Here is a 221,071-nt window from a genome sequence, read left to right as displayed (position 1 = left end):
GGTCATCGCCCGTGCCTACAACTCCAATTACGAACAAACTTCAAATTTCAACACATCAAGATAATAAACAACATATTGTCAATCACGTAGCAACGGATGATGAAGAGATACTACTCACGACGATATCAATCAAGGTCAAAACTGCTGATGGTACATACGTCACCCTGAGAGCTCTCTTGGATCAAGGCTCTCAGATATCACTCATTTCCGAAAACGCTGCTCAGATGCTGGGCTTGCCTCGACAACGGTATCACGCATCGGTATCTGGCATCGGGAATGGATCTAAACAAGGCAAGGGAGTCGTCACACTCACCTGCCAATCAATATATGAAGACTATGAGCTTACGACACAAGCATTAGTCATTAAGCATGTCATCAACAATCTGCCCAACGTGTCCTTCAATAAACAGTCATGGCCTCATCTACAACATATACAATTGGCTGATCCGGAGTACAACATCTCCAGACCAATTGACCTCCTTCTGGACGCAAGCGTATACTCTGACATCATAATGAGCGGTCTAATCAAGGGCTCGAACATGGCACCTATCGCTCAACAAACCAGGATGGGCTGGATACTCTCTGGCAACGTCAAAACATTTAATTGTCACGTTATAGTGAACAATTTGTCAGATATATCCCAATATTGGGAGCTGGAAGGAATCAGTGACTCAGCTACTGAATTGACACAACAAGAGCAATACTGTGAGCAAGTCTATAAGTCTACAACAAGACGCTTAAGCACAGGAAGATATGAAGTTGCGATTCCCATGAAGCCTGGATTCGAACAAGATCTAGGTCAATCCAAAAGTAAGGCGATCGCTCAGTTTCACAACATGGAGGGCAAGATGTCAAGAAACAAGGAATTCTGCGAAAGTTACAAACAATTTTTGAGAGAGTATGAACAACAAGGTCACATGTCTCTAGTTACAAAACACAATGAAGAACCATCGTGCTATCTCCCTCATCACGGTGTGTTGAAAATTGAGTCGACTACAACTAAGCTTCGAACCGTCTTCAATGCATCCTCGAAAACATCAACCGGGCGCAGTCTCAACGATTTAATGGAGCGCGGTCCTAATCTACAAAAGGATCTACAGCATCTCATCTTGGTATGGCGTCAACACAAATACGTTATAACCGCTGATATCGAGAAGATGTTCCGCCAAATAAATATTCGTGAACCCGATCAACATTTACAACGCATTATATGGAGGAGCACACCGTTGGAACCACTAAAGGAGTATCAGCTTACAACTGTTACCTACGGGACAAAGGCGGCTCCTTACCTGGCAATGCGCACTCTAAAACAGCTGGCCTTGGACGACGCGCATAAGTTCCCCTTGGCTGCTGCTGCACTGATGTCGTCATTCTACATGGATGACCTACTTGAAGGCTGTGACGAAATATCTCAAGCTAAACAACTGCAACAAGAGATTATCGACATACTCAAGGGAGCTGGAATGAATATTCGCAAGTGGTCCAGTAATACTCACGAACTCATTGAAGATTTGGCAGCAGAACAACTAGATGCGCCACTCGACTTCAAGAGCTCTGAGAACAGAAAAACCTTGGGCCTACGTTGGAACCCTACTTCGGACACCTTCTCATTCAAAAACATATTTCAACAAGAAACAAGTGAAAACACAATAACAAAGAGACAGTTGTTATCAGAGATCTCTAAGATCTTCGACCCGTTGGGATGGCTATCTCCATTAACGATACGTGCAAAGCTTTTATTTCAACGTACGTGGTCTGAAGAATCAATAGAGTGGGATCAATGTCTACCTGAAGACATTAACAACAAATGGATACAACTGAAAAGTGAACTTCAACACATTGAAGATTTCAAAATCCCTAGATACCTAGGAGATAAAAACAAATATTCAGTACATGGCTTCTGCGACGCGTCAGAAAAAGCATACGCCTGCGCAGTATACGTCACTACTACAAATTCTAAGGGCGAAGTCACATCGACGCTTGTGACTGCAAAGACAAAATTGGCACCTTTGAAAAATAAGTTATCTCTGCCTAAACTGGAACTTTGCGGCGCGCTCTTACTATCACAGCTCATAAAAAAGGTAGTTGAAACATTACCACAGCAAGCTATAATATACGCATGGACCGATTCCATGGTGGTACTTGGTTGGCTCCATGGAGACATCAATAGATGGAAATTGTTCGTTGCCAACAGAGTTCGAACAATACTTACCGTCATCCCATCATCAGCTTGGCATCACGTCCGATCTGAAGATAATGCAGCAGATTGCGCTACAAGAGGACTGACATCGCTACAATTGTCAGAACAAGCTTTGTGGTGGCAGGGCCCCCATTGGTTGGTTACATTTGATCCGAACAGTATCAAAGATAACACATACCAACCACCTGCGTTAGAAACCAAGAAATCGAATGTGAACGTGGCCTTAACTTATAAAAACGATTTAGTTGTACAATTATTACATGAGTGCAGCTCGACACTACGCATGGCAACAACAATCGGCTGGCTATCACGTTTCACTCAGTGGTTGCGCAATAAACAAATACCACGACAAAGTTACCTATTCACGACGGAAATGCAATGCGCCCTCAATTTGATTATAAAGACTGTTCAATCTATGGAATTTGAGGACGAGATTGAACAACTTCAGAATCAGAATAAAGTCAAGAGTTGCAGTAAATTGGCGAGCCTTAACCCTTACATCGACCCTCATGATGGATTGCTTCGGGTAGGCGGGAGATTAAACAACTCGTCACTTAGTCAATCATCAAAGCATCCGATAATATTATCAAGTCACAGCAAATTTACCGAACTTATTATACAACAGGCTCACACTGTCACGCTACACGGCGGACCAAGCTTGACACTGTCTTACATACGAGACAAATATTGGATACTTAGTGGGCTTCGGACTGTAAAGAGAGAGCTACGCAAATGTGTTAAATGTCGGCGATTCAAGGAAGAGAAAAAGACGCAGATGATGGCGGACCTACCACAGCCCCGTGTCACACCCTCGCGCCCTTTCACACATACTGGAGTTGACTTCACCGGTCACTTTGACATCAGAGCCAACAAGGGGCGTGGTGTGCGAACACATAAAGGATACGTGGCGGTCTTCGTCTGCTTAGCAACAAAGGCCGTTCATTTGGAGTTGGTGTCTGATCTTTCCACACCTGGGTTTCTGGCTGCATTTCGACGTTTTTGCGCTAGAAGATCAGTACCTAAACACATGTACAGTGATCAAGGAAGAAACTTTATTGGAGCGAATAAAGTATTGAAAAAGGAATACAAGGAGATACTGCAAACAATCGACATACAACTACTAAACAAGGCTACTGATTACGAAATTCAGTGGCACTTCAACGCGCCAGCTTATCCCTCAGCTGGTGGCCTTTGGGAGGCCGCTGTTAAAAGTTTGAAACACCATCTACGACGAGTGATGGGAGAACAAAGGCTCACATACGAGGAGTTCATCACACTTCTTCATCAGATTGAGGCCTGTCTCAACTCGCGGCCCCTTCTGGCTGTGAGTGAGAGCCAAGACGATGAGTATCTTTCACCGGGACACTTCCTAGTTGGTGGACCGCTAATAACACGTCCACAAACGGATCCCGAACAAGTGAACTTGACCACAAGATGGCAGATGGTCCAGGCAATGAATAAACAATTCTGGAAGAAGTGGTCATCTGATTACCTACAACAACTTCAAGTTCGTTCTAAGTGGAGAACACCCTCAAAAAACATTGAAGTGGATGACATCGTTCTAATCAAGGACGAAAACCTGCCGCCTGGCAAGTGGGCAATGGGCAGAGTAATCGAGGTACATCCGGGCAAGGACGGATACGTCCGTGTGGTATCCGTAAAAACTAAAAATGGGATTATGAAGAGACCTATTTTAAAATTAACAACCTTACCCGTGAAAGATGAATGTATACAAAAATCAACAAATGACGCTCAAACACCGACATGTGATGACGTCACAACCGCCGACGCGCACTCAAACCAACGACAAAGGCGTGCGACGAGAAAACCTACAGCTTCATTTATTGCGATGGCGATGATGCTGTTCATGTCCTTCTTCATACCTGCACAGTGCTCATACAACATATCAACATTTGACGACCACCAAAATATTTATTTCGATAAGATGTATGAGATGAATCTTATTCGAGATGAATGGAAGTTAATCGTGTACTATAACATGAGTACCTACTGGTCAGCATTACATCACGTGGAGAGTTACGTCAATCACTTAGAAGAGTACCTACACACTGCCATGCTGCCAACTCAATACAAAAGCATCATATATCAATTAGAACACGAGTTAACGGAAATCGAACACTATAACCGCATACTCAAGGGTCAAGCTAACAGAAGACAAAAAAGAGGCTTGGTTGACGGTATAGGCTATATAGCTAACTCCTTATTTGGAGTACTGGATGAGCGCTTTGCGCAACAATATGAAAAAGACATAGAAAAAATCTCGCAAAACGAAAAGCACTTACAACTATTACTGAAAAATCAGACAAGTGTCATCGAATCCCAATACAATATTCTGCAGAGAAACGAAGCCATCATGAACAAGCAGTTTAGAATGGTACAGAAATACCTACAGAATGTAACGATGATAACAAATCGATGGCAAGCAGAAACTAACAACGAGCTACATGTCTTATCATCTTCTATGTCAGCGATGATCATCATGAATAATCTTCGGAAAATGCAAGAGAATGTGATAAATACTGTCACTGACCTCGCACAAGGTCATATGGACGCACATTTACTGCCACCGGAACAATTAGAAGAACAACTGAATATTATCTACAGCCACATACCTAACGATCTGACTTTACCTGCCAACAAACATGACTTTAAGGAGATTTACAAGCTAATGAAAATTAGTGGTGATATGGGCTCTTCATACTTGATAATCGAAGTCAAGATACCTCTGGTAAACAAGGAAGGCTTTGAGCTGGACAAAGTAATAAGTCTTCCTCAGCACTCCTATATTGTAGAATTTCAAACACCATACATCGCATTCAATCTGCAAAGAGATCTACTTCTCACTCTAACAGAAACAGATGTTCAAAGCTGTATCCACGCACAGACAAACAAATTACTGTGCTCTATAGATAAGCCAATATATGAATTAAAAATAACTCAGTCGATTTGTAACTTGAGTATTCATAACAAAACACTCTGCACTGCAAAGGAGGCGCCGTGTCACGAGCGATGGATCAAGTTACATAGCGATAACAGGTGGCTATACTCATGTTGTGGGAAATGCTCGGTACGCATATTTTGCACCGACAGTGGAATGACAATGAAGTCACTAACCGGGAACGGCCTTCTAGAAATCGGTCAAGGTTGTACCGTAAAAACTGACACATTCTCCATACTTGGACACAACAACTACTTGAGCCACGTTCAAGTCCAGAGGGACCTACCACTATTGTCAGAAACTTCGATCCTGAATTCCATATTGAATTCTTCAGGCATCGAGTTTACACCTGATTATCATGATGACGAGTGGCGTAGTATGGAGACTCAAATCCGAACCCTCAAAGAACAGGAGAATGCGCCACTCAGCATACACGACGTGCATCAGTACTCAGTTCTTTATACGATACTGGGCCTCATTATTGTCGCGGGGTGCATCTTCATGGTCATGCGATGGCGAAGAATCAAGGGAGCCCTCAACATGGAGACTTCGAGCACTCAAGCGAATTCAATTCCGATGACAGCAGTCGCCAGCGTCGATCAGGCAGCGGCCACACCACCGAGGACCCGACCACGATCTGTGCGACTGGACATCCCTTCTATTAACGTAGTTCAGTGATGAAATATTTAAGTTATTCAAACTTATGTTATTTGTATTTGAAAGTGTTTACATTTTTATTGTTAGTTATCATTATTGAACTCTTAATTTGTTACTTTATTTTACATTTATGATAAAATTTTTGACTTTGTCCTTCTTTTAGAGTGGCAGGATGTACGGGTTACCGCACATATTATGTTAATGTCAACGACATACCTAATCTAGGTCACTTAGAAATAGCAATTATGCACACTTTTATACGTCACGTACGTTCGTACTTCTGCTATTCTATCATTTTATAAATAATTGTGTTATGTGAAATAAATCAGTGTTATTACGACTATCATTGGGTTTGGTTTCGTACACTAACTATCCCATACAAATCGTCGGCACTCATCCTGTAACTGTAAGACGCTACAGTTTCTTAATCCAACATCATATAAATAGTATGCTATCCACTACACATACAAAAAAACTCCAAATTTTTGTCACTTGATAAAAATATCACCACGATGTATTTCACTGTTAATTTAATTTATATGTTCGAAAATTTTAAAAAAGTCAATTTCATTTCATTATTTCCCAATACACCATGGCAATACCAAACTAAGTGTTGCCAGTACAATAAAATTTGGAGTTCCAATAAACAAAACAAAAACAATTGGATATACCAGTCTAAAATTTCATTGTTTAAGAAAAAAATATGCTTTATACTATTGTTTAAACCAAAAAATTGTGACATATTTTCTCATACATACAAGACATTCATAAATAAAAGAATTTGTTTGGAAATGTAGGTAAAAATGGATATTTTTGGATGTTATTTTTGATAACGTGAAAATAACTTTAAAACATGATTACCAACCAAAATTTTCTGTCTTTTTTTTTTTTACATACATTCTGTCTGTTAGTGAATTCCTTTAAACAAATAATTTTAGTTTTCTTTTATTTCTGAAGTATGTGTGAAAAAAAATTTGAATATTTATTTTTAGGCCATACAACTCGAATTAAAACTGATAGGTATTGATATAATAGTAGTTCAATATCAGACAAAATGTATTGTTCACCATAATATACCCTCTTAAATTTATTTGGATTTAATACATTTCACAATGTAAAGAATACAGATTCGAACCACGTTGCATTGGAATTGAATACAATTTTTGTATGTTATGTGTTGATGCTTGTATATTTGATTTTATTTGGAAAAGTGTTTAGTTTTGTTACTTTACATTGTAAAACAATATATAAATATGTTACCTCAAGATCTATACATTTCAGGTTTCATATTGTTGAAGTAATTTTTTTGGAAAAAAATATAAGAAAATATAAGATCGGACTTCATATTATGACAAGAACGCATGATTTTTATTAGTCTAGCTCGTACAGTCAGCGTCAAATAGTTCAACCTTATTCCAATGAGGGTTTTCGCGTATGAAAGATCCGCTAGATGGCGGGACGTGGATGTGGGGTCTGACTGCTGCGTGATTGGTGGATTTTGACATATCTGTCAATGTCATGTCAAAAATAACCAATCATGCAGCATTTGGACCTCGCGTCTACGTATTGCCATCTGGCGGATGTTTCATACGCGAAAACCCTCATTGTAACAAAGACGTGTTGCGATTTTTTTGGGTCACGAACTATTTGACGCTGACAATGAAATAAACAAAAATAGGTGAGAAAAGTGACTGAGATTCTCAGTACCAGCCCATATGTTGTCTGGAACCCTGAAATGGGCCTATCTAAAAAAACAGATTTTGTATTGTAATGTATGCTTACACAACGTATTTTAGACGACTTATGGTGAATATCTGTTGATACTTACGCCCGTATTCACAAACATTACTATGAGGTCTCACAGTGCGCCGCACAGGGTGACACACGAACCAATCACAGAGCTCTATTCAACGCTGTGCGTTCGATTTGCTACGTCACTTAAGCAAGCATCGTTTGTGAATACGACCGTATATCTCTGGTGGATTATACTTGAGTTTTAAAAACCAAATAAAAGTGGAGTTCAGAATACTTTAAATTCTAAATGGTAGGAGTAAGTAATAAGTTTTCTGCAATATATAGATATGAGGTAAACAATAAAGTTGAGCTAAATATCTGTAATATCAGCAGTAGTATCTTCAACTAGCTTTTTAACCTAGTATGTGTATAATCATACTTGAAATGTTTTTTGCAGTGAAAGTCGGACAAAGCTAGTCGGTAAATTCTAGTACTGACTATTCATAAAGCCACACCGGATTTACTAGGAATTTGTTCAATTTTCTGATAGTAATCGAATTTTGACTCTTACTTTTGATACTTGGTCACGACCAAGTCTAGCTTTGCCAAGTTTATTATTGGCCAAGTCTGCTGCCAAGATAATATCAAGACTATCTGAAAATCGTCACTGTTTATAGTCCAATTTGTATTAAGTCAGCAGTACTTATATTTGCAGCCATTTTCTTAATAGTAGACACCTCTGTAATTTTAGGTTACTGCGTGGACCATTTCTGGTCAAAAACAAAATAAGAAAACGAAATTTCATATTTACTGACTTAAGCCAGCTTGCTATAATCAATCCTAATCGAAATCCGTATTTTAACTGTAAAATTACAATCTGTTTTCGACCACTCAAATCATTTTCAATGCATTTACACTTTTAAATTGTATAGTTAACAATATGAAAATGTAAAAACAAAAACTGTAGATAATTTGACCAAAAACATATTTCCCCTTATTAATAAAAGTTACACCCTAGTTGAACTCTGGTTTAAATTGTCATTTAATATGGAAATGTAATTTTAATCCAGTGTTCATCCTGGGTGTAACTTTTTACTAATAAGGGGGTTAGTGATTTGACAGTTGACGGACGGTTTTGGGTTAGGATAGACTATAGCAACCCAGCACTAATAAAAATCGGACTAAAATCCGGTCGCCGAGCAGATAGACTTTCGTCCAATGACCCCAAGCTACCCATCCTTATCGCTCGCACACTCACTGCGGCCGCCCGTCGCACAGACGCGACAGCAATATAATTACGTGCGAGCGATAAGGATGGGTAGCCTGGGGTCATTGGACGAAATACTTTCTGCTCGGCGACCGGACTTTAGGCATCTCTGATCGAGTGTGGCTTTACCAGAGACATATCCCAACGATATCTACTGATGCTGGCTGGAGTTGGCCGCGGCGTGGTCTCTGGGCTCGCGCCAATGCTTCTCGACGAATTTCCTTATGTAGTTATACGGTTTGGATTCCGGCTCGCCTATAACGTTTTCTACCTGTAAACGATAGAGAAATTTTGTAAGTACACTGTCAAAAATTCTAAAAAAACATATACATAATTGAAGGGGTGAGTGGACAAAGGTGTTATCTGACAAAACCGAAGAATCGACTTTTTTGCATGAACATAGGCTTTAAGTGATGATAAAATCGACTAATGAGCTCAAAACACGCAATTTTGTTACGTGTCAAACCTTAACAAAGCTGCAAAGGTGTTATGTGACAAGCATTCATACATTTCAGGATTCAAATGTGGTATGAACAGATTAACATTTTCAAACACTCATTTTGTTAGTTAAGACCTTTGTCCACTCACCCCTTCAATTGTGATCCGAGGAACGCGAGTTCGATCCCCACCACCGGTCGACCATCATGGTGAACCCATTCGTAACATATTTAGCTTACCACGAGGGGTTGGCGGGATTATTAGTAATTGCAAATAGTACATTATCTGCCCTGTAGGTGCCTATTCACTTTCGCCTTGAATAAGCCTGGATTATAGTTATCGTGTCCTGACGGCCGATGGGGCAGAAAGGTTCTGGAATGGAGGCCGCGTACCGGAAAACGCAGCGTGGGACGTCCATCTACAAGGTGGACCGACGACATCATAAAGGTAGCAGGGAAGCGCTGGACGCAGGCCGCTACCAATCGATCAACATGGAAAGCATGGGGGGAGGCCTATGTTCAGCAGTGGATGTCCTATGGCTGAAATGATGATGATGATGATGATGATGATGATGATAGTGTTCGGGAAAGACAGCAGCAGGCAGCGAATTCCAGTCCCTAGCTGTTCGAATTATAAAAGAGTCACAGAAATGCTTACTGCGAGCTTGTGATCAATTTAGGGAAGGTACGCTAACCTGCGTCTGGTTCCCCGGTGATGGACTCTGTGTTAGGAAAAAAATAAAAGTTCAACGCTTGCCTTGTAAGGGGGTGTGATGGTGACCTCATTGTACACCCGGATGTTCTGTCCGACCCAGGTGACGTCATCGATGAGCCGCGCGATCGCCAGGAACAACCGCTGGCCCTCCGGGTCCAAGCATGCTGATAGCGCTGACACCTGGAGTGAATAAATCAAACACCTTGTAGTTAGATAAGAGTAGGCGCACACCGTTGATTTTTAGCTGGCCGATAGTTGTGCCCGATTTTAATTTGTATGAAGAATCGGCCAAATCGAATCGGCGTAGTGTGCGCACTCCCATACATGCCCATACTGATCAACTGCCCGACTAAACTATCGGCCGACGAAAAATCAACGGTGTGCGCCTACTCTAATGCTAGTCTTTGACCAAGTATAGTTCTTGCAACTCATGAAGGTGAGTGAGCTTTACTTGTGTGTGTATGTTTTCATGCATACATGGTGTCCCAGAATGGGTGAATCAAACTGCTAGGGGAGGTAGCTCTACTAATGTACTATCCCTAAAAAATATGAAAAATATTATATTTTTAGTTCGGATATTTTTTTAAATAAAATGCTCTAAACTCAAAATCTGGTCATTATTTTCAAAAGTTTGTTTACAGATAAACGAACATAAACAATTTTTTTTGTGTCCTTATGCGCTTTATTTTTTTCATATTTTTTAGGGATAATGTACATTAGTAGAGCTACCTCCCCTAGCAGTTTGATTTATCCATTCTGGGACACCCTGTATAACATGCATAACAATAATTTAATGTCTATCAAAACTTTTGAAAAACTAACAGTAGCGAGCCACCACAATGTATACTTTATGCATTATTATTCGAGATAACAAACTTTAGCTGTCCCAATATGTGACAATCATTAACAAATTAGCTATTATTATTCTGTCTAATGGCTTCAATGGTGTGAATTTGATTGAAGCACACTGGTTTTGCCAATGTCGAGTGTTTAGAGTTATTATTGAGTTTATTTTACAGTAAATGCACAGATTTACTTAAGTTAACTAGAATTTTTATCAATCCCAATAGCAAGTTAAAAAAAGCTGATAAAGTTGAAGTTAGATGACATACATAATACATACCATGTAAAATTTAAATATCAAATACATTTAGATAACTGCATTCTTCAACAAAAATGTTATCTATACTTATGATTTGAAACTAGATACGAATCACTGTTTCGTGGTATTTTTACTGTATGAGGCTAGATGCGAATAGCAAATTCGTGGTATTTTTGTTACAATGCTAAATGTGCAAGGGAAAGCAGTGTCAATATTGGCAACTATTTCATCATTTTTTATACACAACTAAGTAAAATAGGGCAAAATTAGATAAAAATAGAGTGTACTTACTAATCTCCGCTTATTTTCAATTGAATTTCTGACCCTAGTGTTAAGCCTGTTCAGGTTCAGAGATTGTGGCGGGTCCGGGGTCGAAGTCACCTCTTTCTTGATTTGCACGTCGCTTACCAGAGACAGGTTCACGATATTCACGTCGTGGCGTTTCGGGTTCCCGCTGGAAGACGGACACTTCAGTATCAGCATTTTAGTTTGAGGATCGAAAGCCAACACTTCCCCTTCAATCTCTTCGTTGTAACATGTTTTAGTGGCCACTATACTCCCGATCGTGAAGCAGTCCGACTCCACCGTGGACATTGCGGGGCGATGATTGCGTCTAGCACGCAACAACTGATAGCATGTGACTCTGGAGTGGACTAATACGAAATTATGTAAAATCAAACGTGCTCAATGTTTGGGTCCCAACCAATCGCCCGTCCGCCATGAACTTTTTGACAGGTGACATATATTTTTTTTGTTTGGCGTGCGTGTACTGCGTTTGCGGGGATAGTTCGATACAAACGAATCGTTAATAGTAACGTTACTTGTTATGTTATTGAAAAGACTTGCAATGCTGCCAACTTAAGAAAGCTACTTACGGTGTTCTTTTTTTATTTTAAATTGAAAAATGATTTTGGTGTTTGACAAAAAATATATTTGAAAATGAAAAAAAAAAATGAAAATGAAATATTTTATTCAGCGACACAAATCAAAATATTTAACAAAAGTAAAGAGAGTAGGCACGGAGTAGGTAATGTGCGTGTCACCGAAACGGTATCCACTCAGCATCATGTCGAGGTGTCGTAAGACACCACGACGCTGGTCTTCCGTGGATACTCGGAGTGCAAGAGGCACTGCTATAATTTGCTATTATAATTATTTTATTATAATTTGCTATTATAAATATTTAATTATAATTTGCTGCTATTTCAATTTATAATTTTATTCCAAAACATTGAGAAACCGTGGAGAAACCTGTTTGAGGGATTGGTACCACCACCACCGCTTGATAATTTTGCTAAGCGATTTCGGTTGTCTGAAAGAGATCGCTTTATAGCGATAAGACCGCCTTAATTGTGTCGCATCTTTTGTATATTTCTACCTCTTTGTTTTCTCGTCTTGACTGTGTAGAATCAGTAGTATACATTAAGTGTATTCTCACCGAATGTTCTTGGTCGACGAAAATCAACCAATCGCATTTTTGACGTTTTTGTGGAACGGAATAATTTTTGTGTGAATAAATAAAACAAGCTTTTTCATAAAATGCATATTCTTATATTTTAAGCACTTATCTTAGTGAATAAAATGACACGTGAAACATGTAAATTATTTACATCACCGTCGAAACGAAGTGTATCATTTTCGCCAACATTTTACAAAATACTAACTTCCGAGTTCACTTTTTGAGCAAAAAACAAGCCAAGTTGCTTATTTTGTTAATTTTGTTACGGTGGAAAATTCTTTAGATTTTTCTTGAGAGAAAACTGTTAAAATGACTGCAAATATGGTACTGTAATTTGAAAATTACTACAACCATCGTTATATGAATAAAGCTTAATAGAAAGCGAAATTAGTAAGTTTTGTTTAGGTTTAGTAGAAAAAAACTGCAGAAATTGTATATTTTCCCCAGAAGAAGCTAGTATTTTGTAACATTGTAGCACATTAATTATAATAATAGTCACACGAACACAACTGAATAAATAATTAGAAGTAATGCTTCAAACTAAGCCCCTTATTCATAAAAATCAAAACACTTTTGCAACATCATTTTAAATCAAACAATATTCTCTCTTTTCATCTTAATGAAGCAGAAGGAGACGCAAAATTTGTTAACAAAACTGTTTTGATTTTTATGAATAAGTGTTTTGGTGAATAAATAATACACCCGTGTGGCTATTACATAATTATACCAACAAAATTTTATTCAAAAATAAAATAAAAAGCTAGCGGACTCTTAACTAAATATTATATTACCACTTATGGTATATTTGAAGATATTCAGATTATTTGGAAAAAGAAATTAAAACACCATTTTTACGTACTTATAAACATAAAAAAATATTAATTATCCATTTTTCATAAAATGGTCGCTAGCGCAGCGATTCACTACAAAACGATAGAGCTCAATTGATATTTAACTTTATAAAAACGGCAAAAAGTCTCAAATCAATTGAAGAAATTCGTCATTTTGTGAAAAAATAACTTTTTCGCTAACAATTTCTACTACGTTTGAATCTACAAAAATTTATCACAAATAAATCAGAAAAACAATGTTCTCCATTTCTATCTTCTCCATTTTTTATAAAAAATAGTTAAACAAAAAGAATTAACCAAAAAAAATCAATCGAGATACTTCCCGCTACAATTCTCTAATACAATGCTCCCAGCTTTATAAACATATAAAATTTTCATGTATATATATAAAACATCACAGTGTGACAATGTGTGGATACGTGGTTCTGGCGAATTTTGTAGTTGTAACGCCGAACTTGGCTTGGTGCACTACCGTGCGCCTTAAAATTCTAAACATTTGGTTTTAGGAAACAAAAAGTCTTAAGAAGAAAGTTAGAGAAACTCAAATAGAGATGTAGTTATGAAAAAAATAGGCCAAATGCCCATATGCCTCTGGTAAATTAGAGTAAATCCTGCAGTGGAAACTAAATTTCCTGATGATGAGGATTAAAATATACATAGAATGCAAAGTTTGGCATTACAACATCGAATCCACCTTCCTTTGGAATATCTGATATGGACAATCACATTTTAGGACAGTATACTTAGGATTTTAAAGATACAAAATCTACTTTAGTTACATGGTGAATATTCAATCGTATATTCCTAGAAAATACGTTAGTTTTCTTCTATAGTGTACGTTAAGATAAGGCCAGTGGTATGTCTAAGTTAGGTTCAAGATATTTTTTTTTTTTCATTTTAAACCACAGGTTTTCAACAATAAACACCCTTTTCACCAAACTATACCATTCAATAATCACCATGTAAAAACCGAAATGACTCTAAAGAACTTACAAAAGGCAGGTCTCTATGATTCTACATAGAGAAAAATTACGAAAGACAAAAAAAATCTGGAATTTCAAGCAATTTTTCATACTTTATACAGTACAGTAACCCAAAGTGGCCAAAAAGTTGAGAACACAACCTTATTCCAATTGTAACAAAGACGTGTTGCGAAGTTTTGGCTACTTTGGGTGTTACGAACTATTTGACACTGACTTTCATATTAAACAGTCAGTTAGAGGCGACTTAGGGTCCATACATCAAACAGAGAACGGGCAGCAGCGCTCTCTGAAAAACATCAATCTTTTAAACTGCGTTCCCAACCCGCCTGCCAAGCGTGGGAATTATGGCAAAACCCTCCACTATAGTGGAGGAGGCTCATAGTCCAGCAGTGGACTGTAAAGGGCTGTTGATGATTGATGATTGAGTTAGAAAGTGCATGTTTTTAGAGCCATTTCGCATTAAAAACTGTCACTATATAAATTAAATATTATATTAATAAGTGACAAGAATCAAAGTAAAATTCATATACTTAGACTAGGCATTATATAAAAAAATATTTAGATATTCGCGGTTTGTATCGACGCATAAAGACTTTCAAGACTTGAGCCTAAATTAAAACGAAGACTTATATAAGTTTTAGTCTTAAGCCTAATTTAAAAAAGTCTTAAGTCTTTTTTCTATATACCTGTTTATTTTTATTCAAAAAAAGACCTTATAGACTTAAGCCTAAAGTATACTTCGAGTCTAATAGTCGCGAAGGTAAGAGATTGAAAGATGCAAGTATTAAAAATACAAAATGGTCTACATCTACAATACATTGTTTTTTTTAGTTTTTTTTTTATTATAATATTTCCGACTCGCTAACATCTCCGTAACATTAACGATTGAAGAACTTGGCTCGCTTTTTACCGAGCTAGATATTTAAAAACATCTTTATTCAAAAGTGATAAGAGTTCAAAATAAATATATTTTTAACTTCAAAAATGAGGGGATTATGTTATTTACTTACTTTGCTCTTCAATTGTTAATGTTAACAATACATACTAACATTATAAGGGCGCGACATAACACAGTTCACAGACTTTTTTGTATAAATATTTGAAATAAAGCATTTTTTTAAATAAATTGATCCAATATTCTTAAGGCATTTGAGAAAAGAAATGAAAAAGTTACAGTTCAGTCAGCGTCAAATAATTCGTGACACCCAAAGTGGCCAAATTAACAACACAACCTTATTCCAATGAGGGTTTACGCGAATGAAAAATCCACCAGATGGCAATACGTAGACGCGAGGTCCAAATTCTGCATGATTGGTTATTTTTGACATGACATTGACAGATATGTCAAAATCCACCAATCACGCAGCAGTCAGACCCCATCCACGTCCCGCCATCTAGCGGATCTTTCATTCGCGAAAACCCAAGCGTGTTGCGAACTTGTTGGCTACTTGGTGTCACGAAATATTTGAGGCTGACTGTACATCTGTAAAAGGTGCCATTTTTGCTGGAAACTATAATATTCAGAAATTCATACAAAAACTGTATATTTTGAGCTAAACTTGAAACATTATTACTTGAATAGATCTTAGTTCAACTCAAGAAAACCAATTTTAAACGTTACTTGAGTTCAAAATGTATTAACAACAGTTTTCGTCCCTGTTGTGTATCGCAAGACAATCAATTCTGAGCCTTATGTCAACGGCGTAGAGTTCAAAATATATTTGCAGCAGTTTCATCCCTGTAGTTTCTATTCTACAAGTCATTCAATTCTGAACGTTATATCAACGGCGTAGAGTTCAAATTTCAGCAGCAGTTTTCGCGTGTATTACGTTCCTTGTCCGTGTGCCATCGTCACCCGATGGACAGACGACCGGGTGTGCCGCGCCCGCAGTCTTGGATGCGTTCAGTTAAGAACGATCAGTCTGGGCGGCAGCATACCTTTCTTGCTTAGCCAGACCCTGGAAAAAAAATAGTTTTCAGTATTTTTATAAAAAAATGATACTTGAAAGGGTTGGGGAAATTTTATATCTCCCACTAGGAGCAATTTAATCCCCCACTAGGGGCAATTTTACCCCCAACTCGGGGCTATTTCACCCCCACTAGACGCTATTTTATCTTCATCCCCCGTTCGGTGCTATTAACCACCCACCACTCGGGACTATTTCACCCACCACTAGGAGCTATTTCATCCCCCACTCGGAGCTGGTTTCACCCTCCCACTCTGAGCTATTTCATCCTCCACTCGGAGCTATGAGATCCCCCCACCCGAGGCTATTTCACCCGCCTTTAGGGGCTATTTAACCCCCCACTCGGGGCTATTTCAACCCCTACTCAGGGCTATTTCATCCCCAACTCGGAGCAATTTCATCCCTCACTAGGAGCTATATCATGCCCGACTCGGGGCAATTTTTATTCCCCACTCACAGCAATTTCATCCTCCACTCGGAGCAATTTCATCCCCCTTTCGGGGCTATTTTCATCCCCACCCGTGTCTGTTTCACCCACCACGCGGGGCTATTCCCCCCTGGGGCTATTTCATTACCCACTAGGGGCTATTTCACCCCCACTTGGGCCTATTTCACCCACCACTGGGGTCTAGTTTCACCCCCCCACTAGACGCTATTTCATCTTCATCCCCCGCTCGGTGCTATTAATCACCCCCCACTCGGAGCCTTTTTACCCCCCAGTCGGGGCTATTCTCACTCACCCGATGCCCGCTCCGAGCAGCAAGGAGACGATGTTGGTGACGAGCACAGCCGCGATGGCGCCGCGGCTGAACAGGCACGTGCGACGCACGGAGGCAGTTCTTAGTTCGCTCTAGGGTGCAGACTAATTTTACCGTAGTGTCTAGGCTATTTTCACCCTAGGACCACAGGTCACCCTAAACCTCACACTTAGAGCAATTTCATCCCCCACTAGGAGCAATTTAATCCCCCATTCGGGGCTATTTTCTCCCCCCCACGGGGCTAATTTCACCCCCCACGGGACTAATTTCACCCTCCCCCACGGGCCTAATTTCACCCCTCCCCCACTCGGAGCAATTTCATCCCCCATTCGGGGCTGTTTTCTTCCCCTCACGGGGCTAATTTCACCCCCCACGGGACTACACCCCCCCACGGGGCTAATTTCACCCCCCCCCCCCCACTCAGGGCCATTTTATCCCTCCCTCAGACAAATTCATCCCCCACTCGGGGTTATTCAACCCCCACAAGGAACTCTTTTATCCCACCACTCGGGTCTATTTCACCCACCACTGCTTCACTCCCACCTCGGGGCTATTTCAACCCCTATTTCATCCCACCACTAGGAGCTATTTCATCCCCCACTCGGGGCCATTTCATGAAATTTCATCCTCCACTCAGGGCTATCTCACCTACAATTCAGACATTTCTCACCCGCTCAAGGTTATTTAAAAGGTCCACTCACCCGATGCCAGCTCCGAGCAGCAAGGAGACGATGTTGGTGACGAGCACAGCCGCGATGGCGCCGCGGCTGAACAGGCACGTGCGACGCACGGAGAGGCAATGGTTCTGAAAACAATAGTTATCAATGTTAATTTAGCGGGGACAAACGTCAAAGTCTGTCAATCTCCATACAAAAAACGCTGGTTAGTGTTATATTTACAGTTAAAGTAAGGTGGTGAAACTCAGCCTTAATTGGGCCATTCTTTACATTGACATATGCTAGGTAGTTACGGGACTATTCCCACCTCTCGTTCCCACCTCCTGTGTAGCCAGGATCTACAGCTTGTCCGCCAATAACCCAACCAGTGAAGGTCAAGTTTGTCCCGGGGGATAGTTAAACTATCAGTAAACCCGCAACGAAATTAATCAGAAGGACATAGGAGTTCGAAATTAAGGTTCTAGGTAGTTAGGTGGCGGTGATTATAATGACTAGCTCTGGGTTTCACCCTATAGCATATTGTAGGGTAAGACCCAGAACTTGGTTCAAGCAGCCAACTTAAGTGTTTTATGATGATAAATATTTTTTCTTTCTACCTAAATTAATTATGCTAATCGAAACCAGAATTGCGAAGTCACTTTTTAGGTTCGGACCTCGCCATTCTTCTCAGTTTTTTTTAAAATACATCTTATAGACTCTGAACCCAACTTTCCTAACAATGTGGATCAATTTATTATCTTTAAATAAATAAATTGCTGATGGCCGTTGGGGCAGGAAAGTTCTCAAGTAGCGATCACGAGCCGGAAGACGTAGTGTGGACACTGGACAGCCCCCCCACTAGGTGGACCGACGATCTGGTGAAGGTTGCGGGAGGTGTCTGAATGCAGCGCAGGACCGGTAGTTGTGGGAATCCTTGAGGGAGAAGGCCTTTGTCCAACAGTGGACGTCATTTGGCTGAAACAAACGGGCCGTGCCCTATTTTACTCTTCTACCCAATCATAACAAGAATTTCGAAGTCACCTCCCTCACCATCTTCTCATTTTTCTTGTCACCGATAGACACTGAACCTAGGACCCACCTGTTGAGCATTAGGAGCGACTAACTGCTGCTCCAACACTTCGATGGACGAAGTGGCTGAGGGCGGTCCGCGTGCGCTTTGAGGGTGCTTGAACCGCCAATCCCTGGAGACAAAGTCAAAAAAGTCGTTTAATTTCTGCAAATAGGCTTTTAAAAAGCGCTTTTACACGTGTCAACATTATTTTAACCCTACCACTGCTTCGGAACAATAAATGGACCAGTGCTGAGAAGCAGCGCAAGGAGCTCAGTTACTATTGTCCATCTTTTACAAGGTATTACAAATAGAAAATAATTCTTAGTTTTACTTTGACGCGAGCTAAGCAATAGGTCAATAGAAGAAGCACTTTTTTTATATCCACCACGAGAAAGCTCTTGGCCTGTATCTCACCTGATGGTAAGTGATGATCAGGCCGAAGGTGGAAGCGAGCTTCACCCGGAATCCTCAACCTATCTTACCTCTAACTGCCGGAACACAACGATGCTGTTAACATTGTTGTTATGGCGACAGACTTAGGTAAGATGGTGGTAGCTAGCCAGGCGGACTTAGAACAAGCCCTACAGCCAACCAAACCAAACAGAAAAATCTGCCCTCACTGAGAATCGAACTCAGGACCTCTGCGTCTGAAGCAGGTGGTCTTACCACTAGACTACAGTCAATAATCGTCATCATCACCATGAATACCATGATCATATTCGTCATAAACTACCATAGTAGGTATTTAAGTAAATAGCTCTACCCGCTTCTCAGTCAAACTCTCTCAAGAAACCCACGTGAGGTCATAATAAAGTATTACATCTTTACCCAATCTCAAAGAAAGCAAAAGGACGTCATCTATCATTCAATAAATATCATTTATTGCATGATTTTTAATCACAAATTAGAAAGAAAGAAAGATTCTAAAGAAAGTATTTATTTGATGCGAGTATTAAAATTAAAAGCAAGAGAAATTATAATTTACTTGGCACTGGCTATAATAGACGCAAATTATATTTATTTATTTAAACTTTTAGCACACATACAAACAATGCACTGTAGCGGACTTAATGCCGGATGGCAGTCTCTGCCAGTCAACCACGGGTCATGCAGAAAGAGTAAGGCATAATGAAACTTAAGTTATAAGAAGGCATAATGAAAATAAAAATGTAATTCACTCACTTAGGAGGCAGCTGGTCAGGTCTGCTACTCCATTCCCACACCCAGTCGTTGGAATCGTCCTGGAAAAGACAAAAAATATTATAAGTAACACATGTGTTGAACAAGCTGAAAACAACGCGATATAAACGGTAAATATTCATTAGTTTACATGGTGTACATGGGCGACGGCAATTGCTTACCATCAGGTGATCCGTCTGCTCGTTTGCCTCCTATCACATAAAAAAAAAAAAAAAAAAAAAAAAGTTAAAGTCCAGTCGCCGAGCAGATAGAATTTCGTCCAATGACCTCAAGCTACCCATCCTTATCGCTCGCGCGTAATTATATTGCTGTCGCGACTGTGCGACGGGCGGCCGCAGTGAGTGTGCGAGCGCGACAGCAATACAATTACACGGGTAATAGTAGGTATGGGTAGCTTGGGGTCATTGGACGAAATTCTACGTGCTCGGCGACCGGGCTTTAGTCGATAACTCAATCGATTTTACAGGTAATATGACATTTCAATATCACAGGAGAGAATCTATACTGTAGATCGTTTCATCCACTCGGACTCGGACGCGCCCTACCATGTTTTGGTCTCGGTCGCGCGGGGTGCGGGGAGTTCGATCCGAGCAATCCGAGCGGCATTATTGTAGTGTGCGTGTGTACTCATGGATCATTTAGCGTGTACCGATAACACTCAAACATTAGCAGAAGAATGGTGGGGCGCGTCTTCGTGGATCAAACGATCAATAACACCGAGTTTTGTGCGCTGTTTTGTAAATACGGGCCTATTGATGGCTCATTTTCTGTAACGCGTGCCATACCCAGCATTCGGGGAACCATATTCACTGGTTGATTGGAAACAACCGGAGTATGCGAGAAAACATTCAGCACGCGGTTACGCAGAAGTAAATATAGCAGCGGTCAAAAGATGGATCCGCAACCGTGGACAAACTGGGCATAGGCGGAAATCGGATCTAGGCCTCGCTAGACAGGTACTTCCTCTATACTCAGAGAGATGGACATTCGTGGTTATTTTAGTGGGTAGGGCCCGCCCTTCTGGCGGGGAGAGTCCCACATAAGCCGTCGCCATGACCACAGCGGCGGGTATGCAGTTTCATGCATTCTTCTTCTTCTTATCGTGTCGACAACAAACCTACACAGTATCAGCCCAAAACTCCGCCACAAGAGTGGCGTTGTCAGCAGCATTCATTACATCCTCCTGCGTGCAGTTGCTCGGGCACTCAGGGCATGACATCAAGTGCTTCATCGACTGGGGAACAAAACCGCAAAACCGCAACCGCACTCCAGGTTTGAGCCATCCAAGAATACCCATCTGATCAGAATGTCCTTACTAAGGCTAACCTGTGTCCGGAAGTCTATTTAAATTTTAAAGACTTATGCATTTCATGCATTTTTTGCGTGTAAAAAAGGAAGGAAATAAAGCAAGATTTGCAAGTTCCACTCACCCTCCAGCAGTTAATGTAGACCCCCTTGAGCTCGTCTTCCGTGGACGGCTCCAGGTTCGGACTGTTAGGCGGAGACTTCGGGCTGGAAAAGAAAGAAAAAACTAATTATTTTCGACACATATTTGATATGAAATAAGTACCTCTAGCATGAACAACTTTCGTCTTCGAATCGTTTGCATATTCGCCAAAATTCCATACTTCGAATTAAACGATACGTGACAATTTTGATTTTCAAAATAAGTTTCGTGCAACCATTTCTCATACTAAGTTCACTTTACGACAAGTTCACAAGGGCGCTGTTGTAGTTTTCGTACTAAATCTTTTGATGGCGATTCGAATACGCAAACGATTCGAACTCGAAAGTTTGTCGTGCTAGCCGTAAAGATCTTCACTAGGGCAGAGAAGTACTCGAATGGCGACCATGGGCCGGAACGCGTAGTGTGTAGGACTCCCACTAGGTGGACCGACGATCTGGTGAGGATCGGGGGAGGTGTCTTGTCGGTATCTTGTCCCAAAGTGATGGTAGGTTAGGGCAATCTATATTGGTAAGTATTATAAATTCACTGAAAAGAGCCTATACATTTATTATTTACTAGCTTTCCGCCCGCGGCTTCGCCCGCGTGGAATTTTGTCTGTCACAGAAAAACTTTATCGCGCGCGTCCCTGTTTCAAAAACCGGGATAAAAACTATCCTATGTCCTTTCCCGGGACTCAAACTATCTCTATGCCAAATTTCATCAAAATCTGTTCATTGGTTTAGGCGTGAAAGTGAGACAGACAGACAGACAGAGTTACTTTCGCATTTATAATATAAGTATAGATTTTAATTTGAAACAAAGGGACAGACAGAGTTTAGTGCGTATTTATATGTATTAGTATATTATTTCGCAGGAGCCAGACGGTGTTAGGTTGCGTGCGGTCTGGTGCACTTGAGAGGCTGCTTAGTTGAAGTACTCATTACTATGCTAACTAATAATGGTAGTAGACATACAGTAAAAGGCAGTAAGTCGTATATTACCTACCAAACGCATTGCCCTGGGGCAAAATTAACTTCGAACTCCTCCTATGTTTCATTTATTTTATTTTGTTTCATTTTCAAATCAAATCAAAATTATCTTTATTTGTGTAGACTAATTAAATTAGTACTTACAAATCGTCAAATGCTCTTAAGGAGCCTATACATGTCTCATTCTTTTTTTGCCCTACCAGCGCTTCGAGACAAACATTTAGCAAGTGCTGAGAAGAAGCGCTGCAATAAACTCATTCACCACTGTCTGCCGGTTTAAAAATATGAAAAAGTAGGAAGTTACAATACATTCAGAAGCAAGTTACATAGGTACTTACCATGCGTATTGAGAAAACAAACAGCTTACAAATACATAAATTACATGTATGTTCTTCTGATTAATTTCGTTGCGGGTCCAATGACAGTTTAACTTTCCCAAGTCACAAACAAAGGTCACTTTTAAGGTTTTTCCACACATGATATCAAAAGGTCATGATCTAAAACTTTCACTCGACTATGGATATGTGCAATGACAATTTGATAACCTTTGGAATGGTAATCTGCCGCTTATCTCGGGGTTAAGTAGTGTTTTGTAACGGGCGCAGTGATAAATAGTGTACTATCATGTGTATCCCAGCCAATGACAGTCCATTGCTGGACTTAAAAGGCTTAGGTAGCCAAGGAACACCACACAGTCATGACCTTCCACTTTTCTCATCCGTATTTTTTACGGGACTATAAACTTTTCCCACCTCTCGTTCCACCGGCTGCAACTCCTGTGTAGCCAGGATCTACAGCTTGACCGCCAATAAAAACAACGTTACTGTCATTGGAGGAAAGTTACTGTCATTGGACCCGCAACGAAATTAATCAGAAGAACATAGGAGGAGTTAGAAAACTCCAAACGCTAGTGACCTTATGATATCATTAGAGAGACCATCATGGGTATACCTACTTAATAGGTACCAATAACCACTAACCAACAACTTCTTTAAAAACACTTAATTCCAGCAATTATCCGACTCAATTTTCGATTGACTGTAAAAAATATTGTCAATTGACTTCGCGACCTAATGACGATTGCCCGCTTTGCCATGGAAAATTTGTAGGTCGCGTTTTGACAGTTCATAAAGAGTCAATAAATTGGCAAAATCCGGAATTCGGATAGCTACAACAAGTAGACCCGAAAACGAGGGTGTTAAGAAAAAGCCCCATGCCCGTTTTCACCATCAATCCCTAATTTTTAAATAGCTAATATGGTAACACATAACAGAAATTTTGTTTTCATAGAGGTCACTTAAAAATTGGGATTTATGGTGAAAACAGGCACCAGTGTCGTAAATGTTGACCCAACAGTTTTCTTCATCCGCATCTTGTTTACAAGTAAATAGCGATAATTCAGGTTTTTATAAACAATAATACGCTTTCGCCTTATCAATTTGGCGGTCAATGCCTCAAAACATTTCTAGAAAGCCAGCTGTCTTGATCTGCGAGAGGTCGTGCCCGATAGGCGTTATCAATGTGTTGGGTACTTCTAATGAATCACGTATTTGATTGCAGCTTGCCATGTGTGTGATTATGCGAAAATAGACTGTCTATCAGCTTTGTTCCAATTTGATTTATACTCGTAGGTAGCCCGATGACAAAGTTCGCAATTATCTAGTACCAAATAAATATTTTTCTTTCTTTCTTTCTTTCAATATGCAATTTTAGCTCCAAGATCACTTCGCTATTACCAAGGCAAGGACAAACTTGACCTACACTGGTTGGGTTATTATTGACGGTCAAGCTGTAGATCCTGGCTACACAGGAGTTGCAGCGGTGGGAAAGAGAGATGGGAATAGTCCCGTTTATTACCAAGGCAGCCGTGTGGTTCTGGCATAGTAGAATAAGAGTGATCCTATTCTACTCTACGGTCTCGCCCTATAGGACCACCGGCTGTCGTGTGCCGTGGCCGAAAGATGTACTAAGTCTACCTACAACACAAGGTGGACCGACGTTCTGACAAAAGTTGCGGGAAGCCTACCTGGATACGGGCAGGGCAGGACCGGTCGTTGTGGAAAACCTTGGTGGAGGCCTTTTTGTCATCATCATCATCATTTCAGCCACAGGACGTCCACTGCTGAACATAGGCCTCCCCCAATGACTTCCGCATCGCACGGTTGGTAGCGGCCTGCATCCAGCGCCTTCCTGCTACCTTTATCAGAACGTCGGTCCACCTTGTGGGTGGACGTCCCACGCTGCGTTTTCCGGTACGTGGCCTCCATTCCAGAACCTTGCTGCCCCATCGGCCGTCAGTTCTGCGTACTATGTGCCCTGCCCACTGCCACTTCAGCTTGCTGATCCGTCGGCCTTTTTGTAGCAGTGGAAATTATTTTGCAGAAACAAACGGAGAAGATACTATACAGGACGAAACGAAAGGACCATACGACAACCAGCCAAACTGGACGTTATTAGGGGAGGCCTATGTTCAGCAGTGGACGTCCTGTGGCTGAAATGATGATGAAATAGATACCGACCTGCCTTTAACGCTGGAGGCCCTGGAATGCCTCATGGAGGAGTCCCGTCTGTGTATCTCGCTAGAGATCACACCAGACCATAGAGTACTGTAGAGTAAGGTCCTGTCGCTCACCAATGGTGCCAAGCGAACTGTTAAGTGTGGTGCAGCAAGGTTCTGGAGTGGAAGCCACGTATCGGCAAGCGCAGTATGGGATTTCCACCTACTGGGTAGGCAAACGACCTCATAAAGGTAACAGAAAGAAGCTGGATGCATGCCGCTACCAACCGTATAATCTGGTCGTCATTGGGGGAGGCTTATGTCCAGCAGTGGACGTCCTGTGGTTGAAATGATGATGATGAGTAGCCTGAGGCAAATAAACGTAGATACTGACCTGCCTTTAACGCTGGAGGCTCTTGAATGCCTCACGGAGGAGTCCCGGCTCTCCCTCTGTGCCTCCCTGAGGAGGCGAATGTATTCGTTCTCGACGGCTGCCAACCCGTTGCCGGAGTTCAACTCAACCCATGATTCTGGAACAGAAAGATGGGCCATTTAATAAGATAGTTTTTGTCAGTAAAATAAGTAATTCATAGCACAAATCCTACTTCCTTCCTACTTATACAGGGTGGAAACTTCATATTTTTTTGTATGAAAAGGCAAAAAGTTTGTTCTAGAAATGAATTCTCCATCCTTTAATAATCCGAAAATGATACCACACATGCCCTAACGCTCATAGTTTTGAAGATATGGGCCTAAAAGTGGAGCGCGGCAGAAGGAAACTTGTCCCCCCTCCCCCTGCTTCCACAGGGGGGGCTCCCGATGTCTACCGACGGAAATCCACTCAGGAGCACCCAAAGAACCACTGTTGCAAAAATGAGCCTTCTATACCAAAGTGGAGGGGTCTCCATACAAATCATTGCACTAAATTCCCTACTAGTTGGATGTATTTGTATTTCAAACTACATAATATTATCTACCTTGACATTGACCTTACTACGTAAGGTAATGTCGTGCAATAGTGGCGGTTTAGAACGCAATAAGCGTAAACAACACACCTGTCTTATTTTTCCATGTGTAACATGGACTTGTTTTTGTAATGGCGGTCACACGTATCATGTTTGCGAAGATGCACAAATAGTATGTGTGGTAGGTTATCTATATTATGTAGGTATTTGATTGTTTGTTTGTATTGAATAGGCTCCGAAAATTTTAGTAAACAATGTCTCCAATTCATACGTGTTTCATCTCCAGTTGCGCTCGATTGTCATTCCAGCTGATGTGCAATTCGGTAAAGTTCACGCGCAAACAAAGACGAAACTGGAGCGATATGAAAAATGTATTCACTATACATTATTTCTGATGAACTTACATAGGCGGAAAAACATAATATAAAAGAGGGTTGCCCTCGATTTCCCTAGGATCCCATCATCAGACCATGACTTGGTGACAATGCTGCAATGGGAGCTCAGAAATGAAAAAATAATTTCGAAAATCGGTACACATTGACGGAGTAATCGGCGAACATTCATATAGAAAAATACATAAAAGGCTTTATTTTTTAACCCTGCATAAAAGGCACCCACTGAAAATCTGTGCTTTGGCAGTTACACTGTCAACATATTACAGCGAGTGACCTTTTTTGGCAACTTTGTTTAATTTTTTTTTGTGTATTTCTTTTGTTGACTGAGTTTGTTGCCAAAATAAAATTATTTTCTTTCTTTACATAGTCTAACATAGAACGAACCTCCTCCTTTTCCTTCCACCTGAAGCCGGTTAAAAACATATATTATGTGCTGCTTAACGGGATCCTGCAAAAAACGGGATGACTCCGTGGAAAGAGCCCTTATTTGTTGACAAAAATCTTAAAAAGCATAACAATTGTTCGATTGTGTAGAAGCCACAAACATAACATTTACTCTAGAAAGGTAAAAATAAAAATAACTCGTTATAATTAAACTGTTTGTTATCATCCCGCGACCTTTCCTCGCCTCGTTCGTACAAACAAGAAAAACAAGTACAAATAAATGCTTCTTCTAGATAAGTAAATAAAGGTAATGGAATTTTTGCAATTAGACTTATACAACCAACTCGAGCTAACTGCGCCTCTCTGAAATGCGACTCTCCCTCGCACTCAGGCTGGTTTTAGTGTCACGCGGACTGTCAGTGCGGATCGCTCCGCACAGCCGATTTGTAAGGACTTCTAGGGAGCGTTTTAGAGTAATGCGGTCCGGAGGAACCGCTCCGCTCCCTAGCAGTTCATACAGATCGGCTGTGCGGAGCGATCCGCACTGACAGTCCGCGTGACACTAAAACTAGCCTCACCCGCACATCGTCCCGCGTTCGCCCCGTCCGTACCAGAGCGTCAATGTGATGTCACGGCTGCCAGGTGCGCGTAACCCGACCGGGTTGTATGTCCCAGTAGAATTTAAAACCCTTTTCATCATCATCAGGTCATTTAGTCTCCACTGCAGGAGCATCTTACCCCTCTCCACAAGAGGCCAGATGGGTTGGACTGCTGTTTTTTTTAGTCCCATTTTACGACATTTAAGGTACAAGTGGAAATCCTTGGTCCACCAGTAGACGTGATTCGACTAAAACGAACTAATGAAAGAAAGGTACAAGTCCTGCATATATGGACTGCAGACCGCAAACTGCAAGCCGCCACGGTTTCTTTGACTTTACTTTTTCACTGCGGTCAACCGCAGCCTGCAATCCATCTTGGACTTGTATTTACCTTTACGGAAAGAGTGATCCTATTCTATTCTTTATTTCTGCCGGAGACACACGACTAGTAGAATCTATCACTCTTGGCCACTTTGTCAAACGTATTTTCAGTATTTCGTCCCTACCTCTGGTCCACCCAAGGCTTTCATTATCATCATCATCCTTTCAGCCACAGGACGTCCACTGCTGAACATAGGCCTCCCCCAATGCTTTCCATGTTGATTGATTGGTAGCGGCCTGCGTCCAGCGCTTCCCTGCTACCTTTACGATGTCGTCGGTCCACCTTGTGGATGGACGTCCCACGCTGCGTTTCTAAGGCTTTGGAGTGGTCAAAATTTGAATAAACTTAATTATAGGAACTATTGGAACGTAAAAAGTTAGATTACGAGCAATAAAAGAGTTTTAATATAAAACAGCCAAAATAACCACCAAACTAAAACTGCGTTCGCGCATGTGCCATGGCGTTTTATCTGTCCATCTGGCAGTTAATCTGGTCATTAAAACAGTGTAACTATTTATCAGCTGCCCGCATCCGGTGGGTTAACAATTAACATACAATGGGGTACCGTACTGTATTCACACATAAATAATTATTTGACTCAGTTTAAACTAGAATTTTGATTATTTATGGCTTTACATTATTTTCCATGCTACATTTTCATTTCAAAATCAAATCAAATAGTTTATTCAGTATATAGGCCCTTTCCAGAGCTCCAAATATAGCTTTACTAGCTTTCCGCCCGCGGCTTCGCGCGCGTGTAATTTTGTCTGTCACAGAAAAACTTTTATCGCGGCGTCCCTATTTCAAAAACCGGGATAAAAACTATCCTATGTCCTTTCTCGGGACTCAAACTATCTCCCTGCCAAATTTCATCAAAATCGGTTAGTGGTTTAGGCGTGAAAGAGAGACAGACAGAGTTACTTTCGCATTTATAATAATATTAGTATATAAGTATAGGCCCTTTCCAGAGCTCCAAATACAGCTTTAATCCGGCACTGCGCGTGATGCCCTCTAACGAAAAAAGTCATCAGATAAAATGGGCATTAATTAGACGTATTTATTCACATTTAATTGCAGTCCGCGAGATAAAAACACGTGGAGACAATGAGAAGTTTTTTCTAGAACAACTGATTGCGGTACATTCGAGTTCTTTATCAATATTTGAGTGCAAACGGGTTAATAGTTAATTATTCTTTTATTTTATCTTCTCAGGTAGTTCCGGCAAAGTGGAATATGACCCCTACTTTTTCAAGCAAGAGCTGAAAATCAGTGTTCTGCTCATTTTAGAGCAGTGTCTACACTGAGCTCTCTGCTTTTTTGCATCGCTGCGGCACACTTATACCTTAGCGCAGGATTTTCTTTCTTACTCTTTGTAATGTACTATATCTTTCCTGCTACTCCTGTGTTTATTAATCTTACTTTTTGCTTCTTGTGTGTCAATGTGTTTAGCAAATAAACCATATATCTATCTATCTATCTACTTTCATAAGGATGTCGTAAGGTGACTAAAAGCTTCAACCAAACCAACGCGTGCAGATCGCCATCGCCGATGCGATCATAGGGATCATGACAGGACGCGTGTCCTGTCATTGGCCTATGAGGGACAAAATATATGCGTATAGGGTTGCCAGGTCCAAAATCACAAAAGCCGGACTTTGTGCTTCATTTGGCCGGACATTTTACCCTAAAAGCCGGACATGTGACGGGGGGGGGGGGGGGGGGGGGTGCAATTAGTGTCAGCTCATGAGTGAGTACTATCATATGATTCTGTGGCTCGACTTTCGCCTGGCGCGGCAACCAAATAAAAAGCCTAACAAAAGCCGGACAGGCCGGACAAGGCAATATTTGGCCGGACAAGTCCCTAAAAAGCCAAACATGTCCGGCTAAAGCCGGACGCCTGGCAACCCTATATGCGTACATCAGGCCTCCCCAACCCGTCTGGCCAGCGTGGGGAGTGTATATCAAATCCTGCATTTGCTTCTGATAAATTGAGTGATACTACCTAATGTAACATGTCACCATTTTACCTATGATTCACAATAAATGATTTTGTATTTGTATTTGACAGCGTCGTGCTTCTGTAGTAGAAGAGACTATGACCGCAAATAATTTAATTCACGATAATACCTGACGATGGTGATGCTATAAATACGCCATAATCTATAATAACAAATATTATAAAGCTGAAGAGTTTGTCTGTTTTCTTGAACGCGCTAATCTCAGCAAATACTGGTCCGATTTGAGAAAAAATGTTTGTTCTTTAATTTTTAGCGTTAAGAGTCGCATCTCAAACTAATTTGAAAATTATAAATAACGGTTCAATTCCCGCCTTAGGCAGTTCGATTTATTCAAGTTATTTATAATTTTCAAAATATTTTTGTGTTGGATAGCCCATTTATCGAGGAAGGCTTTAGCCTGGAAACGGGATACAAGATGTCCAAAAACTGGTTACTGATTCTGTAAGTGCTTCACGAGCTCTATCTAACGTGGTTCCGTAAAATTCAATGTTTCCAGCTTCCATAGTTCCAAATGTTGCAAGAACGGGAAATATTATTTAAACTATTTTCATAAGACGAAGTCGCGGAAACATCTAGTTTATAGTTTATACAATAAACATTATCTGCGAGTTATTACTATTAAATTAATTTAAACTTGACAATGCCCTTAACTATCTAAGTTGAACGCCCTCTGCTGACCTTTAAATGCACTAGAAATACGAGGAACAATAACATTGTGATAAATTGACCTTAGACGAGCGATTCCAATGCTCTTTGGACCTTCAGACGTTGGAGCGTGTCGGGACATGTTGATAGAAAGTGATTTGTGATCCAGTAAGTTCAGAAATAGTTAGATAAGATAATTGGCAAATAAAATATAAAGACTTAGGCTGAGTTGCACCATCTAACTTTAACCGTAACTATAACTGTAACCGGTGCTTTTTGTATGGAGTTTGATACATTTTTGACGTTTGTTAGTTAAAGCTAAAGTAAAATGGTGCAATCCAGCCTTAGTTGGAGGGTTAACAGGTTCATAATATATTAATTTGTGTACTACAAAATAACAAAATATGCTTGTCCTGCCTTCGAGCTCTTAAGACTTGAAGGGAGTCGAAATAAAAAACTGGAACATGGAGGTGACTTCTACCCGTTATTTAATTAAGTCTTACCACAGAATGCCTAACAGAATTTTCAAGGACTCGGCTAATGCATCTGACAATGTAAAACATAGCCTTTTTTACAACAAAACGGAAAGTATCCTATTTAAAAGTAACCACAACACCGTTGAAATAAAGACGATGAACGTGATCTTTTTGTCAAGGTCGTTAGAACGGGAGCACCTCAAGGTTGTGTTTTAGCCCACATTTTTTATCTACTAGCAAACATTGTGTTAGGTGTACAAGTTTATCTTAAAAATGTAATAGGCCTTAATGAAGATTATCATTGAAGATTAAAATAAGTACTGTAAATGTGTATGTAATTTCCTGAAGTGGTGGTAGGTTAAGCTATAACGGGACTATTCCCACCTCTCGTCCCCACCGCTGCAACTCCTGTGTAGCCAGGATCTACAGCTTGACCGCCAATAACCCAACCAGTGAAGGTCAAATTTGTCCCGGGGGAAAGTTAAACTGTCATTGGACCCGCAACGAAATTAATCAGAAGAACATAGGAGGAGCAAGTAGGTTAAGCTATAGGAAGAATTTAAGTGCGCTGAAACTCTAACACACCACATAAATAAAAGAATTAAAGAAAGACAGCTTGGAGAGTGCAGACCATTTGCCATTGGTAAACTAGAGACAGTCGTGCTTCTGCAGTGGAAACTAATACCCGTTTTCACCATCAATCCCTAATTTTTAAGTGACCGCTAACAAAACAAAATTCCTGTTATGTATGTTACCATATGGGTCACTTAAAAATTAGGGATTGATGTTGAAAACGGGCATAAATGACCTGATGATGACGATGAACATTTACTAATAACAAAGCCTTATGCTATGCTGTCGCCAGATGCAATGCTGTCTTCATCATATCATAATGCAGGTCTATGTAATTATTAGTGTGATTGTTAACAGAACGTAATTATTGTGATTGTAAAGACAATTTATTACATTGTTTGTTACAAATAATGTAATGTGATATGTTATTGTAGCATAGATTTACAACTCAATTAAATAGGAAAACGAGTATACCGACTCCAGACCAGAAGCTCATAAGTAAATATTATGCTTCTGTTAAGGTAGCATTCGGATCAAGACGACCGCGACGCGAGACCGCGACTCGAGACCGCGACCGGCGACCGCGACCCACTGCTTTATATGAATTAATAGGAAGTGCTGACGGATGCAAGCGACCGAGTCGCGCGACGTGTGGGCGTGGCCTGCCGGCTACTTGCGTCGCGCGACTCGGTCGCTCACAAGGCAGTGCCGCACGGTGGTCCCGATTTAATAAAACATGGACATTGATGCTAGAAGCACGAAATTTTTTTTGATGGTTACTGCTATGATAACTAATAAGGCAAAAAAATATTACAATCCTACGACGTCTATTTCGTACTAAAAAAAAATATATACATATTTTTTGTATGGAAGAAATTACGTTTCTGTAAATTTTTCGAAATTCTTAAACGATGTCAAGATGCCGATCACACATGTTATAAAACAAGTGATTCTGAGTATTTCATGCGAAGATACTTGTCACTTATCTCTGCGTACTTTTGAGTTATCGAGGGTTGAAAAATCGATTTTTTTATATTAAATATTTCCACGAAAAATTGCCAAAATTACAATATGGTGTATAAGGGACACCTTTGATGACACATAACAACGACTCGCACTCGCGCGCGCTCGTATGCATCAGCTTTTAATAAAATAAAATAAAAAATTAACGGAAATACTTAATACAACGTTGTATGTATAGGTCCGCTGGCCGTCAAAAAGTAGCTTATACGAGAGGTTGCCCAATTTACAATATGTCCATCATTGATAACTCACACAAATATCATCTCTCTCTGAAGGATAACAAGTTTTTTTTTGTTTCCAGAAGCTTTTGATAGGATGAAAGCTCATAAATACTCTCTGAAGTGAGAATGAATCTCAAATTGCGATATTGCCATTTTGACAAATTACATGATGTAACTAGCGCTAACGTTTATCTTTAGGTAGACACTGTTTTAAGTTAAAAGATTGTCTACTATTTCACACTGTTTTTCGTTTTGGAACAGTTCTTTGATTATAGGTAGTCGCTAATTTCGTTTTGTTAGACTCTTTCGGTTTAGCACATTAAGCGTAAACTAATTCCTCCTCAGAATGATCTAAAAGTGTTAGAGAGCGCCTCTTCTTCTGCAGAAGAAGAATTTTGCATAAATCTTCAAAAGGTTTTTTATTTATACCAGAAGTCGATGGTTGCACATCTACTTCTGCAGTCTCATCAACTGGAGCGTCTTCCTCGGTGTTAACGTTGTCTATGCGTTGTGTTAACTCGGTAAAAAAACATTTTTTAAATCTATATTTTTACATTTCGGCCAGACCATTTCAGACTATAACCCTCCTTTTGCTTTGCCGTAGTCGGGTAAAAATGACGAACGTATTGGCATTGAATTTTCTTCCGAAGATTTGAGTAATTATCAAATCATTAAGTCGTAATTTTACAAGAAATATATCAAAGAAGATATGGTCTGCTTCCAGCAGAGCCCAAAAAACCTTTTTGCACCAGAATTCGCATTGGCTAGACTCTGAAATTGTCTGGCCGTAAAAATATAGATTTAAACAATGTTTTTTACCGAGTTAACACAACGCATAGACAACGTTAATACTGAGGAAGACGCTCAAAATGGCAATATCGCAATTTGAGATTCATTCTCGCTTCAGAGAGTATTTATGGGCTTCCATCCTATCAAGAGCTTATGGAAACAAAAAAAAACTTGTTATCCTTCAGAGAGAGACGATATTTGTGTGAGTTATTAATGATGGACATATTGTAAATTGGGCAACCTCTCGTATAAGCTACTTTTTGACGGCCAGCGGACCTATACATCCAACGTTGTATTAAGTGTTTCCTTTAATTTTATTTTTTATTTTAGTATAAGTTGATGCATACGAGCGCGCGCGAGTGCGAGTCGTTGTTATGTGTCATCAAAAGTGTCCCTTATACACCATATTGTAATTCTGGCAAGTTTTCGTGGCAATATTTGATATAAAAAAATCGATTTTTCAACCCTCGATAACTCAAAAGTACGCAGAGATAAGTGACAAGTATATTCGCATGAAATACTCAGAATCACTTGTTTTATAACATGTGTGATCGGCATCTTGACATCGTTAAAGAATTTCGAAAAATTGACAGAAACGTAATTTCTTCCATACAAAAATATGTATATATTTTTTTTTACTACGAAATAGACGTCGTAGGATTGTAATATTTTTTTGCCTTATTAGTTATCATAGCAGTAACCATCTAAAAAATATTCGTGCCTCTAGCATCAATGTCCATGTTTTATTAAATCGGGACCACTGTGTGCCGTGGCGCGACAGATGCAAAATGGCCGTGTTTTCTTCGCACGAAGACGAAATTTTAATAGAATTAGTAAGTAAAAACGCACCTGTATTCGATACGAGACTTCAAGCTTATAAAGATAGAGAGACAATATTTGGGAAAAAATTGGAAAAGCATTAAATAAAACAAGTAAGTTCAAATGATACATATTTTTATTAGAAAAGGTACTTATTTTTATTGTTTACAGATAGGTACTATTTTACTTTAACTGCAAACATACTGAGTTTCGTATGGGTCGCACGACTCGTGTCGCGAAGATTCGTAAGTAGCTGTCGCCCTGCGACCGGTCGCCGGTCGCTGTCTCGAGTCGCGGTCTCGCGTCGCGGTCGTCTTGATCCGAATGCTACCTTTAGAAGTGAGTTCACTACAATAATTAAGCGATCGAAGGGATCGAATTAGCGACGATCGAATTGACAGTCCGGCTCCGATATAGATCGTTTCAACCACGAAGACGCGCCCGACTATTCTTCTGCCAATGTTTGAGTGTTATCGGTACACGCTAAATTATCCATGAGTGCACACGCACACTACAATAATGCCTTACGGATTGCTCGGACCAAACTCTCCGCACCCCGCGCGACCGAGACCAAAAACTGGTAGGGCGCGTCTTCGTGGATGAAACCGAATACCGTTTCGTTGAGTTATTGTAGCCTTAAATTAGGGAAAGCAGTAGTTTGAGATGTAATTATTAATGCTATTAAATAAAGATTTCCACGTTGTCAATATTAAATCATTTTGTATTAAGAGATTTATGTTTACTCAAATTACTAGTGCCACAGGAAATTCAATGTCAATGTTAGTCAGCCTTACGGTTTGCGAGTTTGCCAGTCAGGTGTCAGTAACACCTTTACACTGAAGAACTAGTATTCCTCCTAAAGGTCACTAGCTAAATTTAGTTCCTTTTGACTTTAACTTATAAATATGTATAATTAGAATAAGACCTCATGTGCGCAATTTGAATATTAATGAGTTTAATCACATAGAGGATTCGCGGAAATTATTGACTTGTGATTGGAATATGAAATGAATATCAAATATTTATTCAAAAACAAACATGGCTTTCCTTCGGGAATCAGGATATTGACGCCCGTATTCACAAACGATGCTTGCTTAAGTGAAGCAGCAAATCGAACGCACAGCGTTGAATAGAGCTCCATGATACATACATACATATGTGATGCAATAAATAAATGAATATGAATATGATTGGTTCGTGTATCACCCTGTGCGTGCACGCGCACTGTGAGACCTCATAGTAATGTTTGTGAATACGGGCGTGAGACACCCCGCAGGCTGACTACAGATTTTTTGTCGCGCTGTTAATCTGTATGAACATGAATGGAAGTGCGCACATTACACCGATTTGGTATCGGCCGATTCCTCATACAAATTGGAAACCGACTAAATTATCCGCCGATTAAAAGTTTTTAGATTGTCGGGCGTCTAAGATGGATCCAGTGCTGAGAAGAAAAGAAGCGGCGAAAGAAACTCAGCCACTGTTGATAACTTTTTACTAGATGTGGTGTTACAAATTTAGGCAGTTAAAAATCCACCCATATTTGTCTAAAAAATAACCTTGATGATGATGAAATTGTGACACATACCAAACTCTCTCAAAGAATCTTGATTTAAACAATAATACATACAATTCAAATTACTCCTCCAAGGATTCAAAATAAGGGCTTAGAATTTGAAATTCAAAGGACCACACACCGACCATCAATATTTTAAAACACTCCGTTCAAATAGAACCATCAATAATTTAATAGCAGCCGATACAACCACAACACTAAACCTTAAACCTGACTCTCTCAATTTATTACCTAGTTCATCCACAGCCACGGTCTTTGGTTCAGTCATGATTGTTAATTACAAATCACTAATTAACCACGACACAACACAATCCAACTGCGTAAATAAAAACGTGTATTGTTTTTGTTTTCACTTTCGATAACGGAACACGCCCGCGCGTCCTAGCGCGCCGAGCGTCGATGCAAGACTGAATTTAAATTTAGAATCATCGTAAACAAAGCGTGCGTGGGCGCAGACAGTTGGCGTGTTCGCACCTGTTTAAACAAAACCGTTCTTATTATAATGGAAGTGAGTTGAATTTTGATTGTTCAAAGATAGATTGTACATAAATGTGGTGTGATTAGGATTAGGATTGGAAAATGGGCATCGGAATTTTCTCTGTAGATCACCTTATTAGGAGTAGAAATTGCCTAATAAGAAAACTTAGGAGTCGTTGATTTCTCTGATTAAATAAGAGATGGAAACAACACAGATATGATTAAATTGATATAAAAGCTGATGGAGTTGTAAGATCTACCTAACTTTACAAACAAAGGATTAGGCAAGTATTTAGGCACGACGTAAAACTCATTTTATTTTTTTGCAAGTAGGCTTTTAAAAAGCACTTTTACACGTCCCAGTATTAACCCTACCACTGCTTCGAGACAATAAATGGGCCAGTGCTGAGAAGAAGCAGCGCACGCAAGAAACTGAGCAACACTCACAGACCCTCTAAAATCTAACATATTTTCAAATCAATATGTGATTGGTTAAAATTACTAATCTAGCTCTTCAGCTAGGTGAAATGAAGACTTGTGACAGGTAACTGACAGAAGCTGGATACAAGCTGGCGCGCGCAAGGACAAAATGGCGCGTACAAGACAAGGATTATATCCAGAGACTGCTTCGGGACTATTCCCACCTCTCGTTCCCACCGCTGCAACTCCTGTGTGGACGTGTGTGCTACAGCTTGACCGCCATAAAAACCCAACCAATGAAGGTCAACTTTGTCCAGAGATTGCCATTGGGCGATAATGATGATGATGATTAAAACGTTATACCAACGCTTGAATCTCATGAGTTTAAAGAGTTTTGATCTACTATACCAATCACATTCACTAATATTATAAAGAGGAAAGATTTGATTGTTTATTTGTATTGAAAAGGCTCCGAAACTAATGGACCGGTTTGAAAAATTCTTTCACCATTAGAATCCTGCATTATTTCTGAAGAAAATAGGGGTACGAAGATCGCCGGGGCAGCTTTTTCATTATAATATGAAGTGTGAGTCAAGTTACAAATTTCCTTTCAGAATACAAATCTACAATTTCTTATTAAACAGTACTGTACCGTTATTCGAAGCCTTGTATAATGAGAGTAGCATCCCGTTTCCTGTTTGAGTACTAGCTTATGGCGTATAATCTGCCCACGATATCACTGCTTTCCGGTTCCCGCCACTGCAATCTGTCGACACTAGCGCCACCATCGGTAGCTCGAGGCTATGATTCGAGAATTTTGTCATTGGCGTTTTAGTTCCCGACCGAGACGGTCACAGAATTAGCTCCGCTAGTTCGGGGCCATCTCACTGGTACTAGTTGTGGTATTGAAATAATTATTTGTTCTTTTATTTCGGTGAAATATTATCGGCATAAAGTGTAATATTTTCAGGATGAGTGAGCAGAATCTGCCCGCGTGTACAGAGAGCATCGGAGGGGACATATCTGCGGGTACGTCGAGTAGAAAGAGGAAACGGACAAGGACATTGAGTTCAGAATCGGAGAACAGTTTTTACTCAAGTTCAAGTTCATCTATCAGCGACAGTAACATACGTCGGAAGAAACGCAAAAACCGGCGGGATACGCGTGTGAGTACCGATTTATTAAATCAATTAATCAGTGATGTAAAGGCACTCAAGCAACGAATGGCTCGTTCCTCTACACCCATCAGCGGTAATCGAGAGGACGACCTCGTCGACCCAAATGTTAGCGGTATACTTTATGACGAGTTGCCTGTTCATAATAGTCCTAAACCGTCTACTAGTAGTGCGAAATTAGACTTTTCAATTAACACAAAGATTAAGGAACCTTCCGTTCCTAGCACACCTGATAGTATGCTCGAGAAGTTAATGTCGCTTCAACACTTCGAACTTTCGAGCTGGAGTGACGTACGTTATTCGGATGTTCAAAGATCTTGTCTACATTTTCCGGGATTTGTTAATTTAGATCCGAATGACGAGGTAAAACGATTCGAAAATTCGAAATTTGCTGTCAGTATGGAAAAAGCCTTTGCAAGTCTAACCTACGCATTACTCAAACAACGTGAGGCTTTGGAAAACGAACTGAACTCGTTCTTAACATGGGTTAACGATAATGCTAACGAATGCATATCCTTTCCGGATATATTCAACAAGCTAAACGACATTGTTTCAAAAGGCAGCTATAGTGACGCAGCTAACAACACCATGCAACTAGTTTGCGGTCACAGAGCCGAACTAATACAACAACGAAGGGAAAACATACTTTCCTTGGTCAGAGATCCTGTGCATAAAACAGCTCTTCGCAGGATACCGCCATCGGCTACCAACTTATTTGTCGCAGAGCAGTTCAGCTCCACGCTGGAAAAAGTTGGAGGTGTCCACAAGATTTTTTGGCAAAACAACAAGGATCGCAACTCCGCTCCGCGGAACGATCCAGGGAATTCTTTTCGCGTCCAGAGCCAAAAGAAAGCCCCAAGTAAAAGACCAACGCACACCCCAGCGCAATCGAGACACCAAGCTTCCCTTTGGGGCAAAAATAAACAATCAGGTAATCGCAACGATAAAAACCGAGGGGCTAAGGCACACTCTCCCTCATCCCGCCGGGATAGGAGAGATAACCGAAGACGAAACTGACTCAACTCGGTCATTTCGTGCCGGACAACTTCGCCTTTTTTACTCACGCTGGGAGGACATGGGGGCGCCGCCCCACATCCTCAAAATGTTAAAAGGATATCGAATACCATTCAAAAGCAAACCGCCATTAGGCGTTCCGAAATTTCAACACCAAACGCCTCGCTCGGCGGAAACATCGAACATAATCAGAAAAATGATGTCTCAAGGTGTTCTAGAAGCGGCGGAGCTCACTCCCAGCTTCATTTCGACGATTTTTCTTCGTCCCAAAGGCGACGGCACGTCAAGGCCCATATTCAATCTGAAAAAACTGAACAAATTCGTTTATCAAGGAAGGTTCAGGCTAGTAAATGTTCAAAGGGTACCGCAATTCTTGCAACCCAACGACTGGATGGCAAAAATCGATTTCCATCAAGCATATTTTCATCTGGCGATAGGAAAATCGCACAGGCGTTTCTTGCGACTCATATACGCCAACAAACTCCTTCAAATGACTTGCCTGCCATTCGGTCTCTCGTCGGCACCAAGATCATTCGCAACACTGACGAATTGGGTGGCAGAAAAACTGAGGGATCGCGGCATTCGCATCCTTGTCTACCTGGACGACTTCCTCTTGGTAAATCAGGACCCAAGCCTATTACAAGACCAAATAAAACAAGTAATAGACTTATTGGAGTACTTGGGCTGGACTATAAACACGGGGAAGTCGATCCTCACGCCGCAACAGGTCATAGAATTCCTGGGCGTTGTATGGGACCCGGAAAAAAACATCAAATATCTCCCGGACAGACTTGCGCTCAAGTTGAAGACTCAAATAAGAGGCCTCCTGAGGAAAGGAAAAGCCACGGTAAAGGAATTGCGGTCTCTAACCGGTCTGATGAACTTTTCAAGTTTCGTCATAAAACGGGGACGCCTGCACTATCGAGCTCTACAAGCCATGTGCAACAAAATGTTGAGAGCTCAGTCAACGAGGAGCGGGATACTTGCCGAGGACACGAGGCAGGAACTCGAATGGTGGGAGTCGCACTGCGAGACAAACTCCCTCATCCACTCCCCCCCACCAACGCATTACCTGACGACAGATGCCAGCGATACGGGCTGGGGAGCGAAGTTAAACGATCAAAACCTTCAAGGAACATGGAGTCCAAATCAGCAACGTCTCCATTGCAACTCGAAGGAAATGACTGCCATCATCAACGTCTTAAGAAAACAAGCTCAGCACCTGAGCTCAAAATCCCTCCTGATTCAATGCGACAATCGCACTGTGGTGTCCTATCTTCGCCACGAAGGGGGAACCAAATCTGGGGCCCTAATGAAATTAACCAGAACAGCATTTCAAATCTTGGACCAATTCCGCATTCACATGACCATCCATCACATCCCCGGCAACTACAATTGCGACGCCGATCGCTTATCCAGAAAAAAGCCGTCTCCAGAGTGGCATCTTCTACCAAGGATCACGCAAAAGATTTTCACCAAGTGGGGAGAACCGGCAGTAGATCTTTTTGCATCCCAACGAGCCCATGTGGTGCAAAAGTATTGCACACTCGACCGGAAAGACAGCAACGCGACATACTACGATGCGTTCAGCTGGGAATGGAGTTTTCACCTCGCTTGGGTCTTTCCACCTCCACATCTCATCCCAAGAGTCCTGGCGCACTTAAACAACGCGGAAGGGACCTTTCTCTTGATAGTCCCTCGGTGGAAGAACACATTTTGGAGACCAGATCTCAAAAACCGGGCTCTCGGACCCCCTTTCACCATCAAGGACCTGAACGCAGTGTTGATCGACATAACGACAGGACTGCCACCGCCGAAGGCATCAGAAATGACATTAGAAGTTTGGAAATGTCATGGGGGAGCCAATACCTAACAAATTGGTCAAAGGAACAAAAAGCCCTTTTACTGTCTAGTTGGCGAAAGTCAACACTGAACACCTACCGCCCTGCATGGAGCAGAAGGGTCAAATGGGCGAAAAACAAAGGTATCGACCATCTAAATCCAACCGGATCGGATTTAGCACAGTTCCTTGCCGACCTTCATCAAGTAGAAAAGCTCTCGATGAGCACGATTTTGGTGCACAAATCGGTAGTCTCTACCTTTTCTAACCCAGACTGCCAGGAAAGGCTAAGCTCACATTGTCTGGTCAGGCAAGTCCTCAAAGCAATCGCGCTGGCCACTCCAAAACCGAAAAAGCCACCAATCTGGAATACCGACATCCTAATTTGCTACCTGAATGACAAGAACCCTGATGCATCAAGTCTACTGGATATTTGCAAATGCACGGCAACTATTCTACTACTCTGCTCGGGAAGGCGAGTACATGATCTCACCCTCTTACGAATATCGCCGGAACATTACAAAGAAGAAGACGATTGTATTATCATGAAACCAGTTTTTGGGTCCAAAACAGACTCCCATAACTTCCAGCAATCAAACTGGAAGTTGCTAGCTAACCAGAACAATAAATCTCTATGTCCGGTACACTGGATTAAAAAGCTGATTATGACATCCCACGAGAGACGGCGCCTAGCTGAATCTGACAGCCTGTTTGTAACTTTAACGGGAAATCCTAGACCGGCCACCCGTGCAATAATCGGAGGCTGGGTTAAGAAATTCCTCGAGGAAGCTGGAATAACTACAACACCGGGAAGCGTGAGATCTGCAGTGGCATCGAAAAGCTGGACAGAAAACTACCGGTTAGACGATATAATGTCGAGAGCAAATTGGAGATCGTCCAATACGTTTGCAAAGTATTATCAACGTGAAATCGCTGCTATGCCAGCAAATAGTCGATCTGTTACCCATCTATTTGTGCCTATGGATGATTAGCTGATTGTTTAGAAGCCAGAAGGTGCAACTTATTAATTATATTCTGTATGTACACAGATTATATTCATTACCTGCCTAAGCTATTCTTAGCATGTATAATTTATTTCATAAAATTAGAATGATGCACTAAGGGTCAATCTATTATTGTTACGTAATTGTTCACATATACAGGGTGTCCCAAAAACAATGGATAACCCTGTAACCATCGATAGGCCTTGCCATGATCTCCCTAACGTCAATTTTTGACCCCAGTAAAAATATCACCGATTTCAAGATTTTTAAGTTTTTGTGCATTTTTAGAAAATTGCCACCTGCGATTACTTTTTCTCATGCCATTTCTACAAATGAGGATATTTTTCAATCTAGTTTTTTTCCTTATCACAAGGGATAGTTGGGCTATCAAAAGAAAAGATCAAAGTTCAACAAACTAGTTTGAAAGTATGAAAATTTTAACAAATTGCAGAAGAGAAGGAAAAATTAATTCATTGTCTTGCACTTTGGATCAGCCATCGTGTAAAAAAAATGTAGGAAGACCATCGTGCCCATTACCTTAAAAACTTCCTTGGTTAATTGAGATTCTAAAAAGGTATCACAAGCGTATGTATCCTGTATTATTTTTATCTTATGGCTACTTGAATAGCAACTAGTATGAAAACTGCAAAAATGAGTTTTTCTCGTAATAGTTAAACTAGGACTGCATAGTGGCATTAAATACAAATGGATAACTTTTAGCGTAGGAATTTTGATAAAGCAACATTTTATCATCATCATCATCATCATTTCAGCCGTAGGACGTCCACTGCTGAACATAGCCCTGTACCCTAATGCTTTTCATAATGACCGCTTGGTAGCGGCCTGTATACAGCACCTTCCTGCTTACCTTTATGAGGTCGTCGGTCCACTTTGTAGGTGGACGTCCTACGATGCGCTTTCCGGTACGTAGCCTCCACTTGAACCCTGTTGCCCCATTGGCCGTCCGTTCTGCGTTTTTGTGATTACCTACTTATTTTTTGTTTTACACCTTATAAATGTGCCTATAGATAGATGCCCGTGATGATACACGGCTCGGAAACGTGGATTTTTTTGCACAGCGTGCTATGGAAGGGGCTATGCTCGGGTTTCTTTACGAAACCGTATCAGAAATTAGGAGACCTGTAAACGAACTAAAGTCGCTGACATAGCCCGACGGATCAGCAAGCTGAAGTGGCAAAGGGCAAGGCACAGTAGTTCGCAGAACTGAGGCAGCAGGGTTCAAGTGGAGGCTACGTACTGGAAAGCGCATCGTAGGACGTCCACCTACAAAGTGGACCGACGACCTCATAAAGGTAAGCAGGAAGGTGCTGTATACAGGCCGCTACCAAGCGGTCATTATGAAAAGCATTAGGGTACAGGGCTATGTTCAGCAGTGGACGTCCTACGGCTGAAATGATGATGATGATGATGATAAAATGTTGCTTTATCAAAATTCCTACGCTAAAAGTTATCCATTTGTATTTAATGCCACTATGCAGTCCTAGTTTAACTATTACGAGAAAAACTCATTTTTGCAGTTTTCATACTAGTTGCTATTCAAGTAGCCATAAGATAAAAATAATACAGGATACATACGCTTGTGATACCTTTTTAGAATCTCAATTAACCAAGGAAGTTTTTAAGGTAATGGGCACGATGGTCTTCCTACATTTTTTTTACACGATGGCTGATCAAAAGTGCATGACAATGAATTAATTTTTCCTTCTTCCCTGCAATTTCTTAAAATTTTCATACTTTTAAACTAGTTTGTTGAACTTTAATATTTTCTTTTGATAGCCCAACTATCCCTTGTGATAAGGAAAAAAACTAGATTGAAAAGTATCCTCATTTGTAGAAATGGCACGAGAAAAAGTAATCGCAGGTGGCAATTTTCTAAAAATGCACAAAAACTTAAAAATCTTGAAAACGGTGATATTTTTACTGGGGTCAAAATTGGACGTTAGGGAGACCATAACGAGGCCTATCGATGGTTACAGGGTTATCCATTGTTTTTGGGACACCCTGTATTTTTATATACATTACTTAGATAATAGTTCATTGATTGGTATCACTATATGTATAACGACAGCTACCTACTACTCTTGGTAAAGTTACATTTATTACGACTGCACAAGACACAATTCTCATCTTGGTGTGCTGTCGTCCGTATTTTACAATCAATTCCAGCTGAAAATTGTTATTTTATTTACCCATGAGATTGGATCAAGTTATTGCCCAAGACGTTTTATTTTAACAGTCAATTAAGGCAAATGTACATTATTATACTTACTCATTAACTGATTTGTACTGTTCATCGTTAAATAATAGAAATATTAATGAGTATTAACAAAATCTTTATTGCGAAGGTTCACAAGCGCAATTGAACATTTACTTATGCTATTACATGTTTGTTACATACAAATAATTATTATGGCAATAAATGTGTGAATGGTCTTGCTTGAGTTTGATCTTTTGATTCATATTTCCTTTACTTTCGATCACACTGGCGAATATTCACATAGCGCCACCAGGAGATAATAGACACTTCTCTCATTATACAAGGCTTGGAATAACGGTACAGTCCTGTTTAATAGCGACGTTTTACCTAAAAATAAAACGTTTATTAAACATACTTACCTTATTCGAAGCCTAACTTTCTATACCTACCTGGTGACACAAAACACCCAATGACAAAATTCTCGAATCATAGCCTCGAGCTACCGATGGTGGCGCTAGTGTCGACAGATTGCAGTGGCGGGAACCGGAAAGCAGTGATATCGTGGGCAGATTATACGCCATAGCTAGTACTCAAACAGGAAACGGGATGCTACTCTCATTATACAAGGCTTCGAATAAGGTAAGTATGTTTAATAAACGTTTTATTTTTAGGTAAAACGTCGCTATTATTGCCAACATCAATTCGACATGTTTCAAACTTGCAATAAACAACAAAATTAGTCTGCGTGTAGATTTCTTATTATTGCCAAAATGATTTTAACCTGTTTTAATAAACATGTTTACAACCCGAACTGAGTCAGTGTCAGGCATATCGTTTTCAGATTAGTATTTATCAGCATCTATGACGTGATAACAGTCGTGTATTAACACTTGTTACGTCATTGATAAAGATTCGTTAAAAATCAGAAGAATACTCTCATAAGAACTCATTTTATTTTTGCAAGTAGGTAAAAAAAACACTTTTACACGTCCCAGTATTGACCCTACCACTGCTTCGGGACAATAAATGGGCCAGTGCTGAGAAGAAGCAGCGCAAGAAACTCAGTTACTATTGTAAGACCAAGAAAATCATGATAAACGCCGGACATAATGTGAAAATTTTAAATGACAAGAGTGCATGGAGTTTTTAACTTACCCCCTTACTAATAAAACTTACACGCTCGTTGATCAGTGTTTTAAAGTGACGTTTAGTATGGAAATGTCATTTTAAAACAGTGATCAACAACTGTGTAACTTTTTATTAGTAAGGGGGTTACTATTTATATTCTTATTCAAGAAAATACTGACAAAGGTTACCGAATTTCTTCCGCCACTTCTCAGTAGCTCAAGAAACTTATTCATTATCGTCAGCCGCGGGCGGAAAGCTAGTATTGTTATATTTCTTCTTCTTTCATGTTCTATGCTTGCTTTGGCAATTATCCTGACTTCCCAAGGACGCCATATTTGTTCGTAAACACAGATGACGTATTGTTTTGATAAAACGTTTGTTTTTGTTTTCATCACTATCGCGGAATACCCATTGCGTCTTATTTTTGCGATAGCACTCAATGTCGTGCGAATCAGGCGTTACACTGGGATTAGTGTCTTCTTTTGTACTGGTTTCTTTTTTCCTAGTTTTTTTAAAGATTATACTCCCGATAGCCCCTCGTACTAAGCTAAATATGCTTGTATCACGAGTGAGCTCACCACAATAGTCGAGCGGCGGTGGGGACCGAACCCGCGTGCCCCGGATCACGAGTCGGCCAGTCCGACCCCTTCACCGTTCGGCTATCGTGGCTTCACCCGTCATCAGTTTCATGTGGTTTGCATGTGTCAATGTGAAGGGACTATTGATATTCCCACCTCTCGTTCCCACCACTGCAGATCCTGTGTAGCCAGGATCTACAGCTTGACCGCCAATAAAACCCAACCAGTGAAGGTCAAGTTTGTCCCGGGGGAAAGATAAACTGTGAAACAGTGAAGTAAATGATATTTTAAGTAATTTATCATCAGGTCATTCAATCCCCACTGCAGAAGGGCAGCCCTCTCCAATTTACCAGAGGCAGATGGAGGATTCCATGCTGCCCGGTTGGTAGCGGCCTGCATTGGGGGAGGCCTATGTTCAGCAGTGGACGTCCTATGGCTGAGATGATGATGATGATGAGATGGAGACGGGTTGGGGAGGCTTTTGAGTAATCCACAGAATGATGTAATACCTACATTTGATTCATCATCATATTTTATGATAAGTAAATTAATTAATGATGACATTACTGATGCGGCCTTCTTGAAAGAATTTGAAGTGGAGGTACTGAATTTTTTCCAAGAGCTTTCTTAGATTCGCAAAACAATTTGCAAACTAAATAGTTTGAAGATCATTCCTGTTGAACCTTAAATAACTTATCCATATCCACAACTATTTGTACATCAGTGCCAAAATACTGGTCTCAAAATTGAGTAAATATTTTTGATTTAATTTGATTTGATCGTCTGTGCCAGTGGCCAAATCCACACACCAGACAAATTAAGCCATACAGATGCATGGAACAGATTGTATGTTAATACTAATCACAACGACACCCACAAACGCCTCCACTCCATACAAATGAGGACAACGTTTACATTCTTGTCTTATTCTGGATTCGTTGATACTTGACGTAAATGTCAGATGAATGAAAATATCAAAAACTAGCAGCCGCCCGCGACTACGTGCGCGTGGATCCTGTTTTAGCCCCTAGGGGTTGAATTTAGCAAAATCCCGTCTTAGTGAGCACCTACGTTCAAAAGGAACTCTCATGCATTTGAGACTCTTAGCACTTGTAGATTCTGAGATTTCGTGATTAGTGAGTCAGTGACCTTTCGCTCTTGGCCTGTATCTCATGTGATGGAAAGTGATGATCAGACCGAAGGTGGAAGCAAGGATTACCCAGAATCCTCAATCACAGAGGAATTGGCTGTCTTACCTCCAACTGCCTGCAATTCATCACTTGGTTCTGAACTGATAAGTTAGGCATTTAGAGGGTCGTGTTTTTTTCTTATTCTTTAATCAAGTGCAGTGGTAGGGTTGGTTTGGGGCACGTAAAAGTGATAATTTAAGAGCCTACTTCCAAAAAATTAAATGAGTTTTATGAGTATGAGACTTTTTCAGGACATTATACACGTCACAATATTATTATAGCTTACCTTACCACTTCGGGCCAACAGTTTACTTGTTCCAGAGAAATGGCGGAAGAAGTTAGTCACCTTTGATGCTAAGTGACCCAAATGCTTTCCATGTTTTAAATGAATCCTCGCAACTCGCAAGTGAGTGCCCTCTTCAAATATAGTATCAAATACTTACACAAAGCGCGATGCACTCTCGCGCACGCTCGAACGATCACGTACGCGTGTTCTCGACTTTGAAGTTTCACAGTAATTTATTAGATACATAATCAGTCAAACCTTAACTTCGAACTCCCCGTATGTTCTTCTGATTAATTTCGTCGCGGGTCCAATGACAGTTTAACTTTCCCCCGGGACAAACTTGACCTTCACTGGTTGGGTTATTGGCGGTCAAGCTGTAGATCCTGGCTACTCAGAAGTTGCAGCGGTGGGAACGAGAGGTGGGAATAGTCCCGTAAATACATAATCAGGTTTACCACCGGTAATGGCAGTTATTTGTTTAAAATGGATGGCAAAATTTCAAGATGGTTGTTGAGGTCTCAAGATTATGATCGTGACAGTTTAATACGTAATCGCTTCGCTGTAGCGTTCATTTGTATCAAGTTTGTCAATTTGGGCCACATCATCGACCCTATAATTATCTTTCGATCGTCGATCCGAGTGAGCAAATCGATTATGGCTGGGTCTTACATTTTTGACATGCACGACGTTTTATAAGACAGATGGGTTTGTTTTGTAGCAGGTTTTCCTATAACATCATTGGTCACCCAAATCCGATTATCAATGGTCGAACCGAGCGAGCAAAAAATCTAGAATTAATCGATTAACTCTCAAACAACAATATTTCCATCACATTTTAAACTTTATCCCCTTATCATAAGGTCCGAGCGATTCAACCGGCGCGTACGCATCGGAAATCACGTACGCGTCCTTCACCTCTCGAGTGGCTTTTGGGTTAAACAAACTCAGAACAGTAATACAGTTTTGGTTGTGATTCATTCATGGGGGGGGGATTGGTACTGCGTTTGAGATTAAGATGGATGTTGATTTCAAATGTTATAAGGTCTATAAAGCGAATAGAATACTTTTCGACCTCAATAAGAGGCGGAGAAGGACATACGCCCGTATTCACAAACGATGCTTGCTAAAGTGAAGCAGGAAATCGAACGCACAGCGTTGAATAGAGCCAATAGAGCTTTGTGATTGGTTCGTGTCACCCTGTGCGTCCACGCGCACTGTGAGACCTCATAGTAATGTTTGTGAATACGGGTGTTTTCAACCTCAATAAGAGGCTGTCAAAGGCAATAAAACGAAGATGACTTACTATTTCATTTCACAATGGCTTTATGCAGTTGCAAATCAACCCAACACAAAAGCACAACGTGACATTTTGGCCTTGACATCGCCTGTATTTCCTGCTGCATAAGACCGGCTTTCGTAGCAACTGTAACGGTTGATGTGCCGCAGTGTACAATGAAAGAATAAATTAACAAAGATATAACAACGACAGCTTGTGCGTTACAGGAATGAATGTGTGTTGACATGTACAATGTACAATACTTAATTCAATGTATCATCATCATCATTTCAGCCATAGGAGGTCCACTGCTAAACATAGGCCTCTCCCCCAATGATTTCCATAATGACCTGTTGGTAGCGGCCTGCATCCAGCGCCTTATGAGGTTGTCGGTCCACCTTATGGGTGTGTATAACAAATGTCAATAAATATACGAACCATATCAGTTTCTTTCACTCTTAATCAGAATCCTGAGATGTCTGAAAGAGGACTGATCAGCCAAGATTTTTTGCTGGTCAAACCTTGCTAACTGACTTGTCCTTTTAGGGATAGAGGGCATTATGAACCTATGAAAATAAACAATGACCAAGTTAATAACTCCGTCAAAGAAGTGTTTTTATGCTTGTGAGTAGTATTCATTCCAAAATGTTGATCGTGGTGGGTCTATGTACATTAGAAGGGTATTAAGTAAATAAGGCTCTAGGTCACCCAAAGTATGTAATTAGAAGGGTATAAACTAAATAAGGGCTCAGGGTCACCCAAAGGGCGATGGAGCATGCTATGCTCGGAGTTTTACTAACGATCGAATCGGAAATGAGGAGATCTGTATCCGTAGGAGTAAGCTGTGGTGACACTGTATTTAGCCCGTACACCTGACGGACGTTGTGTGGCAGAAAAGTTTTCGAGTGACGACCACGGACAGGAAAAGGAAGAGGCTTCTAGCTCTCGTTCCCATCGCCGCAACTCATGTGTAGCCAGGATCTACAGCTTGACCGCCAATAACCCAACCAATGAAGGTCATATTTGTTTCAGGGGAAAGTTACTCTCATTGGAGTAGCAACTAAATTAATAAGATGTTAAAAACATAGTTGTTTCAAAAATACAGTCAATCTTTACCAGAACGTTAATTCGCTACTACTATGCCAATTAAAACAACCAGTGATATCGCAATTAAAGATAGCCCGAGCAAATAACCAAAACCAACAGACTGTACAAATATTGGGCCAGCTAATTGCCCCAGTTCCAAACCTTGGCAATGGCGGACTAAAATCAACAGTCGAAAAAGTGTCAAGTACGATCCTTATTATATTCTGTCTGTAGCTCTTGTACTAAATATGCTTGTGTTACGAGTGGGTTCAGTTCACACTTTACCATCATAGTCGAGAATCCGCGTTCCTCGGATCAAGAGTCAGCCAGTCCGACCTTCATCGTTCAACTCGGCTATAAAAAAAAAGTGTAGTATGAGGGGCTGTTGACTCTACATTATTGTCAATTATCATCATCAACAGCCCTTTACAATCCCTGCTGGACTATGAATTTTGCCATAATCCCCACGCTTGGCAGGCGGGTCGGAGATCGCAGTTTAAAAGATTGATGTTTTTCAGAGAGCGCTGCTGCCCGTTCTCTGTTTGATGTGTAGCAGTGCCTAAGTCCCCTCTTACGACACCCGCGGGAAGAGTAGGGGTTGGTGACAAATGTATTCTCCTCTGCCGTCACCACACGCAAATCCCTAATCGCTCGCAAATAATCACTCACAGCAAATCCGTGCAGTATTTGTCCAGTTATTCACAAAGATCGCCTCCATTCCCCCGTCACCCAAGTCATTGTACCCGGCTTACGTGACCCGCACCACGTGTTAAACTCATTCGTCTCAATCAAATAAATTGACCAAACAGCGTCTGGTTCTTAAAATAATCGTCCCATTGTTTCTATCTATAGGTTTACCGCTTAACTGAGTCACTGCCTGAGGAATGGGAGCGGCGCGAGAGGGTGTTTTTGTAACGAAAAAAGTCAGCGAGACGTCACTCTTGTAGCGGAGTTTTGGGCTGACACCAATGATATTATAGAACTATAGATATGTTACGTTCATAGAAATTACGATTTTAATCCGTGCCGAGCTATTCCAAATTGCACACATTGACTTAATGTAACTGATAAGTGAAACAAAAGATACGAAATAGCACGCAAATGAAAGAGATAGCTATAGTTTTAACGATTCTGCACTAACTAATCTATGTCCGCAGCGCACGCATCCTTATCGCTCTAACGTCAAAACAAGATCGCTTTCTCTTTCTTAACTTGAACATGGCGCATGGCGTCTTGATTGTTTGCATAAATAATTGAAAATATAAATACTAAATAATTTTGCATAATCACATGTGGTAAGAGATCCCTTGTATTTTGTTTACTTTAGAGTCATAATTGGTACACTTTCGAAACACACACGATGGCATTTTTTATTTATTTTGGTAAGAACACAGGAACTTACGGTGTGGTACGCACGCGATTGCGCACGACGCAGGCCACACGAAGACTAAACACAAGACGTCCCAATTGGGACGTATTTGAGTATTCACAGCGCGAGCGCTTATAACATATCTGCTTTTGTTTTTATATGTATAATATCATTGGCTGACACTGTATAGGTTTGTTGTCGACACGAAAAGAAGAAGAAGCGAGACGTTATATTTGCTTCAGATTTGTATGCTCTGTCACGTCATATTTTATGTCAATGCCACCCTTCCCGAACCGCTCCCATACCTCATACACTAAGTTATACGCTAGTTATGTTAGTTTTTAGGAAGATGCGAGTTTTTGTGGTCTTTGTAAATGGATTTAATAATGAGTAGATTGAAGAAGTAGACATAACTGGCTGGTTTTTGTACACGGACATAGATAATTTTTTGGAAAAAAAAAACATATTTAATAGAGCTACAGTTGTGGTTGAACGAACGAACTAGGAACGAATATGCGAAAATCAGGCCTCCCCAACCCGTCTGGCCAGCGTGGGGTGTAGGCCATGTCCTCTATTTGCCTCTATAAACGACTAGCGGCCGCCCGCGACTTCGTACGCGTGGATCCCGTTTTACCCTTGGGGGTTGAATTTTGCAAAATCCCGTCTTAGTGAGCACCTACGTTCTAAAAGAAACCCTCATGCAAAATTTGAGAGCTTTTATACAGTGTGAGTCACGTTAAAGTGTACATATGAAAATAGATGAAACTAGACCTATTTTTATCGACAAAAAAGAGGTCAAAATATTTTTGAGATTTTTTTTTAATTTTTTATAGAATTTTTTTTCTTCCAATTACTTATTGTAAAGAAAACGTAATAAATTTTAAACTAAGCGGTATATCCTGATAAAATAAAAACAGTAATAATGCTAAATAACACGCGATACTAAAAAAATACATAAAATACACAAAAAAGGCCAACAAATAATAAAAAATGATACTTTTTGAAAAAAATCTGCTTTTAAATTCGTGTTTTTTTGGTTATTTGATAAATTTCTCCAAAAAATGGCCCTATAATCGGTGGTTTTTACTACTTTGTATTATTCTCTATCGTATTACCTTCATAAAACCAAAAATCGCATGTCTCTATCCCTATCACAACATTTGCAATGATCATTTGAACTAAGCCTCTCCGGGCGCGCTATTCAACGCTTCGTTAACAACGAAACTGAAAATGGCTCTAGATTTGTAATTTAGATAAAGACAAGTTAAATTTCAAATAAAAACAAAAGATTTCGAAGTAAAATAAGCATTTTAGTTAAAATTAAAAATTTCTCTACCTGCAGCGGAGTATAATGTTGTGGCAGGCCTTTGTTCAAACGCTCATAGCAAATGTTGTGATAGGGATAGAGACATGCGATTTTTGGTTTTACAAAGATAATACGATAGAGAATAATACAAAGTAATAAAAACAACCTGTTATAGGGGCATTTTTTGGAGAAATTTGTCAAATAACTAAAAAAAACACGAATTTAAAAGCAGATTTTTTTCAAAAAGTATCATTTTTTATTATTTGTTGGCCTTTTTTGTGTATTTTGTGTATTTTTTTAGTATCGCCTGTTATTTAGCATTATTACTGTTTTTATTTTATCAGGATATACCGCTTAGTTTAAAAGTTATTACGTTTTCTTTACAATAAGTAATTGGAAGAAAAAAAATTCTATAAAAAAATTTAAAAAAATCTCAAAAAATTTTTGACCTCTTTTTTGTCGATAAAAATAGGTCTAGTTTCATCTATTTTCATATGTACACTTTAACGTGACTCACACTGTATATTTAGATATTTTATATGCTGCATAAACTTGACTAAAAAGAGCTTCACAGTCATCGGGACAAAACAGGACGATGATGGTGATGCACCAGAATGGATTCAAGAACTAAAGCATCACACCACGCTTATTTATACAAACTACCTACGTCAACATTCTGATAGCACACGTGTACCGGCGAAAGTTCTGGCACATGTCCAGTTATAGTAGGAAATGATACTTCATTATGATATACAGGAATATAGAGAAAGGACTGCGGAAAACGAAAGTTTTTTTATTTCTGAGCTTCCACACGCAAAGCTTTTCGTTTCGTTCGTTTCAGCAAAATGACCGTCCACTGCTGGACAAAGACGTCCCCCAAGAATTCCCAGAACGAATGGATCCAGGTACTTCCCGTTTTGGCATATGTCCAAACATAGTAAGAAATGATACTTCATGATGATATAGAGGAATAGAGCGAAAGGACTGCGGAAAACGAAAGTTTTTATTTTTGCGCGCTATAAATGGGGTTCCACGAAAAGCTTTTCGTAGATGGCGCCGCCGCGCCGTAGTTTCGTTCGTTTCAGCTAAATGACGTCCACTGCTGGACAAAGACCTCTGCCAAGGATTTCCACAAACATCCTTATCAAGAGAAGACCTCTCCCAAGGATTTGCAAAAAACCTATCAAGAGTTTGAATTAGTCCGTCGGTTAACTTATCAAAAAATACTCAAACGTATTTCTCAAACTAATGAAAATTCAAAGATATAAAGCGCGCCAAAGTTCAAAAGAAGAGGCCCGTGCCGTCAAGGCGTGCTTAAAAGTGTAGCACTTTGTGACGTCACGCGAAACTTCAACGAATCACAACTTCGTAATTACTTGTATGATTGACAAATAAATATTTTTTGACGTAAATGTTTTTTTAGGAAACTAGTCTACTTCCACAACGACCGATCTTGCGCTCCCGCATTCAAGTAGGTTTCAGTTTTACTGGAATGAGGGTTTTCGCGATTGAAAAATCCGCCAGATGGCAATACGTAGACGGGAGGTCCAAATGCTGCATGATTGGTGGATTTTGACATATCTGTCAATGTCATGTCAAAAATAACCTGGCGGATTTTTCAATCGCGAAAACCCTCATTGAAGATGCGTCTACATTTTGGCCGTTTAGCAATTAAGGTCAGCGACTCGTTAATTGTTTCTTGGCTAATTACCCTTGACGACAACAATCGATCTATCATCGGGGTGAAGGTCCCATTGTAATTAGCGTTTTGGCTCATTTAGTTAATTATAATATCTTTATTTGACAAATTAAAAAAAACAAATGAATTGAGAACTTCTTCCTTATGTTGAAGTCGGTTAAAAATTAATAGAAGAAGTTTACGATTTGTGTATTTCTGCCAAAGAAAGAAAGAAAGATACATTTATTACAATGGACATCACACAAATACAAGCAATTACATAGACATGACAGTGGCACATAATAATGGAGAAGAAAAAAATAAAAACAAGAGTAAACTGAGCAGTGCCACGCATTCACCAACAAGATGCCCACTGCAACGGGACCCCACTTAGCATAATTATGCCGTGGCCCACGGTGACGAAGGCCACGGCGCTGGTTTTCAGTGTGCCCCATGCCGAGTGAGGGTCACGGACCATTGGTAAAATAAATAAAATAGTAAGCTGCATAAAATTGTCTCGTCAAAGGGGGGATCCGCTCAGCTTTGATCGAGACAGTAAGAGCTAGTGAACGCCAGACCTATAAAATAGTCGTATCATTTTATAAAAGCTGAAAGTTTGTCGTTTTGAGGGTAGTTGCCAAAGCCACGTTGGCCCATACTTCATGATGCACCAATATTCTAACCTATTATATTGGGAGCATACGCTGACAAACTTTCAGCTTTTATAAAATGACGTAGGTCTGGCGTTCACCAGCTCTTAGTCTGGACATATTGGACGAGCCTCGAAACTGATTTTCAGCGGGACCCTTTGGGTTCTTTTAAATTCATTTTTTAATATTGGTGTCATTGAATCCCTTGAAGGGCGTTATGCAGTCTTAACTTTACAAAGACGTGTCGCTTGCATAACAATCAAGGAAAGCACGTCATCAACACGTCACTATCACGCCATTTCACTTGAAACAACATTGATACTACGCAGTTACTACACGTGAAATGATTTTCAAAATTATCAAGTTAATCACACATCTTTATTAATGTAGATTGGCCACAAGGTCGTATCGAGAATTCTAAGTGCGTAAATTGAGAATAAATTCGTTATGTGCATGAAACGTATGTCAATTACAAATCGAAATGATTTATTACAAAAAATAATGGCGTTTCTGTTACGAATTTTATTATTTCCATGATAATCTATTACTGCCTTTAATAAATAATAACAGCTGCACTGATTTCTTTTGCATTTTTTGTTTAATAAGGGGGGGGAACTGGCAAGTCATTACCCAGCTTCTGGCCTAGCCCAAAAAGTAAGACTTTTTGATCAGATAATACTGGGACGTGTAAAAGTGCTTTTTTAAAACCTATTTGCATAAATAAATGAGTTTTTATGCGACTTCCAAGCGAGCGTCCCTGTCCCATACCTCAGGCACTAACAAGTTAAGGGCTACCTATAGTAGTAGTATTCTTCTTCTAAGGCCCAGAACACACGGTGAAACGCAATGGCAACGAAACTGCAACTTCTAGACTAGTTACTTTTGAGTTGCATCTAAGTTTCTGCCATAGATTCCGTTGAAAGACGCACACATGACGCGACCATTTGAAACCAGTTTCAAACAGTTTCATTGCAATTGCGTTTCACCGTGTGTTCTGGGCCTTACAGTAATTTATACTTATCAACTATACATCATCGTAAATGTACTGTGACTATCGTGGATCACGTACAATCAGTTCGCGGTCTATTTGTAATTAGATTAATTACGTTATTTAACGAGAGGACAATGGCTTTAGGTTATTTTTGAACAGTCTCGAATTCGATAACCTAATTTATTTTCTTGGATAATTTGTAGTTAATTAGGTAGCTGAATTATTGATAAAGATTCCAAAAGAACAAAGTGTAAAGAAGTGCGTGTCCCCCTCCCCAAAATAATACAAAATTTCAAATAATAATATTTCAAGCCATTGTTTTGTTACCTACGGATAAAAACTATTTTCTTTGGGGCTCACTCAAACTATTTTTACCTAAATCGGTTCAGTGTTTCAGCGTGATAAGCGTGAAAGAAGAAACGTGGATGTATGTTACATCCATGTTGAAAATTTCCCATTTTTAATATTAGCAAGATAGTATTGATAAGCTGACAAAGGTGACTGAGATTCTTCCGCCACTTCTTCTCAGCACCAGCCCATATGTTGTCCCGAAGTGGTGGTAGGGCAAGCTATATTTGGGACGTGTTAAGTGCCCTGAAAGGGCTTACTAATATCGATTTAGATTCTCAACCTATCAACTACCCACACTCACCTTGAAGGGTCGCAACTCAAGGGTCGTCCGTCCATCGGGTCAAGGCCCTAGACGTCTGGGCGGGTCGATGCCCTCCACAATAACATTGGAGACGTGGGAAAGACGAAAATATTTTTCTATCTGAGTTAGATGTTTGTCTACTTGGTTATCGAAGAGATGCGAAAATTTTGCTAAATCAGATGCATTAGCTAGTCTAAGGGCCGAATTTTCAATCGTCAGATATCTTATAACTGAAGAATAAACTTGTATTTTTGACATATTGATACAAACTTATTCTTCGGTTACAAGTTATCCGACGATTAAAAAATTGGCCCTAAGAGATGTAAAAATTGTACTAAATCAGATATTTTATTTAGGAAGTCAATACATGAACTATTTAAGAACTTAACGTATGAATTGCTATCAATCATTTTGTACCGCCCACCCACAAGGTGGACCGACGACCTGATAAAGGTAGCAGGTATAGGCGCTGGATGCAGGCCGCTATAAGCATAGGCATTAGGGTGGTCCTTATTTTTCGACTTTTGAATTATCCCCGGGGCACTTTCTCATTCCTCTAAATATGAAATTAGCTTTTTTGTTTTTTTTTTTTGGTTACGATTTAGAGGTCGCTACCAGCTGTCAAAATATTTACAAAAGCTTTGAAGATCTTAAATCATGGTTTCATAAATGTTTTATTTAAGTGTTTATATCACATTTTACGTGCAAATGAACATCGCATAGATAGAATAGACAATCGCTTCTTGTCCCCTTCTCCCCTTAACCCCTCTTCTGTACCGACCATGGTACCGACGCGTCGAGATACTAACAAGTAAACTCTTTTATCTTAAAAATAATTGATTCAAATATGTACATTGTACATAATATCTTAGTTCATAGCAACAACAATAATATTGTAATATTTTTATTTGGCTTTGGCTTTAAAAATAAATGAATCTAACAAATACAGATTTTGTTTTTACTTAAAATTCAAACCTTGGTAGTGTTAATTATGAAAAATCTAAAACGTTAAAATAACGGTATCGTTGTGGCCAATGAGATGCTGTCATAGTGACATTGACAATACGTCAATGTCACACGAGTATCAAAACGTCAGAATAGAGGGACGCGCGGAGACGACTCCGCGCGCTTTTGTGCTAAGTGATGAATTGTATCTAAAATAAGGCAATATAATGTGAAAGATGAGTATCCAGTGTTTTATTTATGAGAATAGATCTACCGGCCTTTAATAGTTCAGAAGTGAGATCTGAAACCTATGATAGTAACGTGATTTCAAAGTGTTCCAGGTGACCAATGTTTCGTGTTATTTGTCACGAATGTTATCACAAAACGCCCACGATTCTATGGTTCTAATTGAATATGATGAAGAGAGAATGTCATGGAAACCACGCTGACAAAGGTGTGAGATGCAGAAAAGTATTGAAGTACGAGAAATGATGGACGCAAATTATGAAGATACCCCTTCCGTAACTTGGCTTGTGGTCACGTAAGTGGTGAACAATTTGACTAACGATGGCCCCAGAGCAGGTACGATTTATTATTATTATCGACTATTCCAACAGCAACAATATTAACACATTTCCTTTTTGAGCAAAATAATGCATGGAAGTGAATGATGCATCAAATGTTATAGGTATTGTCAGTCTACTGATAATGCCAGGAATGTGTGTGAAAGCTATGGTATGTGCTCACTTTAATTGCAATGCCTAATAAACTATTTTAGTAAATGAAATTAATTGAACGGTGTTCATTTGTTCATGTTTGCATTCTGCGAAGAATAACCTGTTGAGATTTAAAATCAATAAAGAATAGATAGAATATGGTCAGATAAATTAAATAAGTTTGGTGATCATGCCCGAGTAACCTCTTGGCATTATTTTGGAGAAAAAAATTAAAAATTAATTTTAATAAAGTAAATTGAATCTAAGGTCTGTGTTGTGTAAACCAGTTTTAGTATCATGATGTTTCTTTCTTGATGTTGAGTAAGTACTACAAGATGAAATAACTTAAAACATTTATCTAATTGGAAATTAGTAAAGCAGCCAGTTATACCATTGAACATGTGGTATATTTTTGGTATTCTTATAATGATTGATACTACAATTATTATGCAAAACATAATTATTGTGTGCTCCTGGTTACTGTAGATGTAAGACACATTTTATTACACCATAATGCTATATTTGAGTAACAATAATGTTAATAAGATAAGTTATTAAGTTTCTCCAACTATCAATTAATTTCTGCTGCCAGTAGTGATTTGGGTTGTATCACTAAAATTGAAAATTAGTGTGGGTGATTAAAATTTATCCAATTATGATATTACATAAAAGATTTAGAATGTGGTACATTAAAGGTCTTCTTGTGTACCAGCCATTATTGTTAATAATTCTCACATGGTGAAATGATTTTAATCTTGAGGTTATTTATTAGCTGTTTAATAAAAAGGTTACTGGTTGTAGCATGTTGTGTGTGCATATTTTTAGATTTGACTTGAGTTTTAGATATGGTGACCTATCTGTCTGCGGGTTGGCCCTGTGGTGAGCAAATCAGTCAAGCACAATACCAGAGTGAAGTTTAACACTGAGCAAGGGTACTCCACATAAGTGATTTGGAGTTGGACCGAAGGTAATGCAATACAAAAGGCATCAGCTGTGATATTTGGTGAGTGAAAATGCAATACAGAAGGAATCAGCTGTGATATTTGGTGAGTTGAATTAATGTTTTATTGCAAGGGTTGAGCTGAGACTAGCAGTGCCACTGCGGCTTGGTTGTTTAACTGTGTTTATTCTTGTCATTGGCATGAAATTGCATACAATTAACTTGAGTGTGAACAGATTTTAATAATTAATTAGCTACAGTCTACTGCTAGACTTTAGAACTTCCCAACTGCCGCTAGCAGCCTTAAGCAAAAAGTTTTTTTTTTTTTTTTTTTTTTTTTTATGTGATAGGAGGCAAACGAGCAAACGGATCACCTGATGGTAAGTGATTACCGTCGCCCATAGACACCCGCAGACCCAGGGGCGTTACAGGTGCGTTGCCGGCCTTTAAGGTAAAGATACGCTCTCCTCTTGAAAGCTTGCAGGTCGTATCCGTCCGGAAACACCGCAGACGACAGTCCATTCCACAGTTTGGTTGTACGGGGCAGAAAGTTTCTAGAGAAACGTACTGTTGTGGACTGCCAACCATCTAAGTGATGGGGGTGGAAGTGCTGTCGGGTAGATCGGTGGCGAAAAGTGGCGGCAGGAATAAGTCCGGATAATTCTTCGGAGCACTCCCCGTGATACATGCGATAGAATATGCACAGTGAGGATACATCTCTACGCAGCGCCAAGGGGTCAAGCCGATCCGAAATGTCCTGGCAGTCAACGATTCGAGCTGCTCTCCGTTCAATGCGGTCCAGAGGGAGAAGCTGGTACTGGGGCGCACCTGCCCAAAGATGAGAACAGTATTCCATATGAGGCCGAACCTGCGCCTTGTAAAGTTGCAGACGATGGGCTGGAGTGAAATACCGTCTCGATCTATTGAGCACACCAAGCTTCTTCGAGGCTAATTTAGCCTTACCCTCTAAATGACCACGGAACTGGACTTCGCTCGATATGTCGACACCAAGGATTCCGATATTGGCTGAGGCAGTTAGGGGAGTGCTCTCGAAACAGCGGGATACGACAAACGGCAACTTTTTGGCGGTGAACGCGCAAACTTGTGTCTTTGTAGGGTTAAATTGGACCAAATTGCGTCGACCCCAGTCTGAGACCTCCTTCAAGGAGGTTTCAATGTCGGACACAAGTTTGTTACGGCTCTCAATGACGTTCTCCCGAGAGATATTTGCGCGGCCGGTATAAGCGGCATCAACCGTGCTGTCGTCCGCATAGCAATGAATGCCGCTAATTTGCAGCATATCATTGATATGCAGAAGGAAGAGCGTAGGCGATAGCACACAGCCTTGGGGGACACCAGCATTCACAGACATAGAGTCTGAGCATTTGCTGTCGACAACGACCTTAATGCTTCTGTCTGCTAAAAAGCTGGCGACCCATCCGCATAATTTCTCGGGAAGCCCATAGGAAGGGAGCTTCGAAAGAAGCGCTTTGTGCCAAACCCGATCGAAGGCCTTCGCCATATCCAAACTGACCGCCAATGCTTCCCCCCTAGTCTCGATCGCCTGTGCCCAACAATGTGTCAAGTAGACTAGAAGATCACCAGCCGAGCGACCTCCACGGAAACCGTACTGTCGGTCACTTAGCAACTGGTGGGCCTCTAGGTACCGAAGGAGCTGGCTGTTGATAATGGATTCCATTATCTTCGAGAACAAGGAGGTGATTGCTATCGGCCTATAGTTGGACGGATTTGAGCGGTCACCTTTTTTAGGGATCGGGTGCACCAAAGCTGTCCTCCATGAGGTCGGGACTATGCCAGAGAGGTAGGAGAGCCGAAAAAGGCGCGTTAAAACCGGTGCTAACTCTGGAGCGCACGTCCTCAGCACGATAGGAGGGATTCCATCGGGCCCACTCGACTTATGGATATCCAGGGAAAATAGAGCCAGGCGTACTGAGCTTTGGTGGAACCGGATATCCGGCATACAGCTCTCACACCTTGGTATAATCGGTGGCTCATGTCCCCCGTCATCCAGTGTCGAGTTGGACGCAAAGAGTTTGCCCAGAAGATCGGCTTTCTCCTTTGCATCGTGGGCCAACGAACCGTTTCCCATGTGCAGGGATGGAAATGATGGCGTGCAGAAATTTCCTTGGATAGCTTTGGCAAGAGACCAGAACGCACGAGTTCCAGAAGGAAGACGCTCTAGCTTCCCACCAATTCTACCAATGTGCTCCGACTTCGCCCTTGCAATGACTCTTTTGAAAGACCTAGAGGCAAAGTTAAACTCCTTTTTTAATGCGCTGGTGTTTTCATCCCGTAGCCTCGCTGCATTTGCCCAGGCTTGGTAGGATTCCTGCTTCCGGCGTAAAACCTTTTTGCAGGATTGACTAAACCAAATATTTAAAGTACTTGGGTATTTCTTGTGAATGCTTTGAGGATGGTAACTTCATTGAAGTATTTGCAATTGTGCTGTTACCTAAGATAATAACAAGAAGTTTATTTAGATTAAGTTGCATTTGTGTGTGGAGCAACTTGGTGTTCACCCAAACACAATGTTAAGCATCGTTATGTTTCACTTGCATTGTTTTGTTGTCAGTGATGATTTATGTAGTTGTGTTATTCATCTTAATATTTTGATAATGTTGTGGTTATGGGAATGGTTTGAAAATAATAATAATAATGTATATGATGTACTTGTTGATCATACACCAGTGGACATTGTCATGAAGCTGGGCGGACATTGTCATTCTGCGTGAGATGTCCTGATATCTGTGTGAGGAGAACATGTGGCATGACATGACAAGCTATGTGGAATGGCGTAATCTGTGTGGGTTTAAAGTGAAAATGTTCAAAGAACCCTAACTAATCCCATAAATCATTTAGGATGATGACATTAGATGTACTGTATGATGGTGTATAGATGTACTGTATGATGATGAAAGTAGTCAGCGTGCAAAGGTGCGTGGAGTGCAGCGCGCCTAGCGGCGCCAGCTGCAGGTGCCCGCGCGTGGGCGGCGGTGGCGGCTCAAGCGCGGCGGGCCGCAGCGGCGCGACAGCCAGCTCGGTGCAGTGCGGCGTGGCGCGCGGCGCGGTCGGCATGCGGCTGCTCCTGCCGCGTGTCCACCGGGTGCCACCAGCTGTGTGTAACATGTTATGACAAGCTATGTGAGACATGTCATGACAAGCTGTGTGGGATGTCTGTGTGACATCAGGAATTGTGAAGATGTCGTGCCTTGTGTGGGAGACATCATGAACTATGGACATGTGACATTGTCATGAAACTATGTGGATATTGTCATTCTGTGTGGGATGTCTGTGTGACATCATGAACTATGTTTGGCGCGGTTAGCGCTGATGCTTCGCGCAGCAGCGCAGTCAGCGCGGGCGCTTCGGGCAGCAGCGCGGTCAGCGCGAGCGCTTCCGGCAGCAGCGTGGGTGCTTCGGGCAACAGCAGCGTGGTCAGCGCGCGCGCTTCGGGCAGCAGCGCGGTCAGCGCGAGCGCTTCGGGTAGCAGCGCGGTCAGCGCGAGCGCTTCGGGCAGCAGCGCGGTCAGCGCGAGCGCTTCGGGCAGCAGCGCGGTCAGCGCGAGCGCTTCGGGCAGCAGCGCGGTCAGCGCGAGCGCTTCGGGCAGCAGCGCGGTCAGCGCGAGCGCTTCGGGCAGCAGCGCGGTCAGCGCGAGCGCTTCCGGCAGCAGCGTGGGTGCTTCGGGCAGCAGCGTGGGTGCTTCGGGCAACAGCAGCGTGGTCAGCGCGCGCGCTTCGGGCAGCAGCGCGGTCAGCGCGAGCGCTTCGGGTAGCAGCGCGGTCAGCGCGAGCGCTTCGGGCAGCAGCGCGGTCAGCGCGAGCGCTTCGGGCAGCAGCGCGGTCAGCGCGAGCGCTTCGGGCAGCAGCGCGGTCAGCGCGAGCGCTTCCGGCAGCAGCGCGGGCGCTTCGGGCAGCAGCAGCGCGGCCAGCGCCAGCAGCGGCAACGGCTCGCGCTCGGCGCGCAGCAGGTCGCGCGCCAGCGAGTGCGCGGGCAGGCGGTGCAGCCGGGCGGGTCGGCGCGTCACGAGCGGCGCCAGCGCGGCGAGCGCTGCGTGGTGCGCGGCGCGGTCGGCGCAACAGGAGTTCAGCAGGGGCCGCACGTGGTGGAGCAGCAGGGCGCGCGTGAGCCAGGGCACGTTGTGGGCGCCTATGAACGCGTTCACGGCCAGCGTATGGTGCGAATGGTGGTGGAGATGGCAGAGTGGACCTAGCAAGGTGCACAGCTGGATCCCAATACGAGGCGTCAAGTGTGCTATGAGTAGAGTAGACCTTCGAGGGCGATGGAAATGTAGGATGGCCGAACTGTTAATTATGAAAAATCTAAAACGTTAAAATAACGGTATCATTGTGGCCAATGAGATGCTGTCATAGTGACATTGACAATACGTCAATGTCACACGAGTATCAAAACGTCAGAATAGAGGGACGCGCGGAGACGACTCCGCGCGCTTTTGTGCTAAGTGATGAATTGTATCTAAAATAAGGCAATATAATGTGAAAGATGAGTATCCAGTGTTTTATTTATGAGAATAGATCTACCGGCCTTTAATAGTAGCGACCCCTAAATGTCTTTTAAAAATTAAAAAAAAATAATGAAAGACTTTCATATGGTATATATTCAAATTACGTGGTGCCCCGCAAAATATAAGAAAAAATTTTTTAATAAGGACCACCCTAATAGGCATAGGTATAATATTATTCCTATATCCGTAACCGTATCCATAACCGAAAGTACATATCCATAACATCCCTACACTACCAACCGGGCGATATGGATCTCATTGGGGGAGGCCTATGTTCAGCAGTGGACGTTGGCTGAAATGATGATGTTGATGATTGTCCACTTTTGTGAATTCATCTGTTTTAGTATAGTTGGGCTATAATGTCGTCTCAAATCAAAAAAATAGTGAGTGTGTGAGACTAGAGCCTAAAATAGGTTTAAGAAAACGCTAGATATTTGAAGATAGACAAGCATAACATGACAATGCATTAATAAAACGAGGTTAACAGACTCGTATCTACCACGCTTGCATTGTTATCAGGTTATTGTTATCATGATATGATTACAAAACAATGCAATGAATTATTATTAAATTCAGCAGACATGAAGGCAACTTGAAAATATTGGTACGATTTTTTTTTATGCATGACAAGGCAGGTATTTGACCGCAATCGCACCTGGTGTTAAGTGAGATGCAGTCTAGGATGGTACATATCTGCACTGTAAGTGCCTATTCACTCTCGCCTTAAAATTCGGTATTGGAATATCGATCTTCCGCAAAACAAGTGCAGGCAGATTTTTCTGTTCGGTTTGGTTGGTGGTAGGGCTTGTTGTAAGTCCGCCTGGCTAGGTACCACCATCTTACCTAAGTCTGTCGCCATAACAACAATGTTAACAGCATTGTTGTGTTCCGGCAGTTAGAGGTAAGATAGCCAGTTCCTCCGTGGTTGAGGATTCCGGGTGAAGTTCGCTTCCACCTTCGGCCTGATCATCACTTACGAACCCACAGCTGAACATAGGCCTCCCCCAATGATATCCATATCGCCCGATTGGTAGCGGCCTGAATCCAGCGCCTTCCTGAGGCGCTTACCTTTTTGAGGTAGTCAGTCCACCTTGTTCGTAAACTGGTGCCTCTTTATAATGCATATTAGTATAAACTAGCAGCCGCTCGCGACTTCGTACGCGTGGATCCCGTTTTACCCCTTCATCTATCTTACGCGGTTTAGATTTTTTCATACAAATGTTTTTTCCCGCTAACTTTCGTTTCCGTGGGCATTTTGCAATATCCTGTTGTAACTAAGCTTTAAGTTTACTAAGGTACCTGCATGCCAAATTTCAAGCGTCTAACGTAAGCGGTTTAGATTTTTCATACAAAAGGATTTTCCCGCTATTTCCCATTACCGTGGGAATTTCGGGAATTTCTTTCTTAGTGCACCTCTACGGTACTTAAGCTACGTCCCTTCCAAATTTCAAGTGCCTACGTTTAGCCGTTTAGTCAGTTTTGTATATTTAGATAACATGCTTTGCGGTCATTTCTATCAAGTGTGGCAAAGCCCTTAGTCTACTTCAATGATATTTCATCCTGAAATAAATCTGAATCCATACGAAAACGCATCAACATGGAGAGCATCCAAAACATTCGTCATCCGATGATTTGTGGAAAACAAAAGAGGTATTTGAACTATTTAGTAAATAATGTCAAGGAGGAATTATGTGTGTCCACTGTGTCATGGTGGCACCGCAATAAAGTCGCGGGTTCGGATCCAGTTGGGAGCAAATGTTTGTGTGATGAGCATAAGCTTTTCTACGCAGAAATTTGAAGGTTTACGGGAGAAATGCAAGAAACCATATGTACTAAAAAACATCATCAAGCCATTAATGTCCATATACACAAACATTACTATGAGCTGTCACAGTGCGCGTGGACGCACAGGGTGACACACGAACCAATCACAGAGCTTTTAACGCTGAGCGTTCGATTTGCTGCTTCACTTATGCAAGCTTCTTTTGTGAATACGGGCGTTAGGCGGTTATCACACTGCGCCGCACTCCGCCGCGGAGCGACAGATTTAATCATTGTATGCAAGTACCTACCTCAGATTGTATAGAAAACACGCGCGGCACTTCACACTGACAACGCGTCCGCGCGCATGATTTTTTATATAAAAATCACGCGCTCCGCGGCGGAGCGCGGCGCAGTGTGATAACCGCCTTAGTCTCACAGTAGGAGCACGACCCTCTCTTATTTCTTTGTGTAAAAGCTGACAGAAAGCTACTTTTTCTAAACGCAAGTCAAACGCTTCACGAACATTTTCTGTTTTTAGTAATATTAGTGATATTAGTTTAAAAAGTAAGGTGTTTGGACTTTCAATAGAAAGTGCATAAATCCGTTATTTCGTCTTTGTTTGCGCGTGAACTTTACCGCGATACCGAATTGCACATCAGCTGGAATGAAAATGGAGCGCGACTGGAGATGAAACGCGAATGGATTGGAGACATTACAAATCAGCGCAATCGGGGCCCAGGTTAGTATGGATTATTGAACAAGACGTATATTAACCGACTAGCTTTCCGCCCGCGGCTTCGCCCGCTAACCTATGACACTCAGCAATAATGTGGCTTTCTATTGGTGAAAGAATTTTTAAAATCGGTTCAGTAGATCCCAAGATTACCCCTTACAATTTAACAAATATACAAACACACAAACTTTACCTCTTTATAATATTAGTATAGATTATTAATTTTATTATTGTAAAACGACCTTTCCCTACCGTATTAACTTTCATAGACAGTAAAGTCACCTGTACGACCGTCTGCGTTCTGTATGTTTACATTTCGCGTCAATACACAGTAGATAAATGTATAATTCCGCGAAAATACATCAGTTGTTTTCACTCGTGCAACAAATCGAAGAGTTCTGTATGTACCAGTGTTCTGCAAACTTTTTGTGTTCAAGGTACCTATATCTAGCTAGGAGGACGAAACTTTTTGGAGATTTTTAAAAAATCTACTGCGTCCACCTTCAAAAATTTTGTTAATAAATTAAACACCAAATCAATAAAAATCCACTCTAGAATCTTACGCCCGTATTCACAAACATTACTATGAGATCTCACAGTGCGCGTGGACGCACAGGGTCACACATGAACCAATCACAGAGCTCTGTTCAACGCTCTGCCGCACAATTTATAAACGCAGTAAGTAACACGTGAACAGTTTCGAGAAAAACGCGATCAAAGTTGAAATTTTATTTTGGGGTGTCTACAATTAGTTACGCAAATATTTGTAAAAAAAAATATATGGGCTTATAGAGCTAAACTCAAAGTTTATTTTGATATGAGGTTTTTGTATTTTAATTAATATTTTGTATTTAAAATTATTAAAAAACTGTTTATGTTATGGATTAACTAAGTTTTCGTTCGATACTTACTACCCATGAATGCAGTATGATTGTTCCTTACTGCGTTTATCAGTAGTTTTCGTTACTTACGGTACATGTGTTAAATGATTGATTTAAATTTTAGTTCTTACAACGTAATATATGCGCCGTATCTTTACAACTTACTGCATTTATGAGTGGGAGTGTGAATCAAAATAATTTATCAAAACTTTAAATGCGCAGTAATAATACAATTATACTGCGCTTATCATAAGCCAATAACGCTTTCATGTTGAACTTTCCCAAATGACCAAGGGGTAAATGAAACAAATATTACAAAATAATTGCTGAGATCGCTTGTTATTCAATCAAAAATTAAGATATGGCACCCACTTTTAGATCTTAAATATACCAATCTAATAAAATAAAGACTCGGTCGTTCGTTTCAGCCGAAAGACATCCACTGCTGGACAACGGCCTCCCCCAAGGATTTCCACAAAGACCGGTCCTGTGCCGCTCGCATACAGGCACCTGACGCGACCTTCACCAGATCATCGGTCCACCTAGTGTGAGGCTTGCCCAAGCTGCGTCTTCCAGCTCATGGTCGCCACTCAAGAACTTTCCTGCCCCAGCGGCCATCAGACAACTTATAGTGTCTTCAACCTTCAGAGGAGTGGGTACAGCACGGCATTTGACATGATTTTTGTCTTGTCCATTAAAGACCCATTTGTTGAGAGGCTCTATTGAGGCAATCGAGGATTGAGTTTAGATCCTCCACGTTCTCAGCCATGACTACGATATCGTCCGCGAATCAAAGATGGGTGATGTACTCGCTGATGATATTTTTATGCCCAGTCCGCTCCAGTCCAGAAGCTTGAAAACATCTTCCAGAGTGGTAGTGAACAGTTTTAGAAATATGACATCTCCCTGTCTGACCCCTCGCTGCAACTGAAGTCCTGATCCCGGAGACGGACTGACATTGTGGCCTATTCGTACAAGACCTTCAACGATTATATCTATAGTAAATTTGGCACCGTTGGAGAGACTGTAGCTTGAAGAGAGAAGTCTTTCTCATAGACCACAAATGCCAGACAAAGTTGCTGATTATTCTCCTCAGTTTTCTGCCATAGATAAGTATGTGGTCTATCGTACTAAAGCCTTATCGGAAACCGATTTGTTCGGGAGGCTAGATGTCGCGTGAAACCATTCATGATGACTCTCAAAAACAGAATCAGAAGTGATGGTGAGATGGGTATAAAATAAATTCTTTAACAAGGTTTTGTTGCCTTTTTTGAAGAAGAGTATCACCACACTTCTGTGCCATGCCGTAGGCGTTTTTCCCTTAAGGATGACGGAATCGAATAGCTTCTAAAGAGCCTTTAGTACCGGCGTTCCGCCTGATTTCAGAAGCTCAGTCGTGATTCCATCATCGCCTTGTGCCTTGTTGTTTTTCAGCTGTTTGAGAGCCATTCTAATCTCGTACAGACACGTCCGGGATATCTTCGGTATAGTGTCGGGTCAATCTAGCTCTTGGGTCTTCGGCTAGATTGGTAATTTGGACAGGTTTTCAACTTCTTCCAATAACGTAAGAGTCAGCCACTGCGTTCATAGCATGTTAACACCTAGGCAGCACTCTGACAATCCTTAGTATGTACGCGGTATAATTGTAATTACTGCATTAATATTAAGTACAAGTCATCTGTTTTTCCTATGGAAACATAATATCAGTGTGTGTTTAAGTGGAATTACTGCACATATACTATGTGCAAGGTGAACTTAACAATTGTAGAAACTTAATAAGAATGATGTAATTGGCACATACTGCACTATTACTGTGTAGCAAAGTAAGTAAGCGCGAGTATTCACGTAATATTAAGTTATTATGTGCTCTTACTGCTAACATAGTATGTGAAGAAACCTACAATCTGCTCTTTACTGCGTTTATGATAACATGTATCTTCCGTTCTAAGATAGATAGAAAAAAACGGGTCTTTGATTCTTATAGATCGCGATGTCAGGATTCAGAATATTCAAAACAATCATAAATGCAGTAAGTGGTACTTACTGCGTTTATAAATTGTGCGGCAGCGCTGTGCGTTCGATTTGCTGCTTCACTTAAGCAAGCATCGTTTGTGAATACGGGTGTCTCAGTTGCGGGAAGAAAAAATATTTAAAAATTCAATTAAAGAGTCTGGCCCATGGACCAAGTCGCAAGACTCTTATTTAGATATAAAGAAAACACTAGGCAAATTCTTGATTTTACTAGCTTTTGTATTAATTCAGAAATCACTGGAAATCGCGCCATTTTTTAAATCGATCATGACCTTGCGCCTTGCTTTTACGATACACAATCTGCCCGATACGATATCTAGTTTCAAGCTATTTTAGGGTCTAGCCAAGAACCGGTTTGGAGCTAGTTTGATAGCACGCATTCCTAGCCCAGAACTGGTCTAGGAGAAATCTAGTATAAGATTAGAATAAAGCCTAGATGGATAGTCTTCATACAAACGCTTCGTCAAAAGTGAGGCAAAAATCTTATATCTTTACTGTCAAATCTTATGTCATTGCTGTCAAAATGTTGTTAAAATTAAGGCGATTTTTTCGAAATTTCGAAATTTTTATTCACATTATTCGTCCAATTATTCAAATTATTCATAAAAAAAAACTCATAAAACTCATTTATTTTTGCAAATAGGCTTTTAAAAAGCACTTTTACACGTCCCAATATTAACCCTACCACTGCTTCGGGACAATAAATGGGCCAGTGCTGAGAAGAAGCAGCGCAAGAAACTCAGTCACTATTGTCAGCCTCCTTTTCAAGGGTTTACAGTCTTTAAAATATACAAATTATAGTCATAAGTATTGATAGTCCAGTCATTATAGTAAGTTCACCTCGGAATTCGAGATACCCAGCTGTAAGTCTGTAAATACGTGTATATTGACACCCTAAAAGTTGTCTCAAAACCTACATATGGTAGGGTGTAAGCAACTATTAAATTTCAAGGTCAACGGTCACAAAAATCGGTTTTTTGCGCTTTTTTTAGAAATATCTCATTTCCTGTGGGTTTTTTGCTATTTCTATTTATTATCAATATTGTAGAATACTAAATTCTCTACAAATTTTGTTTAAAAACTTTTTTTATACGGTGAACCGTTTTCGAGATAGAGGGCGGAGAGCGCGCGGTCACTGCATCACTTCAGGTCTACTTAAGCGGTTTAGATTTTTCATACAAAAGGATTTTCCCGCTAATTCCTGTGGGAATTTCGGGAATTCCTTGTTGTAACTAAGCTTTGAGTTTACTAAGGTACCTACATGCCAAATTTCAAGCGTCTAACTTCCGTTAAGCGTTTAGATTTTTCATACAAAAGGATTTTCCCGCTAATTCCTGTTCCCGTGGGAATTCCTAAGTATACTATAACCTGCCCAGGTGTATGAAGAATAATTGTACCAAGTTTCGTTAAAATCCGTCGAGTAGTTTTTGTTTCTATAAGGAACATACAGACGGACAGACAGACAGACAAAAATTTTACTGATTGCATTTTTGGCATCAGTATCGATCACTAATCACCCCCTGATAGTTATTTTGAAAATATATTTCATGTACAGAATTGACCTCTCTACAGATTTATTATAAGTATAGATAATCATCAACTTTCCGACGAATTATTCGTCCAAGCCTGGTGCTGAGAAATGGCGGAAGAATGACGAACAGTGACAAACTGAATTTCACGCGGGTGAAGCCGCGGACAAAAGTTAGTGCGAGCTAGGCAGATAAAGTCCACGCACTCTTGTCATTTGCGCATTTCCATACATATTCATACTGATAACAGCCCGTCCAAACTATCTGACAAAAAGGTCGGTATTCTGCGGGGTGTATAAGAAGTATTTGAACAAAAACCAAAGTAACAAAGCCAATGTTCGTCCAACGGATATTGCCCTTTCTGCGTAATATACAATCCAGGATATTTGGAAATACACACAAACTTGGCAGGAAGCCAGATTCCCTTGCTCCTTGTGTGTATTAGTAAGAATCCACTAGGTGGACCGACGATCTGGTGAAGGTCGCGGGAGGTGCCTGGATGCGGGCGGCGCAGGACCGGTGGTTATGGAAATCCTTGGGGGAGGCCTTTGTCCAGCAGTGGACGTCATTTGGCTGAAACGAACGAACGTACCGTGCCGGTACAAAAAACTGTCCACTGTCCACGTTTTCCCTTCAAGAGGCATGTGCTAATCATCATCATCATCTCGGCCATAGGACGTCCACTGCTGAACATAGGCCTCCCCCAATGATTTCCACAGCATCCGGTTGGTAGCGGCCTAGCGGCCTGCGTCCAGGGTCTTCCTGCTACCTTTACGATGACGTCGGTCCACCTTTTGGGTGGACGTCCCACGCTAAGTTGCACAGCGTGCTATGAAAAGGGCTATGCTGTGTTTCTTTAAGAGATCGAATCAGATGAGGGGATCCGTAAACGTGCTAAATCCTGCACAAGTATTCTATTTTGAATCCAGGTTATGGCTGTAAATACCCACCAGCGACGAGCTAAAATAGCTCAATTTAGTTAGATTGGATAATAGTCAGATTTATCCGTGGGTCTACGGACTTCCATTGAACCCTGATTGGATAAACTGGATGTACAGGTCTGTTATCGCACTTTGTGTTGTTGTACAGTAAGATGACAATTGACGGGGTAAGTAAGTGGACAAAGGTGTTATCTGACAAAACTGAAGAATCGACTTTTTAGCATGAACATAGGTTTTAAAGTGATGATAAAATCGACTAATGAGTTCAAAACACGCAAATTTTGTTACGTGTCAAAAATACAGACCTTAACGAAGGTGTTATCTGACAAGCATTCATACATTTCAGGATTCAAATGTGGTATGAGCAGATTAACGTTTTCAAACACTCATAACCTAGATTTTAAATATAATATTGTTACTAACACAATGTATGGATCATAATGGTCTGATAATAAACGTATTATTATTATTCTCTTTATTAACTTTGGTTCTTAATTTTAAATATTTTTTTACAATGTAAATTATCAAAAAAAAAAAAAAAATACATTATAAAAAAATACTTAAAAATAGTTATTCCGCTGGTAACGGAGCAGGGCCCAAGCTACCGGTGGTCAGGGCCACAGGCTGAGGAACCTCCGGACAATGCGTGCCGTGCTGAGGATCACCGCCTTTTGCATCTGACCCTTGAGCCAACCATCCAGCGAGAGCTTCTTTAGATGTTGGTCGAAGCTCTTCGCTATTAGCCCGTTTGCCGAGACAACTATCGGGACAATGATCGTCGAGTCAACATCCCACATGGCGGTCACCTCGTGGGCCAAGTCAAGGTATTTGCTTTGCTTTTCCTTCTCGGCCTTCACGAGGTTTTCGTCATGCGGGATGGTAATGTCAACGAGCATTGCCCGACGTTGGGATCGGTCAACCACCACAATATCAGGCTTATTACAGACAATAGTCCTGTCTGTGATGATAGAACGATCCCAATGGTTACTTACACTACTCGGCAAACCCTCCTCTTCATCACCAGAGTCTACCCTCGCCGCTTGTGGTGTCGATGACGACACCGTAGGCGACGACGAGGCAGGGGGCTCCGACGTCAAGAGGGGAGTTGTCCGAGCAGGCATCGCCTCCAGGCGGAGTCGATCAAGTACAGACTGGTCCAACAGCTTGCACCGTTGAATAGCCCGCACTTGATCCGATAGTCGTTGTGCAGAAACGGTGATGGTCGGCTCAAGGTTCTGAAACAAAGGCAGGATCCGATCACGATACGCAGTCAGGACGGTTCCCCCTTTTGTAGCCCCATAATAGGCGCGCATGCAGTTCTCATTCATGGTTTGAGTCCATCGCATGCGGCGCACTACACCACCGGTAGCGGGGGCCGTGCGCGGGGCAGGTTGCCTCGCTGACCCCAAGCGTGCCGGCAGCGGCGGACGTCCCCGTCGCGCAGGTCGTGGTGGCGGCGGCGGCGTCGTTGGCCCGCCCTCGTCGCTCGACGCGCCCATGTCAGGGGGAGTTACAAACTCTTCGTCCGACGAGGAGCGCGGAGACGATGACGAGGACAGGACCGGAGGGGGTGGTGGGCGTGCGCGTAGAATCATAATGTGCTGCCTGCCAAAGCAACGTCCATGTCGTTGATGCAGTTGACGAAATACATTTTTCCGGCACTCATGTATTCAACAAAAGTTGTTCTTCAGATTTTCGTTTCTCCTCGCCAGCTTCTCTTGCATTAAAGCTGTCGCTAACATAATATAATCACTATTTACTAGCTTGCAGTTCGGTTCGAAGGTATGACATTTCTTTGTCGTGCCTATTACACAAACACGATTTAGTCTGTTTGATAACACTGTATTATTTTGCACAAACATAAATAAATTAGGGAATAACCCGATTTAGATAAGATTATAACAATTAAATGTCCATATTTTCATAAAATTATTCAGGAAAATTTACAAACAAGACATGACATTGGCAGGTGACATTATTATTATTATTATTATTATAACTCATTTAAACTTTTTGTTGGTTAAGACCTTTGTCCACTCACCCCTTCAATTGTTATAATAGGGGCAATTTTACAGTAAAATGACAATGCGAACATGCAAGAATTGTTACAGAAACATTACAGTCTTAATTTTGATTTAAATATATTTTATGACATACTGCACCTATTTTTATTATGCCAACGGCCTTGCTGTTATCAATAATCAATACACGTTTCATTTCAATATAAATGGAACCGTTCAGGGAATTATTGTTTTACATGACGTCATAGATTATTATGATTTACTGCCCTCGAAAACACAATCATTTCTGACTAAAAACGTTTTTTCATTCACAATAAATATTCATTTCAAATAACTTAATTATCCCATTTTTGTCCCGAAATAAATACTATTTTAAAAATTTGCCTAATGGCTTTCCCCACTTTACGTTTATACACTGAATTATCTATTACACCATCCAAGCAAGCCTCCCACTTAGGGTTGCCAGGTCCAAAATCACAAAAGCCGGACTTTGTGCTTCATTTGGCCAGACATTTTACCCTAAAAGCCGGACATGTGACGGGGGGGGGGGGGGGGTTGCAATTAGTGTCAGCTCATGAGTGAGTACTATCATCATCGGTTGCTAACCAACATCCTGATGCGTGCGCTTCGTATAATTCTGTGGCTCGACTTTCGCCTGGCGCGGCAACCAAATAAAAAGCCTAACAAAAGCCGGACCGGACAAGGCAATATTTGGCCGGACAAGTCCCTAAAAAGCCAAACATGTCCGGCTAAAGCCGGACGCCTGGCAACCCTACCCCACTTGATGGACCGACGATCTGGAGAAGGTAGCGCGAAGCGCCTGGATGCGGGCAGCACAGAATCGGTCTTTGTGGAAATCCTTGGGGGAGGCCTTTGACCAGCAGTGGACGTCTTTTGGCCGATGGAAACAAACGCAAATTCATTCAAAAATGATTCAAGGACCAGCGAACTTCGTACCGCCTATGTTCAGAGACAATGTAGGATTCTAATGGTGAAAGAATTTTTTAAATCGGTCTATTAGTTTTAGACCCTATTCAAAACAAACAAACTATCAAATCTTTCCTCTTTATAATATTGATTATTCTTGCGCTGCTTCTTCTCAGCACTGGTCCATTTATTGTCCCGAAGCAGTGGTAGGGTTAATACTGGGACGTGTAAAAGTGCTATTTAAAAGCTTATTTGCAAAAATAAAATGAGTTTTACAGACAAAATTACGTACATTGATATTAGTATGAAGGTTTTTGGCCTAGAAATCTTATCATACTAATCCTATTGAATTTGACTTTATTCTTTCTTTATCTAAATCCAGTATTACAGGCTTAAAATTTATTGCGTACATCTCTTGACCGATATTAAGCTTAAACTCTTTGAATATGGTTTCCTGGTACATACTTTTGAAGCGACAATATCACAATAGTACAATGGTATGTACGCAGGCAGGTTTAGAACTTGATAATATTTGAAAAACTTGAATAACTAGCCTGTGGTATTTTATTATGATTATAAATAAACTGATTTTGTTTTTGAATTGACGATTAATGTACACAATATTTACTAATATCACAAGCAAATTAGTACAGTAAAATAGCAGTTCATTGGTAACTCTTGAGGTTTTTAATATTTTTCTTTTAACAATCATATTATGGGACATAACATTTAAACGTAATTGAATTTATAAATCGAAGCTAAAATAGGAACTTTTAGAATTATACAAACTAATAATAATAGACTAACTTCCTTAAACTAACCGACATATTAGGTACATTTTACAAAATAATAACACTGAAAAGAGATTTAACTAACAATAAAACATATCCATAAATATAAATAGCATGATATTATTTGCACGAGTCACAAAGGAAGTGAGTCAGGCACACTTTTCCTTGTCCTTCAAGATTGATGTTATTTATTATTAGCATGTAAGTATTTCCCTTACATGCTGAATTGATTATTCATTACTTGAACAAGTGCTTTGTTTATCTTATCTTGTTTACAAACATCAATTTGTAAACAAAATGTCTTCCAATCAATTTCAAAAGTACCAGGCGAGCAGAACGTGCGAAGATGTGGTCGCACTACAGGTGTAACCCGACCGAATACGGAAGTGCACGAGCGCGCATACAAATAAAACAAGAAGAGCACGCTTCCTCAGAGGCCGGCTAATCCTTTGAGAAATCACGTACGCAAGTTAATTACTGACGCAATTATTTAATTGGATTTCAAGATAACCTGACCTCGAGCAGTTCAAGACTTTCCAACGCATTTCATGCTAATTTATTTGCAGAAAATAACGTAGAACAAAATGTAAACAAAGACAGATGCTAACATTGCGAAACGAAATATCGCGAAACTGCGCAATTTAGACGTGTTGTGTACACGTCTAAATCATTTGATACGCGCAAAACCGCATTTCTATACGGAGAAGTCGATATCCTTGATAAAAACTAGTAGACCGAGCTTGGTCACGCAATGTTTTCAACGCATTGTTTATAAATATTAAATTGTACTCACCGCTTAGATCTTCGATCGTATTCAGTTTACGAGCGGCCATCGTCGCAGAGCACACACACAATACACTGGAAAACTTAGTTTATTCGATTTGGATCACTTTTCAACGTTTATTTGTCAACTTTTTCGTTTGCTTCGCAATTTTCTGCAGCAAAACGACAAGCCTCCTTCAAGTTCTAAAAGCCTTTGTTATTGGTTTTGATTTTGATCCGCTACGTGGAAGCGGCGCGCTTATCGCATCAAAACATTTTTAAAATACAGTCACACCTGTGTCATCACCACCGTATTCAGTTGTGATAAGGTTTATAATGGACTGATTTCAAAGCAAAATTAACTTTGTTCATTTGTTTACGACTGCCACGGTTGGACAACATCCGTTTTAATTGACCAATGGCACAACAACGCGAAGTAAAGACGTGATTTGATTGGTCGACGGTATTAAAAAGTAAATATTTTTGTTGCCAGAAGTAAATTATTAAAGCTTTGTCTATGACCGGTCAATGCACGCACCAAAAAGTACGAAAGGTTATTGACCCTATCTAAAAGTTCGTAGAACTGTCTGTTCGAAGTTTTGTTTGACAAAATATTAGGCAAAGAGATTTAAATTATTTATTGCTATGCTATTAAAATTATATTGGTGCAAGTTTAAAGAGATTCAGGTAAAAATTGCACGGTTAAGTTTAAAAAAAAATTCCAGTAAAAACCTCAAAATCCTCAAATAATTGTGTTTACGCTATACGAATTATGAGTGTTAAATTACAACACAGACAAACCCGCGTATGCGATAAGATTCAGACACAAAGACATTTTGCTCCAACCTTTTTGATAATGAAATGAGGATACGGCTTATGATATGGCAACATCACCTCACCAAATTCTATATTGTCTATTACGGCATGTCATTATTATTTTTGACGTTTGTGCGGTAATGACATTGGTTGCTGCGGAGTAAATTTCGTGTGGACAAAATATTAATTTATTTATCGCAATGAGTGCACAAAAACCTGATGACGATTTCCCATCACCCAGCCACTTCGAGGAGTGCGATAGTCCCAGGTTTGTCCAATATTTATGTCAGAAATCTGAAGGCGAGAACACCTGTTCGGTTGACAGCTGATTTCGGGCGCCAAAGTTAAAAAGGCGGCAATAGATCAGCGTCGTAATTTTCAGTTTTTCCGCATTAAATGGCATAATTTTAATTAAAATGTGGTGAAAATTGCAGAAAACGTCCAAGATTGGACAACTCGTCGCGAAAAAGCTGGAGTCTCATGGATCGGAGGACGGATCAGGAGGTAACATGACATTTCTTCCCGCTCTTTTTTACCGCTTATTTTTTGGTTATGACGTGATTATTTAGTTATAATTTGCCTGAATTCCACTAAGTCACTGTGTTACATTACGTATTGAGTCTCGTAACGATCTAGCAACCAAATAACGCTGAGATAATCGAGTATTTTCTAAAAATAAGCATAGAAAGTCGTACGTCAGTTACAGTGTGGAAATGCAAGGAATTTCTCCAAAGGTATGGCATTAAACCGTATGGTTTTGTACTACTTCTTTACGTAAGCTTTATTACACATATCCTCACTGTACATTGTCAAATTTATGTTCAATAATTCCCAACGAAGTTCACAATATCAGCTACAAAACACCTAGCTGATGTTTTCAAGATTTTCTTTCTAGTCTGGTGTTACTGTCATCCTGAGATGACTTCTTGTTTAATATGCATTAGTTTCTGTCCGCGACCTCGCCCACGTATTTCTGTCTGCCCCAGTCTTTGATTTTCTATTCTAAACACTTATTTCTTACCAAAAGCATGTGCAAAGATAATCAGAATCACAATTTTATTTTACAATAGCACCTGTAACTTTTCAAAATACATAAGATGATCATTGGAGGAGGCCTATGTTCCTCATCCTATAGCTGAAATGATTATGATGATGTTACAGGTGCAAAAGGTACACAGGTACAAGTGTAAAAGTATGTGCCAGATGATTTCATGTGAATTTTCATATTAAACCTACTTAGCAAGAGATATGATGGATTTTATACAAACATAGTTCCAAGAAACGCCTCCCCTATTTCACCCCTTTCAAGTTATATGTTCACGGAAAAGTAGTCTATTTGTCCTTAAAACCCTTGTCAAACTATATATTTTTGTTCCAAAGACCTAGATAAGATGTCACAGCATTTATATTGAAGTTGTACACAACTAGCATGTGAATATTTTTAAATCCTTAATATGCTACAGTTTTAAGATTAATGTGTTAAAACAGAAGACTGGCTTGTGATTTTTCATATCTGTGATGAGTTTGGTTTAAAAACTTCTCCATGATTACCCCACTATTATGTTTTGTATTTGTGAAAAAACTGGACTGTATCATCACTTAACATCAGGTGTGATTTCAGTCAAATACCCTACCTTTTGCTGTTTGTTAAAAGCAGTCTATATTCAGGCAGTATACCAAAAAAAAAGTAGTTTGCATATATCAAAATTCCTGAAATTGGTTCAGCAGTTTAGTTGTGATAATATAACAGACTAGCTTTCCGCCCGCGGCTTCGCGCGCCTGGACCCCTGTACCTCTTGGATAATGTAGCTTTCGAAAGGAGAAAGAATTTTTAAAAACGGTCCAGTAGTTTTTGAGCCTATTCATTACAACCAAACAAAGTTTTCCTCTTTATAATATTAGTGTAGACAAAGTTACTTTTGCATTTAAATGTTTGTATTGACAAAATTCTACAATTAACTACCTAATGACCTGGTTAAAAACCTTTGAATTAGCAACCAAATTATTACAATATAGTTATGATTTTAGTATTAATTTGCACATACCAGCAATATATGTGTGGTCAATGCACTCTGTAATGGTGTCAATGCATTTTAACCAACTTAAAATTGTGATTTTTGGACTTTATTAATTTTGGCTGGTACTAAAAAGGTGTTTGATTCAATAAAATACCTACAGAAAAATTTTGGGGCATTTTTAATCAGCAGCAGTTAGCAGGAAAACTGATAAAGGAAGGACGCTACCAATCTGGCGATGTAGAAGTTATTGGGGGAGGCCTATGTTCAGCAGTGGACGTCCTGTGGCTGAAATGATGATGAATGTGGTGATGATGAAAAGAAAGTTTGTGGGTTCTCACAAGCAATACATTTTACACTATTAAATAATAAAGTTTAATATTAATATTCGTCTTTTTAAAATGCAAAAATGCTTATAAATATGACTGTTTCCAGGTTCTCCAAGAAATGGGGGTCAGCTTACTGGAACCGGATGAGCTTGAAGGCCTATGCGACGTACTCAACAGTGGTGTAAGTATTATAATATACTAGCAGCCGCCCGCGACTTCGTACGCGTGGATCCCGTTTTACCCCCTTAGGGGTGGAGTTTCGTAAAATCCTTTCTTAGCGGATGCCTACGTCATAACATCTACCTGCATGCCAAATTTCAGCCCGATCAGTTTGGGCTGTGCGTTGATAGATCACTATGTCAGTCAGTGAGTCACCTTTGAGTTATAATTTAGACTACAGGGATAGTTTTTTTGTTCACCACAATAGTGGAGCGGCGGCGGGGACCGAACCCGCGTTCCCCAGATCACGAGGCGGCCAGTCCGACCCCTTCACCGTTCGGCTATCGTGGCTTCAAACTATACCAAACATTAGTTGCTAGGTCTTACCAAACTTTTTTTTGCGACTCCCCTTATTCTCTAATCATTTTTGTTAGAAAACACCAACAAAACATTTAATTTGTTGAATAGATATTAATGAAAAGGATGTGCTTACTTTTCTGAGCATAGCTCCTCAAAATGGTGCTCAAGTTTGTAAATTTTTTTTTCATTCATTTTTGATCGCCGCGCTTCGCACAATTTGTTAGCCCTTGGACTAAAACGAGATTATTCCCACCTCTCGTTCCCACCACTGCAACTCCTGTGTAGCCAGGATCTGCAGCTGCGTCAATAACAACCCAACCCTGGACTCATCATCATCTCAGCCATAGGACGTCCACTGCTGAACATAGGCCTCCCCAATGCTTTCCATGTAGCCCAGTTGGTAGCGGCCTGCGTCCAGTGCTACCTTTAATGTCGTCGGTCCACCTTGTGGGACGTCTCACGCTGCCCTTTTTTTTTAGGTGGTAAAAATGCATTGAGCTGCATACCCGCCGCTGTGGTCAGGCGACGGGTTATGTGGGGCTCTCCCCTCCAGACGGGAGACCCTACCCACTAAAAATCCACCAGTGTCCTTCTTTCTGAGCATAGGGGAGTTGCCGGTGTAGCGAACCTTAACCCGAGTTCCACCTATGCTCAGTTAATCCGCTGTGCGGACCCACCTTATTATTACCACAGGACAACTCTAAGCAGGCGCCTATGCGCCTTCCACCAGTGTCCCACGCTGCCCTGGACTAACTAATATTATTGTCCCCAGCACTCACACAAAACGCTGAAGAGGAAACGGGACATAGAGAACGTGAATCCGAACGTGTTGGTGACGTCACCGTGCAAGTCTATTTCCAAGAGTCCTCGCGGGAAGGTGTGCAGCCCTAGCCCTGGTCCTTCCAAGCTCAAGAGCCCGAGGAGCGCCGAGAAAGGTGAGGCAAATCATACCCAGTAACACCAGAGTAAATACAAATGAGTAGGTCATCTTCATAGAAACGCACCGAGCGAGGTTTGTATTTGAGCGCGCCAACACGTATGCACACACCGCTAATCCCCGCTAAATGTTGTCAGTGTTCTGCTAAACCTAGCTTCTGACCTGGGGAGGGAGTCATCACCAGCTTCAAGCCTAGGTAAGAGTCAAACCCAGGTTCTGACCTAGATGGGGCAGGTTATACCCAGCTTCTGGCCTAAGGGGGAAGGGGGCAAGTCATACTCGGTTTCTTACCTGGGGGGGGGGGGGGGGCAGGTCATACTCAGGGTCCGGCTCTGGGAGGGAGGGGGGGGCAAGTCATACTCAGGTACTTCTGGCCTAGGGGGGCAGGTCATACCCAGCTTCTGGTCTGACGGGGGTCAGGTCGTACCCAGGTTCTGATTGCGGGGGGGGGGGCAAGTCATACCTAGGGGGGCCGGTCATACCCAGCTTCTGGCCTGAGGGGGGACTTAGCTCCATCAAAGCGACTAAGTAGTTTTAGGCGACGTCATACAAGTAAATCCGAACGTGTTGGTGACGTCACCGTGCAAGTCCGTCCTCAAGAGTCCTCGCGGGAAGATGTGCAGCCCCAGCCCTGGGCCTTCCAAGGCCAAGAGCCCAAGGAGCGCGGAGAAAGGTAAGCAAATGATACCCAGTAACCCAGGTTTATAGTAGGGAATTCATAATAGGCATGTCATACTCAGGTTCAAGTCATACCCAGCCTCTGACCTAGAAGAGGTTCAGAACTCATACCTAGATTCTGACCTAGGAGGGGGAAAGGAATCATACCCAGCTTCTGGCCTAGAGGCGGGTCTTACTCAAGTTCTGACCTAGGGGATTTAGGCGCAAAATGTCAAATCCATAAAATTTTAAACCTAACCTTTTATTTCTTCTTTATTTAATTAGCTCAACGGTTAAACTAATCAATCAATCAACAAAATTATAACAGGATAAAAATATCGTAAATTAATAAGATTTTTATGGATTTGAAATTTTGCGCCTAATTCGACCTAGGGGGAGCAAGTCATTAATTAGTGTCAAATAGTGACACCCAAAGTAACTAAAAAGTTCGCAACTTGTCAATAAGGTTGTACCAGTTGTATCATCAACTTTTTGGCCACTCTGGATGTCACGAACTATTTGACGCTAACTGTACCAAATAAACATCTTGTTCTTTCAAAACTCAAATACTTTTCCATACCAAGCGCTGGTAGGGTCCAAAAGATTTTCATGTAATTACTTTGTATGTAATGTTGTTTTTATACCTCAATAAATAAAATAAAAGATAAGGAGACATGCAAAGTACCCCTTAAGGGCTACCTTTTTTACTGTATTTGACGTACCATCGGCAACAGTGTTAAGTATCCATTGCCTGTCATGTCTCGTTCTATCGCAAAGAATGACCATTTGATGAGAGCGAGAGCAAAAACAGAAATGGATAATTAACAGTGTGGCCGTGTGTACATAAGTGCCACCAGTGGTCAAAATTGATAAAAATATTTTTGATTTTGATTCTCCACAGCCCGCCCGCTCCAACCAACAGAAGTCCTAGAGACCACGTTGCTGGAAGAATATCTGATTGATGAGGAGACTCCTCTTGCGCAGGTCACCAGTGTACCCCAAGAATTCAGCTGTGTGGACAGGAAACACAGCTCCTATACACGTGAGTATATAGTCACTGACTGACTGACTCACTCACTCATCACGAAATCTCAGAAACTACAAGTGCTAGGAGTCTCAAATTTTGCATGGGGGTTCCTTTTAGAACGTAGGTGCTCACTAAGACGGGATTTTGCAAAATTCAACCCCTAAGGGGGTAAAACGGGGTCCACGCGTACGAAGTCGCGGGCGGCCGCTCATCATCATCTAAGCTATAGGACGTCCACTGCTGAACATAGGCCTCTCCCAATGCTTTCCATATCGCCCGGTTGGTAGCGGCCTGCGTCCAGCGCCTTCCTGCTACCTTTACGATGTCGTCAGTCCACCTTGTGGGTGGACGTCCTACGCTGCGTTTCCGGTACGCGGCCTCCACTCCAGAACCTTGCTGCCCCATCGGCCGTCAGTTAAATTCTGCGTACTATGTGCCCTACCCATTGCCACTTCAGCTTGCTAATCCGTCGGGCTATGTCAGCGACTTTAGTTCTACTAGTAATACACGTGTATTACCAGCTTTTGTCCCCGACTTCGTCCACATACTAAATACCACGCTCATAGATATGGGCGATTTTGTCTGTCACGGACTTTATCGCGCGCGTTCCTGTTTCAAAAACCGGTTCAAAGGCACTTAGTGGCACGCTGATAATTCGAACTGAGATATTTTCAGATTTTACGCTAGTGTAATCGTGGATGTTTATGAGAAATAGTACTTCAGAAACATGGTGACTGATTCAGTGATTGAGTCAGATAGTTCGACCTAGTTCCTTCAAAGTGACTTCCAGGGGCTGGGCACATAGCTCGTAGAGACGATGGCCGTTGGGGCAGAAAAGTTCTCGAGTGGCGACCACGGGCTGGAAGACGTAACGTGGGCAGGCCTCCTACTAGGTGGACTGACGATCTGGTGAAGGTTGCGGAAAGAGCCTGGATGCGGGCAGCGCAGGACCGTTTATTGTGGAAAATCTTGGGGGAAGCCTTTGTCCAGCAGTGGACGTCATTTGGCTGAAACGAACGAACTAACGACTTCCACGGGGCAAAAAAAAAAGTACCCATAGCACAATATTTGCTTAGTTTGGGACTAGAGACGTAGTGTAAAATATTCCAGGAATTTTATTTCTAAGTCCATCAAAGCACCAATCTATGTCGACATTGAACCTAACTTTAAAATAGATTAGAAAAAAAATCAGCAATCTCTAAAATCTAGCCTCATTTCCAGCTCTTGGCCAAGAAGAAGAACTCATAATCAACAGAAGAACCAAGTGCGAGCCGTCTGGCGAAGACACCTTCAACGTACTGTCCGACGAAATGATCCTCAGTGTGTTTAGATGGCTACCGAAGAGAACCCTGGCTCATTGTATGCTGGTTTGTAAAAGGTATGTTAAAGATCAACACTACAGGTCTAGAGCATGACTGAGTCAGTGACTGACGCATAAAACAGATGAAAGTCCGGTCGCCGAGCAGATAGAATTTCGTCCAATGACCTCAACCTACCCATCCTTATCGCTCGCGCGTAATTATGTTGCTGTCGCGCTCGCACACTCACTGCGGGCGCCCGTCGCACAGTCGCGACAGCAATATAAGTGATACGAGTGATAAGGATGGGTAGCTTCGGGGCATTGGACGAAATTCTATCTGCTCGGCGACCGGACTTTAGTAACAGAAGACAATCACCTGTATGTACTTTATTTTGCTTTGCGTCTCTCAAGCGGGTGACATTCGCACTCGCACTGGTTGACTGGTTTGCGACACTTCGATAGTATATGTGTGCGTTTCCCGAGCGCACTTTGTATGTACGAGGGGCGGCTGAAAAGTTTTGAGCCTAAGTATCTTCAAGTGCTATTATTGACTCGCGCTAAATTTAATTAATTTGCTAATAACCTCCTTAGTATATGTACAAAGTTTCATTTCATTAGCGTCATCACGCTTTTAGTAATTAATCCGTAAACATCATCATGTCTCTGTCATCCGCACAATGTACGAAATTGAAGTACACAGTTGTCATAAAATTCCTCAAAAAGAGGAACAAAACGCTGACGGTAACATTTGAAGAGATGTCTAGAGTTTATGGGGAGTCTGGGCCTTCATTTGCCACCATGAAAGATTGGATCCGATAGTTCAAACATGGCAGGGAGTCTCTAAAAGATGACCGCAAGTCAGGACGGCCAGATCTCGCCATTAACGAATAAAATAATGAAAACTTAAGGAATCTTGCTTTAGAGATCAGCGAATTAAGTTGTGACAGATAGCTGAAGCCATAGGCATTAGCAAAGAACGTATCGGCGATATTTTTCATACTCATTTGCACATGAAATAGGGGTGCGCGCTATGGGTGCCAAAAATGCTCACGCCGCTCGACAACCAGCGTCGAGTCACAACTTCGCAGGAGTTTTAGGACATAATCCTAACAATTTTTTTCCTCACATTATCACTATTGATAAATATTAGATCCGGCAATACGATTTAGAGCCAAAATAAGAGTCAATGCAATGGATTCAAAAGGGAAAACCCCGCCGCGGAAATTCAAAGTGGAGCGATCGACACCCAAGCTCATAGCCACTATTTTTGGGATTGTGGAGGAATTTTATTCATTGACTACCTACTTAAAAAAAACTACAATAAACGGGGATTATTATGCTGTACTGTTGATAAGAGTGCGTCAAGTGGTTGTTAAAATATTAAGAGGCAAACTGGCGAAAGGAAATCTGTTACTGCAAGACAATTCACCCGCGTACACCGCGCATGTTGTATGGCTTGCCCCGGGTAAAACTGGATTTCAAGAAATTAATCACCCACCACACAGTTTAGTCCGATTCCCTAGCTATTTTGTCTAATTCTCAAATTGGAAAAAATACCTCCAGGAACGAAGATTTTTGAGTGACAAAGAAATGAAGTCGGCGTTAAAGGCTCATTTCGAAGGCAAAAATTGCGAATTTTTTTTTAGTGGGTTATAAGCTCTTTTACACAAATGTAAGAAGTCCGTTGTAGTAGAGGGAGATTAAATAGAAAAATATATTTTTTACACTTTTCTATCGGCATTTTTAATACCCTAGGCTCAAAACTTTTCAGCCGCCCCTCGTAGGTTGTCTTCTGATACTATTCATCATCATCATCATCATCATCACAGCCATAGGACGTCCACTGCTGAACATAGGCCTCCCCCAATGCTTTCCATGTTACCCGGTTGGTAGCGGCCTGCGTCCAGCGCTTTCCTGATATTATTAAACTAGCGGCCGCCCCAGGCCTGTTCATCTCCGCGAGTTTACATCGAAAACAAAACACGCACGATGGCCCACCTACAGGATACTATTCGACAAGGCCTCACATACGAGCGAACATTGACTCACGCACGCGTATTCTTGTGTATGATGGAAGAAAATAAAGAAAATGGTGTACTAAATACTGTGCAGTATTTAACTGCCTAAATAATAATAAAAACACAGAATGTACTTTTTTAAATTGCCTCAAGACACTGAGAGGTAAATAAGTAGTTAATATTATTCATGATAATTCATGCTAAATCATGTATTTCCTCCGCCATTTTCCGCAGTTTGGCACCTCACGTCACATCATTTTACCGAAGTCAGCCCTATAGCTTCGGCGCAGTGCCGATCACTGACGTTTGTCAACAAAATGGTGCTTGACATCTTGAGACAGGCTAAATTACACCATATTGTTATTGACATTGAGCATACATTTTTTTAAATACCTTTGCGAAGTAAAACTTCTGTACGTAGTTACTTATTATTATTCTGTGGCCGCCCGCGTCTTACCTCCTTCATCTATCTTACGCGGTTTAGATTTTTTTATACAAATGTTTTTTCCCGCTAACTCCCGTTCCCGTGGGAATTTTGCAATATCCTGTTGTAACTAAGCTTTAAGTTTACTAAGGTACCTGCATGCCAAATTTCAAGCGTCTAACTTAAGCGGTTTAGATATGAAATATTATTTATTTCCAGGTGGCACAGAGTGGCGTGCGACGAGACCCTGTGGCAAAGGCTAGATTTAGGCAACAAAACACTTAATAAGGACGCGCTAGGAAAAATTCTAGACCGAAAACCAGTCATAGTAAGGCTCGCTAGTTCAGAGGTGAGTGTGTGTACTGTAGATAATAGTTTATTTGACTCCACCAATCAATTGACGTACTTTTGATGAAACGAGATCCATATAAATTTTGTAGGGCAATGCGTCACTATTTAATCAACTCAATTGACTGCTTTTTATCATTGATTTGTTAATCTTACGATCTTACTAATATTATAAATGCGAAAGTTTGTGTGGATGTCTGGATTTTTGTTACTCTTTCACTCAAAAACTACTGAACGAATTTTGATTAAACTTTACTGTATTATTTTTTATAACCGAGAATAACATATAGGCTATAATTTATGACGATCTGTGATCAAACTAAATTTCACGCGGGTGAAGCCGCGGGCAAAAGCTAGTCTTAAATGAACCATCATAGTTTAGTACATGTAGTATTTTTTGCCTTGCCACGATCGACTGGACTAATATTCGCGATCGACCGGTTGGCCACCCCTGCCCTATTGGAACTGACCCAGATACTGAATACCTACAGGATGGAATTTTGTAATGCCACCTGAAGGGAAAGTACTCTTAATACTGTAGATAGAAATTTTTACTCAAGGAAAACTTTCCTTTATTTTTGAAAAGAAATAGAACGGCATTCAAAGATTTTCAAAAATTTGCTTGCTACACCCGGGAATCGAACCAACTAAAATATGTTAAAAATTACACCCTGTATTTTTATTGCATCGATAGTTAAGGTTAAGTATACGGATGAAATCTCTCAAACAAACTTGATAAATCAAATGAAAGGAAAACCATGAAATATTAAATTAATGTAATTATTTACAGAAAATTGGATGGTATGGGGGTTTTAAAAAAAAAATCGAAAATCTATGAATGCAGTTCTTTTTCTTTTCAAAAATAAAGGAATGTTTTCTTTGAGTAAAATTTTCTATCTACAGTATTAAGGGTACTTTCCCTCCAGGTGGCATTACAAAATTCCACCCTGTATATTATCGTGACATTTATTCTGCAAATAAAATTATTTATTTAATTTCAGATAGGAGAATGGCATCCAACCACACCACCTTCACCCTGTAGAATCCAATACCTAGACCTGAGCATGAGCACCATAGACCTCACAACTCTAGATTGTCTATTGGCTCGCTGCACGGGACTGAAGAAACTTAGCCTGGAGAGCGTGCAGGTTGAGACTAGCACGTGTGTTCTTATCGGTAAGTCATCATCATCACCATAGATTTGACCAGAGAGAAAATAAGCGTGCAAGTGAAGACTAAGACTTTAGAGCTCATCGGTAAGTCATCACCCTTATTATCATCATCACTGTAGAAGCACGGGTCTGAAGAAACTAGCAATACCTAAAGCCCGGTCAATTATGTTGCTGTCGCGCTCGCACACTCACTGCGGGCGCCCGTCGCACAGTCGCGACAGCAATATAATTACGCGCGAGCGATAAGGATGGGTAGCTTGGGGTCATTGGACAAAATTCTACGTGCTCACGGACCAGACTATAGATATGTTTGAGACAAATAAATACTTTCTATTCTATTCTATTCTGAGCATGAGCACCATAGACCTCACAACTCTAGATTGTCTATTGGCTCGCTGCACGGGACTGAAGAAACTTAGCTTGGAGAGCGTGCAGGTTGAGACTAGCACGTGTGTTCTTATCGGTAAGTCATCATCATCATCACCTTATGGCGATGATGATTATTCATCACTGTAGATTTTTCAGCATTAGTCCCTCAGACTCTCTAAGAGCGCCGTTAACAATTGCGAGCCATTGAGTTTATTGGTAAGTCATCATCATCATCATCATCATCACCACCAATCATCACTGTAGATTTTTCAGCATTAGTCCCTCAGACTCTCTAAGAGCGCCGTTAACAATTGCGAGCCATTGAGTTTATTGGTAAGTCATCATCATCATCATCACCAATCATCACTGTAGATTTTTCAGCATTAGTCCCTCAGACTCTAAGAGCGCCGTTAACAATTGCGAGCCATTGAGTTTATTGGTAAGTCATCATCATCATCATCATCATCTCAGTTCCAACATAGACTTAAAAAGCGTCAAGGACTGTTGACAATGATACTGTCAAAAGGTAGGGCTTGTAAGCTCATCGGTAAGTCGTCATCATCATCATCATCATCATCTAAGTTCCACCATAGACTTAATAAGCGTCAAGGGTCTAGAAGGTCGTTAACAGAGACATAAGAGTTGATTACAGTCATCATTATCATCATCATCATCATCATCTCCTTAATAAAAAGTACAGTCAAAGGTAGGGCTTATGAGCTAGATTATTATGATTATTAGTCAAAGGTAGATCTTATGTCATCATCATCATCACTGTAGATTTTATTAGCATCCACTGCTGTTGACAGTGACACAGTCAAAAGGTAGGGATTGTGAGCTCATTGGTAAGTCATCATCATCATCATCATCATAGATTTGACCAGAGAGATAGAGAGAGCGTGCAAGTGAAGACTAGCACCTGTGTTCTTATCGGTAAGTCATCATCATCATTACCCACCATCATGATCATCATCGTTCGTTCCAGCCAAATGACGTCCACTGCTGGACAAAGGCCTCCCTCAAGGATTTCCACGACTGGTCGTGCGCTGCCCGCATCCGTGACCTTCACCAGATCGTCGGTCCACCTAGTGGGAGGCCTGACCACCATACGTCTTCCTATTGACAGTGACATTCAAAAGGTAGGAGTTGTGAGCTCATCGGTAAGTCATCACCTTCATCATCATCACCATAGATATCACCAATTTCAACCTTCATCTCTTGGAATGCCACTTGAAACACAAAAAGTAACAAACATTCGAATTAACAATGTTAGATGGAGATGGAGTACACAATATCTCAGTAGCTGAGTGGTTAGAGTGAGTTAAAATGCTTTCCCAAAGGTCAATCGTGTTCAAATAAATAAATCACTAATATTATAAAGGCGAAAGTTTGTGAGTGTGTATGTTTGTTACTTCTTCACGTCTAAACGGCTGGAGCGATTTTAATATTTGTTATGGAGTTAGCTGACACCCTGGACATATAACACATAGGCTACGTTTTACCGCGGGTAACACCACGGGGCACAGCTAGTTTAACATAAATTAACGTGAGACGTTGATCTCATAAAGGTAGCAGGAAGGCGCTGGATGCAGGCCGCTACCAACCAATCATTATGGAAATCATTGTGGGAGGCCTATGTTCAGCTGTGGACGTCCTGTGGCTGAAATGATGATGGTGAATCTCGGTAGCTCAGTGTTTAGAACTCTCTGGCAAGCCAAAAGTATGTTTGCATCCCACATTAAAAATATTTTGTTGTTCCAGGTAAATGTAGTAATTTAGAAACGTTAAATGTGACAATGGCTCAAGGGATCTTAGAAGACGGACTAACTGCAATTTTAACTGGATGTCCTGGGTAAGTAAAGCTTCAGAAAATTCAAATTCAATAATTTATTTGCTAGAATACATAATTACATGCTCGTTTTACAAAGCAGATCTTATCTATACTTAGGCCCGGTTTTTTGATTCGTAGTTAAAATAACCAATAGTCAAAGGACAATGTTCGTTCTCCATACATTGTTCGCCTAAGAACCAACAATTTTGACATATTACTACCCGAAAGCGAAATAATACGATTCTGTGTGTAAGAACAATGATTCCTGATGGACACTTGCCATAAAATTAATGATTAAGAATATTAAATCACAGCGATTTTATAATATGTCGTTTATGACAACATGGCGTCTAATGTATTGTGTGAATGTATGAACACCGATTCGCGAAAAATGTTTTGTATTGTCGTCACGCCGAGTCGCAGCCAAATAGTATAAAATAATAGAACAAGTTTTAGAAATACAACTCGGCATTCCACTTTTATAATATGCCCACATATTGCACGTAAATAAACAACATGAATCGTAGGTTGTTTCCACCCTTGTCATCTGACACATGAAATAAACTCCTATTGTATTATAGATATCGAAGCCGAATCGTATATAATAATAGAATGGGTTTTGGAGATCACTCGGGGTTCCACTTTTATAAAATACCTACATATTGCATAAAAATAACACGAATCATGAGTTTTCTTTTCACCATTTACATCTGACACGAGATAACATACTCCTATCTCCATGACTACCGTCGTAGTCTATGCCAAAGACTACAATATTTTAAGCAAGAAGTTTCAAACCTTAGCGGCTACGGTAACCCCTGGGCCACATACATCATGATAACATTCGGTCGACACCGGAACGAAGTCTTGCGATTATGCAAAAAAGCATATTCTAGTGCGGCTATATCACGTTCAACCGGGGTTTTAATTCGACTAATGTCCTGACTAAAGACTGGAAGAAAATACGCCGCATTGTATGAGCACTTCGTGTTCGTTAAAGCGGCTTCAGATCTAGAGCCCACATAGTTTTCTTTCCAATAATATCCGCAAGTAGCGCTGCATGATCTTTACAACAAAAACGGCAATAATAATAATAATAAAGCCTTATAAAGGACCGGGCCACTTTTGACCCGTGAGCTCCAAAGCGTACAAACATAATAATAATAATGATAGTTATTAAGGTGCCAAAATTATAAAATATGATTACTTTGGCACGGTATTATACACGTTCGAAGATTTGTCATTTTCATTCATTTCATCATCATCATCATCATTTCAGGCACAGGACGTCCACTACTGAACATAGGCCTCCCCCAATGACTTCCACATCGCACGGTTGGTAGCGGCCTGCATCCAGCGCCTTCCCGCTACCTTTATCAGGTCGTCGGTCCACCTTGTGGTGGGTTGATATTGCAGAATATGACTTTTGATAGGTTCATCATAGAATTCGGCGGGGATATCCTCACGGAGGAAGTTCGTAAAAGGGCGGAACAAGATCTTATAATAATGCAAGGCCGAAGCTGTAACGCGCGTGCTCCTACGTGTAATCCGGCTAGTATGCAATAAATAGTAATGTCTGGTAAATAGTGGTAATACGTATCGTTCGTTCGTTCGTTTCAGCCGAAAAGACGTCCACTGCTGGACAAAGGCCTCCCCCAAGGATTTCCACGAAGACCGATCCTGCACCGCTCGCATACAGGCACCTCCCGCGACCTTCACCAGATCGTCGGTCCACCTAGTGGGAGGCCTGCCCACGCTACGTCTTTCGGCTCGTGGTCGCCACTCAAGAACTTTCCTGCCCCAGCGGCCATCAGCTCTACGAGCTATGTGCCTCGCCCCGTCTATGTCTATATGCGCTACGATTACAGGGTATCATTTTTCATAGTCGCAAGACTTCACTCCGCTGCTGTCAAATCAATGTCGCATAATGTTATCGCAATGTGTGTGGCCCTTGGCCAAATCACAGAAGCCTATGCGAAGAAAGAGCACTTGAATGACAATGAAAGGGTTACCATTTTATAAGATCTCCTCACTATTGAGGGTAACAAAGTAACATTAATAATCTAGCCATTAATTACATTTATTACCTACCTATACGAGAAAGTAAAGCAACATGCGGTTTTATTTTAATTTGTAAAATATTTGTAACAGTTTGTTCCAAGTTTAGTTTTACAACAGTATTGCTGTTTCAGCTGTCACTGTGAAGCTTTGGGAAAATAAATAAATAGAAAAAATATTAACATAAATATTTATTTAAGTTTTTATGTTCATTATCATAATATGCCAATTTAAGTTACACTGTGTGAGAGTCTTTGACACTAAACAAACTCTTCAGCTTAATAATACCTACCTACAGGGGGTTTTTATAGTTACTCTTGCTGATGAAACAAGAAGGGTTGATTCTACTTCTGAAATACAACTACTTTTCTTACAGGACCAATATCAAATTCTCAAAAAAATTCACATCCTCGTGATGGTGATAATTTCTATGGAGAGGTTTTTTTTATATTCGGTCTCTTGGGATAAGTTATTCCATTTGAGCAGTAGAATTAATCCTTTTTATTTGATCACATATAAAAATAACACAAGTGTTTAGGAAAACTTCTTCTTTGGTATGGTATCACTACGGAGTTATAATGTCGGCAACTCTGTATCACTGACTTGTAACTTTCAAACAGTATGAATAATAAGGGCACCACATTGGTTTTCTTTCTGAAAAAAGGCTTTCACTTTTAGTACTAACCCTTTAGCACTATTTCATTGAAATAAAAATACAATAAACGCACAGAAGACTGAAATTGAGTCAACTGACGTGACATTTATAATTTGTTGACATTATGACAGTTTGACAAGACTAGGGATTGAAAAAGTTTTAATTGAAAAAGTAAAATGACAATTTATTAAACGATTCACAAGGATATAATCGATTAAAAATATTTATAAAATGTTCTGATACTTGCCTGTAGCGATTATCCAATCCTGGTTTCTACTGAAAAACTACCTCGTGGCAAGATTTTAATAAAATAATAAAATCTTTATCTTCTCTTTCACAATCTATAAAAGTTCATTTGGTCTATTATTATACATGTGCTATGAATGAGGGTTTTCGCGATTGAAAAATCCGCGAGATGGCAATACGTAGACGCGAGGTCCAAATGCTGCATGATTGGTGGATATCTGTCAATGTCATGTCAAAAATAACCAATCATGCAGCATTTGGACCTCACGTCTACGTATTGCCATCTGGCGGATTTTTCAATCGCGAAAACCCTCATTGGCATAGATTATGAGAGACTGGCAACTATACTAGGTTGATATATGTTTCTCACACTTCAACTGGCATTGGATTCAACATCGGATTCTGACACTTTTACAGTTATGATACCATGAATATCAGTTTATGGTCCGAATTATTTTTATTTTATTTACGACCTTCGACCAGTTGGACACTTTAGATAGCTTCTTGTAATAGTGTCAATATCTTTTTAGCTTTTAACGCAAATCTAGTCTTCAAAGCAGTTTAATCGATTTATTTTATTTTCAAAATCGATATTTTATTGTCTATGATGGCCGCAGGAACATCACTATACATGGACTCCCAGCAATAAAGTACGGTAATGCCTCGTACAGATTTTATCGGCAAAAATTATGGAACTTGATAGGTTTTAGACCATGCCACGCACCAAAACGTCCGGAAGTTGTAATAGTATTATAGAATAAACGTTAAAAGACTTATTTATTTAATTTTTCAATGCTTAAGTGTCCATTAGAATGAAAGGGTGCTTAATGTATTAAAAAAAATAGAAAATAATTATGATGGGTTAATGTTTTTGGGCGGTTTTTAGGCGGTTTCTGACAATGTCCTTTTGCTACTAATGGTTTAATATTAACAAAATGTTAACTAATAGTTAAAAAATGTACTAAAAGTCAAGCTAACCATTGTTCGAAAAACATTTTTTTCTGATATTTAACCACTTGTCATTTGACATCTGTCAAATTTGACCATTGGTTAATTTAACTACGAATCAAAAAACCGGGCCTTATAATAATAAATCTGTAGAGAGGTCAATTCTGTACATGAAATATATTTTCAAAATAACTATCAGGGGGTGATTAGTGATCGATACTGATGCCAAAAATGCAATCAGTAAAATTTTTGTCTGTCTGTCCGTCTGTATGTTCCTTATAGAAACAAAAACTTCTCGACGGATTTTAACGAAACTTGCTACAATTATTCTTCATACTCCTGGGCAGGTTATAGGATACTTAGGAATTCCCACGGGAACAGGAATTAGCGGGAAAATCCTTTTGTATGAAAAATCTAAACCGCTTAAGTTAGACGCTTGAAATTTGGCATGCAGGTACCTTAGTAAACTTAAAACTTAGTTACAACAGGATATTGCAAAATTACCACGGGAACGGGAGTTGGCGGGAAAAAACATTTGTATGAAAAATCTAAACCGCTTAAGTTAGACGCTTGAATTTTGGCATGCAGGTACCTTAATAAACTTAAAACTTAGTTACAACAGGATATTGCAAAATTCCCACGGGAACGGGAGTTAGCGGGAAAAAACATTTGTATGAAAAAATCTAAACCGCGTAAGATAGAGGATTCACGCGTACGAAGTCGCGGGCGGCCGCTAGTAGCTAATATGATTGCCATGTATTCAGCCTACAAGCAGACGTACAAATACTTTATCAGTCAGATTATTATTTAACATACAATGTCACAAATCAAATTAATGTATTAATATTTCAGTTTAATAAATTTACAATGTCAAAAGGTAAATGTAGATGATTGAATGAAATTCAGCCAAACGAACGCGTACGGACGCGTTGATGTGAACTTATTGCTACAAATTCATACACGACATCAAATCGCCATCGCGCACGCAAGTTGCACGCGTTGATTTGGCTGAACCTTAAGAGACTTCAATTATGTCCTTACGAGTGAGTGTGTTCACCACAATAGTATAGTGATTGAGGATCGAACCTTCGAATTGGTGTTCGAATCCGACACCGTTTAAAGATTTGCCATACAGGATGCGGTCTGCGTTTAGATCAAAATGAACGCAGCCCGCATTATGTAATAAAATATAGTATTCTATTTTATTTATTTATTTTATTTATTAGGACAACCAACAAGACAAACACGCATACATGGAATTACTATAACTAAAAGTGCTTAGAACTAAGTGTTATCTTAATTATAGGCTGCCACGGCATGCTATGTGGACAGTTGCAAATTCTAATGGTGAAAGAAATGAAATATTTTTTAATCGGTCCAGTATTTTGGAGTCTATTCAATACAAACAATCAAATCTTTCTCTTTGTAAGAATCTATTTATTTTATCTCAGCACTGGCACATTTATCGTCCCGAAGCAGTGGTTTGGTTAAAGTAGATATTCATTTGCATCACCATAAGTTAGATAAGGCTTAAAGTAATACTACTGGGACGTGTAAAAGCGCTTTATAAAAGCCTATTTGCAGAAAATAATATTATTTCTTTTTCTTTCCAGCCTCCAATCCCTAAACATATCGTGGTGTAACCTCAGCGAAGAGACGCTGGATATTTTAGTCACGATGCTGCCGCCGAAGCTGCAGCGACTTAACGTGGGCGGCTCTAGAATTATGACCAATGAAAGTGAGTTATATTACAGAATATTAACGCCCGTATTCACAAACTTTTATTTTTTAAATTTTTTGAAGTCCCGTTAGCTTACTTGCAACTCAAAAGTAACTAGCAGTTGCAGTTTCGTTGCAGTTGCGTTTCACCGTCTGTTCTTGGCCTTTTGAGTTGCATCTAAGTTTCTGCCATAGCGTCCGTTGAGAGACCACACATGTCGCGACCAGTTTGAAGCTTTCAGTTTCAGTTTCATTCATAAGAATCATCAGAAAGTTGCAGTTTCGTTGCAGTTGCGTTTCACCATCTGTTCTGGGCCTAACGCACACTTATCCGCACCGTAACGTAAACGCCTCGCCTCGATCTTGATCCGTTTCCGGGTTGATAAGTGTGCTATGGACCTTAACACGTTCCGCCGCGGTAACGGCATATACAGTAAAAGTGGAATTCATATTATGGCAGTATAGTTCCAAAATACTGAACTGTCCTATCCATGACATTGACAGCGGGGCGCCACCGTCAATACCGGATCGCTGGTTCCCATTTTTGCCATGTTGGAAACCATATAGTTAAACGAAGGTAGCGCCCCCCTGTCATTGAGTTTGGTGGGACAGTTCAGCGTGGGTCATCTATACGGGTCTCGCCGTTTTCACGAAAATCAATCTAAAAATCACTACGGCAACAACCGTCGATTTTACATTAGTTTCATAGAGAGCAGACTTGTTGTTGCAAAATAATATTTGTATGAAGATTGTTAGTGTCATAGTAGACTGGAGTACCGCGTCGGAACGTGTTAACTGTTGATTATCCCTAATACCAGTGGTTCCTAGTGGTGGTTTAAGTTTAATAAGTGCCACTTGTGGTCTAAAATGAATAAATATTTTTGATTTTGATTTTTTAACTTTGTTAAAAATGGTAATTGAACTGCATTCCAGTGGTAATCAAGCTAGTGGAGCGCTGTCCCCGCCTCTTAGAATTGGACCTGTCAGACTGTTCCCGGGTGTCAGAGCCGGGAGTCCGCGCTGTACAAACGCTCACCCGTTTGGAACATCTAGCGTTAAGCCGCTGCTACCTGCTGCCGCCGAGAGTGCTCACGTGAGTCCCAGCAGCTCATATAGTCACTATAGCAAGTCATCCAGTCACTAGAGTGGCTCACATGAGTCACAGCACGACATATAGTGTCCACAGGTCATCCAGGTGTCTACAGCAGGTCATCCAGTCACTAGAGTGGCTCTAATGAGTCACAGCAGGTCATCTAGTGTCCTCAGCAGGTCAAATAGTCACTACAGCAGGTCATATAGTTCTCTCAGGAGGTCATCCAGTAACTAGAGTGGCTCACATGTGTCACAACAGCTCATATGGTCCCTTCAGCAGGTTATCTAGTCCCCACAGCAGGTCATCTAGTCCCCACAGCAGGTCATATAGTCACTAGTGGCTCACATGAGTCCCAGCAGGTCATATAGTGTCCACAGGTCATCCAGGTGTCTACAGCAGGTTATCCAGTCACTAGAGTGGCTCACATGAGTGGCTCACATGAGTCACCAGAGGGGCTCACATGAGTCACTAGAGGGGCTCACATGAGTCACTAGAGGGGCTCACATGAGTCACAGCAGGTCATATAGTGTCCACAGGTCATCCAGGTGTCTACAGCAGGCCATCCAGGTGTCTACAGCCGGTTATCCAGTCACTAGAGTGGCTCACATGAGTCACCAGAGTGGCTCACATGAGTCACCAGAGTGGCTCACATGAGTCACCAGAGTGGCTCACATGAGTTACCAGAGTGGCTCACATGAGTCACTAGAGGGTCATCTAGTCCCCATAGCACGTCTTCAGCCACTAGAGTTGGACCTACAGCAAATCACCAACAGCAGGTATCAGCTAATCCCCACAGCAGGTATATGTTAATCGTTTATTAAGAAATTATATGTGTTTTTCTTTATGGATATTTATTGGGCTTTCAAATAACACCAATATTGTTGGGGCACCATGATTGTGTCAGCAGAAACGAGTTTTCCTGTAAAACGTAGGTGGGCCGATTTTTGTGATGACCAGTAGAGTTATAAAACCTATCTATTTAGCTCTAAAATGATCACTAGTTATCTAGCGTCAAAATATTTATCTATTTTCCAAGCTTTATGCGACTAGCGATCTGACAAAAACATAAAGCAACATACGCAATCAGATTTTTTTATGATACAATATGACAAATGTATCTTATACTGTTGATAATTATCCCGATAATTATCATGGAGCGTAATTATCTTGATAATTTCGAACCCTGGACATTATTAATTTATTTCTTTGTCCCCAGGAAACTAAGCTGCATGGTGTCTCTCCAATACCTGGAAGTGTGGGGTATGTTGGCTCCTGCGTCCTTGAACGCGCTGCGAGCGGCGCTGCCCGCGATACACCTCAACCAATTCATGTTCAGGTAAATACAGGGTGGAAAAAATCACGACTTGTTTGATTAATTACATTTTTTTTATTAGTTTTTAATAATATTTTTATTTCTTTAGTTTATCTTACGGAAAACATTTTTAGTTACATACAATTGATGCATAGAGCTGGCAACACCGTGAAAAAATAAATTATGTGGTTTTCTAAAAAATCGCAAATATGTTTGTATGGAAAAAATATTCTTTCAGATTCTTCATACAAAACCACCTAGTATTAACATGGTTTTCGAACATCAATATAAACTCCCAGCCTTTGATTAATTCAATTTTCAGTCATGGATTTAAATCAGTGATTTTTATTATTTATTTATTTTATTTATTTATTTATTTTATTGGGCTATCAACATGAGATACAGTATTAAACACAATTAAAAAATTAAGCCAAAGATCTCTAGCTAACTGCTCCCACACAAACGATAACCACAGCATGCATAATATTATAATGTAAGCAACCCGTGAACTTTACACAACACAATAACATAGTATAGTACCTAATTACAACTTTGAATTTAAACAACAAACAGAAAGCAACAAAACATCTATACTTATAATAAATCTGTAGAGAGGTCAATTCTGTACATGAAATATATTTTCAAAATAACTATCAGGGGGTGATTAGTGATCGATACTGATGCCAAAAATGCAATCAGTAAAATTTTTGTCTGTCTGTCTGTCTGTCTGTATGTTCCTTATAGAAATAAAAACTACTCGACGGATTTTAACGAAACTTTGTACAATTATTCTTCATACTCCTGGGCAGGTTATAGGATACTTAGGAATTCCCACGGGAACGGTAATTAGCGGGAAAATTCTTTTGTATGAAAAATCTAAACCGCTTAAGTTAGACTCTTGAAATTTGGCATGCAGGTACCTTAGTAAACTTAAAGCTTAGTTACAACCACAGATATGGATAGATGAAGCATGTGTCAAAAATTGTATGAAGCCGAGCGTGCCACTTTTTAAACGTCATTAGTGTCATTTTAGCGAATTTTAGTGATTGCCGCAACGTAAAACTAATCGTATCATCGTACTGCATTCGCAAAGTCATCGAATGATATCGTATGACTCGATTCGAAAATTAATTAATTCCGATAAAACTGATATTTTATTAAATTTATAGCTAGTCTGACTGTGGATTAAAATATTTTTTTAGCGGTAGACGTTATTCTACATTATTTATTTTTGTTGTGCCTAATGTTTATGAAAGTAATGATCGTTATTCCATTATGTTAAATAGTACTACTAGTAATTCATACTTAATTCCATACTTTTAAATATCCTAGTAAGTACCTGGCCTAGTTTCATAAAATAAAGACTATTCACTCAAACTTTTTATTTTCAATAAATGTAAAAATGCGTAGTTTTGCCAATACGTTTTGTTTCATAAAGCTAAGTCAGGTACCTAGTTTTGAAGATTTTTCTAAACGACAAAATTCAATGTGGTAAAAAACGTTGGAAGTAAAATGAAACACAAAAGATTTTTCTTCATAATTATATTTTAAGTGCAATGAATATTATTGTGCTTTTGACAAGCCCTATAAAATAATCAAAACAAATCTAAAGGTTTGAATAAAATTGTTCTTCCGCCGTCATTTATAAAAAAGGAAATGGCAAAATTATAGAACTTCCTTAGGCAGATGCCTCTACTCTGTCTATTTGAAAAAGTCTGGCACTAGGGGTTTCCCGGGGGCCCGATACAAAACCAAAAACATCTTTATTTTTCTTTTTAAATAAATTAATTCTTACAAATCGTCAAATCTCATTATTTTTTTCACCCTACCAGCGATTCAATACAAAAACTTGTCTGGTGTATGAATACACGAATCTGTGTGTGTCATAATGTTATGAGTAAGTACGGTTTCTTGGGATCGGTATGAGTGCACCACATACATTACTCTTAATAGTACATCGCAGGATATGTATTAAAAACAATCCTACTTTATACTTCTTCTACTGATACTTTATTCTAATTAATTATTTGTTACTTGTGTTGTTAATTACAATTCTCAATCCGTTAATAATTTATTCATTTTACCGTGTTCGTACTACTGTCCTCGTAAAATCATCGTTACCGATTGTTGTAATCGGCTTACAATTAATAACGTGTACATCACTCGACCATGTATGTCCATTTGGACATATCGGAATGGCACGCTTTGACGAGCAACTTGCTGTATCTACTCTAATCCATATCTGTGGTTACAACAGTATATTGCAAAATTCCCACGGGAACGGGTGTAAGCGGGAAAAAACATTTGTATGAAAAATCTAAACCGCTTAAGTTAGACGCTTGAAATTTGGCATGCAGGTACCTTAGTAAACTTAAAGCTTAGTTACAACAGGATATTGCAAAATTCCAACGGGAACGGGAGTTAGTGGGAAAAAACTTTTGTATGAAAAAATCTAAACCGCGTAAAATAGACTCTTGAAATTTGGCATTCAGGTACTTTAGTAAACTTTAAGCTTAGTTACAACAGGATATTGCAAAATTCCCACGGGAACGGGAGTTAGCGGGAAAAAACATTTGTATGAAAAAATCTAAACCGCGTAAGATAGACTCTTGAAATTTGGCGTGCAGGTATCTTAGTAAACTTAAAGCTTAGTTACAACAGGATATTGCAAAATTCCCACGGGAATGGGAGTTAGCGGGAAAAAACATTTGTATGAAAAAATCTAAACCGCGTAAGATAGATGAAGGGGGGGTAAAACGAGATCCACGCGCACGAAGTCGCGGGCGGCCGCTAGTATAAAATAAAATAATAAGACGCCTCCTAGATGATGAAAAATCATGCAATAAAAATCGTGATTTAAATCATGCAACCCTGGGAACAAACAGCTTAAGCTTCGTCCATTTCAAATTCAAATAGTTTATTCAGTACAGGCCTTTCCAGGGCACTTAACACGTCCCAAATATAGCTTGCCCTACCACCACTTCGGGACAAAATATGGGCTGGTGCTGAGAAGAAGTGGCGGAAGAAACTCAGTCACCTTTGTCAGCCAAATGACGTCCACTGCTGGACAAAGGCCTCCCCCAAGGATTTCCACAACGACCGGTTGGCTTGCCTGCATCCAGCCTTCCTATGCTCGGTGTTTCTTTACGAAATCGAATCAGAAAGCCCGACGGATTAGCAAGCTGAAGTGGCAATGGGCAGGGCACATAGTACGCAGAACTGACGGCCGATGGGGCAGCAAGGTTCTGGAGTGGAGGCCGCGTACCGGAAAACGCAGCGTGAGACGACCACTCACAAGGTGGACCGACGACCTGTATTTATGTCGATGCTAAAATATTAATTTTTGATTCCAGCGCCATCGCCCGACCCACAGTCGGCACCAGAAGAACGTCGATATGGGGCCTCCGAACTCGAGACTGATATTTATTTAAACTTAAATTTGTAAATATTTATTTTAATTTTAAGTCTCATGAAATTATTGCAAATCTACCTTGAGATAAATATTTGAATATTATTTAATAAATAACTAATCAATACTTATAATAATCTGATCGTAATCCAGGTTCTAAAATTCAAGTTTTATTAACCCTTTATAGTGGGAATATAGATCCCACCATATTTTGAACTTTATTTCCTTAGCTTAAGGTCCAAAAATGAAGGACTTGTTATGCCTATTAAAGGCTTAAAAGCCAAACTGGACAGTGTATCTCAAATCAATCTCAAGGTAGACTTAGAGTAGGCGCACACCGTTGATTTTTAGTTGGCCGATAGTTGTGCCCGATTTTAATTAATTGTATGAAGAATCGGCCAAATCGAATCGGCGTAGTGTGCGCACTCCCATACATGCCCATACTGATCAACTGCCCGACTAAACTATCGGCCGACGAAAAATCAACGGTGTGCGCCTACTCTTAAGCAGGAATATTCTCTAAAATAAGATTAGTTAAGTAGAAACAAAGTAAACAATTCGAATTATTGTTGTATTTTTACATGAATTAATAAAAATAAAGCTCATAGTAGTGTGCTTACCATGAGCTTACGTTAGGTGCTTTCTTAGCCAAGTCGATCGACGGAGCACTTAAAAATTAGGTATTAATGGTAAAACAGGCATAATGAGGGCTATCGTTTTAGCGCTCACCAGTTAGCGCCACTGTAGAGTAAGGTCCTGTCACTTGCTAGTAGCGAAGACAGTGGCACCAACTGGTGCAAACAGTTTTATCTTTTTATTAGTATTCTTAATAAACGTAGTCTTATCATCCTTACCGATTTCCCGCCTTTTGTATTTATCTGGGCACTAATATTACTATTTATGTATGTTTATCTAGACAATTTTATGCAGCTTACTATTTTATTTATTTTACCAATGGTCCGTGACCCTCACTCGGCATGGGGCACACTGAAAACCAGCGCCGTGGCCTTCGTCACCGTGGGCCACGGCATATGCTGAGTGGGGTCCCGTTGCAGTGGGCATCTTGTTGGTGGATGGGTGGCACTGCTCAGTTTACTCTTGTTTTTATTTTTTCTTCTTTTATTATTATGTGCCACTGTCATGTCTATGTAATTGCCTGTATTTGTGTGATGTCCATTGTAATAAATGTATCTTTCTTTCTTTCTTTGGTGAGCGCTAAAGTGGTAGGAGGACTATCGCATTTGCACTCATCAAGATGGCGCCACTGTAGAGTAAGGTCCTGTCAATCGCCAGGGGTGCCAACTGTTAAGTATAAAAACGATAGCCCTCATTCTCATATTTTGTATATGCGATGATTATTAAAAACTGATTTTTAGTTAGGGTTTCAAATTTTTAGAATGTAATAAATTCTTATTTTCCAAGTCACTCTTCCATTCTTCCATTGTACTGCATTTATAAATCTATTGTGTATAGTTCCTTTCACGTTAAATTGTTTAGTTAAGATTTTTGAGTCAATAAATTTTATTTTTTGAATAAATTGAAAATTTTCAACTCTAATATAATTGGCTATTAAAATGCCTTTTATGAGCTTAAAAATGTATTTTTTCTATATTTTGCTTCAGAAGGAAAGTATGACGTCATTAGTGCTAGCCAACTCACTCCTAAAAATTGATTTTTACATAATAAATAAATAAATTCGAGTAATATGAAGTATTTAAAACCTTGTGTATTAAAAATTATCTGTAAATGCTGTCAACTACTCAAAGTCAATCATAAAAATTACAATAAAATGTTTTTTTGTTTGTATGCTGAGACAACTCAAAATTTACAGAATTACATTTAGAAAACTATCTAGTAGCCCTTTCTTCTCAGGATATTAAGAGTAAAACAATGTAAGATTTGTTAAAATTGACTGATACTTTAAAATCTAAGTTGACACCAAGTGATTTTGCGTGTGAATAAAATTAACAAAATTTGTATTTTTGAGTTGTTACACTTTTGAACTAGGAGTGCGAAATATTAAGATGGAAAGCTCTAAATATAATTTTCGGCATTTTTATAATTATTTAGAATAGAGAAACTGGAGTATGTTTTTACTTCATGAAATGAGAATAAAGTATTTAAGTATTACTTTAGACGATGCATATCTATAGGTTTAGCGCTTAACTCACTCAGTGCCTGAGGTTTGGGAGGGCCACGGGATGTGTGACATTTATATCATGGCTGGTTTTAGTGTGACGCGTAGTGTTGCCGAACTATCGATAGTTTTCATTCGAAAAAGCCTTCTCCATCGATAGGCCTATCGATAGTATCGATACTATCAATAGCTCAAAACGAGGCAATACTATTGAAAATGTGCAATACTATCGATAGTATTGTTGCTCGTGAAGAATAAACTATCGATAGTATCGATAGTATTGTCGCTTTTAAATAAAAAGCTATCGATACTATCGATAGTTTATTCTTCACGAGCAACAATACTATCGATAGTATTGCACGTATAGCCTGACCAGGAACATAAAAACCCTGGCATAGAGGCGCGTCAATTGCATTTGATAGTGCAACACTGAGTACAGTCGTACCTGTGTTAAATCAAAAGGCTAAAACTTTATGTATCAGGATTTAGGATTACGGGCTAATTTGATATTTTCATAAATTAACAAAAAAAAATTATTATAGGTAACCTGGTTTAAATAAATTAAATGAAACCATCAATCGAGCTAGTAGGATTTATTTTATTATTCATCAATAATCAAATTCAGAACTTGAATATTCAACTGCAATGTCTGCTCATGAACGCTTGAAACTCGGTACTTCTTTCCCAATTCCATAAAATTCAACACTTAGAAAGTGACAAAAAAAATTAAAATAGGTAGTTGAAACAAACCACAGCTAATTTTCATAGTGGACTGTACTATACGATAAACATGTCAGTCAATTTGACAACCTTTGTCGGAAACATTATTCAATGAAAATATTGTCCGAACCCTTAGTATTTCTCTTCGACAAATACTTTAACACATTGTGAACCACTTTTCTTTCACGACTATAAAAAGATTTTAGCAATTTAATTCACAAAATTAATTGCGCACATTTAAAATAAAGTTTGTTTACACTTTGACAGCAATAGACTGACATGCAAGGTGACATGTCAATGAAGTTTTCAGTTACTGTTGCCATTAAAAGAAATTAGTACCATTAGTTTTCCGCAACATGGCGAGGGTTTTTATGTTCCTGGTCAGGCTATATTCAATAGTATTGCCTCGTTTTGAGCTATCGATAGTATCGATAGTTTGGCTATCGATAGTCGACTATCGATCGGCAACACTAGTGACGCTGACCGTCCGGTGCGGACCCGCTCCGCACGGCCAATCTGTATGAACTTCTAGGGAGCGTTTTAGAGTAATGCGGTCCGGAGGAACCGCTCGCTATCCCCTAGCAGTTCATACAGATCGGCTGTGCGGAGCGATCCGCACTGACGGTCCGCGTGACTAAAACCAGCCTATGACGTGACAGATCATACAAAATCTGAAGCGCATCACGTTCGATGTCCCAACACCCTCCCGTGCCGGTCATACCTCAGGCACTGACTTAGTTGAGCGCTTTATACCTATAGCTATACATTTCCAGCCTATGTAGTTTTTGTTGCAGTTGTAGCCCAATGTGCTAGTCCTATACTTGGTAAAGTCCGGTCGCCGAGCACGTAGAATTTCGTCCAATGACTCCAAGCTACCCATCCTTATCGCTCGCGCATAATTTTGCTGTCGCGCTCGCACACTCACTGCGGTAGCTCGTCGCGTAGTCGTGACAGCAATATAATTTCGACAGACGTAATGGACATGGCGCACAATTTTTGTTGAAGATGCCAAAAAAAACTACAAAAAATTAGAATGAAAACTGTATTTTTACTTTTTTGATATCTTTAAAAATGACTGAAATATTCAAGCTCAAAGTGCGCTCTTCCGCTAGGAGCGATTTTCCGCGCGGATTTTGAAAATGTGACGTAGTAACATGAAAAGCTGCATGTAAGATATTATCTGTGTACAATGGTTAGAATGGTTAGTAGGGGAGCCGAATCGGGGATTTCGGGACTTACTAAAGAGTGGCAGACTAACATACAAGGAAATACTTTGTACCTGGTTGATTACCTCTAAGTATGAATTTTTGATATAAAACGGCATTAGTTCTTATGCCTCTCACCCAAAAAATACCTCAATTAAGCCCAAATTTAAGACCGCAGCCAAACTTTGAGTGACGATGGAAACTAGCCTAGATGGAGGACACATGAAATTGAACTTCTGCTTCTTCATTGATAAAGACTTATCATTTACCATACCTTATCATTTTGTATTCCATTTTCAAGTCACTTTTTTTTCGCTTACTGTAAAACAAAACGTGGGATTTTTTAAATCTCAGGCATTTGAACGCACATCTGAACGATGTCTGGTTTTAATTTCTTCAGTTACTCCGTGACCATGGCGCTTGCAACAGTGCCGAAATATTGGAAACTCAAAACTAAGGTACATGGTAGCAATCCCGTCAGTAATAATAATAGGAAAATGTCTTGAAAAATAAGTAAATCGTATATTACTTTATGTAACTAATTTTATTATGTATCATACTTATAACTAATCACTTCATTCAGAACTAGAAAACGATTCCAAGGATTCCACTTTTCTTCAATAGATCAAGATAAAGAGGTATTTATTATAAATTGCTCTTCCACTATTTCAATTATTCTATCTTACATCTTACTTGATGAAATCTTTTTCAATTTTATTCATGGTCATAACATTTTCACCATTCCTCTGCACCAATTTGTGAGGTACACCTGAAACCCCCGATAAAGCAGCTATTATAAGAATAATATAAAAAAAAAACCCTTCTGACGCAGTTAGGTAATAAACTAAATGTATCCAATTTCACTCCAACTTACTGTCAACTCAACGACGCGCTTTAAAATCAAAGATTGACTTTGAATTATGCCTTATTTTACAATACACATTGAAAACAGTATGACTTGCTTGAGCTTTTTCGACTTTTTCACAAAAATAACAAATAGGCATGAAGAGATTACAAAATTTCTGCAGCGACTGACAGTTCACTTGATTTACTTTGACAGGTGACAATAAATCCATAGATATTTGCCATATGAAAGACACACTTTTCCAATATTTTTGTTTGCCATGAGATTCTGGTACACCTATACCTATCATTTAATGAAAAGATAAACTAAATTTTTTCAGCACAACGAAAAACAGCTTTGGCGCGTGGCAATGCAACGTGACAACTGCAGTTCGGACTTCTTTATGCGTCCACTACACATACAATAAAATTCGAACTATCGCACATTTTTTCTTTTTAATTCTAATTCAGTAAAAAATGTTTTTGAAACCTTCATTCAAAATTCAAAAGTTATTATCATATGACAGAACTTATGACCAGACTATGTACATTGAATAAAATATTTTTCTTTTTATCATCAAGCTTAGCAGTCTAATAAGTTACTATGACACTCGAGTTAATCCACATTCAGCACCATAGCCTCCCCTTCTACAAGGCCCTCTACAAATGTCAAAACGTCACTTAACCCTTTTAGCACCAGTTCTTTTGTTTTTGAGAAGATGTACCCAAATTTTTATATCAATTAAATTATAGTCCAGTGGTTTGGTACAAATTAACGTGGTTACCTGGAAGGTGTTCCGGGAGTTTTGAAAATTGGTTATTAAAATACAGGGTGTGTATTTTAATCACCAATTTTTGTAATTGTAATTTTTTTAATTTTCATACAAAATAAATTTTATAAAATCCGATTTGTATGAAAATTAAAAAAATTTAAATGATGATATCAAATTTCTGACTTCACCATACCATTTATATGACCATGTTAACATGGGCTAGTGTCGGCTCATATACCCATTTACCTAACACCCTGTAGATTTCGCTATGCTCTCTGTTAGTCTGTTAGTTAAGTGTGATTGCCGCGCTCGTTGCGAAATTGGAAAAATGCTGCCTTAGAGAAGATTTTTGATAGTTACATTCCTTCCTATTTCGTCGTTACATCCAAATGACGTTCACTGCTGAAAAAAGGCGAGAATCCTTTGGGTTTTCCATAGGTTTTTCATAATAAAATAAAAAACAGTCCTGCGCTGCCCGCATTCAGGTTCTTCCCGCGACCTTTACCAGATCGTCGGTCCACCTAGTAGGAGGCCTGCCCACGCTACGTCTTCCACCCCGTGGTCGCCACTCAAGAAATTTTCTACCCCAATGGCCATCGTCTCTACGAGCTATGTGTCCCGCCCACTGCCACTTGATTTTAGCAATTCTGCGTGCAATGTCGGTCACTTTGGTTCTCCTGCGGATCTCCTCATTTCTGATTCGATCACGCAGGGAAACCCCGAGCATACCCCGCTCCATCACCCTTTGGGTGACCTTGAGAATTCTTATGAGGACCATAGTAAGCGACCACGTTTCAGAACCTTAAACTTTCCTATTTATTTCACGACTAGCTTTTGCCTGCGGCTTCACCCGCGTGAAATTTAGTGTCACAGATCGGCATAAATTATAGCCTATATGTTAATCTGGGTTACAAACAAAACAATAATATTGTACAGTTTCAACAAAATCCGTTGAGTACTTTTTGCGTGAAAGAGTAACAAACCTGAGACACAGGAATCTTCCTAGTCCAGGTATCAACCCACCAACATTCTTACTTTTTGTTTTTCCTGATTGTTTGTTATCATAATATTATGTGTTATGTTGGTGAGAAATAAACATTATTTTACTTTATTTTAAACTTCCAGACATCCAAACTTTCGCATTTACCTATAATATTAGTAGGATACAATTATGTAATGTAGAAACAAACAAGACAAAAAAAATGTACACTCCGGAACGCGAATTTTTTTATACTTCAGAGTTCAGCATATTTAGGACACCCGGCAGCGTGTCCTGCCATGATCAAAGAAAAAAGAACTCGCAATTTAGCAGGTACATTAATTTGACTGTTTCACAACTCTAAATCTATTTAACTTACATTACATGAAATTTATCACATTTATCAAAGCTTCTTAGCTTGTCTATGTCCCAAAAATTATAAAATGAAAAAAGTAGTTGTCAAAAACCTTTTTTTAAGGCGGATTTTTTTCAATAAGGCGGGCGCGCGCGCGGCTATAAACGAGGTCACAAAATTCGGAAAGAACATAGCGAAATCTATTTATTCACCAATTTTCAAAAATTCCGGAAAACTTTCCAAGTAAAATTAACAAATAACTGGACTATTTACTCGTTATTGAGCACAGACACACAAACTTGGTTATTTTTCCAGAAAATTTATATTTAAGTGCATAACTGTAAAAATGGCTTCATATTGCACAAAATTGGCAATAGGTGGCATAATAATGGTTACTTTTATAGCGCCTAGTTTGAAATGTGATTGAACGATGACAACTAACAACAGTTGTCAGTTAGGTAAAATTTTATTTTAGTTGGAAAAAGACAAAAAGTGATAAATGGGTTAACGCGCGGGGGCTGCAAAATCATGTTGTGACGTCACGCGCGAATATTGGAAATTTTTGAAAATTTTAAAAAGTCCGTAAACTTCTCGAGGCTCTATCTTCGGTAATACTGGATGGATTGAGGTGAAATAAAAACTAGTGTAATGTGTGTGATCTAAACTTTAAATTAAGTCATAATTTAACTTAATATTACAACTTATGCGTGTTGTCCATTCTACGTGCTCGGCGACCGGACTTTACATATCAAAACTGGAGCTTATGTCCGAGGTATTAATGTAAGGAAGAAAATGATATTACACATTTTTGTAAATCAAATATTTTAATAAAAAGTTTTTATAATCATTACAGTATTTTATTTACAAGCTTAAAAATACCTGAAGTCATATAAAGTGATTATAGAAATAATTTTTTAGACTTTCTTTTGCGTTACATCCATTCAATCCATTTCAAAATCACAATTTAACAAATAAATGTAATAGGCTATGACAAAATTTCCATTATTTGTCCATCAGACAGATAAATTAGAATATAATTAGACTGATATTTTTTATTTTCTTTCTTAAATAATAACTTGATGTACAAGTTAAAATGGCGCGTTACGTCACACTTGAGTAGATTTTTACTCTAAAGTGACGTCACGCGACATTTCAACTCAATATAATACTGTAATATTATTCAATTATGAAAATAATTCAAAAATATGAGTCCAAGATTTTATTATTATCTGTCTGACGGACTAAATAGAAATACGATTTTACTACCCAGTCATCATCCCTATTACAGCTATTTATTATTAAAAGTCCTCTTAGCCTTCTGTTCGGCTGCGTCGCTGGCTTCCACAAACGTACGCTTGAGTTTGTTTTTGCGACTGTCTCGGTACTTCGCTGCGACCTTTTCTGCAAGCTTTGAGATTCTCTTCATAGTCTGTGGTGGGTACCTGAAGAAAATTATTAAAATAGTGTTGGAATAAATACCAATTTAGAGTTATGCCTGTTTTCAACATCAATCCCTAAAGCAGGGGTGGGCAAGGCAAAAAATACTACATGATGGTTGTGTACTAAACTATGCTGTTTCATTTAAGATTTCAAGAAGTATGCAAGTGGTAGATTCCCAGGGTTTCTTTAGTAAACAGTAGATCTTATGTCTTATCAAGTTGGCCACCCCTGCCCTAAAGTGACCCCTACGTATCATAGGGGTCACTTAAAAATTAGGGATTGATGGTGAAAAAGGGCATAAGTGTCTGTTAGTGTTCCATACCAATTTAGACTTGACCAACTACAGGATGTAAATTATAACTGAATCTTGTTTTTTTTTAGATGTTCGTTCGTTTCAGCCGAAAGACGTCCACTGCTGGACAAAGGCCTCCCCTAAGGATTTCCTCTCCATGGGGGGATTTGCCTTAATCGCCACGCTTGGCAGGCGGGTTGGCCTAAATATCCGTAACCGAAACCGGTATAATATTATTCCTATATCCGTAACCGTATCCATAACATCCCTACTAAAAACATACCTGCATCCCAAAAACTCGATATTTGTAAACAACTGAGCAAGCGTCACCAGCTCTTCCTCATCAAAGTTGTCTTTATGCTCCATCATGAAGTTACGCCGCACTTCCCACTGCTCGTCCGACTCGTGCTCCGATCTTAGAGAGTCCACGTCTATTGAGGGTTTCATTTTCAAAAATCTGCAATTTTTTAAATTGAGGTTATATTGTGTTGTTTAGACGCAGTGGTATCATGGTATGACGTTTATGAGTAAGTAGTGATTATTAATTAATAGAAAGTAATTAATAACAAACGCAACTTACTTTAATTCATGAAATAACAAATTACAAAATATTTTGTTTGATGTGGTGAAATTGACAATTTTTCTGACATTGACAGTCCATCTAGCTGGTAGAAAATGGTAGTTTCTCGAACCGTTTTCTATGATACGCAAGTGGTAATTAAGGATTTGATACGACAGAAGTTGTTATTTTGAATATGATAAAGCAAATTATTTTAAAAACCTTCAGATTACTTTATTTTTAAATGGAACATGATATTCGAAGCGAAGCGAAGTGAGCCTTTTAGGTAAATACATTTGAGATGCGATTTGCACTATTATGTGTAACGGAACGTGTTTTTACAATATTGCCATACGTCTTTTTATTTTTCTACTTTAAACAATTTTTTTATATTGATTCAACGTTGAAATTTGATAAATTATTCTGTAATGTGATTATTATATTAGAAACATTATTTAAAAGCAGTTAATAAATTGAGAAAAGTAATATGAAATTATTTTTAGTGACAATTTAAATTTAAACTACAAAAATATTATTAAGATAGAACTAGAAAATGGCACAAATCAAGTCGGCCTCGACGAGTATTGCCAAGAACAAAAAAGAAGAAGAAGAAGATAGAACTAGCAACATTTTTGAACTAGTATAACCCTTCAAAATTCAATAGACCTAAATCCAAGACGGATTAGATGGAAACTACAAAATTCATTGATTTTCGTTTGATGTGCAGACCGCAGCGCCATTTACGTAGAATTTTTTCGTTCTTCTATATTTAGCCGGTTTCCGATCATACGTTTTCAACTTCGATTGTCATCCCAGCTTTTGTTGAGTGAAAAATTAAAATTTATTATACATTTGAAGGTATTTCTAACTTAGAATGGGTAAAAAAGTGTTTAAAATGACGTGAGAACATCAAAAAGTGTCTATTGAAACAGCAGCATAAGCGTTACAGGTAAAAACTGAGCACAATACACTAATTGCTTAGTATATCTTTGTTCTCGTACTACAAATTGTTTACAAAATATATTTTGCCTTTGTCTGCAGTGCGAGCCCATCCTCAATTCCGGGCCAGAGTGTGAGTTTGTAGTTAAAACAAGAGAGAGACAAGATAATGGAGTTATCTTCTATTAAGATGTTCTTTAGCATGAATTATTTTAAGAACACTGATGATGAGAAAACCTCCAATGAAATGGAGGATACAGTAATTGTGCAAAAAGATGAGACTAAGGAAATTAATTTTGATCGCGCTGAGCCAGATTCTACGTCAAAACAGTGTGGCACAAGCTCAAATCTGCCAGATTCAGAAACATCTCAGAAAAACTGCATGTCTGAGTCTGACGTAGCTCTAAGCAGTGAAGGCCCAAGTAACGAGCAGAAAACCAAGAAACTAAAACTAGATATAAATAAAGCAAGGCTCCTGTGCGAAGCGATAGATGATACGGATTCGAGCCCGTCCAGCAACGTTGAAAACACACCCAAACAAGTTTGGCTTAAAAACGAAAGTGAAGACGGGTTCAAATTCCGCAGTCTTGACTTTGATAAGTCTTATGACATATACGAAATGTCTGAGAGCTCATCCCTTGTTGAAGAAGAGAACCTTGATGAAGAATCGTCGGACAGATCAGACATATCAGTAATATCGGCTGACAACGAAGAAATCAAGATGTGTCGTAAAGTGGAACCGGAAGCAACAGAAGACTATCAGCGAGTACAATCGGCCAGCGCTGAGCCATTTGCGGACATAGAAGTTGAGAAAAATGAAGAAGAACGCATCATGATGCTGTTGGAATACCAAATGAACCTGCAAAAGTTAGATTGCATACTCAAAAAAGTGCTTTCAGAGTTCCAATTTCAAATCGAAGTATCAAAAGTGTTCCATTGCCGTTCCATTGTCACCACGCTGCCTGGAACTGACATCACTAACATCCCAAATACGTTGGGCGAGGTCACGTACATTGACAACTTAGACCGCGGTGTTAGTCCGTCTGGGTCATGGAATATCGTCATGGAAAAGGAAGACGACGATGCGAAATTAAAATTAAAAAAGCAGCTATCTTCTATGAAGCACTGCATTGACGATTTCATAGACACCTATCTTCAAAAGCAGAAGAAATGCAAGAAGTTTTTACCCAAAAACAAGAAAAAGTTCAAGTATTTCGATTACCCGGACTACAGAGACGCTATGCTCAGTCTATTCTCCCCAGAACATATCAAAGAGGATACTAACGTCACGAACGTTACCAAAATGAGCGATTACGACGAACACGACGCGCCTAAATGCGTCTGCAGGTGCCAGCTACACCGATCCCCATCTACGCCCACCGATTCTGGTCTTACCACTAAAAACGACCGATCTATATCCAGTCAGTCAATAACCTCTTCAATCGGCAACTTCAGTCTCGATTCATCCACTCTGACCGCCTACTCCGAGTCCCTAGACCAGATAGTGAGCTACAATAGCTTCCAAGACACAAGTTTCTACAGCACGTTGCTTCAAAAAGCTGCAATCGAACGCATAACATTCTACGTTCAAGTGCACAGCATACAGCTGAAATGCGAGCCGTCTGATCAGGAATTCGAGTCGAAAAACGTCATAACTTTCCATTGTCCGGCTTGTAAATCGCTAGAAAGCGATGAGAATGGTCTACTAAGACATATATTGAGCCAACGTCACTGTGAGAAGATTCATTTTCTGTACAAGACTGCGTATATCAAGAAATGCGTGTCAGCAGGCAAGGAAATACAGCCCAGTACTGTGTTAAACCCTATGAAGATGTATCGTGATGAGAACAAGATAGTATGCTTCGGAGATGCCATGTATGCTTGCTCGTTATGCTTCGAGAACATCATCGTCGGTGAGTCTGTTCTCATGGCACACTGCTCCGACCCAGAACATGTGGAACGCAGAGATAAATTTTTCGAAATCATAGAATAAGTGCATGTTGCATGAATTAGTTCCTTGCTTTTAGTTTTCTTAGAATGCTGGTGTCGTTACTAAAGATTTTTCTCAAATTATAACTTTTTTGTCGAGTTCATTGTGCCATATTTTTTATCAAAATAATCAACAAAAAAGAGCCATTCCCATTTCGAAGGCACCAGTTTGTTTAGTGTATTTCTAAACTAATAGCAAGGGATACATTTTAATCGTAAAATAGGTAATTTGTATACTTACTTATTTACTTTATGATATCTTACAGTTTTAGCACTTTTTACTTACACACTTTTGGGTTGGGTCAAAACTTTTATTACATTTTTTTCTAACATTTTACATATTTTTTTACTAATAAAAATTTTAAAAAAATGTAGACAATACCGTGCTAAAACTCTAAGGTTTCTCTAATTTATTTATGTAAGTAGTGACAGCAATTTTATAATTCCATTATTATTGTTTTTTTGTACAAAAATTAATACTGATCAGATCTCAAGTTGATTTATTCATATATTTTTGATGGCCCTTTTTGTTCTTAAAAAGCGACCAAAGTTAGTCCAGTTAAGGAGAAATGAATTAGGTATTTTAACCCCGTTGCTGACTTTTTAACGACCCTTACGATATTTTGGTTTAATTTTATTACATTTACCCTTACACTTACCCTTACGATATTTTGGTTTTATTTATGCATAAATTCCAAAATCATGTTACGAAAATTGGTGCTAAAATCTCTTTTTTAAGATTTCTTAGGTTCAAATTGAAGTTGAGAGTTGAATTGAACTATTGTTATTGATGAGTTAAAACGTTTTTTTTTATCTGTCGTAAATTATTCACCTGATAACGTTTTTTTTTTTCAAAAAACTTTTTCAATCCTTTGTTTATGAAATTGCCTACATAGTTAAAAACATAAAATTTTTTTTTTTTTAAAACATACATTAAAACATAAAATTGTGAATCTTATTTTTTGTATTTAAGGACAAAATAGTCCTACAATGAAAGCCATATTTAAAGTCATAATAGTGAGAAGCTGGAAAAGCTCCTCAAGCTACCAGCGCGCGTCCCTTCAAAAAAAAAAAATGTAAAAATTAATGTATTCTTATAGAGTTAGGTTTTACAGGGCACTTAATTTTTTTTCTTAATCAAATCATTTTTCTGTTCCATATAATTCAATGGCCAATACTCATATTATGAATCCCAGCTTAAAAACTCTGCTAGCAATCACTATACTATCTTTATTGAAGAAAAATGTTTGTGAAATCAAATGAACTTTAATGTACATTCTTATAAACTATGCATTATTAATTACAAAGTATCATATCAATATAGAGTAGGTTGCCCACTGTTCTCATTCTAAATTAGGTTAATAATTATCATTAATTAGCAAATAATTTACCAAACTACCTCTAGTATTATGGAATTCTGTTTACAGTTCATTTAATTAATTTAAACAGGTTTTAACGCGGATAGTTAAACCTGTATTTGCCTGGCTGTTAATTGACTTATTAATTACTTATTCGTATACACGAGTTGTTAGATTTAGCATTTGTGTTAATCTTTAAATCAACAAAAATTTTTTTACGATTTAAAAAGTACCTAAATCTCGCCCTTTATATTCACCGCTAAGCTATTAGCAATTATTAAAATATTTAGAAATTGTTGAACATTACCATTTTAGGATAAAAGAAATCTCGTACTGGCTATCATGTTTTAGGTTGAATCTCATTTAGGTATTTACTGAACTAGCAAGCCATTGCTAAATTTCATCATCCTTTATTGCCAGAAAAAAAAGGGCCAGGCTAATGGTATGGCTCCAAAATCTACCTGCAAACTTGCAATTGTCGACGGGCCCCTGTACCATTGTAAAAACTATGGAAAAATCCGTTTATTTTAAACTAAATTTTAGAAAAAGTGCGACATTTGCCTCGGAGATTGTAAACGATTTGAGCCCAGGTAGACTGTTCTAACAAAGGACAGTGTAAGTGAAGCAAAAAATCGGGTTTGCTTATTTAGCTAACAAAAACCTACCCTAAAGTTCTGCTACATGTTTCAAACAAAAGAGACCCTCATCATTGTAAACTAGGGTCCCTTACAATAACTGGTAATTGTGTATTTTACATAAAAACATCCCCCGTGTTGGTCAGTCCGCTCATTTATCTCGCATAGAAAAATGTCATGTTACGGCTGGGACGGGCCAGACAACATTTTTTTTACATATTTTTTCCATTTGTTTTTGCAAAATCACGTACCGCTGTTGAGTCGGTCAAGAAATAGTTTTTTTTACATATTTTTTTATTCATTTTTTTTTTTGTAAAAATGCAATTTCGTCGTTAGAAAGTCAGCAATCGTCATGGTGCTGTTAGGACACTGCCAAAATTGAAGTGCCGTTGGATTTAGTAATAAAAAAAAGCCATTGTGTTCATAGTTTTCTGTCCATTTCATTGTCCTACTCTAGACAATGTAGCCTATACTTGTACTTTTTATGTTTCACTCTCTTGTTAGATATTTTGGTTCTTTACCAATCATTTTGTAATCGTACATCTTTTTGAAATATTGGGATGTGGAAGACAATAATGAAAAATTCTCACGCTATTTTTTGTATCCACTTACAGATTTTTAAATGAAAATTTATATTTTACTATACTACACATTTAGAACTTGAGCATAAGGCAGCTGATTCATATTTTGAGTTCGAAAAAAATATTGTGCCTTTGAAATTTAAAATTTACATAGCAAGAGAGTGAAACTTGGTTTGATTTTAAAACAGGGTGTTAGTCTAGCTTTTTAGTTTTGTTTTGTACGTAAATCTAATAAGCTTAATGTAGAGGTAGTCTTAGCAGTAATTGCTTATTCTGAGATCTAAAGTAAAGATACACTGTCTCATTCTCCCTCTATAAATCGGAGAGGGACGGCGTACCTTTACATTATTATAATAACAAATAATCTCAGAATAGCGTAGTATCAACATAATTATTGTCAATCAATAATCAACGTAGCAATATTTTCGCTTGTTATTCGTAACAGTAAAATCTGATCTCAAAAAAACCTTTACATCATTTCAACAAGACTGAATTCTGAGTCATTCCCAAAAATAAAAAGTTGGTTAGTGAAAAGAGAGCACATCAAAAAATTTGCATTAAGAATAGCTTTAAAAATATAAAAACAATAAGACAGTTCGATGGTATGAACCAATATTAGCATTTTTTTTTGCGAATTTCGACTTTTCATTTGCTATTTAGTAAAGAGGTTGAAAAGTATTTTTTAAACTTATTGTTTCTTTTTAACCAAATAAATTGATCAAATTATTGATGTGCCCCTCTAAAACTTCAAACTCAGTTGCCGCCTATGAATAAATAGTTATAATTACATAATATTATAAATATAAGCAAAAATGAACTGAAAATATTATAGTCATAAAAACTTTAATAGAAAAACAATTATACCTAATTGTAAAATAATCGAAAAGATACCTCTTTAATTTAGTTTTTTGTATTTTTTCCCATTTTCTCACGGTGGAAAATCATTGTTAAAACCATTACTACAATAGTTATTACAGATTAGACAAAATTTACAAAAGTTTTATTAATAATTTGTTGACCTCAGCATTCCACATCAATATTATTAATAATAATGTACTTTTAACATTAATATGTAAAAGTAGGTATGATTATGTAATGCATGTATTCTAATATATAATGATATAGTAGATGCTTTGGCCGTCAAATGAGTTGTGAAGATCAGGGATTCCTAAAAAGTATCAAGTTTAAGACAAGTAGTATACATAAAAAATCTTAAAATAAGTAAAATTCGAACATTATATTAATAAAGTGTGTATAATACTAGATATGTGTTTTTGAAGTAATAATAAATAGTCTCAGGATAGCATAAACAAGTGCCCTGGACTTCACTCGAACGACGGTCGTGTGTGAATGACGAAAATACAAAAAAAGCTAAAAAAAATAATTTTGTAACTTAAAAAAGTCGTTCACATACTTCATCTTTATTAATATTGTATAATAAGTTAAAAAAAATCTTAAAAATACGCTAAAATGTCATTAAAACTTTTAGTTTGTATCTTTTTGGTATGAAAATTTAGAATTTAAATTAACTACTAATGTCAATTCCATATTTGATTAAAGCATTCATATTTTTAACCCTTTTTAATCATTTTTCCATTTTTTTTTACTCTTGAATGCTTTTCTCAAAAAATACCTCACTCTCTCAACTTTCGAAAATCAAATAATGAACTAAAACTAGGCAATTTAAAGTGTTTGCACAAACTAAAGGGTACTTCTTAGGATACTAAAACTTATTCTGTGATCATACTGTTGATAATCCAAAATTATTGTTATGATAGTTTTAAAAAACAAGTATGGCGACTTTACGAAACCATTTTTTGACTTTTTTGTACTTGTGTACTTAATTTCTGACAACTTCTTTACAACGAGTGGATAATGCGAAATATTTTTAGTTACATTTGGTTTTAGTGACCTACTTTGATAGATTTTTTAATAAAAAAAATGTAAAAAGAATTTAATATAAAAAAATAATTTTGCATTGTCGACTTTTTTAAACTTTTCACTAACTCTTGTTATTCTTTACTTTGACCTATGTTTTTAAATGACGAAGTTGGACTTTGTTTAACTTTTTTTATTATTTACATATATTTCAATGGTTTTTTTAGAATCGCCATACTCATCGGCCGATTTGGTAAACTGTGATTCTCAAAAACGTGTTCATATCATAATTAATGCACACCGATTTCAGACACAAAAAAAATATTTGTAAAAAAAATGAAATAATAAATTTCTAGAGAAAATAATAGCTACTTACATAAATTACGTATTATTTGAGCCTCTACTTAAAAATAATCATTGAAATGTATATCACAAAATGTTATGTACAAAAACTGTAAAAAATACTAATACAACTGGATTTGTTATATGTATAAAAAGCAGTAAAAAGTACAGTTTTATTATTTGAAACGAGATACAACTGGTTTGTTCTTAAAAAGTAGATTTTATGATGTTTTATCAAAATTGTGTTACATAATTATGTTTTACATTTTTTTACATTTATTGTGCCAGAGATCGGTGTGCGTGTCTGTTGCTTATTTTTTACTGTTATCATTTTCGGGTTAAAATACACTGTTTTCGACTGATTAAACGTGTGTGCAGTTTGGAATTTCTTGTTTTATTGATGATTGATGACTAGCTTTCCAAAATTTTCCTTTGGTTACACAAAAATGCCAATTTCATCAAATTCGGTTCAGTAAAAACACGAGTTAGGTACTTATAATTCTTATAAACTCTGGATTCTTGAAATGTTACTTTTAACATGAGAAGATTGAGAAGTCTTACTCTTAGTTAGGCCAGAGTAAATACAAATGAGTAGGTCATCTTCATAGAAACGCACCGAGCGCGGTTTGTATGTGAGCGCGCCAATACGTATGCGGCGCGCACGCACACACTGACAAAAAATTCGGCACAACCACGACTGGCTCCCCGCTGATCCCCGCTAAATTTTGTCAGTGTGTGGTGTGTGCGTGCGCGCCGCATACGTGTTGGCGCGCTCACATACAAACCGCGCCCGTGCGTTTCTATGAAGATGACCTACTCATTTGTATTTACTCTGGTTGGGCCCTCTCTAAGAGTAAGTAAGACCATCTAGCATCTGTCTCAGACCCAATGGGTCCCGGGTTCAATTCCCAGTGAGGGCAAACTAACTTGAAGCGAATCTTACTTTAACCTGTCGCAAAGCGAATGTGGCTTATTTCTAACTAGCTTTCCGCCCGCGGCTTCGCCCGCGTGGAATTTTGTCTGTCACAGAAAAAATTATCGCGCGCGTCGTTGTTTCAAAAACCGGGATAAAAACTATCCTATGTCCTTTCCCGGGACTCAAACTATCTCTATGCCATATTTCATCAAAATCGGTTCAGTGGTTTAGGCGTGAAAGCGAGACTGACAGAGTTACTTTCGCATTTATAATATTAGTATAGTACCTACTTAGTATCTATCTATAGACTATAGATCTGCCATTATGCGAATTTTTCATATCTTAAGGAAATCCTTGGAGGTGGCATTTGTCCAGCAGTGGACTTCTGCTGAAATGATGATAATCCATTACCTACTAGGTTATTCTGAAAAATGACCTCTGTTTATTATTATGGTGGATAGACATAAAATTGTAAGGGAAGCCCCTACAAACATTAATTTTATAACGTTATCACACGGATTACGGATTAACTAATGATGATTCAACTAATTAATCGCTGATTGCAATTTAGTATAAATATTGCAAACTTAAAGATTGTTTTGTGTTACATACAAGATGCGTTGCATTGTTCTGTTGGTTATTTTGGGCACTGTCGCAGTCAGTGGTAAGTACCTTCGTTTCAGCCGAAAGACGTCCAGTGCTGGACAAAGGCCTCCCCCAAGGATTTCTACAAAGAGCGGCCCTGCGCCGCTTGCATCCAGGCACCTCCCGCGACCTTCACCAGATCGTCGGTCCACCTAGTGGGAGGCGTGCCCACGCTACGTCTTCCAGCTCGTGGTCGCCACTCAAGAACTTTCCTGCCCCAGCGGTCATCAGCTCTTCGAGCTATGTGCCCCGGAGCGTGCTATGCTCGGAGTTTCCCTGCGTGATCGAATCAGAGATGAGGAGATCCGTAGGAGAACCAGAGTGACTGACATAGCCCGCAGAATCGCTAAAATCAAGTGGCAGTGGGTAAGTACCTACCAACTCTTAAATCTAAACTTAACTAGATCTTGAAACATAACGAAATTTTAATTAAACTTCTTATTCGTTACGCTCTTGGCAGAGCGGTCGTGGTGACGTTGAGGCGTTGTTCACATCGGTTGTAGACGCGGATACAACTCTCCGCACGATCTCCCTCCATCTCTCTCTATTGGCAGACTGTCTGGTGCAGTCACTTAATAATTAACTAGACGTCCTCTATTAACAAGGATTTGTAAAAATCGGTCATAAACTTAACACATTCTTTAATTAAGTAGATCTTACATAATAACACCTTTAGTTCAGGTCCAGAGGTGACTGAGGCACTCGACTATGAGGTTCTGGGTCCAATTATCATTGTGCAGGACGACTACAAATTGGCCGAGCGGAACCCTAAAAATATCAAAAGAAGCCGCAGTAAATACATATACGTACCTATAGTTATGTATTAAATCATCGTCGCTCGGCAAGTACCTAAAAAGAAAGAGACACCGTAACCGTTCCGTATATTTTGTGGCCGGATAATAAACAGTCCTGCACAATCATGGAGGACACACTCCAAGTTTATTACAGCATCAAGAGGTGATGAATACGCGAACATCAGGCCTTGCCAACCCGTCTGGCCAGCGTGGGAAGTGTAGATAAAAAATACCCTCCATTTGCCTTTTGTAAATTGGATAGATGCTAGACGACGGCAAAATTTAGGCAGTCTTATCGCTAAAGCCGATAACATACCCCGACGGATTAGCAAGCTGAAGTGGCAATGAGCAGGGCACATACCTACTTAGTACCGGAAAACGCAGCGTGGGACCCCAAGTAGCAATTGGTATTAATGGTAAAATCTTACTTGTCTTAACTCTATCTAAATTTACACTTAAGCTAAAACCAAATTAACTTAGAATAGAGATTTTTTTCTTTAAGACTTTATATTCTTCATCGAGCGCTACTTAATCAAATTAAGAATACCCAAAACCAATTTAAGTATTCTTTAGATAATTTGGTCTTAAGTTATTCTAAGCTTAAGTTAAAAAAATCTTATTTTACTAAATTAAGTTTTTTTGAATGCTCACTTAATACTAAATAGTATAAATAAAGTATTATTTAAGTGTTGCAAAGTAAATAAAGTATTCGTAGATTTACTTAGGACTTTTTAAAGACCATTGTCTTAGAAATAGTTTTCCGAAGATTAAGTTAATTACTTTTTTACTAGAATTAGTACATTTTGAGAAAAAATACACTTAACGGGACGATTTCGATAAAACAGGATCACGCCTATTAATTCAAGTTAATGCACGAGCACCTGCGTGCGTATTAATTATTGATACAAAATGCGTGCGGTCACCCGCAAACTAAATTATGCTATTATAGGTAAACTTAAAATATGATTTACTAATTAAGTATTGTCTAAAATATTTTCGAAATTGTATGGTAAAGTTGGGTACAACATGATATTATACAATTTAACTAACTAGGTGACAGTAGGCCTACCTTTAAAAAATCTTAACATAATAACTACCGAAAAATGTTTCTAATAATTGTAATCCACACTTATTTACGCTTCTCAATCTTCTCATTTAATAAATTAGAAACACTGTGTGATTAAATTTAACAAAATCACAAATTATTAAAAGTTCCATAAAAACAATTAAATAAAAACTTTTCACAATAAATACGGCAAAAATCATAATTATATCCGATATTCAATAAATTTAATTGCTTATCGCTGAGTGTTGCAATTACAGAGTTCAAAGAATACTTTACGAAATATGCGGGTGTATGTTATAACAAAACTAAAAACGTAAAAACCAATTAAAATCCTATTAGAACCATTTTCGACTTCCACACGGACAATCCGAGGGAGAAATCATGTAATTAATAAATTAGTTAGTAAATGAATTGTTCTTTAATGTATAGCAGCACCAATAATTTAGCAAGACTAAGACAGAATGAAAACTATCTAGTTTTAACTAAATAAAACTAAAGGTCTACTTGATACCATATGCACTTAAGTAAAACTTCATCAAGTGAATTTTAAGTGTAAGTTAAATCTAATGTTTCTAAACTAATACTATGTAAAGTATAACTAGACTTAACTTTTTCTTAACTAAACCTCCAAATTCAAAATCTTCTATACTCTTGCTACATTAAGACGAATTAGAATTACCGCCATTATGAGCTATGTGTAACAAAAAATAAATCAGAAATTAACCTATAATATTATATCAAGAGGACATTTAAATTGAAGTACGTCTTTGTTACACTTTTTCTAGTTGCATGAATGTCTAAGAACGTTTGCATAAAATAAAATATTATTTTATAACCTCAAAGTTTTCTTTATCAATACAATTTCGTAATATTTTATTTATCTTATTAGTTTTTTTCAAGGCCCTCCTGTTTTATAACATTATCCGTTGATTTTACACGAGAAACCACAATGCGTTTTATATTTCCTATGCAAAAATGACATTCACGGTCTATTCTAGACATAATATAAATTAGTTATTAAAATAATCTAATCGCCATTTTCATTAACCTTTATCTTAAGTTGATTTAGTGTTAAAGATCACAATGTTTACTAAATTAAAGTTCCTCTTTAATAAAAAGTGTCTTACATAGTTCTTCATGAAGTTAAATAAACCTTAGCTGTAAAAATAATTTTTACTCTTAAATAAGTATTCAAGATATCTTCAACTCTATTTCCTTGTCTACAGTCACACTACAAGTTATATTATAGTACTTGTTTAGAAATTCTTAAAACTACACTCTTAATTAGGGTTTAAGTCTGCCTTAAGCGTTGTCTTAACTCTGTCTCAGTGATTTCCAAAGGATTGTGCCCTTTTTTGCTTACCATTGTCTTGGGGCATAACTTCAAGATTTCTTGAGTGCGACTATTGTCTTGGCCAAGACAACGGCTGGAATTAGGCTACTAGTCTTCAAGATATCTTCAATGCCTTATGAAGATAATCTGTTGCTACTTGGGTTGTGCCTGTACAAAGTTTTAATTGGTGCAATTTTCACTGATTGTATTTGTGGAAGGTACTATGTAGGTCGTCGGTCCACCTTGTGGGTGGACGTCCCACGCTGCGTTTTCCGGTACGTGGCCTCCATTCCAGAACCTTGCTGCCCCATCGGCCGACCTGATAAAGGTAGCAGGAAGGCGCTGGAGCCTGGATGCAGGCCGCTACCAACCGGGCGATGTGGAAGTCATTGGGGGAGGCCTATGTTCAGCAGTGGACGTCCTGTGGCTGAAATGATGATGATGATGATGATGACTAGGTAGGTATCATGAGTAAGTACTTAGTCTTGTTTTTAAAAGGATGCCAACGCACCCTGTATATGTAGAGTAATATTCTAGAAATCTCTATCAGTGACATACAGCCGGTGTTGATCCTCGCCATATTTAGGTAGTTATCACGAATCAGTAATTGCCAGCCACCAACAGCTGGTTTCGCACGGAAAATATTCGCTAAAAATACCACTTTTGTTTGTAATTTTTTTTTTTGGTGGATAATGCGTTTATGTAAGTCACAATAGATCACCTAAATAAATTGTATAATATGTCCAAGAATCTCTCTTACCAGTGACAGTGACCCCTCGGCCGCGGTAATTGTTAGCGCAGGTGGTCTGATTGATGATGTTCAGGCGAACGTGGCGGATTGTTGACACTGGAGCTCCTCCAGACTGGAATATAGGGAAAATTGGTAGGTAGGTAGTTGGGCAATAGTGTAGTCTTATAAATATCTAGATTTATAAACCTACATTATAATCCCAGATTAGTAATGTGCCCAGAAAAGGGCCAAAACCATAAAATTAATTCTGGTGGGTAGCCCTATGAAATAAATTACCATCATCATCAGCTCATTTAGTTTGTGTACTATAGTCCGGCCGCCGAGCACGTAGTATTTCGTCCAATGACCCTAAGCTACCCATCCTTATCGCTCGCGCGTAATTATATTGCTGTCGCGACTGTGCGACGGGCGGCCGCAGTGAGTGTGCGAGCGCGACAGCAATATAATTACGGACTATACTTGATTGAACTTACCACTGTTGCCCCCCACCCCACAGCAATGACAGTTTGTGGCGCCACCAAAGTATAACCGCTTGAAGCAAATCTCGCAGCGCTGATCAGATGGGTCTGCACAAAAGAAGTGGTAGTCCTCAACATCGCTATATCAAAGTCTCTGGTAGCAGCTCTGTAGCTGCTGTGAACCCTGATGAGGTTGATGGTCAGGAGACGACCGCCGGAGATGGAGGAACTCGACCCGACCCGCACCCGCCATCTTGAGGTGCTATCGCCACTGTGGAAAGATAAGACGCTCTGTTAATACAACGTCCCAGAAAGCGCAGCGTAGGACGTCCACCTTGTGGGTCAAGGTGGACCGACGACATCGTAGGCTGGTTTTAGAGTCACGCGGACCGTCCGGTGCGGACCCGCTCCGCACGGCCAATCTGTATGAACTTCTAGGGAGCGTTGTAGAGTAATGCGGTCCGGAGGAACCGCTCGCTCCCTAGCAATTCATACAGATCGGCTGTGCGGAGCGATCCGAACTGACGGTCCGCGTGACACTAAAACCAGCCATAAAGGTAGATGAAGGCGCTGGATGCAGGCCGCTACCAACCGATCATTATAGAAATCATTGGGGGAGGCCGTTCAGCAGTGGACGTCCTATGGCTGAAGTGAAATGATGATAATGTGTTACTAATTCAAACCTAGATGAAACAGCACCCATTTAGCACTTTGCTAGCACACTTGTGGAATGGACTGTCGTCTGCGGTGTTTCCGTGCGGATACGACCTGCAAGCTTTCAAGAAGAGAGCGTATCTTCACCTTAAAGGCCGGCAACGCACCTGTACGCCCCTGGGTCTGCAGGTGTCTATGGGCGACGGTAATCACTTACCATCAGGTGACACGCCTGCTCGTTTGCCTCACATAAAAAAAACTACCAACTTAGCTAAGTAGCTGAGTATCAGCTGGCTTGCCTAGCGGTGATGTACCGGACTACCATGCCCGAGGTCGCGGGTTCGATGCTCGCACACTATCCTACAGGATGTCCCAAAATTAGCACGTCATTTTGTGACGTCACACTGACGACGGAGGTAGGCACCTATTACCTACTTATAGATGGACCTAAGACGCATCGAACAAGCCATGGAAAAGTTTCATGAGTTTTGGGATAATGAAGTAGGTAACTAGGTAGGTACCTAAAGTTTTAGTAGGTACAAGAAAAAAGGAACGTTTTTCCTTTTTTACCGCGTAAAAGGACTTACCCTATCGAAAAGTGATCTTCATAATGTTTGAAGGGCATTTAACCCTGCATTGAATAAAACCAAATTCATAAATAAATGTATTGGACAAACCGTTCGAAATAACTTAATTATTACTTACCCCTACGTAGGTACCTCCGTATTATAAAAGGGTATTGTCAGAAAAACCAAATTAAGACTAAAAACTCACGCAACACAGCTCGCAGCCGTCAAAATGGATCTCGTATTGACAATCACTCCTGCGCAGGTCAGTCTAAAGTTGGCAGCAGTGGGCGACCGGAGCAAAGCTGCCGTGTAGGGGTACGTAGCGATGCTGGTGGCTGAGCCTCCTTGGATCCGAAGATCGGCTTGCCCTATGAAAATTAAATTAAATCATCCTCTGGCTAAAGTCTGTTCGCCGAGAGTTGATAAATATTATGAAATGTCTTGCAATAGCGACTGTCGCTTAATTATCGCATTCTGTATGGCGGGCGTCGTTTGTCACAACGCGCACTGAGTACCATCATGGTACGAGCCACGCAGCTGTCGTCAAGCGCCCCGGCCGGCGGCGGGCCGCAATGTGTGAAACGGAATAGATTTATTTTACATAAGACCGAAATGAATGGTATGACAGTGGGTAGGGCTTTGCCCAACATTGGGATACACTATAAGCCACTTGATAATAATGAAATACTTTTTATCCAACACATGGACGCCACGTGTTTGATCCGTATCCCCACAAATGCCCTAACCGGAATAATTCCCGTAAATTTAAAAGAGATAATAATGATAATCTACCAACTTTTTCATTATATCGACAAAAATAATTAGCGGGCCGCAATTTATAATGAGTTTAGAACCTCTGATATTTAATTTTTTTTATCAACTCTCGGCGAACAGACTTTAGGTAGGTTCTTTGGAAGAGATCGCTTTATAGCAGGGGTGGCCAACCGGTCGATCGCGACTATTAGTCCAGTCGATCGTGGCAAGGCAATACTACATGATTGTGTAATGTGTACTAAACTATGCTGTTTCATTTAAGATTTCAAGAAGTATGTGGGTCATTCCACCGGCCAAGAAAATCACGTGTCCGGGGCCAAAAAGTACCCGAATATCATAACATTTTAGTAACAAATATTTTTAAATAATAGTATAACTTTGGTTCTTGTTGTTAAACCACAGAATTAGTTAATAATAGTTAATTAAGTAATTTAAAAAAAATCGTAAGTCGTCAAAAATTGATTACCACGACGTGTCCGCGCTCCCGATTTCAGAACAAATTTGCTCGTATAAATTAATCCGTTATTATTACCGCTTTCAATGCTTATGTAATCGATTACTGATTAAATAAACATTGATAAATTAAATACGATATAACTATATCACTAAAAGGTTTTGTAAAATAACTATTTGAAGTTGTGTCCGGGCGTTAACCGTGATTACCCCGACACGTCGCTAATGTGCGCCTACGTCCCTAGCTACGCAATTTAGAAACGAGCTCTATCCTCCCCCGTGAACCTTTAGTGGTGGCCTGCGTGCCGAGGTGATCGGTAATGCAACTCGTCGCAGGATTTCGGAGTTATCGAGATAAGAATATGATTACCCCGACCTTGGTTCAGTGCACGATTGATTTACTCTATCCTGTTTTTTTAGGTTTCTTTACATGGAAAGTTCTTGAGAATGTACAGGAATAATGGTCCATGTAACCGCATTTTTGTGTATTAAAACATATGGGATTCAACTTACGGATTGGGCAGGGCTCAGGATAAACCTTAATTTTTTGACTACCCCGACCTTGATTACCCCGACTTTTGTCACCGGGTAATCAATAATACTGTAATTTTACTAATGAATGATTAACTAAATAAGGTAAAATAAGCAAAATTACACTTTACTAAAATGAAATCCTATCCTATTAACACATAATATTATCCCTCAAAATTGGCAAGACCCCTGGACTCGACCTTATCACCGCTGAAATACTGTAAGCCGATGTGAACTCCGCCGTTAACGTCCTGATACCTGTCTTCGAAAATATCTGGATGGAAGAGGATCTCCCAGACGACTGGCATAAGGGGCTTCTAATTATTGTGCCGAAAAAAGGGTAAAGCAAGGGTATCAGTACCGGAAGACCCAAGAGATGCGATCTGGAGTGAGAAATTGCACACCGTTGGTGCAGAGGATGTCCAACGAGTCCACAATTTCACTTACCTCGGGAGCATCGTTTCAGAGCCTGGAGGTACCGAAGAGGACATCACTTCGCGCATAGCCAAGGCCAGAGCTACCTTCGCACAACTTCTAGCCGTATGGCAGTCACGGAAATTGACCCAAGCAAGATCAAAATATTCAGGTCCAACGACAAACCAGCTCTGCTCTATGGGCGTGAAACGTGGAAGGTCACTAAGGTTATCTCGCACCAGCTGCAGATCTTCTTCAGCCGCTGTCTTCGCCGAATTCTCCAAAATCTTCAAACGACGAACTTTTGGAACGCTGCCACGAAATACCGATCGTTCAGCAGAATAAACGCTGCAAGTGGAACTGGATCGGCCACACACTCCGAAGGGACCCCGATCACATCCCCAAGCAGGCTCTAGATTGGAACCCCCAGGGAAAATGCAAACGTGGTCGCGCCAAAAAAACATAGCGGCGCACTGTTAAGACTTGGAACGAGATCAAACACGAAGCTCAAGACCGAATGCGATGGAGGACTGTTGTGGACGCCTTCTGTCCCATATAGGAGACATGGGACATTGAGTCACTAATATATAATGTATATGTATGTTTTTTACTCTTTTACGCAACAACTACTTAACAGATTTTGTTGAAACTTTACAATATTGTCGTTTATACATCAAAATAACAAATGGCTAGTTACAATAACATTTATTTTACTATAACTTTAAAAAAACCTTAGAAAATAAAATATTTTGTTTTATTTTTGATTACTCTGACTCCCAACTTTGATTACCCCGACCATGAAAATTTTGATGTCGCATAACTTTTTATTCCTGCTTGCTACAGATGGGCCAATATAAAAAATATGCTCGTAATAATGTCTATTTTGAAATGTTTTACCTAAACTTACTCTAAATTCAAAAATAAAAAAGGTCGGGGTAATCAACAAAATAATCCAGATCCGGAGAATGACCCATGTAAGTGGTAGATCACCCAGGGTTTCATTAGTAAACAGTAGATCTTATGTCTAACCAAGGTGGCCACCCCTGCTTTATAGCAATCATCATCATCATTTCAGCCACAGGACGTCCACTGCTGAACATAGGCCTCCCCCAATGCTTTCCATGTTGATCTATTGGTAGCGGCCTGCGTCCAGCGCTTCCCTGCTACCTTTACGATGTCGTCAGTCCACCTTGTAGGTGGGCGTCCCAAGTAGCAACAGATTATCTTCATAAGGCATTGAAGATATCTTGAAGACTAGTAGCCTAATTCCAGCCGTTGTCTTGGCCAAGACAATAGTCGCACTCAAGAAATCTTGAAGTTATGCCCCAAGACAATGGTAAGCAAAAAAGGGCGGGTTCCCTACGTTTTATCGAAAGTCGTTTCATCGAAGGTCGTTTCATCGAAGCCGTTTCATCGATTGGTCATAATCTCGAACGTACGAAATATCGAATGCCGTATCATCGAATGGTCACATTATCGAATGGTCGATTCATCGAATATCTTAGCGTCGAAAGGTTGTATATTAAAGAGTTACTAGTAACTTACTAATAAAGTTAGTAATTCGCTGAACACTTGTTTAAAGTGACGTTTAATATGGAAATGTCACTTTAAACTACTGTTCACCGAGTGTGTAACTTTTTAATAGTAAGGGAGTTAATCATGACATCGATATAAAAAAATATAAGTGAAAATAGCTATTGAATAACACAATAGCGTTCGGCCACCAGACCTGGCTGTATGATGCACTCACGCCTTTACCTTAGTGCCTTAGTACAAGCTAAATTGAAGGGTACAGGGGCAAAACAAGAAATGTCACAAAAACAAAAAGTTACGTAATGATCATTTAAATTTTTTATAATTATGTCGTCGGCTGATTGCAAGAAGTCATTAACTACAAAAAGTCATTAAGTGTCCATACTAGCATGGCGATATTGTCCGCGACTTATACTATATTATGCAAAAATCGCTAAATGGATATCTGCCGTACTTTGGAAGATTTATTTTTGTAAAACTTGATAAATCCAGTTTTGTCAATTTTTATAGCATTAAAATAATTATTGTCCATTAATGATTTTGTGTCGTAACATAGTCGATACACACTTTGTTTTGACTAACTGCCACAACTTAATAAAGATTTATAATGACTTTTTGTGTAAAAAACTTTGAACCAAATAGTGATAAAATCTGAGTCATGTCTACAAACTGTTTTCGAGAGTCATCATGAACCGTCTCGCGGGTAGGTTCGATGACTTCCAGCCAGTGGCGGGGCAAGACCTAAATTTGATGTGGGCAAGACAGATTTCGCGAGGCCTTGTTCTGTGGCGACCTGAAGACGGATTTTATGAAATAATAAAAAAAAACCGGCCAAGTGCGAGTCGGACTCGCGCACCGAGGGTTCCGTACAAACCTGCAAGGTTTACAAAGTTCGTTCATTACGACAATCGAGTCATAACTATGTTTTTTTTTTCACGGGTTAAAGGCAATTAGATCTAAGTATTTGATATGAATTTCAACTTGATAGCTCTACGCGTTCATGAGGAAAAAAGTAATAAGTTTATATTTATTAAAAAATATATATTTTGTAATGTAACTAAAAATTTAAGGTTTTCGGAATTTTTCCTTTATGTGTGCTATAAAACGTTGCTTCATGCCAAATTTCAAGATTCTAGGTCGACTGGAAGTACCCTTTAGGTTTTGATTCCCTTGCGAGTACTTGCGAGTTTCAAAATATGCAGCTTAAATTGCTGTTTCTTTTGATTGCGTTAACATAGAAGTTTGATTTTGTTACAGCTTAAAGGTATTATAGACCTGAGTATTTGGTATGAATTTCAATTTAATACCTCTACGCGTTTATGAGGAAATGGGTAGTAAGTTTAAAATTATTAAAAAAAAATATATTATGTGATGTAACTAAAAATTTATGGTTTTCGTAATTTTTCCTTTATCTATGCTATAAGACGTTGCTTCGTACCAAATTTCAAGATTCTGAGTTCACGGGAAGCATCCTGTAGGTTTTGATTCCCTTGCAAGTGTCGAAAATTTGCGGCATAAACGGCTGTATCTTTTGATTACGTTGGCTTAGAAGTTTGATTTTTTCACAGCTTCAAGGGACAGTAGACCTGAGTAATTGATATAAATTTCAGCTTCATACCTCCACGCGTTCCTGAGAAAAAGGGTCTTGACAGACGGACGGACGGACAACAAAGTGATCTTATAAGGGTTCCGTTTTTTCCTTTTGAGGTACGGAACCCTAAAAACGGGTCAATGGTCTATACATTGACAGTTTCTGATTTCTTGATTCAGTGATTATTTTTAAACGAATTTTGCGCCAAAGAATAATGTTTGTCACTTAAAACCGTGTTGTTGCTTAATTTTGTGTCTGATTATGGCTGAATTGGTTTGGAAAAAAAATTTTTTTAACTACATTGTTTAGCTATCAATAATTTATCCTACTAATATTATAAATGCGAAAGTTTGGATGTCTGGATGTCTGGATGTTTGTTACTTTTTCACGCAAAAACTACTGAACGGATTTTGTTGAAACTTTACAGTATTACGGTTTATAACCCAGATTAACATATTATAGGCTTTAATTTATGACGATTTGTGTCATACCTACTAAATTTCACGCGGGTGAAACCGCGGGCAAAAGCTAATATTTAATAGTATTTAAAAGTTGAATTTGACATGTGAGCAAAATTTTTGATGCGCGAGGCCCCTTGTACCGCGAGGCCGTAGGCGGTGGCCCACGTCGCCTACGCCTTACGCCGCCTCTGCTTCCAGCCTCCCGAACAAGCCGGATTCCGAAAAGGTTATAGTTAGTGTCCGACCGAATATGGATTTTCAGCCGAAAACGGAAACGAAAACGAAGCTTCGGCTGCAGTCTCATTTTCGGCCGAAAACGAAAACGAAAACGAAAATGACCTTCAACTCTCAAATTTCAATCTGAAATTATGTAAAATCTTTGAAAACCGTTAATGTTTTGACCAAAAACATAATGACGTTTGACAGTTGTTTTTGATAAGGATTGATTTGAGAAAACCGGCATTAAAACACAAAAAATTGAATTATGAATTCTTAGTAGAATATTATTTCCGGTGTATATTGAAATATTGGGAAGTGAAGAAGAAATAAAGGGTGTCCAGTGGGAATTTTTCAACTTCAAAAATGATTCATACAAATAAATTAATTATTTTTTATTATTTATTACTAATGCAAACTGGAGTTTAACAATGCGGATTTATTTTTTTATAGGCAATGTCTTTTAAATGATGCCCGTTTTACTATAGGTACTCTCACAGCCGGACCCTTACATTCGCAACTATGCGAGAGCAAATCGCGCTAATAATTTTCCTGCAACTTCACGGCGGATATTTTCTTACAGAACCTGAATTATTTAAGGATTGTTTGCTGTAAACTTTTGACTTGAGATATCCCCACAAGAAAAAGTCGCATGGTGTAAGATCTGGTGACCGAGGCGGCTAGAAAAAATAGTCCTCAGTGTCTCCATCGAGGTACTCTCCGTGTGTGGTGAGACACCTTGCTGAAATAGTAGTTGGCCGGGATGCAGTTGCAGTTGTGGTATCAGACATTCATCGATCATTCGACAATACATTTCAAATATTTATTGCTCAACTGCGAACGCTCTGTAGGCTCCCGACCAGTGACTCATGGCGTATTTCAAATCCGCATTAGACTCTATTTTGAAACAATTAAACTTAATGAAAACTCTTTGGTTTTCGTTCGTTCGTTTCAGCCAAATGACGTCCACTGCTGGACAAAGGCCTCTTTGGTTTTATTTGTATTCAATTTTGAACTTGGAAAATTTTCGCTGGACACCCTTTACAACGTAACCTCACTTCAAAACTTCAAAAGAGTGTGACAATACCGCGTCCGTTCAAGTCTCATTGGAACCATGAGTGCATCAGATTCACTCCCGAAGATATCGGAACGATAAACGTCCCCATCTTATTCACGTATTTCTGATATTCGGTTTGGCCGAAGCTTCGGCTGGTTTTTGGCCGAAAACGAAAATATGGCCGAATGACCATTTTTTGGCCGAAAATGGCCGAAAACGAAAACGAAAACGAATTTTCGGTCGGTCACTAGTTATAGTACCATAGACCACATCCATACGCTGCGACAGGTTATACAGAAGACTAAGGAGTATAACTTGCCACTATGCTTGGCGTTCGTGGACTATGAGAAGGCCTTCGATTCGATTGAGACTTGGGCAGTGTTACAATCTCTCCAGCGGTGCCGTATTGACTATCGGTATATCGAGGTGCTGAAGTGCTTGTACAAAAACGCCACCATGTCGGTCCGAGTACAGGAGCAGAGCACGAAGGCGATTCCACTGCAGCGAGGCGTTAGGCAGGGAGATGTTATATCTCCGAAACTGTTCAGCGCTGCATTGGAAGACGCTTTCAAACTCCTGGAATGGAAAGGATTTGGCATAAACATTAATGGCGAGTACATCACTCACCTTCGGTTTGCCGACGATATTGTGGTCATGGCAGAATCGTTGGAAGATCTTGGCACAATGCTCGAAGACCTTAATCGAGTTTCCCAACAGGTAGGCCTGAGGATGAACATGGACAAAACGAAGCTTATGTCGAATGTCCATGTTGCGCCCTACCCAGTTTCAGTTGGGAGCTCAACTCTCGAGATTGTTGACAAGTATGTCTACCTCGGACAAACGATCCAGCTAGGTAGGTCCAATTTTGAGAATCCAACTCGGCTGGGCAGCGTTCGGGAAACTACGTAACATCTTTTCGTCCAAAATACCGCAGTGCCTGAAGACGAAAGTCTACAACCAATGTGTGTTACCAGTGATAACTTATGGCTCGGAAACGTGGCCTCTCACTATAGGCCTTATACAGAAGCTGAAAGTTGCACAGCGTGCTATGGAGAGGGCTATGGCTATGCTTGGTGTTTATTTGCGAGATCGAATCAGAAATGAGGAAATCCGTAAACGAACTAAAGTCGCTGACATAGCCCGACGGATTAGAAAGCTGAAGTGGCAATGGACAGGGCATATAGTACGCAGAACTGATGGCCGATGGGCCAGCAAGGTTCTGGAATGGAGGCCGCGTACCGGAAAACGCAGCGTGGGACGTCCACCTACAAGGTGGATCGACGACATCGTAAAGGTAGCAGGGAAGCGCTGGATGCAGGCCGCTACCAATCGATCAACGTGGAAAGCATTAGGGGAGGCCTATGTTCAGCAGTGGACGTCCTATGGCTGAAATGATGATTATGATTGTTTATTATATTATTTTAAACGTAATTTAACTTGATTTAACATGTATCACGGTAATCCGATAAAGTAAAAAGTAATTACTTCTTGGTTTGTTATAGTTGGCCGTCAGTCAAAAGACATTAACTTCATATTTTGATTTTTTTTAAATACTGTGTACGTTATTTTGAAATGCCAGTAACTAAAAATGATTACTAAGACTTATTTTTATGTATCTATCGGCATTTTCATTGCTTCGCTACCTATTATATTTTTTTTTAAATGGCTTTTTGTCTCTCCAAACTTCATTAAGCTATTTCTCGAAATCATGTTTCTGCTAGTTAATTACTTCTTGCAATCAACCGACGATGTAGTTTAAAATATTCTTATGTGTCACTTCACTTAAAATTATAAACTACTAATATAAATACATATGACTATTACTTGTTTTTACGCTTTTTGTATAATTTCAAATAAAAATACGCGGGAAATCGAAAATATTGCCATCAAAAATATACTTTTGAATTTTAGGGATATTCCTTGTTTTGCCCCTGTTTCAATTAAAAAAAACATCCATTACGGCGAAATCCAACTTTGACGTTCTAAATTTAAATCACTTTACCGCCCTTTTAAATTACTATTTTGTTGGTTTGAAAACGCATTTTCTTGATACTTAACTTAATACTTAACCACATGTCATTAAACTTGATAGTTGGATATTTTATGTTACGGAAAAAATCTGGGTTTAAACTAACTTAGGCTGAGTTGCACCACTTAATTTTGACCGTATGACGTTTATTATGTATAGAGTTTGATAAATTTTTGACGTTTGTCACAGTTAAAGTAAGATGGTGCAAGTCAGCCTAAACGTCACCTTCCATATTGCCATATTTGAATAAACAACCTTTCGACACTAAGGCTGGGTTGCACCATCTTACTTTAACTTTGACAAACGTCAAAAATGAGTGAAATTCCATACAAAAACCACCGGTTATCGTCATAGTTACGGTTAAAATTAGGTGGTGCAACTCAGCCTAAGACATTCGATGATTCGACCATTCGATAATGTGACCATTCGATGATACGGCATTCGATATTTCGTACGTTCGAGATTATGACCAATCGATGAAACGGCTTCGATGAAACGACCTTCGATGAAACGACTTTCGATAAAACGTAGGGAACCCGCCCTTTTTTGCTTACCATTGTCTTGGGGCATAACTTCAAGATTTCTTGAGTGCGACTATTGTCTTGGCCAAGACAACGGCTGGAATTAGGCTACTAGTCTTCAAGATATCTTCAATGCCTTATGAAGATAATCTGTTGCTACTTGGGACGCCCACCTACAAGGTGGACCGACGACATCGTAAAGGTAGCAGGGAAGCGCTGGACGCAGACCAATCGATCAACATGGAAAGCATTGGGGGAGGCCTATGTTCAGCATTGGACGTCCTATGGCTAAAATGATGATGATGATTGCTATAAAGCAGGGGTGGCCAACTTGATTAGACATAAGATCTACTGTTTACTAACGAAACCCTGGGCGATCTACCACTTACATACTTCTTGAAATCTTAAATGAAACAGCATAGTTTAGTACACAATCATGTAGTATTGCCTTGCCACGATCGACTGGACTAATAGTCGCGATCGACCGGTTGGCCACCCCTGCTATTAAGCGATCTCTTCCAAAGAACCCCTAGCCAGAGGATAATTTAATTTAATTTTCGTAGGGCAAGCTGATCTTCGGATCCAAGGAGGCTCAGCCACCAGCATCGCTACCTACCCTTATGCAGCAGCTTTGCTCCGGTCGCCCACTGCTGCCAACTTTCGACTGACCTGCGCAGGAGTGATTGTCAATACGAGATCCATTTTGACTGCTGCGAGCTGTGTCGCGTGAGTTTTTAGTCTTAGGCTGAGTAGCACCACCTAACTTTAACCGTAACTATAACGATAACCGGTGTATTTTTTATGGAGTTTGACAGATTTTTGACGTTTGCTATAGTATGATGATGCAACCCAGCCTTAATTTGTTTTTTCTGACAATACCCTTTTATAATAGTAGGGGTAAGTAATAATTTAGTTATTTCGAACGGTTTGTCCAATACATTTATGAATTTGGTCTTATTCAATGCAGGATTAAATGCCCTTCAAACATTATGAAGATCACTTTTCGATAGGGTAAGTCCTTTACGCGGTAAAACAGAAAAAACGCTCCTTTTTTCTTGTACCTACTAAAACTTTAGGTACCTACCTAGTTAAGTACTTCATTATCTCAAAACTAATGAAACTTTTCCATGGCTTGTTCGATGCGTCTTAGGTCCATCTATAAGTAGGTAATAGGTGCCTACCTCCGTCGTCAGTGTGACGTCACAAAATGGCATGCTAATTTTGGGACATCCTGTAGGATAGTGTGCGAGCATCGAACCCGCGACCTCGGGCATGGTAGTCCGGTACATGACCGCTAGGCAAGCCAGCTGATACTCAGCTACTTATGTTGGTAGTTTTTTTTATGTGAGGCAAACGAGCAGGCTTGTCACCTGATGGTAAGTGATTACCGTCGCCCATAGACACCCGCAGTTTCAGGGGCGTACAGGTGCGTTGCCGGCCTTTAAGGTGAAGATACGCTCTCTTCTTGAAAGCTTGCAGGTCGTATCCGCACGGAAACACCGCAGACGACAGTCCATTCCACAAGTGTGATAGCAAAGTGCTAAATGGGTGCACTGTTTCATCTAGGTTTGATAACACATCATCATCATCATTTCACTTCAGCCATAGGACGTCCACTGCTGAACATAGGCCTCCCCCAATATTTCTATAATGATCGGTTGGTAGCGGCCTGCATCCAGCGCCTTCCTCTACCTTTATGACGTCGTCGGTCCACCTTGACCCACAAGGTGGACGTCCTACGCTGCGCTTTCTGGGACGTTGTATTAACAGAGCGTCTTATCTTTCCACAGTGGCGATAGCACCTCAAGATGGCGGGTGCGGGTCGGGTCGAATTCCTCCATCTCCGGCGGTCGTCTCCTGACAATCAACCTCATCAGGGTTCACAGCAGCTACAGAGCTGCTACCAGAGACTTTGATATAGCGATGTTGAGGACTACCACTTCTTTTGTGCAGACCCATCTGATACGCGCTGCGAGATTTGCTTCAAGCGGGTATACTTTGGTGGCGCCACAAACTGTGACTGCTGTGGGGTGGGGGGCAACAGTGGTAAGTTCAATCAAGTATAGTCCGGTCGCCGAGTAGATAGAATTTCGTCCAATGACCCCAAGCTACCCATCCTTATCGCTCGCGCGTAATTATATTGCTGTCGCGACTGTGCGACGGGCGCCCGCAACATACCCAAGTAACACAAAACACAATTATAAGAAGCGTACAACAGCATGAACCTACGTGCAGAGCAGTATATGAGCAGCATATGTAGCACTATATCAGCCGTATAAAAGTCTATAAGTGTCTTGTAAGCGCAATTTGGGCCCCAAATAATACGGCTTTGAGCATTATTAAATATTATTAGTGCTGCTAACCAGCGCTTATAATGTTATTGAAGACAGACATTAGTAAAGTTGTTAGACAGCATATTCTAATGTAAAAAGCATTTTATTAGATGTTAGTACAGCTTTGAAACAGCTTTCAGAATTACAATGCCAAAGTTACGTTTTATTCTAAGGCTGAACGTTTTATTTTGTTTGTTTGAAAGTATTCGAAAAAACTTATCGCATTTTATTATCCGATTTGATTATTTTTCGTTTAGAGTATTGCAGTGCAATGGTGTTGTGAGGAGATGTTTTAATGTCTTTATTTAAAATAATTTATCATAAGGTAAGTATCTTTTTTTTTGTTTCAAGAATGAAAATGAGCTGGGAGTATTAGTCTTATGTGAAAATATATATATGTTTGTGGTTTATAATTCACGCGCCCTCACAGAAATCCTTTTTTTAATAAAATAGGGACAAATTTAGAATCGACATATGACACTTCTTGTGATTTTTTTAACGATTTGATTAATTTTAACTTATAAAATTGCTTCTATCGATACTCCGCTTGTAAGAAAAGGATAATAAGTAGTATTTCATGCATATGTGTATTATAATTTTATTTTCTATGTTAGAGAAAACAGAAAGCAAATGGCGTCAGATAATATTAATGTTTTAAACTTTCAACTAGTGTCTTTTAATGTTGTCAGTCTTATTATAGTAAAAAGAAAATGGTTAAGTCATTCAACCTACATATAAAATATCTAAGTGATATCTTTAGCATTACTGTAACACTTTTTAGGTATGTTATAATGTTCATTAGGTTTAAACGTCATAAAAATGGATTGCTTTAGTGTTAATCAGGGTACCGAAACAAATTTAGAATCCTTTAATCACGTCATGATCCCCTACTCCACGTCTTTCAATTTTATCTGTCTCCAATTAGGTAGGTACCTAGTTTGACAAGTGTTAAGTATAAAATCATTATCACTACAAATGTAATTTGTAACGAAACACGATATAGCTACCTATCTTATTTTTCGCTCATTGTAATAGTAATAATTTAAAGGAACTTTTTGTAACTAGTTAGTAGTGTTGCTGTAGTCGTTTTTTTAAGGGTATGCGTTATACGGGTAATTATTTAGTTTTCAGGTAACTACTTCTCTATTAAGTCATAAATAAGCTTATTTGTTTTTTTTTTCAGATGCCTTTTAAAATAGTGCAAACGACCGAAAGGGATGAAGGAATGTTCTACGGAACTTCTTGACTCACACAACAACCGATTGTACTGTATTTTGTGTATGAGGTGTATCATTTTTTGGAACACGTTTTGCATTTCTTAAACCAAATATAAAGTTTGAATATTCCGTCTTTATCTTTCTCTTTACTCCACTTGTTCTCTTAGGCTGAGTTGCACCACCTAACTTTGACCGTAACTATGACGATAACCGATGTTTTTTGTATGGGGTTTGACAGATTTTTGACGTTTGTTAAAGTAAGTTGGTGCAACCCGGTCTTAAGTCTTTTTCCACTGTTTATTCATGTCAATAACGTGACACGTTCGACATAAATTTTCTAATGAATATACAGGACCTACTAACGCACAAATGAATATAATCATACGGCTCGTGGTTTTATGGCCAAATTATGACCTAAAGTAATAAAATATTTTTTTTATTTATCTAAATAGTGCTAAAAGCTTTAAAGTAACAATAAAATAAGAAGATAACAGAGCTAAAACTTTAGTAAATGTTTGGCTAATGCTGAGCAGTAAATAAGCATAAGAAAAGATCATAAAAATGCGTTCAATCTGTAAAATGTGTTAATATATCTGAATGCACTATAGAATATTTCGACAACGTTTATTTAATGCATTAGGTTTTCTTATTTACTAATATACGGTTTTAACCTTTGTGTTAGTGTAAATGCTGTTAAAGGTGTTGTATATTAAAAGTAATTAATGTTTTAGTATGATTATAAGCCAATTAACTTAATTTTTTTAGACCATATAATAGCTTCATGCCTTGTAAATTTTACCGCATTCTACTCAAAAGCATTTAAACTAAGTCAAAACTGATTTAAAGTGATAGTCTGACTTTAAAACGTAAATCAATCTTAACTTCAGTGAATATACAGATTGCGTGTTACTTGGGTAATTACGCGCGAGCGATAAGGATGGGTAGCTTGGGGTCATTGGACGAAATACTACGTGCTCACGGACCAGGCTTTAACTATCTAGGATCAAATATGTAGGTTTATAAATCTAGATATTTATAAGACTACACTATTGCCTAACTACCTACCTAATAATTTTCCCTATATTCCAGTCTGGGGGAGCTCCAGTGTCAACAATCCGCCACGTTCGCCTGAACATCATCAATCAGACCACCTGCGCTAACAATTACCGCGGCCGAGGGATCACTGTCACTGGTAAGAGAAGACATAAAGGTTCGACCAAACCGACGCGATCAGCCGGCATCTGGGCCGATACAAGTCGTATCGCAGAATCGAAGAAGCGGGTCTGTATTGGAAACGTTAAAAATTAGCGTAACGTAAATGCGCCTATTACCGCCAGTTTAAGCTGACTTCGGATAAACCTCAGAAAATTAGATATAGGACGTGGTGATAGAAAAGACACTTTAATTTATTTATAACAATGATGAAGTAATCTTTGAATTCAAGTAGTAACAATGAGTATTCAATCACGCAATAATTAACAAATAGCAATTTAATCTGAAAAAGCAGTTGTTTCTATTACCGACCTATAGACGAGGTGTGTTTCTATTAACGTTTTTTCTGTTTCTATTACCGACCGCTAAGAATATTGCTCTTCAATTGGGTATATTCCAAGAGGCACGGGTTCGATTCCCGCTCAGAGGTTCGGGAACCACTTTATTTTTTCAAGTTAAATTTGTTTTGCCTTTAGTTTTAGTTAAATATGTTTTTTTCAAGTTATTTTTTTTTATTATTTAAAGAGAAAAGGCACGCTTCTCGAAAATAAATAAATAATCAAGCAGAAATAGTAGAATAATAAATTCCTCTATTATACTTGATTACGCAGAACCCGGTGTTCTTATGAGTAGTGGAGGTCATTAATTAAACTATATTTGAGTTTTAATCTTAATAAAAATTAATTTTTATTTAATATTTAGTTTTTGATTTTAATTGTGTGTAATTGTGTATTTTAATTTAAACTATGGACAATTGGACACTGTCTGTATGCTTATTTTAAATTATTTTTTTATTATTCAAAAGATCTTAAAAAGTTACATAATAGTTGTGATAACGCATGATTGGTTTGGTGTCATGTCATAAATGTTAGTTATATACAAAATACAGGCTTATAAGTCTTCGCAGGTGGCGTTATAGTTATAAGGCGGTAATAGAATTAAGTATGAATATTACTTTATTCTATTAGCGACCGTAAAAAAAAACAGTAACCAGCTAAAATATCCACTTTAATGAAGACGTGATCAGTGAAGTATCATTTTTATTAGGTTTATTTTATATCAAATAGGTACTAATTAGAATTTAACAGGTTTTTATAAAATCTATTGTCATACATTATTAGAGATATTCTTTAATGTTCATTGCAGTTTTATGCCAAACCTATGACAATTAACGTATGGCGTTAATTGATTTAATTATGTGAAATATTCTTATGAATTGATCAAGACAACAAAATGGAGGTTAAATGCGTAATTAAAGATATAAATACTAAAATAAATTTTTTTATCAAAATTCTAACAACGCCATGGGTCGTTATTAGGAACCAAATTATGAAAAGTGTTTCTATTACCGCCCTTATTTAAAAAATTATTTAAGCCACAAAAATACAGCGAGAGGGCTATATTGAGGGTTTATTATGGAAACTAAAGTACGAATTAATATTGTTATGCAAAAAAATGTTGGTATACTCATTTTAAATGTGTTAAAATCGCTAATTAATAACAAGGTGCACCTTAAGTAGCTGGGAGCGCATTAGTATGAAAAGTGCGTCCGTTGCGGTCGCGTCCCATTTAACACCTTTGCTGCGGCAGTAACTTTCTAATACTTTCCATTCCTTCGGTACAAGGTCAATAAACCTGGTATTAAAACTTACATTGTGGCGGCACAAGGCTTAAAGACCTTGTAATATTTAAGATATATTAATTTTATTTTTGGCTTCATGTTAATAGATATTGTGTATTTTTTTTTTGAATATTAATAATAATGCATTTATTGACATACACCTGAAGGCGTTCGTGAATAACTTGTTTAGTATAAAAATTATAGCTATATTCAAAATACAAGGCTTATGCACCCTGTGCCGCACTGAAGTAGGGAAGTCTGGTGGGTATTCTAGGGATGTGAAATACAAATATCGATAGTTCAAATTTAGTTTTAATAAAAATTTAAAAAAGTAACAAACAAAGATGTTTTAATAATTTAGTCTAAATATTTTACAAATAAGACATACGTGCATAAATAATTAAATAAGCTATATTTAAAGAAAACATATTATTTAATAACATTTAGTTACAACTTTAAATGTTTGTCACGAAAAACATTATTTAAATTAGCAATAAATCGTGTAGCAAATTAAATTATAATCAATTTGCAGTTTTGATTTTGTTCGTTTCTCTTGACGCCATGTCGACATGTGCGTTTCTTACAAATGCGAGGCAACACTGGCTGCACGAAGCTAGCGTGAGGTGCGGTACCAGGTGCGCAGGGTACAAGGTGCTTCGACCTGGTTTCGCATTGTGAAGACATTTTATTACTTCCGTGCGGTACCAGGTCTAAAAACCTGGTATTAAGGTAGGTACATCATTGGATTCTATTTTAAGAATACATCATAGATATATATTCATCACTTTCCTACACCGGACCCAATTGAAGTTATGCCTTTCGCACGACAAGGAAGACTATAATTTTCTTAGCCGCACGGTAAGCGAGACGTACACCAGGTCTATAGACCTGGTTTCGCACTCAACGTGTTAATGTCAAATAACTCCGTTTACTGGTTATTTACGAACACAAACTTTAATCCTTTTGATAGTCAATAAACATATCTAGATATTTTTTAGGTAACGTGTTTTCTGGAACCTGTTATTATGTCTTTTATGAAAGAAAGAAAAATAGGGCGGTAATAGAATACAAATTTTGGGGGGTCGTTAATAGGCGCACTTACGTTAGGTAATCGGGGCCCAGACTTAAATGCATTGATCGCCATCCCTGCACGCCGGCTGATCGCGTTGGTTTGGATACAGTCTCAGATCATAGAAACAGTCGACAGCCACGGGCGTGTCGCGTTATAGTCGTTGGATCTTATTTGTCTGGCCTGGCGAACATTGATATATTCGTATCCGAAATACGTACTTATTACCTACTTTGTGTAAGTAAAAAATAATTATGACCTAAGTAGGTAGGTAAATCTGCGCCCCTCAAAATTTGCCGCCCTAGGCTTCAACCTCCTCAGCCTGCTGGTAAATTCGCCACTGGTTTTGTTACTATTTACACGGGCGCTACTTACTTACCTAAGTAGCTACTCGTCGGGATCGTAGCTAGTATTATACAAGGTTCCCAGGCTACTAGGGATATATTTTTGAAGGCGTGAATTTGTGTTATAGAAAGACTTTACCGCTCATGTGTCCCCCAGAGCTCCCAAAAACCAGTCTAAAATGGATGGCGCCACAATTCTGTGGGTGGCGCTATACGGTACCCCTCTTGGATATGCCTATGCCCGTTTGTATCCTACGCATCTTGCTACTATCGCCTCCTGTACCTATCTCCAGAACCACGTTTGGTTTCTTGTAGGTACTTAAGTACTCACGCCTCATGCTGTCGTTTAGTATCTCACGCCGCACACTTGTAGGTATCTCACGCCTCACGCTACACAGAGAGCTATCGTATCCTTCTTTTGTCATCATAATCAGCAGTCCTTTACAGTCCACTGCTGGACTATGAGCCTCCTCCACTATAGTGGAGGGTTTTGCCATAATCCCCACGCTTGGCAGGCGGGTTGGAGATCGCAGTTTAAAAGATTGATGTTTTTCAGAGAGCGCTGCTGCCCATTCTCTGTTTGATGTGTAGTCCCTAAGTCGCCTCTTACGACACCCGCGTGAAGAGTAGGGGTTGGTGACCTTTCTTTGTACTTACCACGTTTCTAGGTAGGACATAACTTGTCTCACTTGCCCAGTTCTAGCTATCTCACGCCCCATACTGTAGTTTAGTCTCACGCTTCACGCTACACAGAGAGCTACCCGTCTCCTTTCCTTACTTGTCTCACTTGACCAGTTTTATTATCTTCCAGCCAACATGGTATGCGCGGGCTGGATCGGCGGCCGAGGACAGTGTACCGGCGACACCGGAGGGCCCCTGGTCCACAATGGAGTGGTGGTCGGTATATTCTCGCGTAGCATCGGCTGTGGACAGGCCAACCTGCCTGGCATTAACACTAGAATCAGCCGGTTTGCTGGGTGGATCACTATCAATAGATTCTAGGGCGGTGTGCTGGTGAAGATGGAGACTCCATGCCACGCCAGGGATGTTATGGATATCCGTAACCGAAACTTTTGGATATCCGAAATAAAAAGATATCCGAAACCGTAACCGATTCAAAAGTTTCGGGTAGTTTCGGATGTAGGCAGTTTAAATTGTTTTTTGTATAGCATTATGTAAAGGCATAACAGCCTGATTTACGTTTATAATGCCATCTAGTATCAATTTTTATTTCTTTTTATTCGATGTAAAGTGTGCGGCCATATTATGAACCGTGTTGGACAACTATTGCAAATTGCATTCTAAAGCACAGATATCCGTAACCGTAACCGAAACTTTCGGATATCCGAAATAAAAAAATATCCGTAACCGTACCTAACCGAAATCGATATAATATTATTCCTATCCCCCTTACTAATAAAAAGTTACACAGTTGTTGATCACTGTTTTAAAATGTCATTTCCATACTAAACGTCACTTTAAAATACTGTTCAACGAGCGTGTAAGTTTTATATTAGTAAGAGGGTACATGTAATCGTATCCATAACCGAAACTGCATATCCATGTCCATGCTGCACGCATAGCAGACGGTCTGCGCATAGGTGGAACATGTCGGGAAAGGCCTCGCTACACCGGCTCCCACCTATGTTCAACGAGACGGAGATTGTGGATTTTTAGTGGGTAGGCCCTCCCTTCTGGAGGAGAGAGCCTCATATAAACGTGGCGGGTAAGTACGCAATGCAACTAAATAGGCTTACATTAGGGATGTTATGGATATGTAGTTTCGGTTATGGATACGGTTACGGATATAGGAATAATATATTATACCGATTTCGGTTACGGATATTTTTTTATTTCGGATATCCGAAAGTTTCGGTTACGGTTACGGATGTCCATAACATCCCTGGCTTACATCCGTTTCAAGCTAATGCCATCCACTGCTGGACAAGACTTGACAAAGGCCTCCCACGGATTTCCACCGAGTGGGAGCCCTACCTACACTACGTCTTCCAGTCTAGTCCGTAAGTCTATAATTTGGATTTTGATGAAAACTAGTAGTGTAAAATCGGTGGTAGACCACCAACTTTTAGTTGGCATATAGTTGGGCCCGATTCTAATTTGTATGAAGAAGCGGCCGATACCAAAATCGGTGTAATGTGCGCACTTTCATACATCTCCATAAGTCCATACTGATTAACAGCCCGACCCAACTACAGGCCAACTAAAAGTCGGTGGCCTAGGCTAAACTAACGACTTCGCGGCTTTAGCTAGTTTTGGTTTGGTGCATGTTTATAATTGCCGTACCCTACAGGGCCTGTAATGTTTTAGTGCGTTTTGGCTTATAAGTTCATAAAATGAGCAATAAATTAGGTATTGAGCATTAGATATAATAAGTTGACTCAATAATGAGTGTAGGAAGCAGCTTCACTGAATGACTGTTGTTGTTTTTAGTGAAAAACCATGTATTAAATAAAAAATTAGCAAATGTAAATAAATAAACCGACATTGTAAATACAAAAACTTTAATAAGCAAAAAATAAATTAATTAACAAACAAGTCTTTAATCACTATCACTCATAGACTCACTTATATCTTTTTCCCCCATTAATTCCTTTAGTAACGATTCACACAGTCTTTTGAATGGAGATCGATGGGTTTCTACCATCTTTCTGATACTTTCTCCACTTGTAGTAATTTTCAAAAGCTTCTGTGTTTGCAAAAATGTTAGTAACAATCTCCCAAAATGTCTGTCTGAAACACAAGACTGTGAATGTTGTATTAGTAAAGATTGAACGTAAATCTGTATTCGTTCAGACTTTTTGCAATCTTTATAAGCGTTGTAGATCGATAAAATATTATTGGAAAACTGCTCTGAAGTCAAATCGAATTCTGACAGATCTACAATGAAATTAGAACGATCTACTTCGTTGTATGACTGTATCAAATCTTGCAGCACTTGCTTCGGTATGTCCGAATGTTTTATTAATATTTCTAGTAATAATTTAAATCTTAATGGATACTTTTTATGAGTTATCACTAGAATGTCTAACGTACACGAGTTGTAAGCACGTTTTATGTACGCGGGCAAAAAATATTGCAAATATTGGGCTATAAAATCGTTGTTTATGTCTGTATTATCACAAATATGCTTGCATAACTTGTCAATAGCATTTATGGACAGTTTTACAGCTAGCGTAGGTAATAATTTATGGTTGTTTTTGCATTCTTCAACAATTGTATCGACTTTACTTGAAAATTCGGTCTCGAGACAGTCGACTATTTCTTCAACATTTTGATCATTACATTCATTTATTTCTACATCATTAGGTACACAGATACATGTTTTATCTTCTTTAGTATCATTTTCTGGAGGAATCTCAACAGGTAGTGAATTTTCAGGCGGTGTTTGGCCGATCTGAATATCGTCAAGGAGTTTTCGTGTTAGGTGTCCGAATTCTTTCGACCATTTGTTGTCTTCATGTTTGTGTGAAGCTGCCATACAAATTAGTAATAGATCTTGTGAAGATGCAGAAAAATTCCATATTTCAGACATTTTTCGCTAAATGTTTTGTTGAAAAACAATAGTTGTTTGTGTTTTGTCATTTCGTGTTTGAGTTCTGTCAAAAACATGTGGTTGTCAAAGTGACAACTATAGATTAAAAAAGTTGATGGTGTTGCCAAGTAATTTTTTTATGGAAATTCGATTATGATTGTATTTCTCAATGAATTTGAAAATTGAAAACTTAATTTGATTTCATTATCAATTTATACGGATACGGATAATAATGCGTAATTTTTCTAATTAATATCGAGGATTTGTATCTCTTTTGCTTCAAAGTGTACATACTAGGGGTTGGTAAAATAAGAAATTCACAGATTATTATTATATGTTTATTCCAACGTCTATTACATTTATAATGCTTTAATTATATTAATAAGTCAACATTAACAATTTTATCCATACATAAATTACAATCGTTAACAAATTAATAAAATATTTTTATAAAAAATTGAAAAATTCCCTATGCATCAGTTTTTAAGGCATATTCAACAAGACCGTGTCTCTATCGGATATGGAACCTTAGCACGGATGACAGAAATAACTACAGCCGAACTATTGTGCAGTGATGCCGTCGGACATCAAGTGATGTCAAAAATATATCGAAATATCGCCATAAATGCCTCTAAAACTAATATTTAGGGTAGGCCTAAGTGTTTTGCGGCAACCGCCACGCCTATTTCTGGGTAAAGACAATAAAGAAGTGTTCATACTTCACTTACCCTCCCAAAAAGTTGATCCCAATTAAAAATATTTTGCCCGGTAAAGTACGAACACTTCTTAACCCCAAAAAACCGGGGACATGTCTTTACCACAAAAAAAGAAATAGTCGACCCAAAAAGGTTAACGTCGAGGTTGACACAAAACACAAATTCATTTGAAAAATCTAACTAAAACTAAATTATTGTAAATAAAATATTAAAATCTATGATGATGGGACATGAGTGATCAGTTTGTTTGATGGACATGACATGAAAATGGGACATGAAGTCGACAACCGTTAAATCAAAATGAGTTTTATGATTTCATAGTCTATTCCTGGGTTCTAGAGTCAACGTATCCCAAGACAGTAGGCGGCAGGAAACGTCAACTTTAGACCTCAAACAGAAATAGGGACTTTAAAAATGCGTTTATCGTCATCATAAAACACAATTTGAATTAACAATTGCTAACTATAACGTTACTTATAACTAACCAGTGATATGCAACATTAGCTACACAGCTTATAATTTATTAGATACAATACGTTATTGCCTTTATTCAAGCTTTATAAAAGTGACACAGACATTGCAATATAAAATTTGTGTCGTCAGTAATTTTAGACAGCACCTGATAAAATTTCAAAGTATCCAACTGTCTCATCACATTATTTTCGTCATAATCCGAACCAAATTAGCTTGGTTTACGTTCTCCTACTCTGCTATCGGAAAATAATATGAATCAAAAATTAAATAATTTGAAACTTCAACAGGTGCTGCCGAAAATTCGCTAACCACACAAATTCCTAATCGCTACAAGTCCAAATTGGAATAATCAGGTACAATAAAATAAAAATCAGGTTGCCTACTAGGCAAATACACCAGAGTCGGTCGAAAATTGATATTTTGTCACCTTATCCACAATTTCTGCTATAACCTGACGTTTTCGGCATGGTTAAGTTACGTGCTAGTGTGACAAGGCGGTCTCATAAAATTCACGTCCATGTAATGAAGAAGTTATTATGGTAACGCCAAGGTTAATCATCAATGAGACAATACTACTATTCAGTAAGCAACTAAGATGGTCAACGCTATACATTTGCAGTTTTATTTCGAGATATAGTTGGATTTCAGAACATCAGACGAGCGCAGCCCGAAATCAAACTTTAAACATAAGCGTAGGAGTTGGTTGTGTGTACTGTTTAGTTACATTGCCTATTGAGCGCTGTGGCACACGTTACATTGGTACATTCATTTACGAGGAGTTCCCAATCCATTACGGTTTGAGTCCAATTGCTTTGTCACAAGATTCATAATTTCACCACACCAAAAAAGTTACAGAGAAATCAAAATCGTACCCTTTTTCAACCGTCAGCTGTTGAGTTTACCTAGGGGTGTATCGGGTTGGGTACGACGCTACTGGTTACCTGGTGTTAAGTGACAACAGTAGTGTTTTACCCAACTAGAGGGCTAAGGTGTTATACCCTAAGTGCCAGTAAATCCGTCGGCTCTCTAGTCATTCACGCCGAAACACGACATTACATCATTTTTCTGGCAGAAATAGACAAGAGGGTGGTACCTACCCGTTCGAGTTTTGGGCACTAAAACTCTACCACCAGTAAAAAATAAAATAAAATCTTTATAAATAAATTTTACACATTAATTACACAATTCAGACATAATAATAATATAATACTGGCCACCATATCTCCAGATTTAAAATCTGGTCTTCTCGTGTACTTTAGTCTTAGACTTTTTTACTCTCAGTAACTCAGTATACATCACATCACTTACTCAGGTAGCTTAAAATTACACCAATACTTAACCTAGTGTTGTACTATAATAATATAACTTTTGTGGACCCAGTGAATGACACCGATATTATAACTAAAACAGTGATAGCAACATTACATAAACATGTATTATAGTTTATTTAATACTCTTTCATCATAACTCTAAAACTAATCCCAGTGTATTAGCAAAACTAATAAAAAAACAGACTACAGCTTCATCATGTTAAATACCAGTCTTTTACTACAGGTAGGTACTGTTAGTTAGAGTATACATAATCGACTTTTGTACCATATTATTATAACTTTTGTGAACCCAGTGCATGACACCCATCTTATAACTAAACCAGTGATTGTAACATTACTTAACTAAAGTGATACAGGTCCTGCGCGATCGTTCTGAGTTGGCCGCTCCCACCCTCCCTGCCACCATTTTGTAACGGTCATTGACGGCCAACTCGAAGCGAACGTTTAGTACCTACATAATTTTGACTCCCATTTACCTAGCATTTAACAATCTACGACTCAAAGACCTTAATCCCAGTGTTATAACCAGTGAATAATGTAGACCTCTAGATAATATGCATACATAGATTATACATTGCACACAAATAACATCTATTTTCCCAGTATTTTCAGTATTATTGGCAACACTGTACTGCATGAAACTAATCCAGTGATTGAAACCAGTGAATTCCAGTGACTATCAAAACAAGTAGAGACAAACAAATAAACAGACAGGGTCAGCTAAATACTAGAGCAATAATGTTCCAAAACAACACCGTAACCTAGTGTATAATCACCACACAACACACTATGTAGAAAATACACAATAATTGCACACACAACTCTTACTGCGACCAGATTTTGAGGAAGATTTTGTGTATTTCGGTCTAGGCTTTCTCTTCCTCAGTATGTACCACAGCAATGACCCCAGTTATTTTATCTAGTGATGACATGTTATCCCAGTGTATCCAGTGCATGACACTAATCTTACAACTAAACCAGTAAAACAATACTTAATTAGAGTTAAGTAGGCAGGTACTGCGCGTTCGTTTCTAGTTGGCCCCTCCCACCCTCCCCGCCCTACTGCAATTTCCTCTGTTTTTCTGCCAACTAGAAGCGAACGAATAGTAGTATTCGACATCGTACGATACTATGACCTTAATCCCAGTGATATTACCAGTGAACAGTGTAGACAACTAGACATGCATAATAAAATACATCACACCTTAACATTAACTTCTATTATCCCAGTATTGGCAAACTCTCTACTATAATATGAAACTAGTCCCAGTGATTGCATCCAGTAAATTCCAGTTATTCGGTCTGGGCTTCCTCTTCCTCAGTTTACATCATAGCAATCAACCCAGTTATTTAAGCCAGTGACAACACGTTTGTAACTTATCCTACTTACTAAACCAGTGATAATATTACTCAATACTCAATCGTTTATTGCATAACTAGGAGTACATTAGTCTCTTTCAACATAACTATGACCCTAAACCCAGTGATAGCATCCAGTGTATAGCACAGCAAACCAAATACTTATAGACTACAACTACTATAATATGTTACGTACCAGTGTCTTACTAACAGGGTAACCTAAAAACTAACGGCCAAAAACAGGGTAGAATTCACGTCAACAACTGGAATTTAATGTTTTGAACATGGTTAAGTTACGAGCTATTATGACAAGTTGATCTCATTAAATTCATGTCCATGTAACGAGGTAGTTATTATGGAATCGCCTAGGTAAAGCATCAATAAGACAATAAAACTATTCAGTGAGCAACTAAGGTGTTAAACGCTATACATTTGCAGTTTAATTTCGAGATAATATAACACAGTTTTATGGATTTCAGAACATAGAACATACGAGGGCATCCCAAAATCAAACTAAACATAAGCGAAGGAGTTGGTTGTGTGTACTGTTTAGTTACATTGCCTATTGAGCGCTGTGGCACACGTTACATTGGTACATTCATTTACGAGGAGTTCCCAATCCATTACGGTTTGAGTCCAATTGCTTTGTCACAATATTCATAACTTCACCACACCAAAAAAGTTACAGATAAATCAAATTCGTACCCTTTTTCAACCGTCAGCTGGTGAGTTTACCTAGGGGTGTATCGGGTTGGGTACGACGCTACTGGTTACCTGGTGTTAAGTGACAACAGTAGTGTTTTACCCAACTAGAGGGCTAAGGTGTTATACCCTAAGTGCCAGTAAATCCGTCGGCTCTCTTGACTTTCACGCCGAAACACGATATTACATCGTTTTTAAGGCTGAAATAGACAAGAGGGTGGTACCTACCCGTTCGAGTTTTGGGCACTAAAACTCTACCACCAGTAAAAAATAAAATAAAATCTTTATAAATTTACACATTAATTACACAATTCAGACATAATAATAATATAATACTGGCCACCATCTCTCCAGATTTAAAATCTGGTCTTCTCGTGTACTTTAGTCTTAGACTTTTTTACTCTCAGTAACTCAGTATACATCACATCACTTACTCAGGTAGCTTAAAATTACACCAATACTTAACCTAGTGTTGTACTATAATAATATAACTTTTGTGGACCCAGTGAATGACACCGATATTATAACTAAAACAGTGATAGCAACATTACATAAACATGTATTATAGTTTATTTAATACTCTTTCATCATAACTCTAAAACTAATCCCAGTGTATTAGCAAAACTAATAAAAAAACAGACTACAGCTTCATCATGTTAAATACCAGTCTTTTACTACAGGTAGGTACTGTTAGTTAGAGTATACATAATCGACTTTTGTACCATATTATTATAACTTTTGTGAACCCAGTGCATGACACCCATCTTATAACTAAACCAGTGATTGTAACATTACTTAACTAAAGTGATACAGGTCCTGCGCGATCGTTCTGAGTTGGCCGCTCCCACCCTCCCTGCCACCATTTTGTAACGGTCATTGACGGCCAACTCGAAGCGAACGTTTAGTACCTACATAATTTTGACTCCCATTTACCTAGCATTTAACAATCTACGACTCAAAGACCTTAATCCCAGTGTTATAACCAGTGAATAATGTAGACCACTAGATATGCATACATAGATACATTGCACACAAATAACATCTATTTTCCCAGTATTAACAGTATTATTGGCAACGCTGTACTGCATGAAACTAATCCAGTGATTGAAACCAGTGAATTCCAGTGACTATCAAAACAAGTAGAGACAAACAAAAATAAACAGACAGGGTCAGCTAAATACTAGAGCAATAATGTTCCAAAACAACACCGTAACCTAGTGTTTAATCACCACACAACACACTATGTAGAAAATACACAATAATTGCACACACAACTCTGCGATCAGATTTTGAGGAAGATTTTGTGTATTTCGGTCTAGGCTTTCTCTTCCTCAGTATGTACCACAGCAATGACCCCAGTTATTTTATCTAGTGATGACAAGTTATCCCAGTGTATCCAGTGCATGACACCCATCTTATAACCAAACCAGTGATAGTAACATTACTTATTAGAGTTATAGTAGGTAGGTACTGAGCGTTCGTTTCTAGTTGGCCCCTCCCACCCTCCCCGCCCTACTGCAATTTCATCTGTTTTTCTGCCAACTAGAAGCGAACGGATAGTAGTATTCGAGATCGTGCGACCCTATGACATTAATCCCAGTGATATTACCAGTAACAGTGTAGACAACTAGACATGCATAATAAAATACATCACACCTTAACATTAACTTCTATTATCCCAGTATTGGCAAACTCTCTACTATAATATGAAACTAGTCCCAGTGATTGCATCCAGTAAATTCCAGTTATTCGGTCTAGGCTTCCTCTTCCTTAGTTTACATCATAGCAATCAACCCAGTTATTTAAGCCAGTGACAACACGTTTGTAACTTATCCTACTTATTAAACCAGTGATAATATTACTCAATACTCAATCGTTTATTGCATAACTAGGAGTACATTAGTCTCTTTCAACATAACTATGACCCTAAACCCAGTGATAGCATCCAGTGTATAGCACAGCAAATCAAATACTTATAGACTACAACTACTATAATATGTTACGTACCAGTGTCTTACTAACAGGGTAACCTAAAAACTAACGACCAAAAACAGGGTAGAATTCAAGTCAACAACTAGAATTTAGTGTTTTGAACATGGTGAAGTTACGAGCTATTATGACAAGTTGATCTCATTAAATTCATGTCCATGTAACGAGGTAGTTAATAAGGAATCGCCTAGGTAAAGCATCAATAAGACAATGAAACTATTCAGTGAGCAACTAAGGTGTTAAACGCTATACATTTGCAGTTTAATTTCGAGATAATATAACACAGTTTTATGGATTTCAGAACATAGAACATACGAGGGCATCCCAAAATCAAACTAAACATAAGCGTAGGAGTTGGTTGTGTGTACTGTTTAGTTACATTGCCTATTGAGCGTTGTGGCACACGTTACATTGGTACATTCATTCACGAGGAGTCCCCAATCCAACACGGTTTGAGTCTAATTGCTTTGTCACAAGATTCATAACTTCACCACACCAAAAAGTTACAGAGAAATCAAATTCGTACCCTTTTTCAACCGTCAGCTGTTGAGTTTACCTAGGGGTGTATCGGGTTGGGTACGACGCTACTGGTTACCTGGTGTTAAGTGACAACAGTAGCGTTCTACCCAACTAGAGGGCTAAGGTGTTATACCCTAAGTGCCAGTAAATCCGTCGGCTCTCTTGTTCTTCACACCGAAACACGATATTACATCGTTTTTACGGCAGAAATAGACAAGAGGGTGGTACCTACCCGTTCGAGTTTTGGGCACTAAAACTCTACCACCAGTTGTAAAATAATACCTATACAAATCTATAACAAAAAAATACATAACATAATAATTATTAAGTCCATCATTTAGATATTATTACTCTCGCCTCACAGTTGAGCATTCAGGAAAGAAGGCCATAAAAATAAATTAATAACAAAAAATAAAAACAGAAAGGAAAGATAGACAGCTTTGTCCTGCGACACGAAGAAGACTGAAAGAAAATGTGTCGTGTCGCATCTGACAATCACACACAAGCAAAAAAAAAGATAGAAATAAGAAGAATAACTCAACTGTGAGGTGAGACGGAGCTCTTAAACTTAAAATAAAACTTACATTCTAAGCCGGCCTCTTTCTTCCGATCTTCACTGGAGAACACCTGACGTTTGTTGATTGTGGTCTTGCCAGAAGTCCCAAGATCTCCCTCCCTTACACTCAGGATCCACATGAGTCCCTGGTTCTGATGATTCGACGATACCCGGAGTATCACACCCGATTGTAATGACGGCTCCTTCTTCACGTCTTCAGTTACACTATGATCTTCATTTCTTCATTATTTCGTCACCAATTGCAATTGAATCAACTTAATTACTTGGGCCACTTCAATGAGGGTGGCTCGTGGTCATCGAGCCAAGGGAACCAGCATCTCTCGCTTCACCTGTGCCATGCAGTTCTCGGAACACGGCCCGTGCAGGAAGGGTTCACTAGCTCGTTCCCGGTCCCAGTTGCTTACCAGGATCAGAAGTTCCTAGATCACATCCCCTTACACTCAGGATCCACATAAGTCCCTGGTTTCTCCATGGCTCTGACGACTGTCTCGGCAGCTTCTTCGTCACTATAGTCTTGCGCAATTGCAATTGATTCATCTCAAGTGTTTTCTTCGGTTCCATACATCTTTCCACTAGAACCAGCATCTCTCGTCACCTGTGCCATGCAGTTCTCGAAACACGGCCCGTGCAGGGAGGTTCTCTAGCCCGTTTCTGGCATAAGTTGCCCGTCGGTCCAGGGGAGGTATTTTATTTCCCTCCGGCCCTCCGTCCGGAGACGGCGAGCCACCGAAGGACGCATTCTCTTGGGGTTACTGGCTACCCCGAGAATTGACTCAATCACCACATCATCGTGAGTTATTCTGAAAACAAAAGAAAAAGGAAATTTATTTGATTAAATTGAATTGTCATCCTAGCAATCTCACTTAACATCAGGTACGTTTGCAGGCAAACATCTGCCTTAAAAAACTTTGAATAAACTGACGAGCATCAATAAAAAAAAAAGTCTGCTTATTTATTGCCATTAAGGCGGAACAAAGTTCACCGGGTCAGCTAGTTAAAAATAGAGAGGGAAAAACAGACAGGTTACAAAAATACATTTGTGTTATTATAAAAGTAATTTCACATCTCGTACATTAGGAGAAAAAAATACAATGCTTATAATTGACAACACATCGAACTAAGGTTCAAATATTTTTGTTTTGCTTAACACAAATAATATGAGATGGACCAATGGTTACCTTGTTAAGCCTTCTATGTATCTTGTTTACTATTTAAAAATATTACCTACACATAATGTAATAATATTAATATTCTTAATGAAAATAAAGTATAAATTCATGTAAAATTCCAAATAATTTTAGTTCAAAAACGTTAGCTTGACTCGACTATCGCTATGACTCTTATACCAAACATTGAGCACATTCAAATGCAGCGATCAGCAAAATTAAATATTGCTTCCCTAATGTTGTTTGTTATCAAATAGCAATTAGTTAATCGTAATCAATATTTGATTTTAATGACACTAATAATTATGTATTGTTTCGGACCGGATCTTAGATAATTATTATAGTAATTAAATTTAGATAATGAAAACTCGCTTTTAATTATTATGTAGGTAATTTACTTATTTCAACAATAAATAAAATAAACAGAACACGGATCTATGGTCTTCATTAAAATAGTTTACATTTTGTATTAAACAAAGACTTGAGAGAGAGCTCTTTGCGCCATTTTGAAATTCAAAAGTTACTGGTAATAACGCAAGTATACAATTTAGATTGTTAAAGATTAATATTACCATTATTTTTACACAAACAGATTATTTTTAATGCTTTTACGTTAGAACAATATAATTATTGTACTAATTTTGGAAAATTTTAAGATAGCCCAAAGAGAAAATAAAAAGAAACTAAAGTACCTATGTAGGTTTAAACCTAACATTAATCAGAAAGGCAAATAATAGTCACAAAATATTTGGAATGATTATTGATTATAATTTTAAACACTGGAGACTTCCGGTTTGAATTTTAAAAGTATCTCAGTTGACTCGACTCTTGACTAATAAAAATAAAGTTGAAATCTAGGTGATCAACGCAAGTAAAGTTGTAAGGACTAAATATTTTTCTATTTATAATATCCAAGTCCGAAAATGTTTATTGAACACGCATTTGAAATAATTTTAAAACGAAATAATTTACATAGAAAATAAGAAAGTACTCACCGAAATGATGACTGCGAAATGGAGGGCCTTTATTCTGCTCTTCATGTTGCACTATCCTGAAGACAAATTGACTGCCCATCTTAGGTGTTGTTGCTCCAAGGGCAAGTCCGCGACTGACCTCTGTCCGAAAATCCTTTCGTATTTATACCATTTCCCTGCACAGGGCAGGTAGCCATTTTTTCGACTCGCAAAACGTGAGGTGCGCGGGGCGGGGGACTTTCCAGTCCCTTTATTACTTGTCCATTTTGTTTTAAATCTGGTTATCGTTTGCAACATCCTTTTTGGTAAAATTCCATTTCTAAAGTAAACCGTGAACAATAGACATGAAATAACAATTAAAAATAAATTGCTTTTCCAAGCCCTAAGTTTGACTTATTGCTTATGTTGCAGGGTAACTAGTGAATTGGACTGTACATTGGACATGTTTTCAAATGGCTAATTTTAGTAATAGTATTTTTTATTCGTAATTTAAGTAAGTAATTTTTATATGAATTAATCATCATACAACACGCATCGAGGTTGGATGGATCAGTATAATAATTAGCAATTTAACAATGAAGTTATTCAATCATTTTAGTTTTTAGTTTAGAATGAAAGAACTTTAAAAATTTTAAATATTGCCTTGTGTAACGTTACTGATGACAGAACTTCAAGGTAAACTCCGTGGTCTTTCAAGTAGTTGTTGTAATAGAAGTTATTTTACCACAGAAATGTATAGTTTAATGTGCTTTCGGCTTGTACAGTGTGTGCATTCAGTCAGGATTAGTATACCTACTGAAGTTTTTTTTATCTACAACGAGGAAGCTCTTGGCTTCTATCTCACCTGATGGTAAGTGACGATCAGGCCGAAGGTGGAAGCGAGCTTCACCCGGAATCCTCAACTACAGAGGAACTGGCTATCTTACCTCTAACTGTCGGAACACAACAATGCAGTTAACATTGTTGTTATGGCGACAGACTTAGGTAAGACGGTGGTAGCTAGCCAGGCGGACTTAGAACAAGCCCTACCACCAACCAAACAGAACAGAAAAATCTGCCCCCACTGGGAATCGAACCCGGGACCTCTGCGTCTGAAGCAGGTGGTCTTACCACTAGACCACAGAGGCGGTTTCACGTTCACAGGCTTAAATTTTGAACTTTTTAATTAAATCAAATCAAATATTTATATGTATAGGTAAATGTGGTATGTTCAGAACGTTCATGTTTTGCTTCAACAAAGCATAATATTATTTGTCTATTAATATTCTTACTAGCCACTTCCAAAAACGCCCAAACCAAGACTTGTGTGACAACGTGCCACGATAATGCTGGACATTAACATTTGTTTGCCAGGCAGAATGTTCGAGTAAGACGGTTTTTATTTAATCTCTTTGTAACTGGAATAGATTTTACTGTGCCTAAAATTGTTTTTGCATGCCCAAAAAATTTGCAATATGCATTTAAAATAGAATTCATCCCAGAGCATTTGTGCGTAAAAGTATTTGTGTAAAAGTTACTCACAAAAAATTGGTAGGACTTTCAAAACTTCCTTGCCTGGCGACAAACCTCGTGGTATTTTTAAAGTACATAATGTAACAATGAAGGGATTTACCTAGCTCTTTCTTGTTACTTGCTGTGCATGCATGTTTGAAAGTTTTAAATGGATTTTGAAGATATTTTGATATGAAGATGATGTATGCTACAATATGTAAGTATAAAAATATCGACACTACAGTCATTGATGTAGCTATAAATTGTGAACTTAATAGAATCTAAAAGTTCCAAAATATATTCTGTACCTATGTGGGATAATAAATTCTAACTGTGTAATAATTATCATTCTTTCGTGTTTGTAATCATTTTGTATTTTCATTTTTTTTTATTCAAAAACTAAAATTCCTAACCGTGTCGTGATCGTGATAATGGCGCATGAAAAAACGTGAAAATTAATAATAAGTAAATGAATAGAAAATGTAAAAGTTTGTATTTCGGGCTATTCATAATGAAAATAGTATCTAGGTTTCAGGTCTTCAAATTTTCTTTTGGTAGAAATTAATAATTAATGCTAATTAATGACAAAGCTGCAATATTTAACATCGATTACATATTGACAATCACGTGCGTAAGCACTGACAAAATAATAGCTGTGGTAATTAAATAGTAATTTTAACGAGGCATTTAACTAATATAATTAGGGATTGGTTTGTTCTGTTAATTGCCCTTTTTGGGGCTATTTGCGTAGAGCTTGACTCACACATTATGCTTTGCAACTGACTATACGATTACACTTTCGCATCTTTCGCAACCTTGTGGTTCGAATAGGTACATGTAGGTGGCTCATATAAGTATTACCTACGTTAACAAGTATTTTAGACTTATACAGGCTGTTAGGTAAATGGGTATATGAGCCGACACTAGCCCATGTTAACATAGGCATATAAATAGTATGGTGAAGTCAGAAAATTGATATCTTAATATTAATTATTTTAATTTTCATACAAATCGGATTTTGTAAAATTTATTTTGTATGAAAATTAAAAAAGTTAAAATGATGATAATTATCAAATTTCTGACTTCACCATACCATTTATATGCCCATGTTAACATGGGCTAGTGTCGGCTCATATACCCATTTACCTAACACCCTGTATATAATTATTTGTTAAAATAATTATTTCAACGTGCAAATGAAATATTTACTACTACTACCTACCCAAAATTTTGAATCATCGCGTGGTATTTTCGACAAGACATAGTAATTTATCTGGAACAAAAAGATTTGCAACTATTTTTTGTTAGAGAACGATAGAACCTTTCTTAATCTCTCACAGAATATAACAATATGAAGCCTTTGTTTAACAAATACAAAAGTTAGGCACAGGAAATTTGTTATCAGTCCTTTGTGCTTAAACAAACTTCCTTTATGATCCGTAGGTACAGAATGATGTTGGAAACAAGAAAAATACCATGATGATGAGCAGGTAAAAGAGCTTACCTGCCTGGAACTAGTGGTCTGGCAAAGTTAGTTATTCAGTATACTCTCGTCTACGTACAAGTACTCGTCTCGTGGTAGTTAAAATATCTGTGTTAGAATTTGGTTTTAGTGAAAATGGCTGCTCCCGCGATGAGACGTGGTTTCATTGACAACTTCGCCTCACCAGAAGATTGGTACATGGAGGTTGACGAAGACCTGTTCGATATAAGTTACCTTCGTAGCACCGCTGTATGGAACCGGCAGCCACCAAGGAAACCACGCCAAGGTATACCCGAATATGGGCCCGAGACCTACAACCGGGCTAATGAATATCTGTGCGAACCTTACAAAAAGGATCCCAAATTCATCCTAACGACGTTGACAACCATTCGCTCCTTTGGCGATGCCAGAGCTTTGGGCTATCACATACCACACAAGACGGCCGAAATTATATGCCAGCTGGTATTTACTGCGGTGGCGGTGACAGATGACTGGATAAGTCTGTTTTACAACGCGTTCTTCCCTGCATATCTCGAAAGAGAACACTCTTGGGCTTCAGTTCATTTGTTGAAGAGAGCATTTTCGGCTCGTCCGGAGCCTTTTCGCAAGACTTTCGCTAAACACCTCATAACATCTGTGAGAATACCCAAAAACGTGCTTCAGGATTTCGTAATTAATTTGACGCTAGATAAAAGGGATTATCTCATGAGATCGATACCACGCGTGGACCTGACGGCGGAGGCATTCGTCCACAACTTGCCAACGATCAATGCGTTGTTTGTGGAGAGTGTCAAAGTCGACTCAACCTGCGACTGCGTGGCCTCTCTGCTTCAAACATATGGAAGCCACTGTTACTCCAATAGAGACTACGGCCGTCTGTTGCTTACGCTGTTAACGACGAACGGACTCTCCGGGTTTAATCAAAGAACCCTGAAGGAACTAATAGAGAGTCACTGTTCCGAGTTCAGAGGGCCTTGCATGGCTGCAATGGACGAAATAATTGGCCGGTTTGTCGAGATTGAGTACCAGCGCACGATGACGGACAGCTTTGATATAAGTGATCAAGCTAAAGATATCAATAGGGCCGTCTAATTTTAGTAAGTTATTTTATTTTAGTTATGATAAGTAATTTGTGAGGTAGAAACAATGTTTTACTTTGTAATCACATACTGTGTGACTGTGCAAGTCTTATGGCGCGTTCTAAAAGAAGTGCCGCAAATAAAGGTATACATAATTAATTAATATTTAAAGTTAAAATATGAAATAATAGCGAAAACTTTAATTTCATTGAAAAAATACCAACCAATCAATTTTTAATTTGTGTACATAATTGTTATAATTTTCTCTATTTCTATATTTTCCTTGTTTTAATATGTTATAGGTTAATTATAGGTTTTATACTAGGTAACTAGTTATTCTGATTAGTTATGTAACTGTGTGATTTATTTTGTATTCAGTCTTGTTATGTAAGGATTTTATACCAACTTGTTATGTACCGTTTACGGGTGTTAATTAAATTAAGTATTCAAATATTTTGTACGGTATCTATTGGTCTTAAGAAAGTTCTAAATGTCTAGATCTAGATATAGTATTTTTGTCGTAAGAATTTTTCTAATGTAGTTTAAATTTAAAGAAATGTCAAAGAAACAACTTATATCTATGAATGTAATAAATTATGCTAAAAATGAAGTGTATTTCTTTCATTACTTTTTTGTACCCCCTCTAGGTCAAACATGGTAGCTAGTATACTATTAATAATGCTAAATCGAGAATCGGATTTGTAGCTGGTATCATTATTTTTGACATGATTGATATTTCTTATCTGTTTCCATTCATTTGACGTCCCACTTGTCAATTTGTTGACACATTCTTTTGACAGATGAATTTTATGTGCGAGCCCGAGCCGGTATAGACGCGGCTTTTGTTTGAATATTTTTTTCACAATATTTATCGTGTCTTTATAATGTGTTGACTTTCTACACGGGAGAACATTACAGCTGTAAGTATTGAAGATTAATTTTGGTGTCATTTATGTATCGAGCTTCGAAAACTAAGTAAATGAACATTCAAACTATTGGGACCTAGGACACAAAACATAGGACATGAAAAATTGCTTTGATTCAGACACACACAGGAAAATCTGTCTTTCTCTCTCTGAATACTTGATCATCATACATTCAATTATCTTGTCAAAAAATTTATAATTATCCAAACTGCCCACTTATTTATTAGTAGGTAATAGGTACCTAAATATAAAATACATACCTAGTTGCTCAGAGCAAAACATTGATATTCTAACTTTATCACTTATTTTTCCTTGTACATGTACTCATAATAAGGTGGTTCTATTATGATTTGATATTTTTAGTTTGCTAAGTTTTTTAAATTATCATTCTTCCTACAAATTAAAACTTTGTAATCTCAGAAATTATTTAAATTTCCATTTATAACAATTTTATTTATATTTAATTCTTCGTTGCATTCCAAATACTTCTTGCATTGTTCTGGTTTCTTTATTATTTCTTCTCAACAGTATGGCCTATTGATATACCGAAATAGATTCCTATATTTTAAACTTAGATTTTTAAATAATTATCATACACTCTTACAGAGAACTGATTGATTAGATTTTACCTAGTTTTATAAAGGTACCAAATAAACACTTTTTCTTTCTTTACTTATATTCTTTTAACTGAAATAAGTTTTGAAATTAGTAAAATAAAGGGCTGTGTGAATCTTTAAAGAATGATAAAGTTAAGGCTTATTCCACTATTCCCCGTTGACAATCCCCGTCAACGGGGATTAGTAAACTTTTTGTTCACTATTCCCCGTTATATTAGGATTTTATTTTTAACATTATAAGCTCCAATTGGCATTAACGTTGAATAGTGAACAAAAAGTTCACTAATCCCCGTTGACGGGGATTGTCAATGGGGAATAGTGGAATAAGCCAAAGTTAACTGTTTCCATTAAAAAACGTCATAAAACAATTAATTTTCTGCAAATAGGCTTTTCTAAAGTGCTCAACTACACATCCACCTATTTTCGGCTTTTCGGCTACTTGATCTCCAATACTTGCTCTCATAGAAAAAACAGTTTTTTTTAATACCATCCTTAAATATCTGAGGAAATGGGAAGTGGCTAGATTTTTTTAAATAATTAATTCCTAGCAACCTGGAAATCCTGCATAGTCATAAATGTTTATTGCATCATGTTGGTACATTTGGATCTTAAATATTTAGCATTCGGCGAATATTGGTAAAAAAAATTATTAGAATTATTTTTGCTAATGTTTTCATTTAATTTTCTCTCCAATTTCCGAAACTCTTATTTGGAGTGACTAATTTTTTTTTTTGTAAATCTAAATATGATACATATTACCTACTTTAATTTCACGCGGGCGAAGCCGTGGGCAAAAGCTAGTAATGATAAAGTAAGCTGCAAAAATCTTCGCAAAATGCATTTATGATAAAGGAAACAGACTCGCCTCAATCCCGCATTCCTGTGGTCCAGTTTTTTCCATGTTTGGAACATCGATCTGTGGCAGACGGACGTGAACTAAATGTGTAGGTACAGTTAGCGGAATAAAAACTAGTCTAGTTTGAGTCGGACTTACTCGCAGGATTCCGTACTGTCGTAGAGTCAGCGTCAAATAGTTCATGACAAGTGGCCAAAAAGTTGACAAGACCTTAGTCCAATCATAACGGACGTGTTGCGAACTTTTTGGCTACTTTGGGTATCACGAACTACACTCAACCAGGGATGTAACGGAGGTAGTTTTATCGGAACCGAAATCGGAATCGGAGTTTTCAAATTTGATTTATCGGAATCGGAATCGGAGGCAGGGTCAGTTTGTTTAAGGGCAAATAAAACATTATTTATAGTCAATTCTTTTCATTTTTATTTATTATTATAAAATCCAAAAATATAAGGTCCAAATGTCTGTTGTAAATGAGATCTTTTCAAATTGTGTGAGCAAATCTTTAATATTTTTAGTTAATGTTTATATATATTTGAAGTCGGAACCGAAAGTGTAATAATAATCGGAAGTTCCGACTTAACGGAACCGGAATCGAAGCTCCGTTACATCTCTACACTCAACATCAAATAAATCGCATCTTCCGCGACGCGAACTTTAAAGATTTTCTTCTGACACAATCATGGTGCCCCAACAATATTGGTGTTATTTGAAAGCCCAATAAATAAACTTAAACAAAAACACATTTAATTTTTTAATAAATAATTGACATGGGTATACCATAAAATAAATGTGACTTGAAAGTTCATCCTAGTTGTAAGACTTTTTATTAATAAGGGGGATTGAATTTTCAGATATATCCAGTTTATTCTTTAACCTGTTATTGGTACCGTTTGAAAGAGCTCGTGAAGCATTTTTAGGATAACCAGTAGGCCAAGTTGAGAACCTTCCTTTTTGAAGTCGGTTAAAAAAGCACGTCTTGTTACATCAATAAATGAGTAGTTAGGAGTTAGTCAGACTTAGCAATTTCGAAAAATCTAATACGCGGGGCAATCCCGTATCCGTGATGAAACCACTGTACCGATTTTGATGAAATTTTGTGTAGGTGTAGAGAACTAGATATAGTTTGAGTCCCGGGAAAGGACATAGGATAGTTTTTATCCCGATTTTTGAAACAGGGACGCGCGTGATAAAGTTTTTCTGTGACAGACAAAATTTTACGCGGGTGAAGCTGCGGGAAAAAGTAGTGTAACTAAATGACCCGGCGAACTTTGGAAGGAACGTAGCTTAGGTACCGTAGAGGTGCACTAAGAAAGGAATTCCCGAAATTCCCAAAGGGACGGGACTTAGCGGGAAAATCCTTTTGTATGAAAAATCTAAACCGCTTAAGTTAGACGCTTGAAATTTGGCATGCAGGTACATTAGTAAACTTAAAGCTTAGTTACAACAGGATATTGCAAAATTCCCACGGGAACAGGAGTTAGCGGGAAAAAACATTTGTATGAAAAAATCTAAACCGCGTAAGATAGATGAAGGGGGTAAAACGGGATCCACGCGTACGAAGTCGCGGGCGGCCGCTATCTATACTAATCTATGTATACTTCTATACTAATATTATAAATGCGAAAGTAACTCTGTCTGTCTGTCTGTCTGTCTGCACTATGTCTGTCTCACTTTCACGCCTAAACCACTGAACTGATTTTAATGAAATTTGGCATAGAGATAGTTTGAGTCCCGGGAAAGGACATAGGATAGTTTTTATCCCGGTTTTTGAAACAGGGATGCGCACGATATTTTTTTTCTGTGACACAAAATTCCACGCGGGCGAAGCCGCGGGCGGAAAGCTAGTAATTGATATTTTACTCCATCCTATTTAAAGAAAAAGGTTTGTTTGTATTTATGATAAGTGATTTTGCGTCATACGATCAATAAATACTTGAATTTATCACCATTGTTGACAAATAATGTTGGACAATAACTATTAATAATATTTATAGACCAAGTGGTACTCAATGCTTATTATTATGACATCTTGTATTTTACTCGACTATTATTCTGCATTGCCCAGGTATTGTATAGAATGCCGGATTATACACATTCGTTCGTTTCAGCCAAACGACGTCCACTGCTGGACAAAGACCTCCCCCAAGGATTTCCACAACATTAGAACATAATATTATTATGTATTTACAAAAAAAAATATTTATGTATGTTTATTTCCGTTGTCTAGTACTTACCCATAGTACAAGCGTTGCTTAGTTTGGGACTAGAGGCGCAGTGTAAAATGTCCAAGGATATTTTTATTCAAAGTCAAAATTTCTTTATTTGTATAGATAGACTATTAAATAGTGCTTACAAATCGTCAAATATTTGCTCTTAAGGGGCCTCTACATGTCTCATAATCTTTTTGTTTTTACCCTACCAGCGCTTCGAGACCAACATTTGGCAAGTGCTGAGAAGAAGCTATTTATTCAAAGTTAGGTGGTGCAACTCAGCCATAAATTCCCATAGACCTAGACCTAGCCCACAAGTGTACAGTCAGCGACAAATAGTTCGTGACACCCAAAGTGGCCAAAAAGTTGACAAAACACCTTATCTTGTCTCTTATGTATTTCTCTGTGGTCCCGGGTTCGATTCCCAGTGGGGGCAGATTTTTCTGTTCGGTTTGGTTGGTGGTAGGGCTTGTTCTAAGTCCGCCTGGCTAGCTACCACCATCTTACCTAAGTCTGTCGCCATAACAACAATGTTAACAGCATTGTTGTGTTCCGTCAGTTGAGGTAAGATAGCCAGTTCCTCCGTGGTTGAGGATTCCGGGTGAAGCTCGTTTCCACCTTCGTCCTGATCGTCACTTACCATCAGGTGAGATACAGGCCAAGAGCTTCCTCGTTGTGGATAAAAAAAAACTCTGTTGATACGACTCGGTGACAATCGGTCAGCTTTCTTTCCTTCAATTAAATCAATTATCGTGGTTTTTCAATCGTGTTGACCGTTGGACTGGATTCTAGACCCGTTAAGTCCCGGATACACCTCTCTGCAGTGACCTGAGCACTAAGTAGGTGCAAATATGTCTATGTATGAGTCAATGCGTGAGGTATGGGAGCGGCGCGAGAGAGTTTTGTGACGGTCAAACGTCAGCGAGACTTCAAATCAAATCAAAACCATTTATTGTAGGTACATATAGGTCACATAAAAATTTATATTGTTCAGCTACATCAACCATATCGGCATGCAACAGAATAAATTTTTCGTGATTCAAGAAATTATACAAAAAAAAAATTAAATGTCACAATAATAATTAACAATGTCAAATTTAGTAGATAGAATTTAATATTACATATTAGTATGTCAATTTGTTACATAGATTTGATAATAACAAGGTCAAACAAACAATTCATGTAGAATAATGTCTTTAAATGGACACAAACGGATCTGTCCAGTAGTATGCTTTATCAATTAAAAAGTCGTGTAGGATTTTTTTAAAAATAAACAAGTCTTCTTTATTTCTTACGGTATGTGGTAAAATATTATAAATTCGCGGTGCCATACCTGGTGTTTTTTGTAAACAGTGCTGTTTTGTGTTCAGTTGAGCATAATAATATTCTGTTTTTGTGTCGTATACTTTTATGTACTGAGAATAAAGGAGGATTTCTTCAGACAAATAAACATACTTACCTCCTCAATGTAAATTGATGGGAGGGTTAGTAGATTTAAGATCTTTAGATTTTTTTGCTCTGTCATGATGTCATAATATGTATGTCAGCTGACACAAATTGTGTTAAGCGCTAAACCTATAGTGATATGTGTAAACGTATCTTTGAACTGTATCCTTTAGATTTTTAGAAGTCTGCAACCTAACGCCCTTTCCGCGTAGAATGTTTTCCGTCTAAGTTCAACCAACTGCGAGTGAGAATCCAAAAGTGCCAAAGAAAAAAAGTCCTATCTTTGATTCCAAATTGAAGTAGATAATGTTAAAGATTACTGAGGCACTTTGGTAGTCCACTTTTTTATAATAATGCTTTTAATGACCGATCTGTACGGCTAGCACGAAAAGCTTTCGAGTTCGAATCGTTTGCGTATTCGAATCCCCATCAAAAGATTTAGTACGAAAACTACAACAGCGCCCTTGTGAACGTGTCGTAAAGTGAACTTAGTATGAGAAACGGTTGCACGAATTTTGAGAATCAAAATTGTCACGTTATCGTTTAATTCTTTTTTTTAATAATAATAATTTTACTACGATGAAAGATGGACCATTGTCTACATAACAACGATTCGGCAATACAGTAGGTACCTTTTACAAATATTTCACGAACATAATAGTTTTCTTTAGAACAAATAGTTTTTAATAGTTAGGGGCTGGGATAGACCATTAGATTTTATCTATTTACTTATTATCTTCGCAGACCCTTTGGAAAGTACACTATACATAGAGACTTTACTTGAAAGCAGTTTTAAAAGCCCTCTGAAAAAAAAGGTACTCAATTTTTTTACGATAGGACCTTTTTAAAAAGAAATCCTTGAGCTCAGAGTTAGGAAAAGAAACAATAGTTTTATTGTTTTATTGTTAACTTCGCCTACGCATCAATATCAATATTTTAAAGACTATGTGAACCCTAGAAAAAGAGGCTGACAATAGTGACTGAGTTTCTTGCGCTGCTTCTCAGCACTGGCCCATTTATTGTCCCGAAGCAGTGGTAGGGTTAATACTGGGACGTGTAAAAGGGCTTTTTAAAAACCTACTTGCAAAAATAAAATGAGATTTATGAGTTTTAAATGTTTTTGACTGCACTTCGATTTTGAAGAGTTCTGAGAATTATTCTGTGCTATAATTAAGTAAATAACTTAATTTGTATTCTTTGTCTAGAACTATTACCACAGAATAACAATAAGTACTACGTACAGAAGTTTTACTTCGCGAAGGTATTTAAAAAAATGTATGCTCAATGTCATTAACAATATGGTGTAATTTAGGGTGTCTCAAGAGTCAAGCACCATTTTCTTGACAAACGTCAGTAATCGGCACTGTGCCGAAGCTATAGGGCTGACTTCGGTAAAATGATGTGACGTGAGGTGCCAAACTGCGGAAAATGGCGGAGGAAATACATGATTTAGCATGAATTATCATGAATAATATTAACTACTTATTTACCTCTCAGTGTCTTGAGGTAACTTAAAAAAGTACATTCTGTGTTTTTATTATTATTTAGGCAGTTAAATACTGCACAGTATTTATACACCATTTTCTTTATTTTCTTCCATCATACACAAGAATACGCGTGCGTGAGTCAATGTTCGCTCGTATGTGAGGCCTTGTCGAATAGTATCCTGTAGGTGGGCCATCGTGCGTGTTTTGTTTTCGATGTAAACTCGCGGAGATGAACAGGCCTGCTATTACTTATTCTGTGGTCTTGGCGTCCAATTTAGTAACTGGCTAAAGGCCACAGCACACATCATGCTACTTATAGCATCGGCAATTTAAGGACGTAGCATACTTATCAACCCGGAAAGGGGTCGTAACTTCGTAATCGTAACCGCATCAACTCGAGGCGGTCAGTATTCTTTGCAGGGTTCGAAAATATCCTTATGATATATATCCGATATATATCGGATATATATCTGATATTATGATATATATCCGATATATATCGGATATATATCATAAATATCGGATATATATCGGATATTTTCGAACCTAGGGTTCGAAAATATTCTTATGATATATATCAGATATATATCTGATAAATATCATAAATATCGGATATTTATGATATATATCCGATATATATCGGATATATATCATAAATATCGGATATTTTCGAACCCTGATTCTTTGTATGAAACACCATTAGTCAAAGTCAAAGTCAAAATTTCTTTATCTGTTTAGACTAATAAATAGTTCTTACAAATCATCATTTTGCTCTTAAGGAGCCTCTACATGTCTCATAATCTTTTTACCCTACCAGCGCTTCGAGACCAACATTTGGCAAGTGCTGAGAAGAAGCGCCGCAACAAACTCAGTCACCACTGTCTGCATTATGATACTGACACACACACTTATTCGCACAGTAGGTAATGTAAACGCCTCAACTTGCGATTGACAGCGCGCGAAAGGCGGCTTATGGTCATAGCATCATCATAGCAGACTTGTCAACTCGGAAAGGGAACACCGTATCGCTTTTCGCGAGCTGTCATCGCCTCTCGCGCGCTGTCAACCGCGAGGCGACGCGCGGCGTTTACGTTACGGTGGAGATAAGTGTGCGTTGCAGTATGGACTTTCATACAAAGAATACTTGCCTTGAGTTGATACGGTTACGATCCCTTTTGGGGTTGATAACGTCCTTAATTCTACAGTTTTTCTACACAACCAATGATATTATAAAACTAAATATCATTGTACACAACTATATTATCTTTTTCAGATCCAAAATGTGGAAGTTTCTCCTGGTTTTGTCGCTTGCCTGGGCAGCCGAGGCAGGGCCGACGGGCAGTGCAAAAGAGATCCCTGGATATGAGGTGAGTGAGTCCTCATCATCATCATCGTCATCATCAGGATGTTCTTCTTCTTATCGCGTCGACAACAAACCTACACAGTCTCAGCCCAAAACTCCGCTACAAGAGTGGCGTTGTTTGCATTAATCAAATCCTCCTGCGTGCAGTTGCTCGGGCACTCAGGGCACGACATCAGGATGTCCAGCAGTGGACTACCATAAACGGACTATTCCCACCTCTCGTTCCCACCGCTGCAACTCCCGTGTACCCAGGATCTACAGCTTGACCGCTCAACTCAACCAGTGAAGGTCAAAGTCCCTGGGGAAAGTGAAACTGTCATTGGACGCAACGAAATTAATCAGAAGAACAGGAGTTCGAAGTTAAGGTTCGACTTCCCTTCAGTGGACTGCCATAGGCTAAAATTATGATGATGATCAGGTCATTTAGTCACTGCAGGAGCACGACCCTCTCTAATTTACCAGAGGCAAATGAAGGATTTGGTCTGCACTCCCCACGCTGGCCAGACGGGTTGGGAAATGATGATGAATTTTCGCATTAAGTATCATACTTAGCCTCAGTAGCACCATCTTAACTTTAACCGTAACTATAACTATAACCGGTATTATTGTATAGAGTTTGACAGACTTGACGTTTGGTACAGTGAATGTATGATGGTGCAAACCCAGGGTTAGAAAATGCGATTTGACATAGAGCAAAGAGTATGTTCCCACAGAGACATCCCGTTTATAGCAGGAGCGAAAGGTCACTGATTGACTCACTCATCACGAAATCTCATAAACTACAAGTGATAGAAGTCTCAATTTTTTCATGGGGGTTCCTTTTAGAACGTAGCTTACTAAGGACGGATTATACGAGACTCCACCCCTAAGGGGGTAAAAAGAGATCCACGCGTACGAAGTCGCGGGCGGCCGCTAGTTTTTTGGTCGAGGAAAGCGTGGGGTGCGGGGAGTTTGATCCGAGCAATCCGAGCGGCATTATTGTAGCGTGCGTGTGCACTCATGGATCATTAGCGTGTACCGATAACACTCAAACGTTCGCGGAAGAATGGTGGGGCGCGTCTTCGTGGATGAAACGATCTATACTGGATAACGCAAAACTGTATCAAGTAGGAATGGAAAAGTATAGTTTAATATTTACGTATAGGTACTTGTATTTGTCAGAACTAAGGTCAAAAGTTATCTACAAGCAAAGATAAATGTATTATTATGTACTAAATAAAGAGAGTACATTCACTGGTAGAGATATTATACTAAATATAGGTATATTTAATAACGATAATGATATTTAGAACGTCTGTATGTCAATATCCTTGTTTCCAAGATATGGTTGATAACCACACTATAATCCGGGCTTTTTCAAGGCGAGAGTGAATAAGCACTTACAGGGCATGTACCATCCTAGACTGCATCTCATTTAACACCAGGTGCGATTGCGGTCAAATACGTGCATTCTGCATAAAAAAAGCTCTTGGCCTGCATTTGCAGCTCGTTCGTTTCAGCCAAATGACGTCCACTGCTGGACAAAGGCCTCCCCCAAGGTTTTCCACAGTGAACGGTCCTGCAGCTCACTTGATGGAAAGTGATGATCAGGCCGAAGGTGGAAGCGAGCATCATCGAAACGAACGATGCTTGCAAATCGAATGCACAGCGTTGAATAGAGCTCTGTGATTGGTTCGTGTGTCAACTGTCACCCTGTGCGTCCACGCTCACTGTGAGACCTTTTAGTAATGTTTGTGAGTACGGGCGTATATCTATTTAGTTGTATTTTTCAGAGCTGCACCCAGCCCAAAGACGGGTTGTTGAACGTACACATAGTACCGCATACGCACGATGACGTCGGCTGGCTCAAAACGGTGGACCAGTACTACTACGGCAGTGAGTATATTATTGTACTAATTTTCATTTCAACCAAATTACGTCCACTGCTGGACAAAGGTCTCCCCCAAGGATTTTTACAACGACCCGTCCTGCGCTGCCCGCATCCAGGTTTTTAACGCGACTTTCTCCAGATCGTCGGTACACCTAATGGGGGGCCTGCCCACGTTACGTCTTCTGGCCTGTGGTCGTCACTCGAGAACTTTTCTGCCCCAACGGCCACCATCTCTACGAACTAATAAGCCCCGCCCACTGCCACTTGATTTTAGCAATTCGGTCATTTTGGTTTTCCTGCGGATCTCCTCATTTCTGATTCGATCATGCAGGAAAACTCCGAGCATAGTTCGCGCTTTTAAAATTCAAGTTGTATTTATTGTGCGTGACTTCCCAAGGTGTCTGGATGCACAGTTTGGGAACCACTGACTTCGATGACACCAAAATGTATAAGTTAAATGGCTCACAAAATATTACTTACCTACCAGTATTCCTTACTATCTTCTTTCCTTTTTTTTTTTTAGTTTTTATTCAAAGGAAAATGCAATTATTTCAGGTCGCAATATGATCCAAAAGGCTGGAGTGCAGTACATCATAGATTCAGTCGTCAAAGAACTCTGGGAGGACCCGAAACGAAGGTACATATACAGTGTGAGTCACGTTAAAGTGTACATATGAAAATAGATGAAACTAGACCTATTTTTATCGACAAAAAAGAGGTCAAAAAATTTTTGAGATTTTTTTAAATTTTTTATAGAATTTTTTTTCTTCCAATTACTTATTGTAAAGAAAACGTAATAACTTTTAAACTAAGCGGTATATCCTGATAAAATAAAAACAGTAATAATGCTAAATAACAGGCAATACTAAAAAAATACATACAATACACAAAAAATGCCAACAAGTAATAAAAAATGATACTTTTTGAAAAAAATCTGCTTAAAAATTCGTGTTTTTTTGGTTATTTGATAAATTTCTCCAAAAAATGCCCCTATAACAGGTGGTTTTTATTGTTGTGTATTATTCTCTATCGTATTACCTTTGTAAAACCAAAAATTGCATGTCTCTATCCCTATCACAACATTTGCTATGATCGTTTGAACTAAGCCTCTCCGGGCGCGCCATTCAACGCTTCGTTAACAACGAAACTGAAAATGGCTCTAGATTTGTAATTTTGATAAAGACAAGTTAGATTTCAAGTAAAAACAAAAGATTTCGAAGTAAAATAAGCATTTTAGTTAAAATTAAAATTGTCCCTACCTGTAGAGGAGAATAATGTTGTGGTAGGCCTTTGTTCAAACTATCATAGCAAATGTTGTGATAGGGATAGAGACATGCAATTTTTGGTTTTACAAAGGTAATACGATAGAGAATAATACACAACAATAAAAACCACCTGTTATAGGGGCATTTTTTGGAGAAATTTATCAAATAACCAGAAAAACACGAATTTTTAAGCAGATTTTTTTCAAAAATTATCATTTTTTATTACTTGTTGGCATTTTTTGTGTATTGTATGTATTTTTTTAGTATCGCCTGTTATTTAGCATTATTACTGTTTTTATTTTATCAGGATATACTGCTTAGTTTAAAAGTTATTACGTTTTCTTTACAATAAGTAATTGGAAGAAAAAAAATTCTATAAAAAATTTAAAAAAAATCTCAAAAAATTTTTGGCCACTTTTTTGTCGATAAAAATAGGTCTAGTTTCATCTATTTTCATATGTACACTTTAACGTGACTCACACTGTATAATATAACCCACAAACTATCTCTCATCATCATCATTCGGCCACAGGACGTCTGCTGCTGAACATAGGCCTCCCCCAATGATTTCCAGATAGGCCGGTTGGTAGCGGCCTGCATCCAGCGCCTTCCTGCTACCTTTATGAAGTCTGTTCACCTTATGTACCGACAAACTGTTTGTGAAATATTTTTTCCAATTATAAAGGTATGCGAATATTAGGCCTCCCTAACGTCTGGCTAGCGTGGAATTTGTGGACATTTTTAATAAAATAAAATAAAAATAAAGTAAAATAGTTTATTCAGTACATAGGCATTTTCCAGGGTACTTATACACGTCCCAAATATAGCTTGCCCTACCACCACTTCGGGACAACATATGGGCTGGTGCTAAGAAGAAGTGGCGGAAGAAACCGTTTTCACCATCAATCCTTAATTTTTAAGTTATCCTATGTAAACATAATTCCTGTTATTTGTTACCATAGGGGTTACTAAAAAATTAGGGATTTTTGGTGAAAACGGGCATCAGTCACCTTAATTCATATTTTATACATTATAATATGTAACTAAAGTACGGCCAACTAGCAGCGATACAAAAGGTCGATACGACTGTCGAGTTGACAATATATTCTGTCTCTTCCCATCTTGTGTTATGTCGTAATGTCTCGTTCTCCCGCCAAAATATGTCAAAGTCAGACGGGTTCACCCGTGACATTGGGTTTGTTTACATTTGGTATCGCTTCTCGTTGGCCGTAGTTTATACATTGAAACCATAGTCGGCCGTTTGGTGTAGTGGTTCAGAGCGGATTACTATGCCGAGAGGTCCCGGGTTCGATTCCCGGCCGGGCAGAAATTGAAATGATGAATTTTAATTTCTGTGACGGGTCTGGGTGTTACTATGTATAATATGTATGTATTTAAAAAAAAAAAGTATATAAGTAGTATATCCGTTAAGCTAGCACCAGTGGCGGACTAAGAGTATCCGAGGCCTTGCACAGAGCCTGTGTAGGCCCTCTATTGCTTAAATGGAAATGGAAGGAATGGAATGGAAGGTATAAAGTATAAAATGAAAGTTCATCAAAATAGAAAGTGTGGTAGGTAAAATGTAAAACTTAAAACATTATTTTCCTTGCCTTAATCAGAGCTAACTCCGAGATTACATCGTCGAAATTTATCCGACGAAGTATGTCTGCCTCAATACACATTAATGCTAAATAATTAAGCTTGTCTGGACGGATTTTTCTTTGCGGGTTTTTTAACCTTTTTAGTTGTGAGAAGGATCGTTCAGCAAAGCAGTTAGTAATCATTAAGCTGTGAAAGATTCTAAACGCAACCACAATGATATTAGTCCTACACTAGCACACTTCTTTTGTTTCTCTTCTTTTTTCACATCGCATGTTTATTTTAATATACATTTATAAATATATACACATACAGGGTGTCCCGTAATGCAACGTCAAGCCGGAACTGGGTGTTGAGGCAAGTTGTGCTGGTTATCAAAAAAAAAATCTATGTGTCATTTTGTCAAAATAATAGGCATTTAAAAAAAAAAAAAAAAAAAATCTACTCCCGGTGACGGTCTTTTTACTCGTGTTGCCACAAATCTTCACTTTTTCTAATTTTTTTTTATGTAACCCTGAATAATGCTTCTGTTTGGAATTTATTGTACCCTTAAGACTCCGCCTTTATCCGAAACTATCCGTAACTTTTGAATCAGTTTCGGTTACGGTTATGAATATTTTTTTATTTCGGATATCCGATAGTATCGGTTACAGTTACGGATATCCATAACATCCCTGCTTGGTAAGATGGCCCTCTCCTTTCCGCTCATACCTTTTAAAATGGCTTCTCCACCTCACTTAAGCCAGAAACTTGAATTTTGGGCACATTAGAATAATAATATTTAACCAAGGTAGACAAAGTTAAAAACGGGATTATTTCCAAAAAAACAAAAATTGTCGACAATTACAGCAAGAATTTACCAAGTGTTATACCATTTTGGAATCCTTACTAAATGCGCCAAATTATGACTTCACTTTCCATACTCGCGTAGTACAATTTTTTTTCAGTACAGTCAGTTTAAACTAGGCAAAATTTTTTTTGGGAATAATGTATTTTTTTTATCCAAGCTGGAGCAGCTGGTTTCGTAATTTTGATAACAATTTAGAGAAGCATTATTCAGGGTTACTTAACAAAAAAAAATTTTGGAAAAAGTGAAGATTTGTGGCAATACGAGTAAAAAGACCGTCACCGGGAGTAGATTTTCTTGTTTTTTTTAATGCCTATTACTTTGACAAAATGCCACAGATTGTTTTTTATATTTTTCTGATAACCAGCATAACTTGCCTCAACACCCAGTTACGGCTTGACGTTGCATTACGGGACACCCTGTGTACACAATTAGGTATTATTATTTTAATACGGGTATTATTTTATTATGTAGCATCTTTAACCGCTTGAGTCCCAGACGGCATTAATTAATTTCATAACAATTGATTATTTTATCTATTGTGTCTAGATTCGCGGGCCTTGAAGGATTAATTTACTATAATTATGTTTATTTAACAAATGTTTGCACATAATTATTATTGTTATATATTTATACTAGCTTTTGCCCGCGGTTTCACCCGCGTGAAATTTAGTATGTCACAGATCGTCATAAATTATAGCCTATATGTTAATCTGGGTTATACCTAAACAGTAATACTGTAAAGTTTCAACAAAATCCGTTCAGTAGTTTTTGCGTGAAAGAGTAACAAACGTCCAGACATCCAAACATCCAGACATCATGACATCCAAACTTTCGCGTTTATAATATTATCTAGTAGGATTTAAACGGCCTTGTTGATATGCAGTTTAGGTTAGTGTCCGTGACTTCCACTCGGCATAGGGCCCACTGAAAACCAGCGTCGTGGCCTTCCCCACCGTGGGCCACGGCATATGCTGAGTGGAGTCCCATTGCGATGGGCATCGCTGTTGCGACAGGATAGCACTGCTCAGTTCACTTTTTATTTCCTTGTAATATTTATGTGCCATTTCTGTCTTTTTCTCTGTCATGTATGTGATGTTCATCGTAATAAATTTTTCTTTCTTTCTTTCTTTCTTTAAACGCCACTTGTATATTTGGGAAAACGCGCTTTACTTTATCTACACTATAATATATAAAGAGGAAAACTTTGTTTGTTTGGTTGTAATGAATAGGCTCAAAAACTACTGGGCCGTTTTTAAAAATTCTTTCACCATTTGAAAGCTACATTACTTACGAGTAACATAGGCTAAATCTCTATAAAATGTAGGTATGAAATGAAACGCCTCCGTCTCTGCTCGCGCGCCAGCTGAGGATGGAGGCCCCTGGAGAACAGGGGCCCCAAGCACGTGCTTGTAGTGCTTATACGTTAATCCGCCACTGGCTAGCACCCATAACACAAGCATTAAGTTGCTTACTTTGGGGCTAGCTGGCGCTGTGTGAAATTGTCCAAAGATTTATTTATTTATTAATTTATTTATAATTATCTCTTCAGGTTCATTTACGTAGAAACTGCCTTCTTCTGGAAGTGGTGGAACCTCCAACCGGATTCCATCAAGTCGAAAGTCCACACCTTGGTCACTGAAGGCCGCCTGCAGTTTGTCGGAGGTGCGTGGAGTATGAACGACGAAGCGACTACGTACTACCAGAGCATTATCGACCAGTTCACTTGGGGTCTCAGGTGAGATTGCAATAAAAATTAGGTTTAGATGATGCGTATCTGGATGATATGCTAATGCAGTATTCAGACAATGACATTCTAATAAATGTCATTGTCAAAAGGCATTATCACCTTTTGTTGTAATATTATTGCCTTATTAAGATTTTCTTTTATGATTATCACTGTCTTTAATATGACTTTGTAATCAAACATGCATTGACTCAAATCACTAGCAACATAGATAGTTTGGTGTCAGTCAATGAGTCAATCTTATTCCGCCTAAAGAACAAAGCACACTTATCAATCCGAAAATGTATCGTAACCGTATCAACTCGAGGCGGTTAGTATTAGTATTCCTTCTATGAAACTCCGTACTGCAACGCACACGTATCTGAACCGTAACGTAAACGCCTCACCTCGCGGTTGACATCGTGAAAAGGTGATACGGTGTTAATCCCTTTCCAGGTTAACAAGTGTGCTATGATCTTTATTTGTTGTCAAAATGTCAATACCTTCTTTTACCACTTACAGCAAACTGCGAGACACGTTCGGCGCATACGGTCGCCCACGCGTGGGCTGGCAAATCGACCCATTCGGCCATTCGCGCGAATTCGCGTCGTTGCTCGCTGCTATGGGCTATGATGGTTTATTCCTGGGAAGAATAGACTACCAGGACAAAAGGACCCGGCAAGATCTCAACACCATGGAGATGGTTTGGAGGGGAGACGACAGCTTGGGTGAGTTCATCATCATCATCATCATCATCATCATCATTTCAGCCACAGGACGTCCACTGCTGGACAAAGGCCTCCCCCAAGGTTTTCCACAATGAACGGTCCTGCGCCGCCCGCATCCAGGCTCTTCGCGCGACCTTTACCAAATCGTCGGTCCACCTAGTGGGAGGCCTGCCCACATTGCGTCTTCCGGCTCGTGGTCGCCACCAGAGAACTTTTCTGCCCCAGTGGCCATCAGCTCTACGAGCTATGTTTTTTTTTATCCACAACGAGGAAGCTCTTGGCTTGTATCTTACCTGATGGTAGGTAAGTGAAGATCAGGCCGAAGGTGGAAGCGAGCTTCACCCGGAATCCTCAACCACGGAGGAACTGGCTATCTTACCTCTAACTGCCGGAACACAACAATGCTGTTAACATTATTGTTATGGCGACAGACTTAGGTAAGATGGTGGTAGCGCTAGCCAGGCGGACTTAGAACAAGCCCTACCACCAACCAAACCGAACAGAAAAATCTTCCCCCACTGGGAATCGAACCCGGGACCTCTGCGTCTGAAGCAGGTGGTCTTATCACGACCACAGAGGCGGTTAGTGTCTCGTAGAAAGTCCTCTATTAAAACCAGACTGTCTTCTTCCAGGTAAATCCTCGGACATTTTTACGGGAGTTCTGTACAATACGTACTCGCCACCGCCCGGGTTCTGTTTCGACGTGCTGTGCGCGGACGAGCCTATTATAGACGACCCCAGCTCCCCTGACTACAATGTGGACAGACGGGTGAGTTGTCAAATCAAATCAAATATATTTATTGTGGAACATTGGTACCTAACTATGAACCTAGGCGCAGACCATCCATTTTTCGTCGGCCGATAGTTTAGTCGGGCAGTTGATCAGTATGGGCATGTATGGGAGTGCGCACATTACACCGATTTGATTTGGCCGATTCTTTATACAATATAAAATCGGGCACAACTATCGGCCAACTAAAAATCGGTGGTCTGCGCCTAGTCTAAAAATGACAGGTGTTAAGCATAATAAAATTATAATGTGAGACTAGGGCAGTGGTTCTCAATCTTTTTTAATTGAGCCCCCACATAAAAAGTGAAAAGCGCCTATTCAAAAAATACCTCATTAAACTTTTTAGTTTGCAAAATAAATTAAAGCAATTTAAAAAGTAAAAGGTGTCTATTTGTAATTTTTTATAAGTTTTCTAATTAAGGTTTTTAGATTGCAAAATTAATTGAATTTGAAATAAAATATTTTTACGTGATTGAGTAACAACCAGTTAATTGGAAAGGAAATAAATAATACCTTTTTTACCAGTATTCCAGTGGATGTCGTAAGTGGTTATTCGACACAAATACGCGAACATCAGAGGACTTAGTATGAGTACATCAAATAAATGTCGTCACTAGTGAGCGCGTTTAAAAAATCTATGAAGATTTTAGTTCTTGAAAGTATCCGCTAGGGTCGCTGTACAATCCGTCATACATTTATTGTCATTTTTTATGCGCTCACTAGTAAACTCACACTAGCTCTCAGGTCTCCCCAACCCGCTTGGCCAACATAATATCATTATCTTCCATAGTTCCTTTTGCACTTGTAAATTAGAGGAGACCGGGGTGGCAAATAAGCCCAAGGACGGGGCAATCAGGTTTTTTGGCTAAACCAGTTTTTTTTACTATTTGAGAGTAAATAACATAAGAGGATCGGGATGTAGGGGCTTAGAATGTCCAGGAGTGGAAACTAAATGACCTGATGATTATTTCAAGGTGAACGATTTTCTGGACATAACAAAGCATATGTCCGAGTCATATTCCACTAATAACTTACTGGTGACCATGGGGGAGGACTTCCACTATCAGGACGCTGCGATGTGGTACAAAAACCTGGACAAACTCATCGAGTAAGTCTGCATGGCATTGTCTAGATCGTTTCATCCACTCTGACGCGCCCCACCATTCTCCGCGAATGTTTGAGTGTGATCGGTACACGCTAATGCTCCATGAGTGCACACGCACACTACAGTAATGCCTTACGGCTTGCTCGGACCACACTCCCCGCACCCCGCGCGACCGGGACCAAACATTGCGCGCGGCCGAGTGGATGAAACAATTTAATAAATAGATCTAGCGCTAATTCAGTCAGTGCCTGAGGTATGGCAGCGGCATGGGTGACATTGACGTATTATGACGTGACAGAGCATACAAATCTGAAGTCTCACTGACATTTGACATAACAACGTCATTGTCATACGAGTTATTAACAATTTGTGGTTTAATACTGCATGGGTATACCTTGGACATAATTTAAATAGGGTTTTCATCATTATACTCATACAACTCATCTATCTAATTTACCAGAGGCAATGAAAGATTTGTTCTACACTCCCCACACTGGCCAGACGGGTTGGGGAGGCCTGATGTTCGCATTTGTCCCTTAGTCGCCTCTTACAATCAACCCCGGATCTGAATTATTCGAACCGGGGCAAAACCTTGATAGTGGCGTCCCCCCTAGATCCGGGGCTATTTACAACATCCACCAGAAGAGTGGGCCCTATTCGACTCTACTAGAACCACACGGCTAGCCAAATAATTACAAAATTTCATCTATTCTTTCTATAAAAATCATCATCATCATCATCAACAGCCCTTTACAGTCCACTGCTGGACTATGAACCTCCTCCACTATAGTGGAGGGTTTTGCCATAATCTCCATTTGCTCTGCTGCCCGTTCTCTGTTTGATGTGTAGTCCCTAAGTCGCCTCTTACGACACCCGCGGGAAGAGTAGGGGTTGGTGACAAATGTATTCTACTCTGCCGTCATCACACGGCTTATTCTATAAAATAGCGAAATATATTTATTTGTTCTTTCTACAAATAGCTGCAAGAGTTTTTCGGCCGAGCGTTCGCTATGGCCAAGGTCTACAGAACTAATAATGTGCTGGTGACCATGGGGGATGACTTCAACTACCAAGATGCCGGAATGTGGTTCAGGAATCTAGATAAATTGATACTGTGAGTTGTACAAGGTGTAGATGTCTGAAAGAAGTTGATGTATTAAGGATCTGTCACATTGGATGCGTTCTAGGCAAGTGGCAAAACGTCACAGTTTATCTTTTTAAGGATAGTAGTACTAAATTACGGTCGCCGAGCACATATAATTTCGTCCAATGACCCTGAGCTACCCATCCTTATCGCTCGCGCGTAATTATATTGCTGTCGCGCTCGCACACTCACTGCGGGCGCCCGTCGCACAGTCGCGACAGCAATATAATTACGCGCGAGCGATAAATATGGGTAGCTTGGGGTCATTGGACAAAATTCTACGTGCTCGTAAACCGGGCTTTAGACCTACTGCAGTCTGCGGTCAGCATAAAGAACTTTCCTCTTCCAACATGCGTCATTTTTTTTGTCTTTAGCTTGTTGCATCCAGCTTTTGCTTGGCTCATTTTGTCACTGTGCATGTTTTTGTTTTCGATTCGATATCATTTCGAGGTTTTCATACCAACTGTCGGTACACTGGTTGAGTTATTGGCGGTCAAGCTGTAGATCCTGGCTACACAGGAGTTGCAGCGGTGGGAACGAGAGGTGGGGATTGTCCCGTAACTGTCGGTAGATTTGTTTAGGAAACAGTAATGTGGGCCAGTGGCGAAGCAGCGTAAAAAAACTTACGCCCGTATTCGCAAACGATACATGCTTAAGAGAAGCAACAAATCGAACGCACAGCGTTGAATAGAACTCCGTGATTGGTTCGTGTGTCACCCTGTGCGTCCACGCGCACTGTGAGACCTTATAGTCATGTTTGTGAATACGGGAGTTTGTCACTGTTGTAGGCATCATTGTCAAATGTTTGGACCTATTTTTTGTTTTTCTTTTCATCTTGAATCTTTTACCTTCTTTTCTTTATCTATAAAGTACAAACAAATTGCAAAGATTTTGTCACTCAATCACGTAAGATTATATTTTTACTTAATTAAAATACAGGATAAAAAATATAGTACGCCGAACGCTATTTTGACAAATATTTTTCTGTGAACAATACTTTAAGACATAACATTGAACATTCCCACTTAAAGGGCCCAGATCACAGAAACTAAAGGGAGATGTGACAAGGGAGCGAGGGCAGTGTCGCAGCAATATGCCCAAAAACAGAACACATTGCTCGTGAAAGCAATGATGACAGCAGCGACGTCATAATGTAAACAGTTTACATTGCTTGCGCAGTACTAAAGATTATTCAAACGTTGAGTACTGATACCGCGGTGGATAATGAGCACATACCTATTTTGATTACTTTGTGTGTGTGAATTTCTAATGCGACACTGAGTTTCGAACTCAGCGCATTGGTTGGCATCTTTCTATCTCCATGGCCCGACTAAAGCCTGGTCCGTGAGCACGTAGAATTTTGTCCAATGACCCCAAGCTACCCATCCTTACCGCTCGCGCGTAATTATGTTGCTGTCGCGCTCGCACACTCACTGCGGGCGCCCGTCGCACAGTCGCGACAGCAATATAATTACGCGCGAGCGATAAGGATGGGTAGCTTGGGGTCATTGGACAAAATTCTACGTGCTTGAAGACCAGACTATAGACTGAAAACCCCTAACCTAAAAAAATCCACTGATTCTCAAACTACACCATGCCCCTCAGGTTGAAGACTTCATAGCGTACGTTCGAAACCAAAGTGAAGTGTACCGAACCAATAACGTGATTGTGACTATGGGGGGCGACTTCACGTACCAGCAAGCCGGCATGTGGTATGAAAACCTCGACAAGCTTATACAGTGAGTTTCTCAAACTTTTTGGGCTTTTTGGGGGCAACAGTTTATTTTACAAGTCTAGCTCATAAATTTAAATTCAGTCAGTGCGGCACGGGAGGGTGGTGTTGTTATAATAATCTACAGGGTGTCCCAGAATGGGTGAATCAAACTGCTAGGGGAGTTAGCTCTACTAATGTACTATACTATCCCTAAAAAATATCCCAACTAATATTATAAATGCGAAAGTAACTCTGTCTGTCTGTCTGTCTGTTACGCTTTCCCGCTTAAACCTCGCAACCGATTTTGATGAAATTTGGCATAGAGATAGTTTGAGTCCCGGGAAAGGACATAGGATAGTTTTTATCCAAGTTTTTGAAACAGGGACGCGCGCGATAAAGTTTTTCTGTGACAGACAAAATTCCACGCGGGCGAAGCCGCGGGCGAAAAGCTGGTAAATAATAAATATCCTTGGACATTTTACACTACACTTCTAGTCTAGTACTATGGGCACTAGACAACGGATATAAACATACCTAAATGTACTTAGGAAGCAATAAACATAATTATTGAGTATTGAGTATTATAGCCTGACCAGGAACATAAAAACCCTGGCATAGAGGCGCGTCAATTGCATTTGATAGTGCAACACTGAGTAGTCGTACCTGTGTTAAATTAATAGGCTAACTTTATTTATCAGGATTCAGGATTACGGGCTAATTTGATATTTTCATAAATTAACGAAAAAATATTACAATAAAGGTAACCACGTTTAAATAAATTAAATGAAACCATCAATCGAGCTAGTAGGGTTTATTTTATTATTTATCAATAATCAAATGCAGAACTTGAATATTCAACGACAATGTCTGCTCATGAACGCTTCAGACTTGGTACTTCTTTCCCAATTCCATTAAATTCAACACTTACAAAGTGATAAAAAACTTAAAAATAGGTAGTTGAAACAAACCACATCTAATTTTCATAGTGGACTGTACTATACGATAAACATGTCAGTCAATTTGACAACCTTTGTCGAAAACATTATTCAATGAAAATATTGTCCGATCCCTTAGTATTTCTCTTCGACAAAATACTTTAACACATTGTGAACCACTTTTCTTTCACGAGTATCAAAAGTTTTTAGCAATTTAATTCACAAAATCAATTGCACACATTTAAAATAAAGTTTGTTTACACTTGACAGCAATAGACAGTTTAATTATTGACATGCAAGGTGACATGTCAATGAAGTTTTCAGTTACTGTTGCCATTAAAAGAAATTAGTACCATTAGTTTTCCGCAACATGGCGAGGGTTTTTATGTTCCTGGTCGGGCTATAAATACTTTTTTTTTGTAAATACATACATATTATACACAAGCTTTTGCCCACGGCCTCACCCGCGTGAAATTTTGTTTGTCACAGATCGTCATAAATTATAGCCATATGGGTGACCTTTTTTGGCAACTAAGTAATTATTTTTTTTATGTATGTCTTTGTTTCCTGAATCTGTTGTTGTCAAAATAAAATTATTTTCTTTCTTTCTATGTTATTCTGGGTTATATCAGGCCTCCGCGAGTTTGCATCGAAAACAAAACACGCGCGAGCGCGACTACCCCTCCTGAGATACCAAATCGACAGGACAATATCACGAGCGAGTATTGACGCACGCACGTATTCTTCACCCATTTGCATTGTAAAGACAATAAACCATATGTAAAAACGGTGGTGCAATTTTAACTGCCTGAATTATAATAGAAACACAAAATATAATTCATGCTTATTCATGTATTTCCTCCGCCATTTTTCGCAGTTTGGCACCTCACGTCACACATCATTTTACCGAAGTCAGCCCTATGTCTTCGGCGCAGTACCGATCACTGACGTTTGTCAACAAAATGGTGCTCGACTCTTGAGACAAGCTAAATTACACCATATTGTTAACGACATTGAGCATACATTTTTTTAAATACCTTCGCGAAGAAAATCTTCTGTACGAGGTACTTATTATTATTCTGTGGTTATGTATACAATAATACTGTAAAGTTTCATCAAAATCCGTTGAGTAGTTTTTGCGTGAAAGAGTAACAAACATCCAGACATCCAAACTTTCGCATTTATAATATTAGTAGGATAGTAACACACAGATCCGTCACAGAAATTAAAATTCATCATTTCAACTTCTGCCCGGCCGGGAATCGAACCCGGGACCTCTAGGCATAGTAGTCTGTTCTGAACTGAATACTACATACATACTGAATGACCATACAGGCATACATTTGTTATGACGTCGTCAGCGGGATTGCCGATCTCCTTCAGATTTATAAAGGCTTCCACAGACCAAACGCGGGTCAGAAGCAGTGCGGGTCAGTTGCAGCGCGGCTGAAGGCAGCGCAGTTTCAAAGCAGTTGCAACGCGGGCGGTTGTCAAAAATTTAAATATTCGAAAACCGCTTTCAACGCGCTGCTACCGCCCTGCCTCCGGTGTGTCATGCTAATATGGCCGCCATAGTAATACAACAGCGCGGGCCCGCGCTCGCGCCGCTTCTGTCCCGCACCCGCGCCGCCTCGTTTGTCGTCCGGCAGTTGCAGTGCGGCGCGGTTGGAGCGCGGGCCCGCGTTCAAATTTGGTGTGACACACTTCAAAGAGTTTCTTGTATTACAACTTGCGCGGGCCCGCATTCAAACTGCGCTGCTACTGCCCCGCGTTTGGTCTGTGGAAGCCTTAATACTTTGTCACATTGTATTATGTCAATGTCACCCTCCCGTGCCGCTCCCATACCTGAGGCACTGACTGAGTTATTTTATTTTTATTTTTCTTTATTAAGGAAACAAACAGCATGAGTTTTATACATGTGAACTTAAAAAATGAACTTATGTGCTTGAACTATAGTTATCTATATTGTTATGTTGCATGATGCATGGTAGACAGATAGATGCTTTAGACTGTAAGCAAATTAGGTAGATGCTATTTAAATTTTAATTAATAATAAATTGACTTGTGTAAAACATTTGCATGCTGGTTCATATCTGGCGAATGTGTTCTGCTCCATTTCATTATGTAACATCTAATGTACCACATTCTGAAAATAAATAATTTCATTTCATTTCATTTAGATCTAGGTATGTATTTTTGTGCTACATTATATTTTAAGAGAAAAAAATCTTACTTATTTATTACCGATTAAACACGTAGTGACATCGAAGATTTTTATACAGGGTGAAATTGCAAACAGTTTCCAAATGTAATAAGCTCTCTAAACCAATAAGTGTAACTTTATCGTAATAAAAAAAAAGAAATTTAGATTTCTTAATGTAAATCGATTAAATTACTGAGTCGCTCCTAAAAAATGGCAGTGTTTGCAAAGTCACCCTGTAAAACGTGCTTGGTTTTTGTAAAAAAACATAACCTTCCTTCTGGCACAGTCGGGAAATACATTTTGAGTTTTTTATAAATATTAGTGATACTTATTATGAATTTTATTGAACACTTTTCGCTATTTCTGTGGTTTTAGTTTTGGCTAACCACGTATATTTAAAAATTTCGCCCGTACATTTATCTGAGTACATAATAATTACATGAAATCACTTAATTTAATTACAGATACGGCAATCTGAAAGCTGCTAAAGACGGCAAGAACATCACCTTGTTCTATTCAACACCGAACTGCTATTTAAAAGCTGTGAAGGATGCTACGTAAGTTGATTATTACTACATATTTACTTTTTATATGAGAAGAAGCTTAAATTACAGCCTATGTACTATGTATTTTCATATAATGAGGGTTTTCGCGAATGAAAAATCCGCCAGATGGCAATACGTAGACGCGAGGTCCAAATGCTGCATGATTGGTTATTTTTGACATGACATTGACAGATATGTCAAAATCCACCAATCACGCAGCAGTCAGACCCCACATCCACGTCCCGCCATCTAGCGGATCTTTCATTCGCGAAAACCCTCATTAAGGTCATAACACACTTATCAACCCAGAAAGGGCTGTCAAACGAGGCGTGGCGTTTACGTTACGGTGCTGATAAGTGTGCGTTGCAGTATGGAGTTTCATACAAAGAATACTGACCGCCTCGAGTTGATACGGTTACGATCCCTTTCCGGGTTGATAAGTGTGATACGTCCTTTAAGCTGTAACAAAAATATTATTATGAAGCTTCATCAAATTCCGTCCAGTAGCTTCTGCTGCTAAAATTGTAAAGGTAACTTATAAACTCAGACAGTGGTGACTGAGTTTGTTGCGGCGCTTCTTCTCAGCACTTGCCAAATGTTTGTCTCGAAGCGCTGGTAGGGCAAAAAAAGAATGAGACATGTAGAGGCTCCTTAAGAGCATTTGACGATTTGCAAGAACTAATTTAATTAGTCTAAACAAATAAAGAAAATTTTGATTTTGATTTTGATTTTGAACCATCTGTAGCAAGGGTGCGTTCACCAAATTCTGTCTCTCCTGACATTTTTTTAAGGCAATCAGACACCTATACAATGTTTCCGGGTTGTCTGTGGCGACCAAACTTTAAGGGCGTGGTCTATGGATTTTTTTCAATGAAAATACTTTAAATCAGGGATCTAAACCAGTATACTTTTTAGGGTTCCGTAGTCCTGACAAGGAACCCTTATAGTTTCGTTATGTCCGTCTGTCTGTCTGTCCTTCCGAGGTTTTGCTTGGAAACTGTTGGCACTAAGGAGCTGTAATTTAGTGGAAGTATGTATATTAATCACGCCGACAAAACGGTAGAATGAAATTTTGAATGAAAAAATGTTTTTTAGGGTAGCTCCCCTACACGTAAAGTGGGGATGAATTTTTTTTTCATCTTCTATCCCATCGTGTGGGGTATCGTTAGATAGGTCTTTTAAAATGGCTTAGGGGTTTCTAAAACCATATTTTGATTTAGGGATCCGTTTGCAAAATGTTAAACTAAAAAAATGCTAAACTGTTGGCTTGAAAAATCTGAAAAAATTCGTGATTATAGTGCTTTTTATGAACTTTCAAGGAAAACTATAGCGACTTTATCATCGATAGCCTGTATAAAATAATAAATAAAGTGTGGAAACGGGACGTAGGTATCGTTTTGTTCAACAAATAAATAGCATCGGTAGTAATAGACTTATGCCCGTTTTCACCATCAATCCCTAATTTTTAAGTGACCCTTAATGCTTAGTGACACAAATTTCCTGTTATGTTACTTAAAAAATTGAGATTTATGGTGAAAACGGTCACTAGAGTAATATTTTTGTCCTCATTTTGTACTTGCTCAAATACTTACTAGTAAATTAGTAATACAATGCAAAAAAAACATAATTTTTGTATGTTTTCAGCCCAACATTGCCGATCAAGCAGGACGATTTCTTCCCATACGCGAGCGATCCGCACGCGTATTGGACCGGTTATTTCACCTCGCGGCCTGCCATCAAGTATTTGGAAGCGCAAACAAATACATATCTACAGGTAAGTCTATACTAATATAATTATAAATGCGAAAGTAACTCTGTCTGTCTGTCTTGCTTTCACGCCTAAACCACTAAACCTATTTTGATGAAATTTAGCATAGAGATAGTTTGAGTCCCGGGAAAGGACATAGGATAGTTTTTATCCCGATTTTTGAAGCAGAGACGCGCGCGATAAAGTTTTTCTGTGACTGACAAAATACCACGCGAGCGAAGCCGCGGGCGGAAAGCTAGTAAAACATATTATACATATTCTCATTTTGCAAACAGTTGCCAATTTTTTTAGGAGAGACTCAGAATCAGTAACTTAGTCGTGGCAGCCTTAATTAAGACAACACTTAGTTCTAAGCACTTTTATTTATACATAGAAATGTAATTATCCTTATTACTACTATTACCTAAAGAACACAAAAAAATATATATATCCGCCGCGCGCGGTTTCAAAATTGGCACATATGGATAATTTACTTCGTTCATAGAAAAATACGTACACCCAAGTAACTGCAAAGCTTAATAGACATTATGGTGCGCGAAAATAAGCCTTAGTCTTTAAAACTAAAAGTTATGAGCATCCGCGAATTTTTTTTAGATACCACTTTAAAAATCATTACGCTAGGTTATATTGTTCTTAGAGCTTCTTAAATTTTTTGGCAACTGTTTGCAAAATCACCCTGTATTTTCAGGTGGATGAGATTAATAAAAACTAGATAGATAATAAGCGCAAGAAAAACACATGACCCTATTTAATATTGTGACCCTGTATTACTGTTTTTGGCAAATAAACGTTTTGAATTTGAATATTTTGAATAGGTGTTATTTAACAAAAAACATGTTTTTTTTTTTATTACAAATATTATTGTAACAATTTTTTATTGATAATATTCAAATTCCATGGATTTCGTGTTCAAAAAAACGATTCCTAAAAAGTACTGGTTCTGTTTCTTTAAATTAAAAACTGTTAATTTATTTTCAATGCGTTTATTAAAGTCAACAATCGAAAAATATAGTTGATTTTTGTGATTATTTTAATAACTAAGTATTCACTGCAATCGATTAATGAACCGCGGAAATAATCGATTTTGTTATACAACAAATACCCCAGCACTAAATCTATTCCGTTTCACACATTGCGTACATTAAATAAAAAATATTTTTACATCGTATTTTATTAAAATATAATCAATAGACTCAGATTTTACTACATTTTCAAGACAAGTAGGTAGTTATTTTTTTTTTATTATATTACTAATAAAATACAAATATTTTTTCAAAAATATTCTGCATTATGTAGTATGCGTAATATGGATAACCTTGAAGTGTCATACGGATTATCTTACGTGAAAAAGACTATAGGCTTTATTAATCTAAGGTTATACCGTATATCTAAATACAAATTAATTTACTCTAATCCAATAAATCAAATATATTCAAATTCAGTTTGAGAAACGCTGCTTCATATGAGGTATCTTTTAGCGCTCACCAGTTGGCGCTACAGTAACTAAGCGAGTTAGTGCGTTGGTCTCTCAATAGATGGCGCTGTGCTCTTTTAGTTCGCGCTAACATTTGATTTTTTCCGGTTTACTTAAACTGAGCGTCCATTTTTGCTGCCGTGGACCGACGACAGAAGGTCGTTGTGGAAATCATTGGTATTTTTGAATACAGTGGTCCAGTTTAGGCTGGAGTAACACTGTCAGAAACTCTGTTTAGTTCCAAAATACTGAACTGCCCTATCCATGACATTGACAGTGGGGCGCCACCGTCAATACCGGATCGCTGGTTCCGATTTTTGCCATGTTGGAAACCATATAGTTGAACGATGGTAGCGCCCCCCTGTCATTGAGTTTGGTGGGACACAGGGACAGTTCAGCGTGGGTCATCTATATAACAGTCGTGTAGCGCTTGCGGCCATTGTAGTTAGGGCTGATTTTAAGGGTGGGATGTTGTAATGCCATTTGAAGGGAGGGTCTCTTACGGCCGTATTCACAAACATTACTATGAGGTCTCACACCCGTATTCACAAACATTACTTTGAGGCCTCATAGTGCGCGTGGATGCACAGGGTCCCAAAAACCTATTCATAGACGATACTTCAGTGGTGACAAGCACTATGCGTCCCTTAGAATGATCGCAAAGCTAAGGTAGCCAGGGAGCTGTATTACGCAACGCATAGTGTCTATTTACGTCAAAATTTTTAGGTTATTCTCGTTTTTGAGGTTTGTTTGCTTTATTTATGGTTGTATTCGATTAATATTATCTTACAATGGATTACAGTAGTGAAGAAGAATTTGATAATTATATCAATGAGCAAAGTAGAATAAGTACCAGAAAAGTGATACGGGATTCCTAAAATCCCTTTGATTATTACAATTCAGACGAATTTAGTTTAGGTTTTCCAATGATGGGGTACTTTTCATACTTTTACCACTGATAAAAGAAGACCTGAGGAAATTAACTGCGAGGAGGCCTTCCAGTGCCACCTACATAATGTATCAGTTGCTTGCTAGTGGCAAATAAAACATAAAATTTTTAATAAAGTTTTATTTTCATCAATCTTCAATGTCTAATTTAATTTTATGTATTAATTGTAAATCATAAAGCTTTTTTTCATGTTCTAACAAATTGTTTTTTCTTTCTATCAATATTTTTTCTCTTTGTAGCCCCAACTCGTGCAAAGCCTGGTCTTGTTGTATATTATTCAATGTGGTGCGTTTGATTCTTGTTTCTGTCTTAATCTTCATTCTTGCTACTACTAATCTTAATTTCTTGATACCTACCTGAAAAGCAAATTATGAATTTAATTCCTTTGAGTATATTCTGCTTAGTTATTCCTCATAAATCTACGTACTATATATTTTAAAAACATTACTTACTAGTGGGTGTTGAGAACGTTTGATTGATTCCTGAGAAAGTTCTTTCATTCTTTGGGTCTTTAAATTATTCCAGCAGCTTTTCAGTTGATGTGTGAGCCTTTGTGAAACATAAAATATGGTTGAGAATTGTAAGCCACTGTTAGAGTTTCCCAGGCCTGCTTCGTCAACTCGATATTTTAGAGAGGATAATAATATGCTTGTCTTCAATAATAGGCCTTTCTCTTATTAAGCTACAATCAGCAGCTCTCTTTCGGAAGAAGAAAACGGCAGCTTTTTTATCTGAAAAATAATGATTGAAACATGATTTTCACTATTATTATTAATCGAAATATTCATACTAACCTGATAGTTGTAGTTTTATCCATATTTATTTATATTATTTAATTCACAAATCCACAAAATAACGACACTTATAAACCGTTGCATCGTTTGAATGACAGGAATGTCATGTCAGTTAGCGGAGTGAAGTGCGTAACATAAGCGAACCAATCACAGAACTCTATTCAACACTCTGATTTTGCATAGTCAAGGGTCGTTTAAGTATTGTTTATGAATTGAAAGGCTTGTCATATGGAACGCATTGAGAAATGTCTCATTTCGCATAGCGTTGCTGCTTTGCATAGGTAAGTATCGTTTGTGAATACGGGTGTCACAGTGCGCGCGGACGCACAGGGTGACACACGAACCAATCACAAAGCTCTATTCAACGCCGTGCGTTCGATTTGCTGCTTCACTCAAGCAAGCATAACACTCAAACATTCGCGGAAGAATGGTGGGGCGCGTCTTCGTGGATGAAACGATCTATAGTGTATTTATTTATTTCAAACTTATATGCACATAGAACAGTGTACATAAGGCGGACTTAATGCCTTTCGACATTTTCCTCCAGTCAACCTTAGGGCCAAACAGAGAATAAAGTAGGCGGTGTAAAAGATATTTTTATTTTTAGTGTAGATATTTTTTATTTCTTTTTTTTTATTACAGGTAGTAAAACAGCTGCAACTTTTAGGAGCGCTGCCTGAACACAACATGCCTCTTTTGGACGAACTAAAAAGCGCTATGGGTAAGTTGTTAGTTGGTAATGTTTTTCAGAGATGACCATAATTTTACCGAGAATTATTTTAAAAAAGCTGTTTTTTTTATAAAAAAAATATCGTAATATTATTTAATTTCAAGGAATTTATTTATTTTACACTACTATATGATTTAGAATTTCCTTTTAAGAATAAATGTGCTTGTGTTAGGAAACACCGGTCTTGATAAAACTTTACAAAATTATTGTTTATACAACAGAATAAAATAAGGCAATATTTTCTAATGATATTTTGTAGATTAGCCAAATTACAAAGTATCAAATAACTCAACCTTTCTGTAGTATAAATAAATAAATATTATTGAATATCCTTGGACAATTTACACTGCGCCTCTAGTCCCAAACTAGGTAAAGTTTGTACTATGGGCACTAGACAACGGATATAAACATACATAAATATTTTTTTTGTAAATACACACACCCAGTCCAAGTGAAATAATTGAATATTGAAAGAAAAAAAGAAATTAACTTCAAAATTGTTATTAATATCGCTAATAATTGCTATATTATGGTTTTCAGGCGTATTGCAACACCACGATGCAGTGACCGGTACTGAGAAACAGCACGTGACCCACGATTACGTTAGAATGGCAACACAGGCGGCGGAAGATGCGCACACCATCACCACTCAGGCATTGAAGTAAGGCATCACATCATCATCATTAATACAGCAGATGACAAATCACACATGTCATCATCATCATCATCATAATCTCAGCCATAGGACGTCCACTGCTGAACATAGGCCTCCCCCAATGCTTTCCATGTTGCCCGGTTGGTAGCGGCCTGCGTCCACACACACACATGTAATGCAAATAAATGATTTGATATTTAAATAAATATAATAAATAATCAGCGTCATCATTATCAATTCAGCACGTGACCCACAACTACATAATATCTACTTCCTTGGATTTTAGATTAAACATTATTGTTATTTTTTAATATTTTAGAACTACAATCTGCAGACTCTAGGTCCGCACTTTTTTAGTTTTGAATTTTTGAAAGTTTTTTTTACATAATATTTCGCTATTTTTTACGTATAAATCGCCTCTTTTTTATATATTTTTTTGTATTCCAAAAAAGCCATACACAGAAACATTATTGTTTCATAATGCATGTACTTTTTAGACTGAGTTTTAATCTATCAAATTATTTATTATCAGCCGCAACATCTTTGGCGATGACGCGACCCAGCAATTGGTATTCGACCGCTGTCACTTCAACGAGTCTCGCTGCGACACCACTGAAGAAGCCACTGGGAATCTCATTGTAAGTAGGGAGTGCAATCTCGATCTCGCGAGATCTCGGCCTTTTCTAGCGAGATAGCTGACAATAGTGACTGAGTTTCTTGCGCTTCTTCTCAGCACTGGCCCATTTATTGCCCCGAAGCAGCGGTAGGGTTAATACTGGGACGTGTAAAAGTGCTTTTTAAAAGCCTACTTGCATAAATGAGTTTTTTTTATCTCGGACGAAAAAAGGGCGAAATCTCGCGAGTTTAACGAGATTGCACTTGAACATAAAAAACGGCTTATTTGAAGCGTGGACTGACACGGACGGAATGAGGGTTTTCGCGTAAAAAAATCCGCCAGATGGCAATACGTAGACGCGAGGTCCAAATGCTGCACGATTGGTTATTTTTGACATGACATTGACAGATATGTCAAAATCCACCAATCACGCAGCAGTCAGACCCCACATCCACGTCCCGCCATCTAGCGGATCTTTCATTCGCGAAAACCCTCATTGCGATCTGTCGGTTTCGTTCGGTGAGCGTGATCTATCCAAGTATCTAATGAATCTACTGAGATCTCAAAATTGGCGATCATCATCATCATCATCATTTCAGCCATAGGTCGTCCACTGCTGAACATAGGCCTCCCCCAATGATTTCCACAATGGCCGGTTGATGGCGGCCTGCATCCAGCGCCTTCCTGCTACCTTTATGAGGTCGTCGGTTCACCTTGTGGGTAGACGTCCTACGATGCGCTTCCCGGTACCTCCACTCCAGAGCCTTGCTGCCCCATCGAAATTGGCGATATCTCGCAGTATTGTCCTACTATAATAAATGCGAAAGTTTGGATGTCTGGATGTTTGTTACTCTTTCACGCAAAAACTACTGAACTGATTTTGATGAAACTTTACAGTATTATTGTTTATAACCCAGATTACATATAGGATATAATTTATGACGATCTGTGACAAAATAAATTTCACGCGGGTGAAGCCGCGGGCAAAAGCTAGTGTATAATAAGTATGTTTTTACAAAAAAAAAAGTATTTAAGTATGTTTATATCCATTGTCTAGTACCTACCCATAGTACAAGCTTTGCTTAGTTTGGGTATTACTTATTCTGTATTTGGGACTAGAAGCGTAGTGTAAAATGTCCAAGGATATTTAATCTCGCGGGATCTCGCTCAAGCCCCAATCTCACGAGATTTGCCTTTGCGATTTCCCTAATTGTAAGTATTTTATATTATATTTTTATAGGTCCATGGTTTTGTCTTAATTTTACAGATTACGGTATACAATCCGCTGGCGTGGCCCGTGATAAGCCCAGTCCAAATCCCAGTAGTGGACGGCGAATATGATATTGTGGACGGAAAAGGTATGTATTTGAAAACCCAATTTTACTACTTTATTTATTTATGTTTAACACAAAGTTGTTATACGTTATATTATACCATAAAATCTGATTTTTATGTATAATATTTGGGCAATGATTAGAAGTTGTTTCCACATCAGCCAGACAGTTTTGACAGTTCCAACTCCTTGCCAGACAGTTTTTTTAGGATAGCTGCCAAAGCCACGATGACCCAAACTTCGTGATTCACCAACATTCTATCCTATATTGGGAGCATACGCTGATAAACTTTCAGCTTTTATAAAATGACGTAGGTCTGACGTTCACCAGATCTTAGTCTATACCACAATAAGGCATGAAGACATCTATTAATAATTTATCATTTACAGGTGTTTCCCAAACTGTACAAATAACAGAAATATCGAAAACAATACTGGAGCTGCCTTCCAGAGTTTCAAAAGCGAAGAAAGAAGTGACTTTCATAGCTAATTTACCTCCATTGGGTTACAAATCGTATTATATGTCAAAGAAGCAAAAAAGAACTGTGAGAGATATAAAAATTGAAGAAATAAGCGATATAGACGAATATTTTGAGAAAATTAAGAAGAAAAACTACGTCGAATTAGCAATGGACAACGATTTTGACAACGATGTGCTGGTTTACACTAATATTCCGGATGAGCCCAAGAAAATTAATAGAAATAATTATTATAATTCGGATAAAATGGCTAAAGGTAAGATTTTTTTACTTAATTGAATTTAATTTTCGTAGTCCGTCATATTTTAGTGTTCGAATGTAGGTACATTTTAAGATTAATTTCTATTTCATCTTATTTTTAATATATTAGATACTAGCTTTCCGCCCGCGGCTTCGCGCGCGTGGACTACATTATCTAACATATTTTACGGAACTCTATTTTTTTCCAAAATAAAATTTAGCCTATGTTACTCGTGGATAATGTAGCTTTAGAATGGTGAAAGAATTTTTAAAAACGGTCCAGTAGTTTTTGAGTCTATTCTAATCTACAAAGTTTTTACACTGTATTGTTTTCCTTGTAAAATAAAAATAAAATAAAATAAAATAAAATTCATTACGACCAAACAAACAAACAAAAAAGTTTTCCTCTTTATAATATTAGTGTAGATAAAAAATGGTAATCTTTCTGTATTATTTTTATTTTTTTATGAAAGTATTTAGTTCTACTTTTTTCCGCTACTAGATACGTGGTGGCGCTGTATAAAACTATCTCTGACACAGCATCCAACATTGAATTGTTAGTTTATTTATGGTCCACTAGATGGCGTTGTCCGTGCTTTAATTTGATTTTCCCGGACTTATTTTTAGCCCACAGATGGAGTTGGTAGTTCATACGTTTGGTGGTCAGTCGGCCGTTTGGTGTAGTGGTTCGAAACGGACTACTATTCCGGAGGTAGCGGGTTCGATTCCCGCACAGTACAAACATTTGTGTGCATGAACATATTTGTTTGTATTGGGCTGGGTGTTTTCTATGTATAATAAGCATTTATTTAAAAAAAAGTATTTAAGTATGTTTATATCCGTTGTCTAGTACCCATAGTACAAGCTTTGCTTAGTTTGGGACTAGAAGCGCAGTGTAAAATGTCCGAGGATATTTATTATTATTATAAATGTTTCCATAGATGGTGTTGTGCTGTTTTAGTTTGCGCTAACATTTTTGTTTTTTTTTCTGGATTTACCTAATGAACGTCCAAAAAGCCTTACATTTGAATATAAAGGAAAAAATAATTTTTGCTAACAGTGGTGGTCTAGTTTAGGCTGGAGTAACACTATCAGAATTCTACGCTGAACTGTCCCACCAAACTTATTGACGGGGGGCGCCACCATCGTTCAACTAAATGTATAGTTTCCAACATGGCAAAAATCGGAACCAGCGATCTGGTGTTGACGGTGGCGCCCCCTGTCAATGTCACTGATGACGGTTCGTTGTAGTTGGACAATATGCTTTGTCACGTCATAATATGTCAATGTCACTCCTCCCATGCAATCATACCTCAGGTACTAAGTTAAGCTATAGCCCGGTCTGTGAGCACGTAGAATTTTGTCCAATGACCCCAAGCTACCCATCCTTATCGCTCGCGCGTAATTATGTTGCTGTCGCGCTCGCACACTCACTGCGGGCGCCCGTCGCACAGTCGCGACAGCAATATAATTACGCGCGAGCGATAAGGATGGGTAGCTTGGGGTCATTGGACAAAATTCTACTTGCTCACAGATCGGGCTTTAGACCTATATCATACCTATTTCTTTTTATTTTTCAGCGCTACTAAAATCCAAGGAGGGCAAAGATAAAAACGTAGAGGAATTTGAGAAACTATTCGTTGAGAGTTCCAAACCGAAACGACCCCGTCAGGATGAGAATTCGTACCCATACATAAGTGGGGATGAAATGAGGATGCTTGCTGACGATCCTATGGTCGTGGAGAGATTCGAGGAACTGAATGATGAGGTATGTCATAAATTCAAATTATTTCTTACATCGTTAGTTCGTTCATTTCAACGGGACTATTCCCACCTCTCGTTCCCACCGCTGCAACTCCTGTGTAGCCAGGATCTACAGCTTGACCGCCAATAACCCAACCAGTGAAGGTCAAGTTTGTCCCGGGGGAAAGTTAAACTGTCATTGGACTTCAACGAAATTAGTCAGAAGAACATAGGAGTTCAAAGTTAAGGTACGACTTCCCTCCATTGCAAAGCGGATGACAAAGGTTTAAAGTAGTGGTTCCCAAACTTATTTAGTCTACTGCCCACTTTTAGAATAAATTATTTTTTAGCGCCCCCCATTTTTGTAGTCAAGAGTCGAGCTCAGTCGGTGTCTAAGAGTCCTCCTAGTAATGACGCCTCCCAAGCCTCTACACAACGTCCCGATTTTTTTTCTGGGCCTCTTACCGCCCCCCTTTAAGCCTACAGCGCCCACAAGGGGGCGTTATCGCCCACTTTGGGAAAGACTGGTTTAAACTTTATGGCCTCCTACTAGGTGGACCGACGATCTGGTGAAGGTCGCGGGAGGAGCCTGGATGCGGGCAGCGCAGGACCGTTCATTGTGGAAAACCTTGGGGGAGGCCTTTGTCCAGCAGTGCACGTCTTATGGCTGAGATGATGATGATGGTTTAATTTTATTATTGTATTTTTTCCCACAGGCTCTCAAAAAACCAGGAAATTCCCACCTTATCACGACTCAAGGAGATTACACGTTCACAGCGAGCCATTGGTACTATCCAGCTGCTATCGGCAACAACGAAATATACGAAAACAGGTCATCCGGTGCTTACATATTCCGACCCAGTTCAAACACACCCGTAGAGCTGAAATTCAAAGACTATAAACAAATAGACGGACCGTTGTTTTCAGAGACAAGATTCACAACAGAAAACAACGCAGCGTTCACATACAGATTCTACAATCATAGAAAAATACCGTATCACGAATTGGATTTTGTCGTTGGGCCGATCAATATAGATGATGGGGTAGGAAAAGAATTCATAGTGAGATACGAAACGAATATAGTCACGAATGGAGAATTCTACACAGATTCTAATGGACGGCAGTTGATTAAAAGAAAATTGAATAAGCGACCGCAGTATAATTTGACAGTTGAGGAACCAGTGGCAGGGAATTATTACCCAGTTGTCAGTGTGGCAGGTTTGACAGGTGATAAGGGTGACGTGTATTTAAATGTGTTGCCGGATAGGGCGGTAGGTGTCGCTTCTTTGCAAGAGGGTAATCTAGAAGTTATGTTACATAGGCGGTTGTTACATGATGACGCTTTTGGGGTAGGAGAGGCGTTGAATGAAACTGAATTTGGAAAAGGTTTGGTTGTTAGGGGAACGCATAGATTCTTCTTTACATTGGACAAAAGAACGTTCAAAGATGTGTTGGAAATGAGGAACAAACCGCAAGTTTTCGTCTCTAACGCTGATGGAATAAATCTTGAGAATTGGAAGAAATTAACCAACGAGAGAAGCTGGTTAAAATCTGAACTACCTGATGGAGTACATTTGTTAACTTTAGAACCATTTGGGAACAGAATGTTTTTGCTACGCCTCGAGAATTTCCTAGAAGAATCCGAGTCGTCTTCTAGAGTCGTAGACTTAGCAAAACTTCTAACTTTTACAACTATAAGTTCACTGCAAGAAACTGTACTGTCCGCTAACGCTGGTCTGCACGAAAAATGGACTTGGAATACAGAGAAGCAGTTTTCTGATAATTTTAATAAGGAATATGGAAGCTTTGGAGATGTTAAACTCGCTAAAGATAAACCTAAAGTCGCAGATGATAGCTACAAAATCAACCTTGCTGCGAAACAAATAAGGACTTTTATAGCTAGGCCTTGAAAAGATTGCCAAAGATTAAAAGAAACAGTAGCCATATTGGTTTAAGGTTGAATATAGAAATACATTTCAAAGGCCTTTTAAAACCCAGTTTGCAATATTTTAGCTGCCTATTTCGAAATTAAACTAAAATGCTACTGTTTTTCATACATAGGCCTTTCTTAGGATGGGTTGCACCATCTTATTTTAACATCAGGTGATCCGTCTGCTCGTTTGCCTCCTGTCACATAAAAAAAAAACTTTAACAAACGTCAAAAGTCTGTCACTTTCCATACAAAAACACCGGTTATCGTTACAGTTACGGTTAAAGTTAGGTGCAACTCAGCCTTAAGGAATATTTTACATAACAGTGTGGTTCCAGCTTTAGGAAGCCATTTTGTCATATTTTTGTAACTCCTCAAATGTATATTATATTATTGTTAAGGTTTTTAGTAAATAAACATATCATTTTGTAATAAAATTGTTTTATTTTAAAAACTTACGCTTAAAACAACATTCTTTACTAATATAGTAAAGTCAACAAATTAACATTGATAGGAATTACTAGAAAATATTGACATCAACTTATTACAATAATTTTATTTATTATTGTCATTAATAATTTAACAATTCAATTATTTTTATTAAAGTTGATTTCAGTTTCGTAATTCTACAACGAAAAGTATATAAATGAGGGTTCTCGCGATTGAAAAATCCGCCAGATGGCCAGTGTCAATGTCATGTCAAAAATAACCAATCATGCAGCATTTGGACCTCGCGTCTACGTATTGCCATCTGGCGGATTTTTCAATGGCGAAAACCCTCATAGACGCACTTTTTAAAACTGTCAAAACGAGACTCCCATAGATTTTGTATGGCAATACTAGCCAGTGACGTCATTATTTTGTCAACTCGAAACTACTTTTTTCAATTACAATGCAACCAAAAATCTCAACTTACAGGTAATTTAAAATTAATAAAAGTAATTATAGCCTGACCAGGAACATAAAAACCCTCGCCATGTTGCGGAAAACTAATGGTACTAATTTCTTTTAATGGCAACAGTTACTGAAAACTTCATTAACATGTCACCTTGCATGTCAGTCTATTGCTGTCAAAGTGTAAACAAACTTTATTTTAAATGTGTGCAATTGATTTTGTGAATTAAATTGCTAAAATATTTTTATAGTCGTGAAAGAAAAGTGGTTCACAATGTGTTAATGTATTTGTCGAAGAGAAATACCAAGGGTTCGGACAATATTTTCATTGAATAATGTTTCCGACAAAGGTTGTCAAATTGACTGACATGTTTATCGTATGGTACAGTCCACTATGAAAATTAGCTGTAGTTTGTTTCAACTACCTATTTTAAAGTTTTTTGTCACTTCCTCAGTTTTGAATTTTATGGAATTGGGAAAGAAGTACCGAGTTTGAAGCGTTCATGAGCAGACATTGCAGTTGAATATTCAAGTTCTGAATTTGATTATTGATGAATAATAAAATAAATCCTACTAGCTCGATTGATGGTTTCATTTAATTTATTTAAACCAGGTTACCTTTATTAATATTTTTTCGTTAATTTATGAAAATATCAAATTAGCCCGTAATCCTGAATCCTGATACATAAATTTAGCCTATTAATTTAACACAGGTACGACTGTACTCAGTGTTGCACTATCAAATGCAATTGACGCGCCTCTATGCCAGGGTTTTTATGTTCCTGGTCAGGCTATAAGACCAGAATGAATTCTTTTTGAAAAATTGGGAAATGGTGTCAAATAGTCAATAGACTAAGAGCGAACTGACGTTCTAAAGCCTGGTCCGTGAGCACGTAGAATCCCGTCCAATGACCCCAAGCTACCCATCCTTATCGCTCGCGCGTAATTATGTTGCTGTCGCGCTCGCACACTCACTGCGGGCGCCCGTCGCACAGTCGCGACAGCAATATAATTACGCGCGAGTGATAAGGATGGGTAGCTTGGGGTCATTGGACAAAATTCTACGTGCTCACGGACCAGGCTTTAGATACTCTGGTTTCCCTTCAATACGAATAAATAAATACGACGTTCTAGATGGCACCACTACTCTTTTGGTGGGGGTAGTTGTAATTTTACCGTAAAGTTGTCAGTTCTCGCTCGGTCGTTGGAAAGGACGGTTGTGTTTATCAGTGTTCTTTGTACAGTTACAGTGTATTCTGTGTTATAATAAAAGGTGTCATAATAGGGTGTGGATTATACTGTGTGTGTGTGTGTGTGAACTCTAGAAACAAGTAAGTTATCAAGTTTTTATATCTTTTTTTATAACACCTCTATTTATTGTGGATTTAAATAGTAGGTGCCGTGACAATGGGGGCGTTTGGCCGAAAATAGCGCTAGCGCAAGCTAACTTAAGTTAACGTCAGGTCGTCAGCACGTCCAGCGAGATGCGCAGTTAGCTCGACTGACTGACTGACTGACTGACATAGTGATTTATCAACGCGCAGCCCAAACCACTGGACGGATCGGGCTGGCATGCGGGTAGATGTTATGACGTAGGCATCCGCTAAGAAAGGATTTTACGAAACTCCACCCCTAAGGGGGTAAAACGGGATCCACGCGTACGAAGTCGCGGGCGGCCGCTAGTTTACTAATAATCAACTAACTCATATTGTACAATGAACGTCCTAATCTGCTGGGGTCTTAACACTATACCTTTATTTAAATCCACTTCCTCCATTTCTTTCAAATCGTTATTAGAATACGCATAAGATCCACTGCCGTACGCTTCGTTGAAATTTTTAAGAAACTTGTCTTTAGACCATCCTAAAGGCACGAAGTCTTTCAACATCATATTCGCTGCTAGCGTGGTTTCTTTAACATCAGTAACACGGAAATTCCTGAACAAATGTCTTAATTTCACCGTTTTGATTCCCGATAACACAGCGTCGTTTTTCTCCAAAAAATTCTCCAATCGTAACAGTAAAGAATGCTCGTTCCACGTCTCTAAAGTTAGTATATGAACCCCTAAAGGTAATTTCGATCTTAGTGCACTATATTCGTTGTTATACTCCATCCAAATCCGCTTGGTATTCCGTCCGTACCCGTACATATCTGATACAAAAACCTGTGGTTTTAATTCGATTTCTTTTGCCAGTTTTTTCTCAAATATCCTCGTGGGTTTGTGGTTGGCTTTGGATATGTACAAATAATGGGTGCCTCTGACTAAAATTCCGTTACCGAATTCGGTTTCGTTTAAATATGCTTGTATTCCGTTGTCGTCGGTTAACAGTCGTCGATGTACTAATAGGTCAATTTCGCCGTCTTTCAAAGATGAGCCGGCTTGGGCTCGGTCGTTCAGGACGGAGAAACGAATGTTCTTTTTCGGGTCTTCTATGTGGATTTTCGATGTGACTGGGTACAAGTTGCCTGGAACAGTTTAGAAGAAGTTGTTTTTGAACTAAGAAAGTTGGGGTTGGGTAGAGATACTTTAAATGTTTGCGAGCTTTGATTCTTCGACTTTAATTCAATTATGATTGCAAACAAATCAGAAAACAAACGATGTTAAAGACACGGATTTCTGTATTTTGGACAACACAGTGACAAAAAAAGTGTTTTAAATAAGTCTTAAAAATACAAAAAAATTAATTCAAAATGGCATTCAAAGAGGCGAGGAGTGCGACCCCTCGTTGAATTTTTTGTCGACGAAATTTAACAAAGAATACGTGAATATTGATGTCCAACATTAAACCTAAACCGTCCTAGTCCAGCTATGATATTTATTTATTTTTTTATATTTTTTTTAGATATTGTCAGGAGGGCGCTACCATCTATTCTATACTGAATTATTAGATTAGTTCCAATTTTTGCCACGACAACCTTAAAATTATAACATTTACAAGAGGGCGCAACTGTGAATACTGGGTTGCAAGTTTTTTATTTTTGCCACTTGACGTTTTAGAATCGTTGGAATATATATTTTTTTTTTATGTGATATAGCGTTTAATAGAAAAACACACCATAGGCTGGGTTGCACCATCTTACTTTAACAAACGTCAAGTCAGTCGAACTCCATACAAAAACACCGGCTATGGTTATAGTTACGATTAAAGTAAGGTGGTAAAACGGCCTTAAGGACATAGCACACTCATCGACCCGGAAAGGGATCGTAACCGTATCAACTCGAGGCGGTCAGTATTCTTTGTATGAAGCTCCATACTGCAACGCACACTTATCCGCACCGTAACGTAAACGCCTCGCCTCGCGGTTGACACCGCGCGAAAGGCGATGCGGTGTTGACCCCTTTCCGAGTTGATAAGTCTGCTATGAGCCTTATATACGGCGCTTCTTCTCAGCACTTGCCAAATGTTGGTCTCGAAGCGCTGGTAGGGTAAAAAGATTATGAGACATTAGAGGCTCCTTAAGAGCAAAATAACGATTTGTAAGAACTATTTATTAGTCTAAACAAATAAAGACATTTTGACTTCGACTTTATTATCGTGAGGTTCATACCTGCGATCGGGTCTGTATTCAATGGAGTGAAGGTGGGCCTCATATTCCTGATTCGCTTCATGGTCTGCCGGCCGTTGGAATCCGTATAGAATACGCCGTTGTTCTCTAGGTTTGTTGAGTATTTTATGAACACCTCTTTACCTGTGAAAATAATAAGTTATTTATCTATTACTTAATTACTTAATATTATAAAGCTGAAGAGTTTGTTTGTTTGTTTCCTACTTGAACGCGCTAATCTCAAGAACTACCGGTCCGATTAAAAAAAATCTTTCAGTGTTAGATAGCTCATTTATCGAGGAAGGCTATAGGCTATATACCATCACGATACGAGTAATAGGTGCAGAGCAAAAATGAAAAATGTTGCGAAAACGGGTTTTCACGCGTACAAAGTCGCGAGCACAGCTAGTTTATTTAGAAAGCTGCTTGACTTGAAGGCTTACAGAGATTACAAAGCGCCAATAAATTATACAATTCAAATAATATCTATACTTATAATAAATCTGTAGAGAGGTCAATTCTGTACATGAAATATATTTTCAAAATAACTATCAGGGGGTGATTAGTGATCGGTACTGATGCCAAAAATGCAATCAGTAAAATTTTTGTCTGTCTGTCTGTCTGTCTGTCTGTCTGTCTGTCTGTATGTTCCTTATAGAAACAAAAACTACTTGACGGATTTTAACGAAACTTGGTACAATTATTCTTCGTACTTCTGGGCAGGTTATAGGATACTTAGGAATTCCCACGGGCACGGGAATTAGCGGGAAAATCCTTTTGTATGAAAAATCTAAACTGCTTAAGTTAGACGCTTGAAATTTGGCATGCAGGTACTTTAGTAAACTCAAAGCTTAGTTACAACAGGATATTGCAAAATTCCCACGGGAACGGGAGTTAGCGGGAAAAAACATTTGTATGAAAAAATCTAAACCGCGTAAGATAGATGAAGGGGGTAAAACGGGATCCACGCGTACGAAGTCGCGGGCGGCCGCTAGTAAATTAATAATATACTACATATTCCTGTGTAAATAATCGAGACACGATAGATATTATTTTTACGCCATCTTAAACTACCGCTTGGGGATTGAAGCGTTAATTTCTTCAGTTTCTAAGGAAATTATATTTTTTATGAGCATTCGGTAAAGAAAACGAAAATAAAAACTGACATAGTTGTAGTCAACATAGTTATTGAGTAATTTGAAAAAAAAAAATCATGTTACACGTCTAACGCATAACTGAGTCAGACCGGCAAGCGAAAGGTCGTGGGTTCGATTCCCGCCTTAGGCAGTTCAATTTTTTCAAGCTAATTTATAATTTAGTTTGAGTAGCAACTGTAAATGCTAAGAAAGCTGATCCCTGGACAGGCATTGACTCACTTACGCGCTAAGTCTATATTTTATCTCTTACCTAACCCATCTTCCACGGATACAGGCCCGACCATCCAGTCCACTTCCAACACAGAACTATTGGCATACAACCTCACAACGTACGCCGCATAATCTGCAAGCTTGCAATGATACTCATAATGCAATCCAGTCTTATACACAGTGACATTAAAAATATCGTTTATTTCTTCTTGCTTTTCATCCATAGTTCTGAATAAATATGCCCCTGGGGAGTTCATTTTTTTATCTTTCTTGTCGGGGTCGTCGGATACGTAGAAAAACATTTTTATGTCCAAGTGTATTTTGACGCCGTTCGCTAAAAGCACGCTGTAGATGCGATTCTTACTGTCTAGGTTTACTCGGATGTACTGGAAGGAAGAAAAAATAGATATTAAATAAACTTTTCATTGAAAAAGTGAACAAATAATACATGGTGTAATTTTTTAAAGCCTGGTCCGTGAGCACGTAGAATTTTGTCCAATGACCCCAAGCTGCCCATCCCTATCGCTCGCGCGTAATTATGTTGCTGTCGCGCTCGCACACTCACTGCGGGCGCCCGTCGCACAGTCGCGACAGCAATATAATTACGCGCGATAAATTCTACGACTCTACGTGCTCACGGACCAGGCTTTAGTTGACCTAAAAAAATGGATATTGAACCTACTAAATAATTTTCCTACAGAACCAATATCAAATTCTGAGAATAACAAAATTTGGTCCCCATAATCTGTTTGCTGATGGCTTTAAATCAGCCCTTTTATTTGGTCTAAGAATTTCACCCTGTATAATAAAAGCTCGAGGGTCGCTAGTTCAATCTCCAGACTATTAATATTGTGGTAACTCCTAATATGAGCATGTATGTAATTAAGCTAATTCAGATTTAGAGAGATTAACAGGGGTAGTTCTGATTCGTTTGCGACAAATTAGGACTCTTTTTAACTGAAACATCCGTGTTTTTGCAGGATCCCGTTTAGTCAAAAAAGTGCAAAAAATTCCCGCTTAGTGCAAAAAATTCCCGCTTAGTGCAAAAAATTCCCGCTTAGTGCAAAAAATTCATTACAATTTGGAATTCGAATTTCAACACACACCTGTGTGTTCACACGTTAATCTACGAAGAACATCATCATCATCATTTCAGCCACAGGACGTCCACTGCTGAACATAGGCCTCCCCCAATGACTTCCACATCGCCCGGTTGGTAGCGGCCTGCGTCCAGCGCCTTGCTACCTTTATGAGGTCGTCGGTCCACCTTGTGGGCGGAAGATAGAACAGAACTCACCTTATTATTAAAATACGGATTCCTACTATCTTTTGGTATATACCCTTTAGGCGAAACATGTTTGTATAAATCTCTGTTTATATCCTCTTCATCTTCCGACTCTGTCTTCCTCGTAGTCCTACTCACTCTCTCCGTAGTTCTCTCTGTAGTTTCTGTAGTTGTTTTTGTAGTTATACTTTCTGTAGTTGAAGATACGGCTTCAATTCTACTCTTGGGAGTGAGGACTCCAGTGAAACGACTTTCGTAGTCTATTTTGCTGACATTTCCAAAGACTATCTTGGTTTCTAATCTAGGAGTGGTGGATTCGTCATATTCCATGTATTCAGGTTCGTTTTCTCCAAATAAAGTAACGTCGTCGGTGGAAGGATTGGTTTGCCTGACTAGGTATTTTTTTGGCTTATTCTGGTTGATTTTCTTGATTAAAGAACGCTTTGGACGATCCCAGCCTAGGGTGGACTTTTGGATGCAGTATGACCTGGAAAGTTTATGATCATTTGAAATTTCACATAGCGTGGTTTAGCCCCCAAAAAGGTGTTTTCTATCTATAATAATAAGTATGTATTAAAAAAAGAAGAATTAAGTACGTTTATATCTGTTGTCTAGTACCCATAGTAAAATCTTATCTTTGCTTAGTTTGGGACTATAACGCAGTGTTAACGTCTAGGATATTTATACAGGGTGTTTGGTAGAACGTTAGACAAACTTCGTGGGTGTATAATAGGTAAGGTCATTTTAAGAATACAAGTTTTTTTTTATCCACAACGAGGAAGCTCTTGGCCCTTATCTCACCTGATGGTAAGTGACGATCAGGCCGAAGGTGGAAGCGAGCTTCACCCGGAATCCTCAACCACGGAGGAACTGGCTATCGTACCTCTAACTGCCGGAACACAACAATGCTGTTAACATTGTTGTTATGGCGACAGACTTAGGTAAGATGGTGGTAGCTAGCCAGGCGGACTTAGAACAAGCCCTACCAAACCGAACAGAAAAATCTGCCCCACTGGGAATCGAACCCGGGACCTCTGCGTCTGAAGCAGGTGGTCTAACCATTAGACCACAGAGGCGGGTAAGTTCGCCCATTTGGCCCTAAGTGAGATTTTGTTGGTATTGAATAGGATCCGAAACAACTGGGCCGATTTGAAAAATTCTTCCACCATTAGAATCCTACATTATTTTCGATAAACATACACGGTACGAAATTCGTCGGGTCAGCTGGACTTTTTAATAAAGAAAGTAAAAGTAAGAAATACCACCAACCTGAACCCCATAGGGGGTATGTCCTCCGCGTAAAATATTAATTCGTAGAAAGCCCGCGTTTTCCTTGCGGGGTGCCGTCGCACGTTATCTGGGATGGGAGCCATCGCTGCCCTGACGGTTGTGCCTGGAACAAACATTAGACTATTTGACGCCATTCCCCATTTCCCAATTCGAAACCACACATTTTTTTAAAAGACACTTCATTCTGGTCTTAAAAAGTTCATCATCATCATCATCATTTCAGCCACAGGACGTCCACTGCTGAACATAGGCCTCCCCCAATGCTTTCCATGTTGATCGATTGGTAGCGGCCTGCGTCCAGCGCTTCCCTGCTACCTTTACGATGTCGTCGGTCCACCTTGTAGGTGGACGTCCCACGCTGCGTTTTCCGGTACGCGGCCTCCATTCCAGAACCTTTCTGCCCCATCGGCCGTCAGTTAATTAATTTAAACTTAAAAAGTTAATTAATTTAAATTACCTGTCATATTAAGATTTTTGGTTGCATTGTAATTGAAAAAAACCGGCCAAGTGCGTGTCGTGGTGTCACGCGCAGTGTAGGGTTCCGTAGTTGTCCTTCGTTACCACAATATTATATTTCAGAAACAACCAATTACTTTATCTAAAGTCACTTTTAATATTTTCTTTAGGTATAATTTATTTAAGGAAAACGACTATCACTCTTAAACTAACTGATCTATCTTAACCGCTATAGTTTTCCTTGAAAGTTCATAAAAAGCAAAAAAAAATATTATCATGATTTTTTTCAGATTTTTCAAGCCAACAGTTTAGTTTTTACAGGGGGGGAAAAATGGGCACTTTAAACTTTAACATTTTGCAAACGGATCCCTAAATCGTAAAATGGTCTTAGAAACCCCTAAGTCATTTTAAAAGACCTATCCAACGATACCCCACACGATGGGGTAGAAGAAGAAAAAACAATTCATTCCCACCAGAGGCGGGGCAAGACCTAAATTTGGTGTGGGCAAGACAGATTTCGCGAGGCCTTGTTCTGTGGCGACTAGGGCTTGAATACCGGAATTCTGGAATTTCGTAACTCCGGAATTCCGGATAGGTTTTTTGCGATATTTCAATTCCGGAACTGAAGCCAATATCGTATTCGGATATTGAAATTTTTCATAAATTATTTTAAGTTTTCAAAATGATTTTTATCCAAATCGGTCCTTCTATAAGGAAGTCCTCGAGACAGTCATGTATTCGCAATTTTATTACTAATAGTATTAAAGAGGCGATAGAGAAGAATCAAAGCTCCAAAATGTTCGCAAGAGACAACTCTAGCAAAGCCAGCTGACGAAGCTAAAGACAGCGGACGGTAATGTAACATCAACAAAGGGTTCTGGGAGAGATCGAAAAGTTTTTATGGACAGCTATATACCACGGTCACCTAACCTGTTAATAGCTCAACCACAGGATAGTTCCACCAAGAGCTAAGCTAACTCGACAATATATCGAAGATATCCCGGACATCAGCCTATACGAGATTAGGATGGCTCTCATACAACTAAAAAACAACAAGGCACCGGGTGATGATGGAATAACCTCGGAGCTTCCTGATCGCGGCGGGTGGAAAACCGATACTGAAAGTCCTTCAGAGACTCTGTAACTTCGTCTTCTCCAGGGAATAATGCCAGAGGCATGGAACAGAGGCGTAGTGGTGTTTTTCTTCAAGACAGGGGTAAAAGCCTTATTAAGGAATTACAGGCCCATCTGGGTTCTGAGTCATGTCTACAAGCTGTTTTTGAGAGTCATCACGGATAGTCTCGCGCGTAGGTTCGATGACTTATAGCCTCTCGAGGAAGCCGGTTATCGAAAAGGTTAACAGTACCATATACCACATCTATACGCTACGGCAGGTTATACAGAAGACCGAAGAGTCTAACTTGCCATTATGACTGGCGTTCTTGGACTATTAGAAGGTCTTTGAGCCTGGCTGAGCACGAGGGCGATTCTATATTACGTTATAATACATTATAAAGGAAACAAACATTATATAGGAAATTATAAAGTTTGTAGTTCGTTCACCAGGGAGTCTGCTATTAGAGGGGGGTCACTCATATTATTAAATAATCAATTTAAATACAAGGAAAGAAAAGACATTGTCTCACTCTCAGTCGAACGAACTATAGAACTTGCGTGTGCAGAGCTAGAGCAGTATATAATTGTAAGTGTGTACAAGCCCCCATCTGCAAATTACCAATTATTCGAATCCACTATGGAGGAGGTCTTAAAAAAGGTATTTAAATCAAATAAGAGAGTAGTTGTATGTGGAGATTTTAATATAGATTTATTAGATAATACTCAATATAAAATAAGATTCTTAAACCTTTTTAAATCTTTTAATTTATCACATCTTTTCAATGAGCCTACTAGAATCACTCCAACATCAGCTACTTGCTTAGATAACATTTTTTGTAACTGTGATATTCAAAGTAAATCAATAATTAATTGCCTTAGTTCAGATCATAGTGGACAATTGGCCACATTTGAACACCATCATGTCCCTAGTACAGTGGATGTTGTTTGTAGGCCAATAACAACTAACCGAATTGAAAAATTTAAGAAAAATATTTGTGATGGTATTGATAAACTTATATTAGATGACAATAATGTCGATCAAATTTATGAGGATCTATTCAGTGTTGTGAGTGAGGAATTCAAAACCACATTCCCACAGAAAAAGATCCGAATAAATTCTGTTAAATGTAAATTTGATGACTGGGCTACAACTGGCATTCACAAGAGTAGAAATAAAATGTATGAATTATATAGTCTTAAAGCCGATACGCAAGATCTGAGTGTTATAGAATATGTTAAAAATTACTCAAAAATATTTAAAAAGGTTTGTTTGGCTGCTAAATCAAATCATCTTCGAAACATGATTTTAAATTCTAATAATAAAGCTAAGGCTACGTGGAACATAATAAATAAACAAACATGTAAAAATAAATCGAAGGATAACACTTTTTCACTGAAAATCGGAAACGAAATTATAAATTCCGATACAGAAGTTGCAACCACATTTGAGACATTCTTCTCCAATATTGCGTCTGAAACAACTAAAGAACTGAATTCATCACCAGTTCTTGCAGAGTCTCTTTTAAAATCTAATGTCACCGAGTGCCAGTGTCTGCTCCAGTTCAGGCATATAGATTGTAATACAATAATTAAAACCTTTAGAGAATTAAATATGAAAAAAACTGAGGACCTTTGGGGAATCTCCGTCAGTATAATTGGAACAATTATTGACACCATAGCTCCTCACCTTGCATTCATTTTTAATACATGTATTGATCAAGGTTGCTTTCCTAGCTTAATGAAGTTAAGTAAAATAATTCCATTGTTCAAGGCTGGTGACAAATGTGACCCCTCTAATTTTCGACCGATTTCTATTCTACCAGTACTTAGCAAAATTTTCGAGAAAATTATTTTCCACCAACTTCTATCTCACTTCATTTTTAACAAATTATTACACAATAAGCAATTTGGTTTTACGAAAGGTAGAAGTACTACTGACGCTGGGGTAGCACTATTGAAACACGTCTTTGATGCTTGGGAGAGTAAAAAGGACGCTGTTGGTATTTTCTGTGATCTTTCAAAAGCGTTTGATTGTGTAGACCACCAAACCTTACTAAACAAATTGCGACATTATGGTGTTTCGAATAAGTCACTTGATCTGCTGAACTCGTATCTCACAGGCAGAAAACAAAAAGTTTGTATTAACGGAACTGAGTCTTCTGGAGCACCTCTTACTATGGGTGTGCCGCAGGGATCAATATTGGGACCTTTGCTATTTCTTATTTACATTAATGACCTTCCTTACTTTGTAAAAGATCTGTGTGATATTGTGTTATTTGCTGATGACACATCTCTCATTTTCAGAGTTGATAGAGGTAAGGTAAATTTTGACGATATTAATAACACACTCTCACAGGTTCTACATTGGTTCACTGTTAACAACTTATTGTTAAATGCAAACAAAACTAAGTGCATTAAATTTACCTTACCTAATGTGAGACAGGTTTCCACGCAATTAATGGTGAAGAATGAACCATTAAATAGCATAAATTCCACAACATTCCTGGGAATCACTTTAGATGCTAAACTTCAATGGGGTCCTCATATTGAAACTTTGTCAAAAAGGCTCAGTTCGGCTGCTTTTGCAGTGAGAAAGATTAGGCAATTAACTGACATTGAAACGGCAAGGCTAGTATATTTTAGCTATTTTCATAGTATAATGTCATACGGGATATTGTTGTGGGGCTCAGCCGCGGACATTGAAACTGTGTTTGTTCTGCAGAAGAGAGCAGTGCGGGCCATTTATAACCTTGGACCCCGATTTTCCTTGAAAGATTTTTTTAAGGAAATAAACATACTGACAGTAGCTTCACAGTTCATTTATGAAAACCTTTTATATGTCCGCAAAAATATAGAGCAATTCACGAAAAAGAGCGATTTGCATAACTTTAATACAAGAAACAAAAATAAACTTGCCGTTCCAAATTCCAGATTGCATAAGATTGGTAATTCGTTTATGGGAAAATGTATTAAATTCTTTAATAAATTACCACAAAATGTTGTAGAACTACCCATTCATAAATTCAAAGCACATATTAAAAGTACCTTAATGAAAAAGGGCTACTATAAAGTCGATGATTATTTAAAAGATAAAAATGTTTGGGATACGTTACTGCCTAGCTCGCATAAATATTTATAACTTTGTACATTTTAAAGCATGTAAACCTTTGAAAAAGAGGCTGACAATAGTGACTGAGTTTCTTGCGCTGCTTCTTCTCAGCACTGGCCCATTTATTGTCCTGAAGCAGTGGTAGGGTTAATACTGGGACGTGTAAAAGTGCTTTTTTTAAGCCTATTTACAGAAATAAATGAGTTTTAATGAGTTTTAATACGTCGAATCCAACTCGGCTGGGGAGCGTACGAGAAACTACATAACATCTTTTCAACCAAAACACCTCAGTACTCAAAGACGAAAGTCTACAATTAGTGAGTGTTACCAGTAGTGATGACATTATGTTTTGAAAACGTGGCCTCTCACTATAAATAGGCCTTATAATAAGCTCAAAGTTGCACAGCGTGCTATGAAGAGGGCTAATGCTCGGTGTTTCTTTTCGAGATCGAACCAGAAATGTGCAGATTACTACAGTCGCCTGACATAGCGGTCGGATTTGCAAGCTGAAGTGGCAATGGGCAGGGCAAATAGTACGTAGAACAGACGGCCGATGGGACAAGGTCCTGAAGTGGATGCCACATACGTGTACATGTTTGTCGGGTGGCGCTTTCTTTTTTTAACCAACTCCGGAACTAGTTCCGGAATTCCGGAGTTGAGTGCCCAATATCGGAAATCAGTTCCGGAATTGAAAACTATCCGATTTTGCAAGCCCTAGTGGCGACCTGAAGACGGATTTTATGAAATAATAAAAAAAAGGGTCAAAGGTCTATACATTGACAGTTTCTGATTTCTTGATTCAGTGATTATTTTTAAAGGAATATTGCGCCAAAGAATAATGTTCGTCACTTAAAACCGTGTTGTTGCTTAATTTTGTGTCTGATTATGGCTGAATTTGTTTGGAAAAAAATATATTTTTATTTTTAACTACATTGTTTAGCTATCAAGAATTTATATTTAATAGTCAATGTTCGTATTGTGATATTGTCATCTCCACCTTGTATACATTTTTTCAAAATTTTTGATGCGCGAGGCCCCTTGTACCGCGAGGCCGTAGGCGGTGGCCCACGTCGCCTACGCCTTACGCCGCCTCTGATTCCCACTTTACATGTAGGGGAGCTACCCTAAAAAATTTTTTTTACAAAATTTTATTTTGCCGTTTTGTCGGCGTGATTAATATACATACTTCCACAAAATTACAGCTCTCTAGTGCCAATAGTTTCCAAGCAAAACCTCGGACAGACAGACAGACAGACATATCGAAACTATAATAAGGGTTCCTTGTCAGGACAACCCTAAAAAGTGGTTTGAGTTGACAAATAGTGACGTCACTTGCTTGTATTGCCAATATTGCCATACAAAATCTATGGGAGTATCGATTCGACAGTTTTATACTATCATTACTGGATTATTAGTTCCAATTTTTGCCACCTGACGTTACAAAATCGTTTGAACACATAGTATAGAAAAGTAAATAGCTTTTTATATGTATAATATTTACCTCTTGGAGTGTACACTGTGTAGTCGATGGGTTGTATGGGCAGTCTCACGGTTGTACTGACGTTCCATGCCAGGGGGTTGTACACCACTATCTGTAATATAACATCACTTTTGTTCTAGTCTGGTCTGCGAGCACGTAGAATTTTGTCCAATGACCCCAAGCTACCCATCCTTATCGCTCGCGTCGCGCGTATTTATGTTGCTGTCGCGCTCGCACACTCACTGCGGGTGCACGTCGCACAGTCGCGACAGGAATATAGATGCGATAAGGATGGGTAGCTTCAGGTCATTGGACAAAATTCTACGTGCTCGCAGACCGGGCTTTACAAAACAACATATTATTACAATAGGGATGTTTCCTTGGTAAAAAAGCAAGAGCTTGAATTAGTCCGTCGGTTAACTTAAAAAAATACTCGTCACGTATTTTTCAATTTTTCAAACTAATGAAAATTGAAAGAGATTAGTGCGCTAAAGCTCAAAAGAAGCCCGTGACGTCAAGGCGTGCTTATAACTGTAGCACTTTGTGACGTCACGCTGAACTTCAACGCATCGTAACTTCGTGATTACTTGTTTGATTGACAAATGTAAATAACTCACAAAATAGTGAGGGCCTCCGGTGTAAGGGCACCTGGATATGTTGAAATGGCATCTATTGTAGTTGGTCTCTGCTGGACTCTTGCGAAGCACACTGGAAATAATTAAAAATAATACAATCTTTACTGATTAGAAAAGCAAAATAAAGAATGTTCACTAATAAAATAATACAGCCAATCTTGGTAATTTTGGCCATCAGTACATTATCTCAAAATTTGATTGCGAATTTAGTGCTTTTTCGTTTGATTTTTCATATTTCAAACAAGCTTTGTGAATAACCTTACTTGTGTATCCCGGTACGGTTTTTTGCGATAAGTAAGGGTGTTTGCAAAAAATGTATTCATGAAGCAACTAGTGGAAACACTTCTATTAAATAATGCTTGTAATTGAATTGGATCCTGTTTTTATACTTGTTCAGTTTAATGACAAAACCGAATTTCAAATTCGAACGGATCGGGTTTTTTCGGGACACTGTAAACGGGGTGTTCTCGTGAATGTGATAAAACACATATTCTTCTCCGTGTAAAAAAGCTCTAATATCTACTTATGTATACACACGGCCACACTGTTAACTATCCATTTCCGTTTTTGCTCTTGTTCTCATCAAATGGTGATTCTTTGCGATAGAACGAGACGACATGACAGGCTTTCTTTCTTTCTCTCAATGGATAGTTAACACTGTTGCCGATGGTACTTACTTTAACCCGTTCTTTATGATGGTGGTCATGGCCAAGTCGATGACAGAAGCCATCTTGTCGACGTAGTAATCCATGACGTGCGGCCTCAGCGCGCCTGATATGATGTTGTGGTCTTGGAATACTCCTGGAACAAAATAGACAGACGGTTGATAATATAATCAAACGCCCGTATTCATAAACATTACTACGAGGCCTCACAGTGCGCATCGACGCACAGGGTGACACACGAACCAATCACAGAGCTCTATTCAACGCAGTGCGTTCGATTTTCTGCTTCACTTAAGCAAACATCGTTTGTGAATACGGGTGTCTTGTTAAACTTGAGAACTAAAGTCGCTGACATAGCCCGACGGATTAGCAAGCTGAAGTGGCAATGGGCAGGGCACATAGTACGCAGAACTGACGGCCGATGGGGCAGCAAGGTTCTGGAGTGGAGGCCGCGTACCGGAAAACGCAGCGTGGGACGGCCACCCACAAGGTGGACCGACGACCTGATAAAGGCAGCAGGAAGGCGCTGGATGCAGGCCGCTACAAACCGGGCGATGTAGAAATCATTGGGGGAGGCCTATGTTCAGCAGTGGACGTCATTTGCCTGAAACGGACGAATGGTACAAGGTACTTATCCCATACAATATCGCACGTATGACAAATATTTATTAATGTACTTATTTATTCGTTCGTTTCAACCGAATTCTGTCCACTGCTGGACAAAGGCCTCCCCAAGCGACCTTCACCAGATCGTCGGTCCACCGGGTGGGAATGTATTGTCTTTGTACTTACCATTAATCCACGACATATCTTCAAATAACTTGTTGTAGTTTCCCATCCTAGCAGTGACATGAAGTTGTTTGGAGATCTAAAAATAAAAGAAAAATGTTTATAATTTCTCGAAATCATTTAATTCCTTAAAGGGAATTATTATCCAGCTAAATTATCATGTCAAAACTTATGTAATTTTGATTGAAGTATGATTTTTATCAAGTTTTTTTTATTTTGTTTTAAAACTTTACTTTTCGGCGATTTAAATAGTTACATGCCGCATACTTTTTTTTTAATTTACAATGCATTTCTTATGCACTGTCCTCTCCCTAGATTGTCTGCAATACATGTAATTGGTGATAAAACCACCTAAATCATGCCATTTTGCGAATATTTTTGTTGTTTGTTAGGTTTGTCCAAACACTATACTCTAGTAAATATTTAAAGCATAGCTTAAATAAGACCCCTGATGTCTGGAAAAAAATCCCTTACTAGCGATTAGGCCGCCTATTGTGTATCTCTTTTGTTCTTTAAAAAAAAACTCATCAAACTTATTTATTTTTGCAAATAGACTTTTAAAAAGCACTTTTACACGTCCCAATATTAACCCTACCACTGCTTCGGGACAATAAATGGGCCAGTGCTGAGAAGAAGCAGCGCAATAAACTGTCACTATTGTCAGCTTCCTTTTCAAGGGTTTACAGTCTTTAAAGGTTTATAGGTTTTCTTTCTTTTCTTGTCTTGTGCGATTACAATAAAGTGTTTTCTATGTATCTATCTATCTAAATACCTGTAGTATCCTGTGTCCCTCTCTGGCTAAGTACTTGAGAGCGGGACGCGACGAGTACATGCCCGTGGCGTATGACGACTTGTCGTAGGCGAACGGGAAGAAGTCGTCTTGCTTCGTTTGGAGTTTTGGGCTGAAATTATTGATTAATATAAATATACAGGGTGTTAGGTAAATGGGTATATGAGCCGTCACTAGCCCATGTTAACATGGGCATATAAATGGTATGGTTTTCTGTCTTCACCATACCATTTATATGGCCATGTTAACATAGGCTAGTGTCAGCTCATATACCCATTTACCTAACACCCTGTATACATATAACTCAAAGGTCACTGATTGACTGACTGACATAGTGATCTATCAACGCACAGCCCAAACCACTGGACGGATCGAGCTGTTTGGCATGCAGGTAGATGTTATGACGTAGGCATCCGCTAAGAAAGGATTTCACGAAACTTCACCCCTAAGGGGGTAAAACGGGATCCACGCGTACGAAGTCGAGGGCGGCCGCTAGTCTCATTATAAATTGTTTATTTACTTAGTAGGTATTTCAAAAGACTGACGTATACCTACACTAGCTTTTGCCAAAGTAAGTTTTGTTCTGTATTTTTTCCGATTCTACCAAGTTATTGACAACCCATAGAAAAAATTTTGAATCTTTAGACATTTTCAATATGACCTGATGATGATAAATGAAGTACTTACTTCTCCTCGTACACAGCCTTCAGATAGCAGGCGGGGGTGGAATAAAACGCGTTCACCGCCACGCCACCCACCAAGTTGTAGCGGTTCAGGGAGCTAGAACAATAATCTATACTTATAATAAATCTGTAGAGAGATCAATTCTGTACATGAAATATATTTTCAAAATAACTATCAGGGGGTGATTAGTGATCGATACTGATGCCAAAAATGCAATCAGTAAAATTTTTGTCTGTCTGTCTGTACGTTCCTTATAGAAACAAAAACTACTCGACGGATTTTAACGAAACTTGGTACAATTATTCTTCATACTCCTGGGCAGGTTATAGTATACTTAGGAGCAGAGTAGTGAAGGGAAATTTTTGAGAAAACGGGAGAAGTTAATGGTTAAATTTGGAAGGGACGTAGCTTAGGTACCGTAGAGGTGCACTAAGAAAGGAATTCCTGAAATTCCCACGGGAACGGGAATTAGCGAGAAAATCATTTTGTATGAAAAATCTAAACCGCTTAAGTTAGACGCTTGAAATTTGGCATGCAGGTACCTTAGTAAACTTAAAGCTTAGTTACAATAGGATATTGCAAAATTCCCACGGGAACGGGAGTTAGCGGGAATAAACATTTGTATGAAAAAATCTAAACCGCGCCGCGTAAGATAGATGAAAGGGGTAAAACGGGATCCACGCGTACGAAGTCGCGGGCGGCCGCTAGTAAGTTATAGAAAACTAGCGGCCGCGTGTGACTTCGTACGTATGGATCCCGTTTTACCCCCTTAGGGATTTAATTTTGCAAAATCCCGTCTTTTAAAACCTACGTTTTAAAAGGAACCCCCATGCAAAATTTGAAACTCCTAGCACTTGTAGTTTCTGAGATTTCGTGATGAGTCAGTGACCTTTCGCTTAGATTCATCATTATCATCATCATTTCAGGTACAGGACGTCCACTGCTGAACAAAGGCCTCCCCCAATGACTTCCACAATGACTGGTTGGCAGCGGCCTGCGTCCAGCGCTTTCCTGCTACCTTTATGAGGTCATCTTGTGGGTGGACGTCTCACGCTGCGTTTTCCGGTACGCGGCCTCCACTCCAGAACCTTGCTGCCCCATCGGCCGTCAGTTCTGCGTACTAGTGCCCTGCCCATTGTCACTTCAGCTTGCTATTTCGTCGAAACTTACCCGATGAGTTTGTCGATGTTAGCGAACCATACACTAGCATCGTAGTACCCCCATCGCTGCCCCATCATCACCATCACGTTGCGGGTGGTATAGTATGGCGCCTGACGAAACTGCACGCTTTGGAGGAATACGTTCACCTGCGGAGGAGAATGGACCTTATTGTATGTGCCATAAAAACTACTGGGTCCCTGCTATAAAATAGAAAAGGCTTGACGGAACTGCACGCTTTGAAGGAATACGTTCACCTGCGGAGGAGAATGGACCTTATTGTATGTGCCATAAAAACTACTATATCCCTAGGGCCTTGTATAAACTAGAAAAGCAGACTTCAATGTACTGAATCACATGATGTCGTGCCCTGCGTGCCCAAACAACTGCAAGCAGGAAGATTTAATGAAGGCTACTGACAACGCCACTCTTGTGGCGGAGTTTTGGGCTGACGCTGTGTAGGTTTGTTGTCGACACGACAAGAAGAAGAGTGTAAAACTACTACTAAATAGGCAGCTATTGTCGATATTCAACTAGCTCACACGCGTTTCGCTCTTTTATAATGCAAATAGCTAGGGATTGGAATTCGCTATTTTTCGAACACTATAGCTATAAGCATCTTCAAGGTGAGAGCGAATAGACATTTGAAGGGCAAGTTCGTACCACCAAAAAAGTGCATCACTTAACATGGGATTGGGGATTACGGTCGGCCGCTTTATTCTGCATGAAAAATCCATTCTTTCAACTACTTCTCCTACATACGTCTCTCGTTCTTCCGTATTTTATTTGCGGATCTAGATGAGTTTTTTTTTATTGACGATTCACGTCTAATAGGACGCCGAAAAAAAAATACAATTAGGTATTTGAAACGAAAAATCAAATAACAAGTCCACATTACCCGTTCCCTGACGTTGGTAAAGTCGTCAGTAGACGTGATGATGAGCGGGTCGCTGCACTGTGTCCCGAAGCAGAACCCTGGCGGCGACCAGTAGCCGTCGAACAGCTTGTGCGTGTAGATGTCTGTCTCCGCTCCTGTAGGGTTTTGAGAGACCATCTTGAATATTAAGAAGCAATAAAGTCCGGTCGCCGAGCAGATAGAATTTCGTCCAATGACCCCAAGCTACCCATCCTTAACGCTCGCGTGTAATTATATTACTGTCACGACTGTGCAGGCTCATTTACACTGTCTTTTTGACTTGACTTGGCTAATTTCCGCGCAGTGTAAATGATGAGCCTTGGCTACGGGCGGCCGCAGTTAGTGTGGGGTCATTGGAGGAAATTCTGTCTGCTCGGCGACCGGACTTTAGTCCTGAAAACCGAGTTAGGACTCTTATGCCCGTTTTCACCATCAATCCCTAATTTTTAAGTGGCCCATTTGAAAACAAAATTCATGTTATGTGTTATAGTAGGGGTCACTTAAAAACTAGGGACTGATGGTGAAAACGGGCATTACACACACATTTAAACACAATACGAGTCGTGTCGTACACGTAACGATATCGTATCTATCATGTCTGTGTGTAGGAGCCCTTTAGTATTCGTTAATTAATTAATTAATTAATATAGGCATTTAGTAGTTTTGAAATCAATCGTCACTTGATTTTGCGAGTTGATTGATGAAGTCATGAAATCTATGGGAGAGTTCACACTTTTATACTTATAAGTTGCTTCCATAAGGTATAGTAACTTATGTAACAGCTGTAGGTATACGCAAGTAGTAAGAAATTACGATAAGCGACTTACGATTTATGTATTTGCAAAATCGGAAGTTACTTACGTGAGTAACACTTATAAATCTAAAGACGGCTTAATGGATTAGTAAAGAAGTCCTCACCCAAATCATCGCTCCCCCTCCACATAAACTCCAGCCCCTTCCTCTTCATCCATTCCAACTCATCATCAAAGCTGATGGGGTTGATGAAGAGTCCATCGAACCCCATCTGGCTCATGAGGGAAGCGAACTCGCGACTGTGCCCGAAGCAGTCCGCCTGCCACGCCACTAGTGGCCGACCGCACTCAAGGAATGTTGCGTTGATCTTTCTGCAAGATTTTCGGGGTGAGAACATTGACTTATGTAACTAGGTACATTAGTTCTATGGGTGAAGATGGGACGGATTTCTGTAAATTAAATTAATTTGAATTTTGGTATTCACAAATACAACCCGTTCGAGCTAACTGCGCACTTCGCTGGAAAGCGACTCTTCCACGCACTCACCATACCAGAGCAGCGATGTGACGCTAGGGTTGCCAGGTCATGTCCGGTTTTTGTTAGGCTTTATATGTGGCTGCGGCGTCAGTTGAAAGTTGCGCTACCGATTCGAAGATAGTCACTCGTGTACCAATGACATGCTTAAATAAAGTATGTCCGGCTTTTAGGGTATAATGTCCGGCCAAATTCAGCACCGTGTCCGGTTTTTGTGTTTTCGAGCCTGGCAACCCTAGTCACGGCTGCCAGCATAGCCCTACGTGAGATCTAATTTAATAATTTTCGTTCGTTTCACCCGAATGACGTCCCCTGCTGGACAAAGGCCTTTCCCAAGGATTTCCATAAAAACCGGTCCTGCGCCGCCCGCATCCAGGCACCTCCCGCGACCTTCACCAGATCATCGGTCTACCTAGTGGGACTCCGGCTCGTGGTCGCCACTCGAGAACTTTTCTACCCTAGCAGCCATCAGCTCTTCGAGCTACTTGCACTTTGGTTCTCCTGCGGATCTCTTCATTTCTGATTCGATCACGCGGGCAAACTCCGAGCATAGCCCACTCCATCGTCCTTTGGGTGACCTTCAGCCTTCTTATGAGGCCCATAGTAAGCGACCACGTCTCAGATCCGTATACCATCACTGGCAACACACACTAGTCAAAAACTTTTGTCTTGAGACACTTTTGTTACAATTCAATTTGAAAATGAATGGTGTTTTTTGGTGGTATCTATTTACCTTACCTGAGCGAGTAGGTGAAGTGGTCTATGATGGCGTGGTAGCTGGTGGTAGCTTCATCACTCATGCTCCACCCTCCGCCCACTAGGTACAGGCGGCCTTGGCGGAGCAACTGGTACACCATCCTGCGGACTGAGGAGAAATAGGGCTTATTTCGTACTCAATAAGCGTTAATTAATGGAGGCCGTGTACCGGAAAACGTAGCGTGAGACGTCCACCCACAAGGTGGACCGACGACATCATAAAGGTAGCAGGGAAGCGCTGGACACAACCGCTACCAATCGATCAACATGGAAAGCATTGGGGGAGGCCTATGTTCAGCGGTGGACGTCCTATGGCTGAAATGATGATGATGATAAAGGGTTGATTTCCTTTAAATTCGAGTACGAAATAGCATATGTCATCAGCTTTAAAATAAGTCTACTTTGATGTATTTTGGATAACATAAAGTGAAAAAAAAAAGTTCAATTAACTACACAGCGACACAGGCCTGCGAGCCTAGTGCAGAAGTTGTGGTTTTTACATCCCAGAAAATGATATTTCTGAATAAATATTATTTATTACTTATTAAAAACTCATAGAATACCAAAACCAAAACTTTTAAAGGCTTTTATTTTTTTTTAATTCAGAGGGATGAATAGTGTGAGCCCTCTTTGTATACTTTTTGTCGTTGAAAATTCATACCGGTATCTTTGGAAAACAATACGTAGGACGCCTTACCTGTTTCGTCTCGATTCGCCCACCAATGAAATAAGTACGGCATGTCAGATAATGTGAATCTGAAAGGTTACAAAAAACAATTTTTTAAGTATTTTAATTGAATGTAATAAAAACAGTAAATGGTCCTTCCTGCCCACGTCTAGTACTTCCCGCAACCTTCACCAGATCGTCGGTCCATCTAG

At 39.0% G+C, this 221,071-nt stretch overlaps 9 protein-coding genes and 2 long non-coding RNA genes across 16 annotated transcripts; 5 read left to right on the top strand and 6 right to left on the bottom strand.

The window, feature by feature from the left end:
• Nucleotides 1–6,755: 6,755 nt before the first annotated feature.
• LOC135085307 (protein LSM12) lies at nucleotides 6,756–11,805 on the bottom strand. The gene is made up of 3 exons (XM_063980096.1): nucleotides 11,363–11,805; nucleotides 10,012–10,149; nucleotides 6,756–9,088 (listed from the first exon to the last, which is right to left on the bottom strand). Exons 1-3 carry the CDS (start codon nucleotides 11,663–11,665, stop codon nucleotides 8,969–8,971), a joined length of 561 nt encoding a protein of 186 aa, XP_063836166.1. The 5' UTR covers nucleotides 11,666–11,805; the 3' UTR covers nucleotides 6,756–8,968.
• A 794-nt stretch (nucleotides 11,806–12,599) lies between these two features.
• On the bottom strand, nucleotides 12,600–75,914 carry LOC135085306 (BCL2/adenovirus E1B 19 kDa protein-interacting protein 3). 3 transcript variants are annotated; one of them, XM_063980094.1, is made up of 8 exons: nucleotides 75,709–75,914; nucleotides 25,375–25,480; nucleotides 24,973–25,002; nucleotides 21,448–21,529; nucleotides 20,000–20,058; nucleotides 18,845–18,947; nucleotides 17,791–17,894; nucleotides 12,600–16,322 (listed from the first exon to the last, which is right to left on the bottom strand). In XM_063980094.1, exons 1-8 carry the CDS (start codon nucleotides 75,746–75,748, stop codon nucleotides 16,268–16,270), a joined length of 579 nt encoding a protein of 192 aa, XP_063836164.1. In that variant the 5' UTR covers nucleotides 75,749–75,914; the 3' UTR covers nucleotides 12,600–16,267. The 3 variants fall into 3 exon arrangements, with proteins under 3 accessions (XP_063836164.1, XP_063836163.1, XP_063836165.1); XM_063980093.1 differs by lacking the exon at nucleotides 24,973–25,002 and having other exon boundaries at nucleotides 25,345–25,480; XM_063980095.1 differs by lacking the exons at nucleotides 24,973–25,002; nucleotides 75,709–75,914 and adding an exon at nucleotides 36,047–36,214 and having other exon boundaries at nucleotides 25,345–25,480.
• Nucleotides 75,915–76,616: 702 nt separating this feature from the next.
• On the top strand, nucleotides 76,617–101,197 carry LOC135085229 (S-phase kinase-associated protein 2). The gene is made up of 13 exons (XM_063979985.1): nucleotides 76,617–76,761; nucleotides 76,928–76,997; nucleotides 78,944–79,018; nucleotides 80,129–80,291; nucleotides 81,852–81,992; nucleotides 83,199–83,355; nucleotides 85,939–86,068; nucleotides 87,069–87,243; nucleotides 89,370–89,460; nucleotides 94,960–95,084; nucleotides 95,999–96,158; nucleotides 97,375–97,494; nucleotides 100,824–101,197. Exons 1-13 carry the CDS (start codon nucleotides 76,694–76,696, stop codon nucleotides 100,888–100,890), a joined length of 1,542 nt encoding a protein of 513 aa, XP_063836055.1. The 5' UTR covers nucleotides 76,617–76,693; the 3' UTR covers nucleotides 100,891–101,197.
• Nucleotides 101,198–108,752: 7,555 nt separating this feature from the next.
• Nucleotides 108,753–110,107, bottom strand: LOC135085122 (partner of xrn-2 protein 1-like). Its single transcript, XM_063979880.1, has 2 exons — nucleotides 109,907–110,107; nucleotides 108,753–109,333 (listed from the first exon to the last, which is right to left on the bottom strand). The coding sequence occupies exons 1-2, from the start codon at nucleotides 110,068–110,070 to the stop codon at nucleotides 109,180–109,182; spliced, it is 318 nt and encodes a 105-aa protein (XP_063835950.1). The 5' UTR covers nucleotides 110,071–110,107; the 3' UTR covers nucleotides 108,753–109,179.
• Nucleotides 110,108–110,986: 879 nt separating this feature from the next.
• On the top strand, nucleotides 110,987–113,749 carry LOC135085542 (uncharacterized). The gene is made up of 2 exons (XM_063980324.1): nucleotides 110,987–111,131; nucleotides 111,224–113,749. The coding sequence occupies exon 2, from the start codon at nucleotides 111,291–111,293 to the stop codon at nucleotides 113,112–113,114; it is 1,824 nt and encodes a 607-aa protein (XP_063836394.1). The 5' UTR covers nucleotides 110,987–111,131; nucleotides 111,224–111,290; the 3' UTR covers nucleotides 113,115–113,749.
• Nucleotides 113,750–119,412: 5,663 nt separating this feature from the next.
• On the top strand, nucleotides 119,413–145,022 carry LOC135085301 (trypsin, alkaline B-like). Its single transcript, XM_063980082.1, has 5 exons — nucleotides 119,413–119,484; nucleotides 135,234–135,396; nucleotides 136,461–136,716; nucleotides 139,310–139,412; nucleotides 143,278–145,022. The coding sequence occupies exons 1-5, from the start codon at nucleotides 119,436–119,438 to the stop codon at nucleotides 143,466–143,468; spliced, it is 762 nt and encodes a 253-aa protein (XP_063836152.1). The 5' UTR covers nucleotides 119,413–119,435; the 3' UTR covers nucleotides 143,469–145,022.
• On the bottom strand, nucleotides 121,969–134,381 carry LOC135085152 (trypsin, alkaline B-like). Its single transcript, XM_063979908.1, has 5 exons — nucleotides 134,375–134,381; nucleotides 125,296–125,458; nucleotides 123,883–124,138; nucleotides 123,419–123,521; nucleotides 121,969–121,979 (listed from the first exon to the last, which is right to left on the bottom strand). Exons 1-5 carry the CDS (start codon nucleotides 134,379–134,381, stop codon nucleotides 121,969–121,971), a joined length of 540 nt encoding a protein of 179 aa, XP_063835978.1.
• LOC135085326 (uncharacterized) lies at nucleotides 136,853–138,349 on the top strand. Of its 2 annotated transcripts, none has more exons than XR_010260072.1 (2): nucleotides 136,853–137,328; nucleotides 138,187–138,349. It is a non-coding gene; the product is annotated as an uncharacterized LOC135085326 (long non-coding RNA). The 2 variants fall into 2 exon arrangements; XR_010260071.1 differs by lacking the exon at nucleotides 136,853–137,328 and adding an exon at nucleotides 137,996–138,100.
• Nucleotides 145,023–160,689: 15,667 nt separating the features above from the next.
• LOC135085272 (lysosomal alpha-mannosidase-like) lies at nucleotides 160,690–198,406 on the top strand. Of its 3 annotated transcripts, none has more exons than XM_063980025.1 (17): nucleotides 160,690–160,799; nucleotides 168,698–168,791; nucleotides 170,560–170,662; nucleotides 171,213–171,294; nucleotides 175,921–176,106; nucleotides 176,617–176,822; nucleotides 177,455–177,591; nucleotides 181,467–181,600; nucleotides 185,178–185,270; nucleotides 186,903–187,032; nucleotides 190,886–190,964; nucleotides 191,514–191,634; nucleotides 192,161–192,266; nucleotides 193,512–193,602; nucleotides 193,968–194,312; nucleotides 195,877–196,064; nucleotides 196,756–198,406. In XM_063980025.1, exons 2-17 carry the CDS (start codon nucleotides 168,705–168,707, stop codon nucleotides 197,947–197,949), a joined length of 3,282 nt encoding a protein of 1,093 aa, XP_063836095.1. In that variant the 5' UTR covers nucleotides 160,690–160,799; nucleotides 168,698–168,704; the 3' UTR covers nucleotides 197,950–198,406. The 3 variants fall into 3 exon arrangements, with proteins under 3 accessions (XP_063836095.1, XP_063836097.1, XP_063836096.1); XM_063980027.1 differs by lacking the exon at nucleotides 181,467–181,600 and adding an exon at nucleotides 179,698–179,831; XM_063980026.1 differs by lacking the exon at nucleotides 181,467–181,600 and adding an exon at nucleotides 178,587–178,720.
• Nucleotides 189,045–190,544, bottom strand: LOC135085319 (uncharacterized). The gene is made up of 3 exons (XR_010260064.1): nucleotides 190,244–190,544; nucleotides 189,902–190,180; nucleotides 189,045–189,805 (listed from the first exon to the last, which is right to left on the bottom strand). It is a non-coding gene; the product is annotated as an uncharacterized LOC135085319 (long non-coding RNA).
• A 5,073-nt stretch (nucleotides 198,407–203,479) lies between the features above and the next one.
• On the bottom strand, nucleotides 203,480–218,287 carry LOC135085228 (lysosomal alpha-mannosidase-like). The gene is made up of 12 exons (XM_063979984.1): nucleotides 218,132–218,287; nucleotides 217,246–217,382; nucleotides 216,079–216,171; nucleotides 215,374–215,503; nucleotides 214,605–214,680; nucleotides 213,825–213,948; nucleotides 213,130–213,220; nucleotides 212,534–212,624; nucleotides 206,331–206,454; nucleotides 205,074–205,548; nucleotides 203,817–204,162; nucleotides 203,480–203,517 (listed from the first exon to the last, which is right to left on the bottom strand). The coding sequence occupies exons 1-12, from the start codon at nucleotides 218,285–218,287 to the stop codon at nucleotides 203,480–203,482; spliced, it is 1,881 nt and encodes a 626-aa protein (XP_063836054.1).
• Between the last annotated feature and the right edge of the window lie 2,784 nt (nucleotides 218,288–221,071).

This window comes from Ostrinia nubilalis, chromosome 28 (assembly GCF_963855985.1).
Source record: "Ostrinia nubilalis chromosome 28, ilOstNubi1.1, whole genome shotgun sequence".
Taxonomy (NCBI): Eukaryota; Metazoa; Arthropoda; class Insecta; order Lepidoptera; family Crambidae; genus Ostrinia; species Ostrinia nubilalis.
This window is presented reverse-complemented; position numbering and strand designations above follow the sequence as displayed.

Bases quoted from the DNA above. Each gene is read 5' to 3' on its own strand.
- LOC135085307 (XM_063980096.1), bottom strand. From the start codon at position 11,665: ATGTCCACGGTGGAGTCGGACTGCTTCACGATCGGGAGTATAGTGGCC. The intron at 10,150-11,362 runs GTAAGTACACTC...TATTCACTCCAG, and splicing joins TTGAAAATAAGCGGAGATTA to GTGTCAGCGCTATCAGCATG. The intron at 9,089-10,011 runs GCAAGCGTTGAA...TATCGTTTACAG, and splicing joins CCATCACACCCCCTTACAAG to GTAGAAAACGTTATAGGCGA.
- LOC135085306 (XM_063980093.1), bottom strand. From the start codon at position 75,748: ATGGCCGCTCGTAAACTGAATACGATCGAAGATCTAAGCG. The intron at 20,059-21,447 runs GTGAGTGGAACT...TGTCTTTTCCAG, and splicing joins TCTACATTAACTGCTGGAGG to GACGATTCCAACGACTGGGT. The intron at 18,948-19,999 runs GTGAGTGAATTA...CTTTGTCTCCAG, and splicing joins CCTGACCAGCTGCCTCCTAA to GGATTGGCGGTTCAAGCACC.
- LOC135085229 (XM_063979985.1), top strand. From the start codon at position 76,694: ATGAGTGCACAAAAACCTGATGACGATTTCCCATCACCCAGCCACTTC. The intron at 76,762-76,927 runs GTTTGTCCAATA...TGAAAATTGCAG, and splicing joins GAGGAGTGCGATAGTCCCAG to AAAACGTCCAAGATTGGACA. The intron at 76,998-78,943 runs GTAACATGACAT...GACTGTTTCCAG, and splicing joins ATCGGAGGACGGATCAGGAG to GTTCTCCAAGAAATGGGGGT.
- LOC135085122 (XM_063979880.1), bottom strand. From the start codon at position 110,070: ATGAAACCCTCAATAGACGTGGACTCTCTAAGATCGGAGCACGAGTCG. The intron at 109,334-109,906 runs GTATGTTTTTAG...AATTTTCTTCAG, and splicing joins ATCGAGTTTTTGGGATGCAG to GTACCCACCACAGACTATGA.
- LOC135085542 (XM_063980324.1), top strand. From the start codon at position 111,291: ATGGAGTTATCTTCTATTAAGATGTTCTTTAGCATGAATTATTTTAAG.
- LOC135085301 (XM_063980082.1), top strand. From the start codon at position 119,436: ATGCGTTGCATTGTTCTGTTGGTTATTTTGGGCACTGTCGCAGTCAGT. The intron at 136,717-139,309 runs GTAAGTTCAATC...CCTATATTCCAG, and splicing joins TGGGGTGGGGGGCAACAGTG to TCTGGGGGAGCTCCAGTGTC. The intron at 139,413-143,277 runs GTAAGAGAAGAC...ATTATCTTCCAG, and splicing joins CCGAGGGATCACTGTCACTG to CCAACATGGTATGCGCGGGC.
- LOC135085152 (XM_063979908.1), bottom strand. The intron at 124,139-125,295 runs GTGAGTTTTTAG...ATCTTTCCACAG, and splicing joins ACGGCTGCGAGCTGTGTTGC to TGGCGATAGCACCTCAAGAT. The intron at 123,522-123,882 runs GTAAGTTCAATC...CCTATATTCCAG, and splicing joins TGGGGTGGGGGGCAACAGTG to TCTGGAGGAGCTCCAGTGTC.
- LOC135085272 (XM_063980025.1), top strand. From the start codon at position 168,705: ATGTGGAAGTTTCTCCTGGTTTTGTCGCTTGCCTGGGCAGCCGAGGCA. The intron at 168,792-170,559 runs GTGAGTGAGTCC...TGTATTTTTCAG, and splicing joins AAGAGATCCCTGGATATGAG to AGCTGCACCCAGCCCAAAGA. The intron at 170,663-171,212 runs GTGAGTATATTA...CAATTATTTCAG, and splicing joins GGACCAGTACTACTACGGCA to GTCGCAATATGATCCAAAAG.
- LOC135085228 (XM_063979984.1), bottom strand. From the start codon at position 218,287: ATGGTCTCTCAAAACCCTACAGGAGCGGAGACAGACATCTACACGCAC. The intron at 214,681-215,373 runs GTATTTAGATAG...TTTTATTTTTAG, and splicing joins AGGGACACAGGATACTACAG to ATCTCCAAACAACTTCATGT. The intron at 203,518-203,816 runs GTAAGAGATAAA...TAATTTCCTTAG, and splicing joins ATCCGTGGAAGATGGGTTAG to AAACTGAAGAAATTAACGCT.